Source organism: Protopterus annectens, chromosome 11.part0 (assembly GCF_019279795.1).
Source record: "Protopterus annectens isolate FY-2018-M chromosome 11.part0, PAN1.0, whole genome shotgun sequence".
Classification (NCBI taxonomy): Eukaryota; Metazoa; Chordata; order Ceratodontiformes; family Protopteridae; genus Protopterus; species Protopterus annectens.
Window position 1 is genome coordinate 599,968,645 of NC_056745.1, and position 288,358 is coordinate 600,257,002.

Here is a 288,358-nt window from a genome sequence, read left to right on the forward strand (position 1 = left end):
TCCAGGTTAGTGGCACTATACGAATCATCGGAGACCATCCATGTACAGTTAACAGTGGGCAAAACTGCCTTTCAGTTTGTAGCCTTCTACAGACCACACTCCCAAACTCAGGAATCCCACTCAGCCTTCCTGAGAACACTGGGGAATATGAAGGTCTCTCCAAACACAATAATATTGGGTGACTTCAACTACCCAAACATCAACTGGGAAAACTACTCAAGCCCCAACACCCTTGCCCAACGGTTCCTAGAATTTATATACTCAAATGCTATGGAAAAACTGGTCACCACTCCCACAAGAGGGATAACATACTGGACCTGGTCATCACCAACATGGGGACTCTATGTTCCACACCAGAGGTATGTCCCTCATTGGTAAGATCAGACCATAAATTAATCTCACTGGACATCCATATCCCATCCCCACCCCCAGCCAAGGAAATCATGGTGAAAAATTTCTCAAAAGCAAATTTCAGACTTCTCAAAACCGAGGTGGAATCCTTCAAAGCCACCGGGCCAGTGGAAAATACTGCCCAAACAGCAGAATCCTTTACAAATGCATTCTATGGACACCTACAGGAATGCATGGATCATGCTGTCCCAATTAAAACCAAGACTCACTCCTCCAAAGGCAGGAGACCAGTCTGGTGGACCCCAGCCATAAATAAGCTATACAACAGAAGGAGGAAGCTACTACATGATAGAGCAAAATCCCAAAAGGGGAAGGCATCTCTAATCAGTACTAGCAAGAAACTATGATCCCTCATAAAATTATCTAAGGCCAGCTTTGAAAGAAAAATTGCATAATACACCAAAGATAATCACAAGACCTTCTTTAGTTATGTCAGGAATCTGGGGGGCAACTCCCAGATATGCTCTGAGTTAGTACAAAATGACAAAAAATACACTGATCCCACAGACATTGCCAACATTCTGGCAGACAGTTTCAGTGCAAACTTTCCCCCCTCCCCCCCAAAAGACCAAATGTCTATCCCAACAGAATGTAGCCTCCCTGACATCACAAATGCACAGGTGAGAGCTGCCCTCTCCAAAGCAAAAAAACACAGTATCAATGGGACCAGACAGTGTCCCAGGCTGCATCTTACATGAGCTCCAAGAAGAACTAAACCCTCACATAAAGTCACTGTTCAATCTCAGCCTTGCTACAGGATATGTACCCAAGGAATGGCGTACAGCAACAGTGGTCCCGCTCTACAAAGGTGGTGCCACAACAGACCCAGGAAACTATCGCCCTATAAGCCTGACTAGTCTGGTCTGCAAAGCTATGGAGCATATCATTATGGAACTCATAAACAAGGACATTGGTAACCTCCAGACACTGGATCCCACCCAATTCGGCTTTGTTAAGGGCAGATCTTGCCTCCTGAACCTTGTCAACTTCTTTGAAACAGTTACCAAGGCCATAGATGAAGGGAAGGTAGTCCACACGGCCTTCCTGGACCTCACAAAAGCCTTTGACACAATACCCCACTCTGGCATCATAAATAAGCTCACCAGCTTAAATATCAACCCCTATGTCACAAGATGGGTTGCAAACTGGCTGCAGGATAGAACCCACATGGTCAGTATTGCAGGTGCCATGTCAGACTTCAAACGAGTTACAAGTGGAGTCCCACAAGGCTCAGTCCTGGGACCTCTCTTGTTCAGTATATACTTCTCTGAGGTACAGGCTAATACGGGAGGACTATGGCTGACCAAGTTCGCAGATGACTGCAAGCTGGGCGCCATAATCGATTCTCTGGCTGACACAAGCATCCTTCAAAAGGGTCTCACAGAGATGGATAACTGGTGCCAGAGCTATGGCCTGAAGCTAAATGCCAAAAAGTGCAAAGTCAGCCCCTTCGGGAAAAACAAAGTGCCCACAAATTACCACATAGGTGGTAATCCATTAAGTACGGAAGAAGTAATTGGGGATTTGGGGACCCAAGTAGATAGAAGCATCTCTTTTGACAATCACGTTGCCAGAGTGGTTAGAAAGACCTTCTATATAGCTCACCTTATCATGAAAGGGTTTACATCTAGAACAAGAGAGTGTGCCCCTCTACTCATCACTCATCAGGCCCATAATTGAATACAATGCCCCATTTGGGATGTACCTTACCTGACACCTGCAGCAACTGGAGAAGCCCCAAAAGTACCTCACCAACAGGATCAAGGGACTCAAACAGATGACCTATGCAGTTCAGCTAAAGAAACTTCAGCTCTACTCAGTTGCTTACCACCTACTCAGAGGTGATCTATGCCTGACGTATAAAGCCATGTCCAACCCAGAATTAATGGACATGCCCCACCTCAGGAAATCAAAATCCCTTACAGCTACATGCTCCAGGGACTTAAACCTCAGCACAGAAATAAATAGGACATGTTGGAGGGACAGATTCATATCCCAGAGGCTGCCCTCACTCTGGAACAGAATCCCAGTCCAAGTTAGGCAGAGCCCTTCACTGACCCTCTTCAAGAGAAATCTTGATGAGTGGATGGGAGTTCGTAAGTTCACCCCTGGGATCTCTTCTGTGTCCTTGCTAGACAGGGGCACAGTAAACTAACCTTAATAGGGCTATCTTCTGTGACCTACTCTACAGAGATGCAGTAAACTGATCTAAAAGGGTGGCGAAAGCCAAACACACTCTGGCTAGGCTTGTAAATGCCCCAGGGCAGATAGCTTAGTATAAACCTATGAACCTATACGTATACTACATATCAGCTCCACTATCTAAAGTGCTGTAAGTGAGTGTCAATATAATGGGAAATGGAACAACAGTAAAAATGTCTAGAACATCCTGTATTAGAATTGAAGAACATGTGTATGTCAGTTCAACACTTACACCTGGTGCCACAAGAATGTTAAAATAACACATCTATTTTACAGTTCATTGCTGTAAACTGCACTGTCACAACAGTAAAAATAGGTTGTACACCCTGTACTAGAACCTAGGACCATCTCTACTCCAGCCCTACATTTACACCTGCTGCCAAGGACTAGTGACATGACATTTCCATAAATTCCTACTCATTCTTAAGGTTTTTGGGTTAACCGCCATGCACCTCTGTTTAGTGTGTTTGTGTGATGCCCAACAGAATTAATTGAATGCATCTGTTTTCAGTTATTGGCTGTCTGCATCCTGTCTGCAGGTCTTCAATGACTGCAGCTGTTGGGGAACCTTGCTAACTGCTGGTGTTGCATGATGGAAAGCAAAAATTGCGACAATGTATTCTTTTTGACCTTTGCACTTTTACAGTCACCCTGTCTGCAGGTGTTCTGTCTGCTTTCTGTGTGGGCCACTAGTCCGTGTTTACCCACTACTAAGCGTTGTGCCAATGAGATAAGCACAGCCAAACCTGATATTCACTTTCTCCATTTCCCTTGTTTGCACTAAGCTGTGCACCACACAAACAATGGGCAATAAATAAATAAATAAATAAATAAATAAATAAATAAATAAAGGGAAAAGCAGTTTAAATGAAGAAAATCAATCTATGATATAGCATTGCAAAATGCATGTTAGTACACATGAAATATTTCTATGTAGGTCTAGATTAGAACTCTCACTCCAATGAACCCTCATAACACAGTAAGGGTGTCTTATCCTTCTTTACCACACATATGAACGAACAATGAACTAACCCCCCACCTAAACACGCTGTTCAACCTCAGCATCTCCACAGGCTACGTGCCCATAGAATGGCGCAGAGCATCGGTTATTCCTTTCCACAAAGGAGGGGCCACAACTGACCTTGGTAACTATCACCCCATAAGCCTGACTAACCTGGTCTGCAAGACTATGGAGTGCATCATTATGGAACTCATTAACAAAGACATTGGGACCCTCCAAACTCTTGACCTGAACCAGTTCGGCTTTAAGGGCAGATCATGCCTACTAAACCTGGTCGACTTCTTTGAGACAGTCATCAAGGCCATAGATGAGGGAAAGGTGGTTCACACAGCCTACCTTGACCTCACCAAGGCTTTTGACACCATTCCCCAGTCGGATATTACAGAAAAACTCACCAGCCTGAACATATACCCCTACGTCATGAGATGGTCTGCCAACTGGCTTACAGACCAAACTCACATGGTAAGAATAGTGGGCTCCAGGTCTGACTCTAAACCAGTCACAAGTGGTGTCCCACAAGGCTCAGTCCTGGGACCCCTACTATTTGGCATATACTTCTCAGAAGTTCAGGCAAACACAGGAGGACTGTGGCTAACCAAGTTCGCTGATGACTGCAAATTGGGAGCCATAATTGACTCTCTGGCTGACACGGACATCCTCCAAAAGGGCCTTACAGAGATGGACACCTGGTGTCAAAGTCATGGCCTCAAGCTAAATGCCAAAAAAATGCATAGTCATCCCATTTGGGAAAAATAAAACACCCATGAATTACCACATAGGTATCAGCCCCCTTAATACAGAAGAGGTAATAAGAGATTTGGGGATCCAGGTAGATAGTAATCTCTCCTTTGACAATCATATTACCAAAGTAGTTAAGAGATCCTTCTATGTGTCCCATCTAATTACTAAGGGGTTTGCATCTAGAAATAAAGAGGTTATAGTGCCCTTCTACTCATCACTCATTAGACCCATCATAGAGTACAATGCCCCATTTGGGATGTACCTCACAAGACACTTCCAACAGCTGGAAAGACCACAAAAGTACCTCATCAAGAGGATTACTGGCCTCAAACATATATCCTATGCAGTTTGACTGATAAAACTCTGGCTGCACTCAGTGGCATATTGCTTACTCAGAGGTGATCTCTGCCTGACTTACAAAGCCATGTCCAACTCAGAATTGATGGACATGCTCCACCTAAAGAAATCCAAGTCACTGTGAGCCACACGCTCTAGTGAGCTAAACCTCACCAAAACAATAAATAGAACATGCTGGAGGGATATATTCCTGTCACAGAGACTCCCCATGCTTTGGAACAAAATTCAGAATTACATCAGGCAGAGTCCCTCACTAGCACTCTTCAAGAGAAACCTTGATGAGTGGATGGGTAACATAAAATACACCCCTGGGATCACTTCATTGGCTCTGCTTGACAGAGGATCAGTTAATTAATAAATGGGGTGGTGAAAGCTGACACACTCTGGCTAGGCTTATAAATGCCCTCGGGCAGATAGCCTAGTACCTACCTATGAACCTATACACCTTTGCAGCAGTGAATTGAAATCATTCTGCATGCAGCCAACTGCAATATCATCCACAGAGCCATGAAACTACATAACAGTTATTTGTACAAGTATAAATTCCAGATGTAGTGATCACACAACCTTTTATGATTATGCAGCTCTGTCTTACGTATCTGTGTTTGTTGCTCATTCTTGTCTTATTTGACCAGTAATCTGAAACATGCAGTCTGTAAGGCATTCTATATCCTTGTTCTTAATATGCATGAGGGTATTAAATGGCAATAATATACAGTTGTCAACGGATGAAGGGGAAGTTGGATGTTAATGAACAGAACCTGTGAACTGTGTGCTGTTTACTTACATTTCCAACCTTTAAAAAATTACTTTCTATATATTTTGTAAGTCTAACTTGACACACCCACTGGAGGCAGGGCAGTCTGCATTGTTGTTGTGTTTTCCTTCAGCCCACCAGTAATCAATCACAGTTGCAATCCATTAGCAACAAACACTGTGGGAGTGCCTGCACTGTTTACTTCTGCAACACAAAGCCAAACATTTGGGATTCAGCAATTCTAATGAGTTCACACCTCATTTGCAATTTCACCATGCTAACAGCCCTGAATCTTCACCATAAAAAGGCAACCTTGTAACTACTGAACCTGTAGCTGAGGAGACTTGTTTATGTGGTGAACACAGAAGAGGCTATTACTTTGGGATATATCTGCACAGAAGACTGAACTTGAGAAGGCATGCTTGATTTGTTCAGCTATATACTGCTGTTGCTGAAATGTCATTTAAGAAAAAAGTCTGTTTCATTTTTATATAATATATTAATTTGCAAACACTACTGTTATCTGTATGCATTACTTAGAAGTGTACTGATGGCATAAGTATGTTTGTCAGGGCATTTCAAAGGTATACATGATTGGCAATAGCTTAAAATGTAATATTCTGTGTTAAAATTGTACACATGCTTCAGGGACAGTTCATTTGATAGCACTTTTAGCATTTCACTGATGGTTTGTTTGCAAAATTTGTCATTTGCCTGTTCTTTTGGAGGTTAAGGAGCAAAGCTGCATTCCTGTTTTTGCACAAACAAGGACATGTTGCAATTGTTATTCTCCCTTGTTTTGCATCCAGACTTGCTTTGTGTATGAATGTAATATGTTACAACTGCACAATTCATGTTGCTCATATTTCAAAGAACTAGACTATTATATGTTTCTCCAGTGGATAATACTGAAATGCTACATTTTCTGTTTTGTCTAGGAACAGATACTTTTTAGTTATGTGATACTTATGTGTATTATCCTTCTATTGTGTTTTAGGACACCTAGGACTATGGCACCCAGGTGTCTCAATCCACAAAAAACATCCTTCAGTGACCTGAGAATCAGGTCATTGTGAAAGCTTTTAGGCAACATGATGCCTTTTGGCTTGAGAGGGGACACGGAGATATATCAGGGAGAATGCAAGTTTGGCAGCAGATATTTTCAGGTGTGACTGCAGTAGGTGGCCACAGCAGGACATATGATCAGGTATGCTGTAGGGCCACTGGCATGATCTTATCTGCATGGAGAAGAGCAGCTGCAATAGCCCATGATTGGATGTGTACCAGGATGGGCCTGCTACAGAGCCACCACTAACAGCAAAGGAGGTGTTCTTGTCCACTGTATGGGATTAGGAAAGCGAGGAACAGTATGTCCATGACATTGGTGCTACTTTATCAAGGACAACAAGTATGTCTGAGGAGGAGCTTCCATTTAGGCTTATGCATATCAATTGATAAATACTCATGTATAGTAAAAGATTTACATCAATACATTAGTTCTGTTTAACAACAAATTTGTTGTTATTCCTCATCACACTCCCATAATGGCAGTACTTTCACTGCTCAGTCAGTGTTTGAGCTGTCCACACCCAGACATGGCAGGCCAGGGGTCATGATCCTGGACATCCTCATGAGGGGAGCTCATCCAGCAGACATCAGTCATGTTCAGGTAAGAGCAGTGCATCTGACCATGGGTGTGGATGTCCCAGTGCAACTCCTGGCAGAGCTAGTTCTTATGTTCAGGTACAAAAACAATGAACTGTCACCTCTATCATGCATGGCTTTTACCTGTCTAAATTGCCAAGATGTAGAGCTGACACAGAGCTTGGCTGTGTTCATGCGGATACTCACACACCAATTTCACCTGGAGGACCCATACAGACACACACACAAAAGTTACATGGTTCAGCTGTTAAACTTAAAACTCATCTTGTCTAACTGGCCATTTCTTACTTTATCCAAATGTCTGCCTGCTTCTCTTTCTTACTCACACACACCAACCTTTTGTGCCAGACTAGGCTTCCTACCCACCCCCCACAACACCCTATGCAAGTTATGATAGCTGTGCCATATCCCTGTTTTCTATCTTTTGGATTCAAAGATACATAAGTGTTGTGTCTGATGCACAGGGTGCATAGCTGACTTAGTGTTTAGTATGCCTGCATTTCTGATGTTGAGTTGGTAATTGTACCTTTGACTTTTATATATAATTATATATACTGACTTCAAGATTGCAGTTTAGTGGGGAAATGGTAAAAGTGTTCCATTGTTCTGGATTTCGGCAATGTAAAGGTTCATTCTTGTGTAATTTTGGTCTTCTCATCTCGGTCGTTTAAGTTTTGGTTATGTGAACTTTTGATAGAATAAAGCAGACCAGTATTCACCCCCTCTGTAAAATGATATGTAAAGAGGAAGTGAGCCCTATATCAGTCTTCTTTCTCTGAGTGCATTGCACTAACACATTGTGCCATAGAGAATTTACCTGACATGTGCTTTTTTTCAGTGAGTACTAACCAGATTGCTGACTGCCATGCACCAGCACTAGGCTCATTTGTGCTACAGAAGGCAGCCCAACTTACAATTTTCATTTTTTTCCTTAGGCAGTCAACATTATGCACTGCTCATTGAGCACAAATTCAGAAGACATTAAAAAGAGAAAAATAATTAAAAAATTAGATTGTAGTGCAAAGCAGCATATGCAATGGGTATATGTAGCAAGGAACAAAACAATCATAGCATTAGCATGATACAGTCATCCTTTTCACCCCTCTTGCAGCATCAAAAGTAGCATTTAGGTAATAAATCATTGGGATTTCATGTAATGGCAATTATCTGAAAGGGGACACTCCGTGAATGACAGGATGTCATTCTTGCCACGGTACATACAATTACAATTACTCAAGACATTAAAGTTTAGAATATATTGCATAACTATCACAATGAATACTTTTGAGATATGGATAAGTTCTCTATCAGATAAGACACATATATCCTCATAACTCATGCTATTGCTTTTGTGCTAGCATATTCTGCAAAATGTCATATGCCGCAACATCTACAGCACATATTCTACATATTGTTATTAATAATGAGAAGAGGTGATTTTACAACAACACATTTGTAACATCAATTCTCAGGGACTGCAGGTAAAGAGTTTTATCATTTATCACATACTTTAGCCTATTTGTTTCATATGAAGCATTCTGTGTCAATATTTATTCTGAATCCAGCCATGAAAAATAGTTGTAAACTGGATTTGAACCCTGCATTATGTGGGCTCTTTCTCTAAGCTGACTTCAGTTACACCACATGTCACAAACATAGTTAGCTGCCAGCTGAAATTTCTTCACTCAGTACTGTACAGGGTCCTAATGTAAGTACGCCAATGTCAGTCTCAATTGTGCTCTTAATGGACTTCCAAATTAAATCTTTCACTTTTTACCTTGGGAAAGTTACTGCTTCTGACTGATAGGGATCACTGTCAGACAATTGTGTGTGAGGCCAAACTGTGGACAAAGGATTCAGGGAAGAAAATATATAAAGGAAACATTTCTTTAAAATTTATATTTATGATATTATCTCCACTTTGTTGCTTTCAACATAAACATATCGTACTTAAGCATAAGTATGTTCACACAAATGGCACTCTCTCTTGATAAGAACCATTCAACCAGCACACGTCTGAAATTAATTTCAGCACTTGCCATAGAGACATACATATGAGAAGAAGTAAAGTATGTAAAAGGAAGATATGAGATTGTATCAATTCTCATTAAAGCTGAAAAAAACAAGCTTTGAAAGCTGTCATTTGTAATTTGTCAGTAGATGTGTGGATAAATATGATCCTAGCAGCAGTTAAGCTGATATTTCCTCACAAACTATAAAATAAACAGTTTGCATCTCTGCATCTGTTTTCCTCTCTTTATATTGTGAGCAGCATTCCTGTATCTATGTTTTTTAACAAGATTGCTGTCTGCTTTGCATTGCTGTTGAAATGTGTTTCAGTGAGTAAAGTACATCCTTAGAATTCCAAAAAACTGTTACTCAGATGCACAAAAATGATGTCACAAGCAATTCAGAAAATGTTAGGAATATTGTTCCCCTAAATCAGTTTAATGTAATCCCAGAATTCAGTGTTAAGTCTCTCCCTGACACACCCTTGATAAGTGTAAATCAAGGAAGACAAACTGTGAGGCACTCATTTTTCTTTTTGTCAGAGTAATCATTCACATTTGCAAGCACTTTGCAAAAATCACTTCTCAGTGCTTGTCCTTGTAGAGGTAGGTTATGTGTATGCAGTCTTGTATATCCTTACACCATGTTTACATTTCCTGTACTTACTGCAGGTTTTGTGATTTATGAATGCAAATGTGTTTGCACCTCATTTGCATATTCACAGTGCTCAGGGAGGGCTTAATCTGCACTGTATGAAGCCAAATGTGCAGACAAGGAAATTGTAATCCTGATTGGGGAGACTGCTTAGATATAGAGTCCTCCATGCTGCTATTTGTGTTCAAAATTTGTTTCCAGTTTCATGACTGACTTGATGTAAAGGTATTTTTTTTACAAAATGCTGTATTTCAAACTTACTGATGGATCAAATTTTGCAATACACCCATAGCTTTACTGTCTGCATTGTTTGTCCCTTGCTGGTTATTTTTGCATTACAGTTTTAGCCATTTGTAATGTAAAACTGTACACTGTTTTGGTTAATGCTGGAATATACTACAGAGTTACACACCTGTTGCCTTCTGTACATAAGGCACATATTTGCTTTATATTTCCTTTATGTTTTGTGGGGATCTGTATTTACTTGTGTGTACTAATATGGATCTTTCATTTTTAAATAATTTTGCACATGATGGATGCATAGATTCATACATACATATTTCCTTTGTTAACAGTCACTTGTGTCTTAATTGTATATTGTATATTTTTTTTATGTTTTATCTTGTAAAGGTCTGTGCTGCCCAAGACATCTGCACTGTATAAAAAATACTACATAGTGATGCAGATAATGAACTTATCTACCAGACACTAAGTCAGCATGGCTCCTTCCTCTTAGAAAGAGGCAAATGTGACAGGTACTCTTGTGACCTTATCTGGGGACAGATAACCAACTAATCAAATGGTGTAGGAGGCCATGGTTATACATATCAGCAAATCTGACATAGGGTCAGTAACATAATAATGTATGTGATATGCAGGCATGTGAAATTGGCTAGAGACATATGGTTCTGTGTAGGGTAAGCCTACTAACAAACCATCAGTGACTGAAACTGAGGAGTTCGTGTTTACTGTCAGAGATCCCTGACACCTCAGCAGAGGGATCATACAGCATCAGTGATGTTGATTCTGACATGGAGGACAACACCAGTGTGTATATGCAGAACTTCTAACTATGCAATGCAATTCAATAATTTGTATTCACTTCTTTGGTGTTAGGCTTGACCATATGTATTCACCCCACCACCGCATGCTGCCAGTGTGGATGACTGATGCAAAGTCCATCAATGGATATTGCAGACATCAGTCATACAATATGAAATGACAGATGTCTCATCTTAGGGACATATAGTTACTTTTATATGGGTCTAAGCAGTTATCTATATTTTTCCAAATTGATTGCACACTTACCTTGGACCCCAGCTGAGGGTCCAGCTGAGAGGTTGCATATTTCCTATACTGGTTCCTCTGTCTACCTGGTATCTCTCTACAGTTTCTGTGTCATGTAATCCATACTAATTCAAATGGGATATAAAACCCATTCTTCTTCTTGGCAGAGGTCTGGTAGCAGCAGTAGAAGTGGCATCTTGATTTAATGCCTGTTGCATACACAGGTTAATGATGGCAAAAGGCAACCCATAACATTTTTTCTATGTGTACTCATGGCTGTAATCCAAAGAGCTCTGGATTTCAGGGCAAATGGCTATGCTATATGTACACACTTGCTTTATACATTCCTGAATATCACTGTCATGTTAGATTGACAAATAAGCATGTAACTCAGCTACTTATGCTATCATTAGCATATTCTGCAGTTTGCCTTGTTTGTGGCTCTAATCTAAGAGCAGAGTTATTTCATGAATACCAAATACCATATTATTATGTGCTTCATGCACCACAATGCATACACAATAGCTGCACTTACTGTCAACATTTAGGAGTCCAGCTCAGTGATATGTAGACATGCATAAATATATATAGATCATTACATTTGTGTTTTTTGTCTCAGTTCATCTTGAGTACATGTAGGCAGGTAGACAGGTATAGAACTTTTGGCAATTCAGTGGTCATAGTTTGAGTTTTAGACCCACAAACATACATACTCTGTGTGTGTGTGTGTGTATGTGTGTGTGTGTGTGTGTGTGTGTGTGTGTGTGTGTGTGTGTGTGTGTGTGTGTGTGTGAGTTTTTATCTATATATATATATATATATATATATATATATATATATATATACTTTTAAATGTATATATATATATATATATATATATATATATATATATATATATAATCAGAATGTCATGCACAAAATGTAAAGTGCATTGGATAGTGAAACACACTTATGTGAATGCAGTAGTGCATTTGCATAAGTGTGTTTGACTATATGTACGGAGATCATGGTACACTGGGGAATGAAAATTCATCCATGTCCCCAATGTAGTCTGATCTCAGAGTTGGAATATATTAGTAGCAGGGGGTGTGGAGAATGTAGTGAAGCTTGCCCCCCTGCAAAAATGTGATATGTCTTATAGGAGTTTTATTTACATCAGCTCCTACATGGCTATCATGTGACATTTTCGATGACAATGTCGACTCAAATGTGTCGATCATTTGGGGCGACATTGCTTACATTCGAAATGTATGGTTTCAGTTTAAATTTTTGGTATTTGAAATGGCAAATGTTTTGCCGTTTGAAATAATAGTAAACCATATATATATATATATATATATATATATATATATATATGTATAGATAGATGTCCATCAAGTTGTTGAAAGTAACATCCACTGAACAACGACTGATTAACCACAACCTGGCAATCAGCAGCCAATTAAAAAAAACAAAGCAAAGAAAAAAAATTGTTTTTGCAGGGGGTCAAGCCCCCGCCCCTTATCCCCTGCTAATTATATATACCATCTATGATATAGCCCTACATCAGGGGTGTCCAATGTTTTGGCTTGCCTGGGCCACATTGAGTGAAGAGGAATAGTTTTGGGGCCGCATATAAAATATACAATATAGTTAACCTGTTTTACTGTCATGAGCAACCAAAGAAAACCTCCTGGCTCCACTCTAGGTACATTCAAGCATAAATGTAATAATGAATGCCTAACAGTTGCCTTAAATTTTTAATTATTTAACTGTTAAACAGGATATTATATTTGAGGTAAAGAAAGTCATCATCAAGCCCCAAAAGACACAGACCACTACAATCTGCTTGACCCACACAGTGCAGTATTTTAAAAAAAGAAAATCATCAACAGTCCCCAAAACACATTGCCTCCCTAGTATATCTGGGTAGACTGAAATGTATAGACTCCAAAAATAAGCAGCATAAAGTTATGAAAAATAAATACGCTGATACAAGGTGGACAAAAAAAGCATATACTACTTTTCAACTTGCCATGTCGAGTACAGCCTCAGTTAACAGTGAAGTACAACTCCAGCTTATGCTTTGTATAGTTCTCATCTATTAACTTCTGTATAATTACAGCAGGGCTTACAAGGTTCACATTGCCAGCTGCCTAGTGTTATTAATAGGTGGGAAAATGGCATTTTTAGTCTGCAGTAAGGCATCTGAAATGGCTTATATCTTAGGAAATAGTAGCTTCTACAAATATACCAGGCCTTACACTTTGAGTAACCTAGAACTGTGTTATGCTACAAACTAGAACTGTGTCATAGGAATGTATTGTGATATGTCTACCTTTGCAACTGTGAAGTTATGTTACTGATCATACGCTTTGCAACTCTGTACCTAAACTTCCTGCACACACACCCTCAACTACCTATTTGCTCTTATTCTGTGCATTTACATTAGCTTCCTACACCTTACTCACCACTCTTACTTGCCCACATGTAATTACCCTCACATTCTACGCTGTTACCCCGCTACTTCTACTCTCTATCTCTAACGCTACCCACTTTTTTTTATCTTTCAGCTAGCACTGTCTAAAACTCCCTCCTGCCCACGAAAGCATTCTGGCTGGTGTATAAGGACAACAGTGGAACTGTCCTCCCTAAATCCTGCTCTAGTAAAATTAGTGCATGTAAGCTCCAGAAACTACTTTTTTTACAAAGACAGTTGGTTTCCCTATCTGCTCTTTGGACTTTTGGAATTAAAATTCTTGTGGTCTCCTGAGCCCCGACAGTGTGCACACTCACAGGGATTACCCCATTTTCCCCACTAGATGGCAACAACCCCCCAAAATCGCTCCCTGACTAGCTAGTACCCATCATATCCTAATAAGAGTAGTTTTGGTACTATCCATCCTAAAGGGGCCTTCTTCCAGGACTAACAACCCTTTATTTCACATCTATCTGTTGTAATCATCTTTTCCAACCTATTTACTTAATTTAACTACATACTGTAACAGTCTTAGCACCAATATCAGTGTTCAGCCCCCACCTATACTCACTGATACTTTTTTGGTGTTCACCTCTGCTGGGGGATCTGTACCCGCTCCATTCACCCTTTGGGCTCACTCCACTCACCTACCCTACCCCCAAATTCCACCCATCCCCACAGCACCTAAACTTATACCTCACCTTACTCACCTGACTTTCTTCCTACTCCAATCACCAGCCAGAGCTAATTCATAGCTCCTCCTACTCTAACATACCTGCACTCACTCATCCCTACCTCCACTCTATTATCAAATAACACTACTAAAGGCTTTCAAACATAATGCAAGTCCTACTACACTTACTCCTACTAGCCCTGACATGCCTTTCCTACACTACAGCTATACAAACTAAGCTACCCTTAGACACCACCTCATTCCATAGTGCACATACCGAAAGACACATCACCTCCCATATATGCTTTACAGTCTGTCCTAACATTATTTTCCACGGATATTATGCCACACACACGCAAAACCCATCTACCTACGACTATCAATAGGAAAGCAGTATACATATCACTCTCAAACCTAGCCTATGTTATCAAACACATATTTAAACTCAGTAAAAGACTCCTTATAGCTGGTGACATACACCTAAACCCAGGACCCTCCTTTACTAATCTTCCAAACAGAGCTCAATCTGATCTCATAATAATGAATATTAACATAAGAAGTATTTCAAATAAACAAGTAGACCTACATGCTTTTATTTCTCACTACTCCCCTGACATCATAACCATTGCCGAAACATGGCTTAAACCACATATCACTAGTGATGAGATTCTATCACCATGTTACAACATCCTAAGGCTAGATAGAACAAATAGGAAAGGTGGTGGAGTCACAATTTTATTTAAAAATGAAATTAACCTCCTACAATTTCATATCCCTCTAGCATCATTTCAAAATGCTGAAACCATAGGCTCTATTCTATCAATAAACAATGAGAAAAAAATTAACATCCTTTGTTGCTTCATTCCTCCGGAAATAACTTCCCAGCCATAGAAGAAATCCTTTATTGTTTGAATCAAAATTGCCCTGAGGAAACAATTTTACTAGGCAACCTCAATACTAATTGACAAACTTTCAGCTCCAAAAACCATACCAAGAGTATTAACCTCTATAACTTTACACAACTAATTGAAGACCCCACCAGAATAGATAAAAAAAATAAACAAACCATTATTGACTGGACACTAGTAAATACCCCCAAACATCACTATCAGGTAGGGTCCCTACCTGACATATTGACATACTCAGTGACCATCTCAGGAAACAAACCAAAATCCTCAAACCCATAACTTATAAAAACATCAGGGATGATCGTAACTTAACCCCAGACATACTAAACAACATTCTCCACCAACGTAACTGGCTCCCTTTAAAAACCCTACACCTAGATCAGGTAGTAGAATACTTTAATAATACAATTATCTCAGTTCTAAATTCCATAGCACCTTTAAGGAAGAGAAAAATCAAAGTAAACTATGCACCATGGTTAAATTGGGACACAAGAGTCCTCCTTAAAACCAGAGACAGGACCTGGAAGCAATGGAAACAAGACAACTCTGAACAAACCAAACAAAAGTACTAACAACTGAGAAACCTAGCCAAAATACAAACCAAACAGGACAAACAAAACTACTTCCTAGACCTCCAAAACAAACACGCAAACAACCCTCAAATGTTTTGGCATTCTATCAACTCATTGCTAAAACCTGGAACAATTGCTACCCCCACCCCCAACTCCCCATATACTAACAGCAAAGATATTGCCTCCCAGCTTTACTCTCACTTCATAAACTCAAGCCAAACTCCATCCAACCAGCTAACAAACACCAATACCTCATCTCACACAACCACTAGAAACACTCCTGGCAATACTACCAACCAACCATCCTTCTCCCTCTCTCCAGTCCCTACATCAAAAATTAGAAACCTGCTCCACAAACTAAAACCTACCACACTAGCTGCCGACAGTATACCCACTAACTTCCTAAGAATGACAGCTGATTCTCTTGCTTATCCAGTATCAATCCTAATAAACAGGTCCATTCAGGAAGCCTATGTGCCACAACTATGGAAAATATCCTACATTATACCTCTTCACAAAGGAGGCAAATCTTAAAATTTTTCCAACTACAGGCCAATAGCTATTCTTTCCCCATTATCTAAGCTCCTAGAGAAATGCATACACTCACAAGTTATGTAATTCCTAGATACTAACAAACGTCTCTCATCCACCCAACATGGTTTTCACCCTCACCATAGTACAACTTCTGCTCTTCTCTCTTTCACCAACCTGGTTAGGCAACATAGAAACAACAACAAATATGTATCTCCTACCTTCTTAGACCTCTCAAAAGCTTTCAACATGGTTTCACACCCTAAATTACTGGACAGCCTTCATTCTCTATCCTTTATGTCCTCTACCATCTCCTGGTTCAATAGCTACCTATCAAACAGACAACAATTTGTACAATGGAATAATGAGCTGTCCCCTCCTCTCTCCAACTAAATAGGGGTACCTCAAGGCTCTATACTTAGCCCACTACTTTTCACGATTTTTAAAAACAATCTATATACCTCCTCTAAGCAAGCCTCACTAATTCAGTATGCAGATGATTCCACTCTCACCTGTGCAGCCCCATCTGTCAATACCCTCCAACAACTAGCCCAGGAATCTTTCTCTGCTATTGAAAATTGGATCACCGACATCCAACTTATACTTAATCCTAACAAAACCAAACTTCTGCTGTTCACACCTAATAAAACGAAATCCTCCCCCTCCACCTTCTCTATCTCATCTAGGAATGGCACTATCATCTCTCCATCCACTCACAAAAAACTCCTCGGAGTTGAAATAGACAACAACCTAGCATTTGATCTTCACATAGCACAAACTATTCAAGAGGTTCATAAGAAAATGGGAACCCTATACAGGCAAAAAACTTATCTCACAGAAAAAGCATGTATCACTCTAGCTCAAACACACCTCCTATTGACACTTACTTATGCAGCACCTATCCTAACCCACACTAAAAAATCAGATCTGGATAAGTTAGAAGCATGCTACAACAAAATAGCTAAATTTGCCAACAATTCCCCCTTTAGAACTCATCACTGCCAAGTACTAAAATAAATTCAATGGCTTGCATTCCCTAACTTACTATCTTACCAACAACTCACCTACGTCTTTAACATCAGAAACCACCCAGACAAAACTCCAGCCCAAAGTCATCTAATAACCTCCCACTCTTCAAGTCACTCTCTACGCTCTTCCAATAAACCCCTCCTCAGTGTTACTACTGCTAACAACACTGTAGGAAAAGCCCTTTATTCCCACATCATAGCCAAAAAATGGAATGATCTCCCCACCAATATAACCTCCACAACAACAAATGCAAACTTCAAAAAATCACTCAAATCTCATCTCAGGAGAACTTGGATTTGCCCATGTATCATATGACATTCCCTATACCTTTCTTCTATATTCTATCAATTTACTCCAGTCTAAACATCACACTATATCTATGAACATTGAAATACTGATTCTTATTGTCTGTCATATTGTTCTTTCTGCTCCCTTCTATACATACTTACTAAATCTGTAAGCAGTTCTTACTACCTTTGTGAAACTGTCTCTAACTGTAGCTTTTGTCCTGCAAAACCTGGTAACTACTGGAAACCAAACTGAATATATCTGTCTAAATCCTTTCACTGAACCCTTGTAAATATTTCTCAAAACTGTATCTTAGTCTTGCACTGCAAGTTTAACTATAGTTAACAAAGTAAAGAATAACTACTTGTAAATAAATTGTTACCTGTTTTATGTGTATATCTATAATTGTATAAATGTATGTATATCTCTAATTGTATAAATGTCTTCTTAATTGTGAAGCTTTTCTCCCTGGGCCTCCACTGAAAATGGACCTGGTCCAGCTGGATTTTACCAGTTAACAAATGTAAAATAAAATAAATAAATAAATAAATAATACTATACCTATGTAATCAACAGAGACAAGGTGCCCTCATGACTTAATAAAATGATAAAACTGTTATCATCCATTGTCTAAAATCATAAAAATAAAGGAACAGATATAAAATGTTAACTTTGCATGTTGATGTATGCATTTTATTATGTTGTTTGATTATGTGAAAAACAAATAAAATGTTAAGAAAAATAAGAATCTATGCAAAACAAAAAGGTAGTTAACAGATCCTGGTGGTTGTCTACAGAGTGTATGCTATGGTAATGCAAATAAAAATGTCTAGGTCTCTAGGACTAGGCCCATCCATACAATGTTTTGTAGTATCAATATGCACTTTCTGAACTTGATCTAGATGTTGCTGTCTTTTGTTTAATCTCCTTGGTCAGACTGCATTTTCTGAGATGCAGCTCACAAACATCATTTCTGCATGTGCCTGCAATTTATTTTTAGTGACTACCGTGCCCTTTTTAACAGACATGCATGTCTTATGCAATAGTTTTAGGGAGAATCTTGCCATTGTTCAGAGGCATGTATGCATTATGTAATTTGGTTAAAAGTACCTTACAAAGACTTTTCTAGAAAGGCACAGCATTCCTGCAGTGAAATCACGCAGTAGAGAAGGTGACTGCCATCACAGCACACCTTCAAATTTCCAAGCGATTGGCCATGTCAAGAAGTTATGTTCAAGGGGGTGTCGCCTCTGGCTTTGCAGAGTTGCTGAAGTGATACACCCCTTAAATAGAGAGCCAGTGTCCTCCCTACCACCATACTAGTGTCTCCTGCTTTCTTATTTTGTTGTGTTGGCAACATCCTCTTTTGAAATTTCAGTCAGATCCCAACTCTTCCATCTTTTCCTAAACCAGTTCAAGCCAACTGTGCAGCACCAGTGGTTTTCACATTCTATGATAATTACTGGACCCGTGTTTTCAAAAGAAAACAAAAAATATGGTAAGTGCTTTCATTCTTTAATATATGTTTAGTGACTAACTCCTACACACAGTTGCCAAATAATAAAAGCTGATGTTGGCACTTACCATGATTTTTGTGTTCTTCTCAGTGGGTGGTTTTGCAGTTAAATGGCATGCTGCTTTGATTGTAATGGGAAACGATTTGATAAAAGATACCAGGATAATAACAGATAACAAGAGGCTGTCTGAGGGTGATGGTTCACCTCTGCTGATCTGTCAGTTCCACCTCGCAATACATTTAGCTTAGCGAGTGAGTGAGGAACAGTCTTCATGGTTATGCAAAAATAAAGTTTTTTAAAAAGCGTATTGTCTGCAGCAGTATGCCTTATTGTTGTGCACTAGCTTTTATCATTTGCATGCATGTTGTCAAATGTAGTTTAACTGGATTTTTATTTATTTATTTTTTTTACCATCATTGAAATGACGTAAGTAGAACTGTACAAGCAGACTGAAACTTAAGTAAATACCGGAGAGCCCCATTGGCAACTTAGGTATTCCTCCTTATGGTGTGTGGGTGATATAGTCACAGCAGCTTTAGCTCCCCTAGGCTAGCACCCCCAGTAAATACACCACTGATTTTTATTACTTTGGATTTTCAACAACAAAAAACAAGAACAACATGCTGAAAAGTATCCAAATAAGCTAGGAAGTGGAAGATTAAGCAAACCTGTCTGAAGACAACCACTAATCTGATTGCTGACTCTCCACACTCCCCTCTCTCTCTCTCCCTCACAACTAGGGAAGCATGGGAAGAAAATGGGAGAGTAAGAAGACTACTCAGCAGCTGCTTCACATAAGTGACAGGCTGCTGACTTCACAGTCCTGGGTCCTAGTGCCTGCCATATTCTACTCCCCACTTCAGATGAACTGTACTGAAATGTCCCATATGCCATACAGTCAGTATGCCTCCCACTGATCTTGCCTCACAATTGGGCCAAATCACATAATAATGTTTACGGTTTGCACTCCTTTGAGGGTTGCATTACTAGCTGTCCAGGGCTGCATGTGGTCCGTGGGCCATGGGTTGGACACCCCTGCCCTACAGTGTGGAAAAGGCAAATTCCTTGATCCCTACTGTACCACAATCTCACACAGAACAATTTCTGGCGTGTTTGATCAGGTGATTTTTGACCAGCTGTGCTTTTGGTTTGCCAGGTCCTACAAGTTGTCATTTTGATAGCTTACCTGTAACCCATATACATACATATATATTTATCATCAAATATCAAATGCTCCAAAAAGCGTATACAAAAAGATTTAAAAAAACCTACAATTTTTTGCAGGGGCATCCCCAACTGCATCTCTCCCCATCTACTGCTAATTATACATACTAACTCTGAGATTAAAAAGCAGTGGAGAGCAATCACATACACAAAGTAGCTGACAGACTGAGAAACAAGGAAAAAAGAGCATTTTCTCTTGGAGTTTATATAAATGAGGGACATTTATTCAAGCAGGTGCAGGGGGTGGCAATGGGCGCATGTTGTGCACTGTCATTTGCTAACATTGTATTAGCACAGTGGGAAGATCTCTACGTAGTGAACTCTGAATTCAAGGACATGTGGGTACTATATGGACGGTACCTGGATGATATGGTATTATTTTGGCATGGAAGCAAAGATGACCTGAATAGGTTCTTCGTTTACATCAACAACACCACCAACGTTTTGAAATTTACCATGACCAAGGACCTTGACATCTTGAATTATCTGGATGTTACTATTAAGAAAGATCACTTTAAGGGTAGGTTTACTTTGCACCTTTATAGAAAACCTACCTATTCTAACTCCTTGCTGCATTTTGAGAGTTGCCACCCTCTGCATCAGAAAAAATCCCTTGTCAAGGGTCAATATGTGAGATTGGCCAGAATGGTGTCTGACCAGGATGATTGTGTTAAAGAATGTGATGTCCTAATGGGAATGTTGCAGAAAAGAGGTTACCCCTTTAACTTTGTCAATGACATAGCTGAAGAAGTCAAATCAAAAAGAGCTGGGGGTATTTATTCTACACTCTTGGAGAAGTCTGAAGGTTTGAATAGAACCTCTGGTTTGGTCAAAACTGACAGTTTTACTAGGGCATGTGTCCTGCCCTTCACTAGGGATTTTTTTAACATTAGAAGCATCATTTATTATTTTTGGACCATTTTTTGTTTGGATGAGAAGATCAACAAAAGGTTGGGGGAAAAACCTCTTGTGGTTTACAAAAAGGGCACCTCCTTGAAAGGCCTGGTGGAGAGGAAAAAGTTAAAGGCAGGCCTAGGTGGAACTTTTAAATGTGGGAGGTGTGGACAATGCCCCTATATATTGGACACTGATTCCATTAGAGTCAGGAACTATGGTAAAATTACTACTATTAAGAAGTGTTACTGTTACACCAAGGGAGTGGTATACATTGCAACCTGTATGGTATGTGAGGGGTACTATGTGGGAAGACAATCAGAGCCCTCACACAAAGAATATATCAACACAACTATGATATACTAAAAAACAAAGAAACTAATGCTTTATTTAAGCATATAAAGGTACACCCGACACATTATTTTAAATTTTTTGTACTTGAACAAGTAGACCTGGGCCGATGAGGGGGACCCGATGATGACTTCCTTGAATATTTAGAGCTCAAGTAGCAGATTAAATTAAATGCATGCCAACCACCTGGGCTCAATGACAATTTATCCATTAGTTTTGTATTAAAACTAAAATCAACTTTTTTGTGTGATTTTATTCAAGATCTGTGATTTAAATCATACTTCAATATATAATACATTATTGTCTATGTGGTTGGTAGGTAGCAATTGGTGTGTTGTAGTAGGCAGTTACTGTGATTATGTGTTACTGTCTTTTTAAACTGCTTAATTATTTTACAGGAAATTATGTTTGCTTTGTGAACCAATAGCTGTAAGGGTTAGGGTATTTAAATATGGCATTTTTTGTTTGTTCTTGTTCGGATGAAGTTTTGTGATTTTGACAAAAGCACTTAATTTTTTTCAATAAATTTTCTGGATTTAGTGCTGCAGTGTTCCTTTGGTGATCCTCTTCATACATTTTTTACTTGGTTTTGGTGTTCGTTATTAATATGAAGTAGGTTGTATGATCGACGCAGCAACGTCGACAGATTCTGTTGACCTTAAAGTGGAAATCTCCCACTGAAATACATGCTGAAACTCCCTGCCCATGTACGTCCTTTTAAATAGATGTACAAATGAATGTTGACATTCCGACAGTCGCTTCTACCATGGTCGAGGAGGTGGCTGTCGAGCAAATTACTGCTGACCATTTGATGGTAAACCTATATTTATATATATATATGTATGTGTATGGGAACACTTTATAATCTCAAAATACTGAAATCTCAAATTTCAGTATCTCGAGACTATAAAGCCGAATGTTGAAAATAAAGTTCATAATCGCGAATTTGAATATCTCAAATTCGCAGTTATGGCCTTACACTACGTTATGTTCGGGTTTGCGTGTTGATGATGAGCAGTGCCGTGTGTGGATCTAGGTGTTATGTCAGGTAAGGGAGTGTTTTGTAAAGGTTTTGAGTGGGAGTTAGAGTGTATGTAAGTGTGCTGATATGTTTGATGTGTGTGTGAGGGACTGGAGAATGTGCGTGTGTGTTTGCTTTTGTTTCTTGTTTGTGCGATCTCAGAGTTAGTATATATAAGTAGGGGGTGTGGGGGGTGCAGGGAGGCTTGCACCCTGCTTATGTGTGTATAAGTTGTGTATGTGTGTAGTTTTGTTTGTTTATTTTGTGATGTGAGTGTTTTGGTGTATGTGTGCTGTGGTGTGTGCAGTTTATTAGGGTTTCTGAATGTCAGGGTTTTGTAGTTTCTGTGTTTTGTGGATTCGCTGTCATGGTCTCGAGATACTGAAATTCGATGTTTCAGTATTTTGAGATTATGAAGTGAAGCCATGTATATATATATATATATATATATATATAGATATATATATATATATATATATATATATATATATATATATATATATATATATATATATATATATATATATATATATATATATATATATATATATATATATATATATATATATATATATATATATATATACACACACACACACACACACACATATATATATATATATATAGGTCTACTCCAGAATGTCAACCATTCAGAATGCCGACTTTCATATGGCCGACACCATATAATCGACATTCCGAAAGACCGAGATCCTCTAAACAGAGTAAAACTGTTTTATGCAGGGGGCAAGCCCCTCTGCACCCCCCACACCCCCTGCTATTTAAATATTCTCACTCCGAGATCACACTACAGTGCAGGAAAGGGGAAACTCCCAGTCCCGCAGTGTAGTGGGATCTCCACTATCATTTGTTGGCCTTTCAAACATTCGCTCATATGGTGTCGGCCATAGGAGTTTCGAACATTTGAAAGTTTGAACTAATGAAGGGCTCCCATATATATATATATATATATATATATATATATATATATATATATATATATATATATACACACACACACACACACACACACACACACACATATATATATATATATATATATATATATATATATATATATATATATATATATATATATATATATATATATATATATATATATATATATGTATATATATATATATATAGATGGGTCCCCTTCAGAGTACTGAAATTGCAGAACATTGAAGCTCTGATCATTGAGGACCAGAGAATCAAAGTTCTGCAATATCAAACTTAAAAAAACAAACAAAACAAAAAAAAAACTAAAACATGAAAACTTCTTATTTTATGCTTTTGCAGGGGAGCAAGCCCCTCTGCACCCCACACACCCCCTGCTACTAAAATATACCAGCATCTGAGATCACACTACAGTGAAGAGAATGGCACAGAATGGGAAATTTACTGTTCTCTTCATTGTAGTGCAACCTCAGAGTTGGTATATTTAAGTAGCAGGGGGTGTGGAGAGTGCAGGCGGGGTTGCCCCTGCAAAAACTTACATTACAAGCAAAGTTTTTATCATTTTTAATTTAGTCTACTTTCATGTTCCATATTGTAGAACATCAGTCATCTCATACATGCATGTGTATATATATATATATATATATATATATATATATATATATATATATATATATATATATGTATGTATTTTTTTATTTATTTAACATTTGTTAACCGGGAAAGTCCAACTTGGAACGAAGCCAATTTTCAGCGGAAGCCTGAGGAGAATTGCTCCAGATGCATGTTTTTGTAATGTGGGAGGAAACCAGATTACCCAGAGAAAACCCACATGAACACAGGGAGGGCATGCAGACTCCACACAGAAGGCATCCCAGCCAAGAATTGAACCGGAGAACCTCTTGCTGTGAGGTGACAATGCTACTGCTGCACCACTGCACCATCCATACATAGACAGAGATAGTTAAATATAACCACATATAGACAGATAGATTAGATAGATAGATAGATAGATAGATAGATAGATAGATAGATAGATAGATGGATGGATGGATAGATAGACAGATAGTTAGATAGATAGATAGATAGATAGATAGATAGATAGATAGATAGATAGATAATAAGCAGATAGATATAGATATCGATATAGATAAGATAGACAGATAGATATATATAGATATAAAACAAGTAATCACTGTGGTATCCCCAAAGTCTCATTTTGGAGGATAACAGATTTTATGAGTTATTTACCATGGATGACATAAAAAGAGCATATGATTTATGGAACACTAATCTCACCACATTATGGGAAGAAAAACATATTACTGAAAATCTTTATAATTATTTATGGAGCCCATGCCCACATTTACATTACTTTTTTGGAATACCAAAACCACACAAAAACAGAAAAGACCCACCTTATAGACTAGTGGTAGCAATTGGAGGTTCCCTTACTGAAGCCACAGCCATTTACCTTGATTACTTGCTGAAACCTTTATCAGAAAAGAATAAGTCATTCATAAGAGATTCAATGGATTTTTTGAGGAAAATAAAACACATTACAGTGGACGCTGACAGTATTTTATCAACTATTGATGTGTAATCCTTGTCTACAGTGCTCTCTCACAATTACTGTATAACAACAGCTATGGAATCTTTTAATCTGTTTCCTTTTCCTAGCATGCCTAGTAACCCTCCATTTTCCCGTACTAGACCCATAGTGCACGTTTTGACACTAGAGAATGTTGTAGAGTTGGGTTTGTACACTACTCTCAGCTCTAAGACTCCGCTGCTCACAGTTACTGTCAGAACTTAGTGTCTAATGCTTTAATTTAGTTTAGCTTGAAGTTAGAAACCTTTAGAGATCACTAAGCAGCAGGATAGGAACTTCAAGGTACTATTTTCCCAACTCCCCTAGCATTGTCCACTACACAAAACAAGTTTCACATACCTATTGATGTAATCTCTTCCTTTGAAAATGTAAAAAGTAAACGGGAAATAAAACAGGCAACTGATTGTTTTTTTTCAAGCATAAACTAACAACAGGATCCTATAAGTTTTTTTTCACGCCTCTTCCATCAGGACCAACCCGCTTCATTCACCCTCGTTTCGCTTGGGCTCACTCCGCTCCCTTACCCTACCCCCATTCTCACCCACCCCCAACATCACTACATTTATACACCCATAAATCTCACCCCTACCTACCTCATCACTTGTAATCCAATCAACCCACACACTTCAGCTCCACCCCTATTTTCCAATCACATTTAATTTACACCTGCTCCCTATAGAATATGTCCTACCACATAGACTCACGCACTCTCACAACATACATCATTCTCATGCCTACCCTCCTTTCATCTCTATCTTTATTAACCCTATCACTACATATTCCACCTTGCCATCACTAATTCCAAGATCTAGTACACAAACCCTTCTGCCGTCTCTTAGCAGAAATAGCTATTCAAACATCTCACCCTCCTTATTCCTACACAACACATATACCCTACACAAAACAAAATATTTCCATACCCAATCCAAACTCAAATTAAAAAACACTAATCGTCCTAAACCACTATCACATTACAATGATACAAATACAATTATTCACCTTCTCCTCCCTCTCACACAATCTAGGGACATCCACCCTATCCTTGGCCCTACATCTACAACCACCCCAAAAAGCCTACAGCTTCAACTGGTAACAATAAACACACATAGCATATGTAACAAAATTACTGAGTTCCAAACATGGCTATCCACTCATACCCCAAATATTGTAACAGTAACAGAAACATGGCTAAAACCTCAAATTACCAATACTGAAATTCTTCCTCCAGGGTATAACATACTTCGTGCTGATAGACTCCACAAAAAAGGTGGTGGCATAGCACTAATCTACGATCACAGCCTTAACATAACAATCTATCCCAAACAACCCCCCATTTTTGGCAAACTTGAAATCCTACTAACTTCCCTTCAAATCAATAATAACAAACATATAATTATAGCAGTAATGTACATCCCACCAGGGCAAAATATCTCCCTCCTTGAGGACTTTTTATCATGGGCAAACCAAAACATCTCACAGGAAACCATAATTCTATGAGATACAAACATTAATTGGCTAAACTTAACAACCAATTCTCCAGTCAGTAGCATAAACCTACATAGCTTCACACAGCTCATTACAACTCCTACCCATGGCCTATCCACTAGATCTGAATTCACCCTAGGCTGGATATTAGTATCTCACCCACAAAATTATTCAAACTCAGGTACCTTACCTAATATATTAAATGACCACCTCCCAGCATTCACCCATAGGACACACCTTCAAATATCAAAAACACATACCTACAAAATATCCAGAAATCTCTCCCACTTTGACCCAGATCAATTTGTAAGAATCCTAAAATCCCAAAACTGGCTCCCACTAAAATCACTCCGCCTATATGATGCCATTAACTATTTCAACAAACGTTTTCTAGACACACTAAATATCTTAGCCCTTACTTGAACCAGACATACCAAGGCTAACCATGCCCCTTTGCTAACTAAATCAACAAACCAAAACCTCCTCCATAGAGATAAAGCATGGAAACAGTGGCATAAATGTAAAACTAAATAAACCAAACTTGTCTATAAGCAACTGTGAAACAATTGCAAAAAAACTAGTCATACAAGATAAGAAAAGCTACTTTTCCTCGCAGCTATCCACCACAAACAACAACCCTAATAAGTTTTGGAAATCAGTTTCCACATTACTTAATCCTGGCACACCACAAAACCCATCCCCAGCACCCAACAAAAGCCCACAGCAAATCTCTCATGATTTTAACACCCATTTCATTACTACTATTCAAAATCTAATCAAAGACCCTACAACATACTCCACACATAATAATAAAACTTCCCCTACACTAGACTCCTGCATTAATAATCCAACAACACCTTTGTTCTCCATCCAAACCATTCCTACCTCACAAATATGCAAACTTCTCAACAGACTTAAATCCTGCTCTCTCTCTCTCTCTCTCTCTCTCTGCAGACAAACTCCCCCCTGAATATTTAAAGCTAGCAGCAAATGCAATTGCATACCCAGTTGGTATACTAATAAATTGATCTCTCTCAGAATGCTATGTCCCATAATTATGGAAACAATCTATCATTACTCCACTACATAAAGGTGGAACTTCCCATGACCTGTCAAACTACCGCCCAATTTCATTACTTTTACCACTATCAAAAATATTAGAAAAATGTGCACATACTCAATTACTTAAACACCTCCTAGACAATGAGCTTCTTTCTCCCACACAGCATGACTTCCCCCAAGCACATAGCACAATTACAGCCCTGCTCTGTTTCACTGATACTGTCAACAAAGCACTTGACGCTAGTCTTTATACCTCAGTAATCCTACTAGACCTGTCAAAAGCTTTCAACACAGCATCACACAACAAACTACTATACCAAATATCAAAACTAGGAAGTTCCCCCAATTCTGTCAAATGCTACACCTCCTACCTCAATAACAGGGAATAGTGAGTAAAATGGCAAAATGTGCAATCTACCTATCAAAAAAACAACATAGGAGTCCCTCAGGGTTCCATTCTAGGGCCACTACTTTTCCATATATTTATCAATGACCTTCACAAAGTCTTTCAACTAGATAACTTGATCCAATACGCTGATGATTCAACAATCATTACTTCCGCCAATAACTTCTCTGACCTTCTCAATATAACTCAGACATCTTTTACTTCAATAGAATTCTGGCTAAATAATTCTCAACTACTATTAAATGTCAAAAAAAGAAAACTACTCCTTTTCACTTCAAAACTACCTAACACAGACTTTAAGATTTTTTCTAAAGAAGGAACTGAAATAGAAATAATTAAAACTGCCAAACTATTAGGTATAACAATAGATGACAAACTTACATTTGAGCCACATATTCATAACACAATAAAAAAGGTACACTTCAAATTAGGCAAACTGTATAGGCACAAATTATACCCCAACAAGCAAACCAAAGCTAAACTAGCAAGTACCTTACTCCTCCCTTCCCTTCTATATGGAAGTGATATCCTACCAATCTACTTTCATCCCTTAGTAATAAACTACAATCCTGCTATTATAAATTAGCTAAATTTGCCTCAAGAAAACTTAACCTCACACACCACTGTGAAGCAATTGCAGAACTCAACTGGCTAGAATTCTCAAACCATCTCGCTTATATCCAGCTAACACTAGCACATAAATTAATTTTCAAACCCCACCTCTTCCCAGCACTTTACCCAGTCATACAAACTTATAACCCTGCTCGGTCACTTAGATCCTCTCAGAAACAACTAATAAAGGTCATAAAACCTAACAAAAGAGCTGGACAAAGTCTATACTCCTATAATATAGCAAAACTTTGGAACAAATTACCCTCCTATATAACTTAGGTTTTGTAAACCCGATAAGGGTGGTGGACTAGTAGTTTTTAGTATGAGTGACTATCAGAATAGGATGAATGAATTGCTCAACACTGAAGCATATGCACATAGTACCCGTTGCGAGGTGAACAGAGCCTACAGTATCATTAGGAATTGTATCGAGGACCTGTTCATTGAAGGTCAGATAGACCAAAAGACATACAACTATCTGGAAATGTCATTTCCTAGATACCCTTGTATATTTGTCATCCCTAAAATCCACAAGAGTATTAAGAATCCACTATTGAGACCTTTGGTGGACAGTAGGGGATCACCTACATACTCTTATGCTAGGGTTTTGGATGCCATTCTGCAAAAATACTTGGCCAAGGAGTCCCAAATTTGTAAAGACTCTTGGACTTTTTTGAAGAAAATTAATACCTTGAGTTTCGACAAGAACTACAACTTCCTCACAATTGATGTAAAGGACCTGTATACCAGCATACCCCATGAGGCAGCACTAGAATGAGTAGGGTTCATGCTTATGAAACATAAAGCCCCCACTAGGGAAATTGACCTAGTATCTGTCCTTATGGATTTGGTTTTAACAAACAACTATTTCTTGCACATCAACGAATTATTTTTGCAAAAAATAGGGGTCGCCATGGGTTTGCCTTGCGGAGGAAGTGTAGCAAATTTGGTAATGGCGTACTGGGAATCAGAGTTTGTTTTTAAAGGCAATAAGTTCTCTGATACCTTTTTGTTTTATACAAGGTTTTTGGATGACATTTTCATTTTATTTAAAGGTAGTGAGAGTGATGGTCACCAAGTCATTGAATACTTTAATAACACTCCTGAGTTTCTTCAATTCACTTACACATTCCACTGTGACACTATTGCTTATTTGGACATCCACTTAAGTAAAAATTACAACTTAAATGCGTTTACAGCCAATATTTTTAGAAAATCTACATATTCCAATACCTTCCTCCACTATACCAGCTGCCATCCTTACCATCAGAAGAAATCGGTTGTGAAAGGGCAGCTGGTAAGAGCTTCTAAAATGGTCAGTTTAGATGAGGATTTTATCAAGGAATGTGCTCAAATACGGAAAATGTTTATCCATAGAGGTTACCCAGAAACCTTTCTTTATCCAATAGTACAGGAGGTAATGGACAAAAGATACAATAATGTGTACTTGCCACTTTGCCACTTTTGAGGGCTAACACTGAAACACCTATCATGGATAGTGTTGCAAACTTGGTGGAAAGGGGCCAATGTGGACATGAGGAGAGCACGGCACTAAATAGTGAACAACTTAATAACAAATCTACTGTTAAATTTATAACCACTTTCAGTACAACGAGTACCCTTTGTTTATCGATATTGAAGAAAAACTGGGACTTGTTTAAAATGCAACCTGAGTTATATGAAAAGCTAGGGGAACAACCTATGAAAGTTTATAGGAAAGGGAATAACATCAAAACTCTGTTAGAAAGGCATGATACATCTACAGTGAGATGTCCTGGTATGCATGAATGCCTGAATCGTAATTACTGTAAATATGTACACGAATGTAACTCGTTTAGTCTGAATGGACTAAAATTTAAGTTGAAGAGCAAATTTGATTGCAACTCTACATTTACCACTTACTTAGCCAGGTGTACATCCTGTCCAGCATTCTATATTGGCAAAACCAAAATAAGATTGCGGGAAAGGATGTATGAACACCTGTACGCTATTAGAAAAGGGAAACTTGAGAATGCACTTGCAAAACATATGGCGGCCTACTCAAACCATGGTTTTAGATTTATGGCCATCACCCATGTGAAAATTGACCCGAGGGGAGGCCCTAGAAACTTGAAACTGGAGGAACTAGAATTAAAATGGCAGGTGAAGTTGAATGTGTATAGCTACCCCGGATTAAACGAGTCTTGTTCAATTGGAAGTTTATTAAAATTGAACAGTCTAAAGAGATGATTGCTTTGGTTTCTTCTTCTTTTTTTTTTTTTTTTTTGATTCTTTTGATTCTTTTGATATTTCTAACCTCTCAATAATATTGTCAATATGTTAGACATAAAATTTGTAACCTAATGTAGGTCTAGTTTATTAAAAACAGATCATATATATTTTTTGAGAACCCTATATTATGTCATATTACACACATAACTTTCTCATCTTCCTATCGGAAGCCGAGCTTAACATTATTACCAATATGTATGACATGAAACTTGTAATTTAAATATGGGGTCCAGAGCATTGAAAATATAATAAAAATACAACACTATTTTTTGTAAATATTATATTTATATATATAAAAAATATTTTAACCATAAAAAATGTTTCGATAATTCACAAATAACTTCTACTATTTTTTAAAAACTTTTTGTCTTCGTATACAATTTTTTTACTTCATATACAAGATTCCCGTGATCTCTGTACTAGCTAATAGTATTTTATATATATATATATATATATATATATATATATATATATATATATATGTAGTGTGTTTATGTTATCATAATATTGTATATATTTTTCATATATTTTGAAACACTTAATAATAATTTATTTAAACATTTTTAACAAAATTATATGTGTTTTAAATTAACAAGTGTATATGGTTTATGTCCCCTCTTCTTCTAACATGAATATAGGTATTACCCATTTGTTAACTGTTAAGGGTGTTGTTGCTTTAAATTTGAGTTAAAGTAGCTAATTGTTAAACGTAAGTTGATTGATCAGCCTTTTTATATGGTTTATGTTGCCAGTTGCTGTGTTTCTGAAGAAGTCAGCCTATAGTGCTGACGAAAAGCGCTTAAATAAATACACTCTTGTCGACTGTCTACTGCTGCTCATGGCTTGTTTTGTTAAACTATTAGGTTTAACAATAGATGACAAACTTACATTTGAGCCACATATTCATAACACAATAAAAAAGGTACACTTCAAATTAGGCAAACTGTATAGGCACAAATTATACCCCAACAAGCAAACCAAAGCTAAACTAGCAAGTACCCTACTCCTCCCTTCCCTTGTATATGGAAGTGCTATCCTACCAATCTACTTTCATCCCTTAGTAATAAACTACAATCCTGCTATTATAAATTAGCTAAATTTGCCTCAAGAAAACTTAACCCCACACACCACTGTGAAGCAATTGCTGAACTCAACTGGCTAGAATTCTCAAACCATCTCTCTTATATCTAGCTAACACTAGCACATAAATTAATTTTCAAACCCCACCTCTGCCCAGCACTTCACCCAGTCATACAAACTTATAACCCTGCTCGGTCACTTAGATCCTCTCAGAAACAACTAATAAAGGTCATAAAACCTAACAAAAGAGCTGGACAAAGTCTATACTCCTATAATATAGCAAAACTTTGGAACAAATTACCCTCCCATATAACTCTAATGGAATCTTCTAAACTCTTTAAATCATCACTCAAACTACACTATCAAAATAACGTATCCTGTCACTGCACAATAACCAGACCTCCATAGCCTCCCCACCTCATGCTTAACCATCCTATAGGGCAATTCAACTGACCTCTGTATATATTGCTGCCCTTACTGCCTGACTTTTTTCTCCTTCTTCCTACCTCTTACTGCCCTTTACTGCCTGACTTTTTCCTTCTTCCCCCTACCTCTTGCTACACTATCCTATGTGATACTCACAATCTTACCTCACTACTACATCAGCCCTTTTACTCAATGGGCTTAACTCTCTCCCTTACTTGAAACCTTCTGTGAATTTATACACCAAGATGGAACTATGAATATGTTCTCTTAATGTACTATATTGAACGTACTACCATTATAGTGTATAAGTGAATTGTGTATGGTATTTATATTGAATGCACTACCATTGTGGTATATAATGTGCACGTGTTTTAAAACTCAAAATGTCTTAATGTTTTTTGAATGTACTACTGTGGAGCTTTTCTCCCCTGGCCTCCACTGAAAATGGGTCAATGGCCCAGTGGACTTTCCCTGTCAACAAATGTCAATAAATAAATAATAAATAAATAAGCAAGGTACACGGGCATAACTGGAAAAGTTAAGCAAACTCATTAATCTTGTACTGGACTTTAATTTCTTTACTTTCAATGGCAAACACTGCAAACAAAAAACTGGTATAGCAATGGTGGCTGCCATGGCTCCCAGCATAGCTAATATAGACCTGGGCAAATGGAAGAAGGACTTTGTGTTAAACAACACAGACTAGATGCAGCATATCACATGCAATTTACATTTTACTGATGACATCTTTATTATGTGGGGAGGTGACACCTTGCAGCTTGGAGATTTTATCACTTACCTCAATCAAACAACCCCCTTCCTGAAGTTTACTTCTTCCCATAGCTATGTTTCAACCACTTTCATAGATATGCTAATTTCCAAGGACACCAACAATAACAGAATCACCATTGATCTATTCAGAAAACCAACAAGGGTTAACTTATTACTCCACAGTAAAAGTCTACATCCTACAAAAAACAAGTATAATGTAGTGAAGTCCCAGGGATATAGAATTACCACTGAGATGGAACCATTTTTGAGAAACCTGAACAACTTAGAGAATGATTTTCTAGTGAAAGGCTGTGAAAGTCAGATATTAAAAAACATCATGGAACCCATTATAGAACTGAAAAGGAAAAGCACCTTCACTCAACCTCCCCAGTAAGAGAATATTAAGAAATTCCACAGAGAATAACAAATGCAAAAATAGCTGCATCCTGACATATACTCTGGATTATCACAGTATCAAAAATGTTATTGAAGAAAACTGGACCATTGTCACAGGAAACCCTTTTTTGATTAACATCTTAGGTGAAGCCCCATCCTTTGTTTACAGGAAGGCTAGGAACATTAGAAGTTTTGTTGAATTTAAACCTAGATCATATGAGAGAAATGTAAGCTGCGGTGGTGCAGCAGTAGCATTGTTGCCTCACAGCAAGAGGTTCTCCTATTCGATTCCCGGCTGGAGCACCTTCTGTGTGGAGTCTGCATGTCCTCCTCGTGGTCGAGTGGCGTTCAAAAGACATGCGGGAATGGGCGTGCCTTCGTTGAAGGTTGGGCGTTGGGCTGGCACCTTGGCACCATAAACATCGACTGCCAATCATTAGCGGACCGCAGTTCTGCTGTGGTGACCCCTAACCGGGAAAAGCCTAAAGAAAAACAACAACAACAACATCATATGAGAGAAACACTAAATGATGTGAAGCTAATTGTGCATTTTGTAGATTTATACAGCAAGGTGATAGTTTTTATTGCCCTTATTTAAAGAACATCATTAAGACTAGTGCATGGGGGGACTGTAACACTACAAAAGTAATTTACAGGGCACAGTGCAATGAATGTGATGCATTTTATGTGGGCGAGACTGTAAATAAACTTGTGTAGCATTTCATGTCATCTGTCAGAAATCTGCTCTGGATGTAAAAATAATGCACTAGCCAAACACCTTTCTCTTCATAAAAAGACACACAGGTTTTAAGTTCCAGATTCTGGATCGCATAGACATGGCTGATCTTGAAGGAGGCATCCTGAATATTCTGGAGAAACATGAACTCATGGGCAATTAAAGCTGAACTCTTTTAGAAGCCTGCACTAAACTACTACTGTTTACTTAAAAGTGTACTGGAACTTAGAAATTTGTCAAATTGTTTACATGACTAATTTCATTTTATTTTATTCTATTTTATTCTTCCAGTTGGTTTTAAATACCATGTCAAATCAGTTATTTTTTCATACATTTTTTTTTCTTGTTCTTTTTTCCACTTTATTCAAAATGATGTGTAATAACAATACTATCTAATTATACAGTATTTTTGTAGATAGTTTTTAGGGTTCTTGTACACAGATCCAAAAAAGTCTAGAAGGACGAAAGTGATCTTTGTAAACAATAGATTATGAAAATAGAATATGATTCTTTACAATGGATTTTTACATGCAAATTGGATATGTATATATTTATATATGTTTTGATTGCCAAATGGTCTAAGGTTTATATATTTCCAATAAAATCACAGACTTAATAATCTACTTAATAATCTGGTTAAATTAGAGGTACCACATCATTATTAATTTTATTTAAAGTACATAAGGGTTATATTATTATGACAGCTACTAAGTAGAGCAGGACCAGCTCAAATGTCACACTGATGGGGGAAGGGATGTGAATTTAACATGTATATCAATAACAGTTTGTTTTACAGCACAATAAACCACTCCCTTGATTGATAAAAAGTATATATATATATAGTTAGAAAGCTTGTGAGGAAACTATTACTGTGTTATTTTTGTTTTACTTTGGATCGCTTGTCTGTGTACTTAATAAAGGATTTTCGATTGAAAACAGACTGCCTACCCTGTTTGGATTACTTCTGAATACTTAATAATTCTGCACAATATTTTAAATTATATATTTTTATTATTTTTTTTTTACTTAGGATGAGTGTATGTACACTACATCTACCATTATCTGATCTGATTAATATACAGTGATTAACTAGATATATATGGATTGAAAATCTTCCACACAGAGAATTTTCTTACACTGTTTTATATATATAGATATAGATAAATAAATAAATATATATATATATATATATATATATATATATATATATATAAGGCTCAGTTCATTTTATTGAATCTGTATGTGTGAAATGTAAGATTTCTAGTATTAAATTAAAGTGTGTTTGTTCAACTGTTGCATTATTTATAGTTAAACTGTGTTTCTCTGAATGTTGTATTACTGGTATTCAAACTGTGTTTGTTCAACAAGCTGCATATGTCTGTTTGCAGTTTAGTGGTTTAAGTGAATGGGTATGTCTCATTCACTTATACTACTAACTTGCTAACTGAGGAGTTTAGGTTCAGGTAGTGGGAGGGGAATTTAGGCTTTGGCAGTACTCAAGGAATTTAGGTTAAGAGTGTGGAAGGGAAGTCTTATGATAAGGATGCAAAAATTTTGTTTAGGGAATACAAAGAGTATTTTTGATTTAGGCAGTGATTATTTAGCCTTAGAGAGTGGAGTGGGAATTTTAGGGTTAGTGTCAGGATTTTATAGGGTCATACATTCATAGTTTTATACTAAGATAATGATCCCCAGGGTCTTTATAAGTCTAGCTGTTCAACCCAACTCAGTTTTGTCCCAGAGTACCTTGGACACCTGGATGGTGGGGTATATTAGTAAGGATGTAGCTAAGAGTATGTTAGTTGGGGATTAGTTTACTTACTGTACACCATCAATGACATGGGGGTCAGACCAGGGGTGAATTTGTTATTTCTCATCCAATTATCAGCGTTTCATTTGAATACGGTCAGAAATCAACTCTGCTTCACATGGATGAGGAGCTTATTCCATAGCACAAGAATACTTTGATACACTTATTGGTCTCTCCAGCATGTTCTATTTATGCCACAGGCAAAGTTCAGATCCTTGGATCTAGTGCTACTTTTGCTGTTTGTTCTGTGGATGTGCAAGGGATCCATCAGAGGTAGTAGATCTGAGGAGGCTTTACATGCCAGGCATAGATCACCTCCCAGTAACCTATAGGAAACTGAGTACAGAGATAGGGCCTTAGGGTGATCTGTGGAGGACAGTGCATTAATTTCCAGGATTATCTTGGTGTTGAACCTTCCAGGGCATTTCAAGTGTTGCGAGTGCCTGGTTAGGTACATGCCAAAGGGTGTATTGTACTCAATGGTTGGTCTGATAAGAGCTGAGTAAAGTGGTACAATAACTTCCTTGGACCTGGATCCCATGCCCTTGCTTATGAGTTGGGTGACATAGAATGATTTTCTTACTATCTTGGCTACCTGTTGGTTTAAGGCCGATTACTGTCTACATATGTTCCTAGATCCCTAACTATCAGGTCAACTCTTAGGTCTTAGGTGTGTTTTATTGATGGAGTAATTAGTTTGGGTGAACAGTTTTCCAAAGGGCACTTTCTTCTTGCTGAGTTTTAATCTGTAGCTTTGACATCAGTCATTTATTAGTGTTAGACCCTCTTGTAGGATGTTGATGCCATGAGGGGAATGTATTATAGCTGCCAATTTACAGTCAGCTGTGAACTTGGTAAGCTAGAGGCCTTTGATATTGGCCTTGACTTCTGTGAAGTAGATACCTAACAGAAGTGAGCCCATCACAGATTCCTGGGGTACTCTGTTGGTGATCAGTCTTGCGGTGGAAGTGGTCTCACTGATCCTAACTTCTTGGGATCTTTCTGTGAGTCAGACAGCAATACAGTGAGTTATGTAGGTATTTATGCCTAGTTTTGAAAGTTTACCAACAATACCTTAGTAGATTATTGTATTGAAAACCTTGCCCAGGTTAAGTCAAGTGGTATGCAACATTCCCCCCCTCATCTATAGCCTTGGTGACCCTCTCAAAGAATTCTGCTAGATTCAGTAGGCAAGACCTTCTCTTAACAATGCCAAAATGGAATGGGTCCTGTGACTGAGAGATGCTAATGTCCTTCATGATCATTTTCATGATAATTCATTACATGTCTTGCATATTAGACTGTCAGACTGATGGTTCTGTAGTTCCTGAGAGAGGGTTGATGATCCACCCTTAAGAAGAGGGATGACTGCTGTAGCCCTACCTTCACCTGGCACATAACCTAATTTGAGGCTGAAGTTAAACAGTCCCTCAAATGATCCTGCTAGGTCATGTTTTGGACTATTTAGGAGTCAACTGGAGATATTATTGGGGCCTATTGGAGCAGTGTTTTAGCCTTAGCAAGTCCTGCTAGGATCTGGTCCCTGTTGATAGCTGAGGGGATATGCTAGAAAGGATTTCATATGAGGTAGCATGTGGGAAGAACTTAGAGCTAAATGTATCAGCCAGTAGATTTTCTATGTCACCCTGGTCAGTGAAGACTGTGCCATTTACCACCAGTTCTGCACACTGCTGAGTGTTACCTTTAAGGTTCCTGACATAGCTGAAGAAGGTCTTGTTATTGACCTAAACCTGGCATAAGATTTAGGCTTACTTCTAGTAGGTACAGCAGCCTCAGTGCAGACATTTACATGTTTGTACAACTTTTCTGTGAATATTTCTGCATATGTAGTTGTGTTCTTGGGATTTGGAGGAGCATTGAATTTTGATAGGTTGTATGTGGCTTTAGAATAGTTCTTAACTGTTATGGGTTTAATGGGGCTTTTCTGGTTTTTATTTCAAGGGAAATAGCTTTGTGGTCTGACCTTACCAATGAGGATGTGACGGGGGGGGGGGGGTGTAATGGTCTTCATATTAATGAGTGCTAGGTCCAGTAGGTTTGATTCTCTGGTTGGAATATGCACTATCTGGTCCGGAGAACTTGTGCTGATAAGTCCAGGAAACATTTTGCCTATGAGTTAGAGAGAGTGTACATTTCTCAGTCTATAGTTAAAGTCTCTCATGAATATATTATTTGGTTGGATGGTGGGTTCCTCTAATAGTTCTAGATAAGAGTTGTGACCTGCAGCTGGCCAGGACATATAAGGAACCTTGTCTATGTAGACTTGGATGTCAATGAACTCCAGGGCATAACCCTGTATAACGAACCTCAAGCAGTATTTGTTGTATTTGTTGTTAAAATGGAGTGAGACACTTCTGGCTTTAGCCCATCTGTGCTGCTGTTGGTCTAAATCTGTGGAAGGCACTGTAGCTTTGCACTGATGGAGTACTTTCTGTGATTTTAAACCATGTCTCTCTAACAGCACAGATGTATACATACTCCAGAGTGAAGAGAACTTGCAGGGTGTGGAGTTTCTAGTTTTGGCTCCTAACATTGCTAGCTTTGATCATTACACCTTAAGGTTGCTTTGTTTATTTATTTTTTTGCTCTTTTGATAATGTTGTCATTTTGACAGTGCCTAAAAAAGGCTCTAAGGGGTGGATAAAGTTTTAGCCAATATCTAAAAGCCCAGAGGAACAGGTGCAAACCATCCTTGGTAAAGCAATGCATGCTATTAAACATGTCCTTCTATGCTTATAGATATTGGATTCCTCTGGAGTGACACCAGAAACTGAACCAATTATTAAAATTAATCATTTTCTGTTCATACTGCAGCATCTTCTTTGGTGAAGGTAGAATGCTGCTCAATGCAAGGTACATGTCTGTCTGTGAAACATATTCAGAGTTCCATAATGTCTCTTTTTACATAGTCCAGTGAGGTATGTTTCAGGCCATTTACACCCACATGGACTATAAGAGAGTCATATTGGTACCTGTGGTGCAGTGAACTGAGTCCGTGTGTGCTATTCCAGTTCCTAGCTCCAGATAGGCAAATAACTGTTGTCTTCTCCTTGTCCATCCTGATAAAAGGAGTATCTGTGTGTCATAAAATAGAATCCTCTATGACAAGAGTACTAAGTAAAGTGTTTACTTGCTTTATAGGCATTGTTCTGGGGGATCATTGGGTGTAGGCTTACATGCGATGTTATGTGTAACATTTAGAGTGTGCTTTAATGATTGGTGAAGAAAGATGTTGCTTTTTTGATGGCTTAGGAGGTCTTTGAGGCTTGAGAAGTTTCTTTTTTTTAAGTGCCACAGGGTAAGAAGGTGTGTGTGTGTGTGTGTGTGTGTGTGTGTGTGTGTGTGTGTGTGTGTGTGTGTGTGTGTGTGTGTGTGTGTGTGTGTGTGTGTGTGTGTGTGTGTGTGTGTGTGTGCATGTGTGCGTGTGTGCGTGTGTGTGTGATGAGCAGTATATGCAAATGATGTAATGTGTGTGGGCTTGACAAACTTGTTTGTAAAAGAAATTTTTGCCTCCAAGGAAGTTATATATGTACATCTCTTGCATACTGTGTTAATTTCTTTAAGGATTAAAAGGTTGTCTGAGTACATGAGAAAGTTGCTTCATTGTCTGAGAATGTCCATATCTACTAAGCTGGCCACAGAGACACTAGGAAATTGCATATACATGTTGTCAGGACATGTATTAGGGTTGGGCTATTACGGATTAGGGACTTGGTTTTACAGGGGTCACCTGAGTGGTGTCTATGATTAAGGATAGATGTTAGATAGTACTATAATCTATTAGTGGTGTTTAACACACAAAATTGCTACCCTAAGCTCAATTCCACACAAATCCTTTCTGCATTACAGATTAAAGTCCTATGTACCAGCCTTATAGGTAAATATTACCAACTAAGCATTTGCTACTATACAGGGCACTGCTTACTCCCACTGTGTGCTGTGCAGTTCTTCACAAATTTGCCTAATTTATAGCAGGCAGAAAAAAAACTGAAGGCTAACTCCACTGTTCTCTGGCCAATTAACAGCTACACTTTTAGCTTAGTGGAGTGCTTCCAAACTGAGAGAGACCAGGTAAACACCATTTGCCACAAGACCGATGATCCTGGAACTTTTTAATGTAGAAGCACAGCAAAAGTAGCTCTCAAGTGCAGGTTAACACCAAACAACTAAACCCTAAAAGCCATCTGGCTAATGAAACAATCTCACTTTAAGCCTTCCTGTGTCTTTCCCAGCTCAGACTGACCAGGCTACTTTACTACTGCCACTAGAATAGCAGTCCCAGTCATCTTAATGTAAAAACATGCATACTTTGGTTAGCCAAAAGTGAAAAGGTACAACAAGAAATTGTCACTTTAAGCTTTTGTGTGTGTTTCTCATCTCAGGCAGATCAGGCTACCTTTCTACTCCTACTAGAATAGCAGTCCCAGTCTTCTTAACATGAAAACACACTTTAGTTAGCCAAAACTGAAAGGTATCAGAAACAAATCAAGGAACTAGCTACAAGACGTAATTCTCACTTAAATCTACCCATGCGCATACAAGATCAGACTACCTTTTTATTACCACTAGAATTGCAGTCTCAGTCTTAATGTAAACATGCACAGCCAAATGTGAAAAGATACCAGAAACAAATTAACAGAAAATTTATAAACAAATAATTAGAAAGGGATTCAAAGGCAGACATGCCAGCACTGAGGAAAACATACACCTTGAGGCAATTTCAAAGTAAACTAACAGTATAAGGCATGGCCTCTCTCGGTTAGATGATCAGAGTAGATAAGATTTAAAGGATATTCTAAGGGCAGGTATACAGAAAATGAGAATGGCAGGAACTTACCAGGACAGATATACAGCAGGGATGGGCAGCTTAAAAACCTCCAAGTTTAAAAGCAAACAAATTCAGAAGAGAGATAGTAAAAATGCAATAAAATGAGATCCCACTCAGAAATTATTTACACATGTAGGCACAGCACAGAAACCAATTAAAAAGCACTGCACTGCAAGTATAAAAAATGCTTTCAATTAATAGTTTTAACATCAGATACAGAGCATACACAACCGGAAACACAAAAAGCTGATTTAAATGGTAAGATAAGTACAGTATTTTAAGTGTAGTGTAAATGTAAATCCCTGGATGTAAAATGTTGCCAAATGCTTTGTTTTTAAGCTTCCCAGCTTCCATCAGTCCCAAGACTAAGATGGCTGACTGCTTGTGTAATGTAAAATGCCAGAGAGGGGGCCTGGATTTAATTACCACAAGCTTTAGTTACAACACATACAGATAGCCAAAGCTGTTTTTTTGTTTTAAGTTTGAAAAGTAACTACAACATAGAATTAGATTAGCAATGCTGGAAAGGTTGTGTAGTTTTTCAGAATGGGGTTGTGGGAAGATGATGTAATTTTGGAGCACCTAAGCTAGCTGGAGGCTGGGCAGTTGCAGCTTAAGGCTGTCCAATGAGTTTCTTGCTAAAGTCAATGGTTTGTGAGTCAATGACATTTTCTCTTCAATGTAAGTGTGTTTAATTTTGAGGACACACACACAAATATGTATGTGTGTGTGTGTGTGTGTGTGTGTGTGTGTGTGTGTGTGTGTGTGTGTGTGTGTGTGTGTGTGTGTGTGTCTGTGTATGATTCCCTCATGTTCTTAGGCTGATAGGGTCATAGGCAAGTACTAGCCTAGCTGCCCTTAAAGGCTACCTTAAGTGTAGCCAATTTGAGCTGGATTTAACCTATCCCATTTCCAAATGAGAATAAATGGGATCATACCATACATAATCTGAGGGCACACTTGCATGGGATAATGCATTTAGGAGGTGCCTATGTACAGTAGTAGTATGGGGGAAACTAAGAGTAAATTTTCTGTTTATCTTCCATAGATGTAACTTTCACTTGAATAGAGACAGGGGTGGACTTTGTTTTATGTGGATGGTGAGTGTGTTCCACAGCAGTGATACCCTCTGCGAGATTTACCTGTCCCTCCAAATGATTCTGTTGATGTTGCTGAAGAGGTGTATATCTCCATGCTGAGTATTTCTGATACCACTTAACTTGCTGATATGTAGTAAATCCATTAGCATTGGGTCAGAGGATGCCTTGTATGTCAGACACAAGCCACCTCTTAGAGTTTGTAGGATAATGAGTATAGTGACAGGGCTTTGGGTCAGTCCATGTAGGACCTATTGTATAGGCCTTGTATCATTTTAGTAAGTTATTTCTGAGGGCATTCCAGTTATTGAGTCTGTCTGGACAGTTACATGACATTACATGACAAGGGGCATTATATTCAATGACTGGCCTAATGAAGGCTGAGTAAAGGGGGACAATGATATCCATAGATCTGGACACCATCCCTTTGTTTATAATATGTGAAATATAGAAGGACTTTCTTACAATAATGGCAGAGTTGGGGTATCATGTTAACTGTTGCCAGCTCTCTCAATTCAGTGCCACACTCCTGCCTTCTTCAACACACATGCCTGACTGTCACAGAACTTCTTTCACACAATCCAGCCACCTCTTTGCTGGACATCCTCACTTCCTCTTACCTTCTTCATGTCTGTCTCAAATCGTCCTCATCAGATTTTCTTCTTCTTTTCTGCACGTGTCCAAACCACCATGATCTGTTCTCCTAGACCTTTTCTGCAATTGGAGCTACTTTAGTTTCTGCTCTTATGTCCTCATATTTTCGTCTGTCCCACAGTGTGCATCCTACCACCCTTCTTAGGCACTACATTTCCATCACCTCTAGCTTCTTCAACTGTTCTGCCTTTACTGCCCAGGTTTCTGTACCATACAGTAGTACTGGTCACACCACTGTCTTGTACACCTTACTTTTCAGCTTCTTTGACATTCTTCTGTCATTGACTACACCTGATACTCTATGTCAGTTGGCTGCAGGCCCTCTGATTCTAGCCTTGACCTCTTCATTCAGACTTCCCTTTTCCTCACCCACCATTCCCAGATACTTGAACCTGTTTACCTTTCCCACCATCTTCCATTCTATCTCTGTTCTCAGCTTCTGATTTCCCCAGTTTGCTGCCATTTCCATTTTATCTATGCTTAGTTTCATCCCATGTGCCTTCAGTTTTGCATTCCATTTTCCTATCCTTTGCTGAAGTTCTAGCTCAGAATCTGCCTGCAATGCCACATCATTTTGTAAGGACACACGTTGGTCAAAAGATAAGGTCACTGTTCACACGAGTTCCCAAATCCCAAACAACTAAGATGACTTTTTAAAGGATACAGTAATGCATTTGTTGGTATTTAGTTGCAGTCCATTAATTTGGCACCAGTTATTTATATGGAACAAACCCTTCTGCAGGATGGAAAAGTAATTTGGGGATTCAGTGACTGCTCCTAGTTTGCAGTCATCTGCAAACTTAGCCAGCCAGAGCCCTTTGTTATTGGCTTTTATTTTAGAAAAGTAGATCCCAAACAGGAGAGGTCCCATTACAAAACCCTGTGGGACTCCACTGGTGACTGGTCTGTTTGTGACAGCAACTTCCCCTATTTTGATTTCCTTCATCCTATCTATGCAATATTTTGCAATTCAGTGGATAACATAAGGGATTTTTAGCTTTTCTACTGTGCCTGAGTGGGGAATTGGGTCAAAAGCTTTGGCCAGGTTAGGGTATGGTTGACTTTTTTTAAATTTGTTCTTATGTATGATTGTACTGACTTAATGTCAAACACAACACACAGACAAACATAAGACTGAGTATACATAAGATTAAATTTAAAAAAATCAAACATGTAAAAGATCAAAAAAGGAAAACAGATCCCTAAACCCCCCTGCATCACTTCTGTAATACATACTAACCTTAACCCTGCCCCTACCCTAACCTAACCCCACACTGTATATTACAAAAAAACCTTCCAATAACACTGTCACTACACAAGACAAACTAACACACACAAACACACACTGCAAACATAAAATCCAACCCTTTATCAAACCTCCACCCTAAATCAAAATGCACACACGATGCAAACACAAGTATACCCTTACCTAACTCACACTAATCCTAATGCCCAAACACACACATACACACTTTAACCCCCTCACAATCCCAACTCACCTGTTTTGGAAAAACAGCACTTCAAGATGCCAGACTCTCAACTATCTGAGCATTTGACAATCTCAGCCACCCCCAGCATTTGTTACTTAAAGCAATATTTGGAAAAAAACTGCAAGGGAACTATATATATATATAATTTGCAGCACTTAAAATATGCCAAGATTTTACAGAAAAGGTCTTCTGTGCATTCAAGCTTCAAACATGACTGGATCAGTCATTTAATGCTATTTTGTCATGTTTGAAACAGAAATTACCACTTCTTCACGAAATTGCTTAAATGGCCTTTTTAAGTGGAAGTAAGATTAACAGTTTTTTTTTAATTTTATTAATTCGATGTTAAATTTAATTTAAAATATTCTTTTAAACGTGTACTATTATGTGTATGATTATGAACTTGTTTTATAATTGATTTGATTTGTCTCAATATTTTTACATTTTCTATAAACAAACTGAGTGAGGCTCACCACAACACCAAATAAAATAAAAACCAACGATTTATTAAACTGCAGTAATGAAACAAGTAAGCGCTTTCACGTTGCTAGAATGCTTCTTCAGACTTTCAAAGTACTATCAACTGCCTTCACATTATATACTATAAATCATTCTATAATCTACAATCAATTAAACAATCAACCTATCAATTGCTAGTCAAGTCTTAAAGCAACAAATTCATAATTCATACTATATATATATATATATATATATATTACATCTTATATATCTTTTACCTAGCTTAGGTGTATTTTCAATATCACAGTGAAAAGACAAATCACATAATAAGCCTTTAGTCTATATAGATAAAATATAGCATAAAAATACTGAGACCTGTAACCAGGACTTAGTGATTAACTTATCTAGATATCATTTAACTGATGATGAAAGGACATTATTGAGTTATGGCCTTTCGTTTATACCATCCAAATCAATAGACATTACGGCCATAATATTAGATTTAAAATGTTTGTTAGGAGAGTTGGTTTGGATTTGTTGTTTGGTGAGAATGATACGGGAAAAATAAATCTCTACTCTAAACCTTCTGTCTTTATTCCACAGGTACATCCCATATTAGAGACATTGGAAAAGGCATGTGAACGAGATTTGTTTGAGATGTATAGGTTGAAAAGTAAACCGGAATTTTATAATTTAACCTATGATGAATTACATTCAATAAGAACATTGCAAGAAAACAAGGAAATAGTTATTCGGCAGGCAGATAAAGGTGGTGCCGTTGTTATTTTAGCTGCAGAAACTTATGCTACTAGTATGGGGAATATGTTGATTGATGATGAAACGTATCATACTTTGAGTAAGGCAATGTTAAATAGTTTAATTAGGAATGTACAATCGGAATTATATGACATGTTGTTATGTCATACTATAGACAATGATTTATATAAATATTTATTAGTTGAAAATCCCCTTGTTCCTATTATAAGGGGGATTGCCGAAAGTACATAAGACATATATGAACCCACCATTGAGACCTATAGTGTCGGGTGGTGGGTGGTTGATGGAACCAGCTTCCATATTCATTGAGAAACAACTTCGACCTATTGTTAATGACACAGATTCTATATTGAGAGATACACAAGATTTCTTAGAGAGTTATGGTGCCTATATTTTGAATAACGAAGAGGCACATATAGATTTATTAGTTACTCTAGATGTTGCGTCTCTTTTCAACTTCATTCCTAATGACATAGGAATGGAATTTTTAAGGTTATTTTTAATAGAGAAAGGTGTACTGAGAAGTACTATTATTAAAAGCCTAGCCTTACTTGAATTAGTGCTAGAGAATAATGTGTTTTCCTATCAGGATGTGTATTATTTACAGAAAAAAGGAGTAGCAATGGGCACTCCTTGTGCTAATTCCTATGCCAACCTAGTGTTGGCATATTGGGAAAGCACATATGTTCTATCAAATGTTAATTTTAGTGAACACATTAAATTTTATAAACGTTTTGTAGATGATGTGTTTTTAACATGGAAAGGCACGGAGATGGAATTAAATGAATTTATTAGATATGTGAATGGTACTACTCACTTTCTAAAATTTGAACAGAAATATTCTTATGAGGTGATGGAGTTTTTAGATGTGAAAATAACCAAAAAGGATGGTGAGATACATTCTGAAATATATAGGAAACCGTGTTGGAGAAATAATATGTTACATAGAAATAGTATGCATCCCCAGCATATATATCATAATATTGTAAAAGGACAGACTTTAAGAATGCCACGTCTGACTACGGACAGTGATAATTACAATAAGAAACAAGATATGTTGAAAAATGATTTTTTATTAAGGGGATACAGTAAACATGAAGTTGAATCTGTTTATGAAGTAAATAATACGGTGAGGTAAGGTAAAGGTAAACCATATCTATATAGGAATGGTGAGAATGTTGTTAAAAACAAGAATGGATGTAACAATAGACACAGAGTAACTATTCAGTATTCGAATATGAATAAAGGAATTAAAGGAGGTATTGAGAAGAACTGGGGAATACTCACTATTGATGAAAGAATAGCTCAAACAGTGGGTCATAGACCTAGTTTTTCATACAAGAATATGAAATCTCTCAAGAGGTTATTATGTTATGAAAATAATAGTGATAGAAAAACATTGGAGACAAATAGACAGGGTACGCTTCCATGTAGAAGCTGCAACCATTGCATATATTTGTCAGGAAAAAAATTCTTTTAAACATCCAGATACGGGATATGAATTCAAGTTTAATTTTTATGCTGACTGTAAGTCAAGAAACTTGATCTATTTAGCTGTCTGTCAAAGTTGTATAAGTTTTTACGTAGGAAAAACCAATAGGAGCCTCAAGGAGCGCATTAGGGAGCATTTGTATGCAATTAATAAGGAAGACGAACATAATGCTCTAGCACGACATATAATAGAGAAAGGGACAACACACAAATTTAAATTCAATGTGATAGAGTTGATCAAAGTAACGAATAGGTTGGGGGATATAAGAAATTATATCGAAGAGCATGAAAATAGATGGATAATCAGGTTGCAGAGTCATAGGGGACATGGTTTAAATGAGAAGGTTTCTTTGAAACCATTTTTAGCAGCGCACCCCTATGCTCATTAATTCATGAGCAATTTTTATAGGGATTGTATTAATATATATGGTTGTTGTTTGATAATTTATATGTTTATATTATAATAGTGTTTTTTAAAAATGTTTACATGTTTATATTTATAAGGATTTTTTATGTTTTTATATACATATGAAAGATTTTTCTATATGTATATATATTATGTAAAATTTTCATATTTCTGCTATATTTTATCTATATATATAGACTAAAGGCTTAGTATGTGATTTGCCTTTTCACTGTGATATTAAAAATACACATAAGCTAGGTAAAAGATATATAAGATGTAATATATATATATATATATAGTATGAATTATGAATTTGTTGCTTTAAGACTTGATTAGCAATTGATAGGTTGATTGTTTAATTGATTGTAGATTATAGAATGATTTATAGTATATAATGTGAAAGTAGTTGATAGTACTTTGAAAGTCTAAAGACGCGTTCTAGAAACGTAAAAGCGCTTACTTGTTTCATTACTGCAGTTTAATAAATCGTTGGTTTTTATTTTATTTGGTGCTGTGGTGAGCCTCACTCAGTTTGTTTATAGACTATTTTTGCGTTCTGTGGAGGCTCTTAATCCATGAGCTGTCTTGCTTGGATTTTTTCTATTTTTACATTTTCATTACATCTGTCACATTATTGATCTGTCCATTTTTTAATGTAAGGTTACACTACTCTTATAGTTTGACTCTATCTTATTGCAACTCTAACATACATTTAAATGTGGGATCCGTATGGCAGACAGGCCCAATTCTCCTATTACATATATTCTATTGAAATGGGAGTCAGTATTATGATGTCTGTTTGTGCATGTACAAGCATACACACAAAACCATACATATATATATAGTATGCATGATATATATCAGGGATATTATGAGGCTTGAGCTGAAAAGGCATGAGCATCCTTTGGCATCTGTGCATTCACTGCCCTAAGTACCTCACTGCAATTATAAGACCGAGCTCTACATTTTATTTATTTTTTGTCTAACCATTATGTTTAGTAAAAACCAAAACAAAACTGGAAAGCAGAACCAAGCTGGATAAAAACGGCACGGACTGTTTTATTCAAGGTAAGCGCTTTCAGCTAAGCAAATGCCCAGCCTTCATCAGACAAAAGTCACTCCACACAGCTCTATTTTTATATAAAAAAGTAGTTCACATTCATTAATCGTTAATAAACCAATCACTGTCATGAATCAATTTAAAATGGTTACACCTATAATCATCATATTATAAAACCTTCCTTTCTTAATCTTTTTAGTCAGTGTCAAACAAATGTTTACTCAAGAAGCACCTATTCATACAAAAAAACAGATATAAAGTGTATATAATACAACAAAGTTACAAGCTACATTAAAAAAACACTCAATAGCATAAAAAACTGAATGCTTAAGGATAGTAAAATAATTAAATATATTATTCAAAGAGAAGCTGTCTCACATTAAAGTTCCTATATAATGCTATACAAATTGCCAAATAGCATTTACCTAAGAAGAGCTTTAAGCTTAAGCACACACTTTATGGATGCAAAATCATTTAACCCTGGGGGGATATGAGCACATGTTCTAATTTGCCAAAATAACTCTTGCTCTTCCAGATACAACTGCCAGGGTCCTCCTCTTATATCATTTCTAACCTGGTACAACACACAAAATACAAAACAATGATCCGGGAAATCTAAAATGTGCCTAGCAAGTACATTTGTGAGGTCCTTCCTACCTATGGCATACAGGTGTTCATAAATTCTTTTCTTTATTTTTCTCTCTGTTTTGCCTATATAGAAGGAAGGACATTTCTCACATAAAGCTACATATATTACTCCTGTATCACAGTTGTAATTACCCTTGATAAAATAATTTTTCCTGTTAATGTACACTTTCTTATCATTGTGAATAAATTTACATTGTGGGCACATACCACATTTTCGCATAACCTTTATTTTATCTTTTGGTTTATCTACGACCATTTCAACAAGGTTTTTGAGGTTAATACCCTTGATATGTGTATTTTGGAAATGTACCCAAAACCTTAACTAGAGCTCTGTCTTCTAGTATGATGCTCCAATTCTTAGCCACTACTTCCTTATAAATTTAAAGTCCACACTGTATGTGAACAAAAGTTAATTCTAGGGTGAACAGGGAATCCATTATTCATGATGTCATTATTAGCTCTACCCATCAAACCTCCACCCAACAAAGGCTTAAAATGCCCAGTGGTCCTTTTGCCCTGAACTTCCTGCAACGTCCCCACAATAAGACTGTCAGGATACCCTCTACTCAGAAACATTTTACTGATATTGTCACATTCCTCAATGAAATCAGTATCATCTGAGATCATTCTGGCAGCCCTGACAAATTGCCCCTTCACTACACTCCTTTTTTGATGGAAGGGTTGACAACTAGAAAAATGTAGATAACTATTTCAATGGGTTGGCTTTCTGTAAATTAAAGACTTAAATTTATTATTAGAAGACAGAGCTCTAGTTAAGGTTTTGGGTACATTTCCAAAATACACATATCGAAGGGGTATTAACCTCAAAAACCTTGTTGAAATGGTCGTAGATAAACCAAAAGATAAAATAAAGGGTATGCGAAAATGTGGTATGTGCCCACAATGTAAATTTATTCACAATGATAAGAAAGTGTACATTAACAGGAAAAATTATTTTATCAAGGGTAATTACAACTGTGATACACAGGGAGTAATATATGTAGCTTTATGTGAGAAATGTCCTTCCTTCTATATAGGCAAAACAGAGAGAAAAATAAAGAAAAGAATTTATGAACACCTGTATGCCATAGGTAGGAAGGACTTCACAAATGTACTTGCTAGGCACATTTTAGATTTCCCGGATCATTGTTTTGTATTTTGTGTGTTGTACCAGGTTAGAAATGATATAAGAGGAGGACCCTGGCAGTTGTATCTGGAAGAGCAAGAGTTATTTTGGCAAATTAGAACATGTGCTCATCTCCCCCCAGGGTTAAATGATTTTGCATCCATAAAGTGTGTGCTTAAACTTAAAGCTCTTCTTAGGTAAATGCTATTTGGCAATTTGTATAGCATTTTATAGCAACTTTAATGTGAGACAGCTTCTCTTTGAATAATATATTTAATTATTTTACTATCCTTAAGCATTCAGTTTTTTATGCTATTGAGTGTTTTTTTAATGTAGCTTGTAACTTTGTTGTATTATATACACTTTATATCTGTTTTTTTGTATGAATAGGTGCTTCTTGAGTAAACATTTGTTTGACACTGACTAAAAAGATTAAGAAAGGAAGGTTTTATAATATGATGATTATAGGTGTAACCATTTTAAATTGATTCATGACAGTGATTGGTTTATTAACGATTAATGAATGTGAACTACTTTTTTATATAAAAATAGAGCTGTGTGGAGTGACTTTTGTCTGATGAAGGCTGGGCATTTGCTTAGCTGAAAGTGCTTACCTTGAATAAAACAGTCCGTGCCATTTTTATCCAGCTTGGTTCTGCTTTCCAGTTTTGTTTTGCTTTTTGTTTTAAACAGTTTGAGTGCATTATGTTTAGTAGTTAATGCAATATAATTACATGTTTTATTTATTGTAATGTAAAATATGTCCTCCGCCTAGTCTAAAGGATTCCTTAACATGGTTACAACTATATACCTTGTGTAGAATTTTCATATGAAATTTTCAGGGTAAGTAATTTATGGACCCTTCTGTCAACTGTTGTATGCTCATAATTCCCCTTCTAAATGTCATCTTGCAGTTATTTTTATAAACCACAATTTAGATATGAGTTGCACAATTTCAGGTTTTGGTAGTTTTTGGATTGTATGTTGAAAATGTGAGCTCAGATGTTATGTTTTGGCAGAGTTGTGGATGTTTGTTGAGGAGAAAGTGCTCTGTCCATTTTAACTAGATGGCCCAGACCCTGGAAACTACAAACCCATAAGTCTGACTAGTGTCATATGTAAAGCCATGGAAAGAATTATCATGGAAATAATCCATAATGACATAGGAAACCTCCAGACACTGGAACAACCCAATTTGGTTTCATCAAGGGCAGGTCATGCCTACTCATTCTGGTGGACTTCTTTGAGAAGGTCACCAAAGCAATGCATGAGGGCAAAATGGTTCACACTGCCTACCTTGATCAGGCCAAGGTATTTCACACAATAACCCACTCAGGCATTGTTGACAAACTTAAGAGGTTAGGTACAAACCCTTATGTAACCCAGTGGATAGCCAGCTGGCTCACAGACAGGACCCAAGAAGTTAGAATTAGAAGTCCACCTCTACAAAGAGGCCAATCACAAGCAGAGCCTCTCAGGGACTGGTCCTGGGACTGCAACTTTTTGGCATTTATTTCTCTAAAGTCAAGGACAATGCTAGTGGCCTCTGGCTAACTAAATTTGCTGATGATTGCAAATTAGGAGCTATAACTGAATCACCCACCAACACAAATGTTCTCCGGGAAGGGCTGACAGAGACAAATAACTGGTGTCAGGGCCATGGACTAAAACTAAATGCCAAGAAATGCATAATAGTGTCTTTTGGGAAGTCACCCACCCCTGGTAACTATCATATTGTTAACATACCCCTAAGAGTTGACCCAGTAGTCAGGGATTTGGGGACACACATAGACAGTAGTCTAGCTTTTGACCATCTCGTGTCTACAGTAGTGAGGAAATGATTCCATATTGTGCAGCTTATAAACAAATGTATGGGATCGAGCTCTAAGGAAGTACTTATTCCACTGTATTTGGCATTCATCAGACCTATCATTAAGTACAATGCCTTCTTTGGTATGTACCTAACCAGGCATATCCAACAATTGGAATGTTCACAGAGGTTCCTCACTAAAAGAATACAGGGCAGGGTATAAATAACATGTCCTATGCAGGCCACCTCAAGGCCCTATCCCTGTATTCTGTCTCCTACAGATAGTTGAGGGAATATCTATGCCTGGTATACAAGGCGTTGCCAGACCCAACTCTGATGGACCGCCTGCATATCCACAAAACAAACGGCACAAGAATTAACCATTCTAAAGACTTAAACCTTGCCTGTGATATGAATAGGACATGCTGGAGTGATAGGTATTTTTCCAGAGACTACAATTTCTCTGGAAAAAGCTACCCATCCATGTGAAGCAGAATTCCTCCCTAATTCAATTCAAGGTAACTTGGACAGTTGGATGGGGACCAGGAAATTCATCCTTGGATGGTCACCTATGTATCTAATGGACACAGGTAGCCTGTAAATGGTTCATCTCCCACAACCCTGCATGTAAATGTTTCATCTCCCAAGCCCCTGCTTAAACTTATAAAGAGTACCAGAACTTGTCGATTTGGGATGCATGGCTAAGCTTAAAAAGGACCTTGTGGTTGTTGGTCTAGTAAACACCTATGACCCTTTTATTGTACAGGGTTGTACTTTTTAAACATCAGCATTTTAATATAACATTTTCATGGTAGTCATTTTGTGGATGCTTTTGTGTAAATGTTATGTAGTGTCATTTCATAAATAAATGGCACTTCACATCTGTTTTTGCATATCACATTTGGGTTAGCAGCTGCATGGTTTCCTATAAATGAAATGTTTAAAATCTAGAATCAATAAGTTTAGTTTTTTAGAGTTGTGGATGTATTTAAAATTATATTAATACAATTTTTCCTGTTTTATTGGTTCTGTATTATAGTCCTTGGGCAGGATTCACGATGGCTTGCACGGAGTCTAAGAGTAGTGTAAGACTCCATGCAGCCATAGCGATCCAGGAACAGCCTGTATTTGTGTGTAAGAGAGCACCTAAAATGGCACTTACACGGACAGGGCTTGGATATGCTAATTACCTCACTTGAAGCCGAAAGGCATGCAAATGAGGTAATTTAGCGATCCAGGAAGCAGAAACCTGCCCGTGTAAGAGCCGTGTTATCTGCAGAAATGTACTCAGTTGACAACTGAGTGCCGTTCTGCAAATAACACAATGGAGCCTTGTCAGCTTCAAATAAAGGTTGCATATGTTCCAGGCAGCATGCCAACGGCCAAATATGTGGCCACTGGCAACGAACCCCGATGCAAAAATGAAATAAAAATGTTTTTTTTTTTTCGGCGATCGACAATGTTTAAATGTAGTGCAGCGCTGCGCAAACAGGCTGCGCTATAAAAAACAGAAAAATAAAAATTTAAAACCCACAAACATGGGTTTTATGCAAAGCATGAATTTACAATGTAAGGGAATAGCAGGCTGAAAACAACATGGCCACCGAGTAGGGGTTGCTAAGGGGGGAAGCTGAGTGTAAGACATGTAACTAAACATTAGTAGGCAATCCTATGTAAATGAGTGGTAGGATAGTGAATCGCATTGTAACATAGCAAATGAGCACATTCCCTGGAGTGTAGGAGTAGGATAAGGGGGAGTAACAGAGTAGGAGATAGGTGACATCACAGGGGGGTATGTATGAAAGAAATGAAGCTCATTGGAGCACAGTGGCATGTGAAAGATGTCAGTCACACATCATGGAAAGAGGAGTGTTAACAAGTAGGCATGGGAAAGCCAAGAAATGGAAGGTGTACACTATGGATAACACCAAAGTTTCATACTGGGCGTGCATGCGCACGTGTGCGCGCCTGGATGCGCGAGTAAGATAGAGTGCACGCGTGTAAGCGTGAGTGCGCGTGTTTAAGCTGGAGTAAGCATGTAGGAGCCTGTTTAAAGACCTGTAAGCTTGTTTGCGCTAGTGTGCACATGGTTTAACCCGAATAAGCAGATTCTAGTCCGTCTAAGCATGTGTGCGTGCATGTTAGCCGCTGTGAGCGTGTTTGTGCTTGTATGCTCATCGTTCCCCCCTGAGGAAACAGAAAGGAAAAAGGAAGCAGAAGAAATAGTAGGAAGCTAGCAGGGAATACTGGCAGAGCTAGCAGGTAAAAACAATCAGAAGCAGGCAATTACACAGGCAGAACAGTAGCCCAGCCCAGCAGTTAAAACTCTGCAAACAACAGTGCAGTATGTTTCTCTCAAGAGACACTGCAACAGAGGAGTAAGCTATTAGAAGTGAAAACTGAAAAAGCTTCACTCAGACCAAAAATGCTAGGGGCTGCCATAGCTGTTATAAGGAGACATATGCAACATGCTGAGGGTGGTGACTATGCAAATCCTGCTGGACAACCCACAGTGAGGAGACGGAGAAGAGTGTACAGGCACAGGGTCACCTACCAGGGGTTACATGAGCTGGAGATAGTGGAGTGCTATAGAGTGGACAGAGACCTCCTACAGCAAATTGTTGAGCTGTGCAGGCTATGCCTCACACACAGAACCAACAGAGGGGAACCCATCCCAGTCGAAACCAAGGTATGTGTTGGCCTAAGAATACTAGCAACTGGTACCTTCCAGAGACCAACTGGTGATATGATGGGGATATCACAGGCATCAGCATCCAGGGTACTGCACCAGTTCCTGGATGCCATGTCAGCACATGTCAGTGATCATGTATATTTCCCCAATTCCCGCGAGGTATTGGCCAGCAATATGCATCTCTTCCAGCAAATAGCGGAATACCCTGAGGTAGTGGGTGCAATAGACTGCACGCATATACGCATCAAAGCACCAGCTGGTGAGCGGGGTAGGGCCTACATTAACCGCAAGGGCTTGCCCACCATCAACTGCCAGGTCATGTGTGATGCCCAGGGCATAATAATGAATGTGTGTGCTGGCTGCCCTGGAAGCTACCATGATTCCCATATCTGGCATTTGATGCAGCTGTACCAGGCATTTGCCAATGGGGACATCCCACATGGTCACTTAGTGGGGGATGCTGGCTATGCACTGGAGCCGTGGCTGATGACACCCATCAGAAATGCACACACACCTGAACAAGAACGCCAGAATGAGGTTCATGCACAAACACGAAATGTAATCGAGCATGTGTTTGGGTTGCTCAAGTCACAGTTCTGGTGCCTGGACACATCTGGTGGAGCCTTGCAGTACTCACCAACTTCATGTACCCAAATTGTCATGGTATGTGCTATGCTACATAATATGATTCTGTGAAAACAGCTGCAGCAGGACCAGCATAGGGCTGGGCCAAACAGCCCCCCAACATTGCCAAGGCCATCACAGGCAGAGCATGACTCGGAGGAGGAACAACCTGAGCCTGCCCCAGTAGGCAGAAGGAGGCGTACCCAGTATGCCTTGGCCTTGGCAAAGAGGCAACGCATAGCACATACACTGGCTCTGACTCACACATATAGTAAAAGGGATGCCTAAGTTGACACAACCTGCTTTCAAACATGTACAGGGAGTGTAGTATGTGCATCCAACATAGACAGCCCTGCAGCACCACCTGAGGCATGATTGCCATGTGTTAAGCAATGTAACACCATGTAGTATATGCAAACTTGACGACCCTGACTAACATCCTACCCTCACCAAGCATGATGCCACAATATGAAGACAAGATGATCAATTACAATAATTGGGTTAAGTATTGCTTTTAGTCAAAGGGGATCCAATGCCTGTCATCCTGGGATGACATGCTGAGCAAGACACGATGCTCCACCTGCTACAGATGGCTTTCACCTATCACCCCTGGCCTTTTGGATACTGGCAAAGGCTGTTGTCACCCCCACTGTGCCTTGAATAGGTAAGGCTCAAAACACAAACCCACCTCCATAGGTATCACAAGGGATAAGAACCTAGAAGTAATGCTACCCAATGCCAGAAGTCTAAACTGCAAGATGCATGCAGTCCAAACTCTCCTCAGCATGGAGAATGTTGATATCTGTTCTGTAACAGAAACCTGGGTCAAGGCTCACAAGAGCACCCTAGCACTACCAGGTTACACCTCATACCATGCTTTACAGCCCCAAAACATGGAACAAACTACAAAAGGAGGGTGACTATCAATAATTGTCAAGGATAACCACACCCCCCAGGTTGGTGCCACAGCAAGAATTAACATGGACTATCCACGGGCAAGTGACAGTGGCTAAAACTGCCTCCCAGTTAGTAGCCTGCTAGAGACCACTCTCCTAACTCCAGGAACCGCACTTAGCCTACTTCAGAACACATGAAATTATCAAGGTCTCTCCAAACAACATTATATTGGGTGACTGAAAATACTCAAACATAGACTGGGAGCATTATTCTAGCTCCAACACCCTAGGCCAAAGGTTCCTAGAATTCATAAACCAAAATGCTATGGAACAACTTACCACTTCCACAAGAGGGGTAAGCATACTGGATGTGATAATCAGCAACATGGGTACTCTATGCCCAAGATGAGAAGTGTACCCCTCACTGGTAAGATCAGACCATAGAGTAATCTCACTGGACCCTAGTCCCTGGGCAGAAAACCACAGTGAAAAACATGTGTAAAGCAAATGTTGCACTCCTCAAAACTGAGGTGGAATCCATTAAAGACCTTGTGCCTGTGGAAAATATGGGCCAGACCTCAGAACTCTTTATAAATGCATTCTATGAACACATTCAGGAATGCATGGATTATGCAATCCCAAATAAAACCAAGACCCAATCCCATACATGCAGGCATCTGGAATGGTGGACCCCAGCCATTACCAAACCATGCAAGAGAAGGAGGAAGCTACTACATGATAGAGCAAAACCCAAAAAGGGAAGTAATCACTGATCAGTATTATGGTAAAAAAATATGGCCACACATAAAATCCTCTAAGGCCAGCTACAACATGTTGAATCTGGGAATCTTGAGGCAATGTTACACCTGCCTCATGTACACAGACAACCCCCTCCTCCCCCCAACAAATGCAAATATATGTGAGAGATGCAACTATTTAGCCAAACTGGAGTCTGAGCTCTCTGAACTCAGTACTGGCAAAAGCAGTCAGGAGGAGAAGGTAACCACACACACCACAAACCCAGTCTCACATAGACCTATCACAACTGCAAACCAAACACATAAACACACAAAAACATTCCCGGAGGCTCTAATTAAAGCCTACCAAAACAACAGAGGCCTCCAAAGCAGACACCCAAGCAACCACTACCTCAAAACATAGCACATGCAACATATAGTTTACAAATTCAGTGTGCCAAACAGTCACAGCCCTTAAGGCCAAACAACATGCCTGATACGCTTGTAATAGGTGACTCCATAGTCAGACACACTGATGTCCCGCTCACCAGACTGAACAAGGAAAAGGTTACAGTAAGCTGCCTGTCGGGCGCTAGAATCCGCCACATAACACAAGCACTCAGGTCACTCCAAAGCAAGTACAAATATGACTCAGTCATTGTCCATGCCGGTGTGAATGACCTGAGATGTACCTCCCTGGACTACATGAAAAGAGACATAGAGGAGCTCTCTGATTATGTAGCCCAGGCTGGAATGACCCTGACCCTGAGCAGCATCTTACCCTCACCAAGAATGATGCCACAGTACAAACACAGAATGATCAGCTTTAACAATTGGCTCAATTACTGGTGTCATTCTAAGGGAATCCAATGTCTGTCTGCTCGGGATGACATGCTTGACAAGCCACGCTGCTTCGCAAGGGATGGCTTGCACCTGTCACCTGTGGGCTACCGGATATTGGCCAAGGCTCTTGCCACCTCCATAGTGCCTTTTTTAGGCAAGGCTCAAAAGACAAGCCCACCTCCCTAGAAAACACAAGTGGAAAAAAAATAAGGGTAATGCTGCTCAACGCCAGAAGTCTAAACCTCAAGATGTACGCTCTTGAGGCTCACCTCAGTATGGAGAACATCAATGTCTGTGCAGTGATGGAAACCTGGTTCAAGGCTCCTGAGAGCACCCCAGCACTACCAGGTTATACCTCATATCATGCTTTTCGGCCCCAAAACTTGGACCGAACCACAAAAGGAGGGGGAGTAGCCATATTCATCAAAGATATCCACACTTCCAGGTTACTGGCAATGCACGAAGCATCGGAGACCATCCATGTGCAACTAACCATAGGCAAAACTGCCATACAGTTTGTAGCATGCTACAGACCACCCTCTCAAACTCAGGAACCCCACTCAGCCTTCCTGAAAACACTGGAGAGTATGAATGTCTCTCCAAATACCATCATATTGGGAGACGTCAACTACCCAAACATAGACAGGGAGTATTACTCAAGCCCCAACACCCTAGCCCAAAGGTTCCTAGAATTCATAAACTCAAATGCAATGGAACAACTAGTCACCACTCCCACAAGAGGAGATAATATACTAGACATGATCATCACAAACATGGGGACACAATGCGCCAGACCGGAGGTATACCCATCATTGCTGAGATCAGACCATAAATTAATCTCACTGGAAATCCACATCCCACCCCCATCCCCTGCACAAAAGACCACAGTGAAGAATTTCTCAAAAGCCGACTTCACACTTCTTAAGACTGAAGTGGTATCCTTCAAGGCCCCTGGGCCACTGGAAACCACAGACCACACCGCTGAATCCTTTATAAACACTTTCTATGGACACCTTCAAGAATGCATGGATCATGCAATCCCAAATAAAACCAAGACCCATTCCCCCAAAGGCAGGCGTCCTGTCTGGTGGACCCCAGCCATTAACAAACATTACAACAGGAGGAGGAAGCTACTACATGACAGAGCAAAATCCCTAAAAGGGAAGGCATATCTGATCAGTACTAGCAAAATACCATGATCACTCATAAAATCATCCAAGGCCAACTTTGACAGAAAAATCGCAAAGGACACAAAAGACAATCACAAGGCCTTCTTTACTTATGTTAGAAACCTGGGTGGAAACTCCCAGATATGCTCAGAGTTAGTCCAAAACGACAGAAAATACACTGAACCCACAGACATTGCCAACATTCTGGCAGACAGGTTCAGTGCAAATCCCCCCCCTCCCCCCCAAAAGGAGAAATATCTATCCCAGCAGAGTGTAGCCTCCCTAACATCTCAGATGCCCAGGTGAGAGCCACCCTCTCCAAAGCTAAAAACACAGCATTAATGGGACCAGACAATGTCCCGGGTTGCGTGCTACATGAATTCCAAGAGGAACTAAACCCGTTTAATCTCAGCCTTACTACAGGATACATACCCAAAGAATGGCGTACAGCAACAGTGGTCCCACTCCACAAAGGAGTTGCTTCTACAGACCCTGGAAATTAATGCCCCATAAGCTTGACGAGCCTGGTCTGCAAAGCTATGGAGAGGATCATTATGGAACTCATAAACAAAGACATTGGGGACCTACAGACACTGGATCCTACCCAATATGGCTTTGTCAAGGGCAGATCCTGCCTTTTGAACCTGGTCAACTTTTTTGAAACAGTCACTAAGGCCATTGATGAGGGTAAGGCAGTTCACACTGCCTACCTTGACCTTGCAAAAGCTTTTGACACAATACCCCACTCGGGCATCATAGACAAGCTCACCAGCTCAAATGTAAACCCATATGTCATAAGATGGGTTGCAAACTGGCTCAAGGACAGAACCCACAAGGTCAGAATTGCTGGAACCATGTCAGACTCTAAGCCAGTCACAAGCGGTGTCCCACAGGGCTCTGTCCTGGGACCCCTCTTGTTTGGCATTTATTTTTCAAAGGTGCAAGCAAGCATAGGAGGATTGTTGCAGAAAAAGTTTTCAGATGACTGCAAACTGGGCGCCATAATTGATACTCCAGCGGCCACAAGCATCCTTCAGAAAGGCCTCATAGAAATGGATAACTGGTTCATAGGTTCATAGGTTCATAGGTTTATACTAGGCTATCTGCCCTAAGGCATTTATAAGCCTAGCCCAAATTATTGTGGCTTACGCCACCCCTTATATGAAAAAATACTGTGCCCATTAGTTTGTTATGCCTCTGTCCAGCAGTGACCCAGAGATGATTCCCGGGGTAAACCTACGATCTCCCATCCACAGGTCTAGATTTCTCTTGAACAGAGTCAGCGAGGTGCTCTGCCTCACATGGACCGGGATTTTATTCCACAGCATAGGGAGTCTCTGAGTGATAAATCTATCCCTCCAGCACGCCCTATTTATATCCGTGGTAAGGTTTAAGTTGCTTGCTCTAGTGGTTTCGGTGGATTTGGACTTTTTGAGGTGGAGCATGTCCATTAATTCTGGGTTGGACATGGCCTTGTATGTCAGGCACATGTCACCTCTGAGCAGACAGTATGCGACTGAATAGAGCTGGAGTTTCTTCAATCTGGCAGCATATGACAGATTTTGGAGTCCCTTTATCCTTTTGGTGAGGAACTTTTGGGGTCTCTCAATTTGCTGCAGATGTCGGGTGAGATACATCCCGAATGGGGCATTGTACTCGATCATTGGTCTGATAAGTGAAGAGTACAGGGGAACAATGACCTCACTAGATCTGGATGTGAATCCCTTCATGATCAGGTGGGCAATGTAGAAGGTCTTTCTAACCACTTTAGCAATGTGAGTGTCAAAGAAAGGCCACTGTCAACCTGGGTCCCCAGGTCCCTGATAACCTCTTCTGTGCTTAGTGGATTGCCACCTATATGGTAGCTTGGGGTTACCTTGTTTTTCCAGAAGGGTATGACTATACATTTTTTGGCGTTTAACTTCAGGCCATGGCTCTGGCACCAGCTATCTGTTTCCGTGAGTCCCTTCTGAAGGATATCCGTGTCCGATGCACTTTCCACTATGGCAGTTTGCAGACATCTGCAAACTTTGTCAGCCAAAGTCCTCCCATGTTGGCCTGTACTTCTGAGAAGTAGATGCCAAACAATAGGGGGCCAAGGACCGAGCCCTGTGGGACACCACTTGTGACCGGCTTGGAGTCTGACACAGCGCCAGCAACTCTAACCCTGTGGGTTCTGTCCTTAAGCCAGTTTGCAACCCATCTTGTGACATATGGGTTTACATTTAAGCTGGTAAGTTTTTCTACCCAGTGGGGTATTGTGTCGAAAGCTTTGCAAGGTCAAGGTAGGCTGTATGGACTGCCTTTCCCTCATCAATGGCCTTGGTGACTATTTCAAGAAGTCGACCAAGTTCAAAAGGCATGATCTTCCCTTGACAAAGCCAAACTGGGTCGGGTCCAATGTCTGCAAGTCCCCATATCTTTGTTTATGAGCTCCATTATGATCCTCTCCATAGCTTTGCAGACTAGACTTGTTAAGCTTATGGGGTAATTACCAGGGTCCGTGAGGCCACCTTTGTGGAGTGGGACCACAGTTGCCGTCGCCACTCCTTGGGCATGTATCCTGTGGTAAGGCTGAGATTAAACAGCTGCCTTATGTGCGGGTTTAATTCCTCATTTAGCTCGTGTAGCACACAGCCGGGACACCATCCGGTCCCATTGATGCTGTGTTTTTAGCTTTAGAGAGAGCAGCTTTCACCTGCGCATTTGAGATGTCCGGGAGGCTACACTCGGCTGGGATAGTTATCTCTCCTTTAGGGGAGAGGGGGTGAAGTTTGCACTGAACCTGTCTGCCAGTATGTTGGCAATGTCTGTGGGTTCAGTGATTTTGTATCATTTTGGACTAATTCTGAGCATATCTGTGAGTTTCCACCCAGGTTCCTAACATAGCTGAAAAAGGCCTTATGATTGTCCTTTGAATCCATGGCAATTTTTCTCTCAAAATTGGCCTTAGTTGATTTTATGAGTGCTCGTATTTTTTACTAATAATGATCAGGGGTGACTTCCCTTTTATGGATTTTGTTCTATCATGTAATAGCTTTCTCCTCTTATTGTAAAGTTTGTTAATGGCTGGGGTCCACCAGACTGGACGTTTGCCTTTGTGGAAAGAGTCTTGGTTTTATTTGGGATTGCCTGATCCATGCAGTCCTGGAGGTGTTCATAGAAGGCATTTGTAAGGGCTTCCGCAGCTTGGGTTGTGGTTTCCTCTGACTCAGGCCCTTGAAGGATACCACACCAGTCTTGAGTAGTGTGAAGTTTGCTTTAGAGAAGTTCTTCACTATGGTCTTTTTTGTTGGGGGGGGGGGCGGGATGTGGATTTCCAGTGAGATTAGTTTATGATCAGATCTCACCAATGAGGGATATACTTCGGTGTGGAGCATTTTGTCCCCATGTTTGTGACAATGAGATCTAGTATATTTTCTCCTCTCGTGGAACAGTGACTAGCTGTTCCATGGCATTTGAATTTATGAACTCCAGGAACCGTTGGGCTAGAAAGTTAGGGCTTGAGTAATGTTCCCAGTCTATATTCGGGTAGTTGAAGTCACCCAATATGATGGTGTTTGGAGATACATTTATACCTTCCAGTGTCTTCAGGAAGGCTGTGTGGGGTTCCTGAGTTTGAGAGGGTGGCCTGTAGCATGCTACAATTTGTAGAGCAGTTTTGCCTATGGTTAGTTGCACCTGGATGGTTTCCGAAGCTTCATGCATTGCCACCAACCTGGAGGTGTGAGTATCCTTTATGAATATGGATACACCCCCTCCTTTTGTGGAGTGGTCCGGTTTTGGGGCGGACGCATGATATGAGGTAAAACCTAATAGTGCCGGGGTGCTCTCAGGAGCCTTGAACCAGGTTTCAGTTACAGCACAGACATCGATGTTCTCCATACTGAGAAGGGCCTCGAGTGCGTGCATTTTGAGATTTAGACTTCTGGCATTGAGCAGCATTACCCTCAATTTCTTCCCATTTTTGTTTTCTCTGGTGCCAGAGCCATGGCCTTAAACTGAACGGCAAAAAATGTATAGTCATACCCTTTGGGAAAAACTGAACGGCAAAAAATGTATAGTCATACCCTTTGGGTACCCACAAATTACCACATAGGTGGTAATCCATTAAGTACAGAAGAAGTAATCAGGGACCTAGGGACACAAGTTGACAGTAACCTCTCATTTGACACTCAGATTGCCAAGGTGGCTAGGAAGACCTTCTATATTGGCCACCTTATCATGAAAGCATTCACATCTAGATCAAGAGAGGTCATTGTGCCCCTATACTCTTCTCTTATCAGGCCCATAATTGAGTACAATGCCCCATTTGGGATGTACCTTACCCGACACCTGCAGCAGTTAGAAAGACCCCAAAAGTACCTCACCAAGAGGATAAAGGGTCTGAAACATTTGTCATATGCTGCTCGGCTGAAGAAACTCCAGCTCTATTCAGTCGCATACCGCCTACTCAGAGGTGATCTATGCCTGGACGTACAAGGCCATGTCCAATCTGGAATTAATGGACATGCTCCACCTCAGAAAATCCAAATCCATCAGAGCCATGAGAGCGAGAGATTTGAACCTCAACACAGAAATAAATAGGATGTGCTGGAGGGACAGATTCATAACTCAGAGGCTCCCTACACTCTGGAACAGAATCCCAGTCCATGTTAGGCAGAGGCCCTCACTGACTCTCTTCAAGAGAAATCTTGACGAGTGGATGGGAGGTCATATATTTACACTGGGGCTCATCTCTGTGTCACTACTAGACAGAGGCACAGTAAACTAAACCCTAAATGGGCATAATATTCACATTCCAATGGGTGGCGAAAGACACACACACTCTGGCTAGGCTTATAAATTCCCTAGGGCAGATAGCCTAGTATGAATCTATGAACCTATGAAGATACAAATTGTACAGGACACTAAGGATAATCACAAGGCTTTCTTAACTGATGGTAGGAACCTTGGTGAAAATTCACAGATATGCTCAGAATTACTCCAAAATTACAAACAATACACCAAACTCACACACATTGCCAACATCCAACCTGACAGGTTCAGTGCAAAATCCCCCCCCCACCAAAATGCCAAATGTCTATCCCAGCAGAGTGCTGGCCCCCTGACATTGCAGATGCTGAGGTAACAGCCAGCGTCTCCAAAGCAAAACACACAGCATCAATGGTATCAGATGGTGTCCTGGGCTGTGTCCAACATGAACTCCAAGAAGAATGGAACACCAAATAAAACTACTGCTCAATCTCAGCCTTACCACAGGATATGTACCCAAAGAGCAGTGCACAACAACAGTGGTCCCTCTCCACAAAGGTGGTGCCTGAATGGATACTGCAAACTATCACCCCAGAATCCTGACTAGCTTGGTCTGCAAAGCTATGGAAAGGATCATCATGGACCTCAGAAATAAATATATTGGGGACCTACAGACACTAGACTCTACCCAGTGTGGCTTTCTTAAGGGCAGATCCTGCCCCTTAAACCTGGTTGAGTCATTTGAAACAGCCATCAAGGCCATTGATGAGGGGAAAATGGTCCACACAGCCTATCTGGACCTTGCAAAAGCCCTCCATACAATACCCCACTTGTTCATTATAGATAATCTCACCATCTTAGATATAAACCCCTATTCAAGTAGATTGGTTGCAAACCAGCTCAAGGACAGAACTGACATGGTCAGAAATGCTGCAGCCATGTCAGACTACAAACCAGCTACAACTGGCATCCCACAAGGCTCAGTCCTGGGACCTCCCTTGTTTGGTATATATTTCCCAGAGGTACAGGTCAGCATGGAAGGACTGTGTCTGAACAAGTTTGCAGATGACTACAAACTGGGCACCATATCTGACCCTCCAGCTGACACAAGCATCCTACAAAATAGAAACAGACAACTGGTGCCAAGCTAAATGCAGAAAAGTGTATAGTCATCCCCTTTGGAAAAATAGTAAGTGCCCACCAATTACCACATAGGTGTTAACCCATTAAGTACTTTAGAAGTAATAAGAGACCTGGGGACACAAGTTGATAGAAATCTTGCACTTGACAGCCATGTTGCCGTAGTGGTTAGAGAAACATATCATATACCCACCTAATCATGAAGGTATTCACATCTAGATCAGGGGAGGTCACCGTGCCTCTTCAGTCATCCTTCATCAGCCTCACAATTGAGTACAATGGCCCTTGTGGGATGTACCTTAGCAGACACCTCCAGCAACTGGAAAGACCCCAAAAGTACCTCACCAGGAGGATCAAAGGGCTCTAACAGATGCCATGTGTTGCCTGATTAAACAAACTGCAGCTCCACACAGTGCCATACTGCCTGCCCAGAGACGATCTGTGTCTGATGTATAAAGCCATGTCCAAGCTGGAATCAATGCACATGCTGCACCTTGTACAATCTGAATGCCAGTGAGCTATGCACATGAGAGACCTGAACCTCAGCACTGACATAAATAGGACATGCTGTAGTGATTGATCCATAACCCAGAAGCTCCCTCCACTCTTGAGTAAACTCCCAGTCCAGGTTAGCCAGAGAGTCCCTCATTGACTCTCTTCAAGAGGAATCTTGATGAGTGGATGGGAGATGGTAGGTTTACCCTGGGTATCACTTTTATGTCACGGGTAGACAGAGGCAAAGTATACTAACCTTGAAAAATGTCATGGCAAACTTCAGTTAAAATGTGTGTTGAAGGACAAACACACTGACTAGCATTAGAAATGGCCTAGGGCACATAGCTAGTGTTTGTCAATGTCCACCCAAGTTGCAGAATACACTACTAATGTTGGACAAGCCTGGTTTAAGTAGTCCATAGCTGAACAAAATGCAACATGGTCATATTTGCACAACTGGCCCTTAACCAGGCTGGTGTGCTCAGTATGAATATTTAAAGCAGTGATAGGACTGAAACCCAGGATACTGTCCACCACAGTGAAAGTACTGAACCAGTACACTATACGATATTACAGTGTTTGGTCAGTATGAAAGAATGTTGACAACTGTATGCAAACTATCCCATGGAAACCCTGCAGGCACAGCATAATCCCTGTTGGGTTCAGACACAAAGCAGTTGGGCAGTAAGAACACAACATGACTTCCAACACACAACTATAAATGTGAAATATTGTTGAAGTTCACACACAACCACAAATGTGGTGGACCTCAGATCTCAACATATGGAAAGCTCACACTGGGCATGCTCGCACACTTTGAGAAATGAGACATATGTCAGGCAACAAGCCATGGAAAGCCTGAACTGGGCATGCTCACACACTTAGACCATGTCTCAGTATAGCAGTTGGCCACACATATCTGGGATTTGTATGTGTTAAGCCAGGAAACTCCCACAATACAGCAATCTGCCCAGTGCACACAGTTAAATGACAACAGAGACATAAATAATATAGTGGATCCCTCTCATATTCAGACATCTTCCACAGATACACAAGTTGTTCATAGAAACAGGGAAAGCTATGGCAATAAAGACCTGCAAACAGTTTATCAGCAACAAATATTGTGCATCTGAAACTTAAACATATGGTTGTAGAGGTCAATACTAGGCTGTTTGCCCTAGGGTATACATAAGCTTAGCCAGAGTGTATTTGGTGTCTGCCTCCCCAGTATAGTAGGCTGCTGTGCCTCTGTAAAGTAGGTCACAGAAGGCACCATTTAAGGCTAGTGTGCTGTGCCTCCATCAAGCAGGGACACAGTGGAGATCCCAGGGGTTGAATTTGCAATGTCACATCCATGTGGCTGGAGTTTGCTGGAAGAGGGTTGGCGAGGAGTTATAACATTAATTGGGATTCAATTCCAGACTGAGGGGAGCCTTATCTGCAGTGTCTGGACAATTTCACTGTCAACACTTGCAAGTGATGATTTTGAGGGATTGAAGTGTCTTGCCAATACTGTTCAGAGATGTCCTCCCTCTGTGGGATATTGCTCTGTAATGTATTAGCTCCCTCCTTCTGTTGTACAGCTTATATATGGCTGGTGTAAACCAGACAGGTCTCCTGTTGTGGAGGAGTCTTGTTTTTATTTGGGATAGCATGATCAATGCAAACCTTTCGGATGCTCATCGAATGCATTTGTCAAGGATTCTGCAGATTGGCCTGTATAATCCTCCAGCATGGGTCCTTTGAAGTATTCCACCCCAGTCTTCACAAGTGCAAAGTCTGCTTTTGATAAATACTTTGTTTGCAGTGATTTCCTTGCCTGGGGGTGGGGATGGGATATGGATGTCCAGGGAAAGTTGGTTATGGTCAGATATTAACAAGTGTGGTCTACCTCTGGTGTGGAACATAGAGTCCCCATGTTGCTGATGGTCAGGTCCAATATGTGTTCCCCCTTGTGGCTGTGGTGATTGGTCCTGCCATAGCACATGGATTCACAAATTGTAGTGGCTGTAGGGTGATGTTGTTGAGGCCTGAGTAGTTCCCCCACTCAATATTCCTGTACCTAAAGTTAACCACTGTAATGATGTATGTGAACACCTTCATATGCTACACTGTTCCCAGGGAAGCCAAGTGTGGTTCCTGGATATGGGAGGGGAGGTCTGAACTGGTTGTGTTGTGTGTTACAAGTCCTGTGGTCATGAAGCATGGTATAAAACATAACTTGGCAGTGCTGATGTGCATATGTGACCCTGAAGTAGGCATCTGTTAATGCATATATATCCTATCCCCCATACTGACGGATAGTAATAGATGTACATACCTCTTTCTAAATAATGATGTCAGCACCCTATAAATCCTGCAGGAGAAGAAAAGGCACCCAGTAGTTTGAATAGCGCACTCCGCTAATGTGTCTTTCTCAAGTGTCATAACATAGTTAGATAGGGGTTTGAATCTTGCAAATGCTCAGTGTGTGTGTTTGGGGGGAGCAGGTTGTGTGCAATTCTCTTTGAAAGAAATGGCCCTTTTGGCAACTGGAAGAACACACTACATGATGTACATTCCTCTTTCGAAAGACTGATGATGTCAGCACCCTATAAGTATAGCAAGAGAAAACAAGCCTCCTAGTAATGCAAATAGCACGCTTTGCTAATGCATCCTTTTCAAGTGTCATAACATAGTTAGATTGGGGTTTGAATCCTGCAACTGCTCAGTTTGGCTGGGGGGGTTAGGGTGTGTGCAATTTTCTTGGAAAGAAATGGCCTTTTTGGCAACTGGAAGAACACACTACATGATGTACATTCCTCTTTCGAAAGACTGGTGATGTCAGCACCCTATAAGTATAGCAGGAGAAAGGAAACCTCCCAATAATGCGAATAGCACATTCTGCTAATGTGGCTCTCTCAAACGTCATAACATAGTAAAGTAGGGGTTTGAATCCTGCAACTGTTCAGTGTGTGTGTTTTTGGGGGGGGGGGTTAGGGTGTGTGCAATTTTCTTTGAAAGAAATGGCCCTTTTGGCAACTGGAAGAACACACTACATGATGTACATTCCTCTTTTGAAAGACTGATGATGTCAGCACCCTATAAGTATAGCAGGAGAAGAGAAACCTCCCATTAATGTGAATAGTGCACTCTGCTAATGCGTCTTTTTCAAGTGTCATAACTATGTTATGACACTTGAGAGAGACACATTAGCAGAGCACACTATTCGCATTACTGGGAGGCTTTTCTTCTCTGGCGAATAGTGCGCTCTGCTAATGTGTCTCTCTCAAGTGTCATAACATAGGTAGGAGTTTGAATCCTGCAACTGCTCGGTGTGTTTGGTGGGGAGTTAGGGTGTGTGCAATTTTCATGAAAATAAATGGCCCTTTTGGTAACTGGAAGAACACACTACATGATGTACATTCCTCTTTCGAAAGACTGATGATGTCAGCACCCTATAAGTATAGCAGGAGAAGAAAAACCTCCCAGTAATGCGAATAGTGTGCTCTGCTAATGTGTCTCTCTCAAGTGTTATAACATAGTTAGGTAGGGGTTTGAATCCTACAAATGCCATGTGCGTGTTTGTTAATGTGTTGTGGGTGTTGCTTTTATTATTGTATGACATATATTATAGCAGTAATTTCAATGCACACATGAGGTATGTGTGTGCCACATAGATATATGTACCTGTGACCTTAAATAGTTCCTATGTGTGAAGCGTGCCTCATGTGAATACATGGAATTTGCATTACACACCTTTTTCACTGTGGTTTTCTGTGCAGGGGCTGGGGTTGGTATGTGAATATAGTGAGATTACTCTATGGTGTCATCTTATCAGTGAGGTATACTCTTCTGGTCTGGAGCATAGAGTCCACATGTTGGTGATGATCAGGTGCAGTATGTTTTCCCCTCTTGTGGGAGTGGTAACAAGTTGTTCCATAGCATTTGAGTGTATGGATTCTAGGAACCTTTCGCCTAGGCTGTTGGAGCTACAGTAATGCTCCCAGTCTATGTTTGGGTAGATGCAGCTGCCCAATATAATATTGTTTGGAGACACCTTTATATATTCATGTGTTCTTAGGTAGGCCAAGTGGGTTACCTGTGTTTAGGAGGGTGGTCTGTAGCAGGCTATGAACTGGAAGTCAGTTTAACCCACTGTTAGTTGCACGTGGATAGTCTGTGATGCTTCATGTTGTGGCAACAACCTGGGGGTGTGGGTATCCTTGACATTTATTGAGACTCACCCTCCTTTCATAGTTAGTTCCATGTTTGGGGGCTGTCAAGCATGGTATGAGGTGTAACCTGGTAGTGCTAGGGTGCTCTTGGGAGCCTTGAACCTGTTTTCTGTTACTGCACAGATATCAACATTCTCCATGCTGAGTAGAGTTTGGACTGAATACATCTTGTGGTTTACATGTCTGACATTGAGTATCATTACTTCCATTTTCTTATCCCCTGTGCTACCTATGTAGGTGGGTTTGTGTTTTCAGCCTTACCACCAGAATGCAAAGATGTGCAGATATTACACGTTTGTAATTAATAGTGATGTATAAAAAACTACAATGACAATCACACAGTTAATGCATCAGGCATGCTGGGATATACCCACAATGATATCATTACACTGTACTGTTAACAACATAGGTTCATAGGTTCATAGTTTCATACTAGGCAATCTGCCCTAGGGCATTTATAAGCCTAACCAGAGTGTGTTTGGCTTTCGCCACCCATTTTAAATTAATTTTGCTATGCCCTTTTTCGAGGTTAGTATACTGTGCCTCTGTCTAACAGTGACACAGAAGTGATACCAGGGGTAAACCTACGATCTCCCATCCACTCATCAAGATTCCTCTTGAAGAGAGTCAATGAGGGACTCTGCCTAACCTGGACTGGGATTTTATTCCAGAGTGAAGGGAGCCTCTGGGTTATGAATCTGTGCCTCCAGCATGTCCTATTTATTTCAGTGCTGAGGTTCAAGTCTCTCAGTCGTAGCTCGATGGGATTTGGATTTTCTGATGTGCAGCATGTCCATTAATTCGGGTTAGACATGGCTTTATCGTCAGGCACAGATCGCCTCTGAGCAGGCAGTATGCCACTGAGTAGAGCTGGAGTTTCTTTAACCGGGCAGCATATGGCATCTGTTTGAGCCCTTTGATCCTCTTGGTGAGGTACTTTTGGGGTCTTTCCAGTTGCTGCAGGTGTCTGGTAAGGTACATCCCAAAAGGGGCATTGTACTCAATTATGGGCCTGATGAGGGATGAGTAAAGAGGCACGATGACCTCCCTGATCTAGATGTGAATCCCTTCATGATTAGGTGGGCTATATAAAATGTTTTTCTAACCACTTTGGCCATGTGGTTGTCAAATGAGAGATTGCTATCAACTTGGGTCCCCAGGTCCCTAATTACTTCTTCTGTACTTAATGGATTACCACCTATGTGGTAATTTGTGGGAACTTTGTTTTTGCCAAAGGGGATGACTATACACTTTTTGGCGTTTAGCTTGAGGCCATGGCTCTGGCACCAGTTGTCTGTTTCTATGAGGCCCTTTTGGAGGATGCTTGTCTCAGCTGGAGAGTTGATTATGGTGCCCAGTTTGCAGTCATCTGCGAACTTGGTCAGCCATAGTCCTTCTATGTTGGCCTGTACCTCCGAGAAATATATACCGAACAAGAGAGGTCCCAGGACTGAGCCTTGGGGCCACTTGTAACTGGTTTGGAGTCTGACATGGCTCCAGCAATTCTAACCATGTGGGTTCTGTCCTTGAGCCAGTTTGCAACCCATCTAGTGACATAGGGGTTTATATTTAAGCTGGTGAGCTTATCTATAATGCCCAAGTTGGGTATTGTATCGAAGGCTTTTGCAAGGTCCAGGTAAGCTGTGTGGACCACCTTCCCCTCGTCAATGGCCTTGGTGACTGTTTCAAAGAAATCGACCAGGTTTAAGAGGCAGGATCTGCCCTTAACAAAGCCAAACTGGGTAGGATCCAGTGTCTGTCGGTCCCCAATATCTTTATTTATGAAGTCCATGATGATCCTTTCCATAGTTTTGTAGACCAAGCTAGTCAGGCTTATGGGGCGATAGTTTCCAGGATCCATTGAGGCACCACCTTTGTGGAGAGGGACCACTATTGCTGTATGCCACTCTTTGGGTACATATCCTGTAGTAAGGCTGAGATTGAACAGTAGTTTTATGTTTGGGTTTAGCTCTTCTTGGAGTTCATGTAGGATGCAGCCCGGGACACCGTCTGGTCCCATTGATGCTGTGGTTTTTACTTAGGAGAGGGCAGCTCTTATCTGAGCATCTGAGATGTCAGGGGGGCAGCACTCTGCTGGGATAGATATTTGCCCTTTTGGTGGGGGGGGGTTGCGCTGAACCTGTCAGCTAGGATGTTGGCAATGTCTGTGGGTTCGGTGTATTTTTTGTCATTTTGGACTAATTCTGAGCATATCTGGGAATTCCCACCCAGGTTCCTAACATAACTAAAGAAAGCCTTGTGAATATCCTTAGTGTCCTGTGCAAGTTTTCTCTCGAAGCTGGCCTTAGACGATTTTATGAGTGCCCATAGTTTTTTGCTAATACTGATCAGAGATGCCTTCCCTTTTTGGGATTTTGCTCTATCATGTAGTAGCTTCCTCCTTCTATTGTATAGTTTGTTTACGGCTGGGATCCACCAGACAGGACATCTGCCTTTGAAGGATTGTGACGTGGTTTTATTTGGGATTGCATGATCCATGCATTCCTGAAGGTGTTCATAGAATGCGTTTATAAAGGATTCTGCGGTCTGGGCCGTATTTTCCACAGGCCTGGGGGCTTTGAAGGATTACACCTCAGTTTTAAGGAGTGTGAAATTTACTTTAGAGAAGTTTTTCACTGTGGTTTTCAGGGCAGGGGGTGGAGTCAGGATGTGAATATCCAGTGAGATTAGTTTATGGTCTGATCTTACTAGTGAGGGATACACTTCTGGTCTGGAGCATAGAGTCCCCATGTTGGTGATGATCAGGTCCAGTATGTTTTCCCCTCTTGTGGGAGTGGTAACAAGTTGTTCCATAGCATTTGAGTTTATAAATTCTAGGAACCTTTGGGCTAGGGTGTTGGAGCAAGAGTAATCCTCCCAGTCTATGTTTGGGTAGTTGAAGTCGCCCAATATAATGGTGTTTGGAGAGACCTTCATATTTCCCAGTGTTCTCAGGAAGGCTGAGTGGGGTTCCTGGGTTTGGGAGGGTGGTCTGTAGCAGGCTATAAACTGGAAGGCAGTTTTACCCACTGTTAGTTGCACATGGATAGTCTCTGATGCTTCGTGCTGTGTCACCAACCTGGAGGTGTGGGTATCTTTGATGAATATTGATACTACCCCTCCTTTTGTGGTTCGGTCCAAGTTTTGGGGCTGAAAAACATGGTATGAGGTATAACCTGGTAGTGCTGGGGTGCTCTCGGGAGCCTTGAACCAGGTTTCTGTTATTGCACAGATATCGATGTTCTCCATGCTAAGGAGAGTTTCGAGTGCATGCATCTTGCGGTTTAGACTTCTGGCATTGAGTAGCATTACTCTTAGTTTCTTATCCCTTGTGATACCTATGGAGGTGGGTTTGTCTTTTGAGCCTTGCCTAAAAAAGGCACTATGGGGGTAGCAAGAGTCTTTGCCAATATCCGAAAGCCCAGGGGTGACAGGTGCAAGCCATCCCTAGCGAAGCATCGTGGCTTATCGAGCATGTCACGCCAGGCTGACAGGCATTGAATCCCCTTTGAATGACACCAATACTTAAGCCAATTGTTGAAATTGATCATCTTGTCTTCATATTGTGGCATCATTCTTGGTGAGGGTAAGATGCTACTCAAGGTCAGGGTCATACCGGCCTGGGCTACATGCTCCTCTATGTCTCTCTTCATGTAGTCCAGGGAGGTACGTCTCAGGTCATTCACACCAACATGGACAATGACTGAGTCATATTTGTACTTGCCTTGGAGTGACCTGAGTGCTTGTGTTATGTGGCAGATCCTAGCGCCTGACAGGCAGCTCACTGTGACCTTCTCCTTGTTCAGCCCGGTGAGCGTGACGTCAGTGTGCCTGATGATAGAGTCACCTATTACAAGTGTATCAGGTGTGTTGTTTAGCCTTAATGGCTGTGACTGTTCAGCACGCTGGCTTTGTGAGCTATGTGTTGCACGTGTTTTGTTTTGGGGTAGCGGTTGCTTGGGTGTCTGCTTTGGAGGTATCTGCTGCTTAGGAAGATTTTTATTTAGAGCCTCCGAGTATGTTTTTGTGTGTTTATGTGCTTGGTTTGCTGTCATGGTAGGTCTATGTGAGACTGGAATTGTAGTGAATGTGGTTTTCTTCTCCTCCTGACTGGTTTTGCCAATACTGAGTTGAGAGAGCTTAGCCTCCAGTATGGCTATATGGTTGCATCTCTCACATGTGTTGGAATTTGTTGGGAGGAGGAGAGGGTTGTCTGTGTACATGAGGCAGTTGTAACATTGCCTCAAGATTCCCAGATTCACCAGCTGGACTGGAGAGTAGATTGACAACTGACCTTTGGACATGCTAGAATAGTATTGGGAATTCCTTTGTAATTGAAAAAAAGGGCCAATGGGGAATGAGGTACTCAAGGGGAGTTTGTGAGGGTGTAGTGATTTTAATATTTTAGTGCTGACTTATATAATTGCTTTAGTGAGCAAGTGCCAGGTAACTTAAATGCAATGTGTTACAGGTAACTTAAATGCAAAAATGAAAAACAGTAACTTTCTTTCAAGTGAAACATGATAATATTACTACAGTTCTATGTAGTCACCCTGTGCATCAGCACCATGTTATCCTGTTCCTGCATCAATGTGACAGATTGCAGGAGGTGGCAAAGTTTCATCATATGCACAGGGTGTGTACTTGGTATGCCTGAGTCTGCCACTGATACATCCAATCGACATGTATGTGTGTGTGAGTTAGTGAGGGACAACAATACAACACGGGGCAATGTTGATGCGGTGTGTGTGTGTGTATGTGTTAGCCTTAGGTGTTAGCATTATGCATGTGTGTATGCATGCACACAGTTCCACCTCATGGCTGCCATATACGGGTGTTTGTGGACAGCCACAGACTGTACTGTCAGGTCATACAGATCACTGTCTCTTTCCACGGACATGGTACCTGTGCCTGGCAGGGGTGCTATAGACATTATCAGGTACTAAGCCAGACTGGGTTCTGTCATCAGAAGCAGTTGGTTGATGACTGGACACATGTACCTGCTGGGACTGTCCAGAGCCACGTGCACGTGGTCTCTTAGGGCGGACTGATGACAGCACAGACCCAGCTTTGCTGGGGCTGGTACTGGCACTATGGGAGCGGCTACGGGTTTGTTGTCATCCGCGACGACTGCCAGCTGCTGATGTTGCTGGCATACGTCCACGTCGATGCCTCAACCGTCCTGCATTGCCCTGGCTCATGGACATGTAGTTGTGGAACAGATCTAATGTGTCCCCCCAACGTCTGTCAATGACCTCGCCGACAGTACGTATGGCAGCCGCAACGTCACGCATAGTGTCATCCATAGCAGTGCAATGTGCTCTAAGCTCCCTCAGACCCTGTCTGGTGTACCGTTCTATACGTGCCTGTGCCTGCATTACAGCCCGGAACATAGCTGAGGTTGAAAGACCTCTGTGGGCACGTCTGACAGGGGCATTATGACCATGGATGCTCCCACGAGAACCCCTGGACATCTGCCTGTGTGGTACCATGTCAGGACTCTGGCCATGGCTGCTTTGAGGGGATGCATGTGCCACTGATACCACATTACCCTGGTCAATGCCCACTGTATGCTGTCCCTCAGCTAAGGACATTGGTGACAATGGATGTATCGGCAGGATGACTGTGCGCATTGATGGGGTTGACTGCTGTGTACTGTCGATTGGCTGACCAACAACAGACCCTGACACACCTCCCTGTGCCATTACACATGTATCATCATTATCACTATCCCCAGCAGTGGCTTCAGATTCCCTGCTGCATACCACCAGAGCAACACCAGAACCTGTGAGAGGAACTCAGGAAACACAGTTTACAATGTGTACACAATGTTACCACAGATGCACACGGGCACATGCACACATGGGCACATGCACACATGGGTACATGCACACATGGGCACATGCACACATGCACACATGGGCACATGCACACATGGGCACATGGGCACATGCACACATGTATACATGGGCACATGCACACATGGGCACATGCACACATGCACACATGCACACATGCACACATGGGCACATGCGCACATGGGCACATGCACACATGCACACATGGGCACAAGCACACATGGGCACATGCGCACATGCACACATGCACACATGGGCACATGCACACTCCTCAGTACATGAGATACAAACACACACACACAAACACACCTGCAATCCAACACATAACAATACTGTTTGAGGGTATTATTACTATTATTATCATTATTATTAAAGTATTGTTATTACACACTCACCAGCATGGATTGGCTGCCTTGTTGTTACTCCAGAGGGACCCGCACAAATAAGACAGTTATTGTCAGTGGGCACAACTGTGCCATTGATACTGTGAGTGTGATACAGTACTGTAGTACAGCAGTTGGCTTTCACAGGTGTACTGCTGATATTGAGAATATCAATCTTGCACAATAATGTCCAGGATAACAGCTACAAACACAGTACACATCTCACACATGCATAAACTACCAGTGCAGAGAACAGTCAACTACAGATATGGCATGTTACCTGCACACTCCATGTCCACATGCTGGGTGGCTCCAGCCTCCATCATTACACACGTCTGTGGATGTTGTTGTTGTTGGGCTGGAACCACAACACTTAGGAGGAGCTCCTCCAGTCTGGTGAGGGGGGGTGTATAGGTGCCCCTCCACCTGTGGCAAGCTGTTGCCTGTGGATATCAGACGCACGCTGACTGACATTTCTAATTAAATCACTGCAGTGATGGCATACCTGCTCATATGTCCGGTTATGCATGCCTATGTCATTTACCCGACGGACAAGGTCTTGCCACAGTGCAGCCCTCTCCTACTGGTTCTGGCTGGTCCGGGAAAAGAGTGTTGAAAAATCTCGCACCAGGCTCTGGTGTATCTCCTCATCCTCTGCTACTGAATAACAGGGGTTGCGCTGATGCACCATCGCCCTGGAAGGAAAAGGAAAATATGTGAGCAAGTAACATGGCACACATAATACTCTACTGTACTGATATCACTGAACTGCCATATATAGCATCTGTCTGTCTATCAGGGGATACACATGTAAATTACCACATATCAGTGCTCAGCCAACAACTGTGTGACAGTGCCTACCACACTCCTTACAACAAACTAGTATACACCAGCACTCAGCACACTGTTTGAGGTCCAGTGCACAACTTCACACTGGGGGTATGTATTAAGGTAATGGATGGGGAATATTGTCATCCCATGCAATGCATGCAATGCACAGTTACAATTTCAATGGTAATGTAACCTAGTCTTTGTGGCCATACCCCTACCTACACCACAGTCATATACATGGAACCACAGCACAACATATGGCAATGCAGTATGTTTGTATCCCAATAACTGACACATCTTTCTCTGGCCTCACACCAAGGACACACACTACCATGACCGACACAAAGTCATGCTGAGCAATCACACCATTACAGACCTTGCACACAGTCAGTGGCACACTCATTCCACCTCACATAGTTGGTATTGTAATGAGCACATGTGTGTGTGCATTGTGTCATAGGTAGGTAGTATGCTATTGGCCCTGGGCCTACGGCAGCATACTGTTGCAAACCTTCTACTACATATGTATGTCCAGCCTTCACTAACAGTTGCAGTATGTCCCTTGCCCTATGCACATCTTCATATAAATATAGATACAGACTGCTAACACATATGGAGGGTTCACAGTATGTAGATTATTAGATTATGTACTTTACATTATCTTTGTTTCTGACTGCTGTTTTGGATGGCTTGCTGCTGGCTGGCTTGCTGCTGGCTGGCTTGCTGCTGGCTGCCTTGCTGCTGGCTGGCTTGCTGCTGGCTGGCTTGCTGATGGCTGGCTTGCTGCTGGCTGGCTTGCTGATGGCTGCCTTGCTGCTGGCTGGCTTGCTGCTGGCTGGCTTGCTGATGGCTTGCTGCTGCTGTCTTGATGTTTTTTTCTTTTTATTATTTTTTTGGTCTCTCTCTCTCTCTCTCTCTCTCTCTCTCTCTCTCTCTCTCTCTCTCTCTCTGTCTCTCTGTCTCTCTGTCTCCCTGCAGTTGCTGCAATGATATTATTGCATGTGTGGACTGGGAGTACAGGCTGCTTTTGTAGGTATCTGCACATGTGCTTGTGATGGCCTCTGCACCAATTGTTAGCCAGCATTTACTAATTGCATGCAGCCTGCTGTGTGGTAATTGCAGTTCTCACTGTGATGTCAGGACAGTGCTATAAAATGTTAGGTTAGGTAGGCGTAGCCCTTTCAGTTTTTCAAGGTGTGGACCATGCTGGTTTGCTGTGGACACTGTTCTGTGAGTGTAAAGGTTGGTATGTCTCTCATATCTAAGGCTGCATTGTAGGCACTGAAATGCATGTTGTACTGAAACCTGACTGTTGCTTCTTCCAGTTCATTCTTCTCAGTGAGTATGTTAACTGACACCTAATAATACTAATACTGTTTACATGGGAGTATGTGCTTTCCTGTGGGACTTGTGGATTAACTGGTATACAACAGTAGCTCTTGCAATTTGTTGCTATGGCTTCACTATTTAGCCTTTACATTCACTCCTTGAAGGCCTGCTAAGTGTCTTTACTGGAATGTGTTGGTATGGCTTTCCTATTTTCCATTTACATTCACTCCTTGTAATGCATGATATATTTCTTTCAGCAGCAATTCCTTATATGTTTGGTGTGGTTTGGTGGTACTGCATGCAGTCTGGTAAGGCCAAGGTGTGGGGTTTGACACATACAAGGGTATCTTATTTTGATGCTGAGCAGTAGTGGGGCCTTGTACTTTGTACTAACAGTTATGAATATCAGGCACATTCAGTGCTTGTAAACTGCTATACTGTCCTTATTTTATTAGAGGCTACATCCTTTGATATTTCTGGGTTGTACTCCTACATGAGGGTGTGCTTGTGGAAGCAATTCTACAGCTTTTCACAGAGTGTGTGACAGCAGACAGAATGATGTGCCTGTGAGTTTCTGACACTTGCAGGCCTCAGATACTCTCAGGTGTATATTTTAGCAGCCTCAGGGAATGGTACATATCAGTGGGATACACCCGTGATATATTTCAGATATTCTGCAGTTGTGACTGTGGGGTATTTTGAGCATATGTATTACTACACCATTTCTGACATGCAAGTAGTGTGTACTTTAACTAATTAAGAGTTACCATTACGTGGGATTCCACACCTTTCTGCCTACTGTTAGTACATTTCACAGGGAGTCAGTGGGGCACAGTTAACATTTGTTTGCAAATCAGGAACATCCCTGTAAATCAGTCACAGTTGCAAGGTCTGGCCTCTTACCTATTCAAATATGGCGGTGTTTATCCTGCTCTGATAGTGTGTGTGGTTTGCAAGGTGCTACTGTCACATTATTATCTACTAGCATGGCTGTTTCTCTTATCACACTAATGTAATGCAATTCCACAAGAATTGCCAGTAAACATACAAGAAAAGCTTTGTGTAATAGCCTTCCTATATTCCCTTTACATGCAGTCCTACTATTTCATGATATATTGCTTTCAGCACAAAGTTATTGTATATCAGTCATGACTTAGTGGTAGGTCATGCAGACTAGTGTTTCCACGGTCCTGGGTTCGAGACTGACAGAGAAATTTTATTTTGCTGCTGAGCAGACTACAGGCCTTGTCATTCAGAGTGACTAAGGCACTTTTAAGCAGTTGTAAGCGGGTTAGTGCTGGTTTGCGCAATGCTCACGCATGCGCACTGTCGCTTAGCTTTGTGCACACATGCTTAGCTAAGCGCACACAAGCGCACACCCGCTGACTACTGCTTAAAAGTGCTTACTCTCGCGCACATCCGCTCTAATTTCTTTTAAAGAAAAGAAAATGGGGAAATAGGAAAGTGGTGAAAAAGGGGGCACAAATAGGGTAGAACAGTAGGAAAATATGCTTGAGATTTGCAGGAAGGATGTAGGAAAGGCCCATTGCTGCCCATTTCTTTATCAGCAACAGCTGTGCATATGTGTGGAATTTGGTGTGAAATTTGAAACCTTCCACCCCTGAGAGAGGGGTGAGGACAACAAAATATGTTGTACAGCCAATTGTAATTACCAGTTGACATGTCCAGCAGACATGTCTGCAAAATGGGCAGCTATGTATGGGGCATAATTTTTTTGTGGGAACAGAGTGCCCTTTTTTTATTTTTTTTTAAGGTGAGAGTGGAATGTGAGGTACAGGAAGTAGATATATTTGGGGAGGTAGGTAGGGGAGGTTAACAGACAAGACAAACAAGATGAATACAGGGGCAGAGTATGACACATGTGGGGTGGAAACACAATTGACGGGGAGGGATGTTTGGATATCGCGAGCCCATAAGCCCACAGATGGCAACAGTGGAACTGAGATCCCCACCCAAGGGCAGTTGCCACTGCACCTTCACTGCCCAGAACGGGGCTGTGCTGGGGGCTGTGTAGGATGGGAAGGCACACTCGTGAGTTGCACCACCCATGCCTCAAGCTGGCGTAGGGGTTCAAGCACAGAATGCCTGATCTCGCTACGCACCACAGACTGGACACTTTGGAGGGTGAGTGGACGTTCTCCTCCGGCCATGCTTGCAGAGGGGGGACGAGCCCCATCCCCTGCAGTGCTTCCACCCAAAGGTGGCACAGGGCCACCAAAGGAGGTTCCGGCCTGGGCACTAGTGCCAGGTGCACTCGCCAGCTGAGGTGGGAGAGGTGGGTCCGCTGGAACCCGCCTTCCCTGTTGTCCTATGTTTAGCAATATTTTATGACATTTTGGGTTAGTAACAAACAATACCATTCAAAATTAGTTGTAACAGCATGCATCAGTATTCCCATTAACCAAACACCCATGAATTCCAAACATTGAACAGCAAGCATAACACATGCATATTTTGAACAACAGTACACAATCCAACAGCGTGCAGGGTTGATTGATGGCAACAGGCCATCAGGTTTGGATATGTGAACAGGGCACATGCATCAACGTACATGCAAATATGTATGAACCAACAGGACAAATGTCCATGGGAATTAATTGTGAATACACATACCCAGTTTGATGTGGAATGGCATTATTTGTGAAAATAGGGTAGGGTGAAGAAATATTTCATTAACAACTTCAACTACCTATACATATGCTGCACATTTCTAGTAGCTGCAGATATATATGCCCTACAGGTCTTAGTACAGTTTCCTATATGTAACCTTAGGAATGTTGGTGATGGGAATGTTACTGCTACATTAATATACATTGCATTTTTATTCATACACGTTCATATCTGGCTATGTTCAGGTACAGCATCCTGCTACATTTGATTTATATGGCTCTGGACAACTGTGGATGTTCAGTATTTCATACAACCATACTATCTCCATATTGCAAGGGTATAGCAACATATCCAAATTGTGGGACAGACACATTCCAGCTTCAGTACTTTATTACAAACATTTCACTCTTTGGTTGTGGCTGTCTCATTCATTTCTTTATGTACTGACTGCAGTATAACCTTATTCAAGACTTATTACAGCTTTCTTGGTCGATTCATACCTCTTTCTCACACTCTCACTTGTTTTATTTTTACAATTCAAGATGGTACTTAATCCTAGATGTTATTAATATTTCTTACTTGGTTACAACAATCCTTTCCAACAGACTCACTTGTTTCATATGGCAGATTTTAAAAGGGGATTTATTTGACACATGTCTATCATCTTTAGCTTGTTTACCAGTAATTTTCAGGCTGAAGCAAGTTATCTGATATTACAATACAGGTGGAAAATCTCTATTTTAGACTTGTTTAATTTTTATTTCTGAATTACAGGCTGCATCACTTAAGTAATCATACAGTACTAGCAGAATCTTTCTTCTAGTGTTATTTGAACTTTATTAATATGTGACAACACTGAACTCTTTTGCAAGCTGTCTCACTTATATTCTATAACAATTACAGCAAAATAATTACTAACCTGCCTGGTGGTGCAACCGCACCAGCCTATCATCATAGGCTCGCCGATTCACGGAACGCACACCTGCAGCTGTAATATAAATGAAGTAATATTGGAACATACATCTCCATAATATCAGCTAGGATAATTTCTTACATACTTAATTACATGGATACTTACTCGGCATTTGCCGGGCCTCCTGGATCCAACGGTTCAGTTGGTCCTGCTTTCGTCTCTTCAGGTCCGCATGGTGGTGATGGACCTGTTCACCAGTCCTTGGTATGCCTGTGGCACTGGTGAGATCATGTGCCAACCCGTTCCATGCCTCTGCCTTGTACGCACCCCAGAGAACCTGGCCCTGCATGAGTTGAGCCTCATGATCGTGGACTAGGAGCCAAACCATATATTTGGACTCCACAACACCCCACCTCTGTGCTCGGAAGCGACTGCCCACTCCTACACCTGCCATTCTGACTGCAAATAGGTTCCACAATCAGTTATGCTGTGTATTCCCACCTATGAGGCTTATATATGCCGTTTTTTCCCGCACTTATCTGTGATTGGCCATTTTGGAAATGTATCAGCTTAAAAAAACCTGCTTTGTCATGCTTCAGTTTCCATTCATTCCTATATATATGCTAATACTGCACTTCACAGTACAACTGTCATGGCTTAGTGGTTCAGTACTTTGACTATGATGTATAGTATCCTGGGTTCAAGCCTGGGCATTGCTTTTTTTTTATTTTACTACTGTCTAGACAGGCTAGGAGGTGTGTGTCTGTGTAAAGGCGGCTTTGATACTACTTGTCAATGTTGCCCGCCGGTAAGCCAGTTGGCACGCTGCGCAGCTCTGTGCAAACGGCTTACGCTGGTTAATGCGTTAGTTGGCTATGAGCATGCATATTACGCTGTGTGAAGCATTGCTCAGCTATGGGCACACAGTTTCAGTGTGTTAAAGCGCTGCTCAACTCCGGGCACTTATATTACACCTGTTAAACCACTGCTCACCTGCGGGCAGTCATACTCAGCTTGTTAGACTGCTGCTCAGCTATGGGCACTTATAACATTTTTTTTTTTATTGTGTCAGATTTCTTCAAAAATACATGGCCCATTTCATTATATTTTACTTAAATTATAGTTTTATATATATATATATATATATATATATATATATATATATATACATATATGTCAGGGGATTGTTTCGTGCTTATTTCACTAAAAATAGAAAATGACATTGTTGGGGCTCGAACCGTGACTGCCTCCTCTTTGGCCAACATCTCTACTGCTACGCTGTTACTACTTGGCTTAATTTGCATATTTAGATCTTATATGCTTTTTCAATGACTGCTAACTGTGGCTGAGCGAAGGGCACACCCATGCAAACGAGCGCAATTATGGGCAAACATTTTTGAAATTATAAAAAAAATTAAACTGTTGATTTTTATGGTTTACATTACAGTTGGGTTTATAGTCTGTGGGGGCATGTGTGGTGTTGTGTTTTTTGACATTTCCGTGGACTCGCTCGTGGGAGTTTACTTTCAGGACTGTGACTCTTCTGGGGGCGTGTCCCTTTGCAGAACTCGCCATGCGGACACACCCCCTACTTTCCTACACGGACCGTGTTAGCCTAGGGTGTGATTCAGCATGCCCTCATGAATATGCATGACATGCCGACGTCACACCGCTTAACTGCACCCTCCATGTAAGACATATTAACTCTTACACGGAGGTTTCGTGAATCCTGCCCTTTATGTTTATGGCTTTTTTGGTAACAATTTTTATTTTTGGACTCCTTTTTTGCAATTTTATTAATATATTTTTTGTTAAAAGTATGAGGAAGATGACTTCAATTACTGGGCAAAGTTAGAGAGGAGAGAAATATGTCTGTTGGTGAGATAGTAAAGACTGCGAGGTAGAAAGTATCAATGACTAAATGTGAAGTCAGTATGACCTGCATTAGGTTCCTCCTGTGGATGGAACACATCTGATGTTCAGGAAGCTAGAAATCTAATTGGTTAGTTTTCCATGTCAATTTTATAAATATGTACACACTAAAAGATAACATAGAGGCAAGTGATAGGTGCAAAAAAGCCATATACATATACTGCAAGTTGTAATGAAGATACTCCCTAGGACTCATTAACAATTGTGTAACCAAGCCTATAAAATTTAAAAGTGTTAGCACAATGAGTAGCAGTGCTAATTAAATATGCATGCTGCTCATCACTCCTAAATGTTTGCAAGCACCTATTAATGGCTAGCAATAATGTTTGTGGTCATGGAAAGATGCTTGCAAGCACTAGCACAGAATGTAAACAAAATGGTTTGCCTCTAGGCAAGCCTAGTATATGAGCATGTACTGCAGCCCAGAAATATTAAGGGCAAGTACAGTGAAAGAATTCTGAAGGAGGGGAAGTAAAATGGAAGAAGTGTACACAAATAATATTGGTTGTACTGCATAAGTAATTTAGAGGGAAGGGGAAACGGGTAAAGTGTACTCATATACTGCAGGCAAATGTGCTGAAGTGTCAAAGAAACATTTCTAACATAAATCATGCCATATTGATGTAATGATAACTAATGTCAATGACAATACATGTTGTGATGCCCACCACTGCTGCCAGTATGTGATGGGCACCAATATGTGTCGCTGGAGAGGGAAGTGCACTTGGAATACAAATGGATACACTCAGTATTTCCAGATGCATACCTCTCTGCATCAAAAACTATTTCCCTTAAGAGCACACGGGGAACACACTCAGCCTTGGGTCTGGATGTTTCTATTTCAGTCACCCTCCAGATCCTCAGATAAGGGTTAGGTCCTCAGCTGCATGTCCAAGCCAAGTCCTCCAGCACCCTCTATTAAAACATATACATTTAATTCAGATATCATAATACATATACATTTCTCTTCATTTCAGCAGGGTGCACTGTTGATACATTCAACACAATTAACACAAGCAAAGCTTACAAATGCAATTTCAACACAATCATCTGTAAAGATCAGTTTGATATACTAATGACATACAATTATTTACAAAATTCCAGCTAGCTGTGCTAGCTGTGCTAGCTGTGCTGGCACAAGTCATACATCTATTGCCCTACTTCTCCCTGGCATGGCTGGCATTACCGACTATCATCACACATGTCTTATGCACACAACTGAAAACAGACATGCTCATAAAATATCTGTAAAAGGGATATAAAGCTGCAGTGTGACAAAGGTGAGTTAATGTGATATACATGCTAATAAAAATGCTGAGTTGAGATAATAGCTAGCAAGAACATAAGTAACATTATGGTATGAATGCATAGACTGCAGTTATTGCATATGAGATGTATATTCAGAGAATATATTTATGCAAGCTGCCACCACTGCTGTATTCTCCACCTCAGCATATATACATAAGAACAAATTAACCTTATAGCTGTTGTGCCATGAACATCAGAAATGGACTTGTTTTTGCAAATAAATGTCAGTGGCACCCAGAAGAAAGGGATTTATCACCTATGAGCATGTAATAGACATGCAAGTGCATTATATTCATGTAAATGCTAAATGGCAATATAACACTCAACGTACATAAATGATAAATGTCAACACAGATCAGATGACATGTCATGATTACATGTTTTCCATTGGTAATTTTTACGTGGCAGGCATTGTTCTACTGGGCATGCTGACATAGAAATAATGGGAATAGTAACATAACAGCAGTTCAACAGCACCAGCACAAAAAATATCATAGCAGAGAACCAGTCACACTTTCTTATGGTCTGGCAGCATGCCATGTACAGTAAGAAATATTTTATTTGAAGCCCATATCTGTCATTAAGCTGTATAATGGGACAAAAATAATTGCAGTAATAAATACATTTTGGGATGAAAATATGAAATACAGAGCATAATTTTCTTGGAAATAGTTAATGCCTGTGAGCAATGAATGACATAATAAACATTCACATCATGTCATTATTAAATACATATCCAGGAAAAATATCAGAGAGATGCATATTAATTATGAACACCACAGAAATATGTATATCAGCTGGGTCATGAAGAAAACCCTTGAAGGGCTTACAGTACTTTCCTGTCATAAGGGGTACAGATGCCTTATCTTGTAGGACAACAGCCTGAAAAAGCTAGACCTCTGACTGTGTTATAACTGTTGTTTACATGTAAGCCACTGCTGTCTAACATAGTTGTCTGACAGACAGCTGTTATCAGATTCAAATCCCTGACTATGAATATGTGCAGTAAGAAAGGAGTTATGAATATAATTTGAACAATCTGATTTAGTCAAAATGCTAAAAAGAAGCTACACATTACTCTCCACACATCAGTGAACAGTACAATATCAATACTTTCTAGACAAGGAAACTGTTTCCATCATGAAGTACACACACTGTCCCACAAATGAGCGGCATTTTATCTTTATGGGTATGCTGTACAAGCCATTACTCAACACACATGCCACAGAAATACTCACAGCACAGCTTGCCCTGAATAAATTTTACACTGCCATGTGATCACAACCTGTCATTATACATCACTGTCCACCATAAAAATATATAAGAATAACACTGGTGTTTGTGTAATTATGCTACCTAAGCAAGGATGGACTTGAACCACATACTTATCTAATTACAGGATGCATACAGAGCATTATCAGCAGTCAGCACCTCAGCAGAATCTTGTGTACAGGTGAGGCATGCAGCATATATGAATGGATGACACCAGCAGTGTATTTGCAATGTGATGTGTGTGGTAAAATTATTTTTATGGCAATATGGGGTTGAAAATGCAGCTACTGCAAATGTGTAGAAACCAATGTTTAATTAATTTTCAATCACACATGCAGTTGTAGAAGTTAATCACTGCTATATTTGAACTTCCTACCTATCTTTACACATTCTAGAGAATTGTGAAAGAAATTTCAAAGTGTGACAGTATACTTTAGAAATAATGACCTAATCAGTGTGTTGCACAGAAGATACATTTGTGAAATCTGTGATAAGATGATGGTGGCATCATCTATCAATTTAAAATGCTTTTTCAGAGTAGAAGTTGATTGAACTTAGCTGTGTTGGAGGACATGCTCACCTGATTCTATAACCCACCTCCTTTTCACACAAATACACATATATACACATAATCCACACTGAGCATCAAACCTCCTACCTATCTTGTTACACAAGCTATAGAGCACTAATCACAAGTGCCACAAAAGTCTGCCTATTAAGGGGAGACAGTGAACCTTTGACAGAATGGCTTCATCAGTGTGTATTGCAAAAAGGGTGTTTCTGCTAAAAGTGGGATTAGGGAACTGTGTACAAAGTTACATGTATTCTCCTGAAGGGAAGAAGATATAGCATCAAGAGTTACATGCATACAAACACAAGCTGCCACATAAAGCATCAAACTTCCTACCTATCTACTTACACAATCTATAGAGAACAGTATTAGTTGTAAGCACCATAGGAGAAGTATGACTTTTAAGGGTAGAGAGTGCACTTTTGACAGGTTGACCTTGGCAATGTGTTGCAGAGAGGATGTTACTGTTAAAAGTAGGAATAAGGGAGCTGTGTGCATAGTTAAATATATTTTCTGAAGGGAAGTGGATACAGCAACAAGTGTTACAAACACACATTTCCCATGTTGAGCACTGAATCTCCTACCCATCTAGTTACACAATCTATACACCACAGGAGAAGTCTCAATTAAAGGATGTTAACAAGAACATTTATTCTTGTTGAAAATCCACTGTTTGTAACAGATGGTATTGTGCATCTCAGGTTTTGGAACAAATGCATATGCATGTTCAGGACAATGTAACAGCACTGCAATTGTCCTATTCTACTAGGATTTAGATACTGTCCTTCATGAATATTGTGTTACTATGACGGACACATACCTGTTTCACAGTATGGGATGGCAAAGAAATTCACAGCTGTAAAACAGTGGATTGTCAATCATTCTTCCTGCCAATTCATTTCAGGATGATTGCACACTTGTCTTGTTTCATACTTGCACTATGTGCATTGAGAGGACAAGCAGACAACTGCCACACAGGACAGCCTACTGCATAAAAGCAGTGATGGAGTATGTGTGAACAGGTTATCCAAAATTGTTATTGCTGATGTAAACATGGGTTATGGAAATAGCTTTGAATCACAGAGGTATATTGGATGGCATAGTACTGGTGGGAAGAGTTGGACTGTTTGTGAAAAGAATGCACAATATAGACATAATACAGACATGCATGTGTCATTCATACACATATTTGTGTTGTGTTACTTTCTGAATTATCAGCATAATTATTCATGCAAGATAAAATAAAAAAATACACTGGATGTCCCAGCAGAATCTTTAATTTAACTTAATTTAAGCTCTTTCATGCCACCATGAAAGGAACTTCACCAGAAACAATTACAAAAACACTCCCTCTCATTTAAATACTAGAAAAGGCTTAAGTTTCTAAAGTATACTGTTTGTGGTTTTCTGTATTCATGCAAGATCTGTACAAGGCAGGCTTCACAATAGGGAGCAGGTACATTAATATAGCAGCATGACAATGGTGTGCTAAGGAAAGGTGTAGCCAATATTTACAGCCACAGGAGGCATGCAAAACATTCTAAAATTTGTTTTTATCCATCTGGATTTGAACCTTTAGAGCATTCCAAACATCTGCACATGAGCATTATCTAAGCACACCATATAGGAAGTCATACTTATGATAGTTCACATTTTACAGCAGATTTCAGAAAATGGGAATGCATGTATTCATCTTCATTACCCTATTTACCACTGCAATCTGTACATCCAACTATTTATCTTATTGAAAAGTACATTAAACTGAATACACATAGCTAAGTACAGCTGAACAAAGCATAACAGAGTAATGTGGCCAAAGGCAAAATAACTGCAAGATATCAGTATAAGATATGTACTTCCATTTAGCCTTACTCACATTGTTTGCCCAGTGCCAGGTATTGGCCAAATGCAGAGATGCAACAATAATACAGAAGGGAGAAGACATATTGGCAGAGTGAGATGGAGGCAAGGATAAAGTAGCTTATGACAGAAGAAGGATAATGGTGACTCATGCCAATATATAGCCAACAAGTACACAGAAAATAGTGTACCAAAAACTGTCAGTAACACTTAGCTAATAGCTGGTTTAGAACCTTTGACAGTACTGAAAAATCTGTCTGTACATGTAAGCATTTATCTCATCACACCACAAAGGAATTACTACTGCATAACCTTTAAATAATAAAAAGTGAAGCACAGTGACAAGTTACTGAAACAGAAGGGGTGAACAGAGAGAGAGAGAGACAAAAAAAATAGCAGCACTATGTCTGTGATACATGTAGGAACATCTGCATGCTGTGTTGCTGTTACTTATTAATCATCGTTAATGTCACGCTCTGTTAAATAAAGTGCCTGTTATAGTGAGAAATAAGGGGTAGGAGAGTTCAGAAAACATAAAGACATAAGGTTGTCTTAATAAGTCTCTCTGTTGGGGCTGCATTGTTTTGCAAATGATGTCTTGCTGCACTATTCATATGGCAAAATTGTACATGGAGAGAAAAACAGACATCTGCAGTAAAATTTATGATAGGAATATGAAATGTCATGAAATAATAAACTGATAAAAATATGAACAAGAACAGGAATCTGTCTAGTTCCAACCTCATTACCATAAGTTTTGAGGAAAAAAAACAAAGAAACTACTGGTCTTAAAACTTTGTTAGTGAACTCAGTCACAATCATTTCCAAAAATCATGAAACCCAGGTAGCGTTCCAAAGCAACAAGCCTTTATTTGTCTTAGACAAATGATCCTCAGTAACAAAAGATCAGAAATATTTTAACAATGTTAAACATATCAGCCTTTATATACTTAGAAATAGGTGTGGAAAATATACGTATTGTTTAATTTTAAACCAGCCTATTCATGGCAAACAATATGAACAGAGTCATAAAAGTGGATTTTATCAAGTACTCACCCCCACACCCTACCACTTAAGGAAAACACCACCTATCTATTTGCAACCTGCATTCCAAGATCAGGTATTAAGAAAAGCATAACATATACATAAAAAGAATTTCCTGCAAACACTATTGCTGTCCATGAAAAGGTGCCTGTAAATGTGCAGGCATGATGAGCAACATGCATATTCAAATAGCACTGCTGCTTAAATTGTGTAGGCTTAGCAGGGAGCTTGTACAATTATTAATAAATCCCAGGGAATAGCTGTACTGTATGTAAAAAGTATGGGTGACTGCCTTTTAAAAAATCCTTTAACAAATGCTTATCATTGGCTGGATATAATTGTTTTGTGCTATTTAAAGTTGTGGCTTGTCCAGCCTTATCCACATATCTTGTTTTGTTTCTAAATGCTTATCTCTGTTTATATCTATATGTGGAAGTAACTGTATGATATTGCAACAGTAAAAGATGACTAGTGCTCTGTAAAAAGACAAAAATAAAGGATTACCATGTTTATTTTTAAGTTTTGCTATGATTTTATTTATTTATTTGCACTTTGTTGTCTTTTATATTGAAATTCTAAATAATTATCTATTGATTTAACTTGATAATTTGAGCATGATTGCAGTAGTTATCAATCTGAATGATACTTTGGCTCTCTGTTATATTCCATTGTCATCTATTGCAAGTGTTTTATGCTCATCTAGTACCTCTGTGACAAAACGTCTAATTAGAATAGACTGTCTTTGACTTTTATCATCGTCATGTGCGCTGATATAATTCTATTGATGCATTTTGCTATTTACCAATAATTAAGCATAGTTATACATATTTCAGTCACAGGCACTTGTAAGATTATGCACAACAATGTTTTAAGGTTGAAAGTAACTTTGCTACAAATATGCAACATAAATAAGGAATAAGATAAAGCTTGCTTAAATGTAGAAATAGAGTTTAGTAACATGATCAGCATCCATACTAAATGGCTGTGGCTTAAAAAAAATAAGGAACTTGCTTATGAGTGTATTACACACACATCAAGAAAGCTGACTTCCTACAGACTTGGCAAGAATGTAAAAAAAAAAAACAGGATATATCAGAAAAAAACCAATCTCCTTTCTTTAAAGAATGGACAACAGGACATGTGTTTATCCATAAGGCGTTTCCTTAAAAATATGCTTTTCTGCACTTATCTGCATTTGCACAAGAACAGATGTGTCAGCATTTGCATCATAAATGCGTTTCCTTAAAAATATGCTTTTCTGCACTTATCAACATTTGCACAAGAACAGATGTGTCAGCATTTGCGTCATCAAGGCAGTATCTTTCCAAAACCAAGAGGGTGTGTGCTTAGCTAAAAAAATATATAAAGTCTGTATTAAATCCAGTTATGTTAGGGGTATTGGTAGGGACACATTTGTCCCGAGGTAAAAGTTATATCTCTCACATCATCTGTACTATATGAGAAGTAAAGTAGAACAATACCTGAAGCTGTAACGTTAGTCCATGTGGTTTGTTATAAAAAGTTTTTTGTTACTGCTCTGAGTTTGGTGCTGCAAAGTATATTCTCTCATCAGTGTATATTCTGCAAGTTTTTGTACGCAACAGACTGTGAATGCAACTATAACCAGACTTTGATTTCAGCAGAATCCAGCCAGCAAGACTGAGTGTCTTAAGAAGGCTTCAAATCCATCACAGTAAGCAGCATCATATTTACTAAAATAACAAAAAATAATTTTACAGCACTAATATAATTGCTATTACTATAACATATTTTGCTATTTACCAATAATAAAGTATAGATGTGCATGTTTTGGTCACAGTTTTATTAACTGCTTCCATGACATTCAGTATGGTCTTTCCTTAAGAACAGCATTGTCTTCATAAGAATTTCTTGAATAGTAACAATGCTTTAGACTGGCAGTGTATGCTTAGGCAAAACATTTATCAGCTGCACATTTTGCAGACACAATTAGCCTTGGGGTTGATTTATCATAACAGAGCTATATACATAATGGGCATGTGCCTTTGAACTTGCATTTCATTTCTGCTGACTACAGTAATTCAGTGCACCTGCATAGTCCCGTCTATATAGTTTGTTGAATTTATGCTCCTCATAATCTTGCAATAATTTTTTACATGACTTCTTAAGTAATCATTGTTTTCTGCTTTATATGTTTAATGCTGTTCCTCATCTTTCACTGATTTACCATCAGACATGCACTGGTTATTGGACATTCATATGCAACAAAGTAAGAGTAAAATGAGCAGACCATGAAGTATATGCTTTTGTCAGCTATTACAGGAGCATAGTCGAGAAACCTGATGCATATTCTGCTTACTTTATTTATTTTATTTATTTATTTATTTATTTTACAAATTAGTTGTCTTGCCCTTTAATCAAACTATAAGTATCACAAAGAAAACATTTTCATCTTACTCTTTTTATTTTCTATCAACATCTGATTTTGCATTTTTTTCTACAGTTTATTTTTTGTAAAAGTTTCTTTTTTCTTGTGCTTTATTACAGCATTTTTGCATTTCATAAAGAGTTTTGTTGAGGCAAGTCAATGAGTTGAGGGAGGAGATTAACATCAAAGAGTCTAATTCTAGCTACAATATTAAAACACTGAATGCAACATAAACAATCTCAACCCAAGGAACACCTATTTATCACAGTGTTCAGAATTTTCACAATTAAACACTAAACTACAGTTGTTACTTTGAAAAGAAGAATTAACTCAGCTGCATTACAAGCTTGTCATTCAAACATTCCTTACAATGATATATCAGAGATGGCCACTAATGAAAATCAAAAGAAGCAAAGTAATTAAAAATGCAGATTGATTGCTGACAGTCAGAAGCAGACAGTCACAGTACTGTTGTAATCCTATGTGATGAGAGAGAGAAAACCACAATAAATGATCTTCTCTTCATAGGGATGTCTCTCTGCTACTCTAAAATGACACCAGGAAAGTTTAGGCATTGATTGTAAAACAAATTCATGCTACCCATGTCAGCCACCATTCAGGGCATTTTGGGGTATAGCAAATTAGAAAATTATAATAACCACTTACTGTGATACAGTGACATTAGTAATGCAGAAAGGTTCAAGATATGCTCAAAAACATATGCTTTTTCAGTTTTTTGGTGTGGTTCTCCTTTAACAAGGAACTCTGTTCCCTGATCAAATCAACCACTGTTAGATATGAGGAAAAATAACACCCAGACAAAAAACTATAAGGCCTTCTCTAATTATGTTAGAAACTTCATAAACAATGCCCAGCAAAGCACAAAGCTAATAACAAATAATATCACATACTCAGACCCTGAGGACATAGCCAATTGATTAGCAAATAAATTTAGTTGTCATAATGATTAATGTGTTTACCTCACAGAGAAAAAGTGCAGGGTCTGATTCTCACTATGGGAAATTGGCTAGGCTTAAAATGATCCACAAGGGCAGTTAGCCTAGTACTTACCTATGAATCTATGAACTTCACACCCTCTCTCCCAAGATCAAGTCCTCAAAATGATTTCCAAGGCCAAGAACACTGCTTCAGTGAGGCCAGACAACATACCAGGAATCTACTAGCCAACCTAAAAGAGGACATGCCAACCCCCCCTACAGAGGTTATTCAATATCAGCCTCCAAACAGGTTTTCTGCTTGATGAATGGAGGACAGCAGCAGTCATCTCCCTGCACAAGGGTGGAGTGTCACCTGATCTGGGTAATTAGAGACCCATAAGTCTGACCATACTCATCTGTAAGACTATTGAAATGATCATTATGGAATTAGGAGATAAGGACATAGTAACCTACAAACTCTAGACTCAAGACAGTTCATTTTTCTCAAGGTCAGATCCTGCTTACATAACCTAGCTGAATTCTTCAAAAAGGTTAGTGAGGCAATAGATGGTTAAAATCAGTACACACGACAGATCTAGACTTTGCAAAGGCATTCGACACCATCTCACACAGAATTAATATTGATAAAACCATTCCAGCTAAATTTTAATCCCAATGTAATTCAGTTTATAGAAAATTGGCTCACAAATAGAACCCAGGAAATTAGGGTAGGCAGCTCTACCTCCTCCAAAAGATCTGTCACTAGAAGCGTACCCCAGAGTTCAGTCCTTGGCCACTCCTCCTCCTTGGCATTTACTTCTTGGAAGTCATATGGGTTTACGGCTGATCAAGTTTGCAGATGACTGTAAACATAGTGTTATCATAAACTCTCAAGAGGACACAAAAAAAGTAGCTGGTATTATAAGCATGGAATAAAACTAAATGCCAAAAAAATGTTTAGTCTCCACTGGCAAGCGTGATGTACCCTGTAGCTATTACATTGACAACACACATCTTAAAATCAAGCTGGTAGTTAGGGATCTGGGGGACCTATGTGGGCAACAAACAATCCTTCAATCACCATGTATCCACTGCAGTAAAAAAGTATTTTTTCATTGTATAACTTGTTAATAAGGGTATGGCATTTAAGTCTATTGATGTGATTATCCACCTGTATTTGTAAGTTATTAGGCTAATCACTGAGTATATGCCCCCTTCAGTATGTACCAAACACTTAACACAACTATAATGCTCAGAATGCTTTCTCACCAAGAAAATCAAGAGCCTAAATCATAAAAACTACATCGGTCATCTCAAAGTCTTGTCCCTCTCCAAGCTATCATACAGGCTATTGAGGGTAAGTCTCATACCTCATAGAAACAGCCTCAGCAGACCCTGTCCTCTTAGATCTATTCAGCATCTGCAAGTCCAGTGGTGGTATAAACACCTGCTCAAGAAATATTAATCTCTTCAATTTCAAAAATAGAACACATCGGAGTGATAAATATGTATCACAGAGAATACTATTTCTATCAAATAATACTCTTCTCTACATAAAGCAAAGTACTTCCAATTACTCTATTCAAATATAATCTGGATAAATGGATGGGGCACTTTAATTCACCTCTGGTTTAGAACTCTTGTCCCTTATGGATAGGGGTAACAAGTAAATGTTCTGCTGACTCTGGGTTATTTGTACTTAAGTTACATCTGAATGCAAGGATAGTCTTTTAAAAATATCCTCATAGATCAATAGCTTAGTAAGTATCTATGAACCTTTATGCGTTCATAAACACAAATATACTGTAAATATCCAGATTTATGACAAACAATAACCTTACAATTTTGCAGATCATACTTACACCTTTAACCACAGCCGTATTTTTTGAGTAGCATGACATAAAGCCTTCCCAAATGCTTGTCTTTGCTGCCTCGTGGCCTATGGAAACTTCCACCATCTGCAAAACTGGCCGCTGCAGCTGCAACACCATTACTCAGTGTCCTAGCCCAGGAAAGAAAGGGGGACGGTATAAAGAGAGTAAAGACTACACAACAACCACCACTAAAAAATTTTGAGGCCAGTATGGAAAAGAAATTAAGGGGTGAACTTACCAAGAACAAAATTTCATTTAATCTCACCAAGGAAGAAAATAACTTATTAAGAGATATACTGTACGATACGTCAATAAGAGTGATTAAACCTGATAAAGGAGGTGGTACTGTCATTATGGACCAAATCTTTTATGAAGCCAAAATGATGGATTTACTGGAAAATACAGAGAGATATGCTAGGGCTTCACTTAATGAAATAAATATAGGTAACAAAAAAATATATTTAGCCCTTAATGATTTACTCTTGGAAGGTTCGATTGACATTCAAACTTTTAAGTACTTACATGTTGAAAAACCTAAAGTTCCTACAATGTTTGGAGTTCCGAAGGTTCACAAAAATGTAGAAAATCCCCCAATGAGACCTATAGTAGCCTCAGAAGGCTCAGTTACAGTGCCCCTGGCCAGATGGCTAGATGTTAAACTAAAGGATTTATCAATGGAGGGCAATGGTGTAGTGAAAGATTCATGGGATTTGTAAAAGAATTTAACACAAGATATGTTTGACAAGAATATTACTTTCATCATGATTGATATTGTGGATCTATTTTCTTCTATACCATAGAGTGAAGGAATGAAATGGTTTGAAGAAGCATTAGTGAAATATGCGAAATTCAGTAACAATGATTTTTATCTTATTTTAACATTAATGGACCTAGTTCTTAGTAACAATTATATACATTATGAAGGTGAGTTCTTTAAACAAATCTAGGGGGTAGCTATGGGGGCAAGATGTGCTCCCATATACACAAACATTATTTTGTCTGCTTGGGAGGATAGATACATTATTAACTCTCAGTTTAAACACTGTTGGAAATTTTATAGGTGCTTTCTGGACGACATGTGTTTTTTATGGGTAGGTTCAGAAGATGAATTTAACACTTTTTTTAACTACATCTCAAATTCGACCAACTTCTTGACCTTCACTTATCAGTGTGACAGGAATATTTTAAAATATTTAGATATCTTGAAAGGAAAAGGAGAACATGGATTCTTTTCAAAAATCTATAGAAAATAAACTTTTTCAAACTCATATTTAGCATACAATAGTGCATACCCTTATCACCAGAAAAAAGGGATTGTAAAAGGACAATTCGTAAGAGGCAGCAGGATGACATCAAATGAATTAGACTTTAATGATGAGTGTACGTTACTGCGTGACATGTTTAGAGATAGAGGATACCCCATCAAACTTATTGAGGTAATAGAAAAGGAGGTTAGGACAGGAAGACATGACAAATTTAAACCCATCCTAGGTAACAGAACAGGATGGAAAAATGACGAATTAAAAGTTGATAAATATGAAGGCGAAAGCAATTTTGTGTTGGATTTTAGTGGGGAAGCAGTAAAGATTAGAAAAATTCTAGAGGATGAATGGAATAGATTCAGAGAAATTTCTGACCGTGAATACTTGTTTGTACAGCCACTAAAATGTACTTATTGAAAGGGTAAGAGCTTAAAGACAATTTTGGAAGGCAAAAATGGCATGAATATAGCAAGAGAAGGAAAAGTAGGAACATTTAAGTGTGGAAGATGTTCACAGTGCCCACATATTTGTACAAGAGTGACTACTTATATTAAAAGCAGGGATTTTCTGATTCAAAGCAAATGTTTTGCAAATTGCGAAACTAGTGGTATAGTTTACATAGGGTTGTGCGATCATTGCGATGCATTCTATGTGGGAAAGTCAGAAAGAAAACTGAAAAACAGAATCTATGAGCATTATTATAAAATTAGGACTAAATGCACACACAATGCACTCTACAGACACAAAATTAGCTATCAGGAGGCAAATTTTAACTTTTTTGTTTTAGAAGTAGTGGAAAAAGACATAAGGGGTGGACTATGGGAAACATCTATAGAATACAAAGAACTATTGTGGCAATTGTTCTTAGAGGCTAATAAACCCCCAGGACTGAATGACGCAGTTTCCCTTGCCTCAGTTTTAAAGATGAGGGCAGCTAAACTTTAGATATTAATTATTTATTTATTTATTATAAGTTTGATTATTGCTTATCAAATACATAGAGTGTTTATGAATTTCTTTAATATTTTATATTACTCTATGAAGCTATATGTTTTTCAAGTATTTGTTTGTAAATAATATATTACAACACTAGATGGTGCTAGCACCTACTGATAATGAAATTGTATTAGTTTACTGTATTTGCATTATTTATGTATTTTAAATGTATATTATAAAAGTATTTATTATAGAAAGTTGGTTTTAGGTATTATGCTAATATTGTCAGGTTTTCAAAATGTGCTTTTTAAAATGTTTTTCTTTACATGTTAAGTAGAATATTTGGTTTGTTTCCTATGGAAGTGCTCATTAATTAAAGTATTCAAATGCTTTATTGATTAATTAGATAGTTAACTTAAAGGATATTTAAAGATAGGGGTGTTGTCGATATGCATTTAGTTATACATCAGAAGAAGTAATTGGAAATGAAAACGCACTGTGTTTTGTGAAATAGCATTTATGTGCTATACGTGTGTTGGAGTGCTGTGAGTTACAATAAAGTGTTGAAAGTACAACGAGGGAGTCGAGCCTCTTCTTCTTCACTAGTGCCCTTTGTTTTTTAGTTGGACTGTTTTTGGCACTTGACCTTGGTTTTTCTTTTTCGATAACTTTTATCTACCCAATGAGAATGTACAGGGAAGGCTGGCATTTTTAGACCTGCTTGGCGGCAAAAACAAGAGAAGATTCCATCCTCAAATCTTATGATAACCTAGAGATAGTGCATGGGGCCCTGCCTCCAATTCAGCTAAGCCATGTATACTTTAACCTGGATACTTACAGCATCACTGTTTTCAACTTTAGATAAAAATAAATGGGAACATGCTTTAAAAATTGTAGTAGGTATCAGAGACTGGTCCAGTTGTTTAAGAGTGAGGGAGTTAGGAGGCCCTATATTCCCCTTGTTCATCTCTCACTAGAAAATCTCCATTTTTGGCACATCACAAGACTGTTTGCAATTCTATGGGAGGGAGAGTTTGGAGTTGTAATACTGCCTATGCAGATTATGTCCACCTGCTTTATGATTGTACTGCTGTTAAAGTTTATTAGGAGAAAGCACATGAGGCTGCCCCATATGCCCTGAGGACGACACTGCAAGACCTGTCTAATAAAAAAAGTTTTACATTATTAGTGTTTTAGATGACAGTATGGCCACCACTAACTATGAGCATCAATGGCTGCTTTATCGGGCTTTCATTGTGTAAATTATAATTACAGACACTGGAAGGTAGTTGCAGCAAACTTAGAGAGGAATATGAACTGTTATGTTAAAAGACAATGTTATTACATGAAAAGGTTTAGACACTTCATCTATTTTCATGAATTTTGGAGTACTTTTTTTCTGTTTCTGTAGTCTATTTAAAATTAAAAACTAATGACAGCTATGAACTACAGTCATTGGTTTTGCAGTTCACTATCCCCAGGATTTAATGAAATCCATGTAGGCAGAATGTAGAGCCTACGTGGAATGTTACCATGTCTGTGTACATGGTTCCCCCTTGGCAGCATGCCATGCATATTAATCATGATGCATTGCTAAGGGAGAGTGATGGAACATGGTTATTGAATCAGTGTAGGGAGTGTAGTGCCAATTGTGTCCACGGATGAGTAAGACACTCCCTGCACTGTCCAATTGTATTATTCCAATGTTATTTTTTCTTTTTTTTCTTTTTTCTTTTTTAAAAAGCATGCTTGCATCATGCAGTGCAGTGCTCAGCAGTGCTTATAGGTAACTCAGAGGTATATGAAAAGGTATAGCAGAACTCCACATATCCTCTTAGCTAAATGGGTAGAGGTACAGCCTCATGAGCAGTTGTAGGGCGTGTAATCCCAACTGTGTCCACAGATGAGTAAGACACTCCCTACACTGTCTAATTGTATTATTCCAATGTTATTTTTTATTTTTTCTTTAAACAGCATGTTTGCATGGCACAGTGTAGTGCTCAGCAGTGCTTATAGGTAGCTTAGAGGTATGTGAAAAGGTATAGCAGAATTCCACATATCATTGTAGCTAAAAGGGTAGAGGTACAGCCTCATGAGCAGTAGGTGCAAAGTTTGTATGGCCTCTTGAGCAGTAGGTGAAGGGTTTGAATACATGGAAGGAAAAATAAGCATTTATTTTTGAAATACAAATAATGCCAATTATTTTAAAATCTGTCCCACTGCACTCCATTAAGCTCTGCTAAGACCTGTTAAGCACCACATAGACACAACAACAGCAAAAAATGTCTATGCAATGCTCGGCTCTGCTTGGCTGGTTTTCACACTGCTAAGCACTGCTAAGGATACTGGTCTTTGAGTTTTCACATAGCTCAGCTCAGCTCAGTTGCACTGGTTTGTGTGCTACTAAGAAATGAGCCACATTTTAAAATCTCCTTGTGTTCTGAGTGCTGATTGTGCTTCTCAGCTGATAAGTATATTTTTGGCACTTCTTAACTGTTCAGAGTTGAATAAAGCAACAATTGAATTTAGTTCAGAATACATTTTGAATAAATTGCATTTATTTAAACTGTATTTGCTTTATTTTTAGTGCTGTTTTAGCTACTTTCTGGAAAAAAAATCTAGGCTTGTTTCCTGCCTTTCCTGTAACTAGTCTAGTCCAGATACAGATTTGCTGTACCAGGAGTGTTAGTAAGTTTCTGAGCCCCCAAGCCTTTTTGTGTTGGAGAGAAGCCTTCTAGCTTATCAGTGGGAGTGGTAAGCACTAGGTGGCCTATCTACCACAAGAGGAGTGGCTTTTGGCCCAGAAATTGTAGTTATTGGCTGTTTGGGCAGTTTTTCCATCTATTTCAACTTTCTGGTTTAAAAGCCCATGTTTGCACTTGTTCCCTGCCTTTCCTTGAACTAATCTAGTCCAGGTACAGATTTGCTGGATCCAGCACTGTATGTAAGCTTCTGAGCCCCCCAAGCCTTTCTGTATTTGAGATAAGCCTTCTAGCTTATCAATGGGAGTGGTAAGTACTAGGTAGCCTATCTACCACAAGAGGAATGGTCTCTGGCCCAGAAATTGTATATTATTGGCTGTTTGGGCAGTTTATCCATCTCTTTCATTTTTCTGGTTTAAAAGCCTGCATTTGCACTTGTTTCCTGCCATTCCTGTAACTAGTCTTGTCCAGGTACAGATTTACTGTATCCAGGACTATTTATAAGCTTCTGAGCCCTCCCCCAAGCCTTTCTTTGTTGGAGGGAAGCCTTCTAGCTTATCAGTGGCAGTGATAAGCACTAGGCAGCCTATCTACCACAAGATGAGTCATTTTTAGCCCAGAAATTGTAGTTTATTGACCATTTGGGCAGTTTTTCCATCTCTTTCTACTCAGTTTATTGACCATTTGGGCAGTTTTTCCATCTCTTTCTATTCTCTTGTTTAAAAGCCCGCATTTGTGCTTGTTGCCTGCCTTTCCTGTATTTAGTCTAGTCCAGATACAGATTTGCTGTATCCAGAATTGTTGGTAAGCTTCTGTGGCCCCCAAGCCCTTCTGTGTTGGAGGGAAGCCTTCTTATAGGTTCATAGGTTCATAGGTTCATACTAGGCTATCTGCCCTAGGGCATTTACAAGCCTAGCCAGAGTGTGTTTGGCTTTCGCCACCCATTTTAAATGAATTTTGCTATACCCTTTTTTGAGGTTAGTATACTGTGCCTCTGTCTAACAGTGACACAGAAGTGATACCCGGAGTAAATCTACGATCTCCCATCCACTCATCAAGATTCCTCTTGAAGAGAGTCAATGAGGGACTCTGCCTAACCTGGACTGGGATTTTATTCCAGAGTGAAGGGAGCCTCTGGGTTATGAATCTGTCCCTCCAGCATGTCCTATTTATTTCAGTGCTGAGGTTCAAGTCTCTCGAGTGCGTAGCTCTATGGGATTTGGATTTTCTGAGGTGCAGCATTTCCATTAATTCCGAGTTGGACATGGCTTTATATGTCAAGCACAGATCACCCCTGAGCAGGCGGTATGCCACTGAGTAGAGCTGGAGTTTCTTTAACTGGGCAGCATATGGCATCTGCTTGAGCCCTTTGATCCTCTTGGTGAGGTACTTTTGGGGTCTTTCCAGTCGCTGCAGGTGTCTGGTAAGGTACATCCCAAAAGGGGCATTGTACTCAATTGTGGGCCTGATGAGGGATGAGTAAAGAGGCACGATGACCTCCCCTGATCTAGATGTGAATCCCTTCATGATTAGGTGGGCTATATAAAATGTTTTTCTAACCACTCTGGCCACGTGGTTGTTGAATGAGAGATTGCTCTCAACTTGTGTCCCCAGGTCCCTAATTACTTCTTCCATACTTAATGGATTACCGTCTATGTGGTAATTTGTGGGCACTTTGTTTTTGCCGAAGGGGATGACTATGCACTTTTTGGCGTTTAGCTTGAGGCCAGGGCTCTGGCACCAGTTGTCTGTTTCTATGAGGCCCTTTTGTAAGATGCTTGTGTTGGCTGGAGAGTCGACTATGGTGCCCAGTTTGCAGTCATCTGCGAACTTGGTCAGCCACAGTCCTTCCAAGTTGGCCTGTACCTCTGAGAAATATATACCGAACAAGAGAGGTCTCAGGACTGAGCCTTGTGGGACGCCACTTGTAACTGGTTTGGAGTCTGACATGGCTCCAGAAATTCTAACCATGTGGGTTCTGTCCTTGAGCCAGTTTGCAACCCATCTAGTGACATAGGGGTTTATATTTAAGCTGGTGAGCTGATCTATAATGCCCGAGTGGGGTATTGTATCAAATTCTTTTGCAAGGTCCAGATAGGCTATGTGGACCACCTTCCCCTCGTCAATGGCCTTGGTGACCGTTTCAAAGAAATCGACCAGGTTTAAGAGGCAGGATCTGCCCTTAACAAAGCCGAACTGGGTAGGATCCAGTGTCTGTATGTCCCCATTATCTTTATTTATGAGGCCCATGATGATCCTCTCCATAGCTTTGCAGACCAAGCTAGTCAGGCTTATGGGGTGATAGTTTCCAGGAAACGTTGAGGCACCACCTTTGTGTAGAGGGACCACTGTTGCTGTACTCCACTCTTTGGGTACATAACCTGTAGTAAGGCTGAGATTGAACAGTAGTTTTATGTTTGGGTTTAGTTCTTCTTGGAGTTCATGTAGGAAGCAGCCCAAGACACCGTCTGGTCCCATTGATGCTGTATTTTTTGCTTTGGAGAGGGCGGCTCTTACCTGAGCATCTGAGATGTCATGGGGGCAGCACTCTGCTGGGATAGATATTTGCCCTTTTGGTGGGGAAGGGGGGGAGAAGTTTGCGCTGAACCTGTCAGCTAGGATGTTGGCAATGTCTGTGGGTTCGGTGTATTTTTTGTCATTTTGGACTAATTCTGAGCATATCTGGGAATTCCCACCCAGGTTCCTAACATAACTAAAGAAAGCCTTGTGATTATCCTTAGTGTCCTGTGCAATTTTCTCTCGAAGCTGGCCTTAGACGATTTTATGAGTGCCCGTAGTTTTTTGCTAATACTGATCAGAGATGCCTTCCCTTTTTGGGATTTTGCTATATCATGTAGTAGCTTCCTCCTTCTATTGTATAGTTTGTTTATGGCTGGGGTCCACCAGACAGGACACCTGCCTTTGGAGGATTGGGTCTTGGTTTTGTTTGGGATTGCATGATCCATGCATTCCTGAAGGTGTTCATAGAATGCGTTTATAAAGGATTTTGCGGTCTGGGCCATATTTTCCACAGGCCCGGGGGCTTTGAAGGATTCCACCTCTGGCTTAGCAGTGAGAGTGGTAAGCACTAGGTAGCCTATCTACCACAAGAGGAGTGGTTTCTGGCACAGAAATTGTAGTTATTGGCTGTTTGGGCAGTTTTTTCATCTCTTGCAATTTTCTGGTTTAAAAGCCCACGTGTGCTTGTTCCCTGCCTTTCCTGTAACTAGTCAAATCCAGGTACAGATTTGCTGTATCCAGGACAGTTTGTAAGGTTCTGAGCCCTCCAAGCCTTTCTGTGTTGGAGGGACACCTTCTGGCTTATCAGTGGGAGTGTTAAGTACTAGGTAGCCTATCTACCACAAGAGGAGTGGTCTCTGGCCCAGAAATTGTAGTTTATTGACCATTTGGGCATTTTTTTCATCTCTGGTAACCACCAACCAAAGCAAAATAATAAAATGCAACTGGTCAGTAATCCAAAAACTTTAATAAGATAAGGTCTTTCCCTTTGACGTCTCGGCCGTAGCCTTCAAGGAGTAAAGAACATTAGAAACACATGTGCTTTAAATATAAGCAGCAATCAATAATTAATTAATTATACAATTAAAAAATTAAACAATGAAATAGAACAATTAAAAAGCTAAATTAATACTCTCCAATTCAATTCTTCATTCAACCCATAAGGGTATAAAGTACCAAATTTTAAGATATAAACAGATTTTTTAAATAATAGCTTTTTTTTAAATTATTTGCATCAAATTGGGATACATTGATTTTCTCTAAAACAATTCCTTTTAGCCCCTCATTACTGCCTTGATGGAATTTCTTAAAATGTATTGCTACAGAACTTTCTTCTTTAATATTGCTGATATCTCTTGCATGCTCCATTAATCTTACTTTAAATGACCTCTTTGTCTCCCCAATAAATTGGTTACAAGGGCATTTGAGGGCGTAAATAACACCCTCAGTATTACATGTAAAATTATTCCATATATTAAAGAATATATTATTAATTTGTGGAAAATTCCTAACCACAAATTTACACGCCTTACGTTTACTAAAAATTTAAGTCCCACTTAATATTACTCTATGTTCTAAATCCATAGGGGGCATAGTAAATTTACTCCTCACTATAAAATTCTGAATATTTTTACCTCTTCTAAAGGAAATCCCCAGTTTTTCCTTCAGCCATTCAGCCACATTTCTCAGGGAACAAAGGTATTCCCAGTAATATGTCACCTGCTGTACCATCTCAAAACTAAAATGACTATATGTAGTTACAAAATAGATGGTGCCAGTTTGTTCTTTATCGCTGTTATATAGAGAAGTAGTAGTTGACTTATCTACATCACTACGTCCCCTTCTACCATTCCTTTTAAAAAAATTTTTACAGCTTCTATCAATCATTTCTTTACTATATCCCCTTCTCCCAAGCATCTCAACAGTTTTACACAATTCTTGTTTGAAGTCATGGTCATTGTTACACAACCTAGAAATCCTAAGGACTTCACCAAAAGGTAATGCCTCCAATGTATGGGGGGGGTGTCAACTTTGTCCATGTACAAACTGTGTCCCCTCTTCTAATTTCCTATTAATTGATATATATAAATTATTTCCTTCCACAATAATCAGTATGGCATCCAGGAAAGATATACAAGTCCCTATTTTAAGGCCATCAAATTCCAAATGGAATCTATTATTATGTAACTCATAAACAAAATTTGAAACTAATTCTTGTCCCCCTTGTACCAAAAAAATTAGGTCATCAATAAATCTATAGTACCTAATAACATGCTTTCGAAAAAATCATTTCTATACAGATATTCATTCTCAAACAGGCCCATACTCAAGTTAGTATACATGGGGGCAAAAGCTGCCCCATAGCTGTCTCCTGTTTCTGTCTATATAGACTATTATTGAACTCAAAAAAGCTATGGGTCAAACAAAAATGTATAAGTTCTACTATATATTCAGTGGATGGATTACTACCTAGAAAAAATCTAAGAGCCTCAATCCTGAAATCATGCTGGATGTTCGTATATAGGCTCTTCACATCCAATGTGATCCAATACATTTGATGATTCCATTCAATATGCTTTATTTTATTTAAAAAATCGAATATGTCACATATATATGATGTTAAAGTCTTTACTATAGGTAACAAATAGCTATGTAAAAAAGCCATATTTTATTCAAAAAATATTCACAACCCGAGACTATAGGTCTCCCTGGAGGTTGTGAAAGACTCTTATGTATCTTAGGATGGCAGTAAAATTGGGCCATCCTACAACCTTCAACAATGAACTTCTTACTGATATCTATTTCAGTAAAATATCCCAATCTGTGTCCCTTATTAAGTAATTCAACATAATTAAAAATAGCATCATCATAAACAAATATATCAGTCCTTTCATAAACACTGCTGTTACTCAAATGTTCCTCACACATAGCCAAATATTGCAGAGAGTGCATAACAACAAGTTTGTTTCCTTTATCTGAAGGTTTAAATATTATATCCTGCATTTTATGAGAGTCTGGAGAACTTTCCACTCTACCAAAGATAAATTATATTTAATACCAGATTTATTCTTTGTGAACTTACTGTATAAACCTTCAATAGCAAAATTTAACACATTTGAAAAATGAACAACTTCCTCATTTAAAGATGATGGCATAAAGAGACTTTTATATTTAACATAATTAGTATCCAGTCTAAAATATGCATTACATTCAACACCCAAATTGCAAGTATGAAAACTTTCACACAAAGTATTAAAACTATCTTCAGACATAGATGTTATGTTGTCATCACTCGTTACTAAAATAACTTTTTAAATGCAATTTTCTGCTAAACTTAAAAACATCACATTTAATGTTATACATGCGCGGCAACACAGTTGGTATAAACTTGAGACCGTGGTTCAAAACTACATATTCCAAGTCAGAGAACATATGTCCAGATAGATTAACCACATAGTCTCTAGAAGTAAATTGAGGTAATATATCACCATTTACCTCTTTTGTAGACCCTCTGTTGATGTTGATCTCTCTGGGCTTGTCCCACTTGTCCTTTAATATTTAAAGCACATGTGTTTCTAAGGTTCTTTACTCCTTGAAGGCTACAGCTGAGACATCAGAGGGAAATAACTTATTCTATTAAAGTTTTTGGATTACTGGCCGGTTGCATTTTATTTTTTCCATCTCTTTTTACTCTCTGGTTCAAAAGCCCACATTTGTGCTTGTTTCCCACCTTTCCTGTAACTAGTCTAGTCTAGATATAGATTTGCTGTATCCAGGAATGCTGGTAAGTTTCTGAGCCCCCCAAGCCTTTCTCTGTTGGAGGAAAGCCTTCTAGCTTATCAGTGAGAGTGTAAGCACTAGGTAGCCTATCTATCATAAGAGGAGTGGTTTTGGGCCCAGAAATTGTAGTTTATTGACCATTTGGGCAGGTTTTTCCATCTCTTTCAAGTTTCTGGATTAAAAGTCCACATCTGCACTTGTTTCCCAACTTTCCTATAACTAATCTAGTCCAGATATAGATTTGCTGAATCCAGGACTGTTTGTAAGCTTCTGAGTGGTGCCAAAGTCTGCTTTTCAATTTTCCCTTAGATCTGCTAGTTCTCTCATCTCCCGCACTTTTACTAGCTTATTAGTTTAGCACTTTACCAGACTTCATATAGCAATTATTGTAGCACACAAAAGTGCAACCAATACTAAATGTTCTACAAGGAAACAGCTCCAGTATTTATTATGCACACCACTCCAGGCATGTCTAAAGGTCGGTTTCCTGTGCTTTCTCCTATTAACCTGGTGAACCTGGGCATTCTGAGGCAATGTAGCAACTGCCTCATGTACACTGACAACCCTCTCCTCTTACCTCCCAACAATCAGACTTGTGACAGATGCACTTATATATCCACATTGGAAGCCATGCACTCTCCAGCCAAGATCGGAATAGGTTCAAGAGGAGAAGGTCAACACTTGCACCACACCACATGGAATACATAGCCCTCCAGAACACACACCAGCACTGCCTTCACATAAAATCACAAACCACACACCCACCTTTGTGGAGGCTCTCAATAAAAATCTACAAAAACAGCAGAGACCTCCAAGGCAGAAATGCACCAGACCACCACAACACAACACTAATGATGAGACACATAACTCTCCTAAACAGTGTGCCACTCAACCAAAACACCTAAGGCAAAACAGCATGCCCAACACACTAGTCATAGGTGAGTCGACTCACTAGATTGAATAAGGAGAAAGTAACAGTCAGCTGCCTGTCAGGTGCCAGGATCCACCACATAATGCACGCATGCATGTCCCTCAACAACAGGTACAAATATGACTCTATCATTGTACATGTGGGTATGAATGATCTGAGACGTACCTTCCTATACTACATGAAAAGAGACATGGACGAGCTCTTGGATTATGTAGCCCAGGTGGATATGACCCTAGCCCTGAGCAGCATCCTACCATCACCCAGAATTATACCACAGTACAAGCAGAAAATGATTGATTTCAACAATTGACTAAATTTCTGATGTAATTCTAAGGGGATCCAGTATCTGTCTGCCTGGGCTGACATGATTGACAGACCTTGATGATTTGCCAGAGATGGCCTGCATCTGTCACCCCTGGACTCCCGGATACTGGCCAAGGCTCTTGCCACCCCTATAGTGCCTTTTTTAGGCAGTGTTCCAAAGACCAAATTACTACCATAACAGCTACAACAAATGCAATCTGAGAGTCATGCTGCTCAGTGCTAGAAGTCTAAATCTCAAAATGCACTTGCTTGAAGCATCCCTTAAAATGGAAAACATCGACATTTGTGCTGTGACAGAGACCTGGTTCAAGGCAGCAGAAAGCACCCCTGCACTACCAGGCTATATCTTATTCCACACCTTTCGGCCCCAGAACTTGGACCGAAGCACCAAAGGCAGTGGTGTTTCTATATTCATAAAGGATGTGCACACCTCCAGACTGGTAGCCCAACATAACACATTTGAGATACTTCAGGTGCAGCTAAAAATCACCTGACCAGTAGTCCAACCCCTAATTCCCTAACAACTAGCCCAACCCACTCATCCTTCCCCCCACCCTCCAATCCAATTACATCCCACACTGATCCCACTCCCAACAACACATTCCCAGACAACACACCTCCACCCTCATACACAACCAACCAGGAATCCTAGTTGTACTACCAAACTCAAAGTATTATCATGTTACCCACACTTACATCCCTATCACTAGCTCTACTATTGCTAACCTTCCTATCTTCCTTACAAACAGATCTACCACTGCACAACTACTCCTATCACACTACCCACACTAGCCCACCCTCTCAAACACACTCACACTTCTACATCTGCCCCACAATCATAAATCTTACAACTACATATTACTCACTAACAAAAATGACACCATCTCACCACACTAAGAAAAACACACATAGACCAAGCTCACGAACAATTAATATTAAAAAGCACATACTGTCACTCCTACAAACTCTGCTAACCTCTGATGACATTCACCCAAATCCAAGTCCCCTCTCAGCCAGACAAACATCTGACCTGCTGATCCTAAATATCAACATAAGTATTACCAACAAGCTAACAGACCTGCATGCATTTATAGCCCACTACAACCCTGATGTACTCACCATTACAGAGACCTGGCTTAAGCCCAGTATCCAAGATGAAGACTTTCTCCCCCCAGGGTATAATACACTTAGATCTGATAAAACAAACAGGAAAGGAGGAGGAGGAGCCATTCTCTTTAAAAACACTCTTAACCTCCAGCTCCTGCACACCACACCACCCACTTTTCAAAATGCTGAAGTCCTATTTTCTGTCCTACCCATAAGAAACACCAAGAAGATCAATATAATATGCTGCTACATACCTCCAGGCAACAACTCACTCATAATAGAAGACGTCTTACAATGGACAAAGGACAATCTACCTCAGGAAACAATCCTACTAGGAGAACTTAACACCAACTGGGCAGCCTGTAACTCCAGCAGCTCATCTACACATATCAATCTATATAGGTTCTCTTAACTAAGTGAAGAACCAACTAGAATAAATAATAAAACAAAGAAAGAATACGTACTGGACTGGACACTAACCAACTATCCCAAACAAAACTATACAGTAGGCTGTCTCCCAGATGACCTAAGTGATCATCTCCCCACCTTCCTACTCCACAAACACTCCAATCACCCCAAACCAGTAGTCTACAAACTCATATGAGATGACCATAACCTTATCCCACAATACCTAAATAGTGTTTTAAGCCACTGCAACTGGGAACCACTATGGACACTTGGGTTAGACCAGGCATTAGACTTCTTCAATACTACCTTCTCTAACATCCTAACAGTCTAGCTTCCAGCAGAAAGATCAGAGTTAAAGCCAACTATGCACCCTGGCTAAGTAGGGACACCAGAGCCTTAGTAAAAGCCAGAGATAAAGCCTGGAAAACTGGCAAAACCCCTAGTTCCAGGCAATACTATCAACACTTTAGAAATAAGGCAAAGGCTGAATCTAAAATAATGAAACAAAACTACTTTCTTAGCGCCCAAAGGAAATATTCAAATAATCCACAAAAATTCTGGCATGCCATTAACTCCATATTAAAGCCAGGCAAAACCACTACTCCAGCACCCAGCTCTACTAACAATACCCTAGACATAGCTTCTCAATTTAATAACCATTTTACTAAATCCATTTTAGCCCTGTCCAGTCAAATAACCAAAAACATTCTACCTCAATCACCCCCTCTTTCAGCCTATCATGAGTGCCCACCTCAACTATCAAAATCCTCCTCCTAAAACTAAAGCCAACCACATTGGCAGCTGATAACATACCTGCTGCATACCTAAAAATGGTTAGTGACTCCCTATCATATCCTGTCTCCATCCTAATCAACCGCTCCATACTAGAATCCTACATACCCAAATTCTGGAAAGTATCTCACATCATTTCTCTCCATAAAGGAGGTAACTCCTACGAATTCTCCAACAACCGACTTATTGCCATCCTTTGTCCCCTATGCAAAATTCTTGAGAACTGCATCAACGTGCAAGTGATGACATTTCTTAACACACACAATCAACTATCTACCACACAACACAATTTGTGTCCACATCACAGCACTACCACAGCCCTTCTATCCTTCACTAATCATATAAACCTTCACAGGAATGATAACAAATATGTATCAGCCATTTTCCTAGACCACTCAAAAGCATTTGATATGGTCTCCCACTCCATTTTGCTAGACTTACTAACATCATTATCCTTCACCTCCTCTACTATAGCCTGGTTCAGAAGCTACCTATCTGACAGGCAACAATCAGTCCAGTAGAAAGGAACTGTCTACACAACTCCCAACCACCATAGGAGCCCCACAGGGCTCTATACTGGGCCCACTGTTGTTCTCTATTTTCACAAATAACCTCAATAGCTCTACACAATATGCCACACTCATACAATATGCAGATGATTCAACCCTGATCTGCTCCACCTCATCTCCCACCACCCTACATGCACTCACTCAAGATACCTTTAACTCAGTAGAAAAATGTATATTAGGTATCCAACTAATTCTAAATCCCGAAAAGACAAAACTGCTACTATTTGCCCCTAATAGATAAAAAAAACCTCTCCTTTACCATAACATCTAAGGACGGCACCACCATCTCCCCTTCTAACCACACCAAACTTCTGGGCATTGAAATAGACAATAATCTCCACTTTGATGTTCACATCTCATATACCATAAAACTAGTACACAAAAAGCTAGGCTCCCTATACAGGCATAAGTCCTTTCTCTCACAAAAAGCAAGAGTCACTCTTGCACAAAGCCACCTCATCTCAATTCTATTATACGCAGCACCAATCTTTACCCAAATCAGACAATGTAACCTAGACAAACTAGAATCATGCTACAATAAAATAGCCACGTTTGCTACTAACTCAACTGGGTCTATATTAGAACACCGAACGTTCAAAATTTTGAGTGTTCTAATATCGACCCATTTTCAGTGAATGCTGAAAATATCGAAGAAACAGAAAACCGAATTTTTTCCTAGGGAAAGAATTTGGTTGTCCATTTCTGTTGCTTCAGTATTTTCAGCGCTGTGGTGGAAAGTTATGGGTCGAGTTCAGGTAAGTGTGCGATTGTGTGGATGTGAGGGTTAGGGTGGGTTAGGTGAGTTAGGGTTAGGGCGCAGGTCATGTAAGTGTAAGATTGTGTGGACGTGAGGGTTAGGGCGGGGTAGGTGAGTTAGGTTTAGGGCGCGGGTGAGGTGACGGTGCGATAGTGATGGACCTTGGGGTTTGGGTTAAGGTAAGTGGATAGTTAGTGGTGTATGTATAGTTTAATGTAGGGTTAGGTGTAAGAGTTTAGGTGTATGTGTGTGGATTACTGTTTGTTTGGTGTGTTTGTGTTGTGCGTATGTGTTTTGGAACATCACATTTTTTTCCCTAGGAAAAAATTTGCTGCTCTGTATGTTCGATGTTTTAAATTTTTGATTCATAGGGTTCGATATTAGAACACTCAAAATTTTGAACGTTTGGTGTTCTAATATAGACCCATTTAACCTATAGAACCCATCACTGTACTGCACTAAAAGAACTAAAATGGCTTGAGCCACCACAGCTACTTAACTATCACCAGCTGGGCACAGCCTACAATATTCTCAAATATCCTGAAAAAAACCCTCATTATCCAACCTACTTACTGTCTATACTGCAAACTGGTACCTAAGATCTAGTGAAAAATCTCTTCTCTACATCACCAAGGTTAACAATAATGCAGGGAAAGCACTCTACACCCACACCATTGCCAGAAATTGGAACTCTCTTCCCCTAACCGTGTCCACTGCCCCCTCCACATCCATATTCAAAAACTCCCTCAAATCACATCTTCTTAGTACGTAGTTATGCCCTTGTATCACATTACCCTACCCACATTGCTATTAACTCCCCAAACTCCTCTCTGATCACATGCTGGATCTCTGATCCCCTGTAAGCTTGGTCATCTGAAAGGGTACTTTTAAATGTAGAATCTTACTTGATATATTTTCTTCTCTTACCAATGTTTAACTGACATTGTCTTTTTATCTATGTTCTATATCTTCTTTTACCTGGAGGGTTTTATTAATGTCTTGTTTTATTACTATGCTCAGCATACATGATGTAACCTGTTTTGTGTATTATGCTGGATGTGCTGCATTTGTATAACTTGATGCTAGAGCTTTTCTCCCCTGGCCTCCACTGAAAATGGACCTGGTCCAGTCAGAATTTCCCGGTTAACAAATGTAAAATAAATAAATAAATAATAAAATAAGACAGAGATTCAGGTCGTAGCCTGCTATAGGTCCCCAACCATGTCCCAAGACTCACACTCCACATTCCTAAGCACCCTGGAGAATATTAGGGTCCAACCTAACACTCATACTGGGCAACTTCAACTACCCCTCCATTAACTGGGAAAACTACTCATATACCAATACAGTTGCTCAATGCTTTCTGGAATTCATTAATTCCAATGGTCTGTACCAGCTCGTTCTTACCCCACTAGAGGTAGCAACATCCTTGACCTGGTCATTACTAACATGGGCGACTGTTGCTCTACACCAATAGTTGACTCCTCCCTGGTTAGATTTGACCACAAACTAATCACCTTGGAAATCCACATCCCACCCACCCCACCCACAAAGGTAACCGCCATGAAAAACTTCTCCAAAGCTAACTTTGGGCTCCTAAAAACAGAGGTGGCTAACTTCACGGCACCCATGCAAATGGAAAATAGTTGCATGACCGCCGAATTATACAATAATGCACTGTACGAACATGTACACAAATGCATGGCTCTCACCATACCCAATAGAACTAAGACTCTTTCCTCAAAAAAAGGAAGCCAATTTGGTGGTCCCCTGCCATAAACAAACACTAAAACAGAAGGAGGAAACTGATGCAAAATAAGGCGAAGTCCCAAGACTGGAAAAACTCCCTTATCTGTCTCAACAAAAGGTTGAGATCCCTCATCAAATCCTCTAAAGCTGGCTACAAAAACAGAATTGCAGCATTGCAGCAGATAGTAAAGACAACCACAAGGCCTTCTATAGTTATGTAAAGAATCTCCATGGCAATACCCAGATTTGCTCTGAGCTACTGCACAATGGTAATGCCAACAGATATTGCCAATATACTGGCCGACAGACTCAGTGCTTACTTTACCCCTTCCCCCAAAGGAACAATCACAATACCAGTAGATTGCCAGGCACCCTGTATTACTGCTGCACAGGTTAAAACAGCACTGTCCAAGGCCAGGAATACAGCTTCTATGGGACCTGGCAATATCCCTGGCTGTGTTCTACATGAACTAGAGTGAACTGGCACCTCACCTGTGTGCCCTGTTCAATCACAGCCTCACCTCAGGCTTTGTCCCTACTGAATGGTGCACTGCTACAGTCATCCCTCTCCACAAAGGAGGAGCAACCACAGACCCCGGGACGTATCACCCAGTTAGCTTGATGAGTCTGATATGCAAAGCAATAGAATGCATCATCATGGACCTAATAAACGAGGAAATAGGGAATCTCTAAACTCTGGATCCTATACCATTTGGTTTTGTGAAGGGTCGATCATGCCTGCCCAACTTCTTTGAGTCAGTCACCAGAGCTGTGGATGAAAGCAAGTTGGTTCATGCAGCCTTCCTTGACCTGGCCAAGGCCTTTGATACCATTCCCCACTCAAGAATCATAAAAAAACTCACTAAGCTAGGCATCAACCCCTATATCACTAGGTGGGTTGCAAACTGGCTCACAGATAGAACCCACAGTGTGAAAGTAGCTGACTCCAAGTCAGACTGCTGACCAGTCATGAGTGGAGTCCCCCAGGGTTCGGTCCTGGGTCCTCTCCTGTTTAGTATCTACTTCTCTGAAGTCCAGGCCAACACAAAGGGACTCTGGCTGACAAAGTTCACAGACAATAGCAAGTTGGGAGCTATTATTAACTCCCTAAGTGATGTTGACATCCTACAGAAAGGCCTCAATGACAACAACGACTGGTGTCAGAACCATGGCCTTAAGCTCAATGCCAAAAAATGTGTCATTATCCCCCTTGGGAAAAACCTTGTTCCCTTGAATTACCACGCTGATGGTAGTCCACTGAACACAGAAGGCATTACAAGAGATCTAGGAACACAGGTTGACAACAACCTCTCTTTTGACCACCACATTGCCACTGTGGTCAGCATCTCATTACTAAGGGTTTTGCATCCAGGATGAAAGAGGTCATTGTCTCCTCAACTCTTAATGCCCCATTTAGCATGTAAACAATTGTTCTATATGGACAGACTCTGACTTACAAAGCCATGTCTGACCCAGCTCTGTTAGAAATGCTACATCTAAAGAAATACCAATCCTCCCTACCACACACACAGAGACCTCACTCTCACCTCATTATCAAAATCAACAACATGCTGGAGGGACAGGTTCATAACCCACAGACTGCCCATGCTATGGAATAGAAATCTTGATGAGTGGATGAGAAATAGAAAATTCAAAATGTTGCCCAATGGCATGGAAGGGTGGGAAAATAGGCTATATTAAGCCCAATAGGTGGGAGAACAGCATAATCTATTGGAGTTCTGTCTCTGACGGACTCTACGGTATGAGTTGATGAGGGGACATTCTGGAGTCCAGGGTCATGGTTAAAACATGAAGATAGACTGCTCTGAGACCAGCTGGCAATCAAACTCACCAGTACTACTGGTATCCCCCACACAAGTGAGCAGTGTTGCCACCACCATGATGATGTGAAGAGGTGAAAGAAGGATCTCTTGGACACCTGGGTCCATGAAGCTCAGGCAGGGAATGCCCAACAAGTATGTAAATACTTTTACCTCTGTTTCACCAATATCTAATCTGAATGTCTGCTAAACTGGTATGCATAATGGTGTGCTTCTCTCCATACAGCTGCAGAGGAGAGGGCTCACAACATCAAGGGGCATGCCGAGTGCTTGGCCAGGTTGTGCCGTGAGTGTGGTGAGTATGGATGTATTATGCTAACTGTAGTGAAATAAGCAAGAAAGAGTAAATCATTAACTGCAATAAAGTATATACAGTAAAGTTTGTATTGCAATAAATGTAGAATTAGAGCTGTAGTGCAATAAATGAATAATGCCAACCATAGTGCAACAAAAACATGAAACAATACCATATCTGCATTCAAGTATATAAATAAAGTCTGTAGTGCAATAACTGTGGAAGTAGAGCTGTATTGAAAGACCTGAATAATGACAACTGTTGACCAATAAAATCTTGAAACAATATTAGAAACTGCATTAAAGTATATACAATAAAGTCTGCAGTGCAATAAGTGTGTAGTTAGAGCTGTTTTACAAGACATGAAGAATGCTAACTTTTCTGTAATAACACATGTACCAACACCAGTAACACCAGGGCACATTTTGTACATCAGGATTGTCTTGTCTTAACCATTGCACTACAACTGTATACGTTCAGGCTATAATGTAAGCTGCTGCACTCAAATATAGCACTGTAATAGCTGTATAATGAAGATATAATGGCTGCCAAATGTCTTGTGTAACACATACAGTACCATTCCAGGCTATTTCTATCCCAGTATTTTTCACATAATGGTCTGTCATCCACAGACAGCAGGTAACAAAGGTATATAGGTGAGGTAGCCCACTCCATGCTGTGATATTGTTTGTTGACTTCACAGATATTTCAAACCAATAACAAGATATTGTGTACACCTACATTCTATAAACTAATCTATAGATTACCTACCATCTCTGTCATGCTTGTATTTCATGCATGTGTGACCTACTACCACTGCAGTCTAGTAAAAAACTGTAGTACGACTACCAGGTCATAGATTGGTTTCAGGTGAGCTTTAGGCAAACATTAGTTAAATGCTCTGTCTCTAGTACATTTTGCCACATGCAGACCAGGGTTTGAATCTAGTGCTATGTAGCACTAAATATTACAGTATCAGTCACATAATGTTTACAGATTCTCTCTCCACAGGAACTACAGGCAAATGGGTGAGGTTGCCAATATTATGAGTAAATAATTGTGTGTTTAGATGTCACTGACTGTTAAAATCATTAGCAAGAATGTGAAAATATAGCATAACATAAAGGAAATATAAATAATAATAAAATAAAATGAAATAAATAAAATGTGTAATCTTGGTATGTCTGTATGCCTGGAGTGTCTGTTAAAAGTTGCTGCAGCCAATTTATCCATTCCATGCAAATGTCCTCTGCAGTCACTGCTATTGGGTTCTATCCCCAAGCCTACCAAGCAAGGCATGATAGTTGTTTAGTGTCTGTACCGTACACATACATGTCTCTCAAGTGTCACGCTGTCACATAATGTAATTAGTAGTACGTAATCCATCTGTCATGGGATTACCATCAAAATGATTACCTAAACTGCAAAGTATCACTACATCAGCCCACAGTACACCTTGGTAGTTATACAGGTCTGTGTAGTCATATACCTGCAGTTGTTACTGCTTGGCCCATGCTGCCCCACATGAATAGCTTGAGAGGTATGTATGTACTACATCAGCTATGATTTGTACACATAAAGAAAGGCAGACCTGTAGAGCAGATGGTAGTACTGTTGTCAAGTAAATAGCCTATAATGGTACTAATGGACTGTTTCTCTCTCTCTCTCTCTCTCTCTCTCTCCCACCCTTATTTTCATTTATTTATTATTGTTATCCATTTGTTATGGTTTACTATTAATATATGTTGTTAAATAAACTGTATTTTGGGCATGTGTATTATTATTGTTATGTATTATAATGGTTGCTTATTAACATATCTTACTGAATTACCTATTTTGTTTTTGACCTTATGCTGTAACTGTTACTGGCATGCTGTTAACATACTAACTTTTCTGTCATTTATTGTTGTGTTTCACATAATATGCATTGATATGTAATTGGGTTATTTCCAGTGTCCTGGCATGCTGTTATTACTAACAATGTTTTATTCATAACTAACCTATACTTATTGCCATTTCTCCATCATCACAGCTCGTCAGAGTAGGCCAGTTTCCAGTGATCCACCTTCCTTGCCTCAACTGGCCGTGGCACTGGGTCCTAGCTCATCTGGGACCCAGGCTGGTGGTGCCCCTCCACTGCCCCTGCACCACCTCTGGCATTGGGTGGAACTCCCTCAAGGGATGGGGCCTGGCCTCCCCCTTGGAGTGCTGGCAGAGGAACTGCAGTCACCCAAGAACAACAGCCAGTTATGGTGCACAGGATCATTCATCAGACCTATGAACATCGCCTGTGCCAGATTGAGGGCACAATAGCCAACCTGGTATGGCAGACTGTCCCTGGAGCCCCGCCTCCAGCACTGACACCTTCAGGGCAGTGAAGGAGCAGTGTCAGCTGCCCATGGGTGGGGATGTCAGTCACACTGCTACCATCTGGAGGCACATTGATCTCTGATTCCACAACACCCTTTCCATTCAAGGTGTTTACCCTCCTCATGTGTCACACACTGCCCTTGGCTGCTGTCTTGTCTGTCTGCTATCACATTCTTTCCTACCCAACTTACCTCCCCACATGTACCTATGTCGCTTCCCCAACATTCCGCTCTCTCCTTAAAAAAACGGGAACCTGTCCCACAAAAAATAATTCCCCATGCATAGATCTCCATTTTGAACACGCGTCCACTGGACACAACTAATTTGGTCCAATTGGCTTGACAACACATTTATGTTGTCCTCACACCTTTCTCTGGGGTTTGAGAGTCCATATTCATCTACAAAACCTGTCAAAATGTGCAGCTGTTGCTGTACAAAAACTGGATAGCTATGGTTCTTTTCTACACCCGTCCTGCACATCCCTACCTGCTTTTCACATTGTTTTTTACCCCCTGCTTGATCCCATGTCACCACTTTCTTATCACCCCCTTTTTCTTTTCTTTATATTTTTTTAGCGTGGGTTTGCATGGATTTGCACTGAGCGGTGCACCTCACCACTTGACTTAGCTCAGCTTAAATGAGCTTTAATGAGCTTTAATGACTACATGTGTCTAATGCATAGTTACTCACATGTAGACAATAAACACCTCGGCCAAGTGTCAAACCCAGGCCCCTCTCTACTATAGCACACTGCATTATCCCATCTCACTACACACATTTTAGGTTAGGTAAGTGTTACCAGCAAAACATACTGCTTTCTACTTACAGTCAGTATGCATGTAACTGTAATAAAAAAAATAATGTGATAACTGGGAGTGTACCCTGGACTCTGGTGCAATAATAAATAATAATAAAGACATGCAAATGGATGTAAGTGAAGCCTGTGATAGCAGGTATATGTTCCCTTTTATCAGCAACTTGTGGAAAAACATCTGCTAAGGCAGCAATGGCAAAGTACTGTACATGTACTACTGGGACCGTGGTGCAGAAATACAACCATATAAAGCCACATGCATAGTCATGGATGTAGAAATGTTTCTCACAGCCTGTATATGTGCACATATATCTTGCAAATAGACATGCTTTTGCAGTGTTTCAGTAGCTCAGCCTGTCAAATGTCTTCCATGCAGTACACTCTGCCACAAACACAGTCCTGGGTTCAAATCAAGTGTTGTCGCACTTTAATTACATTATTGTGAAGATAGCAAGTAATGACTGAGTCATGCAATCCTACTCCCCACAGGTTACTGCTACTTAATTAACTGCTATCCAGTTTTGCAAGACAAAGGCCTGCAGACAGAGACACAATGCATATATCCATATAGCCTAACTATATGTTGCCTACTACTCTGTTATTCACACTGTTGCATAACAGACATACCTTAAGCACATGCCCCGATTGTACTATATAGAATACCCTTACCCTGACTCTGCTGTAACAATAGGCCTGACACAGCTGTCACAGTGACACGTACACCTTGCTGTCCACCAATGTGTTCTCACTCCCCCTATGTGTTGTAGGCTGCAGCAGCACCTGCAGCCTGTACCATACACAACTGTATGTAAAGGTAGCTGCTACAGACCTACCATACCTCCCAACCCCATAGAACAAGGGATCCAGACACAGCTATACTTAATGTAGGGGGTGGGGCAAAGCCCGAGAAATAGGGTCATGTTTAGCAGTTTACACCTATAAAGATAGTAAGTTGATAGAATAGCAGCTATTGCAGTAGCATGCATAGTCTGTTGGGTATGAAGTGTGACACACAAATGTGTCTCTTCCCTTACTGACCTCAACCCACAATGCTTGCCAGTGCACTGCCAAATGATTACAATGTCATGCGACACAGACCACACATATGAGGCACAACTGTGGACATACTTCACAAATCTCTACAGTGGATGGTATTTTTACCTACCCTCTGTGCTGTAGTCACCACACCTCAGTAATGCTCATCTCAAAAACTAAGAAAGGGCCCAAGGCCTACATGAAGGCCTTATATATTGCACTAGGGTGGCAAGTCATTGGCTAATGATAGTGCAATACAGCTGTTTTGGCTGCAAGTAGCAATTATGAGCCACAGATTGGTGCACAGGCAATTACCTGCTAATGAGCAGTACCTTAAAAAGGCAAGCAGATGGTTATGGGGAACTGGTCTGTATGAGACTTAACATACACAGAGAGTGTATTATCAAAAGATTACTGGAAGCAAAGTTCAACAAAGGAGTACCACACTCCACCAGGTATGTAATAGATTTCTCTATATATCAGGATGCAGATGGGAGGATGGAGGTATGGGGAATAGGGATTACAGCAGTAAGCCTGACTTAGATCTATGGTAATGACATGCCATTTATACTCTGCTGTCCTACACCCACAGGCATGCCTCTCAACTGTCCTTGATTTCAATCACATCTCAGCTCTGTCCCTGTCCATCCTACCTACAATGGTCACCTAGTAAGAAAGCTAGTGGATTACATGTAGTACATAGTGATAGTAAGGGAGGGTGTACACCCCTGTATCATCAAACAATATATTGTAATTCACCTCTTCTCATTCTGTCCATGTCTGACATAATTAGTTCTAACATTGTAAAACTGTCCCTGAATGTCCCTGATGTACTCTGGCTAAGTCTCTGTTGCTGTTGACATTTGTCCCGGTTTAGTTGAGAGCTATGCCTAACATACTTGTAATCCTCCTACAACAAGAACTTAGGGCAAAGCCATAATTAATAAGGGTACAAAGGCCCAAACTCAGCAACATTGTTTATATATTGCTTGTACAAAGTAAGAACGTGAATAGACTAAACTAATATTACTATAGCATAGTTGCGTTCTGAAGGGTATGACTGTCCCCATATGGTCATTGTAATAGCACACTGCTATTTGTCTGACAGCAGCTGCATGACATATTAGTGTGAGTTTGGCCATAGGGGACACACCACAGTAGACTGCAGTGATGTGTGTAAGAACATACAGCAGAATTTTACACGGCACACAGGGACATACCCAGTATTGATAATATCTTGGTGATAACCACACATGTAGCGTGTTGACAGACAGTGGGATATGACATGTGAGGGAGCAGTGGATAGTGCAGACCAGTATGGGTGTGCTGGATTTGTACATAGCAGACATCCACGTATCTGGTCCTGTAATGTGTTCTCCTCTTGTTGTCTTTCAGGAACCATGTATCGCAGGAGATAAGCACCCTTCGCAACTGTGGAGAATGATATTATACTGGATGGACAGAGACACCACCATCAGATCTTGCTGTCCAGGGATAGGCACAATTGGGAACATCAGGCAGGATTGTGGGTAGACCTTGTGTGGGCTGTCAATCAGATTGGCCAGCATGACAGGACCCTATGGGCACATACGACACCGGGCCACAGATATGATGAATGCTGCATGACAAAGGGCAGCTACTGTTACCAGGGATCATGCCACTACTGGTGGAGGTCCTGGGATGGAACGATCACTGTCATTCACAGAGGAATTCCTAGTAAACCTGGGAACAACCAACAGCTCCCTGGCATCCATAACACCATACATAGTGTAGGTGGCTGCCACAGTGCCCGCAGAAGAGGAGCGTCCGGATAAGCTGACTGTGTTCACCAGTGAAATACTGTATCAGTCATTGTGGCAGGCTGTACATACCAGTACATGGGTGTCAGGTCTATCTGCATTAGGGGAGTGGTGGTTGGGATTTTTGCTCAGTTGTGCACACATACTCAGAATGTCAGCAATATAGCCATTATCACAGTAGCTACTGTACATGTGGATATATGCACAAATTAACTTGTAGTGCTGCAACAGTTGGTGGTGCTGACAATACCTCACATTTTCATAGGTCCATTAGGTGTGGCCCAAGTCCGTGGTCCCGTACCTGGTAAGTGTGATACTGTTGTGTTAAAGATCATATATACCCTAAGAAAGTTAAGGGCTGTCATTTTGCCCTATGTACAACTGTTGTGCTTAGTCAGAGTAGAATATTTGTATGTTCCATTCTGGAACAGTTAACTACAGTGCATAGAGTGGGTAATCACAGCTGTAATTGTACTCACATTAACACATTTGCACTTATAGTTATGAGCAACTATGTAGCCTGCTATACATAAGGCAAGTACTCCAAGATGCCTGATAAAACACAACAGGGAGATGGTACATACCTGTGTCAGTGATACTACTACTGGCATATCATTCTCAAGATAGGTGTAGTGGGTTTTATGTTTAGTTCTATCACATACACTGTCATATTGCATACCTTACAGGTGTATTGAACTGGCAAAATTAACTGGATGTAGCTGAAGTGCTTGTTATAATGGGCCAGACTTGTCTGTGTATGTTGTGAGTTTGTCTGTTGTGCATGGGAGCAGAGATGTGCAGATGTGGGAATTGTAATGCAGTTGTGGATCCTCATCTGTATGAGTTTGTGTCATTTACCATACATAATAGTGCAGGTAGTAATGTACTGCTGTTTTGCTTCTTACAGGTGACCGGTGGGGTTGGAGTCTGTCCCCCTCACAACCTAATGTAAGTGTGTCATTGGATGCTGATGACAATGGTGGCCATAGTGAGGCACAGGTGGGGTTGTCAGTGGCTGAATCTGTTAAATCCCTCTTCTGCCTCCATTGTCACCGCATGCCAACACATACCCAGTCCCCAGAGGCCACAGATATCAGACAGTCAGAAGGTGGTGACATTGAACAGGACAGTGTGACAACTATGGCATCAGTGAGTTTAGACACTGGCCATAGCCAGAGAGTTGGTGAGGTCCCACACAGGCAGATTGACAGGGGTGCTCCTAGGATTATTGCAGTCCATCCACCACCTGTTGCATGTGTCACATCACGGTTCACTTGTCGCATGTTTTGGACCATCATGGATGCACAGGTATGTTCTGAACACAACACCAGATGGCTGCTTAGGGTTATGGATGCAGCACAGTCTGATATACGTGATTGCCTCCACTGTATTGCGGACACCCTGGATCGATTCAGTGTTGTAGTGGATAAACAGGTGGTCTGAGACAGTGTCTGTCTGTGACCACACATTGTCTGTGCTGGAACATCTGGTTGGAGTGGGTCATTGGACACATGGACAAAGTTCAGCAACACCATCTGGTGGGAGTCCACCTGGCCATGCACCATCAAGCTCCTGTAGTGGCAATACCTCCAGTGCTACATAGGGAAGTGTACTGTCCACACCAATAAATGGCAGGCCATGGGCATGTGGTTCTAGGTGTTCTCGGGGGGACACAGCCCCAGCATTTTGCAGTGATCATCAAGTAGTAGCACTGCATCTGACCTTGGGCATGGTGGTGCTAGTGCTACTCCTGGAAGAGCAAGTATATGTGTTCATGGCTGGAGACACAAGCTGTCCACTCTACCATGTATGGTCCACAATTGTCCAATATACACATGTGTAGGGATAGCACTGGGCTTGACTGTATACATGCACACACTCAAACACCACTGTAGCATGCAGGTCACTAACAGACACACAAGGCATCTCTCCATGGTCCGTCTAACCTGCACCCCTTCCTTAATCACACACATGATGTCACCTGTTTGGCATAGCCTGGGTCTCTAGCACCCCCACACCACACCCTGTGCATGTGGTGCTACCTGTGCCACATCTCTGCCATCCATGCCATTGATGCAGGGAAATGCAAATATGTGTCTGATGCACAGGGTGACTATATTACTTTACATGTACTTGTGTAGTACAGTATTGTTTTGCTATGGCACTTGTGGGCCACTACAGGCATTGTATGTTGGCATGTGTCATGACTACACATCAAACATTGTGTATCTTTGTTGCATGGTGTTAGACTGGAGATAGTGTTGCAAAATGACAGGTGTGTCATGGACCTGTGTATGTGTCTGTTCCAGGAGTCTGAGGGGTTAAACAATGGACACATGGTGGCAATACAGCTGCACAGGTTGGCATGGTGGCACAGCAGAAATATGATATCAGCAAGGTAAGGCTGTATACATGCATGGCTCCCTAGGTTCATATGTGTATAACAGTTGGGGGCTGTCAGCATAATCAAGCATTCATACATTGTGACAAGGTCTGCTACCCTCGATACATGTGGGTTTTCTGAAAGTACAAATCTAAAAGGTGGCAAGACATCAGTTATGCCTATGTGGAGGAGGGCAACTTAGAGGCCAGCAGCTAGTCTTATGCCCATAAAATCATAACCATTGCATAGAGATAGCCCACATAGATATATCCGTAGTGCTGTAAGGAGATATATTTATACACACACAGAGTTGGCTGATGTGAGATTAGATCCCCTACCTATCTACTATTACAAACTACAGCTTGCAGTACTTGTCGCATGTGCCACAGGTTATGCCTGTTGTATATGTGGATGCAGGCACAGTTCTTGTGGAGTACGCAAAGTGGCTTTGTGTTAGACAGCATATGTGGCCTGCAGAGTGATACTGCTTGGTACTGTTATCATGTCTAGTGTTCTAGGAGTAGGATACCTAGTAATATCCCTGTTATGCATGTACAGTTACCAGTATGGTTATATGTGGCTGTTTGGAGTTTGATAGGTGGACATGTGGCCAGGGACAATATGGCCTGTCCAAGGCATGCATTGTAACCATTGTACATAACACCACCTGCTCACCTGTGTCTGTCCACAGGGTGACATTCTGCAGGCACAGGGGTCTGTTGGTGAGTGGATTATGTACTGTTGTGGCCCTTATCTTGTTCCATCGGACAACTGTTGTGATGTATAAGTGCAGATAACTCCAGCATTCTGAGGGTATGTGGGGACATTTATACATCCACACACATATCTATATAAATGTATGCAACAGTGATGTCTCCTTAACAGTTGCTGTGTGTGTACCTTATGTAAATGTGCTATGTAGATATATTTGGAAAGTCTATGTACCATTGTACTTTATATATATATATATATATATATATATATATATATATGTACATATGTATATATCATTATCATATATATATATATATATATATATATATATATATATATATATATATATATATATATATATATGTATATATCGTTATCATCTATATATATATATATGTGTGCCACATACTGATAGATACACTAATTATGCATGAGGGGATAGGGAGAGACAGATATGTATATGTAGCTGTGTGTATGTACAGACATATTTCCACATAGCAGGTCTTTGGGTGGAAGAGGCAACAGACCTGGTCTCAAGTTAGTTAAGTGTAAGAGCATGTCCATTGTAACTGTCAGTACTTACAAGGTGATGCCAGGCCAGAGCTACCTGTACTCCAGTCTGGGATTGTGTGCTACAGACCATTGGCTGCTGCACCTGCTTCCACAGTACAGTACTTCCCTGATATTGTCTAAGGCATTCCACAGCTGTTTGCTGTACTTAATATGTGACTGATGCCTCTCAACTGTACAAATATTCACAGAATGTCCTGAGTGTTGCCTCATGTTTTTGGTCCATTATTCATAGCATTGTGGTTTTCAGGCATATTAGTGGCACATCATTAAATATTTAAATTAAAATATAATGATAGAGACATTTGAGTTTCAGACTCCATACAAATCAGGAGATTCATGGTAATGCAAGACCTGTTATTCTATCAACTGTCTACATTTGTAAGAGCAATATTTAAAACATGTCCCTATGTTTGGGCCTTTATCCCACTGTTATTCATGGCTTTGTACAGATATCTTGCTCAAAGAGGTTGAGAGGTATGATGTGACTGGGGCACAAATCATAACACCACACATAGTGTGACAATATGCAAATCTCTCACTGTACATGTTTTTGCAGAATGCCCAGCATTCCGCCCCATATGTCTGCTCTGTTCCTCACACAGTTGTGGTTTTCCAGTAATATACTGTACAATGCAGTCGTTGAATTGTTGTAACTACTGATACATTTAAGTGATGGCCTTTACATCCTGTAGCTAATCTGACCTGTTGCAACTTGCTAGTATACTAGCCACCTTCTAGGTTACTCAGAGCACATGTAAATGTCTGTCAGTAGTTTTGGTCCTTTGTCCCCCCATTCTCTCTGGCTTTGTCTAGCTTTCTTGCAGTACCACACTGAGGGCATAGCATTGTGGTTTTCAGGCATATTAGTGGCACATCATTAAATATTTAAATTAAAATATAATGATAGGGACATTTGACAAATGACAGATTCATGGTAATGCAACCATACAAGTACCTCACATGCAAAAGATGTAGATGCTGCTTGATTCAAACCATCAGCACCATCACCCATGCTAATGTCCCTAGCCCAGTGAGCCACACCAGCCATCAGACAGAGAAGTTTCATTCCTCATACTATCAAGAGCATACAGATATGTATTGTCACCCCTGCATTATGTGGGAAATACAATGTGTGGCCATGTTCTATGTTACATCCCTGGAATTGCCTGGTTTTCTGATATATCATTGCAGACGTACTGTTACAGCAGTTGTATGAGAGCACTGATGTGTTGGAGCTGGGGGACCACCAGCCCATGCTCTGCTGGCATACACAGTCATGCAACTGTTCTGTGACCCCACTGTTTGGCATTTCTCTTGAATAATGAAGTTAGGTTTCCAGCCATGTGGTCTAGTGAATATTATGGGGCAAATACTATTGGACAGAGTATATGTTGTCCCAAGTGGCTGTTAGATCTCTGCAAGAAGCCCAATAACCCACTATATTCTCTTGCATATGTGCAACTGCTCCATACATATGCTACCATATTCTAGTACCCTTTACCAGTGGTGAATAGTTGTGTGACTTACCTTGCAAATGCAACAGTTGACAGACCTGTAGTTCAGGGCTGACTCTGTCTGATGCATGCAATTTACAGTCAATACATGGTGAGGTACAGGTTGCGTGGGCTGACTGGCATAATTTTTACTGATATGTATGTGAGTCAGATTAAGGTGTCAGTCTCTATGGTCCTAGGTTGTCAGTGCATGTGCTATGCGTTGTCTCTTGGTCAAGGTCAGGGCATACTGGCACGCCTACAGGGACAATCTCAGGAGTTTCCTCCTCGGAGCTCAGAGTCCCCCTGTGGGTGTTGCTGTGGCGACCTAGGCACTGGTGGAGGGCTGTGTATCCCTTCCCTTTGCTGATCCTCCTGCAGATGTTTCCACAGGATCATATTGTGTAGCATGGCACATACTGTGAACATCTGTGCACATGTGGCTGGAGAGTACTGCAAGGCTGCACCAGCTATATTGAGGCACCTAAACCATGACTTCAGCAGCTCAAACACACTCTCTATGATGTTCCCAGTTTGTGCATGTGCCTCATTATGGCATTCTTCTGTGGGTGGGTGTACATTTCTGATGGGTGTCATCATCCAGGGTTCTAGTGCATAGCCAGCATCGCCCAATAAATAGCCGTGTGGGATGACCCCCTAGCAAACCTCTCGTACAGCTGTGATGCATGCCAGATATGGGAGTCTTGATAACTGCCAGGGCTGCCAGCATACACATTCATTATAATGCCCTGGACATTGCACATGATCCAGCAGTTTATGGAGTGATACCCCTTGGGTTGATGTGAATTCTACCCTTTTCAATGGGTGGTGCCTTGATGTGTACATGAGTTGAATCTATGGCACCCAGTACCTCAGGGTAGTGTGCTACATGGTAGAAGTGTTGCATACTGCTGGCCATCACCTCAGGGGTGAGGGGAAAATAAATGTGCTCACTGGCATGTGGTAGCATGGCATCCAGGAACTGGTTGAGCCCCTGGATGCTGATGCCTGTGAGACTTCCATCATGTCCCCAGTTGGTCCTTGGAATGTACTCGTATCTAGTATCCTAAGAGCTGCACATACCTTTGTTTCCACTGAGATGGGTTCCCCTCTGTTGGCTCTGGGTCTGAGTTCAGGGTGGCAGAGCTCAGTGAGTTCTTGTAGTATGTCCCTGTCCACTCTGTAGCGCTCTACAGTCTCCAGCTCATGTAGCCCTTGGAAGGTTGCCCTGGGCCTGAACACTCTTCTCCTTCTCAATCTAGGCCTATAGTCAGCAGCAGCAGCAGCAGCATTGACCTCAGCATCTGGCACATACATATATAGCAGACCTGCAGCAGTCCCTAGCATTTCCTTCAGTTAAAAGCCCCAAGTCTGTACTTCACTGGTGCAGACCATGAGGATGAAACAGACTGTAGGGTTTCTGCAACCTTTATAATGCTCTGCTGTAGGTGCAGCCTTTGTGATTGGCAATTTATGATGCATTCCACCTGCCAAATACATCATTAAGGACTGTTAATGGCCCTAGTTCAAGTGGAACAGGGATCATCAGTAATTATGCTTTCATTGCCTTTCTCAGCCAATTTTATTAACAGCCTTTCATGCTAAGCACTGTGGCATGCCATGCAAACACGCACCTCAAAGGTAAACGGTGCTCACCACTCAGTGCACATGCCCCCATGAAAGGTCATACTGAGCACAGCAGTGCACCATACAGACACGCTCAAACACACTGAAACACATGCCCGGAAGGTAAACATAGCTTAGCAGACACTGTACAATACCCCTCCCTACTTAGCAGAGTGGTACACCATGCAAACAGGCACCACTGAGTTCCAATGAGCTTACAAGACTGTGGACACACCACTGTTTGATGTTAGCTACCTCTTCTATGGAGACCAACATGGTTGTCTGCCTACATGGATGCCCATTTGTGCTATTCAGTAATCCCAACTCATTTGCATAGAGATCCGTGCACACAACCTGGGAATTACATGGTTCCAGGCCCTGCCTTCTTAGCAACCACAGCAGTCTACCATGGTACATACTCCACACAGGGTCCTATAATGCATTACTGTCACATACTGCTAATTTTCAGTTTTACACTTTTTAATTTTTTTATTTTTCTTAACAGCATGTGTGCAAACATAATCTGATTATTAAAAAAAGTTTTAATTATTTTCCATTAGGTTATGGATACACAGTGGATAGTTTTGCACATATCTGTGTCTGCTATGCTATTTCTGTCCTTCTAACTGCACTTTTACAGCTCCTGTTGTCTGTTTGACATCCTGTACACAGATTTTTTCTGTGAACATTTCAGAAACCAAGATGTGGTCTGCAGGACTTCCTATCTACCACGCTCATTTGCATCCAATTCACCTGCTTATGAGGTGATTTGCATGACAAGGACACTCCTGTGCAGAGATGATTGTGCATGCCCCTCAGCTCTGTTTACTGGATCACACACCTGCTTACCTTCATGTAAGCAGTGTGCCACTATGCCTACATGGAAAGAAAAAGTCAGTGTAGGCTTTATTATATTCCTTACATGTTTATTTTTTTTCTAATTAATGCTATGGATTAATATACTGTATTGTGACTTGTACCATTTTTACTATTTTTATGTTATAAACTTTATTCATGATCCATAGTTATAAAAAATTGTCCTTGGTCAGTAAAAAAAATCCAGATTTATGGCAACCAATAATCATGTAACTTTGCAGATTGTACTTATATATTTAACCACAAGCATATTTTCCCAGTCATGTGACACAAAGCCCTACAGCATGCTTGTTCTTGCTGCTGAGTGGCCTAAGGAACACATCCTTTCAGCAAAACTGGCCACTGCAGCACTATTACCCAATGTTGTACCTATTTGATCTTGTAACAACCCAGAGAAAAAACTTTTTCACTTTATCTTTATTTTATGAGCTATTTTAACACCTCAAAATTACTCTGATTGCTTCTTATACAATTTTAATATGTTTTCTGTAAAATGGCTGCCAATGGGGCTTAACGTATCAACATAATCTTATTTTTCTTCAAGCCTTTCTCTTTCTCATAATCCATTTCAAGTCTCCTTTATATAAGTCATGCTACACATAAGGAAGTAGTGGTGTAGTCCCATACCACTGACATATAATGAGATTGTTGTCAGTCACTGTCATCTGATATACCTTATGTAACAGGACTGCTTCTTTTATTTTATTGAATAGCCCTCATTCATGTGTGTCTCAGGGCTTATTTTATAGTATACTAAGGAGTTATACAGTTGCAATGAAAAGTAGAAAAATTGCATGACTTTGTTCAAAGTATCTTTTTGTAGCTCAAGATGATTGACAGTCCCCTCCCCCACAGTTTGGCAAATGTGTTGATACGTTACAAGAATTACAAGAAAAATATTTTCTGACTTTTCTCTAAATGTCAGACATGTTTGATACTACATTTTAAGTCATCTTAAAATTTGAAGCAGTATAAACAACAAACATTTAAAGTTTGAAGCTTAGTATTGTACTGTGAGTACTGTGATGCTGCTTATGTAAATTTATCAAAATAAGTGACAACTGCTTTTGAACTCTTGACTGGTGTAATTGCTCTGTTTTGGTATGAAATGCATGGCTACTTTGGAAGCAGCTGTGAATCAGTGCAAATTCTCTTCCTCTCTGCAATAAAATTAATGGAGAACATTTTCACGTCCTTTTTACAGCAGCTGCTGTGCTCCTGACATAAGCAGGATTTATTACACGTATAAGATTGTCAGCAGTACCTGACTACAAGTTTGTCTTGGCATGCCATGCAGGTTCATAGGTGTGTACTAGGCTAATGGCCCTAGGCCTTTACAGCCCTAGCCATAGGATTCCCCTGGCATCATGCCACTTGACCTTAGTTTCCAGTGCCTCTGTCGAGTACAGCCACTGGAGTTATCCCCGGGGTGAATTTTTTATTTCTCATCAGTTCATCAAGATTTCTCTTGAAGAGGGTCAGCGAGGTGCTCTGCTTGACATGTATGGGAAGTCTATTCCATAGCATAGGCAGTCTCTGGGTTATGAACCTGTACCTCCAGTATGTTCCGTTGATTGTGGTAATGAGGTTGAGGTCTCTGGAATGTGTGGTGTGGAGGGATTGGAATTTCTTTAAATGCAGCATTTCTAACAGAGCTGGGTCAGACATGGCTTTATAAGTCAAGCAGAGCTTGCCTCTAAGTAGGCGATATGAGACAACAAATAGTTGGAGTTTTTTGAGTCTGTCCATGTAGGACAGGTGTTTAAAGCCTAGGATCCTCTTTGTGAGGTACTTTTGCGGCCTCTCCAGTTGTTGCAAGTGTTTAGTGAGGTACATACCAAATGGGGCATTGTACTTGATGATTAACCTAATGAGGGAAGAGTAGAGGGAGACAATGACCTCTTTCTTCCTGGATGCAAAACCCTTAGCAATGAGATGTGCCACACAGAAGGACGTTCTGACCACAGTGACAATGTCATGATCAAAAGAGAGGTTGCTGTCAACCTGTCTTCCCAGATCTCCTATAGCACCTTCTGTGTTCAGTTGACTACCATCAATGTGGTAATTCATGGGAACTGGGTTTTTCCCAAAGGGGATGAAGCCACATTTTTTGGCATTGAGCTTAAGGCCATGGTTCTGACACCAGTTGTTTGTCTCAGTGAGGCCTTTCTGTAGGATATCAACATCACTTGGAGAGTTAATAATAGCTCCCAACTTGCAATTGTCTGGGAACTTTGTCAGCCGGAGTCCCATCATGTTGGCCTGGACTTCAGAGAAGTAGATACCAAACAGGAGAGGACCCAGGACTGAACCTTGTGGGACTCCACTCATGACTTGTCAGCAATCTGCCTTGGAGTCAGCTACTTTCACACTGTGGGTTCTATCTGTGAGCCAGTTTGCAACCCACCTAGTGATATAGAGGTTTATGCCTAGCTTAGTGAGTTTTTCTATGATTCCTGAGTGGGGATTGGTATCAAAGGCCTTGGCCAGATCAAGGTAGGCTATATGAACCACCTTGCCTTCATCCCCAGCTGTGGTGACTAACTCAAAGAAGTTGACCAAGTTGAGCAGGCATGATCTACCCTTCACAAAACCAAACTGTGTGGGATCCAGAGTTTGGAGATTACCTATATCCTTGTTTATTAGGTCCATGATGATGCTTTCCATAGCTTTGCATATCAGACTTGTCAGGCTAATGGGGAGATAGTTCCCAAGGTCTGTAGTCGCTCCTCCTTTGTGGAGAGGGATGACTGTAGCAGTGCACCATTCAGTAGGGACAAAGCCTGAGGTGAGGCTGTGATTGAACAGGGCACACAGGTGAGGTGCCAGTTCACTCTGCAGTTCATGTAGAATACAGCCAGGGATATTGTCAGGTCTGGTAGAATCTGTATACTTGGCCTTGGACAGTGCTATTTTAACCTGTGCAGGAGTAATACTGGATGCCTGGCAATCTGCTGGTATTGTGATTGGTCCTTTGGGGGGAGAGGGGTAAAGTTGGCACTGAATCTGTCAGTCAGTAAATTGGCAATATCTGTTGGCTCGGTATAGGAGGTACCATTGTGCAGTAGCTCAGAGGAATCTGGGTATTACCATGGAGATTCTTTACATAACTATAGAAGGCCTTGTGGTTGTCTTTACTATCTGCTGCAATTTTGTTTTCATAGCTAGCTTTAGAGGATTTGATGAGGGATCGCAACTTTTTGTTGAGACTGATAAGGGAGCTTTTCCAGTCTTGGGACTTCACCTTATTCCACATCAGTTTCCTCCTTTTGTTGTAGGGTTTGCTTATGGCAGGGGACCACCAGATTGGCTTCCTTTTTTTTGGAGGAGAGCATCTTGGTTCTATTGGGTATGGCGAGACCCATGCATTTGTGTACGTGTTTGTACAGTGCATTGGTGTATGATTCAGCAATCATGCAACTATTCCAAAATACAAATAGAGCCAAAAACAAACTCGTAAAAAATAAACAAAAAAGTCAGACACTGGATTTTTAAGTATAAAAAGGTTAGCGCTATTGTCAAGTTTTATTCCACTCAACTTCTTCTGACCAAGGTGAAGCAAAACAAATTAATTTAAATACCACACCTAAAAGGTCACATGACATACTCATTCATTAATTCTTAAAAACATACACATGTATTTAGCATTAAATAAAATGCCATCTGTAAAAACTTGGCATTTAAATCCTACATCCTAAATACACATTCACTAGACTACCTAAGTAGAAATTCATAAATCATTTATACGTTGAAGCATGAAAATTGTCAATGGAAACAAAGCCCCACAAGAGAAGAAATAAGAAGGGGATAAGAAGGGGGGGGTGGAGAATGGTGAAAGTGCAAAGTAACAAATAGTCATCTTTGTAAACTTTTCATCTTTAACACACTGGCTATAGAGCACACATCATTCAAACCTGGTTTTATGTATGCCCTAGTTCTTATTTGCCAATATAGTTCCTGCACCTCCAATTCTACACTTAAGGGACCCCCCCAATGTCATATTCAATTTGATCAATAGCTCTAAACAAAAAGAAATGCCCTGGGTTATCCCTCACATGGTTAGCCAGGGCATTTTCGATCTTCTCCTTTCGGATGTTGTAAAGGTGTTCATATACCCTCTCTCAATTTACGCTCGCTTTTACCTAATTAAAAAACACTGTAAGACTGGCACTAGGCTACATAAACTACCCTAGTAGAGTTACAATTCAGTCTTGCCCTGTTGGAATAGTCAACACCCATTATTTTATACTTATTGCCCATGCACATATACTTGCAATATGCACAAGCTTCACACTTGTACATTCCAGGCATCCTAGCTGAAATAACTGGCTTAATTTCAAGTAGACCCTTGAAGTTTTTAGTTCTCCTAAAGGGGACAAGGTCAAAATGTTGAAGAAAATAATAACGAAGTAGGTAATTATACTCCCTCATTTATTACCACCTTTTGCCCAAATTCCTGGCTTATCAAACGTGTGCTAAGGAAGAATTGGGAAATAATAAACACAGATGAGAGGTTGGAAAAGTTATAGTCTGGCCCACAGATAGTTTTTAGGAGAGCTAAAAACTTCAACGGCCTACTTGAAATTAAGCCAGTTATTTCAGCTAGGATACCCGGAATGTACAAGTGTGAAGCTTGTGCATATTGCAAGTATATGTGCATGGGCAATAAGTATAAAATAATGGATGTTGACTATTCCAACAGAGCAAGACTGAACTGTAACTCTACTAGGGTAGATCATGTAGCCCAGTGCCAGTCTTGCAGTGGTTATTATATAGGTAAAACCAAGCTTAAATTGAGAGAGAGGGTATATGAACACCTTTACAACATCCGAAAGGGGAAGATCGAAAATGCCCTGGCTAAGCATGTGAGGGATAACCCAGGGCATTCCTTTTTGTTTAGAGCTACTGATCAAATTGAATATGACATTGGGGGGTCCTTAAGTGTAGAATTGGAGGTGCAGGAACTATATTGGCAAATAAGAACTGGGGCATACATAAAACCAGGTTTGAATGATGTGTGCTCTACAGCCAGTGTGTTAAAGATGAAAAGTTTACAAAGATGACTATTTGTTACTTTGCACTTACACCATTCTCCACCCCCTTCTTATCCTCTTCTTATTTCTTATCTTGTGGTGCTTTGTTTCCATTGACAATTTTCATGTTTCAACGTATAAATGATTTATGAATTTCTACTTAGGTAGTCTAGTGAATGTGTATTTAGGATGTATGCTTTAAGTGTCAACAAGTTTTTAAAGATGTAAGTGGCATTTTACTTGATGCTAAATACATGTGTATGCTTTTAAGAATTAATGGATGAGTATGCCATGTGACCTTTTAGGTGTGGTATTTAAACTAATTTGTTTTGCTTCACCTTTGTCTGAAGAATGTGAGTGGAATAAAACTTGACAAAAGTGCTAACCTTTTTATACTTGAAAATCCAGTGTCTGACTTTTTTTTTTACTAGTCATGCAACTATTCTCCATTTGCATGGGTGCCATGAAGTTAGCCACCTCTGTTTTTAGGAGCCAAAGTTAGTTATGGAGAAGTTTTTCATGGTGGTTACCTTTGCAGGGTTGTGTGAGAGGGATCTGGATTTTCAAGGTGATTAGTTTGTGGTCGGATCTAAATAGGGAGGTGCTGACTATTGGTGTAGAGCAATGGTCGCTCATGTTAGTGATGACCAGGTCAAGGATGTTGCTACCTCTAGGGGGTAAGAACAAGCTGGTCTAGGGCATTGGAATTAAGGAACTCCAGGAAACATTGGGTAAGTGTATTAGTACATGAGTAGTTTTCCCAGTTAATGGAGGGATAGTTGAAGTCACCTAGTATGATAGTGTTAGGTTGGACCCTAATATTTTCCAGGGTGCTTAGGAACATGGAATGTGAGTCTTGGGACATGGTTGGGGACCTATAGCAGACTATGACCTGAATCGCTGTCTTACCCAATTTTAGCTGCACCTGAAGTATCTCTTATGCATTATGTTGGGCTACCAGTCTGGAGGTGTGTGCATCCTTTATGAATATGGAAACACCACTGCCTTTGGAGCTTCTGTCCAAGTTTTGGGGCCGAAAGGTGTGGAATGAGTTATAGCCTGGTAGTGTAGGGGTGCTTTCTGCTGCCTTAAACCAGGTCTCTGTTACAGCACAAATGTTGCTGTTCTCCATTTTAAGGAGTGCTTTGAGCAAGTGCATTTTGAGATTTAGACTTCTACCATTGAGCAGCATGACCCTCAGACTGCATTTGTCTGTAGCTGTTATGGTGGTATTTTGATCTTTGGAACACCACCTAAAAAAGGCACTATATGGGTGGCAAAAGCCTTGGCCAGTATCCGGAAGCCCAGGGTTGACAGATCCAGGCCATCCCTTGCAAAGCATCGAGGACTGTCAATCGTGCCATCCCAGGGAGACAGATACTGGATCCCCGTAGAATGACACCAGAAACGTATCCAATTGTTGAAATCAATCATTTTCTGCTTGTAGTGTGGTATAATTCTGGGTGATGGTAGGATGCCACTCAGGGCTAGGGTCATACCCACCTGGGCTGCATAATCTGAAATCTCCTCCATGTCTCTTTTCATGTAGTCCAAGGAGGTATGTCTCAGGCGTAGACAAATTCCTCTGCAAATTATGTGAGAAGATAAGCTTAAATCAATTGTGGTCTTTCTCTTGCTTTGATTCCAAAGCAAAGGAATGACAATTTTCTAAAGTCCAAGCAGATTTCTGGTACCTACACAATATCGGAACCATATTGTAGGAAGAAAAGCAACCTTAGAGTTGAGTTAAACTGTAGGAGAAGATGAAGTTTTCCTTTAAACTAGGAGTTCTTTTGATACATTCAGTAAAACTGGCCACTGCAGCCGCTGTACCATTACCAGTGTTGTACCTATTTGATTTAGTACCAGTCAGAAAAAAAAGAGGAAAAAGGACTAAAGAGGATAAAGGCCACACAGTGGCCACCCACTAGGTTGGGAAAAGTCACACCTCTTTCCTGGCCATAATACACACATACATTCTCTAGTTTAGCATATTAAACCTCTTGTAACTTTTAGTTTGTATTTATAAATCTTTAAAACTGGATCCAAACGAAGCATGGGGGGAGACAGAATTAGTAATAATGACCTGAGAACACTTCAGCAAGATCTTACAGTGCCATTATATTTATTATTCACTAGGTCATATAAATATGGGGCTATTCCTCAAGATTGGGTACATGCGCTTATTAAACCTGTCTTTAAGGGAAAGGGGAGTAGGACAAACAGAGTCATATATACACTTAAGTCTGCTTTCATGTTGTGGAAAAATAATGGAGAAGGTAACATTGGATAAGTTATTGCCACAACTGGATAGGCTGGGACTTAAAACCATATATTAGCATGTGTATGTTGAAAATAGATCTATTACCACCTGTAACATGATGTGAATGAAAAATTGTGCTGTGATGTAATTTATATAGATTTAAGCATTTGACAGGGTCATACACAAATCACTGATCAATAAATTAGAAGAAATAGGTATTGATGTACTCTTGATAAGATAGTTTCATGGCTTACAAATAAGACATGGCAAATATCATACAGCAACTGGCCAGGTAAAATTTTTGGTTATTGTCAGAGTGCCCCTCAGGGCTCTGTCCTAGGCCCTTACTTGTTTAAATTGTATCTTTCAGACCTAACTTTTATATCTGAGGTGTTCTATAGTCTATATGCAGATGAAGTGAAATTGGGTAAACTGATTACATGTGTTACAGATAAGACATGTGTGCAAAAGAACTTGACTATATTGACCATTTGGGCACTGGAGAATAATATGCTGATAAATACATCAAAAACAAAGCATAAGAGATATGGGAGACATAAACTGGAAGGCGAATATTTAATACAGCACACAGAGATGAAATTGTAGACTCATTAAGGACCTGGTTATATGGGTAGATCCAGCTATGAGATTTTTCCTAATCATATCAACCAATTAGTTAATGATAGTTATAGTGCTATAACTTGTATAAAAAGATTTATAAAGTATAGGAAATCAGAAATGATGAAGTAATCATTTGTTAGTTACATGAGACCCACACTTGATGATGGAATAACAATATGGAAACACTATAAGAAAACAAGCATGAGCAAACTGAAAAGAGTACAGCAGAAATATACCAAGGGCATCCATGGATGTGAAAATTTAAGTTATTTTGAAAGATTAAAACATCTGAACTTGGAAAGTGCAGCTTGTAGATATCTAAGAGGAGGTCTTATTCAGGTATGCAGGGCATTTAGAGACAACTACTTCTGGGATGTTTATGGTTATCCAAAAGTAATAGACAATCATCAGATGACCTATGTAGAAGATTCTAAGGGAATGAGAAGTATACTAATTGATTCTCTGAGACAGCAAACTACATTAAAGTAAGTACTTGTTTAGATATTTTTAATAACAGCCTGTACACTTATTATGGGAGCAAGTATTTTGGTATATTGGCAAGCCAGAAGGGCATTAATGCTTGAGATATCTGTCTGTATGTATGTATGTATGTATGTATGAATGTTTCTAATATGCAAATAACAAGTAATGCAAACGTAAATTATTTGGGCGGCCACAGTGGTGCAGCGGTTAGCATTGTCACCTCACAGCAAGAGGTTCCCTGGTTCGATCCTTGGCTGGGGTGCTTCTGTGTGGAGTCTGCATGTCCTTCCTGTGATCGAGTGGGTTTCCTCTGGGTGCTCTGGTTTCCTCACACATCCCAAAGACATGCTGTAGGTGGATTGGACACTCTAAATTGGCCCTAGGTGTGTGTGTGTGTGTGTGTGTGTGTGTGTGTGTGTGTGTGTGTGTGTGTGTGTGTGTGTGTGTGTGTGTGTGTGTGTGTGTGTGTGTGTGTGTGTGTGTGTGTGCACCTTCTGTGGAAGGTTGGGTGCCGGGCTGGCAACTTGACACTGTAAAACTCCACTGCCAATCAGGAGTGGACAGGTGATCTGTTGTGGTGACCCCTAACCAGGAAAAAGCCGAAAGAAGAAGAAAACACAATTTTTCTGTATTTATATGGTTTATCTGGTCTTTTTTTTAAACTGCTTCTTAATATTGCAAAGACAAAAACAGTCCTGAAGCTGAGGTTTAGTAAATGCGAACCAAATGCAGAAGAGTGTACCCCATCCTTGCTAAACAACACAGAGTCTCTGTAATGAAGACCTCAGTGGTCTATAACTTGAATATCTAAGGATTAGCTACATAAATAACTCACTGTCATCCATACAATAAAACCTACCCTACACTGGGGGCATTTGCTCTCAGCACCATAGCAAGGCTGAATTAAAGGACTCAAAAGTGGTACAAGCTGCTAAACTTAATTAACTCAAACTGCATGCCTAATAAGTGCCAGAGTTGTGAGCAAATATAAAGAAGGCAAAATGCAATTTCTATGTCAATTTTGGCTAACTGAGGGTCTCGTAAATTGCAGATGACATGTACGGCATTGTCAAGTGAAGAATACTGTATTGTGGTTTCTTCACTGTTAATTCCATGATTAACTGAATAGCTTTCAGGAAAGAAAATGATGTTATCAATCTAAACTCTGTGTTCTTATTCATTTGCGCCAGACCAAAGTGAGATACTGTAAATGACTGAATAGGTGACATCTGGAAAGGACCATTTACATTGCCTTTTTCAATCACTTTAATGAATAAGGTCTTAACTGGGTGTTCCTTATCTTACTGTAGATTTCATATTCTTTCAAGTGGCTGAATTGGCATGAATGTTAGACTTGAGTGAATCCCCAGTTAGAAGCCATTTAGCAGGTCAATGACATCTTTTCTTTTAGGCTACACGTGCAGTAAAGCAGCTAAAGCATCCAAATTTATAGGCATATGATTCCATAATGTCTAACTTAAATCTATGAAAAAAATTATTTTTGCTGATACCCTGAAAGAAAGTCTTTCCCCTTTCTACTTGCATATCTGAAACATTACTAACCTTAATCATTGATGTGTTCACTTGGAAAATGCCCCTTCCTTCCTTAAGCAAGCAACTGGCAGCAGGATGCCTGCTGCCACAAAAGTTAGTTACACGAGAAAACCTGCATGGCAATACCAAGCACAATTACCTGCATTGAAAGTTCAACATGACTTTACTCTGGGAACTGATAAAATGTTTTTTTCTTGTTCTGTCACAGAATCACTGTCTCTCTGAATGTCTGTCAATCTTCCCTTATCCTCACTCTGTACCAATTCACTTTAACAAACTTACCTAGATTACTGATTGTTTTCATAGCTGCTTCTACCTCAATTGGGCCAGCCCAGCCTACTCCATTTGCCCTCCCTGTGCTCGGGCCACTCCCATACCCTACCCCCCTTCCCACCCCCCACATCAATTACATTTATTCTCACATAAAATCCTCCCCTTTACAACTGTCATCCAATCAGTTATCCACTAATCATTCCCATCACTTAACCAATCATACGTATCTCACTACCGTTACTGTACCTCACCATCATTAGACCTACTCACACAGTTAACTTTACCCAGTCCAAACTACTCTCCTTAATTAAGCTAGCTAACACTCCCCTTTCCACATATTCTAGGCAATCTCATAACTATCCAGATAATAAACTTAACTCTCAAAACCACTACTGACTTTACTCAAAAGCTATATCCTGTATCCATGTCACTCCTCATTACTCCTATTTTTATACTTTTCCCCTTACCTTATTTCTCTGTCTTCTATTACATCTAACACCACTCTACATAGTTCACATTCCCCTCAAAACTTCATCTATAACTTCTATGCAATCATCTGCTCTCTGTAGTTACTCAGACATATCCCCCAGCCTCTATGCTGTAAATATAATTCTTCACACTAAACTGAAAATACTTTGACTACAAAAAAACATCTACAGCCACATACCTCTCTCCAACCATTCAAAAAGAAACTACTCACCCTTTACTTACCTTTAAAAGCAATCTAACCTGTTCCAGTGTGTAGAAATCCACCCAAACCCAATACTTGCAACTTCCCTTGCTCTTATAAATCTCTAAACATCACAACACTCAGTCTCCAAAGTCTCAGAAACAAAATACCAGAATTTCATTGGATATCCCACATTATAAAACAACCCCCCATTAATATTCCATTGGTCAGCATGCACATTGTAAATCAAAGACTTATACTAATGGAAAAAGGTCCGGTTGCCTGGACTTTGTCCATTAGTATAAGTCTTTTTTTTACAGCAACGGAGAACGCAAGATCTCCGTTGCTTTTTAGAAACTGTCTTGCTATGTTAAAGCAGTTTAATGTAGAGAGACAGCTTTAAAAAAAGTAACGGAGATCTTCCTTTCTCTGTTGCTTTTTTTAAAGCTGTCTCGCTATGTTAAACTCCTTTAACATAGCGAGACACTTTGTAAAAAGCAACGAAGATCTTGCTTTCTCTGTTGCTTCCACCCACAGCTCTGATGTACTGCAAAGCATACGTATGCTCAATACATCAGAACTGCCGCAGAATACCAGACAGCTGAGGAAGGGCAGCACGGAGGCATTATACAATGCCATTATTTATGAGAAGTAAGTATTTATTTCTTAAATAAAGTCATTGTATAATAGCAATAACCCACCTCTGGGTGTAGGTAATGCTGGATTTACCCACGGTTGTCTTTGTTTGGCCACTTGGGCTTCCCCCTCATGACCAAACCACACCAACCGTGGGTAAATCCAGCATTACCCACACCCAGGCATGGGTTATTGCTTAAATAAACCAGCTATAAAGCTACAATGAAAACTTAGTTGAAACCCTGTATAAGACTCCCAAATTCCTCCCTCCAGGTTATGCCTGTCAAAGGGCTGATGGACCTGATAATAAAGGAGGTGGCATCACAATACTTTACCTAAATTCCTTCACCACTGTGCCTTATTCCAATTCCATGTTGCAATTCTCTACAGCCAAAATACTAATATCATTTCTAAAAATGAATAATTCCAATAAGCTATGCATAACACACATATATATATATCCTCCCAGATAACAATATTTCCATGCTAGAAGATATTCTTGCCTGGATAACAAACAATATTAGAAATGAAACAATTATCCTGGGTGATGTAAACATAAACTGGCTAGCTCTTTCAAACCCCTCTCCATTATCTAATATCAACCTCTTCAACTTTACACAGCTTATCACAGCTATAACCGGGCCTAGCAGAAACAAAGACAGCGGTTCAATCCTTGATTGGCTATTAGTCTCTGACCCAAACAAAATTGCAGCAGCAGGCACACTTCCTGGTAGCATTAGTGACCACTGGCCTGCCTATTTTCTACAGAAAACCTCTTCATCACCATGCCAACATCACTACAAACAAACAAGAAACCTAGTCAGTTTTAACCCTATAACCTTAATTGAAACGCTGAGAACCATCAACTGGAATATACTAAAATCTCTTCCCGTTGATGAAGCTGTAGAGTTCTTCAATGCTACTTTTCTTGACATCTTAAACAAACTAGCCCAACTAAGACAAAAACAGGTAAAAACCAACCGTGGCATTCAGCTCTCTATGTCTACTAAACAAAGCATGTCTGCCAGGCACAAAATATGGAAAAAATGGCAAAGACATAAGAATCCTTCTGATCTCTTACAATTTAGACAGCTTTGTAATCAAGTAAAGAGCTTAGTTATTAATAAAAAAGAGTACTAACTAGGCCTCCAAAAGAACCACAAACAAAACCACAAGAAATTCTGGAATTCTATACCATCTCTGTTAAACCCTGGTACCAAAAACAACCCATGCCCTAACGTAGATAAAGCACCTAGTGAAATTGCGACCCTATTCAACTCATATTTCATCCAAGCAATATCTAGCTTCACCCCTACCCTTCCCCAAGCCAACTGTAACTCCACTTCATTTCTATGATTCTACTATCCCCTTCCTATCTACCTTCTCATTCTCCCCTATACCCACTGCCACTATAACAAAACTACTTCTCAAACTGAAACCTGGCACTAATACTCCTGACAATCTGTCCCATAATACCTTCAAATGTCCACTAAAGCCATTTCTTATCCCATAAACATAGTTCTTAATAGATCTATCCAGTAGTTCTATGTACCTATCATCTGGAAAAAAGCTTACATGTTTCCCTTCATAAAGGTGGCAAGAAGGCAGACATCTCCAGTTTTTGTCCCATTGATATACTCTCCCCCTTTCTAAAGTCCCCAAAAAATGTATCCATAAGCAACTATTAAATTACTTACTTCAAATTCAGCTCCTCTCCCCGACCCAACATGGTTTCAGATCAGACCACAGCATGACTACTGCTCTTATATCATTCATGGATGCAGTCAATCAAGCTTGAGATGCTGGTAAAATTAAATCCTCACTCTTTCTTGACCTCTCTTAAGTCTTCAGTACTGTCAACCATCCTCTACTCCTCACTAAACTCTCTAATTTAGGCATTTACCCTCCTACTCTAAATTGGTCCACTAACTACCTAAAAAATAAACAGAAATCCACTAAATGCAAAACTCCTTCTCCTCATTCCTTGACTCATCCAAAGGTGTTCCCCAAGGCTCCATTTTAGGGCCTCTTCTTTTTAGTATTTTCATTAACAACTTTCATTGCTCTCTTAGTAATGGATCGGTAGTGCAATATGCAGATGACTCAACCATTATCTGCTCAGCTAAATCTGAGACAGAGCTCTTGCAAATGACCCAGAATGCTTTTACTTTCATTGAAACCTGGATGTCCAACAATCATCTTGCCCTAAACCCTAACAAAAACAAATTGTTAGAATTTACCCCCAAGAAATCCACCTCTGTTAATAAGACAGATTTTATCACATATTCACAAAACAAGACTACCATAGAGATTGTCTCTAATACAAAGTTACTAGGGATTATCTTGGATGAAAACCTAACATTTGATCTCCATGTGTATAATAGTGTGAAAAGAACACACCAAAAATGAGTTACCCTCTACAGACAACAACATTTTCTTAACCATTTCACGAAACAAACTCTTGCCTTAGCCTTTCTCCTACCTTCTCTCCAATATGGTGCCCCTCTCCTGATCAATATCCATTCTTCCCTAAAAAGCAAGCTTGAGTCTTGCTACAACAAGGTTGCCAAGTTTGCAATCAATGCAAAATACTCCTCACATCACTGCTCCTGCTTACAGTCACTTGACTGGCTTGAACTCCCACTTCACCTTACTTACCTTCAATTAACTGTAGCACACAAAATCATTTACAATCCATTTAACGCTCAGCCCTCTCATCCATTTTAACTCACTATCACCAAAATAGACCACTCAGATCAGAAAAACAACTTCTCCTTGAAATACATAAACCTAAACTCCCAGCTGGCTAAATGTTCTACTCATTCACCATTGGTAAATTATGGAATGCTCTCGCATTAGCTATCAGAACCACTATTAATGTCATCTCCTTCAAAAAATCTCTGTGGCAGCATTTTTCCACCCAATGGCACCGTAGATGCTCTAATTCACATCCCAACAAAAACTTGAGTCCCCAAATTTCTCCTATCGCCTTTATTCACATTTCCCTTCCCACTAATCAGTCCTTTACTACTACTGGAACACCTATTTATTCTATCTAATGGATGCCCTAAACTCAATACTCATACCTTGTACTACTATGCTGGCTTATTCTACTATTTGCTTTTGTAATAGAATTGTTTAATCTATTATCAATTTATTGAACTGTGTTTGTACTTTAAATTACATTTTCTGTATTACTTAGGTTATAATGTATTTACTATTGTGTTTTGTACAATGTTGTTTGTTTCTAGTAACTGTTCTGAAAAATATATGCATTCATGGAGTTTTCTCCCTGGGCCTCCACTGAAAATGGACTATTTCTGGCCCTGTAGACTTTCCATTAAATAAATTAATAAATCTTCTGCTTGTGTGAAATTGATTCAAGGTTTATCAAACGTGATACTCAGCCATATGTCTGCATGCCTTTTATCACATCTTAAATGTCTAGCCATGGCTTTGTAATTTTAGAGCATACCACATCCATGATAGACCACCTTTGACAAAATCTACTTCTATAATGTTGATGATAAAATAGCTCAATAAAGGGAGAGTAAGATCTGGCTCTTTTTCTCAAATTACCAACTTAAAGTACGCAAAGCCTAGGACCCAGGTGTCACAAGATTTAACTTTGATATTTTGAGCTTATGCCTACCCAATATACCCAGATCCATAGCTAAATATTTTAACCCTAATGACTTAACATCCATTATCATGTGAACTCTATCCATATTTAAACAATCAAACATGTCAATATATTCTCTTCACATTTGTTTTCTTTTACCGACTGAGAAATATGAGATGTGATTGACAAACCCATATGACCTGCACCCAGATTATTCCTGAATAAAGCTTACCTTGTTGGGAGTTTTATGTGAACAAACTGCAACTTCATCCCTTGCTCCCTCCTCATTAAAGGCCATCTGCCAAATTTTCATTGTGTGTAACTTATGAAACTTCTTTTTGAAATGATGAGTTTTAACTTGAACTAAATAAGACAACTTATATCTCCTTTCATTATTTAAAGCATCAGAAGTGATTTTCTTTAACCTTTCAAACCTTTGGAGGTCATATACATGCATATTTGTGAAAATCAGAGGGAAAAACAGAACCTGGGGAATCATTAACAAGTGTATACACATCATGCTAAGCCTACGCATTTCATTTACATTAGTATGGTGAGCAGCATTGCTCATTAAATATGAAAGCCACTAAGCAACACTGGCTCTTCATTTAAACACCAAAATTCTATAAGACTGAAGACAACAATACCGAGATGAAAATAACGACATTTAGAATGCCGAACCGCTTCTTTTTTTCCCAGGGCAAATAAACACTTGCCCAAAACTAGACTACAACAAACCATACTATCTAAAACCCACCTAGGTGGGGGCTGCATCCCCCAACACCCCCAGCTAAATATACCAACTCTGGGATCGCACAACAGTGGGGAAAGGAGCATTATTCCCCACATTGGACAAGTGTTTACTTGCACTGGGAATAAAGATGTGGTTCGACATTCTAAGTTTCTTTATTTTTGTCTTGGTATTGTTGTCTTTGGTCTTATGGAATTTCGGTGTTTAAAAGTAGACCCACAACACTACATGTTAAGCAGCACCTATTAATGGCCAGAATACCTGCTAGTGGCTACACTGAAGTGCACAGAAGCTCAAGAACATAATATGCAACAGCTTGCAAATAAACTCAACCTCAGTAAGTGAGGACATGCAGACAGTACAATACGAGACAACTTGAAGTATAGAATTAAGAGGTGGGGGAGCTTAAGGAGTACCATGTTTTTATTTGCAAACAGATTAATGTACAAACACCACTAATTAAAAAGTATTGATAACTGTAAAAGTAATCCTGTCCACCTAGGAACACATCCACCCGATAAAAAAGAAATATTTACAAAAGGATGTGAGAGGGACACAGCTACAGTGTAACAAAGGGAGTAAATGTGATACCTGTAAAATAATGTTAAATTGGAGAGGTGAGTTCAAGGCAAGCAGCTACATTAGGGAGATATTGCATATCCTGCAGATACTGCACATCTCTTGTTTATCAGGAACAGTATATGTTATAACAAACATTATGATGTTGCTCCTCCTCCCACCTATCATTTAAAAAATGCACTCAACTCTCAAACTGTTGCTGTATGCACTTCAGAAAGGGACTTTTTGTCATTTGTCATCACTTCTTACCATAAAAATACTATTTTATAAGTAAAATAACCTTAGCAAGGCATATGTTATATAGGAATGCATATTACATAGATGATTATGAGCATAACCTGTGTATTATGTGTTTGAGACATTGATGCTAAGAAATTCACCTCAAAAGCACATAATAAAGGGTTATGATCAGTGACTCAATCATAATTCTTTCTAGTGCATGGATCTTTATCTGCTCCATGTGCTATTAGTTAAAGAAAAAAAAGAAAAAAAGCATTAATGATTTTGCCAGATTACAAAGGCATAAAGCACTTTGTTAGCATTGCAAGAAATACAGTGCAACACAGCCCCTCATGTTTACACTCACTCCCATTCCTCTCAAATGTTCAGATTTTTGAAGAATGTCCAAATTGTTGACTCATATGTTTGGTATATTCCTCATAAAATATTTGCTTTTTGTGAAATCACTGAGGACTGAAGTCACTAAATAAAATGCAGACAAGCACAATTCCTGTTATTCTAGCTACTTTCTAAATTTATGAGAGAAAGTGAGAGACACATTATCAGTACAGACAACAGGCAGAAATAAATCTGTTTTTTATTCTGCTGCTTTCTTTTGCTGGGCAGTACTAGCAGATTTGACTGCCTAGCATGAGACCCAACCTTAACAAGTTAAGCAGGGGATGCTAACGTTTGTTAAGATCAGGCCTCGTGCTGAAGTAGCACTTAACTAATTTGTCTTTTTCCAAATATTGGAGCATAATCGCAGCACTCCATGCACTCCTCAATAGTTTAGATAGTTATAAAATGTATGTACTGTTTCCACTATACATTTTCTGAGACATGCACAGAAAAATTTTTACTCAGACGTGCACTGAGTATACCTAGCTACATCCATGGTGCAGATGGATGGACCCACTTCTCCATTGTGAGTATACCATGTGAGTAATCAAAGACAATAATGTACATACAGGTTGATACAGATTGATGTTAGAATATACATACAGGTTAAAGAATTGTAACCCTTTCATTGACATATGTATATAAAAGAAATAACAATTAAGTTATAATAGCAATGTACACACCTGTAACAATGGTGACATTATGAGAAGAATCACAGACACCGATGAAATTTATCTGTTTATTTATTTATTATTGATTAATTGATTTATATTTCTTTGTTTACTGGGGTAGTGCACAGATCAATACTGACCAGTTTCCAGCTCAATCAGGGTGAAATAAAAAAAAAACATTTTGTGAAGACTGGTAAAGAAGGGTGAAGGCTGCCAGCCTAGCCAGATAGAATTGTGCAGACAATTCTGTCATTTGTAAATAAGAATGTAAACTACAGGCTTGTTGTCTTAGATGTAAAGAAATACTGTTACATGTGGCACTGGAAATAAATATGACAACAGTGCACTTTACTGACCAAAGTAAAGCATGGGGTGACTCTTTGAAGTAGACAGTGGTGCCGAAAAGTCTAGATGAAGAAATTATTTCTATTGTTTTAACCAAGAGTTAAATTTCTAGATTTAAACATGCAAATGTATTTTTATTGCTCTGTTCCTGACCAGCTGCAAGATAACAAAAGGGAGATGTTAAGAACATAAATGTAGTTAATGTGTAGCCTGGGAACACCAGGAAATTGTAAAAAGATGATGTAATGTTTATCAGAACTGCAATAACAATTTAAACAGAGAGAATCAGAAGGCATTAAGCATTTTTGTCTAGATCATCCAACTCATCAGCACTCTGCCTGTTGTCTTATGTAAGTTATCTTAGACTTGTGTTTTCTTTTAGGGATAACTAGAAGCTAGAAAGATTAGACTAAGTGTTTTTCTATGATGTCAGAACTGTACTACTGAATTATTTTAAGAATTTCTGTGTGGTGTCTGAACTCTTGACTAGCACTGGCTGTGTAGTAGAAAGTATTGTCTTGTGGTTTTAATTATTTATTATTAAATATTTTAAAACCTTTTAACTGTGACTGATTTGTGTAGAGATACGTTAAGCTCTAAGAGTACATTGCATGTATATAAAGATCCTGTACCAGGTCACTCTAATAAGCCTTGAGACTGTTTAGTCATACTACCAATTGGATAATAATATTGCACAGTAATAACTGGACACCCTTTTAAGGGCATTTGAGTAGCTGATAATTATTAGCTGGGTGGTGGCAGGGTACTACTGTATAGTCTGGGTAAATGGGGCACAGCTGGTGAACCTGTGCCAACCTTCCCCAGAAGTGTTGGTGTGGTTGTATAAACTATTATCTCAAAGAGAGTGTGTGTGTGTGTGTGTGTGTGTGTGTGTGTGTGTGTGTGTGTGTGTGTGTGTGTGTGTGTGTCAGCTACTTGGGCAGGGACACAAAGCACTGGTTGGACAGAGAGGGTGCTGGAGATTTTAGCTTGCCCAGCTTGGCTGAGATCTGGACCCTATAGCTGTGCCAGTGGGGAGTCTTACTGGGGACCTGAGAGCAAGGGAGCAACCAGCCCCAAATTGACTGTAACCTCTGTGTGCTCTTAAGGGAAATTGCACTTTACTGTGTGTATTTGTTATCCTTTCCTCATATATGAGATGCCCTCTCTGGTGTTAGTGGTGAGGATTGAGGCTCCTTGATTGCTGGGCCAGGGCACGGGTGTCACACATTTCACAAACAAAAAATACAGAAATGCAAGCAATAAAAGAGTATTTAGACTAATAATCATTGCAATAATAGCAGTCATTCCAGGAAAAAAAAAACATTTGTGGCAGCAACCCACATGTTATGAATGTAGAAAATGTGACTGTTCATACATGTTAAGTTTATATGCACTGCAATCCACAAGTACACGGCAGATATACAGAACTGTCATGTTGATCAGCATTTTATCAGAATACAGTTCTGTTATCCATACTTATAGTTGACGTACTATAGCAGAAGTGAGATGTATATACTTGCAAAATGAGGGGTATGGTCATGTAACATATGCTAGAATGCATGTAAATCATAGCAAAAGTCATGTATACACAATCCCTTGACAACTGTGCTGGTTATGTAAGAATGTTAGCATATCACTATTCATAAAATATATGTATGCGTGATACAAATAACACAAATGATGAAGTAGCCCATACAAGACTTAGACCAAACAAACTTACATGTCAGCAGTATTGTACAATAACATCTGCTACAGGGGAAATGTATCAACTGTCATGTTATAATTAATTGCGTGTGATGCATTTATATTATATGTGTCCTTCATACTACAACTGCCACACCATACACATTGAAATACTAAAGTCTATCAAAGCACTCATGTGAACACAGTATAACATCATGCTTTACATCACATTTAGCCATGAAGTAATACCTATATGACAGTACAGTAACATAAATAACAAACATGTGAAACGTTAATGTATAATAGGACATGAACTGTTGACAATTTACATTTCGCTTACACATCTGTACACTGGCCAATAACTACATTGCATGGACTTTGGCAAAGGAAACCCTCCAGAGACTAATTCCATTACTTATTGCCAAAGAACACATGACAAGAGCTACCTCATGACATTAATTACTTAATGTGCTTTGTGATAAATTGCATGCAACTATTACATCATTATAATAGACATGTTCATAAAAAAGGAATGACTATAATAACATCAACTACACACCACAAAAACAAAAGAAAGTAGAATAACACAGGTCCAGACACACTTTGTGACAACTATGCAGCATGTCACACATTAAGAAATGATGAATTAGTGATAATTGTCTTTAAAGCACTACATTGTGAACATAATCACAAAAGGTATACATACTTGTTTTCATCAAGTCATGGAATACAAATCAGTACTTTTGGTGAAATAAACAATGCTTGCAAGCATTGTCTGACATACTCAGCAGTTACATCTTGCCAGATTCAAAAATATGCCTGAGGTCAGACCTCAGAAAGAGAGATGTATCATCCACTAACAACACAGAAAAAGCACATCTGCTTTCTCATGAAGAGTACACATGAAGGGATTATATAAATATCCTTTTGGAATGTTTATGTTGCCCCTAACAATGCGTCCAACACCTAAAATATGTGAACGTGTTACTGTGCCATCTCACCATTCTATGGCTGAGCCACTCCTGTTCATTAGAATTGTCTGACAGACATCCCTCACCAGATTCAAACTCCAGCATGTCATTCTCCACACTTTACAGAACTGTGAATTAACTGCATCTGCTACAGGAGATAGCAATGGTCAGATGTCAGAAAGAACACAATTCAATGTGTGAACTAAGAAATGCTTTTGATGTCATGGTCATGTATCCCATACAAATTATTTTGAAAAGTCAAAAGAATTTAGGAATGCTGCTGTTCGCACAAGTGTGAATTAGTCATATCCATGTTTGTTAGGTAAGCCACTCTAGTCCATCAATAAAGTCAGTATTAAGTACATTGACACTATGAACACTAGAAAGATCACAGCAGACCTATTTGAATGCTTTTCTAGGGCAAAGTTGAAATGTCTATGTTACGCCTGAAAGGGATACAATGTCTTTGCTGCAATGTTATACAGTATGTGTCACTGTTTCATGTCACTATACTCATATTATGTTTCTTGCTGGATTTGAACAGCTGCCTATATAAGGCATCAATCTACAGAACTAAGTATTAACTGCATGTGTCAAGAACAAAGTCTAAGCACAAATCTGAAGCAGAACACATTTGAAGGCAAGACATCATCATTGTGGTGCAAAGCATCTGTTTGGGCATCAAGTAATGGAAGATCCTTGTCCCACTGTAACTGTATACATTAGAACAGTTGCGGATGTCATTAAAATGTAGTACTACAATCATATACATCTATTATTCTTAGCCACTGTGGGCTTTGAACACCAACCTATCTAAAGTACACAAGGTATAAGGTATTGTATTGACTGTAACCACCAGAAGAAAAGTCTTAACACAACCGTGATACAGAGTATATTGGAAGGCATGGCATCATAACAGTGTTGCAAGATATATGCGTGACTTAAAAGTAATCAGTCACAAGCAATAATATAAACCCAGGTGAGTAAAGTGTCAGTTACCAATTCAAAAATAACAATCCAGATACTCATATGCGGTAACTGAAGCACAAGCAGGCTCCTCAGAACTCCATACACCAAACTAGTAAAATACTCGTTCGTAAAATATCACACCGGTCACAATAAAATAAAGATGAACGTTCTTTAATCGGTACAGTTAGCGCTTTCACCTCCTCGGCTTCATCAGACTGTATTCAAACCACATTACACAGCCATTTATATATCACATTCAATTAAAACCATAATTGCTTAATTACATCCATTTAAAACACTCTGGGCTTAATCAATAAGTCAAGTATGAATACACATATAACTTAAAGAAATAGGCACGTATACTCTGCAAATATGTAAAATACACATTAAAAAACCTAATATAAAAAACTAATACAAAAACTAAATATATATATATATATGTAGAATTGTCTACTATTGTCTACATAAGGAATATTTATATTATAATCTAATGTATTATTAAAACAAACACATTTAGTTACCCAACTGTTATAATAGTCTAATCTCTAAAACTAAACTATATTGCTCTTTGTTTTTATTTTTTCCCCTTTGTCTTCAACTTCTGTTTCTTTAACATTGTCTGTACACTGATCTTATCATTCAGGCCAGGCGGGTGATCAGCTCTTAAACGAATTATCCATCTGAGTTCCATTTCTAATGTAAAATTCTCTAAATCCCCACCTCTAAGACTAGTTTGGATATGTTGAACTACACAAAAACTAAACCTATGCATTGGACCTGCCAGTATACAATGTCTAGCTAAAGCATTGTGTTCCTGACCAGTCCTAATGTGATATAAATTTTCCCTTATACGAACTCTAAATTCTCTATTGGTCTTGCCTATGTAAAACGCATCGCATGCTTCACACTGTGCCAAATATATCACATTCACACTCTTGCAAGTGGTATCTGTCATAAAAAAGTATTCTTTGTATACATGGGGGGACTGGAATGAATGACTAGTGTTGATATAACCACATTGGTTGCAATTACCACATGGAGTGGTGTTATAAGCTATTACTTTCTTTCCAGGAGTTGGCCTGCCATAAAATAACCTCTTCAGGTTCTTCTTATTTTTGTAAATAAATCTAGGTTCATCACCTACTAACTTCATAATTTCCTCATCTGCTTCTAAAACATCCCACCGCTCTCGTATTATTCTCCTAATATTACTAACATCAGAAGTAAAATAGACCGGTATACTTAAGGTATGTCCTTTCATATCACTACTAACGAGAGTATCCTCCCTCATTTCATGCTCCTCTTGGTGGATATGGCTGGAAAAATATGGGTGTGCTCTAGTCCCTCTGAGTTCAATGGAGGTATTAATGGCCCTCTCAATCTCATCTTTCTGATAGGCCCTGTCTTGTAGCCTCTGACTCAATCCAGTCAGCTCAGATCTAAAACCTTCCTCCATTGGGTTCAGCCTTGAAGCCCTCATAGATTGGCTCCTGGCTACATTCTCAAAAACATGCCTGGGATGCATGCTGTCCCTATGCAGGAGTGTATTCCTATAGCATCTCTTTCTATGGATAGAGGTATTTACTATTCCACTACTCAGCCTCATTATATTAACATCCAGAAATGCGACAAACTCTCTTGATGAACTAGACGTAAACTTCAAAAATTCCACAGAATTATTCAAATATCTCTCAAATTCCATTAATTCCATCTCACTGCCTCTCCACCAAAAGAGGTCATCTAGACCTCCTATAAAAATTAACATGCTGTCTAAATATCTCTGAAACAAAAAGTATTTCCTTCTCCCAATAAGCCATTACAATGTTGGCGTAGCTATTGGCACAACTGGTGCCCATAGCTACGCCATCATTCTGAATGTATATGTCTCCATCGAAAATGAAGACATTATTCTCCAGAAACTTTTTGTTTCAGAGATATTTAGACAGCATGTTAATTTTTATAGGAGGTTCGTAGATGACCTCTTTTTGGTGTGGAGAGGCAGTGAGATGGAATTAATGGAATTTGAGAGATATTTGAATAATTCTGTGGAATTTTTGAAGTTTACGTCTAGTTCATCAAGAGAGTTTGTCGCATTTCTGGATGTTAATATAATGAGGCTGAGTAGTGGAATAGTAAATACCTCTATCCATAGAAAGAGATGCTATAGGAATACACTCCTGCATAGGGACAGCATGCATCCCAGGCATGTTTTTGAGAATGTAGCCAGGAGCCAATCTATGAGGGCTTCAAGGCTGAACCCAACGGAGGAAGGTTTTAGATCTGAGCTGACTGGATTGAGTCAGAGGCTACAAGACAGGGCCTATCAGAAAGATGAGATTGAGAGGGCCATTGATACCTCCATTGAACTGAGAGAGACAAGAGCACGCCCATATTTTTCAAGTCATATCCACCAAGAGGAGCATGAAATGAGGGAGGATATCCCTGTTAGTAGTGATATGAAAGGACATACTTTAAATATACCGGTTTATTTTACCTCTGATGTTGGTAATATTAGGAGAATAATACGAGAGCGGTGGGATGTTCTAGAAGCAGATGAAGAAATTATGAAGTTAGTAGGGGATGAACCTAGATTTATTTACAAGAATAAGAAGAACCTGAAGAGGTTATTTTATGGCAGGCCAACTCCTGGAAAGAAAGTAATAGCTTATAATACCACTCCATGTGGTAATTGCAACCAATGTGGTTATATCAACACTAGTCATTCATTCCAGTCCCCCCATGTATACAAAGAATTCTTTTTTATGACAGATACCACTTGCAAGAGTGTGAATGTGATATATTTGGCACAGTGTGAAGCATGTGATGCGTTTTACATAGGCAAGACCAATAGAGAATTTAGAGTTCGTATAAGGGAACATTTATATCACATTAGGACTGGTCAGGAACACAATGCTTTAGCTAGACATTGTATACTGGCAGGTCCAATGCATAGGTTTAGTTTTTGTGTAGTTCAGCATATCCAAACTAGTCTTAGAGGTGGGGATTTAGAGAATTTTACATTAGAAATGGAACTCAGATGGATAATTCGTTTAAGAGCTGATCACCCGCCTGGCCTGAATGATAAGATCAGTGTACAGACAATGTTAAAGAAACGGAAGTTGAAGACAAGGAAAAATAAAACAAAGAGCAATATAGTTTAGTTTTAGAGATTAGACTATTATAACAGTTGGGTAACTAAATGTGTTTGTTTTAATAATACATTAGATTATAATATAAATATTCCTTATGTAGACAATAGTAGACAATTCTACATATATATATATTTTAGTTTTTGTTAGTTTTATATTAGGTTTTTAATGTGTATTTTACATATTTGCAGAGTATACGTGCCTATTTCTTTAAGTTATATGTGTATTCATACTTGCCTTATTGATTAAGCCCAGAGTGTTTTAAATGGATGTATGCAATTATGGTTTTAATTGAATGTGATATATAAATGGCTGTGTAATGTGGTTTGAATACAGTCTGATGAAGCCGAGGAGGTGAAAGCGCTAACTGTACCGATTAAAGAACGTTCATCTTTGTTTTATTGTGACCGGTGTGATATTTTACGAACGAGTATTTTTGGTGTATGGAGTTCTGAGGAGCCTGCTTGTGCTTCAGTTACTGCATATGAGTATCTGGATTGTTAAAAGTAATCAGTATCTTGCATGCTGTAGGTAAACACAAACACATGTTGAATAATCCATTCATCCCTGTAACTGTAGAAGCACATACATGCACAATACGTAAAAAAGGCCAGATTCAATCTCATGCCTTTCTACATCCACAAGCTAGAGAATATTGTATCATTTCCTGATATCACAGGTGATTGTTTATTACTTTTCAGAAAATGAACTCATAAGTTTTCAGGAAGATAGTTTTCTGGGTTACAATGGACTGAAAGTAGTGGAAGAGCAATCTCTGGCTATACATTTAATCTGTGGATAACATCATTTATCTACACACACACACACACACACACACACACACACACACACACACACACACACACACACACACACACACACACACACACACACACACACACACACACACACACACACACACACACATACTCTTATATGACTGAGTCTATGGATTAATGTCTGAATTTGAACCAACTGCCTAAGATCACAAGGTAAAGGATATTGCATAAACCATAAATGGCGCACAAAAGTTTTATTACAACTGTGAGATAGTGCACATTTGGAAGGATCACATAACCATTGTTATGCTAGGGCAATATGTATGCTAAAATGGACTGCAATGGTGGGAGATCCCTCTCCCACTGCAAAGCTACACATCAAATTTGTGAGTGCAGCGATTCCTACCCAGCACTCGAGAGACACACACTCAGAATAGTCAATCACTGCTGGATTCAAACCATCTATCTTTCTAGTTACACAGTGTAGGGTACACAGTATTAATTGCAAGCACTACAGGACAAGTATGATTTTAAGTGTGAGATACTGGACATTTGTAAGGATGACCACATCAGTGTGTTGTAGAGATAATCATGCGAATGACAGGTTTGGGGGAAAAGGCATGTGTCTTGGCAAGCAAAGAAAAACAGCAATGTGTTGATCAAAAATAATTACATAATGCTCAGATAAGTTATATAACCTTTCATTTATGGACATTGTGAGATGTAGCTGTTTCACATTATGATGTATTGACCATGTCAATGATGGATGATATCACAGTTGTGAAACAGTGGAATGACAACTAAGCATACCTGACCATTCAGCTCAGGATGATTGTATGCAAACATTCATCATTTGGTGTGTAATTGTCAATATTTACTCATTACACTACTGTCATTGTACAATGTACGATGTAAATAAAGAAAAGATACAGGTCAAACATATGAAAGTACACTACTTAATATTATTCAGCAAATATGTGTGCATAGGTACCACACCACTGCTCATCATTTACAAGATTAATGTGTTGGAGTGTAAACATTCTTTATAACATTTAGTGTTTAGACAGCATCACAGTGAAATTATCACATTTTGAGTGGAACAGTCCATTACAGCATACACAAGCAATACAAGCCAGTGACATTATATTTTTTTCAAAACCCCTTCCTGAAAAGCACCAGTGTGCCCTGTTCGATCATAGCCTCACCTCAGGCTTTGTCCCTACCAAATGGTGCACTGCTACAGTCATCTTTCTCCAAAAAGGAGGAGCAACTACAGACCCTGGGAACTATCACCACATTAGCCTGTTGAGTCTGATATGCAAAGCTATGGAATGCATCATCATGGATCTAATAAACAAGGATATAGGAAATCTCCAAACTCTGGATCCTACACAGTTTGGCTTTGTGAAGGGTAGAGCATGTCTGCTCAACTTGGTAGACATCTTTGAGTCAGTCACCAGAGCTGTGGATAAAGGCATACAGCCTGCCTTGATCTGGCCAAGGCCTTTGATACCATTCCCCACTCAGGAATCATAGAAAAACTCACTAAGCTAAGCATAAACCCCTATATCACTAGGTGGGTTGCAAACTGGCTCACAGATTGAATCCAGAGTGAAAATAGCTGACTCCAAGTAAACTGCAGACCAGTCATGAATAGAGTCCCACAGGGTTCGGTCCTGGGTCCTCTCCTGTTTGGTATTTACATCTCTGAAGTCCAGGCCAACACGAAGGAACTCTGGCTGACAAAGTTTGGAGATGATTGCAAGTTGGGAACTATTATTAACTCCCCAAGTGATGTCGACATCCTACAGAAAGGCCTAACTGAGACCCATGACTGGTGTCAGAACCATGACTTTAAACTCAATGCCAAAAAATGTGTCATCATCCCCCTTGGGAAAAACCCGGTTCCCTAAAATTACCACATTGATGGTAGTCCACTGAACACAGAAGGCATTATAAGAGATCTGGGAACACAGGTTGACAGCAACCTCTCTTTTGACCACCACATTGCCACTGTGGTCAGAAAGTCCTTCTGTGTGGCACATCTCATTACATCCAGGAAGAAAGAGGTCATTGTCTCCGTCTACTCTTCCCTCATTAGGGCAATCATCGAGTACAATGCCCCATTTGGTATGTACCTCACTAGACACCTGCAAAAACTGGAGAGGCCACAAAAGTACCCCACAAAAAGGATCCTAGGCCTTAAACACTTGTCCCATATGGACAGACTCAAAAAACTCTAACTATTCTTTGTCTCATATCGCCTACTTAGAGGCAATCTCTGCTTGTCTTACAAAGCCATGTCTGACCCAGCTCTGTTAGAAATGCTGCATCTAAAGAAATCCCAATCCCTTCACACCACAAGCTCCAGAGACCTCAACCTCATTATCACAATCAAAAGAACATGCTGGAGGGACAGGTTCATAACCCAGAGACTGCCCATGCTATGGAATAGACTTCCCATACATGTCAAGCAGAGCACCTCACTGGCCTTCTTCAAAAGAAGTCTTGATGAGTGGATGAGAAATAGAAAATTCACCTCGGGGATCACTCCAGTGGCTCTACTTGATAGAGGCACTGGGAACTAAGGTCAGGTGACAAGATGCCAAGGTAATCCTATGGGCTAGGTTTGTAAAGGCTCCAGGCCCATTAGCCTAGTACACACCTATAAACCTATGAACCTATGAACCACTTACAAGCTTATCTACATGACTGATGGCAAAGTATTAGTGAATGCATAAATATTTGTTAGGTTTTGATCTTGCAACGGGAATTGACTGTGGTCTGTGGTACTTCCTACCAAGCTTTGTGCAAATAAGGAGTATAAACATAAACAGTTCTTATTCTGATCCATTTCAGAAAAGATGTGTGTTATGTTAATGCTTTCTGTGTCATGATTTACATATTTCTTGTGATAATGGCAGTAAAGTAATTATTATATTGATAGTACAGGTGCATACTTTGACTATTCTCATATCTGGTGACTGCCCATAGATTTAAGGCATGTTGTACTGCTCCTTATGCAATTGTATTTTGATTGCATGATATCACTGAGTACTATAGACACTATATGATAACATGTATGTTCAGGTCATTTGTAAAAAAAAATCAGAAAATGTGTGGCAGTACAAATTAATTAATTATATCACTTTCTGTGTGTAAAGCAGCACTACTTTTCAGATGTGCCTAGTGTAATGAGATTGCTACCACATAAAGCCTTGATTTCACTAAATCTCTTTCACTCCTTAATGGGAAGGTAGGACCAGTTTTTGCCTGATTATGAACCACATAAGGAACCAGGTTTGTTACGATGGTGGAATCACAGATGTATGCATGAATCCATAGTGCAAAATTTACTGAGAAATTACAATGTTCAATATTTTATGATGTGATGCTGGGTTCAAACAACTGCCAATCTGTACTGACCGTCTATAGATATGATCAATAGCTGATCACACCACAAAGCATATGTCAGGTGCCAAAACACACACATTTGAAGAAACTATGGAAACACTATGAAGGAAAGAAGTTTGTGTGCAATATACTTTATAACAGTGGTTATTGTAGAAAAATCCCTTATGATGTATATTCAGTTCTGCAGCCTGTTCAACATAAAATAATAACTGTCTCCTTATAGTGCTATCATTCTGTCTTTCCACAGAGCAGTAAGGATAAGCACACTAGCATATGAATCAGAATGCTAATGCAGCTGAAGCCAAAACCACACCAGTTTCTACCATAAGAAGTGAACAGACATTCATTGTCAGTTACCACTGCTGCTGTTGGGCATTCTGCACATACTGAGGACAAATAATAATCTGATAGAAGTGAGAAAGGAAGAAAGAGAGATAGATACTGGGACAGAGATAAAAACATTTGAGTTTAAGGGCTATTTCTGTCAGTCTTTGTGGTGTGTTAATCTTGTTTGTCATGAAAATTACTCTGTTAAAGAAAAGAACAAGCGTCACGTAACTCCAGCTTAAAATATTTATTAATGGACAGTAAGCACGTTCACAGCCTAAGAGCTCCTTCTTCAAACGGGTTGGGAGGGTGGCCTAATGGTTAAGGTGTTTGCCTTACAAGCACAAGGTGCAGGGTTTGAGTCTCACAAGGGATAATTGGCTAAGCTTAAAATGGCTCACAAGGGCAGTTAGCTTAGTACTAATCTATGAATCTAAACCATTAAAAATACACAATATAAAAAACACTTAAATACAAAATAGCACTTTCAAAAGATCAAGTCACAGACAATATTAGAATCACATGACCCTTCTAATAAAATGTATCCAAGATACAGTGTAACAAATCAAATAAAATTTAAAGTGATAGCATCAGTGTCACCTTCTTAATTGTCTAGACTTCACACTGGTCTCAGGAAAATCTTTACTTTCATTCCCTTCTCTTTGTATGCTTGTAGTCTAATAATCCATGAAAGTTCCCTTTGTTCTGTAATATTACTAAGGTCATCCATCCTAACAGAGGGGTCCAACCTATCAATAACCATAACATTGAAAGAATGAAAATTTCCATATAATGAAACATGCTTAGCAAGTGCATTTATCAGATCCAAATACTTAATATGTCTGATGTGCTCTCTTATTCTTTTCTTAAGGCTCCTATTGGTCTTGCCTATATAAAAGATGAACATAGACTACACGGTGCCAGATAAACTATGTTCCTAGTATTACAATCTGCAACTAATTTAAAATCATATCTGGTTCCTAAAGTAGGGTGCCTAAAACTGGCTTCATTATTAATGTAAGTACAGAAATTACAAGTTCTACAGGAAACATCCCCATTCTATCGGAAGTTAGTATCTGAAGATTAGTGTCATAACATAGCAGTCTCTTCAGGTTCTTTTTACTCTTATACCAAAAACTGGGTATATCCCCCATCAATTGCCTTAGGTTGTTATCTGTAGTTAATATATGCCACTTCTTTTGTATGACATGCTGTATCGAGTGTATATCACTGGAAAAATATAGTGATAGGAGTACACAAGCCCTAGATCTAGTGTGAACAACTGCACTATTGCTGTTTTCAGAAAAATAAGGTTTAGCAATATAATTGTGTCGTACAAGCATGCATGCAAAACCATGACTGATTTCTTCTGATTTATATACGCTGTTAAGGAGCTCTTCATTCAATTTGGTTAGATCTTGCTTAAACCCTTGTTGTTCACTGTTCATCCATGACAGCCTCATACCCTGGCCCCTAATTATATTTCTGAAAATATGCAGGGGATGCATACTCTGTCAATGTAAGATGGAATTTCTATGATGCTCTTTTCTATACAAACCCGAAATAAACTCTCCTTTTGCATTTTTCTTAATCTTGACATCTAAGAATTCTATATATTCAGATGAACTCAACTGTAAACCTCAAGAAAGATGTGATAGTATGCATGTACTTAATGAAGTCAGCTAATTGCTTTTGTGTTCCCATCCATAACAAAGATACATCATCAACAAAATGTTTGTAAAAACAGATGTAAAGAACAAAGGGGTTGTCAGTTAGTACATACTTATATTCCCAATTTGCCAAAACTAAACTGTTGTAGCTATTGGCACATGACATGCTAATGCTTATGCCAGTGTGCTGCCAATAATAATCACCATCAAAGGAGAAAACATTGCCCTGGATTTAATAAACTTCATGCAGGAATAGTGCTATTCCTGCACGGAGTGAACCATGTCCATTTACCCTTAGCTTTAACAGCAGTGCGCCTTGCATATTCATGAAGGCAAGCTGCTGCTAAGGCTAAATGGACACGAACACTACTTAGTGCAGAGGGTGTGTTTAGGCAGTGCACGCACATCTAATATGCCCTCTGCACTCAGAAAGTGCCATGCGGCACTTTTTAAAAGCATTTCAGTGTCTGCGGACACTGAAATCAAATAAAATGAGTATTTCAGTGTCCACAGACACTGAAATGGATAGGAGAGCAAGAAATTAATGCTGTATGCATAGCCCTCAATTGAACAGGTTTCCATAGAATGCCCAGATGCCTGCCTCACATACCTATCAACCTCCTAGAGCAAAAAAGCTGTACAAAGCCATAAATAATGGGGGACAAAGGCATAAAAATAGGGACACATTTTAAATACTGCACTTATAAACCCAGAAAATTGATAGAATAAAAGGTTTGCATTAGCACAGACTTCCTGAAGGGTATGAAGACTGAAACCGAAATGTCTGCCATTGTAAAAGTGCCATACAGGCATAGCCCTCAAATGTACGGATTTCCTTAGAATCCCCAGATGCCTGCCTCACATATCTCTCAACCTCCTAGAGCAAGAAAGCTGTACAAAGCCATAAATAATGGGGGGGGTCAAAGGCACAAAATAGAAACACTTTTTAAATATTGCACTTACAAACCCGGAAAGCTGATAGGATAAAAGGTTTGCATTAACACGGAATTCCTGAAGGATATGAAGTCTGAAACCCAAATGCCTGTCAGTATGTTCTGACTTAAATCCTGAGTTATTTGCCAATGATTTTCTAGAAAACTACAGTCACGCTTAAGTTTGTAAGAGGAATAATTAAAACCTGTCCCTATATGTCCCTTTACAATTTCCCTTACTGTGATTGAGAATGAGTACAGATACATGTAAATAAAGTGGGTTTATTACATTTCTTTTTTTTTTTACCATCTTAAGGTATGTTTAAGGGTAGCCGAGTAGGTGTGCATATTATGGCCCTCTGCTCAGCATTGCTTAAACATCCCTTAGGCGATAAATAAAAATATACAGCTAAAATCTTCATGCCAAGATAGTGCTGGGCTTAGAATCCCAGCTTTACATGCAGGTGTTCACGGTTCGAATACCAAGACAGGCATTTTATTTTTACATGGGAAAGCAGTGTTAAAATTATTAGTTTAATTTTAAATTATGTAGTAATAGATATTTGTCAACCAGGGTAGTGTAGCTGGTCTAAAATGTAAGTGTGAGTGCATTTAACATGTGAAATCATCCATGTATACACAAGTGTCCCATACAGTATAGTCAGACCCCATGGTAATGTAATGAAAGCTAATAGAGGGACGTCACATAAAGTATATCATATACACATTAATATGGCAGTAATGATTAATTAAGTCATTATCCTGATTTTTTTAAATGAAAAGTGAGCAATGGTTAGCAGTGCCCAGCTATGATTAGCCAGTGTAAGCATTGGTTAAATGGTTCATAGGTTCATAGGTTTATACTAGGCTATCTGCCCTAAGGCATTTATAAGCCTAGCCCAAAGTTTTGTGGCTTACGCCACCCCTTATGTTAAAAAATACTGTGCCCATTAGTTTGTTGTGCCTCTGTCCAGCAGTGACACAGAGATGATTCCCGGGGTACACCTACGATCTCCCATCCACCGGTCAAGATTTCTCTTGAACAGAGCCAACGAGGTGCTCTGCCTCACATGGACTGGGATTCTATTCCACAGCATAGGGAGTCTCTGGGTGACAAATCTATCCCTCCAGCATGTCCTATTTATATCCGTGCTAAGGTTTAAGTCGCTTGCTCTAGTGGATCTGGTAGATTTGGATTTTTTGAGGTGGAGCATGTCCATTAATTCCAGGTTGGACATGGCCTTGTATGTCAGGCACAGGTCACCTCTGAGCAGGTGGTATGCGACTGAATAGAGCTGGAGTTTCTTCAGTCTGGCAGCATATGACAGATTTTGGAGTCCCTTTATCCTTTTGGTGAGGAACTTTTGGGGTCTCTCCAATTGCTGCAGGTGTCGGGTGAGATACATCCTGAATGGGGCATTGTACTCGATCATTGGTCTGATAAGTGAAGAGTACAGGGGAACAATGACCTCACTTGATCTGGATGTGAATCCCTTCATGATCAGGTGGGCAATGTAGAAGGTCTTTTTAACCACTTTAGCAATGTGAGTGTCAAAAGAAAGGCCACTGTCAACCTGGGTCCCCAGGTACCTGATAACCTCTTCTGTGCTTAATGGATTGCCACCTATATGGTAGCTTGGGGTTACCTTGTTTTCCCGAAGGGTATGACTATACATTTTTTGGCATTTAACTTCAGGCCATGGCTCTGGCACCAGTTATCAGTTTCTGTGAGACCCCTCTGAAGGATATCTGTGTCTGATGTACTTTCCACTATGGCGCCCAGTTTGCAGTCATCTGCAAACTTTGTCAGCCATAGTCCTCCTATGTTTGCCTGTACTTCTGAGTAGATGCAACAACAGGGGGCCAAGGACTGAGCCCTGTGGGACCCCACTTGTGACCGGCTTGGAGTCTGACATGGCGTCAGCTTTCTCTGAGGAGGAACTATATGTCAGGTGTTGGTGAGGGCTCGCGCTTTCGGGTGCAGCACTGGGGCATTTTGGAGTCCAGAGTCATGGCTCGGCTCCTTGTAGCAAACCATAACAACAGACTGCTACAGGGCCAGTACCAGGGCTCACAGTATAAAGCAGAGGCCTGGGATCATCTGGCATGTGATCTCACCAGTGATACTGGCATCCCCCAAACTGGTGAGCAGGTACGGCATCACTATGCCAACTTAAATGTGAATGTTAAGCAGCAGTCAGCTCAGCTAAACAGATTTGAGTACTGTTAAGCAATGCTGAGCAATTACCCATTTAAGCACTGTTCAACCCAGCTTAGCAGATTTGTGCACAGCTTAGCTGAGCATAGCATTTTCAAAATGGTCCAATGATGGCAAAGGGTGAGAATAAAGCCTTATTTAAATGGCACAGGTGGGAATACAGCCAGAATTTGTTTTAGCTTTCTCTGAGGAGGAACTATATGTCAGGTGTTGGTGAGGGCTCGCGCTTTCGGGTGCAGCACTGGGGCATTTTGGAGTCCAGAGTCATGGCTCAGCTCCTTGTAGAAAACCATAACAACAGACTGCTACAGGGCCAGTACCAGGGCTCACAGTATAAAACAGAGGCCTGGGATCATCTGGCATGTGATCTCACCAGTGACACTGGCATCCCCCAAACTGGTGATCAGGTACGGCATCACTATGCTAACTTAAAGCAGAGGAAGGGGGTGCTCTTGGTCCAATGGATCCAAAATGCTCAGAAAAAACATGCTCCAGCAGTTTGTAAGTATCCCAGATATAGCTGTACCAAATTCTAGCCTGAGTATGTGATAGACAGGTATGCATAATGTGTGTTTTCTCCCCCTACAGCTGCAGAGGAGAAGGCTAACAATGCTGAGGCCCATGCGGACAAATTGACAAGGCTGCACAACAGGCTGGTGAGTACAGATCTACCTTATAGTATATAGTGAAATAAATAAGAAGGTGTAAATTGTTTAATGTGTTCTGTGTGTAACGATTAAAGAAAAGTTTGCCAGAGTAATAGTCATCTACAGCATATGCAGTAGTAGAGCACTGTGTCATATAACAACAATAAAAACCTAAACCACCAACTGTTGTTTATTCTGGTATGTTGGTGTAGAAATAGAATGTGTACAGGTTCTGCACAGAAAATATGGCTTTGACAGCATGAATTAACAGATGTTGTTCTGAGAATCAGCTAGTATGCAAAACAGTAGCTTGTGGTGCTGTAAATCAAGATATACATGAAATATGACATGTTATGCACTAAGATCTGAATACTGAATACTAATGTCAAATGTATTATAGTGTGCCCCCTGCTGCAGTGCCTTGTGTTAACCTTTGTTTTCCAGATCGTATAATTTCAAAGGATTACTATACAGTACAGTAACTATCTGTCATGCATGAATCTCAAGATTACAAGGTCAGACTGTTTAACCCATAGAGTATTAGGCAGAAAACAATCACGCAAAAAACAGCAGTTCCCCAGTAGCACAGTGTGATGAGAAACAGCCTTATAGATCATTTTAGCACACCCAAACATGGTTCAAATCCAGGGAGTGGTACTGAGATATGTGCATATATACACCAAAGAAATCTGGAATATTTATAGAAACATTCGGATAGTGGTAAATTATATTTTCTCCACAGGTCTTACAGGTAATGAAATGTTTGTAGTAGCTGTTTGAAGGGTATAACAATACACCATGTACATCTGTCCCACTGTCCAACCCCATGCTTGCAAATGACAGCAGAATAGGTACATACACCATGCCCTCTTCCAGATGCATGTCTCTCAAGTGTCACACTATCATGGCTAGTGGTCACTGCTGCCAATCACCTTGAATGCAGATAAGAATCCAGGTGAACTATGCTAGTAGCAGACTCACACAACATCATTGCAGGGTACCACTTCTTTGTCAAGTATGTAATCCTGATATGTAAAAGTCCCTTCCAGTATAGTAGCCACAGTTCACCCAGTCTGCCCCATACTATTACAGGTTGCCAATCTAAGAGGTATGTATGTGCCACAGAAGCTATGGGCCATAAGTAGATGTAAAGTGAGGGCAGACCTGTAGAGTACTGAGCAGCACTGTTGTGAAAAATAGAAGCCGATACAGTCGTTAATGGACTTTTTATTCTCTCCCCCCACCTGTCATCTGTATCAGTAATTATTATTCATATACTACGGGTATGTTGTTCTCAAAACCTATTGTTGGGACATGTGTTCCATTATTGTTCATATATTTCATTGGTTAAATATTAACATACCTTGTTCAAATACCATTAATGGTGGCATGTTGCCTTCAATGTAACTTGCATGCTGTTAAAATGCTTACTGCTGTTCCATTTATGCATGTGTTCTGACTGCTATGCAACTGTTTCAAATCTTTTGGTTTGTGTTAATGGGAAAACCCATGCATGCTGTTATAACTAATTTTGCAATGTGTTGTTCATGACTAACCAATATATCAGGGAAAACCACAACACCATAACACGTTTGGAAAGGCATATCCTGATGGATCTGCCTGTCCCACCTCATCTGGCCATGGCACCAGGCCCCAGCATGTCTGGGATCCAACATGGAACATGTTATTCCACTGGTCCGGCACCACCTTTGGGTGGAACTGGCTCAGGGGATGGGGCCCACCCCCCGGGCACGGGTATGGAGAGGATCCCATCACCCCTTAGAATGAACTGTGGTATGGTGCACAGTGTTATCCACTCTGAGTTGGGTGGGCAGCTGTGCCAGATGGAGGGCTGACTGGTGCAATGCACCTCAGGGGGCAGGCTGCCCCTCTTGTTCAGCCCCCAGCACAGCCACCTTTGGGACTGTGAAGGTGCAGTGGTGACTGCCCATAGGTGGGACCTCAGTCCCATTGTATCCATTTGGGGGCTCATAGGCCTCTGATTCCCTACCACCCTGCCTGTCCAAGGTGTTTATCCCCCCTCATGTGTCATATACCACCCCATCTGCTATCTTGTGTATCTTGTCTGTCTGCAAATGCCACTTATCCTGCCAAACCTACCTTCACAAACATACCTACATCCCTTCCCCAACATCCCACTCTCACCCTAAAAAAAAAAAAGAAAAGGGCATCTGTCCCACAAAGAAAATCATCGCCCCGTACATAGCTCTACATTTTGCCCCATGTACAGTGAAATTAATCAATCTACCCACAAATTATTCTACAAATGTCTGTTGCCAACACCCCTCCCTGTGAGGTGTGAGGCTGTAAATTCCAAATTCTATACATTATTCACAGCTGTTGCTGCAGAAGAAATGTAGAGCTATGGTTCTTTCCTACACCTGTCCTGCACATCCCTAGCTGAATTTCCTAATGTTTTACCCCCTGTTTGCCCCTATTTCATTACTTTTGTGTCACCCGTCTTTCTTTTCTTTAATTACATTTAGCGTGGGTGTAAGCAGGAGTAAGCGGTGCTAAGTGAAGCTAAGAGGGCTTAACCATCTGTTAGCATCCCTTAGCTCCATGCAAAACCATGCAAACCCACTTACAACTGCTTAAAAGTGCCTTAATCACTCTAACATCAGCCCTTGTTCTGCCCAGCAACAAAATAAGCAGCCCTGCTCAGTCTTGAACCCAGGAAGCTGGTACTTCAATCACAGCAACATACCACTGCACCATTTGAGCTGCTTTTACAAACATACCATGCATTCTGATCATTTAACATGAATGAAAAAAGTCATCACTTCCAAATTTTGAATACAGGACACTGTGCACTACAATCACAACAGCATACCTCTACACCATCTAAGTTGTAAGAATTTGTGATGTTTTTACAAATATATCATGTACTACAGCCATTTTAACATAAATATATATACATAGTAGTCTTATATGCATATATATGTATATATAAATACAAATATATATATATCATATGGTCGACAGTTCATATGGTCGATATTCATATGGTCGACAGTTCATATGGTCGAAACTCATTTGGTCGACAGCTCATTTCATCAACAACCAGTACTCAAGACACTTAACAGGGATTTACCCCCCTCCCCAAAGTTGTGCAACCCTGGAGTTGATATATATACATAAGGGAGGTGTGGTGGGCACAGACCCCCACATTGGGGGGTGTGGGGGGTGAAGCTTCCCACTAATATTTGTTTAAAAGTCATTTAAAACATGAAAATACAACAAAAACTCAACATTTTTAACAGATATAGGTGATGGGGTTTCACCCCCCATACCCCCCATTGTGCAAGGCTGTTCCCCACACCCCCCCAATTATATATATCAACTCCAGGGCCGCACAACTTTGGGGAGGGGCAAATCCCTGTTAAGTGCCTTGAATACTGGTTGTCGACCAAATGAGCCGTCAATCAAATGAGTTTCGACCATATGAACTGTCGACCATATGAGTTTAGACCATATGAACTATATGAAGACCCATATATATATATATATATATATATATATATATATATATATATATATATATATATATATATATATATATATGTATATATGTATATATATATATATATATATATATATATATATATATATATATATATATATATATATATATATATATATATATATATATATATATATATATATATATATATATATCTATAGGGTTCCTATTACATGATCGAAGTTTTGAAACTTCGAACATGACAATATCAAACTTGTCTGTTCAAAGTTTCAAAACTTCGAACACGTTGAAAAAAAAGATGCAACAGTAAACTAACTGTTGCAAGCAGGGAGGCAAGTCCTCCTGCACCCCCACACCCCCACTCTTTAAATATACCAACTCTGAGATTGCACTACAGTGCAGTAAAGGGAAATATTCCCTTTCTGCACTATAAAGCAGTCTCGGAGTTCGTATATTTAAAGAGCGTGGGGTGTGCTTTGATCATGTAATAGGAACCCATATATATATATATATATATATATATATATATATATATATATATATATATATATATATATATATATATATATACACACATACATATATGTATATATATATATATATATATATATATATATATATATATATATATATAGATGTATATATGTATATATATATATATATATATATATATATATATATATCAAAGTGGGGGGATAAAAGGCAAACAATAGTGACATATTTGAAATATGCCTGTTATATGTGTAGAAGTCTGATAGAGTAGCATGGTTTGATTTAACATATAATTCCTGATAGATTCTAGGTATGAAATACAAATGAATGTCATAATTTACTGGTGTCAATGCTCCCACCATCCCAATGATTTTGTCAGAAACCCACAACTGTTATGGGGAACAGACCAAATATATGAGCCATACATCTGGACAGTATCTAGACATTTGGACAGTGGAGAGGTATAACTGCAGTCATGTAACAAAAGAGAAAAAACACTGAGAGCTGGCAAACATGTCACCCAGCACCTTCTGAATCACAGTAAGACCAACACGACACTACTCCAAATCAGCTCTGGGGAATTTCCCATTTATATTCAAACATATCATGCACTACAGAGATGGAACTGTAGGGAAAAGCAGATATTGGTGCGGCAATGTCCACCCACAACCTTTTGCACTACAGTCACAGCAACATACCAGTACCCCAAATGAACTCTAGAGTAGAACGACTGTTTGAACAAACATATCCTGATTGCCAGTTACATTCTACACCGACATATACTGGCCCAACTCACAGTTTACTGGGAATCCTGAGGTGTTACAGGACATTTCTCAGTCTGCCCCTACAAACATATACACCTGATGGACCATCAGCAACTGTAGCAGCATGCACAGTCAGATAAAAAAGGATCTATGACACTCACATCTGCTACTCTCCCTACTCGGCCAAACATTTACACACAACACTGCTGCACAATCTTGACAGTCTGTTAACAATGGCCAGACATACATAACTCTCAGCTGTTGAGATTTCCACAGAATGTCCAGGGTGTGGGACCATATATATGGCCACTGCTTGCATACCACTTCCAGAAGTCTGCTAAGTCACTGGGATGATATCAGGAGTGCAGTCACTAAATAATGATATGCCATACTTCTGAACCTCTTACTGCAAGACATCTGGACAAAGCATGACATACTTGGATGACAGGGGTCTGAAAAAAGGGACATATCTCACATAATGGTGTTACAAACTGAAATAGTTGCTGGTGTTACAGGGTTTGTTGTAACATAACATGCCTGAAGGATATGATGTCTGAAACACTAATGGATGTCAACATTTACTGACTACAATCCTCACATTATCTTACTAATTTCTCAAAAACAGACATTGTCTGAGGAACAGACCAAATATAACAGGCAAACCTCTGGGCAGTCTGTGGACATCTGGACAGTTGAGAGGTATGTCAGAGACATATCACTGTCAGACATCAAGTCACATAGAAAATGCATGTCCAGACAAACACTGTTAATCTAGCAATCCTCTATGTGTATAACAGCAATACTTATTTACAATCTGTACCCAATTCTGGAGCTTTGTCCCCATGTTGTTGGGCTGCCTCCACATGTCTTGACCTGAGAGGTATTTCCACCTACCGTCTGTGAGCTGTAGCCCCAGAACTTGGACCAAAGCTCCAAAGGCAGTGGTGTTTCCATATTCATAAAGGACGCGCACACCTCCAAACTGGTAGCCAAACATAACGCATCATAGATACTTCAGGTGGAGCTAACATTAGGTAAGACAGCAATTCAGGTTATAGCCTGCTATACGTCCCCAATCATGTCCCAAGACTCACACTCCACATTCCTAAGCACCCTGGACAATACTAGGGTCCAACTTAACACTCTCATACTGGGCAACTTCAACTACCCCTCCATTAACTGGAAAAACTACTCATGTACCAATACACTTGCCCAACATTTTCCAGAATTAATTAATTCCAATACTCTGTACCAGCTCTTTCTTACTCCCACTAGAGGTAACAAGATCCTTGACCTGGTCATTACTAACATGGGTGATTGTTGCTCTACACCAATAGATAACTCCTCCCTGGTTAGATCTGAACACAAACTAATCACCTTGGAAATCCACCCCCCCCGCAAAGGTAACCAACATGAAAAACTTCTCCAAGCTAACTTTGGGCTCATAAAAATAGAGGTGGCTAACTTCATGGCACCCATGCAAATGAAGAATAGTTCCATGACCGCCATATCATACACCAATGCAATGTATGAACACGTACACAAATGCATGGATCTTGCCATACCCAATAGAACCAAGACACTCTCCTCCAAAAGAAGGAAGCCAATCTGGTGGTCCCCTGCCATAAATAAACTCTACAACATAAGAAGGAAACTGATCCGGAATAAGGTGAAGTCCCAAGACTGGCAAAACTCACTTATCAGCCTCAACAAAAAGTTGAGATCCCTCATCCAATCCTCTAAAGCTAGCTATGAAAACAGAATTGCAGCATATGGTAAAGACAACCACAAGGCCTTCTATAGGTATGTAAAGAATCTCCATGGCAATACCCAGATTTGATCTGAGCTACTGCACAATGGTACCTCCTAAACAGAGCCAACAGATATTGCCAATATACTGGCCAACAGATTCAGTGCTAACTTTACCCCTCCCCCCCAAAGGACTACTCACAATACCAGTAGATTGCCAGACACCAAGTACTACTGCTGTGCAAGTTAAAACAACACTGTCCAAGGCCAGGAATACAGCTTCTATGGGACTTGACAATATCCCTGGCTGTGTTCTACATGAACTACAGAGTGAACTGGCACCTCATCTTTGTGTTCTGTTCAATCACAGCTTCACCTCAGGCTTTGTCCCTATCAAATAGCACACTGCTACAGTCTTCCCTCTCCACAAACAAGGAGTGACTACAGAGCCTGCAAACTATCACCCCATCAGCCTGATGAGTCTGATATGCAAAGCTATGGAACACATAATCATGTACCTAATAAAAAAGGATATAGGGAATCTCCAAACTCTAAATCCCACACAGTTTGGTTTTGTGAAGGGTAGATCATGCCTGCTCAACCTGGTAGACGTCTTTGAGTCAGTCAACAGAGCTGTGGATGAAGGTAAGGTGGGTTCATACAGCCTACCTTGATCTGGCCAAGGCCTTTGATACCATTCCCCACTCAGGAATCATAGAAAAACTCACTAAGCTAGGCATCAACCCCTATATCACTAGTTGGGTTGCAAATTGGCTCACAGATAGAACCCACAGTATGAAAGTAGCTGACTCCAAGTCAGACTACTGACCAGTCACAAGTGGAGTCCCAGAGGGTTCAGCCCTGGGTCCACTCCTGTTTGGTGTCTACTTCTCTGAAGTCCAGGCCAACATGCAGGGACTCTGGCTGACAAAGTTTGCAGACAATTGCAAGTTGGGAGCTATTATTAACTAACCAAGTATTGTTGACATCCTACAGAAAGGCCTCAGTGAGACAACGACTGGTGTCAGAACCATGGCCTTAAGCTCAGTGCCAAAAAATGTGTTGTCATTCCCTTTGGGAAAAACTCAGTTTCCACGAATTACCACATCGATGGTAATCCATTGAACACAGAAGGTGTCATAAGAGATCTGGGAACACAGGTTGACAGCAACCTCTCTTTTGACCACCATATTGCCACTGTGGTTAGAAAGTCCTTCTATATGGCACATTGCATTACTAAAGGTTTTGCATCCAGGAAGAAAGAGGTCATTGTCTCCCTCTACTCTTCCCTCATTAGGCCCCTCATCAAGTACAATGCTCCATTTGGTATGTACCTCACTAGACACCTGAAACAACTGTAGAGGTGACAAAAGTACCCCAAAAAGAGGATCCTGGGCCTTAAACACTTGCCCTATATGGACAGACTCAAAAAAGTCCAACTATTCTCTGTCTCATATCGCCTACTTAGAGGTGAGCTCTGCTTGACTTACAAAGCCATGTCTGACCCAGCTCTGTAAGAAATAATAGATCTAAAGAAATCCCAATCCCTCTGCACCACATGCTGCAGAGGCCACAACTTCTTTACCACAATCAACGGAACATGTTGGAGGGACAGGTTCATAACCAAGAGACTGCCCATGCTATGGAACAGACTTCCCATACATGTCAAACAGAGCACCTCACTGGCCCTCTTCAAGAGAAATCTTGATGAGTGGATGGAAAATAAAACATTCACCCCAGGGATCACTCCAGTGGCTCTAATTGATAGAGGCACTTGGAACTAAGGTTGGGTGGCACAATGCCAGGGTAATCATATGGGCTAGGCTTCTAAAGGCTCCAGGGCCATTAGCCTAGTACACAGTTGTGAACCTATAAATGCAAAAGTGGGATACAATAATGTCAAATAGGAAGTTAAACAGTAGGTTGCAACAAGACTTGCTGGATTCACATGCTGCTGTCTGGCACCTATGGCCATTCCTGCTTGCCTGTCTGCATTGAAGTGGATCACATCTCCGACCCATGAGTCACCCCAGCAAAGGTCAGCTCATGTAGTACTACTACTGGAGTGTCTGTTGTCCAGTACTGAGTGTGACACTGCTAGGCCAGCTACCTGAGATACTGTAAATATTCATATGTCACCTGTGAATTCTACTATGATACATATGCTTGTCTTACAAATGTCAGAGACTTATATAGGGTATGTGCATAGTACACAACAGCTGCAGAAGTGTGTGTTGAACTGTATATTATATACTGAACCCATACATGACAACTGTCCAGAGTTTTGCAGACTGACATGTCTGCCTCATATTTGTAGTCAATGCCTTATACAGTTGTGTATTGTCTGGCAGATCACTGGCAACCCATTAAAGACTGAAGTCATAACATAATATACATTTGATTGTCAGATGTCATACCCTGCAGAGTAGACCTGTGAATGCAACACCATCTTTGCTGGCAACTTAGTGTGTTTCAGCTAGATTCATAAGTGACACTAATTTCCAGCCTTTTCCCACCAGTGATGTGTGCCTTTGTGCAGATGTCTTGCTCTAACAGGAGATAGGTGTCTTAGCATGAAACCCATGTCAATGCAAGAGTACCTTGTCCTGTAGGATGCAGACATTTGTGCAGACACTGACACCTGCTTTGTGGCTGTGGAGAGCACATTAACCTTGTCAGGTTACTCATCCCATAATATGTTTAGACCCGAAATGGAGGAATGCAAAGCCACAGGAGATGGAGTGTTGAACATTATCATACACATACACACCTCCAGGTTGGCCAAACAGTATGAAGCATTGGAGACATCCTCAGTGCAACTAACAGTTGACAAAACACCTACTCAAATCATAGCTAGCTACAGGCCTCCAACCATGACTATGGACACCCACCACACCTATTGGGACTTGCTGGAATCTGTCAAGATTCAATCATCCACACTTCTCCTGGGTGACTTCAACTACCCAACCATAAGTGTGCATGACCTATGCCAACTGAACATGGATGCACAGAGATTCCTTGGCTTTGTCAATGGCAATGCAGTGGATCAGCCAGTCAACACTCCTACAACAGGATGAAATATCCAGTACCTGGTCCTAACCAACATGAGTAGCCACTGTAGCACTCCTACAGTGTCATCTTCCTTGGTAAGATCTGACCACATAGTTCACTGTTCACACACATAGACACTACTCAAGTCACCATCTCGCCTGCCCCCTTCTCAGGGTCAAACAAAATTAACTTTACACAACTGAATATAAATTTCCTCAGAGCAGGTAGAACTAGCTTTACAGCCAACATTCCATTAGTTGGAACTAGCAGTAGTGTCCAGGCCCACACCATAATACTATGTGGGCACCTACATAGTTGTTGGGACCCAGCAATAACTGACAGAACAACATTACCTCCCTCACGGTAGGGTAAACATCTGTGATGGACATCAGCAATACATAAATGCCATAATAGGTGGAAATAATTGCTGGACAGGGCCAAGAAGGAGTAAGTGCCTTATTGGAAGCAGTGTCACCTTGGTCTGCACAAGCAAATAATGTCACAGGTGAATTACCCTAAGGCTATCTTTCAGTGCAAATTGGACACATCCACCAAGGCCAAACGGTTCTATATTACATCGTAAGCTGCTTAGGTTGTCAAACGCCTAAACATCGACACCTAAATGTTGACAACTTAAAATCATGAATGGCACTTTCCACACAGTGAAAGAAAGTCATTGGGCAAAGTAAAAAAAAAAATTTAAACGGATATCAAGTGGGGGGCTTCACCCCACACACCCTCCGATGTGGGGGGCTGTGCCCCCACACCTCCCCTAACTAAGTATACCAACTCCAAGATTGCTCTATGTTGTAGACAGGGCAAAATACCCATAATGGCCAAATGACTTGTTTCCCTGTGTGGAAACTGTTGTTTGTGATGTTAAGTTGTCAACATTTAGTTGTCAATGTTTAGGCATTCGACAACCTAAGCAGGTGACAATTTAATATGGACCCAACCAATCAATAGGCCTTCCACACATGAGTCTGCAATTCCAGAGGCAACACACAAACCTGCTCCGTAGTGCTGGTCAATAACACCACATACACATATGGCATAGATATAGGCGACCGGCTGCAGACAGGTGAACTGCAAACATCACCCCCCCTGTCCCCCCTTGGTACACATGTGCATGCACAGCACCTGCCCTCCTCCCCTCATTATCAGGAAGCAGGTCCGAAATGCTCTCTAAAAGGCAACACACAGAAGTCTCCATAGGCCTGATACTATCCCTGGCTGCATCCTACATGAACACAGGCATGAGCTCTCAGATCCATTACGCACTGCAGTCAACCAAAGCCTGAGCACCAGTGTCATCCCATCTGCACAGAGGACAGCCACTGTCATCCCTATACACAAAGGCGGAGCAATCCACTGACCCAGCCTATCATATGCACATCAGCTTAACTAGCCTGCTCTGCAAGGGCATGGAAGGCAATATCAAGGACATTATGAACAGGGACATCAGCAACCTCAAAATGCCTGAGCCCACACTGTGTGGTATTGTCAAAGGGAGATCAGGCCTGTAAAACTTGGTTGACCTCCCTGAAGTGGTCAACAAACACAAGGACAAGGGGAAGATGTTGAACAATGCCTACCTTCACCTAGCCCAATTCTCTCACAATAATCCCCAGGCAGCCAGGATACATATGCCTACATAGCTAGGCATCAACCTGTATGTTACCAGATGGGTAGCTAACTGGCATAATGATAGTACCCACTCTGTTAAAGTTGTGGAACCCACCTCTAGTAGCAGAGTCTCCCAAAGAGGTGTACCCCAAGGGTCAGTCTGGGGGCCTCTACTGTTTGAGATATACGTATCTGAGGTACAGGACAAAAGCAGAGGTCTGTGGCTGACCAGGTGTACAGATGCTTGCAAGCTGGCCACTGTCTTACATTCCCCTACTGATGTGAGCATCCCACAAGAGGCCCTTACCCAATTAATGAGTGGTGCAAGAAAGATTTCTGTAAACTGAATGCCAGGAGAGGTATCATCGTCCCTGCTGTGGCAGATGTCATCCACACTAATTATGACAATAATAATGTACTGTGCATGCAATCAGGTGTGAGGCGACTTGTGCACCAAGGTTGGTAGCAACCTGACAGTTTACCACTATGTGGGCACCATTGTACGGAAGGCTGTCTACATGGCCGACCTCACAAATACGGGTATGTCATCCGGGAACCGGGAGGCCACAACATCCCTGTACGTCACCCTTATCAGATGCATTACCAAGTAGAATGGCTCCTTTGGCATGTACCTTGCCAAGCAAATGCAGCAGTTGCAGAGATCACAGAGGTTCCTGACCAGGCAAATCCAGGGTCTGTAACACCTATCCAATACAGGTAGGCTGAAAGCCCTGTCCCTGTACTCAGTCTCATACAGACTGATCATAGGTGAGCTGTGTCTGGCATACAAGGCCATTTCCAAACCAGCCTTGATGGCATTTCTGCATATCTGTAAGACAAACCCCACTCATACATCATGCACACAAGGCCCTCACCTGGTCTGTGACATGTATAGTACTTTTTGGCAGGATAGTGTAGTGTCCCACACAATACACTGTCTTTAAAATACACTCCCTCCCCATGTCTAGTAGAGTACGTGTATAGCCCTCTTGAAGAAGAAGCTGGATGACTGTATGGGAAACGGATGGGGCACCCCTGGGATCCCGTGGGTCTCCCAGCTGGACAGGGGAAACAGGTGCTGGCTTGGAAGGGACATGGGCAAAAGTCTGGGCCAGGCTTATGAGTGCATCATGGCCAGTAGCCTGGTATCATCTTATGAGACTATGCACCTAGTACTTTACATGTTTCCTGTATGTATTGCAGACTGTCCTGCTGTGTTGTCTGAAATTAATTTCTTTGTGTCTGAACTGTGTAGGCAGTGCAGTGATAGTGTATAGTCTTGTCCCTTCTTTGATTATTATCACATATCATTACACCTTGTCATTATGTGTGGTCTATATAGCAGTAAGTCAGCTCTTGCAATACATGCATATGCACTTGGTGACACTGTATAGCATAACTGAGGAACACTATAGTTATACGTTTTGTGGCACGTGCAATAACCAATAACCTTGGACTTGGCCACAATTTCCTTTCTGCTCCTAGGCCCATCACACAGTAGGATTTGTCACCCTTCATTGTGGGCCTTACAGTTGCAGTGAAAGAGATGGATTGCAGCAGGCAGAACTACCGTAAGGTCTGTCCTGAAGGGCCTATAGGTGTCACAGCTGTGCCAGACTGTACCAGGAGTGTGTGTGTGTGTGTGTGTGTGTGTGTGTGTGTGTGTGTGTGTGTGTGTGTGTGTGTGTGTGTGTGTGTGTGTGTGTGTGTGTGTGTGTGTGTGTGTGTGTGTGTGTGTGTGTGTGTGTGTATCAGCAAACATAATACTGCATGGCATTAATTTACATATGTTGTCGCAGGTGAACACAGGGGTTGGTGTCCTTCACCCTCACAACCTGATGCCAGTGTCTTAGCGAACTCCCATGATGATGGTGGTCATAGTAAGGCACAGGTGGGGTTGTTGGTGCCTGAATCCATGCCATTGTTTGGTATCCCACTTTCGCCCACCATGTCCCCACACACAGTCAGTATGCCCATGCATACCCAGTCCCAAGCAGCCATGGATAATGGACAGATTAAGGGTGGTGTCATGGAACAGGCTAGTGTGTTGAGTATGGTGAATGTGACTGTAAACACCAGCCATAGGCAGAGAGCAGGCAAGGTCACACACAAACAGATGGACAGGGATACTCAATAGATGACTGCTGCCCATCAAGCTCCTGTCACAAGTTCCAGAGGAGGTGTCACCAGATGGATGTTATGGTCCATCATAGAGGCACAGGTCCATACTGACTGCAATACTAGACAGATGCTCAGGGTCATGAATGCAGTGCTCCCTGCCATGTGTGATGACCTTCACTGCATTTGTGATGCCATATGTCATCTTGCCGATGTCATGGATAGACAGTTGGATGAGACATTGTCGCTGTTCGACCATGCAATATCTGTGCTTGAGCATATGGTGGGAATAGGGTATCAGCCAGCTGGATGTAGGTCAGCAACATGATCAGCTGTGAGCCCACGTGTCTGTGCACATTCACAGTCCCATACTGACAGTACCAACAGCACTAACAAAGAGAGGGTGCTGTCCACACCACACCAGTGCAGGCCATAGGCACATTATCCTGGCCAGTCCCATCAAGGATGTGGATCCAGCAGACAGCAGTCACTATCAGGGAGTAGTACTGCATCTGTCCTTGGGCCTGGCAGTGCCAGGGATACTCCTGCAGAACCATTTACCACATCCCTGCCAGGAGACAGTGAACCATACATCCTGCCATGTACAGTCCACAGGTGTCCAACATAGGTCTGTGTCAGGCATCCACATTGTGTGATTCTATGTAAACATTTACACATCCCTATCAGAGTCTAGTCACCACAAGACAAGCACAGTTCCTCTGCATGGCCCAGTTGAACATCAACCCTTCAGTCACGCACGTGCGCACACAAACACACACACACACACACACACACACACACACACACACACACACACGCACACACACACACACACACACACACACACACACACACACACTCACACACAATGTCAGCCTTATGGCCCAGCTTAGGCTTCTGGCAATCCAACAGCACACCCTGTGCATGTGATGATACATGTGCCACAACCCTGTTATCAATACCATCATTGTAGAGACATGCTCATATGGGTGACTATAGTACAGTGCAGCAATGTCATGTTTTGTAAGGTGCTTTCTGTTGGCCGTAGTTATGGGTACACACCGAGGTGTATGTACCTTGTTAGCCATGATGCACTATTGCAGTTAGTACTGCTGAATGACTGTAGTGTCATGTACTGTATTCTGGTTGTGTTCCAGGTGTCTGGGTGTCTGCAGGCTGTGGGCCTGCTGACAGTAGCAATGATGATTAAGGCAGAGTGGAAACACAGTGACTTTTTCATAGCCAAGGTACAGCTGTATATGTACATGTTTACCAGGTGTGTTTACATGCAACACTGTGTGAGGGGCAATTGTGGCAGACAGGGTGACCTTGCATACATACTCTTGACACAGCTGCCTAGCCTTCATACATGTCACCTGGGTGTTTTGTAGGACCCCAGGCTCACATATACAGAGGAGGTTACTTGAGTACTGGCACTAGGTCTCTCACAAGCTTAGCCATTACATCAACTGCAACAGATTCAGCTATCACCACCTGTTGCCCCTGCCATTTCTGTCACATCCACTCGACCGTCATACAGTTCATGAGGGTATGCCTGGTACTGTGTATGACAGGTTTGGGTTACGTATTCCTGACACAGGTCAGCCTGTGTTAGTCTAACCTGACAATCACCAGCATGTGTGTCTGCTTTCTCATATGCATGAATGGCCTCTCATGCTGGTAGTGCACACAGAGCCATAGTACCATACATGGGACAGCTGACGAAGGACTGAGCACACCCCATACCTGCGCAGCCTTAAAATGGTATAACCTACACACACAACAGCCACAGGGGATATGCTTCACACACTACTATAGTTGTCGGTATTGTGATTAGAGCCTCTACCTATCTAAGTATTTCCATTGTAGTATTACACAGTTATTGCACATGCCACAGAGCTTAGAGGGCTGACAAGGGTTTACAAGGGGTCTATATCAAGTTATCAATCTTTTAAAAGTTCAAACGTCATATGGTCAACACCATATGACCAAACTTTTAAAAGTTTGAACATTTCAACGGACATATCCGTACAGTGCAAAATTGGAAAATGTCCCTTTCCTGCACTGTAGTGTGATCTCAGGGTTGGTATATTTAAAGAGTGGGGGTGTAGGGGGTACAGGGGGGCTTGCCCCTGCTTACAACTTTCAGTTAGGCTTTTTCTGTTGTTTATCTTTATTAGATTTTCGAACTTTTAAAAGTTCGATCATATGGTGTCGGCCATATGATGTTGGAATTTTAAAAGTTTGATAATCTAATGTAGATGCATAAACAGGTACATCTAAGGTGAAAGACATCAGCAAGCCTTGTAAAAGAGAGCAATGGGATGTGTACTGGGTGGTACATGTTCAAAATGATATAACCCACACCCCCAAAGGATATGATTGTCACCCAAACACACACAGGGATGATGTGAGTCTCTTTCACAGAAACACACACACACACACACACACACACACACACACACACACACACACACACACACACACACACACACACACACACACACACACACACACACACACACACACACAGTATCACAGTTACCAGTATTGATTTTAGAACCCCTACCTATCTAGTTATGTATATTACAGTGCTGCACAATTATCACACACACCAAGGAGCTTATAGGATTTAACAGTGTCACAATGTATGTCTAAGTTGATTACATCAACAGCCCTTGTAAAGTATGGCAATGGGACATGTATTGGGTGGGAAGGGCATCAAAATGCATTACCCTACAAACATACACATTTGCGAACACCTTCACACACACTCACACACACACACACACACACACACACACACACACACACACACACACACACACACACACACACACACACACACACACACACACACACACACACACACATTTGGCACAATTGAGTGTAGAACCTCTACCTATCTAGTTATTTGTACTATACTGTTACTGAGTTATTACATGCACCACAGAGCTTATAGGGCTGAAGGCTGTCCAAAGGTACTTCTAAGGGCAATGACATCAGCAGGCCTGCTAAAGTAGGGCACTGGGAAGTCTTGTTTGTGGGAAACTTCTCAAAATACTTCAGCCTACAAGCATACACACTTACAAACTCTTGTGCATGCACTTATACACACACACACACACACACACACACACACACACACACACACACACACACACACACACACACACACACACACACACACACACTTGCCAGACCTGAAAATAGAATGGCTGCCTATCTAGTTATTTGTACTATAGTGTTACACAGTTATTACACAAACTACAGAGCTTACAGGGCTGACAACTGCACAAAGGTACTTTTAAGGTGAATAACATCAGCAGGACTTCTAAAGGTGGGCACTGGAATGTGTACTAGGTGAGACACTCCTCAAAATACTTCAGCCTACCAACATACACACTTACAAACTCTTGTAAATACACTTACACACACACACACACACACACACACACACACACACACACACACACACACACACACACACACACACACACACACACACACATTTGCCAGATCTGAGAATAGAACCCCTGCCTATCTAGTTATTTGTACTACAGTGTTCTTTAATTATTGCACACACTACAGAGCTTATGGGGCTGATGCGTGCACAAACGTACTTCTGAGGTGACTGACATCAGCAGGACTGCTAAAGTTGGGCACTCGGAAGTACTGTGGGTGGTAAATCCTTAAAATACTTCAGTCTACAAACATACACACTTACACACACATATTTGCCACAACTGAGAAGAGAACCCCTGCCTATCTAGCTGTTTGTATTATACTGTTCCATAGTTACTGCATGCACCACAGAGTTTACGGGGCTGATGCTGTGCAAAGGTACTTCTAAGTAGAATGACAGAAGGACTGTTAAAGTAGGGCACTGAGAAGTGCTGTGGGTGGGAAAGTCTTCAAAATACGTCATCCTATAAACACACATACACACACACACACACACACACACACACACACACACACACACACACACACACACACACACACACACACACACACACACACACACACACACACACACACACACACACAAACACACACGCACACACACACATTTGCTAGAACTGGGAATGGAGCCGCTGTCTATCTAGTTATTTGTGCTATACTGTTACATAGTTATTGCATGTGCCACAGAGCTTATAACGCTGTGTCTCTGCAAGGTACTTCTAAGGGAAATGATATCAGCAGGACTGTTAAAGTAGGGCACTGGGAAGTGTTGTGGGTGGGAAAGCCCTCACTGCATGGTACCTATGTTACTGCACAATCCATTCTGGTGTGCACATTCTCCATTTGTCTGGCTAGTGGTTCCCCTTCCCCTTATGTGTGTCTCTTTGCCCTTCTGTAGTCCAGTCACAGGCGTTGACCATAGTAGCTGCTGTTATGTATTTGTAATTCTGATGTGGGCAAGGTACATGCCGTTACATTGCATACAGGGTTGTGAACTTCAGACCTTTGAGTGTACCTATTTAGCAGGTTGTCCATCATTGCACTACTCCATTTGCTGTGGTCCTTTGATGGCTTGTATTGCTATATGTTATTTTGAGGTTACATGTGGGCCTAGCTGTCATACCATCACAGACTGACATCTGCACAGGCCCAAATATGACAGTCAGACTATGGCCAACACATGGGGATGGTGTTAATTATGTTCTAGCAAAAAGAGACAGGAGAATGGTTTGGTAATTGTGTGTTTGCTCTTATGGGTTTCACATCTGCTTCCCCACTGTCTGCCATTGCTGTTTTGATACAACCTTTTCTTGTTTTGCAAATAGTTGGCAGGCAAATGCAATGTTAGGAAAAGCAGAACAAACATACAAGGCATACTTGTCCTCCTTCTGTGACAACCTGTGTCACTCCAGGGGTATGGCTGCTGGCCAGTGACATGTTGTCAGTGCTGACACAGAAAGGTGGCAACCTTTTATACACTGGCAGTACACTGGCCTTCAGGTACCTCCTGTCGTGCTAGGCACCATACCTCTCAAATTCTGAGAGCCAGACATCTGGACAAAGCCATAAGTGATTGGGGGGTAGAGGCCTAAATATAGGGACCATTTTTAAGTATTGGCTTTACAAACCTAGAAAGGTGATTCAATAACAGATTTTGCATTAGCATGCATGTTTCAATAGGGTATGAGATCTGACATTACAATCTGTCATTATTTTCTGACCTTAGTCTTACGTGATTTACCAGTGAATTACCAGACAACCACTATTTCATGTTATCCAGACCACAATTATGATGCAAACCTCTGAACATTCTGCAATAGGTCTGTACAGTTGAAATGTATGGTAGGCACTGTGTAGGTTACTTCAAGCTGTGTACTGTCCATATGTGTGTCACCCTGGCCATGACCTGTACAGCATTCCTGCATTAACAGCTATTGACATCTGGACAGTATGTACAACTCCTACCGTCGGTGTAGTTGACATGCAGAATACTTGGCACTGCAGTTCCTAGAACATGGCCCTGTCAAAGACAACACTGTACCTAGGCCACTACAACACAACAGCCGGGTGTAAGTGCTGGCCACATCCTGACAGTATTAAGCACACATATACATAGCTAATTGACCCCTGCATATTGTGGACATGAACAAGTTAGCATGTTGATAGGGACAGCCCTGGCAATGTGTGCTCTGCTGCTATTTCCCTGCAAACATACATGTTACTGCATTTCTATGGGAATATGGGTGTGGGGGGGCACATCTGTCAACTGTACACATTTGCAGAGATTGTGCTGATATTTGCTTTACATTTTGGTTCCATTTAGCATAGACTTGTGCCATGTCTTGGAGACTAGGGGCATATCAATAAAGACCACAGGTCAGACTTTAATGGCATACATTTGAGTTTCAGACTTTTTACCCTTCAGAGCCTTCCTGCAACTGCAAGACCTGCTGTGCTATCACTGTGTAAGTCCACAGAGGGGCATTTCATCATTGTCACCATTTGTGGGCCTTTGCCAGACATTTCCTTATGATTTTCTACAGCTGACTTGCTGGGTGAGGCTACTAGAGGCATATCACTAAAGACCACAGGTCAGAGTGTAATGGCATACATTTGAGTTTCAGACTTTATACCCTTGAGAGCCTTACTGCAACTGCAAGACCTGCTGTGCTATCACTGTGCACATCTATAGGGGGGGGTTTCATCATTGTCGCCATTTGTGGGCCTTTGACAGACATTTCTTTATGGTTTTCTACAGCTGACTTGCTGGGTGAGACCGAGGGGTGAGTATGGGACCCTCACACTGACATCCATGCTTGTGACCTATGACCCCCCCAGTTAGTTGGCCCCCTACATATACTGCAGTGGGATGTGCCACCTTGGGTGCTACTGCATAGTGTGGGGAGGCCAGTATTGGGCAAACATTTCCTGTTGTCCCACATAGCTGTCAGTTGTCTGCTGCTATCCCAGTAGACCACCCCGTTCCTTTGCATGCATGCAACAATACCATAAATATGCCACCAGGCCATACTAATCCATTCATTTATTGTTAAGAAGACTGACTTACCTTGTGCCTGCAGCAGTTATGAGGATGGTGCTTGAGGGCTGCTTATGTCTTATGCATGCAGTACACTGCCTGCACATGGTAAGGAACAAGTAGTGTGATGTGTGTGGTATCCATTTTACTGTGTATGCAAGTCAGAGAGATGTCAGTCTCTGGGTCCCTACCATACCTCTCAACCTGGAAACATCAAAAATCTGGACAAGGCCCATGAAAAATAGGTACAAATCTGTATGCCTATTAACATCTAATTTGCATACATAGTTACATAACCCCACCCACTCCAATGGAATTGTGGGATACCAACTTTCAAATGCAAACTGAAGAACAGACAACCAAAATATGGCACCAGAGTCCACCTGCAGCCATTCCAATGTCCCATTACCTGGCTATTTCACCCCATTTACCGTAAACACTAATGTATGCATACTGCTTTACTTCTAATATGATTATTTGGATTTTATTTTTACATTTTACAGCACAACAATGCAGAAACACTAACAGACATCATCTAGTAAAAAAAGCAATACTGTCTCACAATGGAAATAGGCTTGACATTAAAACTTCTCTGCCCTTGAAACTCACATTCATTGAAACAGCATTGAAATCAACACCACATCCAAAGACAATGCATCTGGCCAATGGTGGATAAAGATTACCTTTGAGCTGTTTTCAAATCATTGGCCCCTTGCACACAAAATAAGAAACATACAAGCCTTCTGTTAGGAGTTGCAGAAGAGGTTTCTGCCTTTACTTGACTTAACAGGTGGTGGAGAGAAAGAATTCATTAGTTCCTGAATCCAAAAATGGAGGAAGCATCTAACTTTAGAAATATTGTACTTCAAATTTGAGATGATTAGCAAAGAAGTCTATTCCTTGGTGTGACTCAGAGAAATAATCCATTGAAAAATGTTGTTTAGTGGTCATTCATGCATTAGGTATGTATGTTTAGGAAACTCACCAGGAAATACTTGTGTTCTGATAGATAAACTAACACTACAAAAAATGTTATACTGAATTGATTAATCACTGCAAGGTCAACATTTAAAAAAAAAAAATTTACTGATCAGTGTTAAAAAGAAACATATGTAAAATCTTCTGAAAACAAATATCAATAACATTCTCTTAGTATTCCTATTAGCGTAATCAATAAAAAAAATCACATTTCATCTTGATAACACATTGTTGTTAATTTGGAGCTAATGTAACACAGAGCATTATGCTCTAGTAGTTTTTCATTATCAGAGCATTTCCCATAAACTAAGTTCATATGTTTATCTTGCTTATATCAAGTACCTCATCTACCAATGACAGCAGGAGTAAATGGAAGCATCTTATCAAAGACAGTAAAATTAAGACATCATCTTCTAACATCTAACCTTCATTTATCCCCATTCATTCCATACTGCACCATACCATGTGTGTGTGAGTCTTTCGGCTTTTCCCGGTTAGGGGTCACCACAGCGAAACTCCGGTCTGCTAATGATTGGCAGTAGATTTTTACATGCTGGCTTGCCGGGCCTAACGCACAACCTCCAATAAAGGAAGGCCCATTCACGCATGTCGCCACACAGAAGACGCTCTAACTGTGAATCGAATGGGCAACGTCTAACTGTGAGGCGACAATGCTACCACAGCACCACCACCGCAGTCATTCCATACTGCCCATAAGCATGTTAAATACACTTAGCTCATTTCCTAAACTGTTAAATTTTTACTATTCTCTTTCCAGCAACCTTCTAATTTTGTGATGTTCACCTTTAATAGATGATTCCATTCAACTCCCTCTAGACCCTATATCAGTGTACAAACCCTCATGGCTGACACATTCTCTTTAAAAAATACATCGCTGCAAATCTTTTCTCATCTTTCCCATCACTGCCAGTCTTTAGGTTTATATTGCATTTCCAAAGATTATTTAAATCATCTGCTTCCCAGAAATGTGCTCAGTGTATGTGATGACCTTTATAATCATAAGACATTGTTCTCCTTAAATGAGAACATTGAGTGCAGCTCTTGCATGCTACCAATGAGCCATATATCTGTTATTCTTACAATATTGTGAAATATTATATTTGCCTCGCTATCCTAATCCTGCCCTTGCTATCATCAGCAATTTCATCTAGTCTGCTCATTAGAAACTCAACAAGCCATGTTTGCAACAGAGATTTGAAAAGACCATTAACATACAGTGCAACTCAATTTCTATTTTATTTTCCATTCTCACCTTGACATTTATAGCAATTAACACAACTCAGTTTCACATATTCACTTTACTAGTTCTCAGTTAGTTTTCCTTCCACATCGTCAGCCAACCAATTCACTCTCTATTCCCTTACCAAGGACACAGAATGCTACGTATTTACAATTTTACATAACCTTCTTGGGAATTATCAAGTCACCCATTCAAAAAGTGCATTAAGTTATATCCAGTTAATGCTGTTTTATCTTGTTCTTCTACTTAGCAACATTAACCACATTCAATACATACATTTCATATGCATAGTTTAATCCTTAATATTGACAAAGTCTAACTTCCTCTATTGAAAATCTTTACTTTATATCTTCTATAAATACATGACTAACACGGGTTTATATATGAAACTATGGCTTCCTATTCAAGCTGCAATGAAATGTTATGTTCACTAAGTCACTCCAAGACCAGACTCCGGGGAACCCCAAAAATGGGTAGGATTATCGATGTCCAAATTAAACCCGTCCGAAAATGGAATTACCAGTACCAGGGCCATAGACACAAATGATTTCCATGACAGAACCAGAGTCCGGTGGGCAGTTTTTTGGCTACAACAGGTGATTCTAGCCATGACTCAAACTGTTTTATAGATCCAGTGGCCAGAAAAAGAAAAATACAGCTTTCAGATATTGAAATGACAATAAACACACAAAATGAAAGCTTTCTGCTTTTGGAAACAACTTGTATTTGTTCTCTTTCGAAACAAGAACTGCTCCGCTCCTTCTCTCCTATAATACAGCCCACTTTAGGTTCCTCTGTGCTTAAAATGTTAAGATCTGACTCAGAGAAGTGAACTCATGATGGGAGGGTTTTGTTGGCTGTAATTCACGAAACTCGGAGCGAGTAAGAGAAAGAGTCGGCCCCTTATTCCAATTTGTGTTAATAAACTGGGCAGTTTGGGGGTGGGAGCAGTACTAAGAAACCATTATTTCATTTTAAAGCCGTACTGTACATGAAAAGTACAATCCTTGCTGGATGCAGCATAAAAACGCCCCCTAGTTTCTTCTATATTACTGCCTGAGTAAAGCAAATTAGTTGCACAACACCTAAAATGTTTATAAGACTACAGCAAATGTGTTTTTGCGAAGGCCCTCCTCTCTTGCCCTTAAAGCACATTTTCCTCATTTGGTTTCTTAGGTAGGGGCAAGAATTAAGTCGATTTCTTACATTTGGATCACTGGGTGGCCCTACTACTATGGTCCAGCCCAGTTTCCTATGCAACCTGAGGAATTAAAAGTCCTGGTACAGCAAACCTCAACATTCCATCAGTTTCAGAGATAATGTATGGTGAAGTGTAGTCAGATGGATAGTGTGCAAGAACTTCGCTCAGAATGAAACATATTCAGCAGTTGTAATAAAGGGCACACACACACACACACACACACACACACACACACACACACACACACACACACACACACACACACACACACACACACACACACACACAAACACACCTTTCCTTACTTGAGTCTTGTTTTTCCTGAAACGAGTAGTTTCTCTTCCTCTGTCATTCCAGCTTTGCCATTATACCTGCTCGCAAGGTCCTCTGTCGTTCCAGCTTTGCAATTCTGCCATTATCACACGCAAACAAGTTCCTCTCCTCTGCCATAAACAAGTGGTGCCATTTCCCCATTCCCGCCCGTTCGCAATTCAATTTCAGCCAGCAGGAAATGATGACGTGAGCTCCTTAAGCTCAATTCCGACTGGCTGGTAGCAAAATTAAAAAAATAAAGCAAAAAAATCAGAAATGAAGGGGGTGCCACTCAGGAATCATGGCACCCCTTCATTTGGACCCCAAAACTCGGTAAAAACCGAGTGATTCGGAACGGTTGGGAGGTATAGTCCCTACAGTGTCAGCCTGTACAGCCTACATTATCAGCTATTGACATCTGGAAAGTGTGTACAATTCCTACTCTAGGTGTAGCTGACATGCAGAATACTTGGCTCTGCAGTTCTTGGAACATGGCCCTGTCAAAGACAGCACTGTACCTAGGCCACTACAACACAATAGCCGGGAATAAGTGCTGGCCACATCCTGACAGTATTAAGCACACATATACATAGCTCATTGATCCCTGCATATTGTGGACATGAAACAAGTTATCATTTTGATTGGGACAGACCTGGCAATGTGTGCTCTGCTGCTATTTCCTTGCAAACATAAATGTTACTGCATTTCTATGGGAATATGGGTGTGGGGGGGCACACCTGTCAACTGTACATATTTGCAGGGACTGTGCTGATATTTGCTTTACAATTTGGTTCCATTTAGTATAGTCTTGTGCCCTGTCTTGGAGACTAGAGGCATATCACTAAAGGCCACAGGTCAGAGTGTAATGGCATACATTTGAGTTTCAGACTTTATACCATTGAGAGCCTTACTGCAACCACAAGACCTGCTGTGCTATCACAGTGTACATCTGTAGGGGACATTTCATCATTGTTGCCATTTGTGGGCCTTTGCTAGACATTTCTTCATGTTATTTTACAGCTGACCTGCTGGGTGAGGATGAGAGGTGAGTATGGGACCCGCACACCGACATCCATGCTTGTGACCTATAACCCCCCCAGTTAGTTGGCCCCCTACATATACTGCAGTGGGATTTGCCACCATGGGTGCTACTGCATAGTGTGGGGAGGCTAATATTGGGCAAAATTTCCTGGTGTTCCACACAGCTGTCAGTTGTCTGCTGCTGTCCCAGTAGGCCACCCCATTCCTTTGCATGCATGCAGCAATACCATAGATATGCCACCAGACTATGCTAATCCATTCATTTATTGTTAAGAAGACTGACTTAACTTGTGCCTGCAATGGTTGTGAGGATGGTGCTTGAGGGCTGCCTATGTCTTATGCATGCAGTACATTGCCTGTACATGATAAGGTACAAGTAGTGTTATGTGTGTGGTATCCATTTTACTGTGTATGCAAGTCAGAGAGAGGTGTCAGTCCCTGGGTCCTTACAGTGTCAGCCTGTACAGCTTTCCTACATTAACAGCTATTGACATCTGGACAGTGTGTAAAACTCCTACTGTAGGTGTAACTGACATGCAAAATACTTGGCATTGCAGTTCTTGGAACCAGGCCCTGTCAAACACAGCACTGTACCTAGGCCACTACAACACAACAGCTGGGAATAAGTGCTGGCCACATCTTGACAGTATTAAGCACACATATACATAGCTCATTGACCCCTGCATATTGTGGACATGAAACAAGTTATCATGTTGATTGAGACAGCCCTGGCAATGTGTGCTCTGCTGCTATTTCCCTGCAAATATAAATGTTACTGCATTTCTATGGGAATATGGGTGTGGGGGCCACACCTGACAACTGTACACATTTGCAGGGATGGTGCTGATATTTGCTTTACATTTTGGTTCCATTTAGCATAGTCTTGTGTCCTGTCTTGGAGACTAGAGGCATATCACTAAAGACCACAGGTCAGAGTGTAATGGCATACATTTGAGTTTCAGACTTCTTACCCTTCAGAGCCTTACTGCAACTGCAAGACCTGCTGCGGTATCACTGTGTAAGTCTGCAGGGGGGAATTCCATCATTGTCACTATCTGTGGGCCTTTGCCAGACATTTATTCATGGTTTTCTACAGCTGACTTGCTGGGTGAGGCTGAGGGGTGAGTATGGGACCCCCACACTGATATCCATGCCTGTGACCTATGACCCCCCAGTTAGTTGGCCCCCACATATACTGCAGTGGGATTTGTCACCTTGGGTGCTACTGCATAGTGTGGGGAGGCCAGTATCGGGCAAAGATTTCCTGGTGTCCCACATAGCTGTCAGTTTGCTGCTATTCCAGTAGGCCACCCCATTCCCTTGCATGCATGCAGCAATACCATAGATATGCTACCAGACCATACTAATCCATTCATTTATTGTTAAGAAGATTGACTTACCTTGTGCCTACGGCAGTTATGAGGATGGTGCTTGAGGGCTGCTTATGTCTTATGCATGCAGTACACTGCCTATACATGGTAAGGTGCAGGTAGTGTGATGTGTATCATATCCATTTTACTGTGTATGCAAGTTGGAGAGAGGTGTCATTCCCTGGGTCCCTACAGCAACAGCGTGTGCTATGTGTTGCCTCTTTGCCAAGGCCAGGACATACTTGGCACACGTCCATCTGCCTACAGGAGCTGGCTCAGGGGGTTCCTCCTCCAAGTCTCTCTGTGTCTGTGGGGACCTTGGCAATGGTGGGAGGGCTGTGTGGCCCTTCCCCATGCTGTTCCTGCTGCAGCTGTTTCTCAGGATGATATTGTGTAACATGGCACATACTATGAACATGTGTGCACATGTGGCTGGAGAGTACTGCAGGACTCCACCATATATGTCAAGGCAGTGGAACTGTGACTTGAGCATCCCAAACAAATGCTCTATAATGATCCTGGTTTGTGCATGTGCCTCATTTTGGCATTCTTGAGTGAGTGTGTGTGCATTTCTGATGGGTTTTATCATCCACAGCTCCAGTACATAGCCAGCATCCCCCACCAGATGGCAATACAGGATGTCCCCCCTGGCAAATCCCTAGTACAGTGTGAGGAATGCCAGATGTGGGAGTCATGGTAGCTTCCTGGGCTGCCAGCATACACATTAATGATAATGTCCTGGGCATTGCACATGACCTGGCAGTTGGAGTGAAAGCCCTTGTGATTTAGATAGACCCTACCCTGTTCACCAAGTGGTGCTTTGATGTGGATGTGCCTGTAGTCTATGGCACCCAGTACCTCTGGGTAGTCTGCTACATGGTGGAAGACGTGGATATTGCTGGTCCTCTCCTCACAGGTGCTGGGGAAGTAAATGTGCTCACTGGCATGTGGTAGCATGGCATCCAGGAACTGGTGGAGTACCTTGGATGCAGATGCCTGTGAGACCCCCATGATGCCCCCAGTACGTCTTTGGAAAGTAACTGTAGCTAGTATTCTTAAGGCTGCACATACCTTGGTATCCACTGGAATGGATTCCCCTCTGTTGGCCCTGAGTCTGAGGTGAGGCCAGCACAGCTCGATGAGTTCCTTAAGTATGTCCCTGTCCACACTGTAGCACTCTGCTATCTCCAGATCATGTAGCCCCCAGTAGATTACCCTGGGTCTGAACACTGTTCTCCTTCTCCTCAGTCTGGGGCAGTTGCCAGCAGTATCCTCCTCACTGCCCTCAGCCTCTAGCACATACTGATGTATCAAAGCGACAGCAGCCCTTAACATTTTGTAGGTTAAAATTCCCACGAGTGTGCACAGCAGTGTTTCTAATTGACTTGGAGTGTGTACACCAATGTTGCAGAGTTTCTGAGAAAAAATAGACTGAAAGGTGTTTGCACAGTTTATACTGTTGTGCTGCAGATGCTGCCTCTATGATTGGCTGGCTATGATACATTCTACCTGCCTGCTATTTTATTTGTACTTGATTGCTTTTATTCTGCTATTTCCCTTTTTTCCCCCCTTCTCATTTCCACCCCTTTTAAGCCCCGAGGCATGCCAAGCAAACCTGGTGCCCAAATGTAAACAGTTCTGATATTTCTGTTTTTTTTTTGTTTCTTTTTAGACCTGGTGCACACCGCGCAAACCCATTTAGTTAAAGTAAACATTTGAAGCAGAAATGACCCTCCCTTGCACACGAACACACTCTTCATTACATGGAATAAGTCAATACAGCCTCAGACACACACCCTTGCTTAGCTGTGCTTAGCTAAGTTCAAATGGGAGCCGTGGAGTTTCAATGTGCTTACACCAAGCATGACGCACCCCCTTTTCATGTCAGATGCTTTTCCTGCTTACACAACTGCCTTATAGCTCCTACATGGTTAGGTGCAGCCGGAGAATGGTCTGTCATTTAGTGATTCAGTAAAATGTGCTCATTTGCATACCCCACTGCCTTAGTCCCTTGTTACACCACTACACCAGAACCATCCTCCTTTAGCAAACAGAGTTACCTGTTATTGTTTTGATTCTGCATGCCATACACGATAATGGAAAATGCAGATTTCACTTAAAATTGTCTTTTCACATTTTTTTTTTATTTTCGGCACTATCCTGTTTGCAAGCCACTGGGCTATGCTTAAATGGCCTCAATCAGCCAAAAAAAATCCCTTTGATTTTCATATTTTTGCAACACTTTTCCATGCCAGTGGCCATATATTTAGCCATTAGCATGCAAAATTATTATAATGCATGATTTACTTTGAGCTGTCATGCCCCCGTTTTGATTTTTGCAGAAATGTACACGGTCTGTAACCAAATACATTTCTGCAACAGACACTGTTCTGGCACGGATACCTGCCTGCTTACTGAATCGCTAATTCACCTCATTTGCATGGTTTTCACCAGTAAATGAGGTAATTAGCATTATTCAGTGGTGCCCATGCCAGAATAGTGCTGGCAGGCTCATGCATGCCCCCAGCCTTGTTTACTGGATTGCTCAGTGGCCATATTCTGAGCAGGAGTTGCTGCACTATTCCTGCACAGGAAAATATGTTTTTTTGAATCTTGGGCAATATGTTATAATATCAGTTCCATGAACTGACTGATAATATCCACCTCTGTATTAGTCATGGTTGCTTGCCTACTCAAAAATTCCATAAGAAACTCTATCCCTGTATCATTAGGGATGACAACGAATAGCGAATAATTATCCAGAATGACCAGAAAAAAAATTAGCCTTATAAGTACAGCTGTCAACAAATGCAAACAAGTCAACTAAAAATTGTTTTGTATCAAGCAAGACAGTGCTTATACCCTTCAAAATAATTTTTAGTTTATGCTCAACAAATATAGACAAGGGCTCAGTAACCCAATCACATCCTGCAACTATTGGTCTTAGTGGAGAGGTTTTAGGATTTTATGTATTGTGGGGAGCCCATTGAAGGTGGGAATTAATGGATGTTGAACATGAAGATATTTATATAAGTCATAGCTAATTAAAAGACAACCATAAAGTGTATGATGAACAGATCTAATCAAAACATCTATTTGTTCACTGTTGAGTTTAACATAAACATCAGAATCACTAATAAGCCTATTAATACTATCATTGTAGAAATATGTAGTCATAATCACTATAGCTCCACCTTTATCGGCAGGCTGAATAGAGATAGTCTTGTCACATCACGGGGTCTGTAGTGCCTTGTACTCGACACCAGAAAGACTGTAAAACTTCTTAAATTTATGACCATTATCAATCACTTCACCAGAAGGCAAAGCTAGTAGGCCACGTTCACAAGCACTATAAAAAACCCAATGCTGGAAGTAAATTAGGAGTGAAAGTACTTGTTTTTTTAAAAATGTCAATGGTGCCTTCATTACTGAACATAGATTTTAACATAACAATCCACACAAACAATCTTGAATCAATAATAGTTTGACTAAAATCAGCCTCAAAGGCTGGAAAAAAAGTTAAACCTTTCTCAAGTACCTTTCGTTTACTCTCACTCAAGGACCTGTCAGAAATATTCCAAATTAACAACTTGGAAGTTGTTGCCACATCTTCTTGATGTCTTGATTGTGACAACAATCCAGTGAATGCTTCCTCCTTTTTCTCCCTCTGACTCAAAGAATGGTCTCCGTGGCTCAGTCCATTCATGTGAAATGGCAGGGGAAGGGTGGGAAAAACCTGTAAAGCAGTAGCAGCAGCTAGAACCGTTCTGTGAGCAAAGGCTCACTGCTGATGTCATTAGTCCTGCTATCATCTGCATTGGATCCATTATTGGCCAGAGAAACAGTGTCATTGGTGGAGGGCACTGTATTAACCTTTTCACTAGTAGCAGTTAAAGCACCAGAAAGTGTAGTGTTATCATTCTCATTGAGTATAATTGAGGAACTAACTGTTCTCTTCTTAGTAAGTGTCTTCTTGGGCCAAGAAAAAACTTGCTCATTTTTAAAATCAAACATATCGTGCTCAAGTTTCTTATGTTTGTGTCTATAACCTGAGCTCAAAGGCTAAAATGTGCCCATTCACCTTAGATACAGCTCATTTAATGAGGGACATGGAATAAGTATCAAAAATGTTCTGATGAAGAATATGCAGGATGGGTGTGGAGGGAGAGCACCATAACTATCCACTTCTTCACAAGATAAATGTATACATATACCAATAAACTGACGAGTCTGGATAGTTAGCTCATCAGGGCTGAGTGACAACAGAATAATGTTGTATGGCCAATTGAACCAAATCATGCAATTTGATATATGTCAATATATGTCAAGCAGACGCATAGGTGAAGCACAGAGCTATGTAGAGGGCATAATTTGTTTTCTGGGACAAGTGCCCATCAGGGAAGGTGGTTAGGAATAAGAGGGTTAGAGAGGTAGTGTAGGTTAAGTAGCAGGTGCAAACATATAGGACATACAAGACAAACAGGGTTGGTGATGGACAAAAAAGATGAGGGACATCATGAGTGGTGTTAGGTAGAAGATATTGGAGGTGCATCTGCATCCAGTATGAGCACAGTAAGCATCTAGCCATCACCCTCAGAACTGTCGTTATTGTCTCCAACGGTAGATATTTAGTCAGTGCTGGACAGGGCATTGACTTCGCAATTTGATTCAGAACTTTCTCTACTCTGTTGATTAGGGCACAAAGCTCATCTTCATAATGTCATCCACCAGCCCTGCCAGCTCCTGATAGACGATAAAGTCAAAACCTCCATTAATATCACTCCCAATGGTACAACTGCACCAGCACCTGGGGCAGACCTACCTGATACAGTTGGAGTGGATATCAAAGAAGTTATAGAGGCAACACTGATAGGTTGAGATCCAGAGGCACTGGGTGATTGGCCTAGCTCTGCATGCTGATAGTCATTTGTGTTGCAGCAGAAATATTTCTATAAGAAAAGAGATATTGGGTAGGGTGAGATAAAAAACAAAAAACAAATGTAATAACATAAGTTCCATGTCATTTTAATATTTCAAAATATAAACAACTTGACACATACATATGGTACATTTTTACCACAGCTGGATGTGATGTGAAGTCATAATGTGTCATAAAATACATCAGTCTCATTGGTATTATATGCATTAGGCAAATGGTGACTATGGTATATCTAATATATGCGTTTCAAGTAAAGGCAAACATTTACAACAATGGCAAGTTTAATGTTATTTAATATTGCAAAGAATAGATTTTATATAGCATTCATTACTTAAAAGCTAATTGCTGCTTGGAATTGGATCTCCACACAACTAATTTGATTTAACACATTGTCTAATGCAATGATCAAGAACGCTTGGAGCAGGCGTGCATGCTTGATATAACGGTTAGGTATGCCTATTCAGTTGTGTGAAGTCTCAAACTCATATGAACCGATACCCTGAAATTTGGTAAATTTGTAAGTTTCAGCTGTATTATTATTTTGCTTGCATTCATACCTGAGCCTTATTTACTCTGTGCCTCTCTGAGGCATGCCAATTGGTCCTGATATGATTCTATTTCTAGCTATGTATTTAGCAGCTGTACAGAAAACAAAACAGACAAGTAAGAAGTATAATAAATAACTGTATTGTATTCCATGGTTTTGTATTGGCTAGTGATGATTCACTATACCTACAAATCTCAGGTGTGCTTTTTCAATTCTAAATTCTGCCACCCATTGGATAAGGAGGTCTTGCTTGCACTTCTTTGTGTCACTATACTTTTGATGACATTGTTTATCAGAGTGTGGAATGCCCATTGCACTGAAGACAGCCTTTGACAATCCTTGTACTGAGATCTGGTATAGCCCTTCTGCAGAAGACTACAGCTGTAGCGCTTTATGAAGAGTGCCACACAGATCCTGGACTCCTCCTTTTTTATTGAATTATCACTTGTGACATAGACAAACTTACTTAAAAAAATAAAGAAACCATATTAACAAATTGACATTTACAAACATTATACATCATATATATTATTCTATAAAATATAATTAATCAAACATTACATAGATTGCTCAATTCCTGCCTTCTGTTAAACATTTTTCCTTCTTCAAATATTTTTTCTGCATGTATTGTTCCCACAATTTCCTAATTTTCTATTCAATTTGCTTCTACCCTTTTCTAAAGATTCTGCTTCCAGTTCTTTTAACTATGTTACAATAATCACTACTTCAAATATGCTTGGTTTATACTTTGATTTCCATTTTCTAGTGATTGCTTTTTTGGAAGTCACTAGAATTAAACTTAACCAGGCCTTACTATGTCAAGGAAATCAAGATCCTACATCCCAACTCAAAAATAATTTCCTAAGTTACAATCATTTGCTTACCCAGTATTTCTGACAGAGTACTCTGTAGGGAACTTTTAAAGTGTGCCATCTCATTACACTCCCAAAACATATGCCCCCAACTATCTCTTTCTTCCTTATCATATCTCCAATGTTTGTCATTTAACTGAGGAAAAATTATTTGTAGTCTGCTTGGGATATAAAAATACCTGTGCCAACACTTTCAAGCACAAATCCTGAATCTTCTAGACTTTGTAATATATTTCTGAGCCATACACATGTCCTCCTATTGTTTCTTTGTGAACTGTTTGTCTAATCTATCTTTACAATTTTTTCTAACCTCTGATTGATTACTATAGTTATTGTGCAATATTTTATATGCCCTTCTAATTATCCCCTTTTAAAAGCAATTTTGTTCTAGATTCAAAACCTGTACCAGTGCAGGTCTTTCACTTAGGATTCCCCTTTCTCTTTTTCTTTGCCTATACTCTGATATCAATCATCAAAAGGGAAGGCAGCCACTGACCAGCAGTCCAAATGCCTTCTTGGCCTCTTCCCATTTTATTATCTTTGCCCTCTCTAATTATTTGTTTTTAATACCTTGATTTGTTTGCCAGTTTCATCAAGTAAATTCTATTCCCCTCTTTCCTATTCTCTGAACCCCTAACTGTAGCCATCCCTACAATTTCTGCTAATGCAGAACCCCCTTTCTGCATTCTCCTGTTGGTTTAGTTCTTAGAATACTTTCTGCCACCTTATGAATATAATTATTGTATATGACTGTTGTTATTCTCCTTAAGGATCTAATTCCAAAGTCATACTCTTTCCTTACTTTTTGAATTCCCCCTTGCTTCAGCATCATCCCTTTCCATATTGAATTGCAACTTCCTGCTTGTGTTATGTATAAGAGCCCAAATGATGTAGCTCTAATATAGCATTTGAAATCAGCCAATCCTAAATCAATATGTTCTATTGAAAGGATCAGCTTATGCCACTTGACTCTTGCCTTCTTCCCCTCCCAAATCAATTCCTTCAACTCTTTATTAATTACTATCCACAACTTCCTTTCTGGTTGATAATGCTATGCCTGACCTGTGTATAAAACTAAAAGGACTAAAAACATTTTTACTGCTTGTAACTTTCTAGCTGTATCTATAGACAAGAACTTCCAGTTTCTTAGTTTTTACATTATCTTTTGCTTTGTCTCTTCCCATATATCCTTAGCTGCCATCACAGAAGATTCTGGACTCCTCTTGACACCATCTTTTGGCTTTAAATGGATCACCACCTTCATGTTTGCCTGCAATGTCTTCTGAATGATAACTGCAAATATGGCAATGAACTGGCACCCAATTCAGATCTTGCATGCACCACCCTACCCACAATGATGGACAACTTTATGTTTCCTTCAAAATACACTGCAGGTGTAAAATATGACTTGGTCATGTGTGATGCTCACTGTATTTACACGTTTCAGTGTGAAATCCTCAAATGCTTCTTGATGAGGATATCTGAATTACATTTCCAAGGATATATTGCCCTCTGTACCTATGCTCTCTGTTATGGTAGATAGTAATCATACATACAGTCTTCTGATACACTGATATGGCATAACATACAAGTTATGAAATTGGTAATAATCAGTACTGATAAGAGATAAACTTATATAAATGGGTTGATGGGACATACAAATTATAAACTTTGATAGCACCTGTGAATTAAACTATGACTAAAAAGAAGACTAAATTGCAAAATATTGCTTATTAACTGTTAATGGTATGTGACAGCTAGCAATTTGAGCTTGTAAGCTGAGGTGTAACAATTCATCATGAGTGGAGATAAAATGATGACAAGCCACTTTGTGTTTATTTTTGCTTGTTATGCTACTGAAGTTATATATAAAACCCATTATTTATTCCTGTAAACCAGTTTCATATACATTGATTTGAATGAGCTGAGTAAAACATGTTAGGTAGTCTCATACATACTGCAATTTTACATACTGTCCTACACACCTAATAATGATAGATATGTAGAATCATACTTTTTTCCAAAAACTATTATGAAGATTACAAATATGAGAACAAGTTTAAATTAACTATGATCATTGTTAAGCTTAACATATGTGGCACAAATTATGGTTAACTTATTCAGATCATTACACAGAGGTGTGTTTCACATTAAATTTCTGTAATCATCAGTTGTGATTCAAGTTAAATTCCTAATAAAAAGTCTATGACAGCACTTATTCTAGCCATCACAGTAAAATTACATACAAACTGGATTCAAACCTTGTATGCATTACCTCTGCTGTTTCTCCAAATTTACTGCCTCAACACCCTAAGCCACAGAGAAATGTAACTGACTGGTTTAGTTTCTTCACTCAGTACTGTCCAGGCTGCTGACAGAAACACAGAGTGCCAGTCACATCTGCACTATGATAGCACCCAAATTAAATTTTTAAGATTTTGCCTTGGGAAGTCAACTTCCATTCATTTCTAGTCACTGCTCTTCTACTATGAAAATGTGCAAAATTAATTATCTCTACTTCTACAAAAATATAACTATCTCTGGATTTGAATCTTGAAACCATGGCACTACCATGAAGCACTGACAAGACTAACGATATGTGCCATATACTTTGAATCATTTATGAGGCAGAGAAAGTGGAGCACATATGCTAAAGATATAATATTGTAACACTTTACGGTGATGGAACAATGTACTCATTTTCCCAAAGTTGCCTTTTGTCATTTCACAGTTGAAGTCTGGATAAAAGTGATATTTGCACCATTTAACATAAGAAATAATGTCACAGTAAGAACAAATGTAAACATTACTGTTTTTGATACATTTGTAAAGTGATTGCATAAAGATTTACAATTGTTTAGAACTGTATTGTTTGTATGTTTCAAGTTTTATCTACTTCATATAACTTACTCACACTTTGCATTCAGAGGCACATTTATCCCTTAAGCATATATTCCTAAAGATGATATAAAGTTTATCTCCTAAGCAAGTCAACATAATATCAAGCTTCTTTTGAAAGTGTACTCACCTTGACACACCCTCTGTAAGTTTATATCAAGATAGTATGAGTGTTAAACACTTAATTATGTGTGCAGTACCACTAATGATTCACACTTGCATGCCCTTAGCAAGCCCCACTCTCAATATATGCTATTGTAATGTTAGGGGCATTAGTGCAGCATTGTGTAGGTCTCACACCATGTTTACCTGTCCTGTACTTTGAGCAGATTGTGTATTTCATGAATGGTAATGAGCTGACACATAATTTACATATTCAACTTCTCCAAAGGAGTTAATCTGCACTTTATAAGCACAGCCCTGAGCTAAGAAACTTCTATGGTAGTAGAGAAGAGTACTTGGACACACCAACATCAGATACTTTGTTTGCTGTAATTGCTGCAGAAATAGATATTCCTATATGTGTGACTATCAGCTTTTATTAAATGCTGAGTGGTCTGAGGTAGGAAGGTGTGCCAGATAATGTTAAATGGGCATTGATTGTACTCCATGGTTGAGTAATCTATCATGCATATGACTCCATTTTGTTTTTTCTAAATATATCCAGCTTTGAGCATATCTGAGGCTATTTGCACATTCCTGCACCATGCTGGGGGCTGCTGAGGACTACTGTAGACTCCTCTGGTGCCCCCAGTGCATCAGTGTGAAACCAAAGTCTTGCTCACGAGCAGTCGAGACCTAGTTACATGGTTAAGTGGTCTTAAATGTTCATGTACAACTGTAATTGCATTACTTTTGTGTGAATTTTATTACAGATCCTGTCAATGTGTGTCATGTTTGTTTACAAGTAACAGTAGCAATGTTATCATCTTGTCAGATAAAATTTGAGTAATGTTTGTACTTTGTCTGTTTGTGTTGGTACAGAAGATATAGCATTCACTATTGGAATGATCCTCATGGTAGTGTTACATGGCTTTATAGAAATATTTCTCCAAGGATAGGAGCACTCAAGAACTTTTATATCAGAAGTAACAATGTCAAAGAGATATTTCAGCAAATATATTGTAAGGTTGTTGTATATGCCTGTCATAAACAAGTGTTCTTCCATTAGAAGTGGGTTATGGCTGTAACATTTGTGTTTGTTGATGTAGGGGGGAATTGTTATTTCTTAGGGGGCCTTTGATTTTCATTACTTAACTAAGAGCTGCCTACAATTTGCAAGTTCCTTTTTGAAAGGAGAGTTTAACAGTTGCTATTACAAAAGAAACATTGACTTGTATTACACACAAAAGTGTTGTTCTCTCCACAGGTACTTAGAACTGTTAACAGACATCTGAATATAGAAAGCAAATGTTTTTAACAGTCATCATTTCATACACTTCATTCATTGGTAATGCTGTTCATATATTCTAGAATAACAGATTCTTTATCCCTATTTGGGCTTATTATTGTCTGGGGTAGGGGTGGGAGTGGAATTTAACAATAATTTGTTAGATTTGTGTATTCCTACGTTATGCACATGTTTTTAATAGGTGCTGCATAGATGCATATTTTTTTCTGGCCAGTCCATGCTGATTTTTCTGATACATATATAATTAGGTAGAGGAGTTCCTGTCCACTGTAAGGGATCCAGGCAGCTTATCAGATTTTCCCTGTGTTGTGCTGGATGTGGCAGCAGAGATGGAAGACAACCAAAGGGTGTCTACTACTGATTCTCCAGGTATGGCATTTATATATATATATATATATATATATATATATATATATATATATATATATATATATATATATATATATATAGAGAGAGAGAGAGAGAGAGAGAGACACATGCATATATATATATCTATATATATATATATATATATATGTGTGTGTGTGTGTGTGTGTGTGTGTGTGTGTGTGTGTGTGTGTGTGTGTGTGTGTGTGTGTGTGTGTGTGTGTGTGTGTGTGTGTGTGTGTGTGTGCGTGGATTCACTTTATAATCTCAAAATACTGAAATGGCGAATTTCAGTATATCGAGACCATGAAGTAAGTCGAATCTGTAGAATAGCAAAGTCGAATCTGCAGAATGGCAAAAGTACATAACCACGAATCTGGATATGTCAAATTTGCGGTTATGCTTTAACGGTACATGACGTGGAGTGTATGTGTGGGTGGTGTGCGGTTTTCTGCGTGGATTTAGGTGGAATTTAAGGTAAGTGACTAGTTTGTAAGGGTTTTGGGTAAGTATTTCAGTGTATGGGAGTGTGTTTGGAAGTTGTATGTGTGGGTTAGGGAAGACAGGTAAAAGTATGAGTGTTTAATTGTTGACTGTGGTGGTGTTTGTATGTATGTGATGTGTGTGCGTGACGGACTGTATTTGTGAGTTTGTTGTCTTTTACTGTTTGGTGTGATGGGGGGGGGTGCAGGGCTGCTTGCACCCCTGCTTATTTGTAGTGTAGGTTTGTATATGTGTGTTGTTATGTTTGTGTGTTTTTTTATTTTGGTAGTGTGGGTAGTGTAGCATATGTTTAGTGTGGTGTATGGTGTGTTTAGGTTTGTGATTTTAAGTTTCACAGTTTTAAGTTTCGTAGTTTTGGGCGTTCAGTGTTTTGTGGGTTCGACTTTATAGTCCCAATATACTGAAATTCATTATTTCTGTATTGCAAGATTATAAATTGAAGCTATCTATATATATATATATATATATATATATATATATATATATATATATATATATATATATATATATATATATATATATATATATATATAGATGGGTCCCATTCAGAATGCCGAAATTCCAGAATGCTGACAGCCATATGGCCAACATTCGGAATATTGACAATGTGAAACCGGCAACTCACTATAGTGCAAAATGGAAAGATTTCCATTCCTGCACTGTAGTGCTATCTCGGCGTTAGTATATTAAAGTTACAGGGGGTGTGGGGGTGGAGCCTTTTTCTTTTTCCTTTCCATGGCTGTACTCGAAATGTCGAGATTCTGAATGTTGGCCATATGGCTGTCTGCATTCTGGAATTTCAGCATTTCGAAGTAGATCCATATATATATATATATATATATATATATATATATATATATATAGATAGATAGATATAATATATATATATATAGATAGATATATGATACACACACATATATATATATATATATATATATATATATATATATATATATATATATATATATATATATATATATATATATATATATATATATATATATATATATATATATATATATATATATATATATATATATATATGTATAGAGAGAGAGAGGGAGGGAGTGAGTGAGTGGGACAATACTGATATATTTTATAAAACTTTGTTAAGGTTATAGGTATTTGTGGTACCTTTCATGTGTCATCTTCTGTTTAATGTTTATCATTCCTCTATTCATCTGCCTCTCCATTTTGTCTGTCTAGGTAGATCAGGTTCTAGGTTCCATAGCCATCTGCAAAAGGTATGTGCATACATTTATTAGCTGTATTCATTGATGTTATTGATCTTTAATGGCATTTTTATTTGCTTTGGCTTGATGTACAGACTGTATACCATGTGCTGTGAAAAGCCATTGTTATATTCCTTTTAATATATTACTATTTATGTTGCATATATCACTCATGAGTTATGTCTGTCAATCCTGTACAGTTGTACCTTATTTTATCCTAGTGCAGTCCAATACTTGCATATGGGGGTAATCATTTTTATCTTTTCCTTACAGGTTCATCAGGTCTTTATTAGAACATCAAAGTATTAAAACTTCGAATGTTCTGATATCGGACACTATTCAGCAAATACTAAGAATAGCGAAGCTGCGGAACAGAGAATTCTTTCCTCGGGAAAGAATTAGGTTGGCCATTTCTGTGGCTTTGCTATTCTTAGCGCTGTGGTGGAAAGTTATGGGTTGGGTTCAGGTAAGTGTGTGACTGTTTGTAGTTAGGGTTAGGGACGGGATAAGTGAGTTAGGGTTAGGGCGCAGGTTAGGTGTGTGTGTGCGATAGTGACAGACTTTAGGGTTAGGGTTTGGGTTAAGGTAAGTGGGTAGATAGTAGTGTATGTTTAGTTTAGTGCAGAATTAGATGTAGGAATTTAAGTGTATGTGTGGTTGCTGTTTGTTTGATGTGCTTGTGTTGTGTGTATGTGTTTCGGAGCAGCAAATTTTTTCCATGGGAAAAATTTTGCTGTTCTGAATGTTCGATATTTTCATATTTAGATGTTTTGGGGCCGATGACATAGCATTCACTATTTTCATCTTTCGATAACGTGATATAAACACGGTTCATCACCGACCTTGGTCTGGAAGCAACAGCAGCAGCACCACTTTGTAATAAAGCCTGTTGCACATACAGGTTAATGATAGTGGCAGCAGCCCCTAACATTTTTCTAAGTGTGTTCATGGCTGTATTCCAAGTAGTATTGGAACTGAGGTCAAAAGAGTGCAAGGTGTGTATGAGTAGGTTTTATATTTTCCTGAATCGCTCTGCCATGTTGATTTGCTTCATTAGCATGTGAATCCCTCCATATGCCTTCCTTGGCATATTCTGCTTCTTATCCTTGTTTTGCAGCTAGACATGATGTGTAGAGCTGTTTAATGAATATCAAAGAGCACACTGTCCACTTCATGCTTCACACATGCAATTAGCATGAAGTGTAGGCTTTCATGAATCCTGGTTCAAGTGTTCCGTTTCAGTCCTTCACTGAAAAACTCTACGCAGTAATTTTCTGTATCTACTGGCATATTTTTCTAAGACATCTGGACCCTCAGTGTCAGTGATTTTGCACAGATAAGACTGAATTTTACTAAAAAGACCCTGAAAACAGGCAAACCTACTGCACATGTTAATCGAGTATAATCCTGAAGCTAGTAAACCTTGACTTAGAGGAACAATTTGAAAATATAGACATCACTTAATATTACCCATACTGAAGGCTGACTAACAAGCATTGCATGTCAAGGGAAAAAACTCTGGAAATGAACATAGACCCATCTGCTATAGTCCCTGCTGCTAACACACTGGGGTCAGAAAATGGTCTGATTTCTTATTGTCCTGTATTCTGCTCCACAACCTGGAGCCCTTTTTAGGCAGATTTAAAGAATTTAGCCATGTAATAAGTTTATTCTCATACCTGTTGACGTCTCAGTATATCCAAGGATATACTCCCTATATACTCCGCAAACAGCACAATTAACAAAAAAGTGAGGGTTATGCTACTCAACGCCAGGAGTTTAAATCGCAAAATGCATGCGCTCGAAACACTCCTCAGTATGGAGACCATCGACATCTGTGCAATAACTGAAACCTGGTTCAAGGCTTCAGAGACCACCCCAGCACTACCAGGCTACAACTCATACCACACGTTTCGGCCACAGAACATGGACCGAAATACAAAAGGAAGGGGTGTATCCATATTCATCAAGGATACCTACACCTCCAGGTTAGTGGCGCAGCATGATACCTCTGAGATCATCCATGTGCAACTAACCTCGGGCAAATCTGTAATGCAAATTTTGGCCTGCTACAGATTACCCTCCATGACCCAGGACCACCACTCAACCTTTCTGGAGACACTGGAAAACATGAAGGTCCTACCGAACACCCTGATATCAGGCACTTTCAATTACCCTACCATTCACTGGGAAAACTACTCGAGTACAAATTCCCAGGCCCAGCACTTCCTGGAATTCATCAACTCAAATGCCCTGGATTAGCTGATAAACTCCCCTACCAGAGGTGAAAACATATTGGACCTGGTCATTACCAACATGGGTGACAGGTGTTCCACACCGGAGGTCAACCTGTCACTGGTTAGATCAGACCATAAACTAATCACTATGGATGTCCACACCCCACCACCACACCCAACTAAGGAAACCACAGTAAAAAGCTTTTCTAAAGCAAACTTCACTTTACTTGAGACAGAGGTGGTAAGTTTCACAGCCCCCACGCTAAAGGATAATGCTGCCCAAGATGCAGAAACCTTTACAAATGCACTCTATGAGCACCTACAAGGATGCATGGATCGTGCCATCCCTAGAAAAACCAAGACTCACTCCTCTAAGAGAAGGAAACCAGTTTGGTGGACCCCTACAATAAACGGGCTATACAATAGAAGGAGGAAACTAGTTCAGAAAAAAAGCAAATCCCAAGAAGGAAAGACATCCCTGATCAGTATCAGTAAGAAACTAAGGTCCCTCATGAAATCATCCAAGGCTAACTTCAAAAGAAAAATAGCCAAGGATTCAAAGGATAACCACAAAGCTTTCTTTAGCTATGTTAAGAATCTAAGTGACAACTCACTGATATGCACTGAACTAGTGCAAAATAGCACAAAATATACTGAACCTACTGATATTGCCAACATCCTGGCAGATAGATTCAGTGCAAACTTCACCCCCCCTTTCACCTCTAAAAGGGCCCACAACAATACCGGAAAAGTGTAGTGTCCCAAAAATCACAGATGCACAGGTGAAAACAGCCCTTTCAAAAGCCAAAAACACAGCATCACTGGGACCAGATGGTGACCCAGGCTGTGTCTTGCATGAACTACAGAACGAACTACCCCCCCCCCCCCAAAAAACACGCTGTTGAACCTCAGCCTCTCCACAGGCTACGTGCTCATAGAATGGCACACAGCATTGGTTATTCCTCTCCACAAAGGAGGGGCCACAACTGACCCTGGTAACTATTACCCCATAAGCCTGACTAGCCTGGTCTGCAAGGCTATGAAGCACATCAACATGGAACTCATTAACAAAGACTAGGGAAACCTACAAACACTTGACCCGACCCAGTTCGGCTTTGTTAAGGGCAGATCATGCCTACTAAACCTTGTTGACTTCTTTGAGACAGTTACCAAGGCCATAGACAAGGAAAACGTGGTTCACACAGCCTACCTTGACCTCACCAAGGCTTTTGATTCCATTCCCCACTCGGGTATTACAGAATAACTCACCAGCCTGAACATAAACCCCTATGTCACGAGATGGATTGCCAACTGGCTTACAGACAGAACTCACACAGTAAGAATAGTGGGCTCCAGGTCCGACTCTATTCCAGTCACAAGTGATATCCTGCAAGGCTCGGTCCTGGGACCCCTACTGTTCAATATATACTTCTCAGAAGTACAGGCAAACACAGGAGGACTGTGGCTAACCAAGTTTGCTGATGACTGCAAACTGGGAGCCATAATTGACTCTCCGGCTGACATGGACATCCCCCAAAAGGGCCTTTCTGAGATGACACCTGGTGTCAAAGTCATGGCCTCAAGCTAAATGCCAAAAAATGCATAGTCATCCCATTTGGGAAAAACAAAACACCCACGAATTACCACATAGGTGGCAGCCCCCTTAATGCAGAAGAGGTAATAAGAGATCTGGGGACCCAAGGTAGATAGTAAACTCTTGACAACCAGCCATATAAAGTAGTTAGTTTGGGAATCTCTTCTATGTGGCCCATATAATTGCTAAAGGGTTTGCATCTAAAAATAAAAAGAGGTTATAGTGCCCCTCTACTCCATTACCCATTATAGAGTGCCATGCCCCTACAATTGGATGTACCTCACAAGACACAAGAGAAGAATACAAGACCAAAAAAGCCACCAAGAGAGAGTCTTACTGAAAATTTATGTATCCATATATGCACTCCAGAAAAAAAACTGGCTCTGTTACTCAGTACATATCGGCAGTGGGTGATCTCTGATCTGCCTGATCTCTAAACCATGTCCAACTCAATGAAGATACACACTTGCTCCACCTAAAGTCACTCCAGTCACTACACACACCACCTCCACAGAGAAACACACAACAATAACAAACAGAACATGCTAAGAAGAATTTGAATGAGAGACAGACTCCCATGCTTTGGAGAGACTCCCCAAATTACATCAGGCAGAGCTCCCCTACATCAGGCAGAGCCCCACTTGACTGACGGATTCAGTAACCTAACAGGACATAGGGGGAGGCTGGTTCACCAACCAATCTGCAGAGTGGAGGATAAGTTAGAGAGGGGATAAGTTAATTAATCAATGGGGTGGCACTTTGGGCTTATAAATGCTCTTGGAACCCATACCTAGTACCCAGCCAGCCCCTCCGACCTATGAACCCTAGGCCAGCAAAGCACCAAGCATTCAGTAACTTGAACTCACAATCAACCAGCAATCAGAGTTCTATACTAAACCTGAGAGCAGCCTATGAGGTGAAACTAATTCCTGAGAGAGGAAACCCCGAAGAGCTGGTGAGGCTGGCAAATGCAAGGAAAAGGCAAAAATAAAAATGGCACAAAAAACAAAAAAAAAAAAACCAAAAACCGGTGGAGTGAGGGACACTACTGCAGCAGCAAGTTTGAAAGGTTCTACATTTACTTTGTGTTCCTTTCATAACTACAAGACTTTTAATGTTGATCACTGTTACAGTAGCCTTATGAAGGAGAGAAGATAGCCAAGAGTAACTATATGAGAGAGGTTGAAGGAGGAAGAGTCCAAGAGGAGCCCTTAGATCCAACTCAGCATACTGGAATAATAGTCTAGAATGAATATAGCTGCTACTATACTATAGGAACGCAGCTACCTGTCTATATATTATAACAGAATTACAGTTTCGTAATATTCAACACCCTACTGAGTGCTGATAGGTGATGCAGCTACCTATCAGTTTATACTTTAAGCGTTGAATAGGTAATATCTTGTGAGGGGACTTGGGTTAATTTTCTCGTTATGAATCAAACTAATAAATACTAGGTTTTGCTTTTACTTATAGAGGAGAAAGTTTGCAGAACTTATCTTTTTAATTGTTTTTGTAGTTGTATATTGGTTCAGTACATGATAGTTGTTTTTTGCTTGCTATATTTTTTTTTTATTTCATCCCTGTTGTTTCTGTTTTTTGCTTGACATTGCTAGGTTTCTTTGCTAGACTTTTTTGTTACATTTTTGTTGTTTCACTATATTAGAGTTTTACAAATTGTTTACTTTGATACTTATCAATGGGATTTGAATGTGTGTCTGTTTCATTTTTAGGCTATGGAAATTGTGTTTCAGAATACCATGTCTATTTCTTGTGAAGTACCTAACACTGTTTGTGTTGTGTTTGTGCGTTTTGTTTTGAAATACCATAACTTTTCCTGTTGAGGTTTTTCTTTTGCATGCTTTTTAACCTTCACAGTTGCAAAGGATTGTTTGGAATGGTTATAGTGTTGGTGGGATCATTTGGGGTTTCAAAGGGGCTGAAAGGGAAGTGATTTGTTAAGGATTTGGTTGTAAAAGAATGGATTTGTCTTAATTGATTTATATGTGGATTCATAATTATCTCAGCATAATGTAAGTGGGATGTGTTGGATGATTTATATTTTGTACAAAGGTAAATATACATAAGCCAAGTAAAGAATCTCAGCATAAGGTAAAAGGGATCTCAGATTAAATGGTAAGTGGGATCTGATGCAAATATACTAAAATAACCAAGATAAATAAGTAAATAATCATAAGAAATTATTTATCACATCTTCTAAATCTAACTGCAAATTAAAAAAATGACAGACTAAAGCTTACCAAAAATGTATTATTCATTCATAAAAAAAAATTAAATCACAAAGAGTCTTAATTATATCAAACAATAAAACAAATAAAAAAATATAAAATATAATAAAATAATATTGAAAGCAACAATAAAACATTATTGAAATATTTTATATTATAAATTATCAATATGCAAATAAATTAATAGGCAATAGGAAAAAAATTAACTGGTAGTATAAGGAGAAAATTCTTCTATAAAATCTAAGACAACATTATTCAGTTTTTCAGACAACAGATCTAGAAGGATAACAAGCCTCTATGGTACAACTCTAAAAAGGTAAGTGAAAAAACATATACCTCTGACCATGTGTTCAAGTTAGTTATTTCCTGTCTCTATGAAGACAAGTTTGACTCTATTACCTAAAAAGAGTTAAAAAAAAAAGTTTTTGAACAAAAATCTGGTTTGGTCTATTTGGTAATAAACACAAAAAAACCCCACTAAAAAGGCAGTTTTGGAGGAGGGCAAGCCCCTCTCTACCCTCCACACCACATCTATTTTATATATACTAACTCTGAGATTGTACTACAGTGTGGAAACAGGTATATTTCCTTATCCCCACTGTAGTGTGCTTCGGTAATGCAGTGTTTCTTTTTTGTTTTAATTTCCAGTTCACTTTCGTCTAAGTGCACTTTCGCTTAAATGGAGTCATACTTCTGTCTTTTGAAGGAACGAGATTTCGACAAACAGAAGTAGACCCACCTGGTCATATGGTGACAGGATATAATGGTCTTATAAAGCAGAAAGAAGTTACATGAGACCAAAACCATTTTAGACCCTTCAGCCTATTATTTAAGTAAAATCACAGTGTGCAAAAATGAAACTTACATAGACTGACAAAAGGAACCTGTTTCCATAAATAATGGAATAGTCTGTGTTTTCCTTTAGATGCTTATAGCATTTTTCAAAGACATAATCATACCTCTCAACCTGGAAACATCAAAAATCTGGACAAGGCCCTTGAAAAATAGGTACAAATCTGTAAGCTGATTAACTTAAAATTTGCATACATAATTACACAACCCCACCCACTCCACAGGAATTGTGTGATACCAACTTTCAAATGCAAACTGAAGAACAGAACCAAGATATAGCACCCGAGTCCCCCTGCAGCCATTCCAATGTCCCATTACCTGACTATTTCACACCATTTACTATAAACACTAATGTGTGCGTACTGTTTTACTTCTACAGTGATTATTTGGATTTTATTTTTTACATTTTATAACACAATGCACAAACACTAATAGATATCTGGCTGTTAAACAAAGCAATACTGTCTCACAATGAAAATAGACTTGGCATTAAAACTTATCTGCCCTTGAAACTCACATTCATTGAAACAGCATTGAAACCCACAGATTACCTTTGGGCAGTTTTCAAATCAGAGGCTCCTTGCACACAAAACAAGAAACATACATGCATTCTTTGATACACCTTCCAGACTTTATTAAATTATATTCCTTGCATAATACAGCACACTTGTTAGACTTAGGTTAGAGTGCATTTTAAATGTATTGTTTGAACATTTTTCCAGTAGGCAATGAAACAAAATGCATGAACCAATAATGACAAAACTGACTTATTCAGAACATTTCCATCATAAAAGTCTACTTCCACACACAATTGCATTTTAAATTTATTGTTTGACCATTTTTCCAGTAGGCAATGAAGCAAAAGTGCATATACCAATAATGACAAAACTGCCCTATTCACAACATTTCCATGATAACAGTTTACTTCTACACACACAAAATATATATATATATATATATATATATATATATATGGGTCTACTTGAAAACACTGACATGCCAAAACACCGACGACGAGAACACTGAGACCGGAAGATCGACAACTGAGATGACCGACAGTTTAAAAGCACAAAACTTCACATGCCTGACAAACCAAAATCCAGACAATCAACAAAACAAAACAAATACCTTTTCCGAAAAACACACACACAACAGAAGCACACCAAAAACCTTACAAACCTACACTAAACCTTACATACACAACTATCTATGCACTAACCTTAACCCAAATCCTAACCCTAAGGTCCGTCACTATCGCACACTCACCTAACCCACGCCCTAACCCTAACTCACTTAACTCGCCCCAACCCTAAAGTCTGTCACTATCGCACACTTATCTTAACATGTCGGTGTTTTCAGCGTCGAGCTTTTAAACTGTTGGTCATCTCAGTTGTCGATATTCCGGTGTCGGTTTTCTCGTCGTCGGTGTTTTGGCATGTCAGGGTTTTCAAGTAGACCTATATATATATATATATATATATATATATATATATATATATATATAAAATCACAGTAGTGTAAGCCATAGGCATGTTGCACAGCTTTTTGCACTTATTTTCAATGGTGGGGGGGGGGGGGCAAAAGACAAAAAAAGAAGGACACATTTTAAACATTGCTTGTATAATTTTGAAAAGTTGCTTGAATAAAACACATTACCACCATGCATTTCATTGCCAAGTCTTGAACCCAGGTCCCTGTGCACTATTAGTCAGAGCAACATACCACTAAGCCAAATCAGCAGTTTCCTAAAAGACCAGAAGACTGAAACCAAATGGTTATCATTTATTGAATTCAGTTCTCACTTCTCACCACAGTTCTTAACCTCATAGCACAAAAAACAGAACAAAGCCAGTAATGGGAGAATACAGCCCCAATACATTTCAAATACTGATCTTATAAACTTAGAAAATTGCTAGAATAAAAGGTTTTGTTTTACCATTTATTTTCTGAAGAATACGAAGCTTGAAATTCAAATGCAAAATCCTGAAAACCAGAGATTTAATGAGGAACAGAACAAAAATATGAGGTGCAAATTCACAAGTGGTGGTGGCTATGGATTTTAGGCTCTTTTTACCTTGTATCCAAGGTACAGGGTTTGAGCTTGAGTACCTCTCAGTTCCTTCGCTCTATTATTTTATAAAAACAGTTTGCTTATTATAATTCATATACACAGCAAATGTTTTACTTTATTTTATTTCTCAGAGCATATTACTATAAAATAGATATTCACAAATTTTTAAAATATTTCCACAAACATATCAATACATGTTCCAACAATGGCAAAGTAATCTCAAAATAGGATGGATAAGCAAAAGTTCGATTAATTTACTCCACTGCCTGACAAGTGATCCTAAACATAAGAAATTAGCTGCAAAAGTACAATATGGTTTAACAAAGCATATTTTCCATGACAACAGCCTCATTTCATGATATAAACTGTTTTTGTCTGAACATTTTTTTTTATTTATTTCTAATGAAAAATGTGTGTACATGTTCATGACGTCAGCTATTTGAACATGGTAATGAAAGGAACTACTCTGGTTCCATGTGTTTAACATATTCTCATGAAACTTTCAGGGAACGTTACTGAAAATATTAACTAATATACAACTTGCTCCCAGCCTTAAAGGCAAATGAGCAGCTACATCTTCAGTTTTAACGATTAGATCTCACTCCGTTACCCACATTACCACAACAATGCAGTTGGCCTTCAAGGAAATACTAACTAACAAAGTTACACAACACTGCTGGCGGCTATTATATTTTAACAATATCACACAACAGGTACAAGCACCATATCTAACTGTGATTAATTTCCTTAGAAATTACTTATAATGTTTAAACTATAGAATTTGTTACATACATCCATTAACAGAGATGTCTAAGTTTATAACATGAAACTGTTGAACAAGCAGTTGAAACACACACTGCAGATGCAGCCTTATGTTACTGACAGAACAATTAACACATTTAGCTGGTTAAATTCCTAAAACTGTTGTACTTGTACTATTTTCCAAGAACTTGTTGGACATGAAGGTGGCAGCACTATTTCCATCAACGATACCATCATACAAGTAAAAAACAACTGACCAAACAAATTATAGTAACAGTTCTGAGAAATTTAACATCACTGGGACACACATTATTAATTCATTCAGGCTCAAAAGAAAAATGGCTCGCAAGTCAGGAAAGAAGAGTTTGACCTGTAAAATAGATGCGCTCCTTATACCAAAGAAATAGCCTTTGAGAAATGCAACCTGGTTGCAACTTAAGGAGACAACTGTGACTCCAAAAGTGTAAAAACGGATGAGGAAATATTTTGTCCCTACTTGTGATTGCTAGATGTAGACTTCCACCTCTGGGGCAGGGCACCCAGGGGATTTGTCCCTGCCCTGGTACTTTGCTAGGTGCAATGTGCAGGTATGCTGGATCTCACCTAAGCATGGGAGGACGTGTACTGTCTCCTGCCTGGATGGACATCTGCAGAGGCAGGCCATTTAGTGACATTTTTATAGGTCTCACTAAGCCGTGTCACACACTTGGTTGTGTAAGGATGTGCAGCTGTTGGACATAGGGCACATCAGGACCAGTACTACCCTGCAATTTTGACATATATGCAGTGTTCAGTTACAACATTTCATGGTGTGCAGTCTGTCTCCTGAATGGTGGCTGCTGTGTCACTGCTGGTTGGCTGCAGAGAGATGAATGCACACCTGTGGTTTGCCCTTTGATATCCTATATAATGTAAGGAGAGAGCTGGGTGGAGTGCAGAAGGCATTGGGGGAGCACATCCTACTGGTAGCTGCATTCATGTAAGGAACGGGCAAAGTTCTACCAGTGGCATATCCACATGGAGTGACTTTGGAGCACCAACAGATGCAGCTGGGGTGTAGGTGCATCATAGTCAGTTTTCATGCAGCAGTTTTTGTAAATGAGTAAAAGTAATGAGTTTTGGGGGTAGCAGCACGTGAAGAGACAGTTCTAGTGCAAATGTTTGAAAGTCTGATTGGGCCAGTACAATAGTTTGATGGGAACAGTGGCTTTTATTTTCTGGTTTTATACTCATACTTTTCTGTCAAATCTTAATGACCAGAAAATGGAGTAAGTCAGTAAAGTAGTAGAGTCTGTGCGTAATAAATGTAAAATGTATGTTGATCTATGTGATCAGTAAGGTTCCTTTTGTTTTTTTTTTTTCTTATGAAGCACATGCAAACAGTGGCAAAAGTTACTCATGCCTGTGTTCAGAGGTGAGGGGTCGGCAAGTGTGAGGACATAAACGGGAATTTAATAGACAACAGATAATTTTAGTATTTGCGATTTCAAATTTGACCTGAGTGTGCTTGTATGTGTTATACACATGTATCAACTAAAAATACAGAACAGTATGGACTTCAGCTGATAGCATAGCACTGATTTATATCATAATGGTATGGGCTGTACTGGTGTATGTAGATATCCAGGTTTGAACAGTATGCTCAGAGTAAGTACTTCATGACACGCACACACCCTTCGCTCTATTAGGTACCTTAGACTTTGTTCTGCCAAGACCAACTGTCTTCTCATTCTGCTAACTGAAATCCATTCTACAGTTATTAAAAGTGCGTTCCATTCTGCTGACTGTCAGAATAAATCCATCCATTCTGCATCGTTCTGCTAACTGAAATCCATCCATTCTGCAGTTATTAAAAGTGCGATTTCTGCTGATGACTGTCAAAAGAAGTGCGTTCTTGAAATGTCAGTCGTCCTAAACAGAAATTCTGTGTTCTTCCCTCCTCCCAGTATTCAAACAGATACGTGCCACATGCACACAATCCAAGCTTAATTCCGATAGTGCGATGACATCAGCGCTGAAAGAGTGAAATTTAAAAAATAGATGAAAAAATCAGAAATGAAGGGGTGCCACTCGGGAATCGTGGCACCCCATTATTGGGACCCCAAAGATCGGTAAAAAATGAGTAATTTGGGACAGTTGGGAGGTATGGACATAATAGTAGCTCAAAAACACTCAAACAAATATTACTCAACTGGGTAAAGCGTCCTTAGACCCAAAACATATATAATCCACAAGCGAATGAATAAGGAATGCAAGCATGGCTAAAAAAGCACTTTAATAAAATAAACAAATCAGAAAAAAATATAAAAACAACATAAAAAAGATGAGCGGCTTCACTCCATAAAAGGCCCTTCTTCAGATATTAAAGCAATCATTTGCCTGGTTACATAAATTTAAAAAAGATAGCCAATAAGAAACAGATGCAAATTACTCATACAGACAATGGACAAATAATATTGCAGTAAAATACAGCCTATCACAGAACAGCAAACTAAAACAACATCCAATCACTAAAAAATACCAGCAATCCAATTATATGGGGGAGCAAGGTGGAAACTTCCAATAAAGTTATCAGGGCATGACCTGAGTAAACCTAAAGCACACAACAATCTAACTGCCAAACTCTGTGCTCAAAAAGAGGTATAACCAGAAAAAATTGACAAAATTAACTGATTGGTACATATAAGGGATAGCACCACTGGCATAAACAACAAGGGCATTGAAAGTACTTCCTAACAACCAATAAAATAAAATAAGAAATGGGTGTAACTAAAACAAATATCCAATCAATAAACACACTAAATAGACCAATAACCTTATCTAAAAAAAGGTGTATGATTTCAGATGTGATTTCATTGGTACATGATCATTCAAGCCCCAGTCCTTATCAGCCCTTAACAAAACAATCCATTTAAATTCATTTTTCTCTGTATTATTCCTAATAAAATCAATTATTTTTTTCAAATTTTTTTTTCTGGTTACACCTCTTTTTGAGCACAGAGTTTGGCAGTTAGATTATTGTGTGCCTTAGGATTACTTGGGTTACATCCTGATAACTTTATTGGAGGCTTCCACCTTGCTCCCTATATGATTGGATTGCTATTTTTCAGTGATTGGATGTTGTTTTAGTTTGGTGTTCTGTGATAGGCTGTATTTTATTGTAATACTATTTGTCCAACATCTGTATAAGTAATTTGCATCTGTTTCTTATTGGCTATCTTTTTGAATTTATGTAACCAGGCAAATGATTGCTTTAAGATTTGAAGAAGCCCCTTTTATGGCGTGAAAGCACTCATCTTTTTGTATTGTTTTTATGTTGTTTTCTGATTCTTTTATTTTACTAAAGTGGATTTTTAGCTGTGCTTGCATTCTTTATTCAGTCACTTGTGGATTGTGCATAATAGTAGCTCTTGATGAAGGGCTGACACTGCATGCTTCTTATCTTGATCTTTTTAAGACATTCACTGTTATTTTGCATAAGGGAAAAAACAAATTAAATTCATTTAATATCACTCTGTGCATAGGTTAATCGATTAAACACTATTTTAACAAAAAGACATCAATTTGGTGGAGACTGGGTTACCAGTCTATCTTGATATGAATTACAAGTTGTGTCTATCTTGGTTCATTAATGGGACATTTTTTTTCCTGCACTATTCTTCTCCTCAAATATATAATGTGGAAAATTGGTTCTGAATAGTCCAAAATGCTGATGACTGAAAATTGTGCAACATAATTATTTCAGTACAAGATGCCGCAGATCTCCAAGATTGCCATCAAATAATACATGCCTAGTGTAGTTAGCAATGGCCTTGGCTCTAATGAGATAAATGTAACATTACATGACTCATCAAAGAGGACATAAATTACAATTAATAAACAAATGGCCCAATCTTAAAAATATGCCATCATCATTAAATATATAGGGACAGATATAAACAGCAGTTTAAACATTGACCAGTTTACATGCAGAAATTTCAGAAAAGAATATTCTGTAGCCCATGTAATTCTTTAATGGCACCCTGACAATAGTTTGACTCGTGTGATCACTTCACAGAATTGCGATAATACATGGGCAAAACCTTCTCAATGCAAACAGAATTCAGGAGTAAATAGTCATAAAAAAAGCATTGTTACAGGGAAGAAAGCCCCCATGTGCCATTTGATGTGGGAAGCTGTCCATCCACAACTTATATATACCAACAATGTAGTCAAACATCATGTGGAAACGGAAAATCCCTGTTCTACCAGCAGTTCATCTTTACAGGGAAAAATGTCATATTGTACACTAGGGATTGCATGAATAGCCATCAGTGATTTGTGATTGACTAGAGGTTATCATAATGGTTAAGGTCTATACTTCGTAAATATAAGATGCAGGGTTTGATTCTGACTTCTGGTTATTGACTTAGCTTGTAATAGTCTGCAGACTGATAGTCTAGCATTTATCTATGAACATACATCTTCAGAAGAGTTTTCAATAACAGTCCTGACTGCCTTTTATATCATTGTACTAATTTATGCCTTACTGATTCTATTTCTACACCCTATAGCTTTCAAACAATCCACCTGAAAAAGTTATAAAAGGTACAATAATTATTTACTAGGAATAAAATATGACTTTAGCTAATTTGAACTGTTGGCAAAGGTTTCATATACTGACATTTTATTTTATGTCATGCTAATTAATTAACAGTAACCTCTCCCTGGTCAATAAGCAAATGTCTGACTCAGTTCTGCCTGAAAGTTTATGCCTAGAACACACTGAAAGGAGAGATAAAACCACACTAATACTAAAATAGATAGGAGTAATAGAAAAACATGTTAGATAAATGTTGTAACACCTTACAAGTTTGTGGAATAAGCTTCTGCTTGTAGTCAATACGAATGACTCATCATCTTCATTCAAAAATAATGCTAGTAGATATTGTGATGCATGAAATGGAGGATTTGGGGTAGCTGTCTGGGGACTCTGGGTATAATACAAGATGGGAAGTGGTCTGCTTCCCTTTGTTGCCACTGCAGTTATTAGCATGGAATGGACATTTAGGTGTGTGAAGCTTCTAACTGGCTGGAAGATTTGATGCCAATACTGAGTTCTGGATTCTCTATGAAGTATGTCAATGAAGATGCTATGGGTTAAGAATGTGACAGTAGGCATTAATGTATGGCAAGCAGCTTGGAGACTTAGATACCTGAGAGTCATAAGAACAGTGTTAGGCCCGTGATGTCCAATTAATGCAGATTTTGCTGAATATACATCTGATTAATAGCCTGCACAAGACTATATTGTTGAATGCCCACTTTTGGATTTGGCCAAATGTTGGTGCAGGCTGATCTGAAGCATTAAGGCAATTGGTATTATGCTCTTAATGAAACTATATCGGTGTGAAAGAAAAAAATCTAAACAACATTATTGATTTAGCTACCAGTGTCTGACTTTGTATCCTTCTTTGTCATGCAGTAAAGTTAAGGAAATTAAAAAAAAATTGTAGAAAATTCTTTATGAATGTTTTTATACATGGGGAAATGATATAACATCCTGTGCACTTCCTCCTCTTTATTATAGGTGTAAAAAAGAATTGGTTGGAGAGTGGCTGTCTTTAGGAAGTACCCTGGACTGATTATATTCTAGGTAGACTTGGAGGAGTTCAAAGGAAATATTACTTTGAAGAGTGACTCTGTACAGCTTTTCTTGTTAAGTGTCTGGCAGTGCAAAGTCTTGGCTAATAATGAGGTGGGTCTAATGGTCCTCCTTAGTCTAATAGAGAAGAAAAGAAAAGAAATCTATCCTTAGATGGTGGTGGTTCCTAGGTCACCACTCATAAAGTCAATAATAAGTGACATGTGCCATATTAAATCCTTTTGTATGGAAAAGAATGGCATTAAAGAGATGACTTGATCTATGTTCCAGAATTAGTAATTATTAGGACTGGACCCTATTTTTCTGAGAAAGGTACATTTTGATGGGGTGGAGGGGGGATTCTGCAGCCATTTTCAATATCCTGTAATGATAAGTGTTTCTGATGGATGTTAGGGTCTTTGATGTTCCCTGTTTAGGGCAGATATCAGTGAACTTTCTGTTGATATCTAATACCCTGTCTTCTTCTATGGAGCTGTTTGTTCATTTTACATTTTAATATTTGTTGTTATGGCAAGAGCCATAGCTAGGTTATCTGACACTCTGGGCAGTTCTCCAGATTGTTGTCCCCCTCGAGCCTACATTGAGAACTCTCAAAACAAATTCTTATCAAAGCTGATAAAAAAAGAGGAAGAAACTGTGGCAAGCTGATAATTGTCATATCTGTAGTAAGCTGCTTGTTACAGTTATTAACATGTTGTACTCTGCAAATGCATTATTGATATTCTTTAAAAAAGACAAGATATCACCCATGGCTTCTTATATAAATGCCAGTAGAGCACTCATACCCCATAAGCAGCTGTTGTTTGCACCTCCTAACAACTTGTGCTCTGGGCAAGCATACCCTTCAGTCTGCCCTAGTTATGAATATGATTTTTATTGACAGTGTATGGAATGATGACATGATTCTTCTAATAAATACATTCTAAAAATAATCCTGTTGTATACAGAAAGGAGAAAACATCAATGTAGTGTTATACAAATTAAGTTTGGCATATCTAATATGTGAATATATGTGTTAGCCCATGTCTGGTGATATATTTTCAGGAGATGAAGCTGAAGGTCAGATAGCCTCACAGTTGCATCATATGCATAGCACATCCTTAGTTTAGCCTTATACACATGGTCCCTCCTCTTTTATGTTTCTATTCATTTGCATACACGAAATATGACAGATGTCTATATTCTATACAGGGCATTGTGCACATCAACACAAATAGTCAAGCGGGTATGCTTATTGTGTCAGGGATGTATCTATAAAATGGCTGTGGAACTCCGAGATGCAAGGTTTACTCATATTTCTTAGTAACCTTCTGCAGTGAGATGCTGGCTGTTAATATACTACTCTACATTTTGTTTGCCATTGCTCTTACCCACTCAGACAGTTAGATTCTGACATATAGATAGTCTATATCCTATGATATAGTGCTACTTGTTTGTTCCATCTCTGTGGTGTATTTTGACAGCAGAGAACAGCCACTATAAGATGTCCCTTTCCTCTTAACACCTTTCATTCTGACATTGTTGCATAGATACCACACTTAGCAGAGCATGATTATGTGTTTCTATAAAGAGGGAATGTGTCTGTGCACATTGCATAGCTTGATGCCCTTGGCATCCTTGGTGGGCGTTCACAGATCTTGCCTGTGGCACTTAGTGTAATGTGATCATTGCTTATGATACACATTTGGTTCTCTGTGTATGTGTTAATGGGTGTTCTGCACTTTTTGAACCACAGACTTCTTTTTCTTTTTACTACCTTTCTAGCACAGTTGTTTGATATGCAGTATGTAGTACTGTATTTTGAATAATTCCTGCAGCATTAGATTCTAGTAGTAAGGCATATAACCACACTGTCAGTGGTTATACAGAGCTTTCTGTATTCTACAACTTATATAACTCTAAAGGAAATATACACTTTAAACTGGTATAGCAGAGTTCTTAGGAAAAGTTAATCCTATTTTCAGGACTTTATATTATATCATTGAGTTTTCGGAAACTCAAAATTCATATGGTTCATAGGTTCATAGGTTCATAGGTAGGTACTAGGCTATCAACCCAAGGGCCTACGAAAGCCTAGCCAGCAAGGTTCCATAGCTTATGCCACCCAAGAAAGTTATTTTCCTGTGCTACTGTCCAGCAGAGACACAGAAGTGATTCCCGGGGTGTATTTACTATTTCCCATCCACTCATCAAGATTTTTCTTAAAGAGTGCTAATGAAGAACTTTGCTTGACATAGATGGGTAGCTTGTTCCAGAGTATAGGAAGTCTCTGGGACAGGAATCTATCCCTCCAGCGTGTCCTGTTTATTGAGGTGACAAGGTTTAGGTCCCTAGAGCATGTAGCTCAGAGGGATTGGCATTTCTCTAGGTGTAGCATGTCCAACAGCTCTGGGTTTGACATACCTTTATATGTTAGGCAGAGATCACCTTGGAATAGGCGATATGCTATGGAGTAAAGCTGGAGTTTTTTGAGGCAGTCAGTGTAGGGCATTTGTTTGAGGCCAGTAATCCTCTTTGTGAGGTATTTCTGTGGCCTTTCCAGCTGCTGCAGATGTCTTGTGAGGTACATTCCAAAAGGGGCGTTGTACTCTATAATGGGTCTTCTGAGTAATGAGTAGAGGGGAACAATGACCTCTTTTTTTCTGGATGAGAATCCTTTTATGATGAGGTGTGCCACGTAGAAGGACTTCCTGACTACTGTGGTGATGTGACTATCAAAGAAGAGACTACTGTCCACCTGGGTCCCAAGGTCTCTTATCACGCATTCAGTGTTAATTAGATTGCTGCCTATGTGGTAGTTCATGGGTGCAGAGTTTTTTCCAAAGGGGATGACACTGCACTTTTTGGCACTGAGCTTGAGACCATGGCTCTGACACCAGGCATCTGTCTCAGTGAGGCCCTTCTGTAGGATGTCCACATCATTTGGGGACTTGACTATGGCTCCTAGTTTGCAGTCTTCTGTGAACTTCGTTAGCTAGAGGCCTTCTGTGTTAGCCTGTACTTCAGAGACGTAGATACCAAACAGGAGAGGTCCCAGGACGGAACCCTGTGGTATTCCACTTGTCACTGCTTTGAGGTCAGATTTGGAGTATGCAACTTTTACAGTGTGGGTTCTGTCAGTGAGCCAGCTGGAAACCCATCTTGTGATGTAGGGATTTATACCTAGTTTAGTGAGTTTAGCTATAATTCCAGAATGGGGGATGGTGTCGAAAGCCTTGGCGAGGTCAAGATAGGCTGTGTGAACCCCCTTACCCTCATCCATGGCTTTGGTGACTGCCTCAAAGAAGTCAATCAGGTTCAGGAGGCATGATCTGCCTTTCACAAACCCGAACTGGGTGGGATCCAGAGTTTGGAGGTTGCCAATGTCTTTGTTTATGAGTTCCATGATGATACGTTCCATAGCCTTGCAGACCAGGCTCATCAGGCTAATAGTTCAATAGTTCCCGGGATCAGTGGTGGCTCCCCCTTTATGGAGTGGGATAACTGTTGCTGTGTGCCATTCAGTGGGCACAAAGCCTGATGCGAGGCTATTATTGAACATGGTGCTTAAGTGAGGAGCCAGTTCGTTCTGAAGTTTGTGTAAAACGCAGCCTGGGATGTTGTCCGGTCCCATGGATTCTGTGTTTTTGGCTTTAGAGAGTGCAGCTTTTACCTGCGTAGTTGTGATTACAGGGACTCTGCATTCTTTCTGTATAGATATGGGCCCTTTAGGGGGTGAGAGGGGGGGTAAAGTTAGCACTGAACCGATCTGCCAGGATGTTGGCAATATCAGTTGATTCTGTAATTTTCTTGCCTTTGTGCTGTAACTCAGAGCAGATCTGGGTGTTGCCATCTAGATTCTTGACATAGCTATAGAATGCTTTGTGGTTGTCCTTGGATTTAGTGGCAATTTTGTTTTCGTAGCTAGCTTTGGAGGATCTTATAAGGGATCTCAGCTTTTTAATGAGGCTGACCAGGGAGCTCCTCCACTCATGGGATTTTACTTTCTTTTGCAACAGTTTCTTCCTTCTGTTGTACAGTTTTTTTATGGCAGGGGACCACCAGATTGGCTTCCTTTTTTTGGAGGATAGCATTTTGGTTCTGTTTGGGATAGCATGATCCATGCACTCATGTAAGTGCTTATAGAGTGCATTTGTGTAGGATTCAGCAGATGTAACTGTATTGTCCATCTGCATGAGTGTCATGAAGTTCACCACTTCTGTCTTAAGAAGCATGAAGTTGGCTTTGGAGAATTTTTTTACTGTGGTTTCCTTAATGGGGGGTGGGGGCGGGATGTGGATATCAAGGGTGATAAGCTTATGGTCGGATTGGACCAATGAGGAGTTGACTTCAGGTGTGGAACACCGGTCACTCATGGTCAAGATCATGTGATTGAGTTTCAGAAAACTCAGAATAAAAAAAGAACAAATTTATATTTTTGCAGGGGGGGCACGAACTCCATGGATACCCCCACACCCACTGCATATTATATATGTCAAATTTGAGATTGCACTACAGTGGTGAAAAGGGTAAATTCTCCATTGAAGCACTTCTGCGTAGATTGTGGTACCATGGAGTTTGGGGAATTTACCCTTTTCCCCACTATAGTGCAATCTCAGAATTGGTGTATATAATTTGCAGGGGATGCAGGGGGCTTATCCTCTCGCAAAAACATATATATATATTTTTTTACTTTCAAGTTTTCAGAAAGTGGTCATATGGTCTCGGCAGATTTTAATGTCTTGACACTTATATATGGATCATTAAGCCCTTACTTGCACAAAGTATGGCAATGGATAATTCATTAACACATCTATTCCCTCTTCCCTCCATAAACAATAGGCAGCATTTTTCTGTCTATTGCTGATTTTTGTAATTAAAGCTTACTATTTCTTCTATTCCTAATTCTGATAATTACTGAAATAGTAATAAAATCTGGTATACCTGCTATATGTCATCCAATATCTATAAATCTAGAGAGTTATTACCACTTCATGACTGTCACATGCAGTTTGTAGCCTTCATTACTTCATTGCATTTTAGATATTAGTGCAATGCTGTTTGGTTTATGACACAAATACGTCAAAACCCATAACTCAGGATAGTGGCATTATTTTACTAATGTTTTAGCTTTGAGTATACTTATAAAAATTATCCCAAGGTTGTTTCATGATGCACTGTAAAATACTATTACTGTGAATATACTTTATTTTACATTGTCAGCCCATGAAGTCTACAAATTATTTGAAGATGTTTCTATATTAATCTACAGTTGTAAATATCATGACTAATAAACAAATTAATCTCTGCTTATCTGTTTGTTAGTAGTTGTTCCATTGGTCTAGTACTAACAAGCAATATCAATTTAAGCACCAAAGCTCTAAGATAAGATGTGAAAACTTGATTTACTTCCTATTGATAGCCATAAGCGCCTCCTCATCACACTTCTCTACAAGTTCTGTTACTGGGGTTTCTTGTACTACATGCTGACAGACTAAACTGCACTTTTATTCTCCCAGAATTCCAAGCATAACAAGCTTTCCCTCGTCTACAAAGATGCAGTGGCGGGAGAAAGCTTTCACTGTCTCTGTACCTAAGGTATGGAATGGTCTTCCTCTCCATCAGCAACGACACCATTCACACCGTTCTTCTTTCTATTCCAGCATACTAGATAGTAGTTCTCCAAACAGAAAGAATGTCATTGCCTTCCTGACAGTACCACATCAGCCTACATACACACAAACTCTGATCATACCTAGCATGGCGGCTCCTTTAGACTCATTCTCTGATTTCCTTTACTTCTGAAAGTGGACTATAGCAGACTTAGATTATGTCAAAGGTTTTTCTGTATTATTGATCAAAAGAATGCTGCTTAATATTATGATACTCCATACATCCATAACTTATTGCAAATTCAATTGATCATAGAAATATATATATTTATATGTCTGGCGCTGTCTCGTCTTGCATGATGTGAGAAAAAGAGTTCTCTAGCAAAATAAAGAGAGAGAGAGAGTTGAAGTTGTCACTATGATCAAGAGAATCCAGGTTTGAATATCACAGTAGGCCCTGGTGAGAGGACCAGGCAGTGTGCAAGTGAGTGACCAGTGTTGGCTTAACCAACAGGTGGGGAAGAAGACAAGCTTATTTATTGCAATGCAGTACAGTCTCATGCTGAGAAGCAGGAATTTAACACGAAGCATATGGGGCAAACATACCCTGTCAAATTGTGATATGCTGTAAGCATGGGGGGGTTTTGGGGCATGCATACATCCCTTAAGCAGCTGACTTCTATTTCTCTTTGTTGTGTAAGCAGCCAAATTTGTCCTGGGTCATGGCTGAAAAGGATGCAGTATGTATCACCCCCCACCCCCCACTTGGTTACCAAAAATAAAACACCATTCCCATAAAATCCTTCTTTGCACGGACATGGTCCCTCTAAATGTTAGAAAATTTGATAGCAATATCGTTAGTTTACCTCCCTTGCATCAGATTAAGATAATGCTTTCATCACACTGCTTTAACATTCTGCATCCTTTTCTTCCATTAAGTAGTAAGTAATAAAGATTTCCAGTCATGTTTTAATGATAGAAATATAACAGTGAGTAAACAGAGTAGACTGGAAATGCTATATTTACTACTGTTGTTCTTTTCATGTCACAGTAAGGGCACAATGCTTTTATTGTGAAATGACACAGGCAGATACGTTTTTTTTTAAATGATCTCGTGAAATTTCAAATCCTTGTGGTGACTGATTCCTGATTTTTTTCGCATGCTACATAAGAACAATGAAAAAGAGCATTTAATGCTCAATTACAAATTAACAAATAGGACATGTGCTGGGAGGGCTCTTCACTATAAAATCATATTGTTTAGAACTGTTTAATAAAGAGCAGCTTTGAATTTTCTAATTACAACCAAGAAGACCTGCAAAGGACTGCAAAGCATACTAATGTCCTTGTTGTAATAGGGCCTACATTTTAGAAAATGAAAATAAAAATTCTGCCATTTGTTTTATTTTATATTGCACAGAAATGTATGCCTTAGTACATTACAAGAAAAATGCCCTGCACGGAATATGCATAATCAACATATTTCATATACTGCTGTGTGCTATGTATGAGGCTCCTAATCGATAAACCAGAAAAAGGTGCAAAAGCGGAGAGGAAAACAACTAAAAAGAAATGTCCACTTCGAAGCCAATGTACTACAATCCAGAAAGTATTTATTGTTAAAAACACAAAAATTGATATTATCCAATAATCCACAATAGTCAGTGAAGCGCTTTCGTCAGATGACTTCTTCAGAACAAAATTCCATAGTTTCATCTCATTTTATACTGATTGATAATGACTCTAATTAACAATTGATAAACAATTGATTAACATTTAAAGTGGCAATGTGGGGTAAACACTGATGTGTGCATATATAAAAATGTAAATGAATAAATAAATAACTACAAAGTTTTAAAAACTAACAAAGGTATTGTTTAAAAACTATAAAAATAAAACAATATATTACAGCTTTGTAGCTCTGAACCTTAGTTCAGGTTTAATACTCATGGCATCATTGATACCTGGAAATTCTGTGGCATTCAATTTAAGCTGCCCCCAAGTTTCAGCCCTTAATGATTTATTCGTCCAATCCCCCCCTCTAAAATCCATATTAACTACTTCTAAAATAGCAAACCTAAAACAATGGGAGGCGTTACAGTTAACATGTTTAAAAAGGGCATTTTTTCATCTTTTTTTGTGATGCTATAACAATGTTCATAAATCCTATGGTTTAACCTCCTTTCCATCTTCCCAATATAAAAATATTCACCCCCCCTATACTAAAAGGAATATAGTTAAGGGGCAGATGGTTAGGGTAGTTAGAATGTGTTCTAATCTGACTTTTGTTGAAGAGGAAACAAGGCTAGTTTTGGATATGTTCCTTGGTAGGGGCTACCCTTTAGACTTTTTAATGAGGATTAGAGACCAAGTTATGGGTGAATGGAATATTAGATATAAACCTTTATTAGGAGCAAATGAGGAAATTGTAGTTAAAAATCAAAATGAACCTAAGGATTTTTCCCAAGCTATGGTTTTAACGTACGGTGAAACCTCCAGTGAAGTTAAAAAGATTATTAAAAACAACTGGGCCATGTCAAAGGGAAATAAGGATTTATGGACAGCTGTTGGTTTAGTAGCCTTATTTACTTACAGGGTTAACAGCAATTTGAAAAACATTTTGGAAAACAGATATCCCAAAAAGAAAAACAAAAAGAATGAAACCACTAAATGTGGGGCTTGTGATTATTGTAGTTATATTCTTGAAACCCCCAAGGTAAGGTTGGGTCCATATGAAATTGAAGTGGTTTTGGCCCCGGGTTCATGTACAACAACAGGTGTTGTTTATTTAGCCTTATGTAAGTTCTGTGAATATTTTTATATTGGGAAGATGGAAAGGAGGTTAAACCATAGGATTTGTCCTTATCTAACATTTTGCATGAAATACCATGCTTCTACCTTCTGCAATAAAACAATACTTCAGTCAGAGTTAGAGCAGCATTTTGGCTGCATCTTAAAAGATATATTCCACTTATGCAGTCTTGGATTATGTTTGCACTACCAATCCAATGTGAATTAACAGACCTAAAGAGGTATGTACATGTTTTATTAAGCATTTTTTCTAGCAGTACATGCAAGTCCACCAAATATTTGTCATCTAATTTCTACTGTGTGCTCACACAGTCATCGTGGCTTGAAAATTCAAAAGTTAATGTCATTTTAAGGTCAAGAAGGGTTTTGATTTTTCCCACATGCTTTCAGGTATTTTACTTTTTGCAGCAAATGGAAGAGAATAAGGTAGTCTAGTAGGTATTACAGCCATCATACTGTGAGTTATGCCTTAGTAAACATGAAAGATGGAATCCAGGAAGTTATGGAAGGAGTAGCAAATGTTTAAGTCTCACTAAGAAAGACAATGGCCTGAATTAAAAGTTATCCCCTCTTCATAAAGGGATGCAGTCAATCTATTGATAGCAGTTTCTTTGACTGTTAATAGATTTTAGATATTGTGCCAAAATGGTTTTGGTGATAATAGAGTTTGCCCTTTTTTCTGCTATTGTGCAATCTTGGAATAGGTATGTATAATTTTGGGGATATGGTGGTGTGATGTAGGGAAGCTTGCTCCCAGCAGAAAAATTATTTTGAGAATTGCCAAGAGGTGTTTCGGCATATTTCTTGTTCAATCTATAGCAGTCAAAGAAATGTCTGTTGACAGATCGATATGAATCCCTCCATAAAGTGCCTTCTGTTGTGATTTCTCAAGATGTGGAGCCACTGGGGTGTCTCTGCCATTGGTGTGCCAACACTGGGGAGGTCAACTAGTTATAGGTATGATGACATTTAGCTATGATTTTTGCATTTTCAGTACTACTGATCTGTGCACAATTTTCAGAATGGTAATTGGATACAAATGAATAAGCAAATAAAGTGCTGATTTAATTTCCTGTAATCACATGACTGCAATAGAATATATTAAATGTAGTGGCCTACTTAAACTCTAGAAGATCAAAATAAGAAACCCAAAAGTAGTGAAATGAAGAATTGACAAAATAGCTGAAAGACAGCTGGAAGTTTTCTGTTTCTCTCTCTCTCTCTCTGTCTCTCTCTTTCTCTTTTTTTTTTTATTGTGAAAATTGCATGTTTTCTTGTAGGGGTAAAATTATTAGTTCAAGGTCAAAAACATATGTAGTTTAAAAAAAAAAGCATTTGCTTCCCCAAAATTATCCAACCTCAAAGTTGGAATACTTAAATAATAAAATGTGGAAAGAGATGTGAAGCCATGGGTGATGTTAGTCTAAAAGAAGAGTAATTGTGATAATGTCAAGGTGGGTCTATATTACGAGATAGAAAAACCCTTTTGCAAATACCTAAACATCGACCCCTGTACCGTGAACCGTGAAAATCCCGAACGCACTAAACCACGAAAAATAAAATATCGAACTATCATAGTTGGCCAACCCCACCACCCGCTACATAGTACCTACCCAAACAAAATAAATAAACCACATACATACACTAACCAAGCCCTACTTCTAACCTAAAGTAAAGCACCAAAACCCTACTTTAACCCTGCACTAATCCCGTTATACACAACTAACTATGCACTATCCTTAACCCCTCCATAACCCTAAGGTCCATAACTACCGCACACTTCCCCTACAGACATACACCCAAACAAAATAAATAATCCACATACATTTAACAAAACCCTACTTCCAACACTACACTAAACCCCACATACACAACTATCTATGCACTATCCTTAACCCCTCCCTATCCCTAAGGTCCGTAACTACCGCACACTTCCCCTACAGACATACACCCAAACAAAATAAATAATACACATACATACACTTAAAAAAAAAACTACATCTAACACTACACTAAATCTTACACACATTACCTATCTCTGCACTTACCTTAACCCATATCCTAACCCTAAAGTCCTATCTGTCGCACACTTACCTTACGGAGCTCTACCACAGACGGGCCAACCAAAACAAATCGACATTCTGGAATTCGCGGTTTTGGACGTTCGAGGTTCCTGTACTTCGTGCAATATGGGTCATCGTATTCGTATTTGCATAAATGGGTTTTCGATCTCGTAATAGGAACCCTGTCAAGGTAACTAAAACAGAATGTGTTTTTTTTTTTCACCTCTTCTTATGTTTATCTGGAGTATGTATCCTCATGTTTGGAATGTAGAACTCTGTCTTTCTGAATGTCAAAGACAGGGAATGTTTGTGAAATATGTGAAGATCCAGATGCACTGGCACCTTTTATTAATGCAACAAACAAGGGCGAAAGACTAGGAAAATGTAATGGCTAAAATTATTCATCTTTCAAGACACAAAGGGACTTCAGGATTCAAGGAAAGCAGATGATATGTTTCACAAACCTAGGTGGCTGTCATGATGAGTAAAAGAACTGTTTTTATGACATTTTCCCCAACAAAAGATGTTATGGACACTCAGGGCTAGGGCGAAAACATGATATACAACTCTATGCTATAAGGAGTTGATTATGTTTGTCTTGTGTAGAGTAATCTATGAGTACTAGATTGGTCAGCATTTCTGTAGTAAGCTATGCAGGAACTTCAATATCTGGAGCGTGTTTTTTTCCATGCATGTATACATATTATGTTTATTGCCCTTTTTTATTTCCCTTGGGTGTGCCAATCTAATTATATTTTAATTTGTATGTGCACTTTCTTTTTTTCTTTCTTTCTTTCCTTTATATTTGTTTACCAGGGTAATGCACTGAAGAGTAATGACTGTTCTTACATCACAACCCACATGAATGATTAATCACATGTGCACTAAAGATAGAATGGAATAAACAATACACAAATAAATGATTTGCAGTAATGCTCAAAAAGAGCGAGATGCTGAAAGCAACTGGGTTAATATTATGCATTTTTTGTTGGAAAGAGGAGTAAATAAGCAATTAAGGATACCTGTACATGCATAGGTACACCAACATAGAATAAGAAGGTACACTGATGGGGTGAGATGGGCTGTTAGGTTATGTAACTTTTATAGGGATAAGTGTGTGATGTCACCACTCTGGTCCAGTAATCAAGGAGCCTCAATCCTCACCACTGACACTGGAGAGGGACGCTCACTTGGAGCAAACATGGATATACCCACTATTTCCATATGCAGCTCTCTGTATCAAGCACAATTTCTCTTAAGAGTACACAGGGAACACACTCAGCCAAGGATCTGGGTTACTCTCTCTGTCTCTCCCCAGGTCCCAAATAAATCTCCCCACTGGCACAGCTGTAGAGTTAAGTCCCCAGCCGAGTCTCCAAGCCAGGTTCTCCAGCACCATCTCTGTGAAACCAGTGCTTTGTGTGCCTGCTCTAAGTAGCCGACGCACACAGTTTGAGATCTGATTTTCACACACACACACACACACACACACACACACACACACACGCACACACACACACCTGGGAAAGGCTGGCACAGATTTACCAGCTGTACCCCTTTCTGCTCAGACTCTAAGGTAGTTATCATTGCCACCAGAAACTACAATGCCAGCTACCTAAGGATCTTGCAGGGGTACCCAATTATAATGAGTTAAATGAATATTAGTACAAATGGTAATGTTGACCAAACAGCCAGGCTTCAGGAGTGGCCACAGTGTAACCAGTAGATATAAGTACTCTCAAAGGTTAAAACTTTCTCTAAGGGGCCAGGGACAATGAAAAGTTTAAACATATTTAATAACAATAAAAGAACATGAAAATATGAAATATCTATTTCCAGTAAACACCAGAGTTTCAATTACAGGAAATATTAAAACAACACAGCTGGAAAGATTCACACATTTACAGAAAAACAATACTTAACTATTGACTGATCTTGAGAATTACTGTTCCTGCTTACTTAATAGAACCAGGCAAGATGAAGCAGTTGAGGGATCCTTCTAGGTCAGGTTCCAAGAAACAGACTGCAATGAGACTTCAATATCAGCTAATGTTAAAACATTATTTCTGTACAGAATGACATCAGATACATCTGGTCATTTGACTTCTGGTTCCCATGCATCACCCCCCATTTCTAGAAACTGCCAGGATTTAGCACCTACATGTCAATAATACACACACAAGTGCTTTCCTCAGATTTAGTGCAGCTTCTGGAAACCATAAAACAATTATAAACTTCTGCTCCTCTTACAGAGACTAACAGACTACTTTTCCTACAGACTTTGCATCTCTGTCTTCATTCAAAACTGTGAGATATCATCTTTATAGCCTAGGCCCAGTAATGTAATTTCTTACTAATTCTCAAAGTCTGGTGGATTGAGATTAACCTCTTGTCTGCCAGTATCCTCTATTACAATGTATTAATTTCAACAGTTACAATGCATACATTTAATCAGTTGCTACATGCATGTATATTTCTTTTCTGTCAGCAGGACCCACTATTGGTACATTTTTAAAATGATTAGCTTTACAAGTACATTTTTAACACAATCATCTGTTTGATATACAAATGACATATAATTCTTTACAAACTTCCAGCTAGCTGTGCTGGCATATGTTACACATCCACTGCCCTAGTCCTTCTGGCATATAGGGCAATAACTCACATTGTCACATATTTCCCACCTTTGAAGACTCAAGCTAGTTTTTCAAGTGGACCTTGACAAACATTGCTTGAGAGGAATGGGTCTGTCTGGGAATACATTAGCCCATGCCCTGTCTTGAGAGCCCATCTGCATTGGCATTGTTAACCCCACTGTGGAGCTGCACTGTCATATCATATGCTTGCAACCCTAGGCTCCACCTTAGTAACTTGGCATTTTGCTGGCTGGCTCACTGTAGCCATAGATCCCCCTCAGACTCCTCCTGCCTCCTACTGCAAATAGCACAAGGGCATCTCTATCATGGTAAGGTTTCATGATGTTAACATGGTACAGTTTGTGGCCCTGTCTTCTGTCTAGCAGATCTAGCATGTAGTCAACATTACTGATCTTCCTTACCACTTAGAAGGGACTCTCCCAAGCTGCCTGCAACTTATTGTGTCTGATAAGAATGAAAACCATAACACGCTGTCCTACAGCATACTCTTGGGCTCGAGCATCCCTGTCATACCAGACGTTTTCTACTGTTGGACTCCTGCCAGGTTCTCCTGGGTAAAGCCCATGAGCTCCCTAAGCCTTGTCCTCAGGTTTAGGACATATGCCTCAACAGACTCCTTGTGTGATTCACATTCACCCTCCCACTCATCACAAATCAAATCTAAAGCCCCCCCCCATGTTATGCCCATACAACAACTCAAAGGGTGAAAAACTTGTCGATTCCTGGGGTACCTCTCTATGTAAAAACAGCAGATGGGGCAAATATTTGTCCCATTCTTTCTTAAACTGGTCTGAAAATGCCCATTGCACGGTCTTTAGTGTAGAGTTTAACTTCTCCACAAGACCATTAGTCTGGGGGTGGTAGGGGGTAGTCTTTAGGTGCTTCACTCACAGTGTTTCCACAGACAAGCCAGCAGGTCTGACATGAAATTGGCATCTCTGTCAGTCAGTATTTCTTTTGGAAAACCTACCCTGCTGAAAATCTCTACCAAAGCATTTGCCACCTTCTCTGCTTCAGTGTAGGACAAAGCCACTGTCTCAGGGTATCTAGTAGCATAATCTACTAACACCAGGATATACTTTTTCCCTGTAGAACTTGGGGTACTCAGAGGCCTCACAATATCCATGGCTACCCTCTGAAATGTATCCTCAATCACAGGCAAAGGCATCAAAAGAGCCTTGACCTTGTCTCCTGAACTTGCCTACTTTTTGGCAGTGCTCACAGGTCATGCAGTACCCTTCCACATCCCTTGCAATCTCAGTCCAGTAAAAGTTCTGCATAATATGTCTCTTGGTATGCTTTATGCCCATATGACCTGCAAAAGGAATGTCATGGGCTATGGCTAGAAGTACCAGACAGTAGGCTCTAGGCACTACCAACTGCTGTATTACTTCACCATTTAGCCCTCCCTCAGGGTCCATTCTATGTACAGTAACCCTTTGTTCCTGTATACAGATCCCCCCTTTCCTTGAGAATCAGGTGCCTCCTTAGCTACCTTTCTCAAGCCTTGTAATACACAGTCTGAGAGCTGAGCCTGTCTCAGTTCTACTTTTGTGACTCTTTCCAGCTCCCCTTACACAGGAAGGCTGGTATCCTCTGGCAACAGTGCCTCACTGTCAGCCTGGGTACTAACATTCACCTCTGTCCTTGCATTCACTCTGACCAAGGGAACATCAGTGCCTACCAGCAGCTGTAGTTCACCTTCAGGCTCATTGCTACAGGGTAACTCCCTCCCTGAAAAAGCCACCTCATCAGACCTGGTTTCAGATGTGGAGTTTGTCTTTGCTCCCCCAGGCTGCCATACCCACATGCCTGTCTTCAAGCGTGACTGCATGTAACTGCATGCACACAAGGTACTGCATTATCAAAATCATTCCCTGTCAGGACATTTGCAGGGATATCCCCAAACACACCTACTTGCTTGCTACCTTTCCCATCCCCCAGTCAAGATGAACCCTGGCCAAAGGCATTTGGAATGGGGTCTCTCCTTAAGCTATGACTGGAGTGGACTGCCCAAACAACTACTGCTTTTCTTTAACCACTTCAGGCTTCATAATGGTTATGTCAGAGGCTATGTCTCTCTTACCAGTGGCCTGATTTCCAGCCACTAAAATAGGATATAACCTCTTATGATAGTTTGCTACTCCTGCTGTCTCCAGAAAACTTAACACTGGCATACAGTTATTCCCACTTGCTGGCTAGCCCACCTTTTGTTCCCCACCTTGCTGCCATGAACATCTATATGATACATGGCCCCCTGGTTACATTTAAAACATTTAACCCTTGATCTTGGCTGTGTACCTGAACTAGTTGCTTCCCTTGTTGCTGGTGGACTCTGTTGGGGTGATTTAGGCTCCCCACCGTGGGTTTCCTTATCTCCATGTGCAGCACTGGGCATCCCTTTCTTGTGCAGTGGTGCCCTGCTTGCTAAGTAGAGATCCCTTTTTCCCCAGCTCTTCTGCAGCATTACACTCTCAGCCTGGTAACCAGATTCTCATGCCCTCAGACAAAGTGTTAAGGGCTTGTTCCCTCGCCAAAATGTTTGCCAATCCTTCAAAAGCAGTGTCCTGATGCCCACTCACCCACCTATGGAAATAAGTGCTTAACTCATCAGTATAATCACCTATACTTTCATCTAACTTGCATCTATGCTCACAAAACTTTTTTCTGTAAGCTTCAGGTGTTAACTTAAAACATTGAAGTAAGCATTTCTTTACTTTTTCATAGTTTAAACAATCAATATTACAGACAATTTAGAAACAGCAGTTACAGCTTTACTATGGTGTAACGGAGTAGGGGGTAGGAACCATGACAATAGCCCTTGGTCAACATTATACTGTTCACATACTCTTTCTACGTTATAAATAAAACTATCAAAATTATCACCCTTTGTAAATTGTGGAAGAAATTTACTTATCTTTATTGCTACTGGGGCTCAGTTATTCCCTTCCATATTACCTCCATGATCCTGTCAAAAAAATCAGCATCTCCCTCTCATGTTGATGCTGCTTCACTTTTTCTTTGGCCTTTAAACACTGCCACCTCTCTTTTTCTTCAGCCTCCAGACACCGCAATTTTTCATTTTCTCCAGCTTCCAAACACTGCAGTCTCTCTGCTGATTCTAGTTCCAAACATTTGGCCTTCAGTTCAAAAATCTTTAACTCTAGATGGATTTTTAAGTCCTCTGAGGAAAAGATGAACTGCCCTGTTTCTGACGGCTGCTAATTCCCATCACCAGACTGGTTATCCTCCTAGTTAATGGTTTGTGCAACAGCTGCAATTAAGGCTGAAATCATTTCCTCTTTAGTCAGGCTGGCATGCACCAGTTATTTTGGCTTCACACACCTTGGCCGACTGGTTCTTTGTTAGCTTGCCATAATCCTCTGCTGACATCTTTGCCTGCTTTCCCAGACTAAACTAAGCTACCAAAAAAAAATACAATTATCGTGACATGAAACGCTGAATGTTTACCTTGTGGCTGCTTGAGAGTGCACCCACCTTCTGTGACAACTGTTTACAGGCTACAAAAGTTCAATTAATATCAACTCCACTGCTCACCAATATGTGACATCCCCATTCTGGGCCAGTAATCAAGGATTCTCAATCCTCACCACTAACACTGGAGAGGGACATTCACTTCAAACAAAGATGCATACACCCAGTATTTCCAGATGCAGCTCTCTGCATCAAGCACAATTTTTCTTAGGAGCGCACAGGGAAAACAGTCAACCCAGGGTCTGGGTTTCTCTCTCTATCTCTCTCCAGGTCACTAATAAGGCTCCCCACTGGCACAGCTGTGGAGTTAAGTCCCAAGTGCTCCAGCATCCTTTCTGTCCTTTCTGTGCAACCAGTGCTTTTTGTTCCTGCTCCAAGTAGCTGACACACACACACACACACACACACACACACACACACACACACACACACACACACACGCATGCATGCACACATAAACACACACATGCACACACACGCACACACACACACACACACACACACACACACACACACACACACACACACACACACACACACAGACACACAGACACACATACACGCACGCACACATGAACACATGCACACACACACACACACACACACACACACACACACACACACACACACACACACACACACACACACACACACACACACACACACACCTGGGAAAGGCTGGTACAGGTTTACCCACTGTACTCCCTTCTATCCAGACTTTAAGGTAGTTAGCACTGCTACCAGACACTACAAAGCCGGCTACCTGAGGCTCTTGCAAGGGTACCCAATTATACTGAGAGAAATGAGAAATTAATATTAATACAAATGGGCATTTTTTAAGTTTTTATTGGATTTTAAATTTGTAAAATAATCACAGCAATATTTACAGTCAGAGAAAAAATTCAATTAAACCTTACACATAAAACCACAAAACAACTATTTGCAGGAGTGTGCATTAACCATCAAGTCATTCAAGTTATTATACATTACATGAAATCTAATTTTTCCTTGTCAAGCAGAAGTTTTGTCCATGCATTGTAGCAATAGAGAATCCTGGTTGTACTTGACTTAATTCTAATGATTTTCAACTGACAGACTTCAATTGTAATATTTATAAATTCTTTGAAGGAGGATGTTGATTCATTCTTCCAATTCTGACTTATAACCTTTCTTGCTATAGATAGTATAGACCACAAAGTGTGATATTTCATTTTTTAGCACATATAGGAATAGGAGTGTTCAAACACATTAGTAATTTAGATAAAATAAATTATCTCCAAAAATCCTGTAAAAAGAGATCAGTGAGGTGGGCAAAAGCTGATTGTAAATGATATAAAATGGCAAACACTGCCTAAATAAAGTTAGACAAAATTCTGTACAAGTTTGTGTATGGTTTTTTGCCTCCTAATGTACATTAGAGTAGTTGTAAATTAGATACTTGAGTCTCCTGCATTACTGTTTGTTATTGACTGACATTGTTTTTAAATGCCAGATGATTTTTACAGTCTGATTTTAACAATTTATTTAACATTTTGGTCCTTCGAGCCGGAATTCCCTTGGTAAGCTGCAGGTCACAGAGTGCATGAGTGGTGATAAATCTGCGCAGGAGAAGCTGCCAAAACAAAATGGTTCTTCTTAAAGTGAAAAGACCTCCGAATGAATTGTTGTGTGTAAAGAGGCTGTCCACTTTCTGATCTGTGGCTGAAAAGTTGAAGACTGGGCCCCAAGGAAAAAAAGACAGTCAAAGCGGGAGGCTCAGGTAAGAAGAATTTCCCTCTTTGTCTTTGTTTTAGATCAGGGACCAGGTTACACTGTGCTATTGCTAAGGTTTGTGATAGCAGGGAGAGAGAGTCAGTATTGTATCTTGAGTCATAGATCAGGGAATAACAAAGCAAAGTAAACAGTCATTCTAGACACTACTGTGGATATGGGGAAATAAGATACCACGTGGTACAAGAGAAGGGTTACGTAACAGTCTTTTTAAGACATGAAAAATCAGTGCACTAAGAGATCACGAGATCCGCCCCTAACGGATAATGTGAAGCATATGCAATTGCAGTAAGCAGATAATGTGAGATATTTTGCAAAATGTGTTAACAACTATAAATTTGATAGTAAACTAGATAAACTTTCACTAGTTAAACTCCTTAAACAAGCTTTAATCTGATGCAGGGCGTCAGGCAAAAGAAAAACAGCACCAACTAGGCATACCTCAAGCACATAGGTGGATTGAGGAAGCAAATTGTAAAAAAACAAAAGCTTAAATTCTGAAACATTTTTAGACAACAGAGTGAAAGGTCTGACAGACAAAATCTCTGAAAAATGAAAACTTAGAGCAGACTGGACTTGCATTAATTAATGCATACAACAAAAAAATGAGACAGTAGATGGATATTATGCTAGATTATTAAAATGCTTAAAACAACAATTAAAAAAATACATTTTTAAAAGGTTGCATTGCCCGCTGTTAGTAGCTTTATTACAAGGCATATGATAGATCACTGAACAAGCAGGCTGCAAGCCTTACTTGAGTATGCTAGACGTACTGAAAGACACTTTAATAGTAAAAAAAAAGGCACAAGTCTTCACTGCTGAAGACGGAGCTGAAGTATTTGTATTACAGTCAGGTAAAAAGGGCATCTAGCTAGGGACTATAAACAAAATAAAAAAGCAATGACAGAAGATAAAGGAGATGTGGACTGACTATATGATAGTGGTAATAACCAAAAATCATCAGGAAAGGTTAATAAACAGAAAGAAAATGTGAATGTAGTAGTGGGAATAGAGGAAGTACAAACAGATGTAGAGGATAAAAATGAAAATAAAATTTTAGATTTAGCATTGTTGAGCCTGGAGCTCTACCTAGCAAATACAAAACCAGAAGTAACACTTCTGGTGGAGGGAAAAAGGTCAAATTCCTGTGTGACTCACACGGACTTTGATACACCGCTCCAAGATACCAAAACATTCTGAATCACCTGATTATATATTAGTAAAAGCAGCAAATGGACAGCTATACAGGGAACCACTTTCCCATAATATAGCAATAACTGACCCTGTTTCAAGTATGACTCAGAAAAGTAAAATTGTAGTTTCTGCAAAATATCCAGTAAACTTACTGGAAAGAGACCTTGTGCAAATATTTGGCATAGCAGTAGTTCCTACCATGCAGGGTATGGAAGCACAAAGACAAATGGATGCTTTTGTGGTGTGATCAGAGGGTAAAGCCTATTATTGGTACAGCCAGGACCTAGTTATGATTGGTCGAGGGCAGTAACCAAAGAACTGATAAACGTAGCCATCAGTAAGGTACCCTCCCTTGACACTGATCAGCAGCACTTGTTACATTGTACTCCATACTACTGTAGCACACCAGGACCTGATAAGGAATATAAGTAAGAATCCTGCTGACAAATTAATATTACAAACTTTATGCTGAGATACTGAGGAAAACAGTGTAGTAAGCTGTTCATTACCTCAGGAGTTCATGAGATTATATAAGTCCAATAGACTGCCACATGTCAGCTTGACAAAAAACAAAAGTGTTAAATGGGCAGACTTAGAAAAAAAAGGTAACAAAATGGGAAAACAGACTGATTTAAAAATGTCAGGACAAGGGATATAAAAACAAAACTAAATTGGTTGACACAGACACATACAGCTGTACACTTGCAATCTAGTAAGGACAGCTGATTAGCATTTTATTAAAAGAAAAGAAGAGGCCTTGTGTAAAATTCCAACAACTCTGTGGTCAACAGGCAAGTTAAATGTAGGGCTTATTCAAGCAGCAGGACCAGTTACAATTACCCCAAAGTCAGCTTTTAGACCACAGAAAAGACAATACATTTTGAAAAGAATGCAAAAGTAAAAATTAAGCCTATAATAAGCAGCATTACTCAAAAAAGGAGTACTGGTAGAATCTCCTGATTCACCATGTGATACACCCCTATTTCCTGTTAAAAAAGCAAACGGGGAATGGCAAATGGTACAAGATTTATAAGCTGTAAATAATGCAGTAATACCTAGAGCACCCACGGTGCCAGACCCACATACCTTGTTAAATGATTTAAAGCCACAACAGAAGTATTTTACTGTGGTAGATATAAGCAATGCTTTCTTTTCAATACCTATACATCCTGATAGTCAATATTGGTTTGCATTTACATTTCAGGGTAAAAGGTATACATATACTCGACTACCACAGGGATATTGTGAGAGCCCAATAATATTTGCACAAAAAATGGCTAGCAACCTGGCAGGGTCTACCCCACCAAAAGGTAGTCAAATTTTACTTTATGTAAATGACATCTTGCTAGCAGCACCCAGCAGCAGTGCAGGGTGAATACAGTAGCATTATTAAAATTTTTAGTAATACAAGGACACAAAGTAAACAAAAGTAAGTTACAACTTTAGGAAAAAAACACAGGTTAGATACCTGGGATATGTGATATTCAATAAAGGTAAAATACTAGATAATGGGAAAAGAAAAAAAAAAAAACACAGCAATTTTGCAAGCACCCAAACCAACAACTAAAAAAGAAATAATGTCTTTCTTAGGTACAACTAATTTTTGTTGAAGCTGGGTACCAAATTATTTTACGATGGAAAACAAAAGCAGAAATGACTTTCTGCAGGTTGAAGCAGTGAATAGCTTCTTCATTAGTTTTAAGACTTCCAAGTTATCACAAACGTTTTTAGACCATAAATTGTAAGCAATGGTACATGACATCAGTATTAAAGCAACAACATGGGGATAAGCAATGCCCCATAGCTTACTATTCATCACAGTTAGACTCAGTGGTGCAATCTTTGCCTCACTGTGTACAAGCAGTAGTTGCAGCAGCAATGGCAGTGCAGGCTTCAGCCTCAGTGGTGTTATTCCACCCTCTCACATTGAAAATGCCTCATGCAGTTGCAATAATTCTGCTACAAGAAAAAGTTGCATACCTTTCTCCTGCTAGACATCTTTCATGTATGACCATACTGCTGAGTCAACCTCATATGAACAGTTAGCTTTACCTAGACAAGATCTTACAGATATGCCCTTGGATGATGCTGAGGTGACATATTACGTGGACGGCTCATGCAGAAGGGGTCCTACAGGGAAAAATCTGGTGGGGTATGCAGTAGTTACAGACACTAAAAATCTAGAAGCACAAACTTTGCCACACAACTTGTATGCTCAAGCAGCAGAACTGGTAGTTTTGACAGGAGCATGTATTTTAGTAAAAGGCAAAAGTGAACATATATACTGATAATCAGTATGCTTTTCTACAGTGCATGTGTTTGCACAACAATAAAGAAAATAGAGGGATGATTACATCCAGTGAAAACCTATTAATCATGCATAATTTATTTTGGAGCTATTAGAGTCTATTCAGTTGCCTACCAAAGTAGCTATTTGTAAATGTGTAGCTCATACAAAACAACAGGATAAAATTTCTGATGCAGCTGCAAAGCAAGCAGCCTCAGACTCAGAAACTTTATTTTTAAATGAAAAATTACAACCCTTTGAGATTTTAGATTTAGACATGTTAAAAACAATGCAAATGCTTACTACAAAAGCAGAAAAACAAAACTGGGTAAAACAAGGTGCAATTTTGAGAATGGACTGTACATTTCCAAAGGGAAAAAAAAAAAACAATATTGCCGTCTAATTTATTTAGATATTTTGTTGAGCCATGGGCAGAGCCATGTCTCAACAGGGGGGATGGTACAGTTAGTAAATAAAATATTCCAAACATATGGATACATAAATTATACAATAAAATTTTGTGCAGCTTGTCACACTTGTAACAAGCACCATGCACAAGGAGCATTTAAAACAAGCAAGGGAGTTTCCCTACACCACCATATCCATTCCATACTATTTGTATGGACTTCATAGAGTTGAATAAATGTGAAGGAAAGAAATACTGTTTAGTGATCATAGATATGTTTTCAAAATGGGTAGAAGCTTTTCCAACCAGGAATCCGAATGCAGCAACAGTGGCAAAGGCTCTAGTAAAGGAAATAATTCCTAGATTTGGCATACCGGAAAGAATCTATAGTGGCAATGGGACACATTTTGTCAATCAGACAATTCAACAACTTGGGAGATTTTTGGGATTTCCTTAAGGAATCACTGTGCTTACCACCCACAGTCAGCAGGACTGGTGGAGAGGTACAATGGGATTTTAAAAACAAGTTAAGAAAGTTGATGAGTGAGACTCAGAAGAATTGGATTTGCTGTTTACCTCTAGCATTGCCGAGCATGAAAACAGTAACAAATGTAAAGGGTTTGATCCCCTTTAAAGTAGTATTTGGAAGGGCATATTATGTGCCCCAGTAAAAAGCTCTCATGCCTGCAGAGCTGGAGGCTGACAGTTCACTAGCTAATTATATAAAAAAACTGTTAATAAATAAATCTGTTTTGCAGTTTAACTCTTTTCAGACAAAAGAACTTTCAGCTGAATAAGAACTTTGTGACTGATACACAAGGGCAAAATGGCCAAGAGTAAAGCAAACAAAAAGCAGAGCAACCCAAGAACTATTGCATAATTATTTTGTTAACTGTGCATTTGTTGACTATAAGTGTGACAATTTTTCTCTTATTGTGGTTTTTCCTGCACTCAACCACACAAGTGAAAGTGAGAAGACGTGATGAACTGTTTATAGACTGGCATCCAAACTTTAACACATACCTGACCATAAAGCTTGTGCATACAGAAACTATGCACATTTCAAATTGCTGGGTTTGTACAGCTATACCAACAGCATATAAAGACTGTAACGTCCACTGTCCCTCTGGGGATAAAATGAGACTTTGGAAAGTTTTTATACAGAAACTGTGAGATCACAGGACAAAATTGCTTTATTTTTACCTGTCACACAAAAAGGAGTTGTATGTTTCTACAAAAGTGATACCCTCCAGGTGGGCTGGAGTAATGGTAATATAACAATGTCTTATAAATGTTACATTAAAGTCAAAAGTGGGGGTACTGTTTGTAATACTAACCATGATTCATATCCGGGTTCAATGAAAACTACATTAAATGCAGTATGTGACAATCCAGTCTTAACTAAGCAATTGTCTATTAAGGATAGAAAAATGTTTCATGCAGGGATAACACGTATTAGTACCAAAGTAATGATTTTATTTGTGGGAAAAAGGCATATGAATGGTTACCTGAAAATTGGTCCGGCAGTTGTTTTTTGGGTTATCTGGTTTCAGCAATAAGACATACTGCAGAATTACCTTTGGGTAAAATACAAAACGTAAGAAAAACAGCTCGAGAATCTGAAGGTCCAGTTAAAAAACCTGTGAATCCAGTTGGTAAAATCGAAGCTGGTTGAAAAGACCATAATTCAGTGAAAGACAAAAGTAAATTGACTCATATGGACTTGGGCAACAGTGTTATATCCAGGGCAGGAATACCACCAGCCTATAGAGCAGTCAAATCGATCTGGGAGCTGAGGAAGCTGTCAAAAAGTCATGAGCAATGCAACTTTTTCCACCCTAGAATTGGTGACTAATGAACTGAATGCAATAAAAACTGTTGTGCTATAAAATCGAATGGCTCTTTACTTCACCCTAGCGGCAAGAGGTGGTACACGAAGAAAAATGCCATTCCAGACAACCAACATGAAATCAATGACCACCTAGAGGTAATTCAGCAAGTATCAGCAATGACTAAACCAGACCCAAACCCACTGACGGACTTTTTCCAGAATCTGTTTGGGGGGGTGGGGTTCCATCCTATTAAACATTTAATTGCTATTTGTGTGGGTATACTCCTAATAGGAGCATGTGTTTACTGTGAAATTCCTGCATGAAAAGATTAATCAAAATTTGTTGATATATCTGTTACTAAAACTTTTTACCAAAGTGTTGAAATTGAAAGATTAATTTCAGATGATGCTTTTTCTGAAATATAAAATAAATGACTTACTTAGCTGAAAGTCCTTGAAAAGGAAAAGGCTAAGAAATGAAATGATATTGTTTATGTTTCAAATAGAATGAAATGCATTAACAGGAGGGAGAATGTTAGAAAAATATGCATTCACATATTCAGACATATATAAGTTGTGTGGTTAGATATATAACTTGAACATATATGAAATATATAGATTGAAAAATAGAGTAATATGTAATGCATTTAATTCTGTTTTACTAGAATAATAGTAAAAATAAACTCGCATATTATTGCTTGAAGCATAAGCTGCAGTGTGATTAAAAACTTGGCCTTGGCAGCTCGGCTGGCTCATTTCTGTCAGTAAAGATTATTTTGCAAAGTTAGAAAATAATGAATCTGTGTGCATGTGTATCTTTTCCTGCTTCCACCAGAATAATGGCCTTACTATCAGAGATAATGTCCAGCTGGTGAACAGAGAGACAAAAAAATGTATTAAAGAGACATTCATCCATTGTATTCGAGCTAATCTAAGAGCCTTGAATTGGCTACATCCTCGGAAGGACATTGTGATTGACCAGGTGCTTTGCAAGGCTGTAATATTCTCATGGGAAAAAGATTTTTGAAAAGCACTATCTCAGCACTTTTCATAAGTTACTATGATGTAAAGACCCTGTCACTGACCACGTCAGTGAGGTGGGCAAAAGCTGATTGTAAATGATATAAAATGGCAAACACTGCCTAAATAAAGTTAGACAAAATTCTGTACAAGTTTGTGTATGGTTTTTTGCCTCCTAATGTACATTAGAGTAGTTGTAAATTAAATACTTGAGTCTCCTGCATTACTGTTTGTTATTGACTGACATTGTTTTTAAATGCCAGATGATTTTTACAGTCTGATTTTAACAATTTATTTAACATATTCCAATAAGCTGTTTAGATGGTACAGTCAAAAACATGTGTTGCCAATCCACTTTAAGTTCTTGTTTACATCTCCAACCAACTTGTTTCTGCTTGAACATTAATTCAATTTTATGTGGTGTGAAGAAAGATCTATGCAAAATTTCCAAGTAAAGAGATTCCATCTAAGAGATGAAGTTGTATGTTTAGAAGATATTAGAATTATTTTATCTTCTTCACTCAGAGGTCTATTATTTGGGTAAAATGGTTCCAATAATTGTAGTTGCAACTTTTGGTTTCTCTCCTCACAACTCTACATAATTTAGATAAGAGACCCTGTCCCAATGTGTTTTGTTATATTAAGAATATTAGATATTCAATTAATTTTGGGATATGATCTCTTATCCTTGGTTGCGCTAACTTAATTTCACCTTCTACATGTTGTCTGCAGGATTATACATCTAGATACTTGACTTTATCTAAATTATATTTGTTCTTAATATAATCAGCAAAATGTCACTTTTATCTTTCATTAACTGAGACCAATACAGCACATTTTCTCTTTAAGTTTCTAACTTTGAGGTGGAGTTGTTATTTTGGTTATATGCCATGGGAAATATAAGGAGGATCCATGCTTTATATGCCAGGTTTCTATAGATACATTTTTTAAAAGTCCTTAATATTGTAGAAATAAAATAGGAGTCACTTGTTTGGTGACTTTTTGCTATAAGGTGATCCTTTAACATCCAATGTACATTGTTATTTAGCATGAGATAATTATTAGAATATCTATTATATTTAGAGTTTATAAAAATATTTCCTAAAAACTCTTTCCACCTAGCTGTGTAAGTGTTATTAATCCAAAGATATATTGATTTTATAATTGATGGTAATTAATATGTCTAGACCTGGTAGCCCTATCCCTCCTACTGCCCAGTCTCTCATATGATGGTTTAAAGCAATTATTGGTTTATTGTGAGAATAAAGAAATCTCAAAATTAAAGTATTAAATTCTTCACTACAACGTTTTGTGGGGGGTAATGATAATGATTGTTTAATATGTAAGATTTTTGATAAGATAATCGTTTTGATTATAGATAATAGAGGAATTTAATAAGTCTACATGGTCTTTTTTACCATGTAGGCATTGTGCTACGCTGCTTACATAAAAGTAAGTAGGTTTGCGATCCAGTAAACACTGCTGGGCATGCACTCGCCAAAATGGGAAGTTCCGTGGCATCCAAATCACTTCATAAGCAGGTGAATCTCATGCAAATGAGGCAGGTAGAGCAACCCAGCAAGCAGACAGGCAACCCTGGAGACCCCGTTTCAATGTATGTAGTGTACATGGAAAAAGTCTGTGTACAGGAATGGAGACAGACAAAAATGTCTCTAAAAATGTAGATAGATGGACAAAAATGGCATACCACACACAGATATGAGTGAAACTATCCTCTGTATGTCTCAAAAGGTACATAAAATATGCTAAAATAATTATTTTTTAATAATCTGGGCATGTTTGCATGGCACACTGCACTGTGCAAACATGCCTTATAAAAATAATAAAAAAAAAAGTGGAAATAAAATTAATATTATGAGACAGAAATGTATTACAGGACCCTTTGTGGAGTACCTACAATGGTGCACTGGTGCTGTTGTTAACGTGGTATGGCTTGGAAGCATGTAGTTTCTAGGCTGTGAGCACAAATCCCTATGCAAATGAGGCAGAGTTACTGAATAGCATAATGGTATAACTGTGTCCCCATGCCCCCTCTGCGTAGGCAGAGAACCATGTTGGTGTCCACATAGAAGATAGCTGACATCAGGAGAGGGCGTGTCCAATAACTTCTAAGCTGATTGGAGCTTAGCTGTACCTGTTTGTGTGGCACCCTGCAATGTTGAGCATGGAAGTCTGGGGGGATGTGCACTGACTTCTAAGCTTTGTTTACCTACAGGGCGAGTATTTCCACAGGTTTGCAAGGGACACTGCTATCCTGAGTTTGGAAGTCTGGGGGAGGTGTCCACTAACTGATAAGCTTTGTTTACTTATGCGGCGTGTGTTTGCTCAGTGAGCCACATTACTGAGAGTATCTAAAAGGCAGTGATGTATTAATTAGTTTTGACCTGTGTTTAACTTAAACTGGGGTCATTAAATGATGTTAATGATATACTAGTCAGGTGCAATGCATCATAGTTAGTCAATCACGTAGGCAGCACCTACAGTATAGCACTCTAAAGTATGCATGCACCCTACAATCTGACTTTTTCCCCCATACTTTGCACCATTGGAGTACAGACTTGGAAATTTTAACTGAAAGACTGCTAGGGTCTGCTGCAGGTCTGCTACGTCTGTATGTGCTAGATGCTGAAGTCATTGCTGCTGCTGCTAACAATAGGCCTAGGCAGAGAAGGAGAAGAGTGTTCAGGCTCAGTGTAACCTTCCAGGCGTTACATGAGCTGGAGATTATAGAGTACTACAGGGTGAACAGAGACATACTACATGAACTCACTGAGCTCTACCACCCACAACTCAGACCCAGAGCCAACAGAGAGGAACTCATCCCAGTGAAAACAAAGGTATGTGTAGCCCTTAGGATAATAGCCACAGGTAACTTCCAAAGACCAACTGGGGACATGATGGGGGTTCCACAGTCATCAGCATCCAGGGTACTCCACTAGTTCCTGGATTCCATGTTACCACATGCCTGTAAGCACATTTATTCCCCCCTCACCCCTGAGGTGAGGGCCAGCAATATGCAACACTTCTACCATGTAACGCACCACCCTGAGGTACTGGATGCCATAGATTGCACTCATGTACACATCAAGGTACCACCCGGTGAGGAGGGTAGAATCTATGTCAACAGAAAGGGGTACCACTCCAACAACTGCCAGGTCATGTGCAATGTCCAGGGCATTATCATGAATGTGTGTGCTGGCACCCCTGGCAGTTATCATGACTCCCATATCTGGCAATGCATCACAGCTGTACCAGATGTTTTCTAGGGGAGACATCTCACATGGCCATTTACTGGGGGATGCTGGCTATGCCCTGCAACTGTGGATGATGACACCCATCATAAATGCACACACACCCATGGAAGAGCATCATAATGAGGCACACGCACAAACTAGGAACATTATAGAGCATGTGTTTAGGCTTCTGAAGTCATGGTTCCGGTGCCTCAATATATCTGGTGGATCCCTGCAGTACTATCCAGCCACATGTGCACATTTGTTCACAGTATGTGCCATACTACACAATATGATCCTGTGAAAACAGCTGCAGCAGGATCAGCAAAATGAAGGGATACACAGCCCCCCACCAGTGCCTAGATCATCACAGCCAAACCCACAGGAGGACTCGGAGGAGTAGCCCCCTGATGATGTCCCTGTAGGCAGACATAGGCATGCCCAGTACACCCTGGAATTGAGTAAATTAGCTGATACCAGGCAACCCACACAACCTATACCTGCTGTGTACTGTTTGCATCACACAGAGTCAGCCCTAAACTACAGGTCTGTCAACTGCTGCCTTCATAAGGTAAGTCTCTGACCTACACACTCATTGTAAGGATTACTATAATACGGTATTGTATGTATGGATCTGCTGCTGTTATGCAAGGAAATATAGTTGGCTATTTGGACAGATGTAACATACACATGGTACTACAGATACCCAATCCACTAGTATGTGTTCCTTAATATTCACTAGACCTCATGGTTGAAATATTCACAACATCAGGCAAAGGAGATGTTAAACAGTGGGTACACATGATATTTGAACAACTGTCTACCCAAGCTGATCATGTGCTGTTGTTCCCCCACCCCCAACACAGCAGAGTACCCATATAACCGCTGTAACAGAAAATCAACTATGGTATAGCAGTGGACCAGGCAATCTCAGGGCTATAAAATTGGTATCTCCCACACATTGTATGTCTGTCTTCATGCAGGATAACAATGTACACATTTATGCGCTTGATTGTGTGATGAATGACTCCTCTCTGTCTGGTGACCTATGTGGTTCAATGGACTAGAAAAACTAGCATCGGTTTCATATTACGTTATTGAAAGATAACGTAATCGAATGCTCAAAACATCAAAACGGCCACATATCGAAGCTTTTATCTAAATATATGTTCCAACTCCGAGATTGCACTACAGTGAGGAAAGGGCAAATATCCCAATCTTCACTGTACTGTGATCCCACAATGTGATCTTTGAAATGCGGCCATTTTGAAGTTCTGAGCGTTTGATTACGTTATCTCTTGATAACGTAATAGAACCCACTAGCATGGGTGATGGTGTTGATGGTTCTAATCTGGAGTTACACCTTTTGCATGTGAGGTAGTACTATGTTGGTGTTTTCACAGACTGTCATACCTCTCAACCTCTTAGTGCAAGAAATATAGACAAAGCCAGAAAAGTTGGGGGGGACAAAGGCCCAAACACAGGGACAGATTTTAAATATTGTTCCCATAAACCTAGAAAGTTGCTGGAATTAAACGTGTTACATATCACATATTTTCTGAAGGATATAAAGTCTGAAACGCAAATGTTTGTCTGTATTTAGTATACTGTAGAAATGTCAGTATTTAATAATTCACCAGAAGACCATAAATGTATGAGGAACAGACCAAACATATGAGGCAGAACTCTGGACATTCTGTGAAAATCAGGGCAGTTGAGAGGTATGCAGACTGTCAGTCTGTTGGTAGTGTAACGTTACCAACCACAGTCACATATTAAGTACAGCACACAGATGGAGAATGCTGTGGACATTTTGAGTGAAGTGCAGTACTGTAGAAACAGGGGCAGATGTTAATGTCTGCAACATACAGAATCCCAGACTGAAGTACAGGTAGATGTGGCCTGGAGCCACTTTATAAGTACTCACAGTCCCACTGGGCATGCCCATACACTTAGTTAAAATGAGCACAATTCTGTTGCCCCTTCATCAAAATAACATATTATGTATAAATGTATATACATACAGACATATACATATATATATATATCCATCTGTCACAATCTCTCTCTCTCACATGCATAGTATATCTATCACTATGTAGTGTCAAATAGATATATACCGCTATATATATATATATATATATATATATATATATATATATATATAATATATATATATATATATATATATATATATATATATAGAGTCACTTGGGGTATATTTAGTATGTCAACAGGCATTTGTTCATGAATACCCTCTTGTAGACTATTGGCATAACTCACAGACTCTATGAGTGATCACAATGTGCAGTCATCAGCCAAAATTATTAGCGACACCCATTCAGTAGTCGTGCGTATTGTGGTTATATGAATTCCACACAATAGAGGACCAAGGACTGTGCCCTGTAGAGAGCACTGTTGCTTATAGATCATGTATTGGAATCACATGTCCTTATGTTGCATATGTGTGCCATCAATGGTCCACTTAATGACCCCTACCATGACAGTATCATGGATGCCTAATTGGGTGCTTTGTAAATGTTGTGGGTGGAGAATATAGTCAAATGGCTTGGCTCAATCTGGGAGTTATACATCCTGATGTACCTCACCCAGGTCCTTGGTGACTGCCTCAGAAATTTCCACCACATGTAACAGTCATACTCCCCCTGTCACTCATCAAAACTGTGACTCTCTTCCTGCAACATGCTGGCAGTAACTGCAATATTTACATACAAAGAGAACAGTTAGCATGTAGTGCAAAGCAGTGTCCCCAGATCTCTGAGTCCTGTCACCTGAAATGCCATGATAGGGGGTTAGCATAGATACGAGCACTACCACTGTCGTACACCTACTGACACTGGACCAAACACTGTTACCTTTGCTGAAGAGTAGATCATGCCTACCAACTGTAACCGGTGGAGCCCATTGACTGTTGCACTATGAAATGGATGTCAGACATAAGTCTCACTCCACCAACCATGGCCTGACAATGTGAATGACAATATTAGGCCAGCAAGCCATGCTGGAAACTGTGTACTTCATGTACAGAGTGTTACATCAGCTGGTGGATAGGCAAGTGTCTGACAGTCATACTCAGGGAACATAGCAGTGGTAGACCTAAGCTGCAAGGATGCCAGTCACCAGTGGAGTTCATTATTGGCATACCCCTTCTACCTATTCCCTCTCTGCAGTCACAGCCACAGTCATTGACCTCTGATTGAGTACATTAGCAGGTGAGTGCATATCAGGAGCTGTCACAAAATCCCACACAGAACCAGCAGTTGTACAGGATGGCCTAAGACACAGTCAGTTGTATTCTGAGCCACTGACAGTGACTAAATGCCAATAACCGCACAAAACTATCCTGTGGGAATTCATCCACGGCACACAATTGAGCCATTACACATGAAGTTATGGACACAGAGAGTAATGTAGCCTTCGACTGTCACTGCTTGGAAAGATGTGGATGCATTCACTGTTATACAACCAGTACCGACAGGTTTGAGATGTACATCCCAGACTGTCACTGGTATACTGAATGTCGCAGTCATAACACCTAGCATTGTGTGCAATGGTACCCTTGCCATGTCACTACACAGGCACATACAACTGTAGCAGCCACACAGTTTCCATGGTACACCAATACACAATGTAGATAACATGTGCTATGGAGTAAATGTCACGGCCACACATGTGTAATCTGTCACCAAAATGCTTTGGAGGGGATGTGTATGGTTCCATACAGGGAGGTGTCAGTTCCCACTGTGCACCTCCTGCATATCCATGACAGGACTAACATGTCTCACTTGTTCTACACATTGACAACCTCAGTGTGGTATGCATAGTACATGATGGTGAGACAGATATGTAACACAGGCAGTATACCCTACATGAAACAGGCCCTCATGCATGAAAAGCACACATCTGCTGTGACACACATCATGTGCAGGTTACACACTGGGATGCAGAACACAACAATCATAACTGTTCTTGGACAGCTGTTGGTACTGGACACAGGATATATGTAAATGGGTCATCTCCATCAGCACAGCTTGTAGATGTGTTAGTTCGCAAATCCCTGGTGGCACTTATCAAGGGTAGAAGAACTTCTCACAGGTTTGGGATACATGAGTATGCTGAATGCTGCCATTGTCCTTGTTAGCCTGTTATACACATATGAATGTATGGAGCCATGCACTTATAGTGCTGTATCTTGCTGATGACATATTACTGCTGGACTGACATGCCATCCTGTGCTGCTGTAATTCTGCTGTGTATCCACAGGTTATCCCAACAGACTCCTCTAACAGAAACATAAATAAGCCTGTGATACACCTGTCATTGTGTAACTATACAGCCAATGCAACATCATATGACATAAGGTGCACAAATATATGTTGCGTACTCATGACAAATGCCAGCATACAGTATCTGTCAGTAACCACTACAAGTGGCATGGTGAACCGACACTGCATTACATGAGTACATGTTAAATAATATATTCACCCTGTGCATAAGACACATAGCTTCACTTCCCTGCAACGATGGCGAGGATGACAGGCATGTGGCACAGAAAACATAACTTTCACAGAGTGTTGTGTGGTGGTGCAGGAGGCTTAGGCTGGCCCAAGTGGTAGACAGCATGTGTGTCAGTGTGGAGGGGAGCATGTAAGATGGACCATAGAGAGGTGCCGCATGTGTCTGTAGGTGACCTGCATTTGAGAGTGGTATGTGTGTGTGATTTTACACATTCAAGCCTTGAGCTAGCCCTAAAGATGTGTATGTTGGACAGCTGTGGACTGTACATGGCAGAGTTGACAGTTCTCCGTCTGCAGCCCCGAACATGGGAACTGGCTCTGCCAGACGTTGCACTGGCACTTCCATACCCAAAGTCAGAAGTGGTGCTAGTACCTGATGGTGACTGCTGTCTGCTGACAGCATGTCCCCCATGGGACCACCCAGGACCAGGAACCCATGGCCTGCCACATTGTGGTGTTGTCAGTACACTCCCCTCTGTAGTGCTGGATGTACTGCCACCACAGGAGTGTGAGTGTGCATGGTCATGTGGACTCTCAGCAGATGGGGTTGCTGACCAAGTCTATGGGTCCATAGCTCAACTCTAACCACACATTCTATCACAGACAATGTACATTCCAAGACATACACTGTTTCAGCCCACCATCTGTCCACTGCATCAATGAACAGATCCAGGGTGTCCCCAGTGCAGTGAAGGCAGTCACAGATGTTAGACAGTGCTGCATCCATAACCCTAAGCATATGTCTGGTGTTCCATTCTTAACATGGTTGTGCCTCCATGATGGCCCAAAACATGTGTTGAGTGACCCATGATGTGACACCTGAGGCAGGTGGTAGATGGACAGTAGGCTTCCTACAAGCACCCCTGTCAATCAGCCTGTGTGGAACCTCTCCAGTTCTCTGGCCATGCCCAGTGTCTACACTCATTGGAGCAATAATTGCCACACTTTCCTGTTCAATGTCCCCACCCTCTGACTGTCCGGTACCCGTGGCCTCCAGGCATGGGGTATGTGTGGGCATACAGACTGTGTGCTATAATAATGGGGGCAGAAGAGGGATGTCTACCTCCTCGGCAGATTCAGCCACCAACACCCCCACCTGTGCCTCACTGTAGCTACCATCATCATCAGAGTACAAAGAGACACTCACATCAGGTTGTGTAGGAGACAGACACCAAGCCCCATGGCCACCTGCAATAAGATAGAAAAAAGCAAAACATTAATACCTGCACTACTGTGTGTGACAAGCCTCCAAGGCTCATAACAATGAAGACCCACAACTGGATTAGTAGTCAAATGACTTTTTTCTTCTCTTTCATCCACAAAACACTTCCTCAGAATAAAATACAAATTAAGCTCAGGACCTTTATAACAATCACTTGAAGTAAATCAAGTAAAACATGACCAGTAATATTTACCTTTTAATTAATCAGTATGACACTATACTTGAAAAAACAATACATAAAAACCCACTACAACTCTCTTAACAAATATGTGGACATACACATTTCACTGCTTAATGTATTTTAAAAGGCATTTTAGATTCCTTGCCTCATTTAAACCAGGAGCCTTGTCTGCTTTTAACTTTAACTGCCAATATGCATATGTGTGTTGAACTACAGTCCTGTGACAACCCCTTCTAGGAATGTTAGGTACTTGTTCCACAATGGAATTTAAAAACATACTACTCTGTTTACACACATAGTTATGTTTACATAGGGCATTATTCTCACCCTTAACCATACTAGAATATAATTGTTCCTTAACAAAACAAGTGTCGTGCTTACCAGTAGCAGGACCACAGTTGATCAATACCTAACGAACCTGTGAAAAGTTGAGGGTGGGGTAATAGTACCACCACATGTTGCAGCACAGCAAGGTAATAAGTCCATATATCTCACATTTACAGTAGCTACTGTGTTACTTGTATTGGTCACAGTCTGAGTATGAGTGTATAAGTGAGGATAAATCCCCCCTGAAAGAACAAAGACCTGACACCCACATAAAAGTATCTACAGTCTGACACACTGACTGCTACAGTATTACAATGCTGATCACAGTAAGCTTACCTGCACACTCTTCAGCTATGGAAACTGTGGCACCCACCTCCACAATGTATAGGATGCCTAGGAGCTGTTGTGTGTGCCTAGGTACATCAGGAATTCCTCAGTGACTGAATGGTTGTTGTGCTACAGGCCCTCCACTGGTCTCAGCACAATCCCTGGCTACATCTGCTACCCTTCGTCATGCAGCATTTATCATGTTGATTGCCTGGTGTCGAACCTGCTGATATGTCCTGCCCTGCTGGCCCATGCCATTCACATCATGAACAAGGTCTGCCCACAATGCAGCCCACTGTTCCCTGCTTTGTCTTCTTCTAGATAGTAGGATGTGATGATGTTGTCTTACTGCTTACAGTATAATTTCATTCTCCACATCCAAGAAGGGTACATGCCATCTATGGTACATAATGCCTGAAAGACAACAAAAGGAGAACATATTACAGGATCACATATGTGGATGTACACTATGTACAGATACATCAAGGAAAAAATGGCCGGCACTAGCTTGCTCACACATGTCATACTCTACAGTGTGCAAACAAAGTGTGTGGGTGCAACTGCGATAGTAGCAAGAGTCAGGTATTCCCATGTGTCCCATGACAGCTACTGCTATATTATCATACACCTAACACTCAGGTCTACTGTGGTGTGTTCCCTATGGGCACCCCCTCAATACTATGTCATACAAACAATGCCACATGAATAGCAGTGTGCTATTACAGCCATTATAAAGGGACAGTCCAATGAAACCAGTGTGCCACAATGACAAAAAACAATGCACCCTTGATGTTTTGTACATCCTGTTTATGTGTAAGATGGCAGAAAGTCACTGACATATCATTATCACAGGTATAAGGCAGACTTAATGCTGTAATCACTATTCCTTGCAAGTCTATTCACCCATCTGCAACCTGTTGTACACAAAAACATTTACATACCTGATGGAGGGCAGTACTCCTCTGTTGATATGTGGTGATAGTATAGTTGTCAGAAAGGCATGCTCTGTGTGAGGAAGGGTCTCATACAAAATTGTTCCCCATAGACAGCTGCTTGTCTTTGAAACATGCTTTCTATCAGCAGGTGATTCCGTCTAAACCCATATCTGGTTCTGAAATTCTAATTGCAGCCAACACAGCTGATTTCCACTATCATCAGCTAATGACATGCAACCACTGCAGAATATATAAGGCCTTTATGTAGATTAGAATCCCATTCTGAAATGTTGTGCTGGGCATTACTGATGTGAGGAGACTACATCGTTGCAGAGAGTAGGTCTGCAGCAGACACCTTTTCATAGAGATGGGTGTGCTACAGGCTGCAGCTACTACTGCAGGTAATAGACATGGGTAGAGAGTGTGAAGACCTTGGAGGACAACAAGCTGTAGGAGTAACTGTGTGAGCTGTGTCAGCCTTGTTGTAGAGCCAGTTCCAGAGTGAGAGCACTATACACTCCAAAGAAGGCATGTGTTTAAGGTAAGTATGTTAGGCAAAGGTATCAATAACAGAGTACTAGGCAACCTGCTTGGTGAGTCCTTGAGCAAAATGGGGTGTGTGTGTGTGTGTATATATATATATATATATATATATATATATATATATATATATATATATATGTCCCCTTGACTTGATCGACACGCCAAAACACCGACGCTCAGAAGACCAACTCGAGAAGACAGACGAGAGAGATGATCGACAAGGTGAAATCCCGACAGCCGAAACACCGACATGGGCAACGTGTGAGCGCGAGTCGGTAAGTGTGCGATAGTGAGGGATTTAGCGTTAGGGAGCGGACAGGTAAGTGTGAGATAGTGAGGGATTTAGGGTTAGGGTGCAGGAAAGGTGAGTGTGTGGTAGTGTCGGACTTAGGGTGCGAGTAAGGTAAGTGTGCGATAGTGACAGAGTTTAGGTTTAAGGGTGGGTTAAGTGAGTTAGGGTTACGGTGCAGGTAGGGTAAGTGTGCGATAGTGACGGACTGTAGGTTTAGTGGCGGGTTAAGTGAGTTATGGTTAGGTGCGGTAGGGTAAGTGTCGCGGTAGTGTCGGACCTTAGGGTTAGGGTTTTGTTCTGTTAGTGCATGTATAGTTGTGTGTAATATGTAGTTTATGTTTTGTGTGTCAGTGTTTTGGCTGTCTGTGTTATGGTGTTCGGTTTTGTGAGTTGTCGGTTTTGTGTGTTTTCGGTCTTTTGGTAATGGTGTTTTGGGTGTCGGGTTTGTGGCGTGTCTGTGTTGTGATAGGGATCCATATATATATATATATATATATATATATATATATATATATATATAGATATATAGATATATATATATATATATAGATATATATATATATATATATATATATATATATATATATATCATCTGCCAGGCCATGTATTACAGTCTAGTAGTAATTTGCAGTGTGTATGAGGGCAGTCCTTCTTACAAGCAGGGACTTCAAATGTGTATGTTCATTTTCAGCTGTGGTAATCTGCCCTGTGACTCTGAAAGGATTGTATGGTGCACTCTGATATTAGCAGCCCTCATTTGCAGTACCTGAATTGACATTCTCTGTGAATGCATATTACTGCATGACATGACAATTTAAGCAAATATACATTTGCTTTAGGGATACGTGAAGTGTGGTCTTACCTGCAGGCCTGTGACTTCATCAGTTAAAAGCAGTCAATTAATTTCACATGCGTTGTGTGGTTAAAGAGTGCATGACTCTGTCATTAATTGCTGGCTTCACAATATTGAAAATGCAGTGCTACACACCACTGGTTTGTACCTAGGACCGTATGTATGGCACAAATGTACTCTTTATGAGGCATTTAACAGACTGAGCTACTGATAGTAAGCTTATTTGCAAGACATATGTGCATACCTACAGGCTGTGACAACCATGTTCTACATCCATCAGTATGTGCAAGCTTTATATGGATGTATTCATGCACCAGGGTCCCAGATGCACATATATTTTGCCATTAATGCCATAGCAGGTGTCTTTTTACATGTTGCTGATAAAAGGGCATATGAACCTGCTATCAGAGGCCTCATTTACATCCATTATTATGTCTTTCGCTTTGTAGTGGTGCACTATTGTACCAGAGCCCCAGGAACACTTCCATGTTTTCCATTAAGTTTTATTCAAGTTTCCATGGTGCAGCAGGCAGCTCTGCTGAAATGCACTTAATGACTGTAACTGGCAATTACTATTTTTTTAAAGCACCTATTTTAAGTAAGAGTTGCATGCACTGGTCTACAGGTGTGATGGTCTCAGGTCCAAAACATGGGACAGGTGTTTATTTTGTAAATGTGTAATAGAATTTTAAGGGCACAAATAATCAATATAGCTCTATTTAGCTGAGCTTAGTAAAGATGCATGTCATGGGAGCCATGCAGCAACATGCTAAAAAAATAGATAAAAAAAAGAAAAATGGGGAGATAGGAAAGTGGTGAAATGGGGTGCAAGCAGGGGGGAAACATAGTGGAAAGCAGGTAGGGATGTGCAGGAAGGCTGTTTGAACAAACCATAGGTTAATAGGTGTGTACTAGTCTAATGGCCATGGAGCCTTTACAAGCCTAGCCCATAGGATTACCCTGGCATCATGCCAACCAACCTTAGTTTCCAGTGTCTCTGTCAAGTAAAGGCACTGGATTGATCTCTGGGGTGAATTTTCTATTTCCCATCCACTCATCAAGATTAATCTTGAAGAGGGCCAGTGAGGTGCTCTGCTTGACATGTATGGGAAGTCTGTTCCATAGCATGGGCAGTCTCTGAGTTATGAACCTGTCCCTCCAGAATGTTCTGTTGATTGTGGTAATGAGGTTGAGGACTCTGGATCATGTGGTGTGGAGGGATTGGGATTTCTTTAAATGTAGCATTTCTAACAGAACTGGGTCAGACATGGCTTTGTAAGTCAATCACAGATTGCCTCTAAGTAGGTGATATGAGACAGAGAATAGTTAGAGTTTTTTGAGTCTGTCCATATAGGACAAATGTTTAAGGCCTAGGATCCTCTTTGTGAGGTAACTTTGCGGCCTCTCCAGTTGTTGCAGGTGTTTAGTGAGGTACATGCCAAATGGGGCATTGTACTCAATGATTGGCCTAATGAGGGAAGAGTAGAGGGAGACAATGACCACTTTTTTCCTGGATGCAAAACCCTTAGTAATGAGATGTGCTACATAGCAATGTGGTAATTCATGGTAACCAGGTTTTTCCTAAAGGGGATGACAACACATTTTTTGGCCTTGAGTTTAAGGTCATGGTTTTGACACCAATAATTGGTCTCAGTGAGGCCTTTCTGTAGGATGTCAACATCACTTGAGGAGTTAATAATAGCTCCCAACATGCAATCGTCTGTGAATTATGTCAGCCAGAGTCCCTTCGTGTTGGCCTGAGACTTCAGAGAAGTAGATACCAAACAGGAGAGGACTCAGGACTGAACCATGTGGGACTCTACTAGTGACTGGTCAGCAGTTTGACTTGGAGTCAACTACTTTGACACTGTGGGTTCTACCTGTGAGCCAATTTGCAACCCACCTAATGATATAGGGGTTGATGCCTAGCTTAGTGAGTTTTTCTATGATTGCTGAGTGGGGAATGGTATCAATGGCCTTGGCTAGATCAAGGTAGGCTGTATGACCACATTGCCTTCATCCACAGTTCTGGTGACTGACTCAAAGACATTGACCAACTTGAGCAGGCATAATCTACCCTTCACAAAACCAAACTGTGTGGGATCCAGAGTTTGGAGATTCCCTATATCCTTGTTTATTAGGTATATGATGATGCATTCCATAACTTTGCATATCCGACTCGTCAGGCTAATGGGGCTGTAGTTCCCAGGGTCTGTAGTCACTTCTCCTTTGTAAAGAGGGATGACTGTAGCAGTTTGCCATTAGGTAGGGACAAAGCCTGAGGTGAGGCTGTGATTGAACAGGGCACACAGGTGAGGTGCCAGTTCACTCTCTAGTTCATGTAGAGCACAGCCAGGGATATTGTCAGGTCCCATAGAAGCTGTATTCTTGGCCTGGACAGTGCTGTTTTAACCTGTGCAGCAGGTGCCTGGCAATCTACTGATATTGTGACTGGTCCTTGGGAGGGGAGAGGGGTAAAGTTGGCACTGAATCTGTTGGCCAGTATATTGGCAATATCTGTTGGCTCGGTATAGGAGGTACCATTGTGCAGTAGCTCAGAGCAAATCTGGGTATTGCTGTCTAGATTCTTTACAAAACTATAGAAGGCCTTGTGGTTGTCTTCACTATCTGCTGCAATTTTGTTTTCTTAGCTAGCTTTAGAGGATTTGATGAGGGATCTCAACTTTTTGTTGAGGCTGATAAGGGAGTTTTTCCAGTCTTGGCACTTCACCTTATTCCGCATCAGTTTTCTCCTTCTGTTGTAGAGTTTGTTTATGACAGGAGACCACCAGATTGGCTTCCTTTTTTTGGAGGATAGCATCTTGGTTCTATTGGGTATGGTGAGATCCATGCATTTGTGTACGTGTTCATACAGTGCATTGGTGTATGATTCGGCAGTCATGCAACTATTCTCCATTTAAATGGGTGCCATGAAGTTAGCCACCTCTGTTTTTAGGACCCCAAAGTTAGCTTTGGAGAAGTTTTTCATGGTGGTTACCTTTGCAGTGGTGGGGGGGTTGTGGATTTCCAAGGTGATTAGTTTGTGGTCGGATCTAACTAGGGAGGAGTTGACTATTTGTTTAGAGCAATGGTCCCACTTGTTAGTAATGACCAGGTCAAGGATGTTGCTACCTCTAGTGGGGGTAAGAATGAGCTGGTCCAGGGCATTGGATTTAATGAATTCCAGGAAACGTTGGGCAGGTGTATTGGTACATGAGTAGTTTTCCCAGTTAATGGAGGGGTAGTTGAAGTCACCCAATATGAGAGTATTTGGTTGGATCCTAATATTTTGCAGGCTGCTTAGGAACATGGAGCATGAGTCTTGGGACATGGTTGCGGACCTATAGCAGGCTACAACCTGAATTGCTATCTTACCCAATGTTAGCTGCACCTGAAGTATCTCAGATCAAAAGCTATTCTTTTCTTGTACAGCAACAACTGTGCACTTTGACAGAATATGTACATGGCTTAGAACTCTCACTGAGAAAGAGTGAGGGGTGAGGACACCATAACTGCATTGTCAAGCCAATTGGACTAAATGAAATGGAGAGTTATTTATGGGGTGATTTCTTTTTTGGGACAGGTGCCAATTTTTTTTAAGGCATGAGTGGAATGTTGAGAAATTGAGATAGGTACATGTGGAGGTGGTAAGTTGAGTAGGTGAGGATGCATTTGCAGACAAGACAGTCAATACATCAGAGAGGGGTGGTGTGTGACACATGACTGGGGTGAACACCTTGGCTAGGGAGGGTATTGTGGAATCCAAGTCCCGTATGCTTCCAGACAGCAGCAGCATGACCCACATCCCCACCCATGGGACTGTTGGCATTGTTCATTCACTGCCCTGAGGGTAGCAGTGCTGGGGGCTGGGTACCATGGCAAGGTTGCCCCACCAGGTCAGCCAGCATGCCCTCAATCTGGTGCAGGTGGTGGTCAACCCATGGTAAACTATTCTGCACACAAAGAATGGCAACACCCCCCTCCACCACCACTCTCAGAGGGCGGCCGGGCCCCATCCCATGGGTGGTACTAACCAACACCGCAGGTGGTGCAGGGGCAACAGAGGGGCCACCACTGGTTTGGGTGGCAGACATGCTAGGACCTGGTGCCATGACTGTTTGAGGCAAGGTAGGTGGATCAGCTGGAACCAGCCTACCTTGTGCTGTAGTGATAGAGGTATAGCAATAGGTTAAGGTTAATAATAACCAAACAATTGCTAACAGAATGGAACATCATTTTAATTCATGCAAATACATGTTAATGTATAGTATGCATAACACAACAATACATTTATTTATTTATTTATTGCATTTGTTTACCGGGAAATTCTGATTGGACACAGGTCCTTTTTCAACGGAGTCCTGGGGAGAAAAGCTCCATAGAATAACATGGTAGATGGTAAAAAATAACAATCAAGGTATGAATGCAATAGAGGTGATCATGGCATGGAGAAATACTGGGGCAAATTAGGTACAATTGCGTAGTAAGCTCTAATTAACATTGAAAAATAAGAAGTAAAACACAGTGCTACAAATTTTCGAAAACAGTAACTAGATAATAATAATAATAGACTAAATGATTAATTAAATCCTGCAAGGATTAACAAGCAGTGCGTAATCTTCAGTTCAGTTTTATAGTGATATAGAGAATACTCTATCTAAATCTGGGAAAGGAGAGAAGATTGAATGGGGGGGGTTATTAGTCAGGGTTTGGACAAGGACAAAGCCAGTGAGAATTTAGGTGAGATTTAAGTGCAGTCTTGAAAAGACTGCAGGAAGGAAGGGTAGTTATGGTAGTGGGAAGGTTGTTTCAGAGTTTGGATATAGCGCAGGAAAATAGTGCTTCACCTGCTGAGTTTTTGGCTTTTCTGACCTGGAGTAGATTTCGGTTGCAGGAGTGTAGTAGTTTGGAAGAGTGGTAGGGTTGTAGAATTGTATGGAGCAATGGGATTTGGAGAGGGTGGTTTCTATTTTATGAGCAAAGGTGAGTTGAGTTTGATGTAGGAGATGAGGGAGTTCAAGCCAGTCAAATTCTATAAGGGATACACAGTGGTGGCTGCGGTAAGAGGCACCAGTGGCAGATTTTGCAATTTTATTGTAGCAGGCTTCGAGTTGGTGTAGGTCTGACTGTCTTAGATTTGTAAGTATTGGTGATGCATAGAGTAGAGTGGAGATTTGTTGGGAATTGGTGATACAGATTCTTGCTGGTTTGGTGATGTATTGGCAGCTTCTATATAAGGCACCCAGTTTTTTGTGAACTTTTTTATTGTTAGTGATATGTGGGTGTCAAATTTGAGATTATTGTCTATCTGTACGCCAAGTAGTTTTGTGTGGACTTTTGGTGAAATTGAGGTATTATCCTTGGCTTGAATAGTAAAATGTGGGGTGTTTGGGGTAGATTTGGAGGATTGGAAGATGAGGAGTTTGGTTTTTTTTTGGATCAAGGAGAGGCTGGGCATTAGATAGCCAGCTTTCAACTGAAAAGAAAGATTCTTGGCTGATCTGTTGGAGTTTTGTTATTGTTGGGGCTGAGCAGATGAGGGTGGAATCATCTGCGTACTGTATGAGGGTGGCGTGTTTGATGGCAGTGTGCAGGTTGTTGGTGAAAAGGGAGAAAAGTAGGGGGCCAAGGATGGAGCCTTGGGGAACCCCGAGAGTAACAGGGAGACGAGTGACTAGATTGTTGTCCCAGATGACTGATTGCTGGCAGCCTTGTAGATAGCTGTGGAACCAGTTTGTGGCTGGTGTGGAGAAAGAGAGTTCAGATAGAGCAGAGAGTAGTAGATTGTGTGACACAATATCAAAGGCTTTAGATAGATCCAGAAATACAGCAGAGGAGAGGAGGCCATTTTTTTTGTGATGGAGGATAGTGTTGGTGAAGGAGAGGAGAGCTGTTGTCGTGCTGTGGTGTGGTCTGAAACTATGCTGGGTATTGGAGAAGAGGTTATTGTTCAGGAGGAATTTGGAGACCTGTGAGTTGATGCATTTTTCGGGTATCTTGGAGAGGGGGGAGAGGATGGCAATGGGGCAGTAGCTGGAGAGGTCAGTGTAGGGGCCACCTTTGTGGAAGGGAATGATGTGTGATATTTTCCATAGCGTGGGTACATAAGATTCAGATATGGAGCGGTTGATTAATATGGAAATAGGATAAGCTATGACATCAGCTGCTATCTTTAGGTATTCAGCGGGCTGGTAGTCTGCTGCTAGTTTTGTAGGTTTAGTTTTGTCAGGAGTCTTTTTATGTAGAAGGTGGGTACTGTGGAGAGAAAGAAGGTAGGGAAGGGTGGTTTTGGGTTGGATGAGGGGGGAATAAGTGTAGGGAAGTGTTTTTTGTTAGGGATAGCATGGATTTTGTGAAGTGTTTATTGAAGGAATCAGCCATGTTACTAGTGGAGAGAAGGGTGGTTGGTAGGGAGGTGCTTACTTCTCCTGGGCAGAGTATAGACTTAATTGTGGACCAGAATTGCTTGGGGTTGTTTTGGGAGGAGTTTAGGGAAGTCTGATAGAAAAGGGCTTTGTCTGTTTTTACTTGCTTTTTGACCTTGTTACATAGTTCAAGGAAAAGTTGCCTATCTGAGGGGTTTTTAGTTATGCGCCAGCGTTCACGTGTTTTATCCCTGGTTTTCATAAGGACCCTGGTGGTATTTTGTAGCCATGGGTAGGTCTTAGTTCTGATTCTGGTGTTTCTCAAGGGGGCATGGGAGTTAAGGATGTTGAGGAAGGTACTGTTAAAGAAATGGATTGCTTCGTCTAGGTTGAGGTACTTTAGAGGTGACCAGTTTACATTCTGGAGGGAAGAGGTAAAGAAGTTGGGGTTAAAATATGCTTTGTTGTGAATAAGTCTGTGGGTAATGGGTTTGCATTCATTAACGTGATTTTTTTTAGAAGGAAGGTTGGGGAATGGTCACTGAGGGAGTCAGATAAACAGCCTGCTAGGTAGGTGTGAAGGGCTTTGTTAACTAAGACCCAGTCAAGAATGGTGTGGTTATTGGGTTTTTTATTGATCCTAGTGGGGGGTTGTATTAGCTGAGAGAAACCAGGAAGATTTAGGTTGAGGGCTGGGTGGTTGCTATTGCAGGATAGCCAATTGATGTTAAAGTCCTCGAGGATGATAGTTTCTTGGGGTAGGGAGAGATTGGCCCAGTCTAGTAGGTTTTCAAAGGGAGGTATATTTTGGCCTGGTGAGAAATAGCACTCTATAATGTTGATTGATTTTTTAGGGTTTAATTTGAGAGTGGTATAAAGTATTTCTCCCTTGTCAAACTGGGGAACTGATTTGATGAGAATAATGATACTGAGGTGGTGTTTGTACAACAGTGCCACACCCCCTCCTTTTCTGGATAGTCTGTCCTTATGGAGGATGTTGTATCCAGGTGGGAGTATCTCTTCACTTTGGATGTTAGGTTTGAGCCACGATTCAGTTAGGATAAGGATGTCAGGGGAGTAGAGGCTTATGTAGGCATGGAGGTCTTGGATTTTATTACAGATGCTTCTGATGTTAAGAGACATGATGAGGAGGTCATTTGGGTTTTTGTTGCTTGTGATTTGGGTGATGGGGGAGTTAGTTGGAAGGGATTTTGTGTAGATATTGGTGATTGTGAGACCAGGGTTGGGGTGCACATCTCCACTGAGAGCAAGTTTAGAGATAGTGTTGAGAATATATTTTATATATGCAGTAAAAATGTTGTTGTATTTTATGGAAATTTTGTGTTCAAATGTGGTGGGGATTTGGTAATTGAGTAGTTGTACTGGGAAGATGTAGTTTGTGGTTCTGGTAATGAAATTATGCAGTGGGTGTTTGAGGGGAGTTGATGTGAGAGTGCAGTGGAAATGGTTGGGGGTTATGACTGTAGCTGTTTGGTAGGATGTAATGTAGGCTAGAATAGTGCAGGTGAGGATTACAGCAGCATTACCCAGTGGCATGGTTGCTTTGTGTTAGGATGTGAGATTAAGCAGGTAGGTGGGTTAGGTGGGTAATGACCAAGTTATTATATACACAATAATTACAGTGCAATCAAAAATTGTAATATTAATATCATATTACATCAAAAAGCATGAAAATCAGCTACTATCAGCCAATAGACTATACAATATAGTGATAAGATCTGTATTGGTCCCAGTTAATCACCACCTATATGTCCCCTATTTAGATTATATATAAACAAAATTAAATAAAGAGGAGTATGTGCAAATCAAGAATATGATAGAGAAAACCTAATGTAAACTACAATATAGTAACAACATGTCTGGTCCAACTGTATAACTCAAAAACCCATGCCCCAACTCACCATCAAGATGGAACAAAGAAGTAGGCCTGCCTATTACTATCCCTAGATGTTAAGAACAATTTAACACAAACAATGATTATGAAAATCAAAAAAGAATGAGATATATAGCACAGATAGTCCTAGTCACATAAATCTATATCAAAAAGGCAACAACTATTGTAATTTCAATATAACATAGATTCACTAGTAAATAGGGCTTGTTACCCACATAGATATTGTTGACAATAGTGAAAAATAGATGTATGAAGTCATTGCCTTGAAAAATTACAATGCTCCTTTAAGTAACAATTACAAAACTTGCATGAATGTATGAATAGCAAAATCACATTAATCAGACCCAACCAAACAAATAAAAAAAAATAAAAATGTATTCACTTGGTTTCACATTTCACAATGGGAGGCCTAACCCCTCAGGGATATTGATAATGTGGGCCACTATGGAATAAACCTTAAGTATAACATTCCTGAACAATGTTAAATACACAATAAACACAAGGTTTTGTGAGACACATTCGTTCCCCTTAGAATGATAAACAATATGAAAAAAAAAATTGTCCAAAAAGTGTCCTTATTGAAATGAAAAATAGTCAGCGATATAAAAGGCTGACCCAAAAACATCTGTAAAAGGCAATCAAATATAACAAATTAGTTGTAATAAGCATCAAACTGAAGAATGCAAGTTGTATGATTTATAAATTATCCCCTTTGATAAACAGCAGAAACACACAAAGCCTGAAACGACCTGCGTGGTTAGTCCAAAAAGGAAAAGATAGCAGTTATACAACACAATCCTATAATCATACAGGCAATGTCACAAAATATACAAAAAATGTAGCCCAGCATGCTTTCCCTGATTCCCAAACCAAAGGATATCCATGTCAAAAGTTTAGATCGAAAAATATATTAGGAACCAACAGGATGACTTACATTCATTTGCAAACCTGGGATATTGGATCCAGTATCAAACTACAGTTTTAAGCAGTACCTAGCTGCAAGAGCTATAAATCATCCCCTTGCAAAAACACACACAGTCCCTTTTGATGGCTCCGTATTAATTCTACTGGACAGAATTTTAACATACTGTGGTTACAGACAGGGTAGGCTAGCAATCAATTTAAATAGTTTAACAGCAAGATGTACTTTGAAAAGCAGAGGCAACACATATGGAGTTGAGAGGCTTCTTGTGATAAATTAGTCAGTCATCTATTTAGAATTTTTTCCACATCAAGTAGTAATTCTCCAATTGCTGTTTCTCATCACTTGGATAAATCAGCTCTTGCTTACATCATGAACACATAGGATTTGTCAGCTGCACGAACCGTGACTACTGCAGGTCGAGCCCAGCACTTGAAGCTAAGGTTTTCCCAAGTAGAAATTAAACTGTTGAAGTAAGAGTCTCAGGCTTCAGTATTCACACAAAGCTACCTTAAGCATTTTTGGCAGTTTAAAAACTTTAGCTATTACCGCAAATGTTGTTGTGTTACTGTACCATTAGATAAATAACATAACAGTCAGTATGGTAACAGCATGCCGGTAAGATGTAAGCCATAAGGACAACAAAATAATTTAACAAAGTATGCTAATAGTGAATCATAATAACACATAACAATATTACATCACATTTTGCAAGACATTCTATTAGTGACATTGCAGATTATATCCCTGAAACCACTGCTAATAAATAATCTACAGGTGTGCTATGTCAGTTTTGCTACAGTGACTACATTTCTCCTGTAGCTGATGTAGCACTGTAGCATGTGCATACCTCTCAAGCTGTTAGCATGGGTAATTATGGGCCAAGCAATGACAAATGCAGATATACAACTACAGAGAACTATTTCATATAACATGGACTTATATAACTACCAAGATGTTCTGTAAGTGGATTTGGCAATAGATTGCATTCCAGGTAGTCTTTCTTTGGTAATCCTGTGACAGACAGATTATACAGTTTTAATTACATTACGAGAAATCATGACACTGGAGAGGCATGTTTGTGTAAAGTCGATAAACTAGACAGCTGTTATGACTTAGTTGTGAGTCATGGGGTTAGAACCCAATAGCTGTGACTGGAGGGGACATCTTCAAATAATGTAATAATTGACTGCAGCAACGTAGTACAGACATGCAAGGAATGCAGCCATACTGGAAATAAACAGATTTATTTATAAATCAACAATGCTGGTGAACACTTTCTTGCTATAGATTTTAAAATTCTGTGAAATCTAAACACAATATCTGCTCATAATATGGACTACCTCACCCACAAACATTTTGTTCCTGGGGAGAGAGAAAATGTGAGCATTACGTGACTGATACTGAAAATGCAGTGCTACACACCACTGGATTTGAATTCAGGACTGTGTGCAGAAAAATGTACTGTATACAAGGCATTGAGCAGACTGAGCTACTGAGCTACTGCTGACTACTGAGTGACTGATACTGGCCTGGGGATAACCTGGAACCATACTATTAGCTGAGCAATGCAAGTTACAGGACATTCTTCTTGCATTCTAGAACTATTACAGTGTTATAATTGACTGCAGTGACTGTAGAACACACATACATGGAACACAGCCATACTGCATATATTAATACAGCTTTATTTTAGAATCAACAATGCTGGTGAGCACTTTTTATTGGTATTGCTTTGAAATATCTGTGAAGTCCACACACAATATCTGCCCATGGAGTGGGCTACCTCAGGCATATAACTTTATTACCTAAAGTAGGTGGAACAGAGAACATTATGTGATTGATATTGGGCTGGAGTCAGCCTTGGACAGTATTATGAGTTAAGCAATACAGTTTGCAGGCCATTAGGTTTGCATTCAACAGCTATTGCATTGTTACACTTGACTGCAGCAACCTTACCTTAAACAATCAATGCAGACAGCTCTACTGCAATGGTTAAGACAACACAATCATGCTGTACACCATTTTGCTTACTGTTATTGGTATTGTTTAATGTTTACTGAACTACAGTTATTATTGTTCATTTATTGCACTACAGCTCTAATTGACCATTTATTGCAATACAGTTTTTCTTGTGTATACTCCATTGCAGTAAATGTTTTACTCTTTCTTGCTTATTGCACTACAGTTAGCATAATACATCCGTATTTACCACAGTCATGGCACAACCTGGCCAGGCGCCCAACATGAGACTCAACATTGTGAGCCCTCTCAGCTGCCTCTGTTGGGAGAGAAACACACCATTATGCACACCAGTTTTGCAGACATTTAGCTTGCATTTTGGCAAGACAGTGGAAAACATACTTACGTACTTGTAGGGCATTCTCATCTCTTGCTGCTTGGACCCAGGTGTCCAAGGTTTCCCTCTTTCTCCTTTTCAGGTCATCATAATGGTGATGACACTGCTCACTTGTGCAAGAGATACCAGTAACACTGGTGAGTTCCCTGGCCAACTGGTGCCAGGCCTCTGCCTTAAACTCCGTGCCCTGGAAACTGCCTTGCATCAGCCTGGGTTCATGTTTTTATCAGCAGCCCAACCATGACCCTGGACTCCTAAATACCAAACTTCTGTGCCCGAAAGCATGCACCTTCACCAGCACCACCCATCATATCAACAGTCGATTAAACTCCAATGAATAGCACATAATTCCTGCCTATTGTGCTTAATATAGGCTGCTTTCCCACCATTACACATCATTGAGCAGCATTCAAAAAAGTGCTGTGTCACTTAGCAGTTCGCAAACCAGCTAAGCAGAGCTGAGCAGCATGAAAACTCGCACAACCATGGTTTTAGCAAAGCTTAGCACCACACAAACAATAGTAGCTGTTAGCATGTTTATGCAGTGCTTAGCATGATTGAGCAAAGCTTAGCAGAGTGCAGCAGTGCCATATTTCACAATTTTGTTATAAAAATTAAATAAAAATAGTATATTAAATTACAGACATGTTTGCCTGCTATGGACTTGAACACAGGACCTACTACACATAAGGCTGTAACTCTACCCATTTAGATACTTGGATATTATGTAAACTAGTATATCTTCACATATACTACTAGGCTACCTGTTAGTGTTGCCATTGCTGAGCAGTGCATCATACCACGCAAACACTTGTAACACCCATAAACAAACCTATAATTAATTAATTACATCCATTTTCTATTTTTAGATGTCTGGCAGGTATCTGCAATATATGTATAAGCAGTGTTTGGCTCTGTAGCACTGTGTGCCACTCTGCTAAAACGGCAATTACAAAAAAGAAATTACAACAGAAAAATAATATAATTAATTATGATACTTGATTACATCCAGTTTCTATTTTTACATGTGTAGCAGGTGGTAGTTGTCTATCTGTAAGCAAGGCTTGGCATTGCTGCACTGTGCACATGCAAACATCCAGAAAAATAATAATAAAATAAAATTTAAACTATATAACTTATATATTACACATGTAACACAATTCACAGCATTTTAACAGTGGCAGAATGCATTACAGGGAGCCTCACCCTGTACATAACATCTGACCTGGCATCCACAACCATGGGTAGCCTCTACACATCTCCCTACATTGATTCAATACCCCTGTTCCTATGCTCTCCCTTGGCAGTGCACCATCATTAATATGCATGGCACGCTGCCGAGGGGGAACCATGGCTGTGCACACTGACACATTCTGTGTAGGCTCTATAAGGTGCCTACACAGAGTTTATTAAATCCTGGGGAACCTCTCTTCCATCATGAAGAAAATTTAATTCCATTTTTCTATTAGATTCTTTATATTGGTTATACTGCTAGTATAATTGTGATATAATTATTCCTAAATAATTCATTTTCTTCTCTTTGACAATATATTTAATGAATTTATTTTTGATTCTTTTCTTATTTGTTTTTATAGGCAGGATTTTTGTTTTGTTATTGTTAAATATTAAACCAGATTTCTTTGAAATACATCCATTGCTAAGAAAACTGCAGATAGAGAATTATTACTGTAATTTAATGTCAGTAGGATGCCATCAGCCAACAGTTGAATTTTAAGGTTTAAGTTCTCATGTATGTTAATACCTTTAATATCTATATTTGATCTGAGAAAATTAGCAAAAAGTTCCATAATTAGAGTAAAAAGCAGAGGGGAAAGAATACATCCTTGTTTGTTTCCTTTCAAAATGTATATAGCATCAGAAGTAATAGTACCTATTTTAACATATGGAAAGCAATCATTATAAAGAAGATTAATAAGATCTGTGAAGTTACTTGAGAAATTATAATCTTCTAAAACCAGCAAGAGATATTCCAGTTTACTGAGTCAAAAGTATTATTAATATCAAGACTCATTAATGTTAAGTTTTCTTTTGTTACATTTACATAGTCAATTATTGTGATTATTATTTTAATATTATCATAAATATTTCTGTTTAAGATAAAGCCAGTTTGATCTTTGTCAATCATGGAGGGCAGAATATATTTTAATGTATTAGCATGAATTGCCATGAACAATTTATAAACTACATTTAAAAGTGAAATTGGCCTGTATGGAGAGCATTCAGTAGGATCTTTGTCAGTTTTTTTTAAATTGGAAATATAAGGGTATATTTTCAGGAAGGAGGAACTTTAGTTAGATCCTTGACTATCAAAAAAAAATGTGTGTAGTATGGCTAGGGCTTCTCTGGGTAACAGCTTGCAAAGTTCAAATATAATCCCATCATTACCTGGTGCTTTATTAGTTTTCAGTTTAGAAATTTGCATTTGAAGTTCAGACATAGTGATTGGTTTATCAATTCATTTCAGTTGGTCATCAGATAGTTTAGTTTTTATATATTTTATAAAGATGTTAATTGTTTTTCTGGATCTATTAATATATTCTTTGCTTGATTTTATTATAATAATCTCTGAATACCTTTAGAATATGTTCTATTGTTGTTACTTTTCTTTTCTTCCTATATGAGTAGACTTCTTTTATGTGATTGGACTTAGTGAGTAATTTTGTTTTTGTGGCTAAATTGCACACATATTTTGGGTTAATAGAGAAGTTAATCATCTTAAACTTCTCAAGGTTGATTTTAGCTTTAAGGTTTAAGATTTCCAAGTATTTATTGTTCAGCTTTTTTAATTTCTTCTGTATCATTATTTTCATTTGCCTAGCTTTTCTAATTTAAACTTATCAAGTTTTTCTTTTGTTTCATGTAATTCTTTTCCCATTTTTTTGACAAACAATGAGTGACTCTACCAATAAGATATACTTTCAATGCATCCCATAAATACATTTCTGAAGCATGTTCTATGTTATTATTTTATATAAAAGAAAGGATTTTTTAATAAAAAAGTCCTTAAATTACTTTAAACAAGTTATATATGCTGGTAATCTTCTGATGTTAACATTATTATCAGATTTCAAAAACAGTTCAAAGGTAATTGCATTGTGATCTGAAAGCAGACAGGCTACTGTTTTGACTTTGCCTAGTGTATCAGTCAGGTCATTAGAGACATAAACTCTTTCAATTCTGTATTACATTCCATTTATATGGAAATAATGGGGTTCATTTATGTCTCTAAGATGAAACAATTCAGTAAAGTTTAGCAATGCCTATATTCTCCTTTTACCTATTGTGTTATTATCACTTGACAATATACAATTAAAGTCTCCTGCTAGAATAATATTGCCTTTTGAGTTTTGAATTACTTGTTCTAGATGCTGATCAACTGTTTTAATTCCTATTTCTGGAATTCAATACAAGTTAATAAGAGTTAATATACTGCTATTATACTTTATAGTTACAGTACAAAGCATACCTTTATCATCTTGATATGTTTCTATACCCATAGGCATAGGCAGTGAATTTCTCCATAATATAGTAACCCCACATTTTTTATTATATTGTGAACTCAATAATATAGTGTAATTTTTAGTATTTAGCCTATCAACATATTTTGTTAATAAGTGTGTCTCCTGTAAAAAAATAACTTGAAAATTAAACAACTTCAAATATCTCTTGCATCTGTTATTTAATCCATTGACATTTATGGAAATGTTGTGTCTTTCGGCTTTTCCTGGTTAGGGGTCGCCACAGCAGAACTCCGGTCTGCTAATGATTGGTAGTTGATTTTTACATGCCGAGTTACCAGCCCTGATCCACAACCTTCAATGAAGCTACGCCCATTTACCCATGTCTCCACTCAGAAGATGCTCTAGCTGAGAACTGAACCGGGCAGCATCTTACTGTGAGGTGACAATGCTACCGCAGCACCACCACTGCGGATATTGACATTTATGGAAATACAGTTAATAAATGCCATTTGTCCTACTGGTCAAAAGTGTACATGCACTTCTCATAGATAATGACACTCTGTTAGTAAAGAACTGCTTAATAATCATCATGTAAACATTGATTAGACATAATATAGTTACTATTGTGGACACGCAAAAAAGCTAAAAAATAGAATTATCATTAAACATTTGCTTTTAAAATCCCTCTTACCCCCCCATGGAGTCTAACACTCCTTGCTTGAATAGTCTAACCACCCAAGCAAATACATCCATCCAGTAATCCAGTACTCTGAAAAAACTAGTATACTCTACTACAATCAAATATGATGTCATTAACTGTAAAATAAAGATGAACCTGTATTCTTTAAAACATTGTTAATATATAACAATAGAACACTTATTCCACATCTTAACTTGTTATTTAATATATACATTCTCCAGTTTCATGTGTTCATTAAGGTGTTAAAGTAAGATATGCTTGCATCTCTCATTATTGTTCCTTACCTATGCATAGCTCTGAAATTCATCAACTAATAGTATAAAATATGAAAGACTGCTGCACAACAATTTAAAATGTTTTGTAGTGTGTCCCAACAAAAGACTGATGTAGTTTCAGACCCTTCTATTCCTCCTTTGTAAGATTATATTAAAGTACGAGTAGCTGTTGTACAATGTTTAAACAATATTTCATTATTTGTTTATATTCAGTGGTTTATTACTGCAAATTAAAGCCTCCTGTGCTATTTCTGTCAAGTATACAGGACCAACCATAACAAAAAAAGAAAATATATGTAATAATAAATAAAAGGACATGGAAATATGACATATCTATTTACAGTAAACACCAGAGTTTAAATCACAAAGCATATTAAAAATAACACAGCTGGAAAGATTCACACAATTACAGAAAAACACTACTTAACTAGTCTCACTATGTTTTCCTGACTGATCTAGAGAATTACTGTTCCTACTTAGTTAAGGCAAGCTGAAATAGGTGAGGGATCCTCCTATGTCAGGTCCCAAAAAAACAGACTGCAATGAGAGTTCAGTCTCATCTAATATTAAAAAAATAGTCGCATCTAATATTAGAACATTATTTCTGTGGAGAATGACATCACATACATTTGGTCATGTGACTTATGGTTCTCATGAAAACCCCATTGCTAGAAACTGCCAGAAATTAGCACCTACATGTCAATAATACACATACAATAGCTTTGCTCAGAATGGTTGCAGCTTCTGGAAGTCATAAAATAATTACAAACTTCTGCTCCTCCTACAGAGACTAACAAACCTTACTTCTTACAGACCTTGCATCTCTGGCTTCATTCAAAACTGTGAGATGACATATTTATGTCCTAGGTTCAGTAATTTAATTACTTACTATTTCTCAATGTCAGGTGGATTGAGATTAATGTTTCCTCTTTCAGTAATCTCTGTTACAATGTATTAATTTCAACAGTTACAATGCATACATATAATCAGTTACTACATGCATATATATTTCTTTTCTGTCAGCAGGACCCACTGTTTGGTACATTTTTAACACAATCAGCTTTACAAGTTCATTTTTCAACACAAGCATCTGTACAAATAAGTTTGATATATAAATGACATATAGTTCTTTATAGTAAAATTCCAGCTAGCTGTGCTGGCATATATTACACATCCACTGGCCTATTTCTCCTGGAATATATGTCAATACCTCACATTATCAAAAGGTGCATTTAGCTTGTAGAAAAAGGTGGGCATTACATTCTTTACTGAAGATAGGTAATGTGGATAGGTAATGTGGAGCCTTCTTAGACGGAAGGAGAGGAGGATTTCTAATAAGAAGATGCAGCTATGGAGAAAGCTTATCTGCTGGACTGTAGAAAACATCTTGGACTGGACATGCAGGGTACTGTTTAGAAAAGATTACTTCAGTTGCAAGTTGAGGTTTTCTCATAAAGTTTGGCTAAGAGTGTGGTGAAGGCATGAAGACATAGCAGTCTGAAGAGTCAGGCGCCAAGCAAAAGGTTATCTGCTTGTTGTTGAAGGAGCCATGGAGAATTTTTAAGAGTGAGGCAATAGTGCCATTGTGCGTGAGAGTTAGTGATAAATTGACATATGGAATTGGGCATGGTTTGGAGATGTCACCTCATCATGTATGGAGGCAGACCCAAAAATAGGAAACATGTACTCGAGCTATTGCAGCAGCATACCTTTACCGATGGCAGGGCAAAGGAAAGGAAACACATATTTGGTCCAGAAGAGGAGGGTGTTTATTTTAGACTTTTTTTGTAATTGATAGTAGAAGGTGAAAGACTGGTCCAGCCCGAGGCCTAACTATTTGAATAAAGATGTGGTGTCTGTTATATTGTTGTTTAAGTCAGAAATGGAATGGATATTAGGGCATTTGGATAGTCTTATTCATTCATCTAAAGTCCATTCATTTATGTTTAATCTCATATGGCTGGTATTTATTTTAATTTATCTTTAATCTCACATGGCTGGTATTTATGTTGTTATATTTATCTAAGAAGATGGTAACCATTATTTACACTGTTGGAAAACACACTGTTTGGCACATGTCTTCCCATGAGATTGGTTAGGTCAACTAGAAATAGAAGTGATATTAATTTGTGTAGTTCGTATTTAGCTTGATTTGATAGCAATGATGGACTTTAGTATCCTTTTTTTCTTCAGAGTTCTGGCAGTGCTACTGTACCAGACTGTGTGAATTGAAGAATTATGTCAGGCTTCCCTTGGAATTGTGTGTGTGTGTGTGTGTGTGTGTGTGTGTGTGTGTGTGTGTGTGTGTGTGTGTGTGTGTGTGTGTGTGTGTGTGTGTGTGTCAGCTACTTGGAGCAGGAACAAAAAGCACTGGTTGCACAGAAAGGATGCTGGAGCACTTGGCTTGGACACTAAGCTGAGGACTTAACTCTACAGCTGTGCCAGTGGGGAGCCTTATTAGGGACCTGGAGAGAGACAGAGAGGAAAAACACAGACCCTGGGCTGAGTGTTTTCCCTGTGCACTCCTAAGGGAAATTGTGCTTGATGCAGAGAGCTGCATCTGGAAATACTGGTTGTATCCATCTTTGTTTGAAGTGAATGTCCCTCTCCAGTGTTAGTGGTGAGGACTGATGATCCTTGATTACTGGCCCAGAGTGGGGACATCACATATTGGGTGACCAACACCTGCATGTTTGTGTGAAAAAATACTTTGTGTGAAGAACAGTTGCCACAAATAAATGAATATTGGAAAACATTGATTCACAGAGAGAACAATGAGGCAGGGTCAAAGAATCATCATAAATAAATGAATATTGGAAAACATTGTTTCACACAGAGAACAATGAGGCAGGGGCAAAGAATCATCTCTTTAAGTGGCCAGTGTACGACTCTAGTTGAGTGTGGAAGTTGGAAGCCAATACCCGGGAAAGCAGTGCATGCTCTCTTTATGCTCTCTGAGCCAGGCTATACTTTGTGAGCTAATATTAAAACAGACTTGTGTTCACTTTATTACTGTTAGTTTACCTTTTGGTGATAGTGGTTCAGTGCTGCCTCCATATTTGATGACAGTGATTACACTTATCCATCACACTTTGTTGACGATAGTATGTTTCAAACTTAATAGGTGTCTGTCCAGTGCCACATTTTGATGTCCACTGGTGAGAATACTGGAACTGAAGTCATTTAGTCTAAAACAGCTTTGCTATCATAGGTGTGTGCGTGTGTGCTTGTGTGTGGGTGTGTGTGTGTGTGTGTGTGTGTGTGTGTGTGTGTGTGTGTGTGTGCGTGTGTGTGTACGTGTGTGCGTGTGTGTGTGTGCCTTAACCTTTGTGCATGTGTGCGTGTGTGTGTGTTTTAACCCTTACAGCTACAAGGTAAAATGTCCAGATGTCTGGTTATACACAGCGGTTATTATTTTTGGTCAGCTAGGTTTAGAAATAGGTTAAAATTAGCTCTGCTGACAAGTATACTAAAATATCTGTAGTTCTACTCGCAAAGTCATGCAAAACCAGTAGACTGGAGCTAGCTAATATGTCCATAGATGAGCTGAAAGTAGTTTTGTGTAGAGTACTGTGTGGAAATAATCCAAAGGATACCGAGACAGTGCCATCAGTTCCATCCCAAGAGGAGATTATAACCCAGCTGGAATTGTATAGACTGGCCATGGAAATGAAGTGCATGGAACTTATGGCAGCAGATCCAGTGTAACAAATGGAAGCACAGGAGAGACAACAGCAATGCCAGCATGAAAAAGAGATGCTTTTTCCATGCCAGAAGCAGATGAGTCATGGGGATGGGGAAAATCCCACCCAGAAACCACAGGTCAATACAAAATGCTTTCCTCAATATAAGGGTGGGGGATAATTTAGATTATTTTATAAGGGCCTTTGAGAAGGTATGTATTCAACCCCAGATTGATCAAGGCAGTGGGTTAGGTTTTAAACTCCCATACTCATGAGTAAAGAAATTAATGCAGTTTCTAAAGATGGTGAAGTTAAGGAATTTCTGTTTGCTTATCACTAGTTAACATCAGAGTTACAGAGCAAAAAGTTCAGAGGATACAGGAGAAAGGCATATGAAAATATGACTGAGTATATTGCATAAATCAGCATGTAGTTTCACAGATGGGTGAGTGGATATAGGACAAACACATTAGACGAAATACCTGCAGAACTTTTGGTAAGGGAAAAAGATCTTATCACAAAATTTGACAGCATGAAAATTTGGGTGGTGGACTAGGAGTGTAATGCTGCTGAGGAGATGGGGTATAAAATGGACCTTTACTTAGCTATCCAGTTACTACTGCATAACAGTGGGACCCAGCACTGCACATGGGTATAGAGGAACCCATGGGGTAGCTTAGCCATCCAACCTACAAACTAGCCCTTTTGGTCATAGCCCATCATATTCCTTTTGCAGGTCATAAGAACATGAAGCATACCAAGAGATGGCTCATACAGCAGATTCATTGGCCTTGGATTGAAGAAAATGTAACAAGGTTCTGCAGGGCCAGATGGTTGGCAAGGCTGAAGACAAAGCCAAGGCTGCTTTGATACTATTGCCTGTTGTCAAGGAAGCATTCCAGAGGGAATCTACATATTGGGACCTTTTATGTACCCCAAGTTCTACAAGTAATAACTATATATTGGTAGTGGTGGATTATACAAATAGGTACCCAGAAACAGTGGTTCTGTCTTAAATTGAAGCAGAAAAAGTAGCAAATGCCTTACTAGACATTTTTAGCAGGGTAGGTTTTCCTTGCAAAAATAATGATGGATAGAGGCCCCAACTATATGTCAGACTTCCTGGCTTGTTTATGGAAATGCTGTGGGCTAATGCACCTGAAGACTACCCTCTACAATCCACAGACAGAGGGTTAAACTCATCACTGAAGAATATGTTGAAAGCATTTGCCAACAAATTCAAGAAGCAGTGGAAAAATTGCCAGTCACATTTTTCTTTGCATACAGGAATGTTCCCAATGAATCCATAGTTATTTCACCAGTTGAGGTACTGCATCGTTACAGAGTAAGGGGTCCCCTGGATTTAATTGCTGATGAGTAGGATGGTGAATGTCATCCCACAAGGAGACTGCTGTGGCGTGTTTCCTAAACTTTAGGACTAGGCAGCAGAAAAAATTTGAAAGGACATGGCAACCAGAATCAGAATGTATTCTGTAGGTCAAAAGGCAATGATGTGTATTCCTGTGAGAAATAACAAGCTTCAGGCAGGTTGGGAGGGCCCTTTCACCATTGTACAAAAAATAAGTGATGTCATATACATCATGTAATTGCTAGACAGGATGCCAAAGCATAAAGGTTTTTAGTACATGAGCGAATTGCAGAAGGAGTCAGATGGGAATCTGGAGGCAGACTTCCTTGGCGATGCTTAAGATGACACATCAATTGATAGGATGATCCTCTCTCGACAACTAACTTTTAGCCAGGTTCAAAAAATTAGGTCAATACTGCTGGATTTTGTGGATATGTTTATGGGTAAGCCATGGTGTACCCACCTGGTGGATGTCCATATTGATACAGGACCCCAGCAACCAGTTAAGCTTCCAACAAAATGCCTGAAAGAGTTAGACAAATTCTGAAAGAGAAACCAAAGAACATGCCAAAATTGGAAGCAGTCCAGGAGTCCAGCATTCCCCGAGCTTTAAAACACAATAAAGATAAAATTTTGCAAACAGCAGACCAAGTAACATAAAAACAAGACAAGAAAGATAAAGGCCTTTACCAGTGGTACTGGTGAGAAAGAACAATGACAGCACGTGGTTCTTTGTGGAACACAGGAAAATGAAGAGGCATATAGAGTCAGATGGTTACCCAATGCCCACGACAGGCCTAGAGCAACTTGGTTCTAATTATCTATCTAAGTATCTAATTATAAATGACTTGACCAAGAGTTACTGGCAGGTACCTTTGACCCCTGCAGCTATGAAGAGGTCAATATTTATTTATTTTATTTATTTATTGACATTTGTTAACCGGGTTAGTCCAACTGGGCTTGGGACCCATTTTCAGTGGAGACCCGAGGAGAAAAGCTCCAAGAAATGCAGCAGTTTACAACAGAGGTTATACAATCACTAAGTAGGTCTTTTAAAGCACTGTTTGCACAAATAGATGATCATACTTAAAAAGAGACAAAAGTTATACAGTGTTGAATATGAACAAATTGGTTTCACAATATATATGTTAGACAAATCAAAGAAGAAAATTAAAGGCAGTATACCTGTATTATATTACAGGGTAGCAGTGTAGTTTCATATTTACATATTTACATTAATGGTTTGTTTTGTCAGTGCAGGTAACAGAGATTTGGGGAGAAAAAAAGGCTTGATTTGGTCAAAAACAGGTTAGGAAAAAAAGGTGGAATGACATAGGTTATGGGGAAAGTTATCAAGTTGGGGCTTGGCAAGGACAGATTTTAGATTTTAGTAGATGAGCCTTGAGTTTTTCTTTAAAGTGGGATGGGTGAATGATGGAACAAATGTCCCTGGGAAGTTTGTTCCAGGTTTGGGCAATGGAGGATTTGTAGAGGTATTTGCCGATAGTTTTTTTGGGTTTGTGGGTTTGTAGCAGTAGTTGGTTAGGGGTATGAAGAGTACGGGGAGGAGAATAGATTGAGATGAGAGAAGAGAGGGTAGGGCAGAATGAAGGTTTGTAGAGAAGAGGGTGTAGCATTTGAAAATGATATGACTTATGATACCATTTGGGTTGTATGAGCTTCAAAATTGCCTTTTGTTCTGATGAATGTTCTGTCAAACTTCCATAGGCTGGTAGATTACATCCTAGCATGAGCAAGAGATTATGCCCTTACTTGCCTGGATAAAATTGCCATCTGCAAACAGTACTGGGCAGGGCATGTGCAAAATGTTAGGGCTGGGATGGGCAAACTGAAAAATGCAGGGCTGACTATCAAGGCTAACAAGTGCAAGGTGGATAAAGGTGGATGAAGCAAATGTATGTTATCTGACTCACTGAGTGAGTGGTGGAAATATTAGGCCAGGACTTGCCAAAGTTGAGGCTATTCTTGTGTGGCCCACTGCTATAACCAAAAAACAGATACAGTCATTCTTAGGGACAAGAAGAGTACTTTAGGAAATTTGTTCCCAGTATAGTACAATAGCTATTTCCCTTACAAGCCTTACTAGGAAAAGTAGGCTAGACAAGATTGTCTGGGCAGGCATTTCAAGGATGATCTTACTGAGCCTCCTGTTTTAGCCAGTCCTGGTTATAATCAAGAAGTATGAGTAGATACCTCTACCTGTGGGGTGGGGGCTGTATTTAGCCTGATTTTCTCAAAGGTAGCAGTAGGTGTCTTAAACTGCTGTACAGAAAAAAATGTTTGGTTTAATCTGAGCTCCTGTATGGCACCTTTGAAGGGAAAATTGGTTAAGCTTAAAGTAGACTGCAAGGGCAGCTAGCATAGTACTTAGCTATGAACCTATATTAATTAATGGATCATCTTAAAGTCTTATCTCTATACTCAGTATCCTACAGGTTACTGAGAGACAATTTATGCTTGGCATTCAAGGCATCTTCAGATTTATCTGTGAGGGAACTTTTGCTCATCCACAGAATGAACAGGATCAGAATCAATAGATCCAATGATTTAAATTTTGCTTGTGATATAAATAACAGCATGTTGATGAAACAGATATGTGTTTCAAAAAACCCTGTGCTCTGGAACTGGCTCCCCATCCATGTAAAGAAGAGTCCATCCATAACCCTATTTAAGCATAACCTTGAGCAATGTATGGAAATCAGAAATTCACCCTAGGTTTGAAATCCATATCTCTGACAGAGAGAGGCAAATAGTGATGCCCAAATTAACGTACCCCCCAGTGAACCTTTAGAAACTTCCTAACCAAAATACCCTCTCCTAATAAATGCCAGTGATACACAGGGACACAACTTGGATGAGCTGCATGGCTAAACTTATAAAGGCCCTGATGGTCATTAGCCTATTATATACCTGTGAACCTATAAACTGTATGCTATGAGGAGTTGCTGCTGACGCCTACCTTGCTGTGCAGAATCATTTATGAGTTCTAACTAGGCCAGTATTTCTGCAGTAATCTTTTTTTTTCTGTATGCATCTTATCTATGTGTATTAAGCATGTGTGTTTATTTGTCTGGGTGAGGGTGTGTGTATATGTCTGTATTTAAGTGTGTGTGTGTGTGTGTGTGTGTGTGTGTGTGTGTGTGTGTGTGTGTGTGTGTGTGTGTGTGTGTGTGTGTGTGTGTGTGTACGAGTGAAAATAATACTTAATTTCAAAGCACTTTCTATGGATAAAGAGGTGCTGGAGGATACTGGGTCACAGAAAGAGGAGGGAGGCAGGGATCTTGGGCCAAATAATCAGCTCTGTAAGTGACCAGTATAAATTTAATTTTGGTGGGGAAATTGGAAACCTATACCCAGAAGAGTAGTGCATATTCCCCTTTATGCTCTTGGAGCCTTGTTGTACTTTGTAAACTAGTATTGAAACAGACTTGTGTGCACTGTCCTCCTATTACTTGTCTCTTACTTATCTATTGGCAACAGTGGTGTCAAGCCTACTCTCCATTTGATGGCAGTGGTTCCACTCATCCATTACATTTGATTGGCATGGTGGGATTCAAAACCCACTGGTGTCAGTCCACTTCCACAGAAGGTACACATACCCCCGGATTCTTCAAGCCCTACATGGCTTGCAGGACTAGTGCAGGGGCTCCAGCAGGCAATATGTCTGCTGTGCGATCCAGGAATAACCTGCATGGATGTGCACGAATGCTCCTGCACTAGTCCTGCACGGACTCAGCCCTTGTATGCAATTCACCCCATTTGCAGAAGAAATCCATGCAAATGAGGTGAATTTGCAATCCAGGAAGCTGGAAACTGGCCAGGCAGGGCTAGTGTAATCTGCAGAAATGTACTCCGCCAGTAATGGAGTACATTTCTGCAAATTACAAAACAGAGACATGACAGCTCCAAATAAAGGGTGGATATCATGTAGAAAGCAAGCCAATGGCCAACTATAAGGCCATTGGCATGGAAAACATTTTCAAAAGTAAAAGAATCAACTTTTATTTTTTTTAACCGATCTCGACTGTTTAAGTGTAGGGCAGCGGAGTGCAAACAGGATCGTGCAGAAAATAAGAAAAAAATAAAATAAGCATTCTAACCAAAATCACTATTATACTCAATGGCAGGCAGAAGACAATATGGCCATTGAATAGTGGTTTCTAAGGGGGGAGGCTCAGTGTGGGACATGTAACTATGCATTAGCAGGCAATCCTATGCAAATGAGTGGAATGATACTGAATCCCAGATTTCCCCTGCATGCTAGTCAGTACCCAACAGTGTAAGAGCAGGAATAGCTTGGTGCAAGCTTAGGAGTTACCTGACATCATAAGGGTATGCGTCAGGCATACTGTAAGTGGATTGGAGCCCTGTGGCTCGGGTCTGCTCCTAGCTTAGCAGAGCTAAGCAAGGGGGTGTGTCTGAGGCTGCCTAGCACTCTTTACATTGCCTAAGCATGTGTGCATGCTGCACATTGGGTTTTAAAGGAAAAAAAAAAGTAAACCAGGAAATAGCAGCTGTGTGCACATTTGAGCTCTGTGTTTGTGCGGTGTGACCCCGGGCTTAAACAGGAAGGCAATGGGAAGGAAAAACAGCAGTAGGAAGGTAATCTAGGAGAACTAGCATAGCTGGCAGGTGACATGTATCAGAATCAGCCAATTACACAGGCAGCAAACCAGTCCAGCCCAGAACACTGCTATAAACTATGCAAACACCTTTCCCTCTGGTTTTTCCCATTCTCTACACCACCGGTGTATACAAGCAGAGAAATTTTAACAAACAAAACAAAAAAATGATAGGGGCTGCAATAGCTATCATACAACAACATGTGGAAGAGGCTGAGGGTGGTGAGGATGTAAAAGCTGCCGACCAACCCACAGTGAGGAGACAGAGAAGAGTGTACAGACCCAGGGTAACCTACCAGGGGCTACATGAGCTGGAGATATTGGAGAGCTATAGGGTGGCACCTAAACAGGCATGTCCAAGGGTCAGCTTCCGGTGATTTCTCCTGTCCACCTGGTGAATCTGGGCATACTGTGGCAGTGCGGCAACTGCCTGATGTACACAGACAATCCTCTCCTCCTACCACCCAACACTACAACCTGCAAGAGATGCACTTACATAGCCAGACTGGAAGTTAAGCTCTCTCCAGCCAAGATTGTGCTAAACAGTCAAGAGGAAAAGGTTAACACCTGCATTACACCTCAAACAACTCATAGCCCTTCAAAACCCACACCATCAACACCCACACATAGCAACACTAAACCCACATATGTGGAGGCCCTTTACATTAACCTGCCCAAGCAACAAGGACCTCCGAAGCCAAAACGCAAACAAACACCAGTCACAACCAAAGTGACACATAGCTCACAACACCAGTGTGCCACCCAACAACAGCCCCTAAGGCAAGACAAAGTACCCAACACTTTAGTCATAGGTGACTCTATAGTCAGGCACACTGATGTCCCACTCACCAGGCTGAACAAAGAGAAAATTACAGTCAGCTGCCTGTCAGGTGCCAGGATCCACCACATAACACATGCACTCAAGTCACTCCACAACAAGTACAAATACGACTCAGTCATTGTCCATGCTGGAGCGAATGACTTGAGATGTACCTCCCTGGACTACATGAAAGGAGACATGGAAGAGGTCTTGGAGCATGTGACCCAGGCAGGTATGACCCTAGCCCTGAGTAGCATCCTGCCTTCACCCAGAATGATACCACAGCACAAGGACAAAATGATTGACTTCAACAATTGGCTAAGCTTCTGATGTCATTCAAAGGGGATCCTGTATTTGTCTGCCTGGGAAGACATGATCGACAAACCACGATGCTTTGCCAGAGATGGTCTGCACCTGTCACCCCTGGGATTCAGGTTACTGGCTAAAGCTCTTGACACCCTATAGTGCCTTTTTTAGGCAAGGTGCAAAGGATAAAACCACCACCTTAACAGATACAAGCATGCAAAACCTGAAGGTAATGCTACTCAATGCTATAAGTCTAAACCTCAAAATGCACTCTCTCAAGGCACTCCTAAAAATGGAGAACATTGATATCTGTGCAGTAACTGAGACGTGGTTCAAGGCTCCAGAGAGCACCCCTGCAATACCAGGCTACAATTCTTACCACACTTTTTGGCCACAAAACAAAGACCGAAACACTAAAGGAGGAGGAGTGTCCATATTCCCCAAGGATATTCACACCTCCAGGCTAGTTGCCCAACACAATGCATCTGAAATTCTCCAGGTGCAGCTAACACTAGGTAAGACTGCAATCCAAATTGTATCTTGCTACAGATCCCTCACCGTGCCCTAAGATTCTCACTACATCTTTCTAAACATACTGGAAAATATTAAGATACAACCAAACACCCTAATACTGTGTGATTTCAACTACCCTGCCATTAATTGGGAAAACTACTCGGGTACCAACTCCTTTTCCTAACGGTTCTTGGAATTCATAAATTCCAACACCCTGGATCAACTAATCCATTGTCCCACCAAGGGAGCCAATATCCTAGACCTGGTCATTACCAACATGGGAGATAGATACTCCACACCAGTGGTCATCCCCTCATTGGTCAGGTCTGACCATAAGCAAATCACCTTTGACATCCACATCCCACCCCCACACCCCAGTAAGGAAACCTCCTTAAAAAACTTCTCCAAAGCCAACTTCATGCTACTGAAGTCAGAAGTGACAAACGTCAAAACACCCACGCAGACGTGATCTGGAAGTTCGACTGCAGCATCCTACACTAAGGCACTGTATGAGCACATCCACTCATGCATGAATTGTGCCATCCCAAATAGAACCAAGATGCTCTTCTCCAAAAAAAGTAAGCCAATTTGGTGGTCCCCTGCTATAAACAATCTATACAACAGAAGGAAGAAACTGTTTCAGAAAAAGAGGAAAATCCCAGGATGCAAAAAACTCCCTCACCAGCCTCAGTAAGAAGCTGAGATCTCTCATAAAATCCGCAAAAGCTAGTTATGAAAATAAAATTGCCAAAGTTTCCAAAGATAACCACAAGGCATTCAATAGTTATGTCAAGAATCTAAATGGCAATGCTCAAATCTGCTCTGAGCTACAACAGAATGGCATTAAATATACTGATCCCAAGGATATTGCCAATATCCTGGCAGATCGATTTAGTGCCAACTTCACCCCCCCCTCACCCCCTAAAGGGCCCATCTCAATACCAAAAAATTGCCAAATTCTGATAATCACAGCCAGACAGGTAGAAACCACACTATCCAAAGCTAAGAATACAGCATCCATAGGACCAGATGACATCCCAGGCTGTGTACTATATGAACTACAAAATGAACTGGCACCTCACCTAAGTGTCATGTTTAATCATAGCCTCACCTCAGGCTTCGTGCCCACTGAGTGGTGCACAGCTACAGTTATTCTGTGCCACAAGAGAGGATCCGCCTTGGATCCCGGGAACTACCGTCCCATCATTCTGACAAGCCTGATCTGCAAGGGCATGGAACGCATTATCATGGAACTTATAAACAAAGACATTGGCAACCTTCAAACACTGGACCCCACCCAGTTTGGGTTTGTGAAGGGCCGATCTTGTCTCCTGAATCTGATTAACTTCTTTGAATCAGTCTCCAGAGCTGTTGACGAGGGTAAGGTGGTCCACACAGCCTATCTGGACCTCACCAAGGTCTTCGACACCATCCCCCACTCTGGAATCATAGATAAACTTACTAAGCTGGGCATAAATCCCTACATCACTCAATGGGTTGCCAACTGGCTTACTGACAGAACCCAGACTGTAAAAGTAGCCAACTCCAAATCTAGCTTCAGACAAGTGACAAGTGGAGTACCTCAGGGTTCAGTCCTGGGACCGCTCTTGTTTGGCATCTACTTCTCAGAAGTACAGGCCAACACGAAGGGACTCTGGCTAACAAAGTTTGCAGATGGCTGCAAACTGGGAGCCATTATTGAATCCCCAAATGATGTGGATATTCTACAAAAGGCCTTACAGAAACAGATGTTTGGTGCCAGAGCCATGTGCTCAAGCTTAATGCCAAGAAATGTATAGTTATTCCCTTTGGAAAGAAACATGTACCCATGAATTACCACATAGGTTGCAGGACGCTAAACATTGAAGGTGTGATGAGAGACTTAGGGACACAGGTGGACAGTGGTCTCACTTTCAATAACCACATTGCCACAACAGTCAGGAAATCCTTCTGTGTGGCACATCTCATCACTAAGGGCTTTTCATCCAGAAAAAAGGAGGTCATTGTCCCACTGTACTCATCCCTCATTAAACCCATTATAGAGTATAATTCTCCATTTGGTATGTACCTCACAAGACATCTGCAACAGCTGGAAAGGCCACAGAAATACCTCACTAAAAGAATCACAGGCCTAAAGCAGATGCCATATGCTGACCGTCTAAAAAAGCTCCAGCTATACTCTGTGGCATATTGTCTGCTCAGAGGTGATCTCTGCTTAACATACAAGTCCATGTCAAATCCTGAGCTGTTGGACATGCTCCACTTAAAGAAATCCCAATCCCTCAGACCCACACGCTCCAGGCATCTAAGCCTTGTCATCACAATGAACAAAACATGCTGGAGGGATAGGTTCTTGACCCAGAGACTTCTCATACTCTGGAATAGACTGCCCATACATGTCAAGCAGAGCGGCTCATTGGCCCTCTTCAAAAGGAACCTTGATGATTGGATGGGAGATAAGAAATTCACCCCGGGGATCATGTCAGTCACCCTGCTAGACAGGGGCCCAGAGAAGTAAATATTGTGGGAAGAAATATCCAGGGAATTGTTATGGCTAGGCTTGCATAGGCCCTAGGGCTGATAGCCTAGTACCAACCTATGAACCTATGAACCTATGGACAGGGACCTCTTACAGCAAATTGTTGAGCTGTGCTAGCCATGCCTGACACACATAACTAACAGAGGGGAACCCATCCCAGTGGATACCAAGGTATGTGTAGGTCTAAGAATGCTAGCTACAGGTACCTTCTAAAGGCCAACTGGGGATATGATGGGGATCTCACAGGCATCAGCATCCAGGGTACTCCACCAGTTCCTGGATGCCATGTCAGCACATGCCAGTGAGCATGTATATTTCCTCAACACCCATGAGGTGTTGGCCAGCAATGTGCAACTGTTCCATCAAATAGCAGAATACCCTAAGGTAGTGGGTGCTATAGACTGCATGCACATATGCATCAAGGCACCACCTGGTGAGTGGGGTAGGGTCTACATCAGCTTCCCCTCCATCAACTGCTAGGTCATGTGCGATGCCCAGGGCATAATAATGAATGTGTGTGCTGGTTGCCCTGGAAACTATCATAATTCCCACATCTGGCATCTGATGCAGCTGTAACAGAGATTTTACAATGGGGACATCCCTTACGGTCACCTAGTGGGGGATGCTGGTTACGCACTGGAGCTGTGGCTGATGACACCCATCAGAAATGCACACACACCCGAACAAAAGCTCCATAGTGAGGCACATGCACAGACCAAAATTATAATAGAGCATGTGTTTGGGATGCTCAAGTCATGGTTCCGCTGCCTGGACACATCCGGTGGAGCCTTGCAGTACTCACCAGCTACATGTACCCAAATTGTCATTGTATGTGCCATGCTACACAATATGATCCTGCAGAAACAGCTGCAGCAGGAACAGCATGGGGCAGGGCCACACAGCCCCCCACCACTGCCAAGGCCTGCACAGGCACAGAGTGACTCAGAGGAGGAACAACCTTAGCCTGCCCCAATAGGCAGAAGGAGGCATGCCCAGTATGCCCTGGCCTTGACAAAGAGGCAACACATAGCATATACACTGACACAGGAGGGACCCAGGGAATGACACCTCTCTCTGACTCACACATACATTAAAAGGGATGCCAAACATGACACTACCTGTGCTCAACCATGTGTAGGGAGTGTACTATGTGCATCCAACATAGGCAGCCCTGCAGCACCAGCCTCAATAATGGCACACCCACAAGGTAAGTCACTCAACCTACCAATTGCCGAATGGAGTAGTACGTGCTGTTACCTGTATCTATGGTATGGATGTGAGCATGCAAGGTAATCGGGTGGCTGAATGGTATGCCAGCAGATAGTAGACACCTATAGTGGTACCATGAGATCTGTAACAAACACTGGTGTCACCACAGTAGCTAGTACTACACAGAGTGACAAAACCCACTGCAGGAAATGTGCTGGGCCACATGTGTGTCCATATGACTCACACATGCCAGTCAGGGAGGTTCACATACCCAACAACCGTCTCAGCCAGCAGGACAGATGTAGACAAACACAAACAAAGGCTGTGCTATGGCCTTTGAGTGATGCCTATGGGTAACACCCCCAGGCCTACACAGACAGACTACATCAGTTCAGGCAGTGGGATGTTAGTTCTGAAGGGTAGGAAGTCAGAAACTAATATGTAGGTCAATCAAACCTGAGACCTGTAGTACACTGATATGCCTCTAGTCAGCATGATAGGTTAGAATACGGAATGAAATGGAGTACCTGACATACCAGTACAGTCATAGCAAATGTGTACAAGTGTCAGCTGTGCCCCCCCATCCTATGTAGAAATGTAGAAACAGTCAGGTGTGCCCCGGTCAATCCTTTGTAGAAATGTAGAAACAGTCAGGTGTGCCTCCCAAGCCTATGTAGAAATGTAGTAGCAGTCAGGTGTGTACCCCACTCCTATGTCGGCATGTAAAAACATTCAGGTGTGCCCCTTCCCCCAATCCAGTGTACAAATGTAGTAACAGTCAGGTGTGCCCCCTACCAACCTCTGTGTAGAAATCTAGAAACAGTTAGGTGTTCCCCCCCCCAATCCTCTGTAGAAATGTATAAACAGTCAGGTGTGCTCCCCCCCCAACCCTACTTAGAAATGTAGTAACAATCAGGTGTGCCCCCCAAACCTATTTAGAAATGTAGTAACGGTCTGGTGTGCCCACCCCCAATTCGATGTACACATGTCATAACAGTCAGGTGTGCTCCCCCACAACCCTATGTAGAAATGTAGTAACATGTATTTGTAGGTATAATTCCACTGGAGCACAGATGCCCAGAGGTGGCCAAGGTAGCAGGATAGATTGTAGCATTTGCAAAATATGCAGGTATGTGTGTGTTAGGTCGGTGTGTGTTTCATATTGTGTGAGAGTGGTCAGTATGTATGCATGCTGAGATAAGACCTGGTGGCCATTGCCCACTACTGCTGATGACAGGACCAACTGCAGTGCCAAACACAATTCCCACCAGTATAACACAAGCTAACAGTAAGCGATTGTAAATGTATGGTGGTAATATGTGTCACCATCTAAAAGATTGACATGGCATGGCTGTTGGGCTAGATATACAAGCAGTACACAGGGGAAAGTACCCCAGACATACAGTATATATTGTGTAACTGTGAAATGGACACACCCTTGGAATTGTACATACAGGTATGCATCACATTATCTGGTCCTGTTGTAGGGGATAACAGTGTTGTCTGCCAGAACACTTGCAGATTACAAAGGAGGTAGGACTGATGTATTGGGAAACAGCTGATGTATCTGCACATGCCAGCATAACTGGAATGCCCATGCATATCTGTGTGTCAGATGCAAGTAGTGTCCATAGCACACATGCACCCAGCTCATCCAAACACCACCCACAGGTACCTCTCTGGTCGTATCCCTACTGTGGGGAATGGGTACAATATGACCCCACCTGTATATGGCAATAGTGAAAGAATACAGCATGCAGTGCAGGTGTCCCATGCAGGCATGTCCCTAGCTGTAGGTAGCACCCTGCCAACATCAACACCATCTGATCAAGACTGATAGAAGGTATTGGCATGAACACCTAGCACACCTACCCTGTCACCCCAGGGGAATATACTGTATGGTGGTCTGAGACTGTAGGACTGACAGAATGCAATGGCCTGCCACATCTGGCCCGCATCAACACCAAATGGCCCACAGGCCTCTGCCAAAGGCCTGTGTCTCACACGTACTGCCAATGCATGTTATGTCTTGGACACCCAAATAACATGACACACTCTATGGCCATGTGGACAAATCACAGTAACATGTCCACCATGTCCCACTGCATTTTAGTATTCTGTTAAGTACAAACTTGCAGTTTTAAAAGTACTGTATTTTCATTTTTTCTGTTTCCTAATTGTGTGTTTCT